The 252892-nt window shown below is 42.5% G+C and overlaps 6 protein-coding genes across 20 annotated transcripts; 4 read left to right on the top strand and 2 right to left on the bottom strand.

The window, feature by feature from the left end:
- Positions 1–9386: 9386 nt before the first annotated feature.
- PLEK (pleckstrin) lies at positions 9387–44719 on the bottom strand. The gene is made up of 9 exons (XM_084823893.1): positions 44617–44719; positions 35214–35369; positions 26485–26666; positions 24939–25030; positions 22465–22649; positions 17593–17697; positions 14626–14709; positions 13260–13329; positions 9387–10137 (listed from the first exon to the last, which is right to left on the bottom strand). The coding sequence occupies exons 1-9, from the start codon at positions 44695–44697 to the stop codon at positions 9998–10000; spliced, it is 1095 nt and encodes a 364-aa protein (XP_084680019.1). The 5' UTR covers positions 44698–44719; the 3' UTR covers positions 9387–9997.
- Positions 44720–61385: 16666 nt separating this feature from the next.
- CNRIP1 (cannabinoid receptor interacting protein 1) lies at positions 61386–71689 on the top strand. 2 transcript variants are annotated; one of them, XM_084823853.1, is made up of 4 exons: positions 61667–62073; positions 63781–63925; positions 64240–64312; positions 70313–71689. In XM_084823853.1, exons 1-4 carry the CDS (start codon positions 61730–61732, stop codon positions 70318–70320), a joined length of 570 nt encoding a protein of 189 aa, XP_084679979.1. In that variant the 5' UTR covers positions 61667–61729; the 3' UTR covers positions 70321–71689. The 2 variants fall into 2 exon arrangements, with proteins under 2 accessions (XP_084679986.1, XP_084679979.1); XM_084823860.1 differs by lacking the exon at positions 64240–64312 and having other exon boundaries at positions 61386–62073.
- A 44991-nt stretch (positions 71690–116680) lies between these two features.
- Positions 116681–180878, top strand: PPP3R1 (protein phosphatase 3 regulatory subunit B, alpha). Of its 2 annotated transcripts, none has more exons than XM_084823873.1 (6): positions 116681–116934; positions 171398–171437; positions 172722–172898; positions 176120–176179; positions 177279–177463; positions 178800–180878. In XM_084823873.1, the coding sequence occupies exons 1-6, from the start codon at positions 116932–116934 to the stop codon at positions 178845–178847; spliced, it is 513 nt and encodes a 170-aa protein (XP_084679999.1). In that variant the 5' UTR covers positions 116681–116931; the 3' UTR covers positions 178848–180878. The 2 variants fall into 2 exon arrangements, with proteins under 2 accessions (XP_084679999.1, XP_084680008.1); XM_084823882.1 differs by lacking the exon at positions 116681–116934 and adding an exon at positions 150096–150272.
- A 1461-nt stretch (positions 180879–182339) lies between these two features.
- Positions 182340–191423, bottom strand: PNO1 (partner of NOB1 homolog). The gene is made up of 7 exons (XM_084823841.1): positions 191173–191423; positions 189722–189871; positions 186509–186592; positions 185679–185739; positions 184407–184524; positions 183439–183509; positions 182340–182613 (listed from the first exon to the last, which is right to left on the bottom strand). The coding sequence occupies exons 1-7, from the start codon at positions 191368–191370 to the stop codon at positions 182546–182548; spliced, it is 750 nt and encodes a 249-aa protein (XP_084679967.1). The 5' UTR covers positions 191371–191423; the 3' UTR covers positions 182340–182545.
- Positions 191424–191854: 431 nt separating this feature from the next.
- On the top strand, positions 191855–207268 carry DNAAF10 (dynein axonemal assembly factor 10). Of its 10 annotated transcripts, none has more exons than XM_084823761.1 (9): positions 191855–192106; positions 195428–195528; positions 196890–197020; positions 199753–199854; positions 200471–200586; positions 204062–204196; positions 205048–205145; positions 205987–206036; positions 206576–207268. In XM_084823761.1, exons 1-9 carry the CDS (start codon positions 191915–191917, stop codon positions 206629–206631), a joined length of 981 nt encoding a protein of 326 aa, XP_084679887.1. In that variant the 5' UTR covers positions 191855–191914; the 3' UTR covers positions 206632–207268. The 10 variants fall into 10 exon arrangements, with proteins under 10 accessions (XP_084679887.1, XP_084679877.1, XP_084679955.1 ...); XM_084823751.1 differs by having other exon boundaries at positions 205987–206087; XM_084823829.1 differs by having other exon boundaries at positions 191855–192352; positions 205987–206087.
- Positions 207269–218549: 11281 nt separating this feature from the next.
- C1D (C1D nuclear receptor corepressor) lies at positions 218550–237742 on the top strand. 4 transcript variants are annotated; one of them, XM_084823714.1, is made up of 5 exons: positions 218550–218847; positions 224185–224331; positions 226047–226113; positions 226558–226613; positions 234466–237742. In XM_084823714.1, exons 2-5 carry the CDS (start codon positions 224191–224193, stop codon positions 234640–234642), a joined length of 441 nt encoding a protein of 146 aa, XP_084679840.1. In that variant the 5' UTR covers positions 218550–218847; positions 224185–224190; the 3' UTR covers positions 234643–237742. The 4 variants fall into 4 exon arrangements, with proteins under 4 accessions (XP_084679840.1, XP_084679832.1, XP_084679850.1 ...); XM_084823706.1 differs by having other exon boundaries at positions 218817–219106; XM_084823724.1 differs by having other exon boundaries at positions 218817–219266.
- Positions 237743–252892: the final 15150 nt, after the last annotated feature.

Below are 252892 nucleotides of genomic sequence, written 5' to 3'. Positions count from 1 at the left end.
CTCCAGGGGTACAGAACCTCAGGCCCGAGGGCCAAATCTGGCCCACCTGGGGGCCAAATCTAGTCTTCTGAGATCCCCCAGATGGCCACGCCCCCTTCCCCAACCCACCCCCTTTCCCTGATCACCAGCCATTGGGTAGGTTCCTGGCTATTTTTTTGTTTTTCCCCATTCTAAAAAGCTGAAATGCTTTCCTAAGGTTTAGTTACCCACAGTAAGAGCTTTAAAATAAAATATGCTGGTGTTTTTGGTATCCCTCCCCCCCACACACACTTTTACCTTTGGCCCAGCCCTGTTTTGCCTTCTGCCCTACCCATCGCTGGAATGCATCCCCCCAAAGTGTTGTGAACTGCCCAGACAGCCTCGGCTGTTGGGCAGTATATAAATGTAATAAATACATAAATACATAAATAAAATAAAATAAAATCTTCTCCAAAATGGAATTCGGGCCCTAAGGCAGAAAGAAGGGCCACACCCTTGTTGTAAGGAGTGAAATACTCTCTCTGGGTAAAGAAACCAGAGAATTTTTATTCGTGCTGCCAGCCTTGTGCGTTATCATGCTGTTTTAGCAGGGCTTGTATGCACACATTTACAGACTTATCTTTGCAACCAGGATGGCCAAGATCCACAGGAAGCTTATTTGGGTTTCAACTATCATGTTCTGTGGGTTTTCTGTGCTATGGTGTAATCGTGAAACATTCAGCTCTGCCTTTTGACATCTATTTATACTTTACTAACTGTAAGGATTGGGTGTAACACCTCTGCAGATGCATCTCAAGAGAGCATGGGAACTGTGAGAAAGAGGGCAAAGTGGTGAGGGAGTCACCAAAGGTTCAGGAGACAGAGCAGGGACACAGGGGAAGAGAGAAACCTGTCTAGATGCCAGTTAATCAGTTGGTTCAAAGCCAAACAGAAATATCTCCATGGCTGGATCTACGCTTACTGCCTTTTTTCGCTTCCAGTGAGGTTTCACCGCCTGCCTTTCACACTACGTGGTAGTAGGGATGGGAGAGAATTTCTCCCCAAAACTTCGGGGGGCCGAGTGCCAACGCATTCGGTCCTCCGAAGGTTGTTCGGGGAGAAATTCTCCGCCACCCCCCCGCCCCCCGCCACCCCCCCCCCCGGGATGGGACTTACCTTTCACGAATGTCGCTCCCAGCGGTGGGTCCCGGCGGCAGTTCGGCAGGTCTTCGTCAGGGGCGGGGGCGGCAGCCGGTCTTTTGACCGGCTGCCGCCGCCGCCATTACAAGAAAAGTAAAAAAAAAAAACGCCCCTGTGATAGGCTACGTAAGGATTAACGTAGCCTATCACGGCTGGATTTGCAAAGTCAGCCGTGATAGGCTACGTTAATTGTCACGTAGCCTATCACGGGTGACTTTAAAAAAAAAAAGCGCGTACGGTAATGGCGGCCCCCATAGGGAGCCGCCATTCGCATTCCTTATTTGGTCCCTGTAGTCTACGTAAAGATTTACGTAGACTACGGCGAAAATAAGGGCAACGCAAATAGCCAAATAAGACCAAATAAGGAACACCAATGGCGGCTCCCTATGGGGGCCGCCATTTGCGTACGCGCTTTTTTTTTTTTTTAAGTCACCCGTGATAGGCTACGTGACGATTAACGTAGCCTATCACGGCTGACTTTGCAGATCTAGCCGTGATAGGCTACGTAAATCGTTACATAGCCTATCACGGGGCTTTTTTTTTCTTTTGAAGTTCACGGCCGGGGAGACGGGGCGCTTCTCCCCAACCTGAATTTCGGCCGGGCGAGGCGGGAAGCCTCCCCCCCGGCCTGAATTTCGGCCGGGCGAGACGGAAAGCCTCCCCTCCCCGGCCTGAACTTCGGGGGGAGAAGCGAAGCGCCTCCCCCCCACCGCAAAGCAAGCTGCGAGACCAGGTAAGTGACTTTCGTACATCCCTACGTGGTAGCTGCCTCGAATTGGAACCGGAATTTCCCACTTCTGTGCTCCCACTTTCAATACCCTAATATCCCAGTATTTCCCCTTAATGTGCTCTGATTTTCCACCTTTGCTACCATATCCGGTCGTAGTCCCCTCCCCTGCCTGTCCATATACGGCAGTGTTTGTATTTCCCTCCTGTCCAATAACAGCTCTTGATGGCCCCATGTCTTCTTCCAGCTACCGATCGCATAGCTTCCTCAGCAGCCCGTTTCCTCAGCAAAAAGCAAAGGGCTGGATGTGTGTGAGCGGGGTCCGTCCCGGTCAGTGCTTGGATGGGCGACTGCCTGGGAATCAGGCTTCCTGCACTGAGCAGGGGGTTGTTCTATCCCTTCAAATGAGATTAAGTTTTACCCCCTCCTATCCCCTGCACCGGATTTTTTTTAAATTAAGGCATTACCCTCGCAGAATCGGGGCTTCTCCGTGATGTTTTTTTTTTTCTAATTCAGGCATGATCTTCACAACTTGGAATCTTCAAAGATCATGCCTGAATTAGAAAAAAAAAAAAAACATTGCAGAGAAGCCCCGATTCTGCGAAGATAACGCCTTAATTTAATACAACAACCCCCTGCTCAGTGCAGGAAGCCTGATTCCCAGGCGGTCGCCCACAGGGGCAGACTCTGCTTAGCTTCCAAGATCAGACAAGCACGCGCAGGAAAACAGCAGGAAAACAGCACAGCGCTCGAGTGTGAACCGAGCTCATACATTCGATGAAGCACTGCAACGGGGAAAATGAGTGAGTGTGAATAATCACGTTTTAATGCGAGAGCATTTAACCCGACGGGACACCGAATTCATTGCGATGGCGGGCGCAATGTAGATCGGCCCCACCTGTGGGAATACAAGATCTAATGGGAAGGGATGGCTTGAGAGTGATAGACGTCAGAATCAGATGTCAGGTCAAGAGGGAGGAGCAACTTTGGGAGGTATGCCATTTTACAAGGTTAGCCCATCAAAAGAGGTCCCTAGGGGAAGACCCTGTCTGAGGGCCGGACTAGAAAAGCCACTGAGGTTTCACACTGTGAGCTGATGGCGGTTTCATTGCAATTTTCATAGCAATAGTGCATCCATCACAGTTAGTCTATGTAGTATTGCATAAAGCTAGTTAGAGATCTTAGTTCTAGGCTGTTGGAGGCCGAAGAAGTCTATAACCTGAAATGCTGTTGATCGGATTGATTCACATAATAAAGGCCATTTACTATGGCCGCAATCCTATGGCCACTAGACAGCAGCTAGATGGCCATAGAATTGTTCGGTTTTCGGGAACCGACCTCAGAGCCTATGCCCCCACCACCTCATAGGCGGTGCAGATCATCCCCGGGCTCACAGCTTGGAAGAGCAGCACGGAGTGGAGCAAAAGGGGGCATTCCCGGGGGCATGGAGGGCGAGGAGTGTAGAAATACCAGCTTGATGCTTCCTATGTGTCGTCTGGCCTCCTCCCCCCGCCCCGAAGCCCCACGGCTAGACAGCTGAAATCGGCCATCTAGCCATGAATGTAGGGCGGCTGGAGCACAGAGGAAAAGATCCCCTCCGCACTCCACCTGCCCTGCATTGGATAGGTGGTTGCCTCTGAGTTCGGAGGCGGCCACCTATCCCGATAGGATTGCTCCCTAAGAGATTTTGTTTGACTGGACACTAACACCATTCATAGTTATTTAAAAGGCAGCCGTGTTATTTGCACAGCACAAAAATGCAGTTAGCAGCACAAGTGTGTGCTTTCTCCAAGTGTTAGCAAATGGAAATAAGGTTTTAAGCCACTTTCTGGTCAACGAAGATGGTATGGCCTCTAAAAGAGCAGAAAAATGGGCTGTCCCAGTCATTTACTGAGTAATGAGCTTCAGTTAATCCAGTACTGTATCCTTTTAAAGCCCCCAATTTTAAAAAATGTACCAGTGAATATTTTCTCACTTACCAACAAAAGGCTTGTTTGCTCTGTGTAGCCCAGGTTGTTCTTTTCATCTCAGGACTCAAAAATATTTCTGGGATATTAGGATTTTAAAATATATTTTTAAAATTAGGATCCATTATAATTGGGATCTTTGCCTTGACCTAAAAAACCCATGGATTTACAGGACACTCCTGTAATATGTCTGCTGATACGTAAGTCCCATTCAGTTCAGTGGGCTTTTCTCCCAGATAAGTGGGCATGGGATTACGACCTTAGTTACTTACAGCAGAGCCCCATGCATGTTTACTCAAAAGAAAGTCCCACTGTCTTCAATGGGACTTACTCTCTACTTGGTGTGTTTAGGATTGACGCCCTAGTCTGCTAGAAATGTTCTATCTAGCTTTTCATAGAATCAGAGAACAGTAGGGTTGGAAGGGGCCTACAAGGCCATCGAGTCCAACCCCCTGCTCATTGCAGGAATCCAAGTCAGAGCATCCCTGACAGATGGCTGTCCAGCCTCGTCTTGAACGCCTCCAGTGTGGGAGAGCCCACCACCTCCCTAGGGAATTGGTTACCTATTTGGTTTTATCTGAGAGCTGGCATAGCTAAAAGATTGCAAATGTCACCTCAGCTACAAACTCTTAAATTAGCCACTCTCATTCAGCCTGAGCCTCCACCTTCAATATAGTGACATAACATGAGCCTACCTTACAGGGCTGTTGTTCAGGATGACTGAGATGGTGTACATGAAGGGCTTTGAGTATTTTAAATGCGCTAGAATGCTAAGTACTGTTAGCATTCTTTTTATCCATGGGCGGCTTTGAATATTGATTGATTGATTGATTGCACTGTTATACCCCCCAATAGCTGAAGCTCTCTGGGTGGTTCACAATGATTAAAACCTTAACCATAAAATAGAAGACAATAAAATATGGTATAAAATGTAAAAGTTTAAAACTACAATATAAAAGTAAAAACAACCAAACAGAAGCTAACAGCAATGCAAAAATTTAAAATACAATACTAGATATAAAACAAACTGAAAAACTAAAATGCCTGGGAGCATAAAAAGGTCTTCACCTGGTGCCGAAACGAGCACACTGTAGGTACCAGCCGAACCTCTCTGGGAAGCTCATTAAGCCTCGGACTCCAATGGCACTCACCCTGGCCAGTGTGGCATGGGTGAAAAAACCCTCATTTGGTCCTAGGCCAATCTGGACCTTAGAGGGGCAGGAAATTCCTATGTGGCCCCACACTGAAACTGGCAACCAGAATCTCCCACACCATACCAAGGGCAGGGGGTGCATAAGAGGGTGACAGACTAGACATGGGCCTGAGGGAGGGGAAGGACAGCAGGGCCCAATACAACCTCTTCTCTAAGCTGTATATGTGGTAGGGGAACAGGATTGCAGTGGCTGACCAGTTGTGTGTTTTCCTCTTCTCAGCCTGATGGACATCAGCGGGTTGTACCTAACATGTGCGTAGGACTTATATGTATAAATTCCAACACATAGTCCCAAATCCTAAAATCCAGGAAAGGATGGTATGGTTTAGGCTTTTCACATTGAACAGGCAAGTTATGCATTTACACTATGCAAAGTTTACAGCCAAGATGTGGACAGTTGGTGGGCCCTGAGGCAGGACAGGCAGGCATGGTCCCACCACACGTTGGCTGTACCATTCTTACAGCCCATCCAAACTAGTGCAAAATAGCAATGATGGAAGTGGCATTTATTACCATTCCATCAGGTCAGCCATAAATAACTCTTGCCAACAATGTGAGACTAGGAGCAAAGAGTACAAAAAACAAAGGCGGCCATATTGGCCATAAGAAAAATGCCAAAATCTATATAGTGTACTTTGGGCCAACTTATTAGGCCAACTCAAACATCTCAGAGAAGTGCAAGCTTCTGAGATCTCCTGATCTCTTCATCAGGCAAAATGTTGCAAGGAATTCTGACATCCAGGCAGCCATTTCTCTCCCGCTCCTATCCCCCCACCTCCCGCAACCTGCTCCTTGTAATATCTTTCCTGATGAAGATATCTGGAGATCTCAAAAGCTTGCACATTTTTTGCTGTCTTTGAGTTGACCTCATAAGGGTATTATACTATATTGATTTAGGAGCAAAGAGGTTTCTGCTTGTCCGTCATGAGTTAATATTCAAGGTGTGGGCAAAAAAGTGGGTTCAAAAATATTAGTTACAATTTCTGTACAACTTCTTTGAATCATCAGCAGAGAGTTCTGAGAATCAATCTTTTCATGGGCGGATTCTCACTCATTTAGAGCAAATCTACTCCTTATGATACTCATTCATAAAGCAGAAGTCAGCTTTTCTTTGACTCCGCATTAATGATTCAACTATTCTGTTTTTTTCCTGGTGATTAGTCTGCTTTATCTGACTAAATAGTGATGTTGTGAAATCCAAACTAAGGACAAGGTCTTCTTGAACCAATTCCACTTTCATATAGCCTGCCTGAAGTCATCCACAAATCTATCATTTTCACACAAGGTGTTTATTTGTTTAAAAAGGGGTCTCCATCTAAAAATATTTATAGCCTGTTTGTTGTAATGGTTAGAATGTTGGACTAGGACAGGAGAGACTCAGGTTCAAATCCCCATTCAGTCATGATGCTCTCACCAAGTGGCCTAAGACCAGTCATTTTCTCTGTCTAACCCACCTCGAAGGGTTGTTGTGATGATAAAATTAGGCGGAGGGGGCCCGAAATAATGTACATTGCCTTGTGCTCCTTGGAGGAAAAGGCAAGAATGTAATAAAACAGTAAACTACTCTTATTCAGCTTTCTACTCTTTATTGCTTTTCTGACATTATTTGAATTGTGTGGATGTATGTTATTATTGTGGATGTATGTTATTAATTTTGCGTTATTATAAGGTGCTTTGAAACAATTTGGTGAAAAGTAGCATATAAATGCAGTAAATAAATAATATGTTCGCAGATTTCCTAATTAGGAAATATTCCGGTGCATACACAGAGACATGCACTGCGTAAATAATAAAAAATAAGATGAATGAATGGGTTGGATCCAGGAACTGCCTTCGGAAAGAGGAAGGGCTCTTCTCACAGGAAGATCTGCCCATCTGATTTTGGGGGGCTCCCCCTCCCCCACAACACCACAGCTCACCCCATTCAGCAGGGTCTCCTCACTTTCTGTGTAGCATTTTCAGGGGGCTGGAGGGGCTGCCGTGGGAAGGAGGAGGTAGGAAAGTCCACTTCTGCCAGCACAGTTAATCCAATTTAAATATGGATACAGCCCAATATGCTTCAGTTGCTAAGCATTCACAAATGTGAAAATACGCATAGATGGTGAAGCAGGGCACCAGAGACACCCTATTCAGACGTTTCCCCTCCATGCAATTACGGCCCCTCTGGCTATGTTCTCCAGAGGAGCCTTCTTTATTCAAATAGGCTTCCTGCATGATATAGAACCCTGCATAATCGCATGAGTGGCTCACTCAAATAGAGAAAGCTCCCTGCTGAAGGAGTTACCTCGACAATACACGGAGGACTGTGGGGATGGCGGATGAAGAGGAAATAGAGGGGGCAGGGGCAGTGGGCTCGTAAGAACAGCCATGTGGGATCAGACTAGGGGTCCATTTAGACAAGCATTCTGTTCACACAGTAGCCAACCAGCTGCCCACAGGAAACCCACAAGCAGGACATGAGTGCAACAGCACCCTCCTGCCCATGTCCCCCAGCAGCTGGCGTACGTAGGCATACTGCCTCTGATACTGCAGGTATTAGCTAGCCATCAGGACTAGTAGCCATTGATAGCCTTCTCCTCCAGGAATTTGTCCAACCCCCTTTTAAAGCCATCCAAACTGGTGGCCATCACTACATCCTGTGGTAGTGAATTCCATAGCTTAACCATGCGCTGTATGGAGAAGTCCTTCCTTTTATCTGTCCTGAATCTCCCACCAATCAGCTTCATGGGATGACCCTGGGTTCTAGTATGAGAGAGGGAGAAAAATGTCTCCCTATCCACTTTCTCCACATCATGAATAATTTTGTGCACCTCTGTCATGTCTCCCCTTACCACTATCCTGTTTCCAAGCTAAACAATCCCAGCTGTTGTAACCTTCCCTCATAGGGGAGATGCTCCAGCCCCCTGATCATTTTAGTTGCCCTTTTCTGCACTTTTTCCAGCTCTGCAATATCTTTTTTTAGGTGTGGTGACCAGAACTGCACACAGTATTCCAAGTGTGGCCGCACCATAGATTTGTATAAGGCTCCTTCCTGTTCTCCTCCTCACACACTTCTGTTCTTGCGAGGGGAGCTCCTGAACAGGGTTACAGACATTTCTATTAATTTTGAAGAAATCACTGGTTTTCCATTCATGTCTTTTGAAGTCCCACCTAGACATGTGGCTGCTCTACCTAGCATGGAAGGCAGGGTAGAGTCCTGCATAAGTCCCCAAGCTCTCTCTCCTCACATGGAAATAGATCCTGTAGAGTGGCCATCCCTGCAGCTTCTTACCATCTAAGAAAATGGGGTGAGCCCCTTAGGCTTTTTAGTAGGGGTGCAGATGCTCGGGGGCTAAATCCAGCCTCCTGAGTTCCCCAAATAGCCAGTGCTCCATCCTCTTTCCCCCTGACTACCGATTGGTTGTTTCCTGGCTTTTGTACGTTTTTTTCCCCCATTCTAAAAGATTGAAATGCCTCTCCTAAGGCTTAGCTGCTAGCATTTTTGGCCCCACCCACTTTGCCTCTGGCCCTGCCCCTTTTACCTTTGGCTCTGCCTACTATTAGAATGCACACACCAAGAGCTTCTCTGAAATATAATTTGGCCCTCAGGCTAAAAGAGGTTTCTCACCCCTGCCTTATATTATAAGGCTTATAATGATAAAGGACAGGTAAAAGGAAGTACTGCTTCACACAGCACATAAATATGGAATTCACTACCACAAGATGTAGTGATGTCCACCAGTTTGGATGGCTTTAAAAGGGGATAAGACAAATTACTGGAGGAAATGGCTATCAATGGCTACTAAGCTTGAGGGCTGTGTGCTACCTCCAGTACCAGAGGCAGTGTGCCTTTGTAAACCAGTTGCTGGGGAACATGAGTGGGAGGGTGCTGTTGCACTCATTCTCTGCTTGTGGGTTCCTGGTCAACAGCTGGTTGGCCACTGTATGAACAGAATGCTGGACTAGATGGACCCTTGGTCTGATCCATCAGGGCTCTTCTTATGTTCTTATGATGTGGCTGTGTTCTCAGGCACACGACCGCATGGAATAAATTCAGCATGAACCCATTGTGTATACAGGTACAGCTGCAGTTATATAGCCGTGAATGCAGTGGATTAAAAAAGTGAGCCCACAATCAATGAAATGACTGTGGCTCTCCCAGTATAAGCAAGCCTTTAACATTAGAGTTTACCCAAACAATCACATCCCTGACTGTATGGCAAACATAAATCAAATTTGATAAGCGAACTGGTCCAAGGTGTCCTTAAAACACATATGCATACTAATCACCATTAGTTTTCTATTGGTTCATCACAAAGTAGACACAGTCAGAAAAGGCAAGTCTGTTTTTCCCCAAAATCTGTATTTCCATAATAATGTTAGGAATGGCTCTGATACCTGCACATCCCTATTGGCACAAACAGAACTCAGTTTACTTGGGTGGGGATGTGTATAGACAAATGCAGAGTGGCTGAAGATCAGGGTGATGGATGCAAAACACTGTTTACAAACCAAACATTCGTTCACTACTCTCCTATGCAGAAATCATAAGGCTGGCATAACACTTATTCATGCTTCTGCCTCAGAGCAGCTCCCCATAACATGGCAGTAATACATAAGAAAATTTTACATAACATTTTGATTATACCAAATGGTTCTATTTGAGATGATGGGCAGGTACAGAAAGCCAATGGGAGACAAGCATGATAAATATTGTCTATGAAAAAGTTCAAAAGTCCAACCACCCTTATATTCATGTATATGAGCAAAGTTACAAAGAGCTGCCTGGGTGAAAAATCCCTTTGAGCAAGAGACACTTTCCTTTGCTACTGCAGGGGTGGGCAACCTATGTCTCTCCAGATGTTGCTGGACTCCAACTCCCATCAGCTCTAGCCAGCATAGCCATATGGAGGGCCACAAGTTGCCTACCCCTGTGCTACAGTCCATGTTTCTTCACTTTCCAGTCCTGGAGACAATTTGAATGGCCTTGATCCATTCTGTGCGTTCTGCAGAGGTGGCTGCTTGCAGGACGTAGTGGACCTCATTTGCAGAAATGATTTCAAATAAGTTCCCCTCAACTTCATTTTTCTTGCCTAATTGTGAGGGAAAGAAGACAGTGAATGAAGGACCTGGAGGATTGTTTCAGTGTTTTGGCCTCAAAATAAATAATTCCTTCCATTTTTACATGAGGGTTACAAACACAGATGGAACTCTTCCCATTTCCACCTAAGAAATCCACACCAGGGCTGGCCCTACCATTAGACAGAGTGAGGCAATTGCCTCAGGCGGCAGATCTTGGGAGGTGGCTGCAAGGTGTTGGAGGAAAAATCTGTGTGCCATGCAGCCTGCTGTGCACCCCTAAGTTAGCCTGCTGCCTTCAGGTGCAGTGGAGGATGCTGTACCATAGTCAGTGTTGAAGACAGATTCATCTGGCAGGCCAGTTGGCTTTCATACATGGAATGGGAGGGGCACCACCTTGTTCTTCACTTCAGGCAGCAAAATGTCTTGGGCCGCCCCGATCCACACACATATAGGGTTGTATACAATGGATTGTATCCAGCGTTACTTTAATTTAAGTCCCATTAATTTCAATGGATCTAGTATAAGTAGGCCTGATATCAGATACAACCCATAATCTACACCAGCCTTCTGCAACCTGGTGTTTTCCCCAGTGTTTATGGGCGATCATGTCTGGAGATACTTTAAGGAAGTTAAATGTGTTGTGACCGAATGGTTGTTGTCCTTGATGTACAAAGTCTGTCTCTGGTCAAACAGATTTTGAAAAAACACCCAAACTTTAAAAAAGAGATGATAGTAGGATTCATGTATACACCGCAAAAAGCAAGCGCTTTTAAACAGTTCAATTCTATGCATGTTTACTTAGCAGTAAACTGCATTGGGTTGTATCCAGTACAGCAGCCTTGCCCAACTTGACACCCTCCAGATGTGTTGGACTGCAATTCCCATAATTCCCAGCCAGCATGGCATTGCAGCTGCAGTCCAACACATCTGGAGGGTGTCAGGTTAGAGGCTTTTCACTAATGGAAAGCACTTATAGAATCATAGAAAAGTATGGTTGGAAGGGGCCTACAAGGCCATCGCGTCCAACCCCCTGCTCAATGCAGGAATCTAAGTCAGAGCATCCCTGACAGATGGCTGTCCAGCCTCGTCTTGAATGCCTCCAACATGGGAGAGCCCACCACCTCCCTAGGTAATTGGTTCCATTGTCATATTGCTCTAACAGTCAGGACGTTTTTCCTGATGTTCAGCTGGAATCTGGCATCCTGTAACTTGAGCCCATTATGCCATGTCCTGCACTCTGGCATGATCGAGAAGAGATCCCGGCCTTCCTCTCTGTGACAACCTTTCAAGTACTTGAAGAGCGCTATCATATCTCCCCTCAGTCTTCTCTTCTCAAGGCTAAACATGCCCAGTTCTTTCAGTCTCTCTTCATAAGGCTTTGTTTCCAGTCCCCTGATCATTTTTGTTGCCCTCCTCTGAACCCTCTCCAGTTTGTCTGCATCCTTCTTAAAATGTGGTGCCCAGAACTGGACACAGTACTTCAGATGAGGCCTAAGCAGTGCTGAGTAGAGGGGAACTAGTACTTCTCAGGATTTGGGAGCTATGCTTCTATTAATGCAGCCCAAAATAGCATTTGCCTCTTTTGCAGCCACATTACGTTGTTGGCTCATATTCAGCTTGTGATCGACAACAATTCCAAGATCCTTCTCGCTTGTAGTGATGTTGAGCCACATATCCCCCATCTTGTAATTGTGCATTTGGTTTCTTTCTCCTAGGTGCAGAACTTGGCATTTATCCCTATTAAATGTCATTCTGTTGTTTTCTGCCCAGTGCTCCAGTCTATCAAGATCACTTTAAATTTTGTTTCTGTCTTCCAAGGTTTTAGCTATCCTGCCCAGTTTTGTGTCATCTGCAAATCTGATCAGTATTCCCTGCACTTCCTCTTCCAATTCATTAATAAAGTTGTTGAAGAGCACTGGGCCCAGGATTGAGCCCTGCGGTACCCCGCTGGTTACCTCTCCCCAGTTTGAGAAGATCCCATTGATAAGCACTCTTTGAGTCCGATTCTGTAGCCAACTGTGGATCCACCAGATCATTGTTTCATCTAGCCCACTTTGAGCTAGTTTGCTCATCAGGATATCATGTCGAAAGCTTTGCTGAAGTCGAGGTATATTATGTCCACAGCATTCCCACAGTCCACAAGGGAGGTTACTTGATCAAAAAATCCTGCCAGATTCATCTGGCAGGATTTGATTAGGTTCGTCTGGCAGGACTTCTGCTTATGAAGACGGGACACCCTATCTGCTGCAGCCTTCTGTGCCATATTCCATTCCCCCTACCCTCAGGAGCAGCTTTTCAGGGGGCATGGGGAATTACAGTGTATAGGCATAACAGGCAAATATGCTGTGCCCTACCTTGCACAAGCAGAAGTGCTTTCTGCTAGTGCAACGCCACCACTGGAGTTCAATGGGACTCAGTTTCAGGTAAGTGAATATAGGATCTACCTTAATCTCTTGAGGGAGGTGGAGGGCGGACTGTCTCCAGCCTCAGGCTGCAGTCACCTGCTTCCACATATTTATATCTTCTATCAAGTTATTTTGAAAACAGACATCAATTCATATTAACTCTTTAGTGTCCAGAGCAAAAAAGCTTTTAAGATGACATATTGAGAGAGAGAGATGCTAATTTGGTTTATGTGCCTTAGCAGGGCTGGCCCTACCATTAGGCAGAGTGAGACAGCTGCCTCAGGCAGTGAAGGCTCAGAAGGGAAGGGGCAGTGATGGTAGCCTCACCAGCCATACCTCCAGAGCTGCCCCATCTGTACCCCTTTGTTGGAGGACAGAGCTAGTGTACCATGCAACCTGCCCTGCACCCCCTAAACTAGCCTGCTTCCCTGAGATGTGGTGGAGGATGCTCTCCCATTGCCAGTGTTGAAATAAGATTCAACTGCCAGACCAGTCATTTTCTGTGTGTGGTGTCGAGATGGGCATCATTTTCTTCACCTCATGCAGCAAAATATCTTGAGCAGGCGCTGTGTGATGGCTTGGTTATAATGGCATGGAGAACCCCAGTTCTGGCATCAACAAAATAGTGAGTATTTGACCATTTGCTTCCAAGCCTTGAATATATACTTGCAGATGAATAAATATGCATTGAGAATGTGACAATCTATGCACTCGTGCTTAATGCTTACCATCTGGTGTGTCTTCAATTGCTGTCACCACACAACCTCTCAAGTGAATGGCTCCAAGCGGCTCTTCTCCCTGAAAAGAATTCCAGACACCATCTGTATCTTGGTGAAAAGTGAATTTTTTAATCCATTTCAGTTTTGAGCCAGAACTAGTGAAAGAAAAGTGATGTCAGCTGTGTGTGTGTGTGGGTGTGTTGACATAGGCTGTGAGGAAAACAGTGAAGAAAAGCTGAAGAGTTTGGGGTTCTTTAATTTAGAAGAAAGGGAAGGGGGAGGAGGTTTAACCGAAGGTTATATAAATAATTATGAACTACGTGGAGAAAGTGAACAGAGATTTTTTTCCTCTGACACATGATATTAGAACTCAGTGTATAAATGCATTGGCAGTAGTGACAGGACAGATAGAATAAAAGCTCTGCTAACACAACAGGACAGGACACAAGGGAGGGGACACACTCCATTAAAGTACTGAAACTCATTGTCAAAGCACTCCCTGAAATAGGTCCATTCTAAATACACACACTCCACAACAGTCTTCCCCTACCTGGGGGCCTCCAGATGTGTTGGACTAAAACTGCCATCATCCCCAGCCCTGCCTGTGTCTGCTGCTGCCTTCTGCTCATGTGTACAGCCTTGGAGCAGGCACAGCACACATGCACACCACACATCAAAGATGAAGCCACTGCTCATGCATGATCCACCAACAGGACTGTGCCAGACAGACTGGATTTAGTCTCAAAATGTGCACAGCCATGTGACAATCCTTGGTCTTCTCTCTGTGTAAGGAAGTACTGGGGGCAGCAGTAGGGGAGGCTATCCCCAGCCTGCCCAAAGCAGTAGACTGCCCCTGGTCACTACTTCAGATGGCATTTTTAAAAAGGATTAGACAAAACCATGGAAGATAGGCCTGGTGACTATTGTCTGTAACTACAGCTAACTGGAACGTCCTTGGACCGTGTTCAGAGACGGTGCACCTCCAAATTATATTGGGCCAGCCCTGCCCATGGTGTACATGCTTCTATTTTTATCCTGCTGCCATCTCTGGCTGAACAGGTTGTTTGGGCATTTGAAGCACTACAAAACTTGCAAAACCTGTGAACAGAGGCAATAGTGGGATGGCTGTGAATGCTACAATGAGACCTCTGCCATGCCACCTTCACTGTTGTGAAAAGATGTCTCCAGTACTGAATTGGTAAAGTGAACCTGAATGTACAGTCTTAAAGACGCTTCTTTTCAAGAGGTTGGGTGCCAAGAACAAAACACAGTTCACACTAACAAACATGTCATTCATACATTCTTTGGAAGGTGCTTTCATTTCCAAATGACCCTCAGAGCATCCCCCACCAAAACGACTGGCAGATGGGCTTACCCCAGCAGGATCATAGTAGTGCATATAGGCAGGGTCCTCTCTCAGCACAAACTTTCGTACTTTCCAGTTTTTCCTCCGGTGCCCCTAAACAAATGCAGTGAATGAATGAATGAATGAATGCCTTGAATGTTCTGCTTTGCAGGAATGAATGTAAAAATACAACGGAGCTGTACTGTCACAGACGAGCAAGACTGTTATGTTATCTCCATCCCAGTTAATTCAATAGCATCGCTTCCATTGGCTTTACTGGAGCCAGACTGTACCCCTGGACTGCATTTGCTGCCTCAACACAGTCAAGGCCCTACCAATTCGTTGATTTTATTTATTGGAGGGATTTATATGACACCCTTCAATAAACTTCCCAGGGTGGCTGCAATTCACCTCTATAAGCCATTGCCCATAGATTTGCATTTTTTAAAGGCTATGGATTCCTTCTTGAAAAAGGAAAAAAAAACCTCATGATGGTCTAGGCAATCTTTTATATTTTTATTTTATATTTTATATAAAGTATTTTGAAATATTTTGAAATATGAAATATTTTATTTCAATATACTTCCCAGGGTGGCTGCAATTGACCACTATAAGCCATTGCCCATAGATTTGCATTTTTAAAAGGCTATGAATTCCTTCTTGAAAAAGGGGGAAAAAAATCATGATGGTCTGGGCAATATTTTATTCAACCTCAAACAAATTATAATAAAAGCATTTATTACACCAAAATGTTCTCTAAGCGGTGCTGTGTCACATCCCAGAACTGTTTCCCAGGAACCCTGCGACACCTTTTTATGGTGCCCTTTTTTGTTTTCAGGCTTAGTTCTCTATAAACCCCAGTGTCTCTTGAAATTATTAAAAGATGGAAGAATAAATGTAAAACTACAGGGCATTCTTAAGCACATGTCAATGTAAATCTTCTAGATTCTAGAACTGTGCAGGAATTTGTCTTCTAGAATCTAGAAGACAATTTCCTGCACAGTTTGGTTCCTATGCCACTTACACTCCTGAAGGCGCTGACCAGGCCTAGTGTCAGCACCCGGCATAGTGGGGCATTTGCTGGGGTTCACATGCCCTGGCAGGGTCTGCCTGTCCCCTTCACACATACGCTTGGTCATGCCAAGTGGCAAGGAGTGGTTGCTCAGCTCCCAGCCCATTACAATGCTGCCACTGTCTGAAGGAGAGGGGGAAGGTTGCGCCTGCTCCACCTCCTTCCCTCATACTGGCGAGCTTACTCAGCGGCAGTGGGTGCTTGCCAGCCCATTGCAGTGCCGTCGGAGGGAGGAAGCCCACAGGAACTGTGTGTGGGGGGGGAGGGTGAAGGCTGGTGCTGGGGTGCACTGATAGCAGCCTGCCCAGCCCCCCCCCAAAAAAAAAAACTGGAGCTGGGCCTGGTGCTATCATTCATGCATATCCAATGCCACATCTGGGTTGGTCATGAGATTAAGACAAGGGCAGGAGAAGCTAGCAACTATTTGTGTAGCCTATAAACGCCACGAGCCCTTCAGTATTATTGTTTGAGAATGCAAATACTTTTGCAAATACTATTGCTAGGGAAAGTTAAAGTCAATTTTATACTTTATAAACCAAGATGTGCAGAAAACTATATTCTGTGTTTATTAAGAGTTGTGGTACCTAAAACCACCCCACAAAAATATGCAGCAACAATTGTTCAACTTTCCTGAACTGATGCCTCAAAATTGATTTTATTTACCTATTTATTACATTTCTATACAGCACCATAGCCGAGGCTCTTTGGGCGATTTGCAAAGGTTTATTTTTTAAGAAGTTGATTAGCAAAATTCTACACTAGGTTTAGTATACATCGCTTCTTCTGAGCATTGTCACTTACGTGCTAGGATGGCCCAAGGCAAGTGGGAATCTCAGTGAGTCACATGCTTTAAACACATCATATGCCCTGTATGTGATGCCAGTGTTGCCATTCTGTTGAATCGTGCAATACTGAATCTATTGACACAGTACCACGGACATCTGAAAGATGTCATACTTCACCCATCCACTAGATGAGATATGCCTTAATTCATTACACAGAAAGATACAGCCTTTGGATATTCCTGCCCTCTTTTAGTTTTCTGTCTAATACCATCTCCAGGGCAGGTTACAATATATCCTTCACATGGACACATACAGCTTCAAGGACCTCCCCAAAGAATGTGTAGGTATTTGAATCTGGACTTCTCACATCCAAGCCCAACATGCCTATTTACTCTATCTTTCTGGCTGTACATGCTGGTGCATGCTTTTGCCTTCCCACTAAGGCTTTCCCCCCACCCCCTGCTCAGTTTTAGTGCTGTACACATCCTCCAGAGACAGACACAGTAGAGGGTGGAGACTGGGTTGGGCAAATTTATTCCAATATTTTTCAGGAGCCACTGTGACAATGGTGTAGTGGAGCCAAGGATTGAAGCTCCAGGACTTTTTTATGAGCAGAGACAAGGATGTCATCTCCCCCCACCCCCGGCTTCCCTGTTCCCTCTGAGCTTAGTTGCAATCCTCACAGTAGCTATGGGGAAACTGGATTCTCCCAGCAAGAACAGATTGTTGTGAGCTATCCCTGTTATGAAGCAAAGTATTTTGAGGTGCCATGATGTTGAATGGACAATTAGGACCCATTCGCTTTATAAAAGACCTGCTCCTGGGGGAGACAAAAATTGCTAGAACTGGTTTTGTTGATATGAATCAACACAGCTGCCTGAATTTTTGGACTGTCCTTGGGAGCATGTCTATGAGAAATGTCATGAGGACTACCTGCACTTCAAAATTTACTATTACTTCACTGCACTGTGTAACCACTAGCAGTTGCTTGCCATCTAGCAACACAGTCTGATACACAGAATGCAGCTAGAAAAGTCAAGGAAGGTTCGGCCTGAGAAGATTTTAGATTGGTTATTTTTTTTTTTTTATTGCATGGAGTTCCTTTCTGTGCCATCACAACAAATGGGGTATACTACTGACCTGTTTCAGTAGACACCCCTGTTTGACCACTGTGCCTCTGAACTCTTCCTTGAAGACTCCATCATCATCACTGGAATTTCCTTCACAGAAGAATCCACTGTCTGCCTGGGTTAAGACATGGAAGAAGCCCTGTTACTAAATGTCTTCTGAAAGAATTCAGCTGGTTATTCTAGACTGGTGCCAATGGAGGCTTTTTTCTTTCCTTAGCTCCTGCGATGGGGGGTGGGGGGGCACATTTAAGAGAGAAAACACCTCTCTTTGGAAAGGTTTAACCTCCCTACCCATACACAGTGATCTCAATATGGACTGGGACCGTGCACCCTCACACTAAAGTAAAACAAAAAGTTAGGATCACCTGCATGATGCACATGTAGTTTAGCTCTCTGACCACCCATCTGCTGGTCTTTCCAGATCTTCAAAAGTCTTCTTCTTCTTTGTTGTAGAGGAGGGATAAGTAACTGACAGCCTTTGAGCTCCATCTACCTCCCCCCATCCCTGCATAAACCCATTTCCCATGGCCCCACTTTATTATACATCTGAGCCACTTTCGTCTACTTGAATTGGAGACACCAACATGGTCCTTATGCACCATGGCTGCTTTTTCCTTCCTGGCAAAGAGCTAATTACCAGTGTGAACCAGAACTGCACAAGCTATGGCTGAGTTCTTGCCTTGTTATGGTGTTTCCCCTTGCATGCCAGGACAGAGGAAATGGGAGCGAGCAGCAGTGATACATTATATGGGAAGGGAAGGGCTCTGTCAAAGCTTCTGTTGCTGTTCGCATTGGAGGGGCGGCATTAAAAAAAAAAAGAGTGCTTTGTCTGTATCTCCATTCTATGAAGGAGAAAGTTACAGTGCATAGCAACAAAATATGGCCCATGTTAAAAAAAAGAAAAGAAAAGTTGCCAGCCAGTTTTAGAATCTCCAGGCAGGTTTCTATATTATATGGGATTTTGTCAGGAACAATCCCACATAATATACAGTGTTTGCAGGTGTACTTGGTAGTCTAGCTCTGGGATCCCGAACATGGACACTTCTCTTGGCACCCGCCAGGCTCCCTGCCCCTCCTGATGTTTATTTTACTTCTTAAGGTGTTTTAAAATTAATTTTGTTTTTAACCGGGAGGATGGCATATATGCTGGAAAGCAAAGTGCTACCCTCTTGCATCTCCTTATTTGGGCTCAAAAGAGTAGTTTTGTGTTTTGGAGCTCAGACCCCACCTCTGCCTTGTGTTTAGGTTATTGGGCAAGTCATTTTTCTTTTAGTCTCGCTTGTTTGTCTTCTGAAAAATGAGTGTTTTATCACTGGCCATATCTACTGTGGCAGCCATTTTATGAATGGGCAAGCCTCCCTGGCAGCCATTTTGTAAGAGCAGCCATGATACTCTCTCAACATTCCAAATGCACCCACTGACCCCCAAAAGTTGGGGACCCCCTACTGTAGCTAATGCATGCAGAACAACAGGGCCAAATCAGACATGCATGTGTTTGATAACGGTGTGCTCACTGACTTGGTCATAAAGTTGAGAAGAGAGGGTCCCACTTTTATCACTGGATGTATACAGGGCATGGGAATAACCCCCCCCCCCCCCGCCTCTGCACACAGCTCTGATACCAGAAGAGAGCTGGCTGGAAGAAAAGGTCTTCAAGAGTGGAGCATGGGAAGGAATGTGGGGGGCGGCAAGTTTCACTCCTATTCCCCGATACTCAATTTAGTAATAAAAGTAGGCCTCCACCCTATTTCATAGCCAAAGCGGTGAGCACCTGGTCAGCAAACATACAGCTGGTTTGGTTCTTAAAAACACACTTGTCTGAGGCAAATATGCATATATAACGGATGCACCGAGGTCTGAGCTCTGGTTTTATAGATTGCATTTTCCAGAAGGCCTGTGTAAGGGGATTGAACTCATAAGTGTGGTTAACCATTTACAGCCAAAAAGAAAAAAGAAACATTTTTAAAAACCCAAACTGCAAGCAGAATACATTTGCAGGTTAACACAATACATTTTCCTTTGAATTGAGACCAGCTCTACATTGCAGTGGCTGTGTTTCCACCAGCAATTTACTCCAACCTGGCTGTGCGGTGAGGTCTCTGTGTTTCCATGACATTGTGGCCATTTAGCACCAGCCTCGCATTTTATCGCTGAAAAACTGCTTTCTCTGAGACTGCTTATAGTCCAACTTTTCCCGCTTATGGCGGCTCCATTACTGACCTGTTTCCACAATCACACTGGGTCTGGTATCATAGTCCTGCCCATGGGCCGTGTAGCCCAGCCTTTGTGGGTGTGTCGCTCTGACCTCAGTGACCCAACCCTTTCCCTCCCTGTTTTCCGGAAGTTTCATCGCAATTTTGGAGCAGGATGCCAAGGGACCAACTTTTAAAACATCACTGAAAATAAGCACTAGAACACAGCCCATGACCCCAGTCAAGGGGTGTTTTCTCCCATTGTGCTGACTGAGGCTTGCCCTCTCAATGACCACCGAAATGACAGAGAAGCCCCTCAATTGACACAGTACATATCAAAGCCCAATTCCTTAAATGTGATTAAGCACAATCTCGAGGCTTCGTTCCATTGCCTTAGGACATAACTCCTTCACAGCTTCCATACAGAGATCCTGTGTGTTAAAATGGGGGCTGGTTTCGGTCTCTTTCCCACAACAACCGATTAGTGTCTCCTCAGAAGTAACTCCCATTGCAGTGGATGAGGCTGAGATTCCCCCTCAATTGAAATGGCACACATTAAAGCCCAATTCCTCAAATGCGTTTAAGCGACTAAGCGAGGCTCCAATTTATTGCCTTAGGAAGAAAGTACTTTGCAGCTTCGTTATAGCTATCCTGTGGGTTACAGTGGGGGCTGGATTCCATCTTTGTGTGTACTACTCTCTTTCCCACAACAAACCCATTAGTGTCTCCTCAGAAGTAACTCCCATTGTGCTGAACGAGGCTTGCCTTTGAATGCCTACATCAGAACTTACAGAGATTCCCCCTCAATTGAAATGGCACACTTTTAAGCCCAGTTCCTTAAATGCGATTAAGCATGATCTCCATTACCTTAAGATGTAACTTATTCACAGCTTCCATATAGAGTTCCTGTGCGTTAAAATGGGGGCTGGTTTCAGTCTCTTTCCCACAACAAACCCATTACTGTCTCGTCAGAAGTAACTCCCATTGTGGTCAGTGAGGTCCTCTGGGTTAAAATGGGGGCTAGTCTCCCTCTTTGTGTTCTCCCCACCACCACCACCTCTTTCCCAGCACAAGCATATGTGTGTCTACTCGGAAGTAACTCCCATTGTGCTCAATGAGGCTTGCTCCTGAAATGCAGGTGCATCTGGACTTTCAGGGAAAAGGAGAAAGTGGGGAGAGGGGGGAAGCCTCTCTTCACAGCAAAGCTGATTCCTTTTTAAAAATCCGGTACTTCTCCATTAGCTTCTCCTTCAGTTGTCCTGGAAACATGGCCGAGGAGGCGGGAACACTGATGAGGTAATCAGCCCCAACCCAGACTCCACTCAGACTCCATCAAGCCATTAAGAAAATAATTCCATTAGAGCTCAGTGGAAACAGCACAGGGCCCCATGCTACAGCGATGACAAGCCAGGACTTTAAAGCACTGTGGAAACTGGAAAAGGAGAAGATGTGATTGGGGACACATTGCAACAAAGTTGCAAACAAAGTGAAGCTGATAGGGTGACTCAGTAGCAGTTAGCTTGTCTAGACAACTGGCTTGCCCTCTTCCTGGGGTTACTGCACTGGAATACTGAATCATGCGTCTTCAGAAGGGGGCATGGATGTGGTTTACAATAAAATAAAGGCTGGGAAGTGGGGTTATAAAGAGAATGGGTTAATTAATTAATTAAGGGCAAAATCCTATGGATGTTTACTGAGGAAGATGTAAGTCCCACTGTACAATGGCACTTAGTCCTTAAGAAGCCCACGGTTGCAGCTTAAGACACAGATTAATTCAGAGGGGTAACTAAATCATCCTAGGTCATCAGCCAAGTGTCTAGCCAAGAGATAAATTGTGGAGGAAAAAAATAAAAAAATAAAGCTGCAACAAACTCAAAGCCAATCTCAAAGTAAAAGATTGTCCTTGTTTTATGCATAGCTGAGGCAGCACCATGGTGCAAGAGGAGACCCATACCGGGTGAATCTTCATTTTGAGATATGAGAAAGAACTCTCGTTTAACCGTTATATGAAGGTAATACGAGCCAAATCATGAGGATGCAATTTAGGGAAGCAATGAAATTTAGGAGTGTCCATTTTTTGAGAAATCTGCCTCAAATATTTTTGTTAGTTTGTTTGTTTCATTTATATCCTGCCTTTCCTCCAAGGAGGTGAACATGATCCTCCCCCTCCTCTCCATTTTATCTTCACAACAACTCTGTGAAGTAGGTGAGGCTGAGAGTCAGTGACTGGCCCAGAGTCACCCAGTGAGCTTCGTGGCTGAGTGGGGGCTTGAGCCCTGATCTCCTCAGTCCCAGTGAGTCCCAGTACACCTCACTGGCTCTCAGTAATGCCATCCTTCAGCTCAGACCTCACCTATGACAAGGGTGGAGGGTGATTAACCTCTATTGGGCAAAGTTGAGTAAGCCCCCTGAGGAAAACATCAACGGAGACTCCACGTGTGTGGTCCCTGGAAAGATACATGGATATATATTCCAACACTCACACGAATAAACACAGAGGTGAAAGAAAGAAAGAAAGAAAGAAAGAAAGAAAGAAAGAAAGAAAGAAAGAAAGAAAGAAACCACCAGCAGCAGCAGCATGGATAACATTGCATTCAATCGGACCTTAGTCCTGCAGCCAGTCAGAAAATTATACTCTCTAGATAATGTTCTAGTGATCTTGTAAGGAGGCCCCTTGCCTCAGCACTTACGAAGTAATAATAGGCATCCTCGTGGTCCAGGAAGGAAGTTTCTGACAGGCCTTCAGCTGCACTCTTGGGTACATCCCCAGCAGCCTGAAAATAACCTTCATTCAACAGGGCAGATGCCAGCATTAGACCCTCTTGGCGATTTTGGATCGAGCTGTTTGACAACAGCCAATCAATCACACAGCACCCTGGTGGCAAAGAAATGAACCAGGTGTATCAGCAGACAAGCATGAAATGAAGCACTACGGATTGCCAATAATTAAGCAAATGGAAGTGGCTGGCTCTCTGCTAAACTGAGCCGTATACAACTTGCAATTTCATTTTGGAAAGATCAGACTCATGATGCACATGTCTGGACTTCATTTAAGCCAGGCCTGACAACCTCTTTAAATTGACAGATTTTCTTAAAAAAGGAAAATTTACCTGCGGCTAGCACAAAAGCCACTGGACCTATCTGCCTGAAATTTGGCAGGTTCAATAGCCTCCATAGGGTCTGCCAGGTCTCCAAATTTCATGCATTTTTCATAAAAACTAAAAAGGTTACGTCCATTTCTGTTTCCCAATGCAAATCAATGGGAAAATGTAAAATCTGAATAATTCCAAATTTGCTTTGGATCTGGAATATGAAGCAGGTCAGATCAGGACCCTGTCTCCACAAAAATGAAGGGAGCAGCAAAGGGAGGTTTACCTGGATTTTTTCAAGGAATCGACTTTGGTGTGCTTTGGTCTGCGCACAGCTCCACAAGCAAGTGAAGTGCCACCCCTTCAGTATAAGTCACCTCACAGAACATACTTCTGGGTGGGGTGAGGGGATTGGAGTAAATGTCATCAGACTGGCAGGAGCTGCTCAGCCAATGAGAAAGCCTCCCCCTCATCTAGGCTCTCCTTTTTCTTTCCCCTGATACTCCCGTTAAGTGATGGATGGAAACTTAGTGTCATTGACCACTATGGGAGTTACTTCTGAGGAGACCCCTTCCCCAAACTATGCCCAATTCTGCCAATTGTTTTTTTTTCTCCCCCTCTAAAACCACTATCTCACTTTGTCACTATTGTGCGATAGCGCTAATGTGCGATAGTGACACAGTGAGAGATGGGGGCATAGCTCTTGCTAGACGAATGTGTGATAGTGACCTAGTGACAATAAAAATCCCTTTGTAGGTGGGATTTTTTTTAACCTTTCTTTCTGGATGGGTGATTTCTTTCATGTCTCTATGCCTCTATCACACATTTGCTCTATCATGCAATTGCGTGATAGGGTGATAGAGCACTTTAGAGCACTTTAGCACTCTATAGAGTGATAGAGCAAATGTGTGATGGAAGTACAGAGACATGAAATAAATCACCCATCCAGAAAGGAAGAAGTTAAAAAAAATCACACCTACAAAGGGGTTTTCAATGTCACTAGGGGACTATTACACATTTGTCCAGCAATAGTTATGCCTCTGAATAGTGGCATAGTGAAGTAGTGAGATAGGGGGTATAGGTATTGCTGGACAAATGCAATAGTGGCATACTGAGATAGTGAGATGGGGGGAGGTGTACGTACTGCCAACAAAAGCACTATTTTGGATTAACACTTTAATTTTTTAAAATAAGTTAGAGGCTGCCTGGAGCACACCTATACTTTGCAGGGATGCTACCAGAGATTAGTGGTAGGCAAGGTGAAGTAAATGCCATGAGGTAACACAGAACTCTGACGGCCAGCCCTGAAATGGCGGAAACAGCGGGGAAACATGGGCGGGGAAAACATTCGGGTAACACCCCTTGACTGGGGTCAGTGAGGTGAAAGACACACTCTTGGGCAGGGCTATCATGCCAGAATAAATGTGGAGGGTGGTGCACACCACAACAGAAGCGCAGATGAGCCGAATTAAGGGAAACAATCGGACTAAAAGTCATCTCAGAAGAACCGATTCTTCGGTGCGAAACTCTGAAGTGGCTGTAAGACAGTCACAACATCATGTATCCCTAACGATGTCCAAACGCAGCCAGCTTGGAATAAGTCGTTCGTGGAGACACCCCCCAGGCCCGAATTGGTCCAAAGCAGATCGGGGCCAAATCAGAAGCTCTGAATTAGCCTCCAAAGCAGGTTGGGGGGTGGGGGGTCCATGCACAGCCCTACTTCATATTATTCCTTTCTGTCATGCTGTTCTATTTCCAAGCATAAAGGTCAGGTTTCCTCTCTCTAGTCATATTTTTCATGATTACTCATCTATATCTACATCCTGTTTGATATGTGTAAGATATTTTTTAAAGCTTCTTAGAATCTGGCATGTTTTAACTATTTTTGTAGCAACAACTGAAACGGGCATCCAATTTTTCATCTCATACTTCAAGATAGACCCTGGTCAAGTCCCACAGACCATCTAAGTGCTTCCCTGAGTGACAGTCAGATTGTGACTCCATTTTCTAGTGTCTGCTCTACTCAGATGAATGTTTTTAAAAAGTGCGGAAGGGTGGGGGGAAGAGCTCTCTACCTGTAAAGCAGTGATTGAAAATTTTCTTGTCTTTTTCCAACTTCATTTCCCGTATCCCTTTGTCAGGGTCTTTCATTGAGAGGTACAAAGTACTGCGCAGAAAAAAGAATGAAGAATAATTAGGAAAGTAAGTTGAACTGGAATATAGTCAGTCTTCCCTCTGCCCTACACAAGGCTTTCAAGGGCCTAATGTCCTTTTGCAAATACATCAAAGTTCTACCGTCTTCTTTGCTTAAAGGCCTACTGATTATAGCACCAGATATCTCAGTCACATGTTCTGCGGAGAGTTTATATTCAGAAGAATGAACCAGCAAGCATGCATCGTGCAGGGGCAACATGGTATAATCCAAGATGGCTGCTTTAAGGTGAAGAGACTACTGATTCTAGATATCTCAGCAGTGCAACTATGTTTTGTATGTAATATTACATCCTTGCAAATGCCACTTAACAAATATTAGATAGTAGGAAAGGGAGTGGACTTTGTCTGATATTGTGGGGAGCTGCTGCCAGGCATTGTAAGATGATGCTGTCCTAAGTGGGACATTAGTCTGACTCAGTAGAAGGCACCTCCTTAAATCTAACTCAGTCACATTTGGATGGTAAGCCTATGGTTCAGAGAGAAGGGCACAGAGTTCAATGTGTTGTGAAGTGGCTTTTGGTTTGCATCACCACAGGCCCAAACTGCTATTCAAGCCATATTTCAGGTTGCATAATTCAAGCCTGGGCAAGCACCAGTCACACTTGACAACTTAGCAGTGACATGGAAAATCTCATGTCTCTTCTGGTGGCCAGCCTCCTCCTCCTCCTCCTCCTTTTTTTTTTTTTTTTTTAATACAACTGATACCTGGCTTTGCTAAAGAGCCCAAGGCAGCAACTAAAATAAAGGGGGGAAATAGTCCATTCAGCACAGTCAAGAGAAGTGTTGTGCCAGAAATTGTTTCTGCATTTTTCAACCATTCTCATTCAGTTTGATAGAAAAAAATTGCTTTCAAAAACAATTTCAAAGGAGAGTAAAATGTTGTTGAATTTCTCATGGGTGTGGTGCGGGGTTCTTGTGCTTAGTTATGAGGGCTGGGTGTGAGTGACCTGTACAATCATATCTCTGGCAGTCTGCTGTCTCCGCAGCTTCAGTATGTCAGTGAAAGCCCAGAGGAAGCCATCATGAGAACTCCTCCAATGGGGCTTTTTCAGATCAGGAAGCACAGGCAGCCTGGGAGCTTCGGAGTGATGGAGAAATGTGTAATGGAAAGAAAGAAAAACCAGATAGCGTTGTTGGCCACCTTCTCTCCACTTCAAATGTCCATCTTCCAAATGTGCTTTTAATAAAGGAAAAACAACAGTAACAAAACAGCATCAGGGCTATTGTATATGTGCCATATGTAATCATCCCCTACGTGAGCAAGAGAATGCTGCCTCTAGCCTATTCAGTGTTACTCTGAAGAAGTCAGTTTTGGGGTGTTCAGGAGCACGCTTAACAACAGGATGGATTTTGGCACACAAATTCTCTACTCTTTCTGGAATTAACTAAAGTGAACTTTTAACAAACCTCAGATTGATTGTTGAAGGAAGTTTGATAGACTTCCTGGTAGATTTCCTGGAAAACCTTTGACCTCCCAAAATGCAGTTGATGGCCTTCTTGATGTCTTTCACCCAGGCATCTCTCTCTTCAAGATGCGATGCTTGGAAGAAGTGATCTTGTGGTTTGGCAGTTGTGACTTTGATGACAAACTAAAAGAGAAACAGATTTCACAATGGTTAACATTTATTTCTTGCCTAACTAGTTTTATGTTACATTCTGTTTCATTGCCTATAATGTAATCACACGCTCAAGTGACCACCATGCTATCTTTTCTTAATTATTTGTAATTTTCTTAAACAAAGCATTTAATGGATTTTAGTTTACTTTTTATTCAGTGGTAATGTTTGCCTGTTTGGACCTAGCTTGGTTATCCACCGGGTTGTCTAGAACCCAATTGGTATAGATTCTAAAGTTAAACAGGGCCAAATTAACATTAATAACCACCTACAGTGCCTTGCATGACTATTCACCCCCTTTGACTTTTCCACATTTTGTTGTGTTACAACCTGCAATTAAAATAGATTTAATTAGGATTTCTTGTCACTGATCTATACAAAATAGTCCATAATATCGAAGTGGGGAAAAATCAACACATTTTACAAAATGATTTGCAAATAAAAAACTGAAAAGGCTGGATTGCATAAGTATTCATAAGCTCATAAGCTCTGGTGCAACCAACTGCCTTCAGAAGTCACATAATTGGTTGAACAGAGTCCACCTGTGTGCAGTTGAAGTGCCACATGATCTCAGATTAAATATACCTGTTTCTGGAAGGCCCCAGAGTTTGTTTGAGAGCATATCTAAACAAACGGCATCACGAAGACTAAGGAGCTATCAAAACAAGTCCAGGATAAAGTTCTGGAGAAGCATCAATCAGGGTTGGGTTATAACCCCCCCCCCCCCGCCCAAGAAAACTATGAACATCCCCCAGAGCACTGTTAAATCCATTATTACAAAATGGAAAGAATATGGCACAACCGCGACTCTGCCTAAAGAAGGCCATCCACCAAAACTCAGTGACCAGTAAGGAGGGCATCAGTCAGAGAAGCAACCAAGAGGCCAATGGTAACTCTGAAGGAGCTGGAGAGATCCACAGCTGAGATGGGAGAAACTGTCCATGGGACAACTATCACCCCAATACTCCACAAAGTTGGGCTTTATGGAAGAATGGCAAGAAGAAAGCCATTGCTGAAACAAACCCATATGAAATCCCATTTGGATTTTGCCATAAGGCATGTGGGAGACACGACAAACATGTGGGAAAGGGTTCTCTGGTCTGATGAGACCAACATTGAATTTTGGGCCTTACCACAAAACACTATGTGCGGTGCAAAGCCAACAGTGCTCATCGCCCTGAGAACACCATCCCCAGGGTGAAGCATGGTGGGGGCATGGTGGTATCCCCATCATGTTGTGGGGATACTTTGCACTAGCAGGGACTGGGAAAATGGGGCATGTTTCCATGCTATCAGCTTCACTTTGCAACTTTGTTGTGATTTTTCCCCAACTGCATCTTCTCCTTTTCCTGTTTCCACAGTCCTTAAAGACCTGGCTTATCATCTCTGTAGCCTGGGGCTCTGTGCTGTTTCCACGGAGCTCTAATTGAATTATTTTCTTGATGGCTGGATGGAGTCTGTGTTGGGTCTGATTATCTCATCAATGTTCCCATCTCCTCCTCTTGCTGATTCCCCCCTCCCTCACCTCCTCTGCTCTGCTCCAGTTTCTCGCTCTGGCCAGTCTCCTCCCCACCTTCCGAGCCCTTATTTTTCCCTTTAAGGTGAGCTTTAAAGTGCAATTTTGCTTTAACAAAGGACCAAAATCCCCTTTTTTCCCCTTAAGTGGAACAGCATTCTCCCCCTTTTAAACCCTTGGTTATTCTGCTAAAAAGGGGAACTTAAAGTGCAATTTCGCTTTAACAAAGGACCAGAAAAGCATTCCACTCCTTTTAAGTCCTCCCCCCCCCCCGAAGTGGAGCAATGTCCTGTATGAAGCATTCTGGCCCTTTTAAACCCTTGGTGATTTTGCTAAAATGGGGGACTTAAAGTGCAACTTCACTTCAATGAAAAGCTTATAAACAAAGTTGTCTGTAGAGCAAAATTGCGCCTTAAAGACTCTCCGTGAAGCCGTCTTTGCAGCTCTCATGATTTCCCTGGCAACACCATGGCTGGGAACTTTGTATGGTTATCCAGCTCCAAAATGGTGGTGGAAATTCCAGGAAAAAGAGAGGTAAGGGGTTGGGTCACTGAGGTCACGGGCAGGTGAGCGACACACCGATAAAGGCTGGGCTACATGCCCCATGGGCAGGACTATGATACCGAACCCAGTGAGGTTGTGGAAACAGGTCAGCAACGGAGCTGAAGAAAGCTGGAAAAGTCGGACTATAACCAGTCTCAGAAGAAGCGTTTTTTCCGTGAAAAAATGTGGAGCTGGTGCTGAATGGCCACGACATCATAGAAACACAGAGACCTCACCACACAGCCAGGTTGGAGTAAATTGCTGGTGGAAACACAGCTGAGGGCAAGATGAATGGAGCCATATACAGGGCAATTTTAGAGGAAAACCTGTTTCAGTCTGCAAGGGACCTGGGAGTGGGGCAGAGGTTCATAGAATCATAGAATCATAGAATAGTAGGGTTGGAAGGGGCCTACAAGGCCATCGAGTCCAACCCCCTGCTCAATGCAGGAATCCAAGTCAGAGCATCCCTGACAAATGGCTGTCCAGCCTCGTCTTGAAGGCCTCCAGTGTGGGAGAGCCCACCACCTCCCCAGGTAATTGGTTCCATTGCCGTATTGCTCTGACACTCAGGAAGTTTTTCCTGATGTTCAGTCGGAATCTGGCTTCCTGTAACTTGAGCCCATTATTCCGTGTCCTGCACTCTGGGATGATCAAGAAGAGATCCTGGCCTTCTTCTCTGTGACAACCTTTCAAGTACTTGAAGAGCGCTATCATATCTCCCCTCAGTCTTCTCTTCTCAAGGCTAAACATGCCCAGTTCTTTCAGTCTCTCTTCATAGGGCTTTGTTTCCAGTCCCCTGATCATCTTTGTTGCCCTCCTTTGAACCCTCTCCAGCTTGTCTGCATCCTTCTTAAAGTGTGGTGCCCAGAACTGGACACAGTACTCCAGATGAGGCCTAACCAGTGCTGAGTAGAGGGGAACTAGTACTTCCCGGGATTTGGAAGCGATGCTTCTATGAATGCAGCCCAAAATAGCATTTGCCTTTTTTGCAGCCACATCACATTGTTGGCTCATATTCAGCTTGTGATCGACGACAATTCCAAGATCCTTCTCGCTCGTAGTGTGGTTGAGCCACGTATCCCCCATCTTGTAACTGTGCATTTGGTTTCTTTTTCCTAGGTGCAGAACTTGGCATTTGTCCCTATTAAATGCCATTCTGTTGTTTTCTGCCCAGCACTCCAGTCTATCCAGATCACTTTGAATTTTGTTTCTGTCTTCCAAAGTATTAGCTATCCCTCCCAATTTTGTGTCATCTGCAAATTTGATCAGCATTCCCTGCACCTCCTCCTCCAAGTCATTAATAAAAATGTTGAAGAGCACTGGGCCCAGGACTGAGCCCTGCGGTACCCCACTCGTTACCTCTCCCCAGCTTGAGAAGGTCCCATTGATAAGCACTCTTTGAGTCCGATTCTGTAGCCAACTGTGGATCCACTGGATCGTTGTTTCATCTAGCCCACTTCGAGCTAGTTTGCTCATCAGGATATCATGGGGCACTTTGTCGAAAGCTTTGCTGAAGTCGAGGTATATGATGTCTACAGCATTCCCACGGTCTACAAGGGAGGTGACTTGATCAAAAAATGAGATCAGATTTGTCTGGCAGGACTTGTTTTTGACAAATCCATGTTGGCTTCGAGTAATCACTGCATTGTTGTCAAGGTGCTTCCAGATGGATTGCTTTATGATCTGCTCCAGAATTTTCCCAGGGATTGATGTCAGACTGACTGGTCTGTAGTTCCCAGGTTCCTCCTTTTTACCCTTTTTGAAGATAGGGACAACGTTAGCCCTCCTCCAGTCATCTGGCACTTCCCCGGTCCTCCATGATTTCTCAAAGAGAATAGACAGCGGTTCTGAGAGCTCTTCTGCCAGTTCCTTTATGACTCTAGGATGCAGTTCATCTGGCCCTGGAGATTTGAACTCATTCAAAGTAATGAGGTGTTCCTTGACCATATGCCTGTCGATCTCAAGCTGCAATCCTGCCCCTTCAGCCTGTACTTCGCCTTTGCCAGGGGGGTCATAGACCCTCTTTTGGGAGAAGACTGAGCCAAAGTAGGAATTGAGCACCTCTGCCTTTTCTTTGTCATCTGTTATCATTTTGCCATCCTTATTTAATAGCTGAACAACCATTTCTTTCCTCTGCCTTTTACTATGCACGTAGCTGAAGAAAGCCTTTTTGTTGTTTTTAGCATCCCTCGCTAACCTCACCTCGTTCTCCGCTTTAGCCTTCCTGACGCCATCCCTGCAATTCTGTGCTACCTGCCTGTACTCTTCCTTTGTTACTTGGCCTTCTTTCCACTTCCTATATGTGTCCTTTTTTGTTTTCAGGTCATCCCTAAGCTTTTTGTGAAGCCACATTGGCTTCTTCTGTTGTCTTCCACCTTTTCTTCTTGTTGGAATTGTTTGTGATTGTGCCTTGAGAATTTCCTTTTTTAAAAGTTCCCACCCATCTTGGACTCCTTTTCTCGCTAGCATTGCTTGCCATGGGACCTTACTGATCATTGTTCTGAGTTTGTTAAAATCAGCTTTCCTAAAATCCAGGGTACGCGTTTGAGTACACTCGGCTTTTGCTTCCCTTAGAACCAAGAACTCAAGTACAACATGGTCGCTTTCCCCCAGAGTTCCTGTAACTGCTACTTTATCCACTAAGTCATCTCTGTTGGTTAGGATCAAGTCAAGGATAGCCGATCCTCTAGTTCCTTCCTCTACTTTCTGTAGGAGGAAGTTATCCGCCACACAAGTCAGGAATTTCCTGGAGGGGTTCACCTTCTAGCAGGACAATTACCCTCAACACACTGGCAAAGTTACACTGGAGTGGTTTAAAAACAAGAACTGGAATGTCTTAGAATGGCCCAGTCGAAGCTCAGACCTCAATCTGATTGAGACTCTGTGGCAAGACTTGAACATTGCTGTTCATCAACAATCCCCATCCAGCCTGACAGAGCTTAAGCAATTTTGCCAAGAGGAATGGGCAAAAACTGCAGGATCCATATGCGCGAAGCTGGTAGAGACTTACCCCCAAAGACTTACATCTGTAATTGCTGCCAAAGGTGCATCTACCAAGTATTGAGTGTGTGTGTGTGTGTGGGGGTGAATACTTATGCAACCAATAAATGCCAGTTTGTTATGGTTTAATTAACTTTTGTGCCACAATAAAAAATATTTTGCACCTTCAAAATGTTAAGTGTGTACATCAAATGGTACACTTGCCAATTAAATCAATTTGAATTCCAGGTTGTAACACAACAAAATGTGGAAAAGTCAAAGTGTGTGGGGGGTGAATACTTGTGCAAGGCACTGTAATAGCACAATCCTATACTTGTGTACTCAGAAGTAAGTCCCATTGAGTTCAATGGAGCTTACTTCCAGGTAAGCGGGTATGGGGTTGCAGTCAAAATACATTATTCAGTATACACTGACAAACTGGGCAAGGTTGGAAGGAATCGCCAACTTGTATGGAACAGATAATAACTGACACACCATGATCAGCTGTTGAAATTTGTTATAGTTTGAACATGTGATATTGAAACAATCAGGAAAACATTAATGTTAGTTTATTATTAATGCACGAAGACTAGACGTATAGTAGAACCACTACTTTGGTTTGGCAGTTTCCTGGCTTTTGTACAGTTGTTTATGCAACCTAAAAAGTTGAAATGCCTCTCCTAGGGCTTTAAACAAAAATATGCAGATATCTTTGGCCCCACCCCTTTTGCCTTCAGCCCCGCCCACCATTGGAAAGTGGCCCCTGAGAGCTTCTCCAAAATGGAATTCAGGCCTGGGGCTGAAAGAGGTTCTGGTCTTAACAACACCTGAGAAAGGCACACTGTGGGCTCTGGCTGCCACAGAATTGCAGGAGTGGAAACACTGAACCAATTTGTCCTAAATTGGACCAATTTTGGAAGACTAGAAGCCTGATTTTATGTACGTTCAATTGGAAGGAAGCCAAACTGACCCCAGTGGGACTAATTCTCAAGAAAGTGTGCCTAGGATTGTAGCAACCTTCCCTCCGACATCTGAAAATTCAGCTCTTTACAGCTAAACCTAATAGCAAATTCATTCTCCAAGTGCTGACCCTTAGGTAACCAAAATTAGGTAATTTTCATAGAAGAGGGAGGTATCAGAAGGCTTGGGGGACCCCATGGTTTGCAGAAGTACAAAAAAAAAGTTTTCTGAAGTCTCAGATGTCATTCCCATCGACAGCATTGGGAACAGCAACAAATGCCTAGAACCTTTTTTTTTTTTTTTGCAAAGCTGGATGAAATTTTGTAGAATAGAATAGTAGGACTGGAAGGGGCCTATAAGACCATCAAGTCCCCTTCTGAGGACATGAGAGCCAGTGTGGTGTAGTGGCTAGAGTGTTGGACTGGGAGCCAGGAGATCCAGGTTCTAGCCTCCACTCAGCCATGGAAGCTCACTGGGTGACTTTGGGCCAGTCACAGACTCTCAGCCCAACCTACCTCACAGGGTTGTTGTTGTGAGGATAATATAGAGAGAAGGAGGATAATGTAAGCCACCTTGGGTTCCTTGCAAGAGGAAAAAAGGTGGGACATAAATGCAATAAATAAATAAATAAAAGTGAAGTCTGCCAAACTCAGACAGATAGGTGGGAGTTTTTCTGTGCTAGGTACCTTTACATTTGGTAGGGTTTTTGTTGTTTTTAAGGAATGCCATAACCTCTTTGTGGTTTTGTTGGCAGTTCGCATGTGCATGATGTACACAGAGGTGACCCTATGTAAATTCCCCCCCAAATTTCAGAAGGATAGGTGAAGGGTGTGTGTGTGTGTGTACAAAGTTTGTTTGGTGTTTATTTTTTTAAGGGATGCATTTCCCACCCCCATTGTGAACAATTTGCTGCTTTCTTTATTATGTGTGTGTACAGACACACGCACACACACACACTAGACTAGTGTTTGGTGCAAACTATGAAAACGTCCTGCTTGTAAAGCCCTCAGAGCACCAACACCCTAGTCTTTCAAGTGGAGAGGGGGTTCTTCTTGCTCTTTGTTTCAGAGCTGAGAAGTGCAAGTCATCACTGTGGCTTTATTTTAAGAGTGTGAAAACTCTTCCTTTAAAGTCCCCAGAGCACACCACACCACACCCTGTTCTTTCCATCAGTGGGTGGGTGTCAGTCTTTCTTGCTTTTTGTTTCAGACCAGAGAAGTCCTGCTCATCGCTGTGGCTTTCCTTTAAACTGTATGAGAACAAGCAGCTTAGCCCATTTCACCCCGGACCACTTCAAACCCAAGTTGCCTTATATTTGGAGGCAGTCTGAATACCGCCAAACCAGCTCAGGTTCACTTGGGTTTGTGCCTCATCCAAGGCTTTTGCACTCTGCTACCTGAAGTGTTCGGTATTTTTGAGAAGAACGGTAGCTTCATTGTATTAAACACTTCAGGTTGAAGCAGCAGGCATAGTTTGAAACTGAGGTGAGCTGATTTTCAAGGAGCATTGTGGGATTTCCACCATCTGCCCAGATGGCTTGGGAGAACAATGCTGTTTAGAGGACTGCGCCCTGGCATATGCACTATGCATGAGCCAAGGTTTCCTCTCATGACTTAGAGCATATGGAAATTAATGCAGTCAATGACACCATGCCCTTGGTACCATGCTAATGCTAAGCCAAATCAAACTGCAACATTTCAAAGCCACTAAAGAGCCAGTATCTTTTCTGTTTGGTTGCTGATTTTTAAATATTCCCATCCCATACAGTAATCCCATAGTTCAGCAACAATCGCATTTTCAGACTGCTGTCATTCCACCTAATTGAAGAACGGGTCATCCAATCTACCATTCTGTCTGTCATTAACTCAAATGATATGAACGTTTCAGAGATGGGAATCCGGCCTCACTATTATAGTGCCCAATTCTTGTTTTGCATGCTTCCAATTAAGAACCATGAAGAACCGGGTTGTCCAAAGATACTCTGCCTACACGCTGGACCTTAAGAACAATCCTGTTGCATGTGGATTTCCATAATAAGGTGATCCTTTGAACAAGTGTCAAGTGAGTCCACCCTTGGTAAGAAAACTACCAGCATTGTTTTCTTAAAACTTTTGCTGGTCTTCTCCAATCACCTGGGAGGCTAATACCATCTTATGTAGCTGGTGTAATCTGGAAAAATTATAACTACAGTTAAAACTGTCTAATGAATAGCTTGAGAGTGCACCCTCCCCCTTTCATAGAGGATAAGGCCATCAATGGCTACTAGTCTCAGTGACTATATATTGCCTCCAGTATCAGGAGCAGCATTCATCTGTACACCAGTTACTGGGGTACGTGAGTGAGAGGGTAGCTGTTGCATTCATTTCCTGCTTTGGGGCTTCCCACAGGCATCTGATTGATCACTGTGGGAACAGAATGCTGGACTAGATAGGCCTTTCATCTGATCCAGCTCAGCTCTTCTCATGTTCTACCGGATACTTTCATGCTTTCTTCTGGATACTTTAGATGACATATATACTCACCATCCTTTTACCAAAATCTTGGCAGGGACTTGTCAGGGTGCTGCCCTTTAGAGGAATCATTCCTTTAGGACTGTTGTCAGTCTTCTTCTTAAAGAATTCAATCCCGTCTTCTGACAACACTACCCACATTGGTTTCCAGTTGTTAAATACGTTACCCTGTTTTCAAAGCAATTAAGGTAACATTATCGATGCGTCCTGTGACAGCACAGGAGGAAGACATTTTATAAGGTTGTACCTTTCAAACCCTCACAAACAGATTCTAAAAAACAATATTAACCTTACAGCAATTGTCTTATTGAAGATAAAGGCTGAACAACCAGGGCATATCAATAAATGGAAAGAGGATCTTCAGTTAGAGATGCCTATGTTATTTATTTATTTTATTTCATTTTTATACCGCCCAATAGCCGAAGCTCTTTGGGAGGTTCACAAAACTGCCTGTAGGAATATGAAATTCTCTTTGGAAACAGGTGAATCAATATACAATAGGTACTTGTCAGAAAGAGAATTGTGTAAGAATGTGGGTACAGTGGTATATAACTCTGCTAAGGATTGCAAGAATTCACCAAGGGTAATACAAGATGCTTCAATGCCTCCTGCACTGTTGGAGGAATTAATTGGTTCCCTACAGAAAACTAAGTCTACAATAGCCATCTATAAGGGCATTTCTACATAAGGCTTTTATCCTGCACCTTTACCGAGGCTTCTGCTTCCTGATTCTTTGTGGGATTATGACAGGCTCCTTTACATGTGCTTTTTTCAGGAGGCAGGGGTGTCTCTGTCTTTCTATACGTTTCATTATACAACCACTAGATGGTATGGTGGTATAGTGGAATTGCGCAATTACATGAGACTCTCATTCTGCCATTTATAAATAATACCACACTTTCCTCATTAGGAAAAAAAAGCAATAATGGGAGAGGCCCTGGAGGATGATGATGGCATGTAAAGGACCCACAAAGTGAGCAATTATGAGCACACAGTAAAAGCCTCATGTAGAAAGGCTCTAAAAGTCTTTTGGAATGCAGTAAAGCATATGTTCAGAAAGTCAGCGATGAATAGAATAAGGAACTGGAATGCTCTATACAGTGTAAGGAAAGTTGCCTTCACTTCCATATGTACTATTTCAGTAGATTTCAGATTAAGACTGATTCAACAAAAATTGATGTTTCATGTATATTGAACACCAGTGAGGCTTGCTAAGAAGAAGCTGGATAGCTCTGCTAGATGCTGGCAATATAATGAGGATGATGCCTCATTTCATTGAGGCATATGATGTGGGCATGTCCTGTAGTGGCTTCTTTTTGGTTGGAAGTCATTGCTCGTATAAATTTTGTTCTTGAAAAATCTGTGAGAATAGTGGATGTACATGCACTCTTAAATTACATCCCTGTGATGTGGGGATTAACAGATGGATAGCAAAAGCAAAGAGACTTATACTTCAAGCCTGGAAGGAAAATGACCCACCACCTATCACTCCAGGGACTCAAGATCTTACTGCTCTTGCTATTTTTGAGCATATTGTCAAGGGCTCCTTGGAGGGCTCTCTCAGTCTAATCCAGTAGCCAAGTCCAGTAGATTTCCTGACAAAGGGATTCCTTTCAAAGCTTTATTCTTCTTTTACAACTTAACAACTCTACCGTTTGCAACTAGATCTGAGCAGCACAGTACCTATGCCCTAAGTTGGAACAGTTGGTCCCCATTTGAAAGGGAATTACTGGCAGACACCTGAACTTAAGGACTAGGGAGAGTCCCTCCCCTTTTCTCTTGGATCCTCTGGGCGCAGCCGTTGTTTGCGTGCCAACCGGGCACTACGCCTCCTTTCTGCGCCCTCCATTTGGCTCCGCTCTCAGCGTCGCACGTCCACCAAGTCTGCTTCCCGCGCTCTGTCACTCCCAGGACTGCTATCTAAGCTAGGAATGCTGGTGGGAGGAATCTCCGTCAGCTGTTGGCCCTGGGAAAGAGGAGCGTGCTCCTCTACCAGGAGCGACTGCTCTTCCTCAGAATCAGAACTACTCTGGGATTCTATGGGCTCAGTGTTCACCCTGACACATATCTCCTACAACCACCAAAGTCATATGGATGCTTATGTAGACATATAGACTACTTATATTAATGTATATATTTGAAATGGTAATCTTAATCCTCCCCCTGACCCCTGATGCCCTTGTGTGTGTTTTTTCTTTCTTTTTTCTTTTCCCTATATCAAGGGAGATGTTAATGGTTACTGTACATTGATATGTTTCGTGATATGAAGTATTTCCCCTCCCTGCTTATTTTTTTGCTTTGTGGTTGTTACTGTTGTGTTGCAAATAAACAGATTAAAAAAGGAAAAATGGGTAATCAGAGATGTGCTGTAAATGTAATAGAGGGGAAATTTTTGCCATTGTTAGTGGCGGTGCAGGCAGGCTAAAAGATAGGTGTTAGTATCAGTTAATAAAAGTTTAGTTTGCTCTTGTCAATTATGGTTTTTTTTCCCCCCTTTGGAAAACAAAATTTTTAAAAGAAATGCAAATATAAATAACAAAAAAGAAATAAAAGAAACAGCATCCAAGGAGAGAATGGAAGGAGGGCAGATTCATGGTGCCATGGTGTCAGTGGCCACAATAGCCCCAGAGGGGATTCTGCATGCTGTGGCCCAGTGGCAAGATTCACAGCAGATCACTTGTGCAGCATCAAGCAGCAATGCAAATCAATACACATTCTAGGGTCAGGAAGGTGCCTACCACTTGCTCCCTTCATTCTGGTGGGGGCTCCCAGTTCTTGGAGGGGCAGTGGCAGGGGGCGGGGAGAGAGAAGACTAGCACACTGGTTACAATGTATTGCCTATTCCAAGAATTAGAAGAGTAACTGGAGCCACTCAGTATTAGAACACCTTGGAAAATGTTTTTTGCATCAAATGCATGTTGACAATTGATGCAACATTCCGAAGAATAGCAGAAGTGAGTGCAAGTGGGGAAGGAGGAGTATTGGTTAGTGTGGAAGAATCGTTAGATCGGAACAGCATTTGTGGTCGCACGTAATTTTGCAGTTCTGTGCATACAAAGTGAAGCAATTAGCTTAGTTGCTCAACTTCTGACACAATCCTGGCCCTTGGTTTTTTTCAAAGGTATGGGAAAATTTCATGCGCATATATTAAGAAAGTAGGAATGCTCAGCTGTAAGGCTTTAACCCAGGCTTTTAAAAGCAGTATGTATCCTGATTATAAGACAGAAGCTGGTAATGGTTTGTGATTAGGGTAAGCATCCCAGGGACTATGGGATTTTTCAGAGTCTCCCTTCAGAAGCCGTAGATACTGCTACAACTTTGGGAGGGGGACTACATAAAATATGTGAAATTCAGGGAATGCCCCTGAGCATGTATAGAGTGCCTCCCCCTCACCACAGATTGATCACAACTGTGCTCACATGAGATTAAGAAGCAGAACGTACATGCAAATAATATAATTTCCCTGCAGGCCCAAGCAGCACCCCTAGCACTTTGCTTTTTAAAAACTAAGCACTGGAGAAAGAAACCCACAAGGTACTATCCCTTGTTATGAGAAGTTTCATATATAGAAGTACCTCTCATCTAGTTTGCAGTTCTCATGCACTTGCTAGCATAACTGTTAATGGCAGCACCAGGGCCTGTCCCAGTTAGGGACAGTTCCAGATTTGAGCTAACCCTCAGCAAAGTGCCAGGTGACCTGGTGCCTTCCAGATGTTTTGGACTACATCTCCCAGGATTCCTGACTATTGGCCATGCTGGCTGGGAATGATGAGAGTTGCAGTCCAACACATCCGGAGGGCACCTGGTTGGGGAAGGCTGCTGTAGCCTAAGGCTGCAGTCCTACACACACTTAACTGGTTGGGCGTAAGCACCGTTGAACTCAATAGGTGTTACGGTTGAGTCGATCAACAGAGGATTGCGAAGTACATTTACTAGGGGTGCAAGACTGTGGAAACCTCGTTGGGAAGAAGTCCCATTGAACTCAGTGGGGCTTACTGCTGAGTGGATATGTATAGGATTTGGCGGTGTATCTGGCAGCTTAGGAAGGGGACCTTCCATGCAGAACACATCTCAGTATCAGATGAGGTGGAGTTCTTGCAGAAGGAAAGAATCAATCTGGCTGTACTAAAGGGAAATGCATGTCATGTCCATGTAGTACGGTTGGCAGGAAAAGCTCTCCTCTGTCTCCTGGCAGGATCAGTGGCATGTTTGGAGGGAATGCAGGAGAAGTCCTTCATTGAGTGTGGCCATGCTTAAAAACAGACAAGACTCCTGGATCAGACCAAAGGCCTCTCTAATCCAGTGCCTGCTTCCCACTGCGGCCAAGCTTCCCACAAGCAGGGCATGGGAGCAAGAACCCTTTCCCAGAAGCTGGCATTCGGAGCCCTGCTGCCTCTGATCCTGGAGAGGGCATATAGCCATCAGGCCAAATAGCCATTGATAACCATATCCTCCATCAATTTGCCTAATCCCCCTTTAAAGCTGCCTGTTGGTGGTCATCACCCCATTCTGTGGAAACAAATTTCATAGACTGACTCTGCACTGTGTGAAGGTAACCTTCCTTTGATCTGTCCAAAATCTCTCACCATTCAGCTTCATTGGACCACCCTTAGTTTTAGTATTATGAGAGAGGGTGAGAAAACTTCTCTATATCCACATTCTTCACACCATGCATTTTATCTACCACGTCCCTCCATCCTCAACGTTTTCAAAACTAACTCCCCGCCCCCACCATGTAACTGTTCCTCATAGGGGACTTGCTGTAGTCTTCTAATAATTTTGATTGTCCTTTTCTGAACTTTTCAAGCTCTGCAATATTCTCTCCCCCTCCCTTTTTTAGGTGTATCAGTCAGAACTGTACATAATATTTCAAGTGTGGTTGCACCATAGATTTGTATAAGAGCATTATAATATTGTCAGTTTTATTGTCAAGCCCTTTCCTAATGACCATCAATATGGAAATCAGCTTTCTCACAGCTGTCACACACTGGGTCAGCATCTCCACTGAGCTGTCCACCACAACCCCAAGATCCCTTTCCTGGTCAGCCACTGCCAGCTCAGACCTCATCTGTGTAAATATGAAGTTATGATTTACTGCCCCAATGTCCTTCACTCTACACTTACTTTCATTGAACCACATTTTCTATTTGGATGCCCATTCCTCCAGCGTGGAGAGATCCTTTTGGAGCACTTCACAATCCCTTTTTTCTTTTTATCACCCTCAGTAATGTGGTATCCACAAACCTGGCCACCTCACTGCTCACCCCTAACTTTAGACAATGTATAAACAAGTTAAAAAGCACTGGTCCAAATTCACATCCTTGGCGAACCCACCTCTTACATCCCTTCATTGAGAGAATTGTTCATTTATTCCTATCCTTTGCTTTCTGTTCTTTCACCAGTTACCAGTCCAGGCTTGGAATTCCCTGCCCAATGTGGCCCCTCTCTAGCCTTCCACCAGATTGCAAAGACTTTTCTATTTGGCAGCCTGTTTAGACCAGCCTTTGCCAGCCTGGCGGTGCCCTCCAGATGTTTTGGACATCTCGCATCAGTCCCAGGCAGAATGGCCAGGGGTCAGAAATGATGAGAGTTCTAGTCCAAAAGATCTGGAGGGCACCAAGTTGGGGAAGGTTTTGTTGCTGCATTGCTCTTAGTTTTTAGCTGGCTGACTTTTTAAGAAACCGTTTTTACTGTCTCTGTGATTAATTTCTCTATTTATCATTGTTTTTGTATCATTTCCTTTTTGTTAGCTACTTTGGTGTTTGTTTTTAAGAAGCAGGATATGCATTTCTTAATACAAAAAGAAATAAAATAAAATTCCTCACCAATTATCATCAATAATTCCCTTAAAATTTAGAAGGAATTAATTCTGTGATCATCCAATGTACAACATTGCTGCATTTTCTGGGGTGGACTGGAAAGATTCAGGTAGCTGTTGGAACCCAACAGATCTTAGTGAAGTCTCATTTGAGGCTGAAGCAGATTCTTTCACTCAGTCAGCAGTTCTCGGAATATTCTTGCCAGATGAATAATGCTCATTTTTTTAGTGGGTGATGGGAAGGAGCAGAGATAGAAAATTAAGAAGTAGCCTCCATGCAACTTCCCTATATTGTTACTTCTCCTTCCCCTTGTGTCTGTTATACCACATGCCTAGAAATAACTACTTCCCCCAGCTATCCCATCTGTCAGACATAGAGAATCTTGAAGTCAAGTCCATATATCCATCATGCCCCTGGTGAAAAAGCTTTCCTACAACTGCTGACATAAGTTAGGGCAGCCTTCCCCAACCTAGTGCCTTCCAGAAGTGTTAGACAATAACTCCCAGCATCCCCTAGCCAGCCATATCCAGAGGGCACCAGGTTGGGGACAGGTGACCTGGTATATATCTCCTAGATGGGTAGCTCCTAGAGCTCCCAGTTTAGAGGAATTGTGCAGCGATTCTGTCTTTCCTTCCTAAGGGATTTGCTGTGGCAAGACAAAAGATGGAAGAAATAGTGGGGAAACATGGGAAGGTTAGCAATGGTTCCCCCATAAAATTCAGTGTTTTGACGCAGGGCAACTGTATGATATGAGCCTCATCTGGAAGCACCTCTAGCTTCAGTCATTCATGCCTTAAGCTGCAATCCTATACACACTTACCTGAGAATAAGTCCCGGTGAGCTCAGTGGGCTTTACTTCAAGGTAGACATGCCTAGGATTGCACTGTTAGTCACTTCTAGGTTGGATTACTGTACAATGCACTCCATGTGTGAGCCAATGTGGTGTAGTGGTTATAGTGCTGGACAGGGACTTGGGAGACCTGAGTTCTAGTCCCCATTCAGCCATAAAGCTCACTGGGTGACTTTGGGCCAGTCACTGACTCTCAGCCCAGCCCACCTCACAGGATTGTTGTGAGGATAAAAATGGAGAGGAGGGGGACTATGTAAGCTGCCTTGGGTTGCTTGCAAGAGAAAAAAAGGTGGGATATAATTGGAGTAATAAATAAAATAATAATAACTAATCAAATGTGGGGCTGCTATTGGAAACAATCTATTGGTTCACAATGTGGCAGCTAGACTTGTGTCTGGGATTGTCAGGATTGAACCAATTCTGTTGCAGCTCTATTGGCTTTCAATTTGTTTGGTGCCAGCTTTAAAACCCTAAATGGCATACCTCAGGAATTGCCTCCCTCCATATGAACCTGCTCAAGTTCTGTATTCAGTTTCTGAGGCCCTCTTCAAGGACTCTTCACTCACTGAAGTGCCATTTCAGTGGTGGCACCTAAATGATGGAATAGTCTCCAAGACAAGTTTGCCAGGCCCCCTCTTTGTCTACTTTTAAATGGGCTCTTACGGCCACTTTTGTTGCTGCTATGTTTTTTTTTTATGATGATACTTTATAAAACTTTTTTTTTTACCGCTATTTAGTTCACTGTTAGATTTAGTTTTAATTTTCTCACAGTTTACATTTTTATTGTAAGCTGCTTAGAGTGTGATTTTATCAGAGAAAGCCAGGATATAAATGGCCACTTTTAAAAAGAAAATAACCTTTTGCAGAAATATGAAGTGAATGACACATATTTTGCCCTTCTTTGTTGCTGTAAAGGCACTTAGAATTCCCCCTCAGAAATACTTCTGCTTTGGCAAGTCCCTTTTCAGTATACAAGAATCCTATTTTGCTCCCTCCCATGCCCAATTTAGTTTATCTTGTGGTCTGGGCACTTCCTGTGTTCCCCCCCCCTTTTTTTTTAGAGTTCTCCTACTCAGCAAGGATTGCCTTTATCTTATGTTGTGTGCATTGTTGTTTTTAATCGCCCTGACTCTCATTAGCTTAGGGAGGTAAATTTGGTTTGATTTTAATTCCATTGCCCACCGTAATAACAGACCATGATCCAGACTTCTGTATACACAGCATTTCCAATTCCGTTCCCTGAGAATGAAAGACTGTATGCCCACATGGGGAATTTTCATTGGCATTCCAAGTATGTTCATCTTACTGAAGATAATTAAGAGCCTGTGGGCACTTATGGTTCCCTGTGTACACTGAAGCCAATTGGTCTCAGTGATAGGTTTTGTTCACTCTTATCCTTGGTGTGAAGATGGGGGTGAGGGTGGGGGTGAAGCAGAATTGTGCAGAAGCTGCAGCCAGACCCTGAATCCAATCCACAACTTTGGGATCAATAGAGTTGCATCCTTCCCATCTCATCCTAGCCCATCTGTTCCTGACAACAACATTGTACTTGGGTACTAACAGGTTTAGGGTTGTCAGGGCCTTATAACACATGCTGTTAATGACGGGATGACATGAACAACATGATAAGCAATCACATTGTGTGCTCTTAAAAATTCAGTACTAGGGCACTGCGGGGGGTGGGATTGTTATCAAGGCTTAAGCCTCCTATCCTTAGCTTCAATCTCTATGAATTTCACCCCCTGTGCAGCACTTAGAATTAGGGGAACAAAACCTCTCATTGGTGCCAATGGGAAGGTTTTTTCTCCTAATGCTAATTCCCATGCAGGGAGGGACATTTTCACAAAGATGGTGGCTGAGGAGGGAAGCAATCATAATAACAATTCTGCCCCTCCATGCACCTGGTATTTATTTAAAGAGGGATAAAACATGATATCATTAATAATCGTATCGTCAATGCCGCATGTAGCTAGGCCCTCAGTTTATTCCCTCTGAGGTCCCATTCACAGAGAACACAGTAGCTACATTCAGTCTAATCCTGGCTCACTGTAGATTTCCTAGGAGCAATTTAAATCAGGTTTAAATTGCTCCTTTCTCCTTATTTCTACAGAGCAGTTATTTGGCCTTCAGTCACCAAGGGAACTAACATAACGTCCCCACTGAGGTAAAATACCATAACTTGCTCCTAGTTATCATTCTGGAACTGCTCTCCACGCAGCATCTGTTGACAGAAAAGTGTCACTGATAATGTCATCCTAGAATTCAGAGTAGAAACACATGTAATAACGGAGAAAGGGAAACCCATACCTACAAAAATATTTTGTGGGAGAGTAGTCTATAGAACCATAGAATCATAGAATAGTAGGCTTGGAAGGGGCCTACAAGACCATCAAGTCCAACCCCCTGCTCAGTGCAGGAATCCATGGAAAAGAAATGGGTGGAAATGACATTAACATACCCAATCCTGTGTTCGATAGATGCAGGTTTAAAAGCTGGCAGTTTAAAACCATTGGATGTGCACAGAGAATAAACGCCACTCTATATTTCAAACATTTGAAAGCATTGCAGTTATTAATTACACTTCTTATATAAATAAATGCCATATAAATGCCCTGTCCCACTGGCTGAAGGTTATATCTTTCGGTTTTACAAGCTCAGCTAAGAATAGGAAGCTCTGCATTCCCCTTTGCTTTAAATAGTATTTCCTTCCAGCAAAATGTTTAGACAAAATAGGCCGCACACATACCTTCTTCACTAAGTATCCCTCCCTTATACGCCTGGGTTCTCGCTCAGGTCCTTGTTCCATGCTTGCACTATTCTTTCGCATCCTGCAGAATCCAAATACATCTGACAATGAAAGGGTTTTGCAAGATGCCTTTATACAGTTGTTACTTTCACAACTTCCCCTGATTGTTAATCACATGAAAGCATGGTCATTTCCCCTTCCGGAAAAAGGAAATGGAGAACCAAATGTAAATGTTAAGCTAAGAACTTTTTGACCTCTTAAAAAATAAAATACATAAATAACAATAATAATATCTACCCTGAACCATCAGGACATAAATAGAAAATAAATAAATAACTGCTAATTCAAATATTTACATTTCTTCCAGAGATCAGAGATTCTCTTGTTAAATTAATGAGTAAGTAATGCATGTGAAAACACATTTCAAGAAGCGCTCTTGTGTCGTAGCAGTCTGCTGGAGGATTTTTGGCCCAAACCAAACCTGGAACATTAGAAAGAGACCTTATTAATGAGATGACCTTACAATGGATTTATTACAACAGGGCCTTTTCACAGATTTGTATATGGTAAAAAGTACTGGGATAGGATTCTCCCCAAATGAGCCCAGGGTTTGTCCAAGATATTTTGCTGCCTGAGGCAAAGGACAAGATGGTGGCCCCTCCCATCCCATGTACAAAAGCCAACTGGATGGAGCTGCAGTATTCTTCAACACTGGCAATAGGACAGTGTCCTCCATTGCACCTGAAAGTAGCAGGGTGCAGGGAAAGCTTCATTGCACATGGTTCTGTCCTCCAACACCTTGCTGCCACCTCCCAGCAACTACCAGCCGAGGCAACTGCCCCACTCTGTCTAGCAGTAGCGCCGGCCCTATATGAGCCTACTCATCAACTGAGCTCTGTGGCTGTGGTCTCTTATCCATCCTTGCATCAACTCTGGATGGCAATGGTTAGGAGCTGGTCTTTCTCAGTGGTAGCCCCTAAATTATGGAACATTTTCCAGAAGATATACCTCTTTGTTGACCTTTCAGAAGGGTTGCAAATCTCACCTTTTTGCCAGGCGATGGATCAAAAACTAGATTTTCCATGGCTTTTGAAAATTTGCATTGGAGTATTAACGAAGATATGATTCTGTTTTTATTTCTGGGTCTTTTAAAATGCATTTTTACATAAAATAATGTCAACCACTTTGAATGGTATGGAAAAGCAGTCTAGGAGTATTTTAATAAGTACATAGAGAGACAGGAACAACCTGGTAGTTAAAATTTGAAACTAGTTACCATTCGGAATGCCAGTTTGATGAAGAGCCTGTTTAATTTCATTAGGGACCATTGGTACCTCAATACCAGTTTCAATGGTGTGATCAGGTAGCTTCCCCCATACTAAAATCCAACACACTTTCCCTTGAGTAACATACTCATACTAGTGCCAATCCAACACCAGTAGCTATATCCTACATTATAACACAGAAGGGAGTATCCTTGTTTAGGGGTGGGCAGTAACCTGTTGTAATGGATTAGTTACTCATTGCTTGTTTAAAGGTGAGATGAGAGCTCCAGGGTACATGTATAAAGTCTCTGAACCATGAATCAAGAAGTCCCAATTTTTAATTTCATCTCTGCCATGGACACAGGAGATGATAATGGGATTAGGGATTAGCCTTCCGCAACCTGGTGCCCTCAAGATAATCACTACAACAAACATACACACCATATAATAAAATTTGGAATGCTAGAACAGCCTTCCCCAACCTAGTGCCCTCCAGATGTGTTAGTTAGACTGCAACTCCCATCATTCCCAGCCAGCATGGCAACTGGCAGTTGTGGTCCAACACATCTGACCTGGAGGGCACCGAGTTCGGGAAGGCTGCACTACAACAATAAAACTACAGAACAGCGGAGTTGAAACATTGCTATTTGAGGGTTGCTGTAAGGATCAGGACCTAAAAATGTACATGAAGCTTTTTGAACACTCTGAAGTACAATATAAATGCTTAAGTATTATTCTTAACTGTTTTTTAAAAAATTAAACAAAAATCAGACAGCCACCAAATCATGGGATGCTGCTTTGGAAGGAGAGCTGTGCTGGTATTCACTGCTTTTAAAGAAAGAAGAATGTGACATGAACATTCCCATGCTTGAATAGTACAACAGCAGAGCACTCAGAGCAGCAATATATTATGGGTTGTATCTGGAGTCCTCATGAACAGAACTCCGCTCACAGAACACTGGAGGAAGTGGGGCAAGCAATGTTTGCTTATTCCTTCTCCCCCTGCTTCCTCCTGCAAAGCTGCTTTAGAGGGTTGCAGGACCCATGGAGCTAGGAGACAGGAGCCCTTGCTGGATCTCAGTCCCCTCTACAAATGAAAGGAGCCTTTCCATTCACTGAAGGGACATTCTGGATCAAACCCTATGTAAAGGTAAAAAATATCCTGTCGGCTCAGAGAAGTCGTTGCCACAGACACAGTCCAATTAGTGTCTGCTATAGAACCACACTGGCACATTTTACACAGTATTTACAATTTTAATTAATGTGCTGGCTGGAATGAAGGTGGAATATTCCCATTTCCCCAGACACTCTGGATGTTTCCAAATGAGGCTTTTAGCACCTGACTGATTTACAGGGGATCCAGACATCATGTTCCACTCATAACCCTCTTGAGTTTTCCTACTGCTGCTTCCATCTTTCTTCTTATCAGAGAAAAGCTATGAAGAAGGAAAAGACCGAATAATTGCATGATGTCTTCTCATTGGTCATGCTAGGAGCCTTCCATTCAGAAGCCCCCCAAATATCAGACTTTCGAGTCTGGAAAAATTCAGTCTCCCCACAACAAAAGCATGACATAGGCTATATCATCCTTCCCCACCCTGGAACCCTGCAGATGTGTTGGACTGCAATTCCCATCATTCCAGCATGGGTACCGGGTTGGTGTGGAAGACTGATTTAGAGGAAAGATGTCAGGATACCCTACAGCACATGTGTAACAACTATATAAGTTATTGCAGGGTGGCGGGGTGACTGGAAAATCTCTGAAAGTGCCTAGTTATATTTCTATTTTCTAATGACATGCTTAGCCAGTCTGCCCAGCTCTGTCTTGCTCAGTGATGAGCACCCTCTTCTGGTATTACTAGAAACAACACGTTTAAAAAACACACACAGAGTCATATCTTCTTGTCTACGTACGTATATTGTAATGTCCTTTGTATGACAATCATTATGAGTATTGCACTAGTAATCAAGTTTCAGTGTTACAGCTACAGCTTCAGCTAAACTGTTAGGCTGGATGCTAGATCATTAACAGAGTCGCCTAATCTATGCTCAGATTCAGAAACAGAAGCATTTAACCCAGTTTTCATGAGTGACTGATTCTGTTACTGCATATACTATTTTCCCAAAAGTTCTCCAAACTTACAACAGGTTTCACTTGGTATTTCCCCACTATGAGATGTCTTTTAGCCCTCATCCAGTTACGGAGATCTACGTGCATCCTGACTTTATCCATGGTTTAAAATGTATTCAGGTTAGAGTTGCCAGCTGACCTGACAAAAATGGCCAAATGTGTTCTTGTGCTTTTAACAGAAGCATGATGTACAGAAATCAGCAGATGAAGCTTTCACAGCATGGAGATAAAAACATGAGCATCTGCTAGTGTTTGCATATTACAGACATAATTACAGGAGCTGGTTTAAAAAGTTAGCAACCCTAACTCAGATTATGGGATGAAATTAATTCAACCGGTCTCAAAGTCAGCTCTGCTGAGTACACATTGGCCCACGGCCAATGTATTGAACTGATCTGAAGACCAGTGTGCACCACTTGTTTGCTCTGAATCTTACCCGGTACTTACTGGGATGCAGGCCTAAATTTCTCAGCTCTGAAATACAATGCATCTCACTTTAGCATGCAAGACTCTGACCAGGTAACCTGTGTGCCTTGCTCAGTCTGCTGTCCAGGTGCTGTTGATGGGCAGCTTCAAGGCCCAGCTCTTTCTTCTGATGGTGCTTTATCTTTGAACCAGACTTAGATTGGACAGCCCTTCAAATAGACAATGCCTTCCAAAAAGAGGATGATTCTCTAGCAACCTTTCAAATAGAGGATATCCTCTGTAAAACAGGATGTATAGCCACCCTATCCTGCCAGAGATCTGCACTGATTGCTTGTACTGGGCTTCTAAAATTCACTCGAGCAAGGGCAGCATGCAGCTCGAGGATCGCAGATTGCCCACCCCTGGCCTACGACTTAATCTAAACCACACTTGACAAGAAGCAAGAAGTATCTGAGAATAAAGTAAGTGGGTCTTAACTGGACACTTTTTACTGTGTTCTCTTCCTGAATCCTATTTTTCTGGAAAATAGAACAAATCTCTAGAGCCCATCTTACAACCCTGCCAGTGTTGTGAGCAGGGCTTTGGTCCTTGAGTTGACAGTGCATCAGTTGGAAAGAGAAGAAACCCTGGTGTAGCAGAATTTTAATTCTGCTTGGAGTGCCTTTAGAAGTGATGGTTATGATAAAGCCAAATAAAGGTTGATGGGGCCCCGAGGCAATAATATTATTTGAGGGCCTCTGATCTCATCCTTTTTGTACTACAAAGCTATATGGTATAATGAAATAACTTTTATTTTGCCTCATCTGGAAGATTCCACTCAAGCAGCAGTCATTAAGCCCTCTTCAGAATTCATTTACATTTCTTCCTCAGCCGTTATCATGGTGACACTATTTCTAGAGCTACATGCAAAGTACATTTGCATTAAGTGAGCATTGCTAAAATGCATTACAGTGTGTTTGACCTTTTCTTACTTTTCTTTTTTAAATTGGATTTTCATTCTGACATGAAATTAAAAATGCAGGCAGCAAAAAAGAATAATACCGCATACAACAAGGTCACTAATTAAGGCTGCCATCCTACACCACCAGCTTGTAAAAAAAGACCCATTGAAATCAACAAGGACTGCAACTCCAGATCCACTTACCTGGGAGTAAGCACTATTGAACTCAATTGGACTTACTTCTGAGTAAGCATGTATAGGATTCCACTGCAAGAGAAAAAGGGAACGCATAGATTCGAATATTTTTACATTGCAATCCTATACAAGTCTACCCAGAAGTAAGTTGCATTGCTTTCAGTGAAGCTTACTCCCCTGTAAATGTGTAATAGGATTGTAGCCTTAAAATATCATGCTTACTTATGGGACAGTTAGAGTAAAACAGCCTAACAAGAAACATATTAACTATTGAGAGAGTGTGGATATGTAAGTTATGTACCTGAAAACATATGCATCTGTATTTTATTGGGATATGATCAGAAACTTGAAGGGCTTCCATATAGGAGATAAATGGAAACCATGGCCATTTCTTTGATTGTCAGAAGAAGCACTGCTTTTTGTTTCTATACTTCATTCTATATATTAAACAGGGAGATATTAGAGAAAACAGAGTGAAATGAAGAATTTTAGGTAGGAAAATTGAGTATGATGAACTAGGACTTCAGTCCTACAAAACTATGTAAATATGCATTTCGTAAACTTTACAAATGAACCAAACATCACAAGATGACCCCCAAAGACACATAGGAGAAGTATGGAGAGACACTTCTGGACGTAGTTCTACATAACAATGCCATCTCGGACTATATAATGAACTTTCAGCATTTGAAGGAATTGTTCTACTGGAAAACAAATGCCATCAGTGAATCTCATTATTAAAAGCTGATATGGGGTTGTGGTTTTTTTGTATTTGTGTTTGACATTTGATAAATAATGAAAACAAACCATGCATATAGCCAGAGATGTCTTTGAAGTTTCTACTGAAGTTGCTCATGTGGCTGGAGAGGTGAGCTGCTTTTTAGTTATACCTGCCACTGTGCATTCAGTTCTCCAGGTGCACATAGCTTCTGGAATTATAGGAAAACACACACACACTTTCAGACCTGCATGATATGGGGCCAAGATACCAAAGTGTAAAAGGAAAAGAAAAAAATGTCATACTCCAGGATCTCCTAGGTCCAAGCCTCCAATTTGCTGTGTATACAGAGAGTTCAGAATACAAATGCAGAGCTGAGATAGAATTGCCAATTGACTTTCACAGTTTCCCACTGCCCCATTCCTCAGAACATCCAGATAAGGGATAGAATGCAAACATAGAATATTGATATCCAAACACAGAATATTTATTTCTCCCTTTGAATGCAGGAAGGAAGCAGAAACTCCTTTTCATGGACAATAGTAGCTGCAAATTACTTCTTTGATTATGAAATATCTCCCTCCTGCCCCCTCCCACATTTATATGGCAAACTTATTATACCAAGAGCATTTCTACACCAGGCTAAAATCCTGCAACTCTACTGGAGCTTTCTGCTTCCACTTTAAATGCAGGATCCCAACAGGATCCCTTTCAATGCGCTTCCCTTCCCCCCACCACTTTCCCCCCCTTATCTGTGTTGTACTAAGTGTGCTATAATTTGATAGCTCATTATCCCTGATCTTTAAAAAAATAGGATAAAGATCATTTAGCGCAGGAACCGCCCTGGAGGATGACGATGTCATGTAAAGGACCCGCAAACTTCCTTGAGTAGCCAATCTCAATAGCAGGATAAAAAACCTCATGGAGAAGCCCCAAGTGTGTTGCCCTTGACCAAAAAGCCTACACAGGCATTTCCCAGGCATTTGGACATTAGTTGTGGCCTGCTTTTGTGGTGTTCTTTCTAGGTGGTGGTGGTGGTGCTGGGAGATTTTCATGTATTGAGGATGAATGCTGCTTGTAGTGTATTGTTTTTAGATTATGTTTTTATGGTGTTTATTTTTGTTTTTTATTATTGTGCTGAGTGATTTGCGGTTCTTTTTCTCATAATTATGGATTATGGTGATGTTTCTGTAGTGGCTTCCCATATGTCCTGACTGTTCTATTGCCTGTCAGTTGTGTTATGACTATAGCAGCCTTCCCATACCTGGTGCGCTCCACATGTGTTGGACTAGAAATCCCATCACACCCCAGCCATGGATGATGGGAGCTTTATTCCAATACATCCAGAAGGCACCAGGTTGGGGAAGGCTGCACTACAGTGTCTTGTTGCAATGTATCAGATGAGTAAGTTGCATTCATGTTGCTTCCCACATTGTAGAGAAATGGAGCAGGAGTGTTCTTCAGTCTTAACCATGTTTCACTCATACACCCATTGTGTACTGCTACCAGGCTGGATCTGATGACAGTGGAAATCTATCCATGTGCTCCCACTGACCCATGCTGCTTCTGCTGTGTTACTAAAATACCCCGAGTCAGCTTGCAACACTACTGCGGTTCCACAAACTGTGCTACTGTGCTGGCACAGCTGCCACCACATGTCCATCCTAAGCTTTTATCTTCAAGGTGGAACCCATATGTTCTAGCTGTCCACAGTGTCCTTATTCACATCCACCATTTTGTTTGCAGACGTGCTGCATCATTAAGGGCGCAATCCTATGCATGTTTAGACAGAAAAAAGTCCTACAGCTCCCAGAATTCCCCAGCCAGCCATGCTGGCTGGGGCATACTGGGAGTTGTAGGACTTTTTTCTGTCTAAACATGCATAGGATTGCACCCTAAAAGAAGTAACTGTGGCTGGTTGCTCAGCACACCAAGGCAGTTTATGAAGTGTTTAACCTGCTTCACTGCAAGACATGAAATCACACTGTCATAAATCCTACACTTAATGCACTCTGGCTGGAATCCTATACCCACTTACCTGGGAGAAAGCCCCACTGAATCACTGGGACTTTTATCTGAGTGGACAGTGGCAAACAGGCCTGGTATCAGCAACTGGGCCAGCTTGGGCATTCTGGGGCCCAACGGAGCTGATGCTGGTCGCAGCAGCATCCTTTCTTTCTTCTTATTTTAAGAACATTTTCTAGCCAGGGTGGAAAGCTGGACATATGGTTGCAGATGCTAATTCTATTATTTTGACTTTAAACTATTTTCCTTTTTCACAACACAATAGTGCTTATTATCAAGTACATTCAGGGCAGCAGAAGCAAGCTCATTATATTCTCATAGTCACAATGGTTCTATGATATAAGTGAATTTCAAATGCAAAACTGCACATGCGCACAGTCTTCCTTTTTAACCAGGGTTGGCAAACAGGTTTTGTCTTTGTTTTTAAACCCCACCCCCAAATATCAAGTCCAAATATCACTAAGGTCTAAAATGACTTCACCGCATGTGCCCCCCGCCCCAACAGCTTTGAAGGTGGCCTTCACCATCTCCATTGCTGCCCCCATGCTGCTGAAATTCAGCAGGGCATTTACAAAAAAATCACTGGTTTGCCTTTGAAATTTAGCAGGAAAACACTATGGAGACCCAGAAGTGCCACATTTAGCTTGTTTTCTAGTTAAATGTGGGCATTTTGAGTATCTGTAGCAGTTTGCTGCCAAATTTCGGCCACAAACTATTGGGTTTTTTTGCCACTCCAGGCAGTGCAGAGCAGGAGTGCAGCCCACCAGGGAGTCCAGCACCTGAAGTTGCCTATCCTGACATAGAGAGAAACAAATCAGTAGCCAGTGATTCCACTGATACTAAAAGAAACAATGGCTCTTCAAAGCAGAAGAAGCCCAGAACTATGCACTGAGCTTAAAAACAAAAAAACAAACAAACCCATGATGGCAAGCCCTTTTCACAGCAGAGCTCACAGCCCTGCAGCATAAATTTTCACATAGTGCTATCTTTAGAGAAAATGAAGTTTTCGACGTTGTTCTTCTCCCTCATTCAAAGCCTCCAAATTAAAGCAGCAGCACAGTCTTTCCAAAAAGGATCGACTCATAACAAAAGCACATAAGAAAAACATTTCCCAGTTTTCCGTCACAGATGTGGCTACTCTTGCATGGACATTGGGCTGAGCTCAAGCTGAGAAAGGCAGAAAATAAGAGAAAACTGAATATGTCCCAGAGCCAAGCTAAAGCATTGTGTTTATGTCTTGCCTGCCTTACTGCCCATTCAGGCAGGCAGACAACACATACATTCAGCTGTTTAGCTTGGCTCTGTGGCATATTCCATTTTTCTGCTTACTGCCTCAAAGGACAGTACATTAGTTAAGAAACATATTTCTAAAAGCCTCACCTTCCCAACAGTGTACACACATTTATATGGAAAACTCAGAATGGACTAGTAATATGAATAGGATTGTAGGATTTATAAACCCCTCCACATCAAAAGATTTCAGGTAAAAATGTCACTCCACAATACAAACAAATGCACCGATAAAACAGTGGCTGGAATTTACTCATCAGTCAGGAAATGCCTGCCTAGAAAACTCTTCAGCAAACACAGAAAACAAAGCAATGTGGCTGCATGCCTGGTCTGGCACATGAGATCCAAGAGATCCGTGGACAAATGCTGGCTGCTGATGTAGGGCCTGCTCATGGCAATCTCTTCCAAGGGGAAATCCTCCAAGTGGCATGTTGCGTCGATATCAAACCCATGTAATCATTTGGGGGCTGTGAACATGGAGTTGCGCATCACACCTCAAGCCAAGGCGGAGCTTAGAGAATGTCCCCCTGAAACAGATGGCCATGAGCAGGCCCTACATCAGCGGCCAGCATCTGTCCACGGACACCTCCCAGAGCACCAGCAGGAGGCAGCCTGCCACCAAATATCACTTTCGGAGCCCCTGAAATGCACCACTGACACAGAGCCTGGGTCAAAGCATGTGTGCCTCCCAAGAGAGGGAAATTCACAAAGGGCAAAGGTAAGAGTGATGACCCACACCAAAGCAGCTGTGCTCAAGGCTTGCTTCTGCTTCCTCCACGCCTTCATGCATCCCAGCTCCAAGCTGCATGAAATAATGCAGCAAACACAGCGTTGTTGTTTTTAAACCATGCTCTCTCTCTCAAGCTCGCTCTTGGCTTTCACAAGGAGGCTCAGGGTAATGAATCGTGGTAGCAGCAACAGAAGAGGGGGCATGTAAGAGCCCTGAAGCAGCAGTGGGCACGACTGGTGTAGCCTTCCCCAACCTGGTGTCCTCCAGGTCTGTTGGAGTACAACTCCCATAATCCCCAGCCAGTTTAAGGATGGTTGGGCTATGGTAAGTGCAGAGCAGGGAAGGGAGGCAGGGGACTCTACCACTGACACTGTCCCTTCTCATTTCAGCTATGGGACCATCCTTTCCACCACTGGCACAACTGGGAAGGGAGTTGACTGAGTGCTAGGCCAACCAGCTACAGCGAGGAGGATCAGAGGGCAGGCAAATGGGCAAATAGAGTAGAGGGCACATGAGAACCCTCTTGCCCAGTCCCGTGGAAACCTAAAGTTAGCCTGGACCAGGGTGGCCACTTGTGAACTGCCAAAAGAGAAGACATGTATCACCCAAAAAGAAGACAAAAGAGGGCAGTGATTTGCATATAATTTGCATGTGCTAATTTATATGTACAGCTGCAAATCTAGAAATAATTATAATTTCAATAGAAATAGGGTACATCTCACCATGGTATGGAAGCCTAAACACTGAAAACAAAATTCCCAAAGCACAAGATTTTCTAATTCGAATGAGATTTTAGGTGTTCATTTCCTGTTCTTGCCCCATTTTTCATTCAACAATGCCTGTGTTTTTCATGGTCCTTCTGTTTTCCAAAGCATGTAGGGGTGCCATTTAGGGAAAGTTGTGAAGCAGTCACCATGGCCCTCTTGTTTTAGACCACACGTAGGTATTTCTCAAGGGATACACATATTTCTCAGTTATGACAAAAAAACTTAAAAAGTTTTTTAAAAAGTATTAAAAAGTATTAAAAAGTATTAAAAAGTAACTCAACAAGCTCGTAAGATGCTCTAGCTTTGCCCCCCCCATTGCTATTTACTATATCCAAGAGTAGGTCTGACACTTGCACCCCTCAAATCTCTTCTCTCTACTAGAACCTAAAATGGAGTTCCTGACAGTGAGTATTGTTTTTGTTTTACATGTAAAAGCCACAATATCATAATACCTTTATTAGGTTCAACCAAAATGTCACAAAGTCATGAGCAAGCTTTTCAGTTCTCCAGAACTCTTCATCAAGCAAGACACTGAACAAAACAAAAGGAGGGGGCCAAAAAGTCAGGGCATGTATTTTTACCCCCAAGTCTGCAGTTCTTCAGATAGCTGGGAGTGTTGAGCCTCTTTCAACTTGAGGGCCAAATTCCATTTCAGAGAAGCTCAGAGGAGTGGGGAGGGGCAAAGGCAAAAGAGCAGGGCCATAACATACCAGCATATTTTAGCTTAAAGCTCTTACTGCCTTCAGAGGGGCCCATCAACCTTTTAGAATGAGGGGGAAATGGTACAAAATTTGGGAAAACTTGGTGGTTAGGGGACAGGTATGGGGACAGGGGAAGGGACTGTGGCCATTTGGGGAGCCCTAGGGCCAGACTGGGACCCCAGGCAGGCCAGATTTGGCCCATGGGCCTGAGGTTTTGCACCCCTGAGATAGAACATCAGAGGTGTCATGTACACATAATTGGATTAGTCTCCGTGGGTCATGATTAAACAAGGACTATATCACATGAACTAACAGTGGACCTTTAATAAACACAATGAGTATCAAATAAATAAATTGTATATAGGGGAACATTAGTCAGCTCAAAACACTTGTGGGAGACCTATGCATACACATGCATGCATGTGTGCAAACACACACACACTTACGTTGCATAAATGGGAGCAAAAAGGTAATCAAAACAGCTAGGTCCTCAGACTCTGAATAGCAAACTCTGAATAGCAAATTTACTCCAATAAAGCTTTGTGACATGGCTCAGCATTGATATATCATGCATTTAATTCACTAGACAGAAAATAAAAGTCTCTTGGGTACAAAAATAATGCTTTTATCTTGATGTTCTCTTCATACTGGGACAGGGTCCTTATTAGAAAAACAAATCACAGAATGACTAAAGTTGCAACCCTTTGCACACTTGTCTGACAGCAAGCCCCCTTAGGTTTAGTGGGACTTTCTTTTGAGTAAACATGCACAGGATTTTGCTGTAAAAAAACACCACCACCCAGGAATAAAACTGCCTCTCTTCCTCTGTCTACATAAAGCTGTTCATCCAAATGGAATAAATATAAAAGGCTGGCACCGAACTAAACTCATTATAGATCTGTCCTATCATTTAGGAGGGATGCCAATTAAAATCAATACCTTCAGCTTCACACAATTTACCAGGACATGATATGCCCTACTCTAGGGAAGAGTTCTAATTGACTGCTGTGCTAGTCCATGTTTAGGCCTTCTGCCTTCTTTTATTTCATGCACCCATTAAAGGTGGAGTTATACAACCTGATTTTCCATGTTGTATTTTCCATCAGCCTTCCATTTGGCACTTTTAACATGCCTTGGTTCTCTGGCCCTTTTCGGCACGGGCAAGCAACTGCTACTAACAGAACAATAAGGTGCCTCTGCCACCACATCAATTAGCGCACCAGCACCCTGACCAGATGTTGTTGCAGTGATGTGTTCAGCCTTCCTATGGTAGAGTAATAGACAGGAGATAATTAATGTGTCCAACTATATTGCAATGTGTTGCATAAAGGACCAACATCAATATAACTTCTTAATTAATCTATATGTCATACATGCTTTTTCTTGCAGTTGTACAGAAGTTGTCTTCTATGCCAGAGGTGCTGAACCTCTTTCAGCCTGAGGGTTGAATTCCATTTCAGAGCTCTCAGGGGCTGCATTCCAGTGGTGGGTGAGGCCAAAGGCAAATGGGGTGGGGCCAGAGGCAAAAGTGTTCTGCTTAGGAAAGATGCCTTCCATGTTTACTGAGCTATGCCATTTAAATAAAAATACTTTTACTGAAATTGATGGGTTTTAAATCCTTTAAAAGGGGAGTTTAGATCCTTCACAAATATCTTTTTAAAATATCTGTCGCAGAAGGTGGTAGATCCTTTGCATAATATAATTACATCACATAATTACTATTTTTGTTTCACCTGGTTAGTTCTCTCAGTTGGTTCTGAGATAGTCAAGTAAAAAGAAAGTTCACACATGTGAACTTTGCAGAAAAGATCCTTGTCCAGGAGCTCGCAGGAATATGCAGCAAACTGATTTCTTTTGCAAAGTTCTACTATTGGTGTGTCTGTGTATATTCTTTCATATGTTATCATTCACAGAAGAAGAATATTCTGTCAGAAGCGATGCTCGCTTAGGTTATGGAAAGTGAGATCAGCTGGAATGCACAGGGGTTGGCACTGTGGGCATTAAAATATCTGATGGGGGGGAGGGTGACAATTCACACTATGAGTAAACCAGATGTCTTGGACTACAACTCCCAGCATTTCCCAGCCACCATGGCTGGCTGGGGATGCTGGGAGTTGTAGTTCAACCCATCTGGAGGGTACCAGGTTGAGGAAGGCTAGAGTGAACTGTCTTCATAGCACTGTAAACCAGTTCCTTCCTTGGTAACTGTCCACATCTATGGTGCTGAAAGAACCCTCAACACCTAGACGAGAGCAAGATTTGATCCTATGGCAATAATTTACTCCAGCTAGGGCACAATTAGGTCTTAGTTAAATATTACAGTACTGGGAAGGATGCCATAGTTGTTCAGTTTCAAAAAAAAGAACTCTAGTCCCCTTCCCACATCCTTATTAACTATGCCAATACAAGTATTGTTTGTGGTTTGCTTGCATAGTTTTTTCACCTGCCTGCCCCCTGTGTCTTTGACTCTCCAGATATATTCTGTCAATGATTAACTTTCCTTGTTAACCATAGCTGAAATACTGAACAGCCTATTCTGTATGACATAGCAAGATCCCTTCCTTACCACCAATTATGCAAGTGTCCTAAGCTTATATTCTCGGGATCACTCAGCACAAATTATCTACTTCTTAGCACAGCATTAATCCATCACTCATCTGCCTGTACAATCAAAGTGATCAATCAGTAGTAAAAGAAGTTTCCCCTACCCTATCAATGTGAGTGGCTGTCTTTTTAAAGTATTCTTTTGTATTAAAAAATAAACACACAAATAATTCAGTAACAGATGTTACACCATGAACCTTGAATAATATAGTGATGTTGTTGTTGTTCAGTCGTTCAGTCATGTCCGACTCTTTGTGACCCCATGGACCACAGCACGCCAGGCCTTCCTGTCCTGCGCTCTCTCCCAGAGTGTGCTCAAATTCATATTTGTGCATCGGTGATGCTATCTAGCCATCTCATTCTCTGCCGCCCCCTTCTCCTTTTGCCTTCAGTCTTTCCCAGCATCAGGGTATTTTCCAGAGAGTTTTCTCTTTGCATTAGGTGGCCAAAATATTTGAGCTTCAACTTCAGGATCTGTCCTTCCAACCTTGACTTTAAAAATACTGAACCAGTATTTGGAATGAACCCAAATTATAAGAACAATGCATCTCAAACACCCCTATCAACCTCAGCAAGTGATACAAAACTGTGTGCATCAACTCATCGTAATTATTATATTTATGATCAACACAGCAAGCCATCAGTTACAATAACAGAAGTAAGACTACAATAGTAAGTGGCTAGTGTTGGTTTTGCATATGGCCAGCAACTGAGGATTTAGGTAAATGTGAGAATAAATAATTCACTGTGAATGTAATCTCCACTTTTGAAAAGGCTCACCTCTTCCATCTTCTCCTTCCCCAAAGTGCATGCAGACACCCTTATTCTTTTCTTATTCAGTATGCATAATTCACACTAGATTTATATATCTCAATGTGCTGTTTCTCAAAACTGCAAATACTGAGGTATTTTTAATATAGATCATGGGTGGGAAACTGGTGGCCCATGGACCAGATGCAGCCTGCAGAGCTTGCACTCCTCAGCCCTCTCCTAGCTGATTTTTGTAAAAGTTTCTGTTGATACCAACAGAAGCCCTTTTTAAAGCCTATATGTAGTGTAGGTTTTTAAGGTGTGCGGGGGGGGGGGTCAAGGCTGGGGAGGGAAGGGTTAACCCCACTCAAATCCTCCCCATGGTAATTAGTCTTCCAAGGCAGCCCCACAAAGTGCATTGCAGCAGTCTAATTCTGAGGTTAATACCATGGCATGTATCTTAGTGGACAGGTTCTTGTTCAACTGGTGTATCAGGCAGAGCTGGGAAAAGGCACTCCTGGCCAGTAGTAAAGCTGAATTCTGAAGCACCTTCAACATGCAAATCTGCTCCTTCAAGGGGAGCTCAACCCCACCCTGAACAGGCTCAGTGCTTAACTCGGATGGCTTTCCGTCAGTGAACTTGAATTAAGCTTCCACTGACTAGCTCTCATCCCAGTCCATCACCACTTCCTGACACGGGTTCAAGGACCTCACTCCCTTGCTGGGATTGGAGGAGAGAGAGAGAGAGAATGAATCAGGTGTCATCAGCACAGAGGGGGCAAAAGCCAAACCAAGACAAACATCTATTTGCCAACTCTGATTAAAAAGAACATAAAAAAATACTTTGAGCATGTGCGGTTTTTCATTTTAACCTCACTTAAATCATAGCACTAGCATGACTGTAGGTGTTTCTGCTGCCCTGATGCTAAACACATTTATCTGGGAAGAAGCACCATTTTGGTGTAGAAAAGGATAATATATATTTAAAGTAAAAATGATAAAATGAGCTTCTGTAACCACGTACATGCTCAGCCAGCCATCCTCTGACTACACTGTGCTCTTAAAAATAAGAAGAAAGGATGCTGCAGTGAGCAGAGTTCACTGTCTGGTTCTGGGCCTCCCGGACCAACCCAGCTGCTTCTGCAGGGCCTGTTTGGCACTTCCCCCATCATGTGCTGCCCAGACTGTAGGAGCCCTGGGCTTTGGCCCCAAGGTCCATCCCTAGCTGCACCATTACTGTGCCCATTTTGGCCCTTGTGAAATGCACCTTCTTTTTTGGTGATGTTTGTCAGCGCTTTGAGAAATGGCACAGAACTGGGGGTGGGTGCAGGGCAGTATTGGGGTAAGCGATAACATGTCCCCATTGCTGAGGCCATTGGGCTAAAACTCCTCACTCCGATTGCGGAGGCCTGCCATGCAAACCTATGCAGATTTACGCAGAAGAAAGTGCCACTGAAGTCAATCGGATTTGGTCAGTGTGTGTGAGTGTGTGTGATGGGTTAGGGTTACTGTCTCAGGGTCAACCTAGGCATAAAGTTAAGCAGACTTTTAAAAGAGGGGTTCTTAACACTGCCACCTGTATTTTGAAGGGAAAGAAGGCCATCAGCGGCTGTCGTGCACGCTCTCCTCCCTTCCACTCGCCTCTCTTCTCTTCCAGAAGAGGCTGGAAAAGAGGTACGGAGGGGAGACTCACCAGTCAGGAACCCCTCCCATGCCTCCTGCAGCTTCACCTCCTCTGAGCTCTGCCACTTGGGCAGTAGGGTGAGAAAGTGTGCAAGCAAGGGAAGCCGCTGCTCCAGCCTCCTCTCTCTGAGCACCATGGTCAAGAGGACTGGGCCTGTGCAGTGTTGAGGTCGTCAGGAAAAAAACGGATTTCCTGAGACTGCTTAAAGTCTGATCTGTACGGGGGAGGGGGGTGAGTTTTGGCCTACAACGCCATCACCTCTCGCCATTGGCTATGCTGGCTAGGGCAGATGAGAGTTGTAGGCCAAAACATCTGGAGGGCCACCCCTGCTCTGCACCATGCAAAGAGAGAGGTGCGGGCAGATAGAGCTTTCCTGAGGGCGAGGGCAGGGGAGCAACCAGAAGCGGCGGCAGCCATCACTTGCCCGATCCTTCCGCCAAGAGAAGAAATGTGAAGCCATCGAGGAGCAGCCTCCCCCCCCCCCCCGCTCACATCGCGTGTCCTGCTATCTGGGTTTTCACGAGAGGGTTGCGCCAAAGCCCCGATTCTCGTGGTGCAAGAGAATCACGGCAGAAGACGCTACGGTCGTGTGTGTTTTCCCCCTGATGGCGGCAGGGACCCGATTTCAAAAATGCCTTAAATTCGAGCCCGATCCATGCATGCCTTTCTTGTTCAAAAGGGTTTGCTTAATTTGAGTTCTTAACGACGCCGCAAGCCAGGCGCTTCTTCTTCGCTCCGGTTTCCGAGCCGCTCTGCGGCTGCCGTTTGGGTCTGGCAGAGAGAGTCGCTGGGGCCCCTCCCTCGGCCAAATCGTGGATTGGACGGCTGCGGCAATCAGGCCGGCCCGGATTAGCTTCCGCGGCTGGCGAGGCGAGCAGCAGCCACAAATGGGCCCGATTTGCTCGCTTCCTCCTCTCCTCTCCCTTCCCTTCCTCTCCCCTTCGGATTGGATCGGGGGCTTAGTGGGCCTCGATCATCGTCGTCATCTCGCGGCGGGGGCCGGAGAGCGCTCCCGCCTCTTCTTTAGCTCCTGCATCCTCGCCAAGGAAGCCATGGCCGAGGTGCCCCCCGTGGTCAGGATCAAGGTCTCCCTCAAGATCCAGCCCAACGACGGGCCCGTCTACTTCAAGGTGGACGGCCAGAGGTTCGGCCAGAACAGGACTATCAAGCTGCTCACGGGGGCCAAGTACAAGGTCGAGGTGGCTTTGAAGCCGGGCACCATCCAGGCCACGTAAGTGCATCCATCGCCCCTGTGTGCGTGTGTCTCCCACAACCGCTCCTCAGTCTCGCAGCCGGCCTGTCTGCCTGCTCTCCCTTCCCGGGGCCGGCGCTGTTATTTGGAGAGAGCCGAGATTCGCTTCCTGGCAAACGGACAGGCGAGAGGGCTTCCATTTTATTCACTCTGCGCCGCCCCCGATCTCTGGAAGTGCTCTCCCCCCCGCCCCTGCCGCGGTAAATCAGACCCGCAGTGATCCTGAGCGGGCGGGCGGTTTCCCCGACGAAGAGCGCGCCAAGAACGAGAGAGCTGCTCAGCGCCATGGCCGTTCGGGAGAAGCGCCCCCCGTGGCACCCCCTCCCCGAAGGGGAAGCGATGGCGAGAAGAAAGGGGGCCGCACTAAGACACGGGGGCTGCACGCAGGACCTGCGGGGTCTTGCTCTCGTCCAGCCGCCTGGGAGAGGAGGTCGAGCTGGGCGCGCCGGCGTGCGCCTGGGATTCTCCAAGAATTGCCCAGAATGGAAGCGTGCAAATATGGAAGGGCTCTGTAGTTGGCGAGCCTTTGCAGCGCTAGCAACAGGGAGCTCTTGTTATGTAACTGTCGCCTGTGCACACGTCCTCTCCTCGGTTGTGGGTAGCTTAAAGCATGGCACGCTAAGGGGCGTCTGTCTGTCTGTCTCTCTCTCTCTCTCTCTCTCTCGCGCACACACACACCAATAACCGATAATAAATGCCTCCTTTGACACAACGATGCTATTCCTGCCAGCCTCCGGGGATGGAGGGACATTATAGATGCCACTTAAATTCAGGCTAGGTGGTTTGATCTCACTTACTTTGGAATGGCAGAGCCACCACCCAGCCGCAAAAGACACTGCCGCTCCCTCTTTGACATGGTGGAGCTGGCAGTCAGAGGCTGTTGAGCCTCTGCTTTGCATGCAGAAGGTCACAGGTTCACTCCCCAGCGTCTCCAGGTAGGGCTAGGGAAGAATCCTTGTCTGAAAGCCTGAAGAGCCGCTGCTGCCAATCAGTGTAGAACAGCCTTTCCCAACCTGGTGCTCTCCGGATCTTTTGGACTGAAACCTCCAGTGTTCCTGACCGTTGGCTGTGTTGACTGGGGCTGATGGGAGTTGAAATCCAAAACATCTGGAGGGTTCTAGGCTGGAGAAGCCTGGTGTAGGCAGTACTGAGCCCAGTGGCCCCACTCAGTATAAGGCAGCTTTTTATGTTCCTCGGCACCCACAAGGCAAACACAGTGGTATCTTCCATTTGTCTCTCTTGAGCTGTAAACATGGGAGGCATCTTTGAAATCTAGGCTTACATGCCAATTTGATACAGCCCGCTTTTCTTCTGAGGTTTAGGCCACCCTTCCCTGTTCAGAATGTGCTTATTCATTTGGATGAATTGAGATGAGTGGTATTTTAATGATGATGAAATCTTTTAGAATCACAGCCAGATGCAGACATCAGCAAAAAGAGGCAGAAGTATATTTTAAAGCATCCCTTGCGCAGGGGAGGGGCAGAGGCAGTATCACACATGTCCTCCTCTTAAGAGAAAGATGGTGGAACTGAACACTTGCTTGCTTTTGAGAAGTAGTTGCATGGCATGCTTTTGCTGGCTCGAATGGCAATAGCCTAGTAGTGTTGCTTGTGAATTCTCCCCACCATTAGGAAGAGAGGATTTCTAATAACTGCTAAATACGAAGTATACTAAATACTGTTTCAGGACGATGGAGATAGGGGGTGTAACCGTGCTCCTGGAAGAGACCTCAAGAGAACCCCAGCTCGTCACTTATACTGGAATCTATGATACAGAAGGAGTTACTCACACCAAAAGTGGGGAGAGGCAGCCTATACAAGTCAACATGCAGGTAGTGTATATATCTGGGTGTGGGGTGGAGATCAGACTATCCTGGTATGAAGTGAATGAACATAAGGGTGAATTATGCCTTCATAGAGGAGAAAACAGAATAAAGCAAAATAGCATGTGAAAAAGACAGCTGGTCAGATTGGTATTCTTTAAAATGTTAAAGATCAGGGCCTGGGGAGTCTAACAGCATTTCATGTTGCTTAAATACTTTGTCTCTCCAAAGAGAGAAGAGAGAGAAGCAAAATTATTGGGGATCAACTCTTTGCTAGAAAAACAAAACAAAGTACAAAACCCATATTTTCTTTCTGACCCCAGGATCATTCTGTCTCTGAACTGCAAGTTAAAAGGAGTAGATGGATATACATAACATGCAGTCATTATTTAAAAGGTACAGCCCATAAGAGTATAATGTTGTCTGCTGTAATTTCCCTTGACCATAAACTTTTTCCTTTTAAGCATCCATGACAGCTTAAAGCTCCAAGTATGACTGATCATTACTCTGCAGACCTCATGACCCCAGTTGACCCATTCATTGCCCTAGTTCACTGAGGTTCGGAGAGTTACATATGGTCATCCCTGACTAGACAGATTTTCACAGCTCTGCTAGACTACACAGTTAAGCCCATATCTCTCTCTCTCTCTCTCTCTCACACACTCCCTCTCTCTCCACATTATTGTACACACAACTATACAACATTCCAGCTATGAAATAACTTCTCAACGGCTGCTAAGAGAAGGGTGATAAGGTGACTGCCATTAAACCTCCAACAGCTGAACTCTGAGATCCCATTTTGTATAATATAGTCCATGTCATGGATTGGATGGTAGCAAAAAAATAGGCACCAAATATTATATATGTTTATGTCATGCTTTATTTTCCATATGGGATAGAAGGAGTGTTTGCAAGACAGTGGGTAAAAAATCAGCAAGTAAGTATTGCCGTCACAAACATCTAGTTCTCACCAAAGTGGCCAACCTTTCTGCAGCTGGAGGCTCATTGGATGGAAATGACCAGATAACAGCACCATTGCCTATTCACATTTGCAAATTACAGAACTTTTCTATCATCTGAAATCCACTGCTTCTTAGTTGAGTCCATTCAGATATTCAGATGTTACTCAGCATAAATGCAACCATCGAGTGTAGCAGGATCAAATGCTAAATATGTATAAGTGAACCAGGTCTTTCTTGGGAAAAACAGCAAGCCAAAATGTTAAATTTTAAGTCAATAGGACTGATTATCCATAGTTATCTTCTTATTTGACAACTGTATTTTTCTGGTTTGTCTGCCTAAAAATGAAATACATTTTAACAATGTGTAATCCACTGCAGTTTTCTGTATTATTAAACAGTTGCAATTCAATTCCCCCCACAATGTTGTGGTATAGGAGTGGAGGACAAGAGTTTGTTTTGCCAAGGCAGTAAAACTCACCCTGGTAAATACCATGGCAACCCTGACCACAATCCTGAGGGACATGTAAGATGTGGAAAGCAACAGAACACAGTGAGATATGCCTTCCATTTGGCAATTGGGTTTTTCTAGAATTTTTTAAATATTTCATAAGCTGAATTATATCTGTCCTTAACTCAGGAAGTATTAAATATATATATATATATATATATATATATATATATATATACTAAGCAGCTGCTGCCAATAGTTAACTATGCTAGCATTTCTCATGTTTTCCATCTTCCCTTATTCTCACTGTTAGAAGTCATTAAGGGCTCTTGGTTTTTTTACTACTATTTACAGCCTCTCCCAACCTGGTGCCCTCCAGATGGTTTGACTACAACTCCCATAATCCCTGATTCTGGCTGGGGCTGATAGGAGTGGAAGTCCAAAACAGCTGGGGAAGGCTGTGCTATAACATGCTATCGTGGTAAAGTAAGCCGACTGGACCTATGTTCATCCTCCCTGCCCCATTCCTATTGCCTTATTGGAAGGTGCATCTCTTCCAGTCTGAGACACATAGCAGGTGGTGGCAAATCTTGCCAATGCCAGGCCCCACTGAGTAACTCAATCTATGTGGGATTTTTTTAAAAAAATTCTTGCATGCACTACCAACACAACATAGTCAAGGTGGTGTTGGTTCTGTCATCACATTCAGCAGCAATATCCACACCTAGGAGTAAATCCCCTCAAATTCTGTAGGTTGTCTGTGTAAATGTGCTCAGGATGGGACTGCACAGGCTCTGACAGACAGCTGAGAACACATTTACACTTTCACATTAAATACAGCTTCTGTGTTAACAGCTTCTATGCTTCAGAAGCTTTGCATAATTTCTGAACAAACCTTGTGAAATGCAGACCTCCTTTCAGAATTGGGCGCTGTCACTTCCACCCTGGATAGTAATGGAGGGGGAGAGAGTGGCAGTATTTCTGGTCCAGTGTATCAAACATCCACAAACCACATGGTGCGTGCACACAAACCATGCTGATTGCTGAGTAGCCTGCATAATAATAGACCAGGAGAATGAAAGGGTCAGCATGAGTTAGGGCAATTCACACATGTTGAAGGCATGTGAAATCCAGCGCATCACAGAGCAGGGTTTCTCCTCCTCCTCCTCCTCCCCCTTCTTGGCAATGCTTTCTGTGTACCCACTTTTGTGCTAAAGACACAGGAAGCTCTGCTGTAGACCTGTGCGTAGTAAGAATGCTGCCCTTTGGTCAGACTGAGAAAAACTGACGCAGCACTCTGGTTGGGAGTACTTAATGTATTCTTTGGAGAGCCATTTCTGAGGAAACTTTCGAAACCTCAAACAATGACAGCCTTTCCTGACCTGGTGCCCTTCAGATGTGTTGGACTACAATTCCCATCATTCCCAGCCAGCATGTCCAATGGCCATGCTGGCTGTGAATTATAGGATTTGCAGTCTAATGCATTTGGAGGACACCAGGTTGGGGAAGGCTGCACTGTTCCATAGCTGTTGATCACAGAGTCTTGCATGGGAGCTATTATATAAGAACTCTGAAAATATCCTAAGGGATAGATGTTCACATTCTTCCCTCACTAAACTTAAGCTTTCAGTGGATGGTCTATCATGCAATGAGCTCAAAATCCCTGTGAATTTGGAGCATAGCTGAAAACAGTGCATGTGGAATGCACATATTATTTAAAACATGTGTTATATCCTTCCTTTCCATCATAACAAATCTTCAAGGTGGCTTTAAAAAATTAAAGCCTCTGAAGACTACCTTAAGCATGTCCTTAACTCCTTGAGGCCAAATTAGATGTGATGGAGGGGCAGTCCTGTTTGCGGACTAACTACTACTAGTAGTAGTAATAGTAGAAGAAGAAGAAGAATCGTAGAATAGTAGGGTTGGAAGGGGCCTAAAAGACTATCCAGTCCAACCCCCTGCTCAATGCAGGAATCTAAGTCAAAGCATCCCTGACAGATGGCTGTCTAGCCCCATTTTGAATGCCCCCAATGTGGGAGAGCCCACCACCTCCCTAGGTAATTGGTTCCATTGTCATATTGCTCTAACAGTCAGGAAGTTTCTCCTGATGTTCAGCTGGAATCTGGCTTCTTGTAACTTGAGCCCATTATTCTGTGTCCTGCACTCTGGGATGATTGAGAAGAGATGCTGGCCTTCCTCTCTGGGACAACCTTTCAAGTACTTGAATAGCACTATCTTATCTCCCCTCAGTCTTCTCTTCTCAAGGCTAAACATGCCCAGTTCTTTCAGTCTCTCTTCATAGGGCTTTGTTTCCAGTCCCCTGATCATCTTTGTTGCCCTCCTCTGAACCCTCTCCAGTTTGTCTGCATCCTTCTTAAAGTGTGGTGTCTAGAACTGGACACAGTGCTCAAGATGAGGCCTAACCAGCGCTGAGTAGAGGGGAACTAGTACTTCCCGGGATTTGGGAGCTATGCTTCTATTAATGCAGCCCAAAATAGCATTTATCTTTTGGCAGCCACATCACATTGTTGACTCATATTCACCTTGTGATATACAACGATTCTAGGATCCTTCTTGCTTGTAGTACTTTTGAGCCAAGTATCCCCCATCTTGTAACTGTGCATTTGGTTTCTTTTTCCTAGGCGCAGTAGTAATACTACTAGTAGTATCACTACTAGTAGTATTACTACTACTATTAGTAGTAATAGTAGTATCATTATCAACAAAAGCTTGTGCAGGCTGGACAGTATTTGGTTATTTCCCTGTATTTGGTTTCTTCAGGCATTCTATTCCATACCTGTTTTCAATACTGGAAATGAACTGGGTTGGAGGGAAAAGTGCCTGAAGCAACCAAGACGCATGGGGAGATATGGCTTCAGCTCCAATCACTTGCATGCATCTCTTGCTGTATAACAGCCTTCCTCAACCTGGTACCCTCCAGACATTTTGGAATACAACTCCCAACATTCCTGACCATTAATCATGCTGTCTGGGGCTGATGGAAGTCCAAAACATCTGTAAGGCACCAGGTTGGGGAAGGCTGCTGTAGAATTTAGAGCTGGGTGAATACATAAATAAACATGTCCACCCTCATGCAAGTCTAGTTTCAGCTTTATAGTTGGTGATGGAGACTAGGTACATGTTCATCCCTTGCTACCTTTTCCACCTCTTTCCTACCCTTCCCTTCTTGCATCACTACTTCTGTTGAAATTTCCGTTGTAAGTTCTTTGGAGCAGGGACCTCTCTCTCTTCAATGTTACATTGTAAAGTTGCACTGTATAAACTAATAGTAAACAGGCATGCTATTCGAGTCTGTCAGATGAGACACCAGAGCTTCTGATTCTGACTTGGCTGAAAAGTCATCCTGGAAAGGAATTTTACAATAATCACTGCTCTGGAAAAATTTAAATGTATGTAGATGAGCAAAGGTCAGTTCCTAAGCACTGGGATGAAGATTCCTTAGTTGTCAGGAATAACATGACCAACTGCTTTTTCATTCTTTCTTTTTCTTCATTTAATCTGGTTTCTTTCAAGACCTCTGACTTCAAATGCAAATTGGATGTGGACAGAGCAAGTATGTCAACTGTGCTTTGCATATTCTTGCTGTAAACCCTGGCATTATCATTTCAGTTGTTGTATTTCTCGATGTATTTCTTAAGCAAGTGAATTCCTGGCTGATTCCCCACCCTGTACCCTGCTGAATTTATTACAAGAAGTGGTTATGTACAAGCTGTTGTGCCTGGTCTTGTCATGCAGTCAAATAGTAACTATTCTGCACTGGATACTAACACAAGATACTTGTTTGTAGATTAAGCACAGGGAACCTCCAGCTTGCAGGCCAGATAAGGCCCCAGGAGTGCCACATCTGGCCTGCCAGCTTCTTTCCCAGGCCCTGCTCCCTCTCCGCAGGAAGGAAAGCCCTCTCATCTCTAACCAGCAGCTGATTGGAGATAAGAGCTTTTCCCTGCTGATCTTCGTTTGCCACTGTGGTGTAGTGGGCATCTCTTTAGCTTGGAGTACATACATCCTTGGTTTCAAAGCCTCCTGTCTACTGACCCACTGTTCGCTGACTGGAACTTGGCCCTGTCTGCAGGTCCAACTGATACAAGGGGTCAGATTCTGTGTTTGTAGATTTATCTACAACTAAGCATCTTGTAGGACCTTCAAGGCCAAAAAAAGTTGTTGCGGAAGCCTTATACCCAGGTAGTCTCCCATCCAAGCACTAACCAAGCACTAACATGCCCATCGCCTGGAAATCTGGACTTGTGCAGCACACCCCACTCAGCTTGCATTTGCGAGCTGAGCCATGGGTTTTCCCCAAATTCTGGAGACTTTTTGTGTTTTTTTGGTCTCAGCTGTAATTTGCACAAATGGAGGTTTGCACAAGTTACAGCCGCAAATTTGCTTAATTTGCACAAATTGTGGCTGTAATTGGCACAAATTCAGAAACACCAACAATCTGCTAGCTGGCCAGACTCACTGCAGACTGAGTGGGGCCAGTTAGTGGAAGATGAACCAGAGTCTGGGGGGCCGAGCCAATGAAAGCTCATTGAGTTCCACCCCCTAGCCAGATTCCTCCATAATCCCTACACTGAACTATGGGCTTTCACCACATGGGTGCAATCCTGTGCATTTCTGCTCTAAAGAAAGCTCCACTGTGTTCAATGTGGTTTCAACCACAATCCAAAACACATTGACTATGCAATAAGCTCTACTGACTGTAGTGGGACTTGCTTCTGAGTAGACATGAGCAGGATTGCGCTGATACTTATGCCATAGATTTAAGTGGGCTCTGCCCCACAAAAGCTTTAACACCACAACATTTTTCTTTTAATGTACCACAATTCTGTTGCTTTTCATAAAGCGTGGTTTCTCAGTGTGTATCAAGATACTAACAAGAACTCTGTATTTGCTGTAATGCAGATCCAACAGTAACATTTTGCAGCTCTTTAAAAAAAAAAAATCAAATGGGTTTATTCTCTCTAGGTCACTGACATCGGCACTTTTGAAACAGTCTGGCAAGTGAAATTCTACAACTACCACAAGCGAGATCATTGTCAGTGGGGAAACAGTTTTGGATGCATCGAGTATGAATGCAAACCCAATGAGACACGCAGCCTCATGTGGATAAACAAAGAAACCTTCTTCTGAAACAAAGTGGGACTGGTGTGGCTGGACAATCTCTTGGTAAAAGAACCTATCTTCAAGCCAGTACGAAGCCTTAACAGAAGCAAGACTACAATTCAAAGCGCACTTACTTGGGAATAAGTTTCTTTTGAAAGTGATGATACTTGTTTCCAAGTGTTCAAGATGTGTGCATAAAAAAGAGCATTTCTGGGCGTTGAACATTTACCATCTAAACATTCAAATCCCACTGTGTTCATGTGCAGAAGAAAACTAGTGTTGCTGGGATTTGAACATTTACCACCTACACACCCCCTACACACCTCCGCTATAGTAAACATGGCAGATGCAAGCATTGCAGTGCCCATGAAGGCCATGAGGCTTCCAACCATATAGTAATCTTCAGATGTGATGCTGTTTGTGACACACCCTGAATCATTCTTTTAAAATTCAGCCGCAACATGGCAGCGGCAGCCTCTGTATTTTTATTTGTAGTAAATCACTGTGCTCCTTCATACTAGTGAGTGTGTGATACAATGTGGCCTAGCTACCCCTGTGCCATAAACTTCAATATATCTCCCTCCCTCCCTCCCCCCCCCCACTAATACATTTCTACCATGGTATGCAGGAAGAGTGCAAATTCCAGATGATCTATATCCAGTGATCTAATAGGCACAAGTTGAATTTGCTTAGTTTTCCGGGCTCTGTGTGTGCTCGTGATGGTGGGGAAGGGGGATTGTTGAATGTTGTATAATATTCTGACTGGCTTTCCTATCATGTGAGATTTGTTGAGTTTCTCAGACTCTGAAACAGCCCTTAAAACCAATAGCAGCAATCGAATGCTTGACAAACACATAAGAGAGTGGTGAAGCAATACATCTGTGGTTTTGTGTGTGTATATTGTTAATACCTGGATATGCTGTAATTAAGTATAATGTTTGTACACCAAGCCCAATGAGTTTTCAGATTACCTGTTCCAGCGGAATTTTTTATGTAAAATGAAATAAACTTGGCTACTAGTCACTTTTGAGCTGCAACAGCTCTGTTGCACCAAACAGCAGCCTTTCAGATCAAACATGAATGCAATGGGACCCTTTCTGAAGAAAAGGAAAGCCACTTTTGCATAAGCTCTTGCAGGACTCTGAACTCTGGTGCTATGTCCTATGTAAATCTGTTTACAGCTCTGTAGCAAATGAGAAGCACATTGTATATCTAATAAAATAAAATAGGTGGAATGTTGCTTCTCTCATGCTCTACTGAATTAAGATGGTTGTGTCTGCATTACCGTGCATATCAGCTGTAGCTGTGTCCTTCATGTGAACAATCTATACATGGTTACAGCTTTTGACCTTTGTAATAAAGGAGTTGGCAACCAGTGTTTCCCCTAACAGTTCTATCCTATTTAATGTACCAAACGTGCCAATATCATAAGACGTAAGTGTCCTTTAGGATAGGTATCCTAGACCATTTATGTGGCTGTTCAGGCACTGGGTTTGTTACCTTTAAAAAAACAACAACAAGTATCTTATGGATGAAATTCTTGACCCTTTGAATTTTATGTGGGGTTAATACACTTTTCTCTGGCTGGTTAATCTAACCATTTTACATGCTGTAACACTAAGCATGTTCTTATAAAATTGAAACACAACCTCAGCTTTTCAGATAGGGCAGTATAAAATCAGAACAACTTGAAGAATCCTCACTCAGATCGCATTTCAAAATAAAAAAGTTACAACACAAGACCTAAACCTTGCTCCCAGGTCTTCAAAGTAAGATTACTACACCAGGATGCAGAGATCTAGATTTCACATGCAGCTTCATTCCTATACCACCCAACGGCCAAAGATCTCTGACAGCTTCAGAAAAATTAAAACCGCAAGGTACAGAATAAAACAATGTAAAATATGAAAGCCTTAAACTACAATATAAAAGTACAACCAGAATAAAACCTAGCAGCAATGCAGAGATTTAGAATACAGATTTAAAACAGCAGAGCTAAAAGACTAGAGTGCTAAAATGCTCGGAAAATAAGGTCTTCACGAGGCACTGAAAGGAGTATAACATGGCACCAGGCAAACCTCTTTAGGGAGCTCATTCCACAGCTGGGGTGCCACAGCAGAAAAAGGCCCTCTTCCTGGTAGCCACCTGCCTCACTTCCTGCAGCAGGGGCTCCCAGAGAAGGGCCCCTGAAGATGATCTTAGGGTCCGGGCAGATTTATGTAATCATAAATACTTCATTTTTTCACTGTCAATGTGTAAGTCTTTTTGCATCAGAGGAATATAGAATATCACTGGACTTTGTTACACTTTTTTTCTCAGTAGCAGTAACTTTTTGTTGTTGTTCAGTCGTTAAGTTGTGTCCGACTCTTCGTGACCCCATGGACCATAGCACGCCAGGCCTTCCTGTCCTCCGCTCTCCTGACGTGTATTGAAGACTCATGGATGGAGCACTAGGATGAAATACAACTTCTGCAAGCCTCACCCCACATATCGTAGCCCAGCTTTTTGACTGAGAAACACAGATATGTTTGATTCCCATAATATGATCTGTCATCTCCATGGGAGGCATGAGACACTTGGTATGGTGTGAAGGTTTGCTAGGGTGGCCATTAATAGCTGAGCAGTTACAAATGGAATGGACAGAATAACCCTGCCTACCGCAAGCCTGCTGTTGCTGCTCGCACTATGGCTGCATGGCTTCCCCACCACCAATTCCAGTGCAACACAGCAAACAATGGCAGCCTACTGGGGACCCATGGATAGGCACCAACTTTCCAGGGCAGTTTGTAGAGGGAAGGAAGATCCTTGGTGCATGCACAGAATTCCATGTGCAACTCTGCAAGTCCCAGGTCATATGGAGGGCTAAGAAAGCAGTGTATTCAGAAGGGGAAACCAATGTTCAAAAAGTCTGACACATTATGCCTTTTCATCTCCTTGCTGAGTAAGTCTTACTGTATCAGTTTCTAATATAGAACTTCACTTCCTTCCATGTTTTAATCATGTCTTATGGATTTAAGACCTAGTTTTGCTACCCTGTGAAATAAAGAACATACAGGGCATTATCCAGTGCTGGCAATTCGACAGCTCTAAATGCACCGTGACTGTTAGCACGACAAGAAAATAATGCTTACTATCTCATCCCAAGGAACTACCCAAAACTACTGCTTCTGGAATAGAACAAGTCAGCAGAGCCCCCTTCTGTGACCTATGCTGACTTTTCCCATTCAAGAAGCAGTAGCTTCAGGTAGCTCTAGCTTCCTTTGCACTAGAGGTCATTCCTACTAGTGCAGTGGCAGTACTGGATACTGCCCATTTTACACTTAAGTAATTTCACCTTCTGAATGTATTATATCAAAGCAGTGGGGCTTGGAATTATCTCTAACCCCCAGTTATTCTGCAACCTAAGTACATAATCTGCTCTATACTTTTGCAACGTACTCCCTTCTCTTCCACCCTCTGTCATCTTATCAGGTACCCAGCTTCATAGCTGCCACTCCTCTTAAGGCAGTAAGCTTTGCTGCATATGGTGCATGTTTCCAATAGATATCGATTCACACCCTAACAGGAAAAATGAAGGCCAATGCTATTGCCTGGGAGAATGTGGGACCTCTCCCCATGGAGAGTAGAAGAGGACCTTTTGCTCAAACAAGAGAGAGAACTTGGCTTTTGAACTTGGATAGAGTAGAATAGTAGTACTTGGATCAGGAGCAGATGTACCTTTCCCAGCCTTGTGCTCTCCAGATCTTTTAGACTTCAACTCCCAGTACTCCTAATTACTGGCCATGCTGGCTAGGGCTGATGGCAACTGAAACTCAAAACGTGGTTGGGGAAGGCTGCATTGGGCTATTGGGTTCTGTCAGCCTAATTCCAAATTGGTGGCAAGACTTTATTATTTGTTTAAAAAGAGTTCATCTCAGCCATCATTGTCCAAATCAATATTAAACCTCATGGCTTAAAAAGCCAGGCTCAGGATGAAAAATACAATCATGAAACAGAAGGGACCAATAAGCAGCTCATGCCTGACCAAGAAGGCATACCTTACAAGTTGAGAACCATGGGTCCAGTTTGAGGTATAGCATATTTTATGTATCAGATAGGACTTTGAGAACTGTCATCTTTGGCAATGGGTGAACTAACCCCATTGCAATTTGAAATCAGACAGCTGATTTACAAGTTCAAGAGTATAAATTTGGACAAAAGCTCTCCTATACACCAAGGTTTCAAAATATGGACAGATTTTAGCATATGTGCATCATTTTGTGCATGAAGCTTTGATAGATCATCATTTTGAGACACCTGGTGTGATTACTGCAACATTATACTTCCAGCTGTGTGGATTGTGCTACATTCTCCTCCAAATGGCTATTATCACATGCTTTATTTACCAACCAGGTAGATCAATATAGGGCAGCCTTCCCTAACCTGGCATCCTCCAGATGGTTGGACTACAGCTCCCATCATTCCCAGCCAGCAAGGCTGGGAAATGCTGACATAGAGCCACAAGTGCACACAGTGGTTGTGAAAGAACATGCAGCAGCAGCAGCAGTAATGTGTCCTGTTCACTGGAGGACTCAATGTGTTGGAGCTCCTGTCCCCATCATTTATCAAGGCCACGGAATCTGGTGGAGCTTGGCTCATGACAACTACACAGACTGTGCAGGTGCAGAAAAAATAACTCATAACAAATATTGGTTTTAATAATGAAAACACTACAGTTTTCGTAAACAAGAGGGCTCATTATACATATGGGAGCTGCGAACAGCTTAGACTCAAAGTATGGACTGAAGAATTAAAAGTATTGGCATCCTCACTAGATAAACTTATATCATCACAATAGGTAGCCTGGTGACTCACCCTGATTCTGAATACTGCATAATGGATAGATTGGAAGAGCCATCCCATATATTAATCCCAACAATAACACTGTAGCTCACTGGGTAGCATGGCCTTCAAAGACAGTGCTAGACCCTTGGGAAGTTTTACCAAAATTCCACTGAACTTCATACACTGTAGAATGTACTTCCTTTAATAGTATTCTGGCATCTAGCACATATGTGCAGCTCTTGAACAATTTTACTTCACTATTCATAAGTAACAAGTGGATATGTGGGTGTGTTGCTTGTGTAAACCATGCTTCTACATATGTTATTCGCAATGTTGCCTTTTGCTTTCAAAAGATTATCAAGGCGAAACTTCTGATTGTGAAGCATATCCCCACATAGATATGCAGTTATACAGGAAAACTTCATTTATTCAATTTCTGCTCATCATGGAGATGTTAAAGACAGGAAAACAGATCAGGCATGCATACACACATTTTTCTACCATAGAAATAAAGTTAGGCATCTAGGTGAGTCTTTGAAGGATTGAGGTCTTGGTATCTGTGTACCACATAAAAATAGGGTCACCTAAAGCCCTATAAAAATTGAATTGTGAGGTTCAATTGTGAGGTATCATTATCTTAGACAAAGGATAACATTCATAATCCTGGACTTCATCATGCCAACTGTGTTGCTGTTGTTAACAACAGATTGTGCATCCTTCAACCACTTAAGAGATTCACAGATTATGTTCATACTTCAAGCATTTAAGAAATTTAGCACCCTTGTCTTAAAAGACAACTCTCCGATCAGATTAGACTTCCACTTGACATAATGCCAAGCCTAACTATTATTGTCCTACACCACTGGAAGGGGAAAGGATTAATAATGACCATTTTTATTTATACATTTCATTTGCACCATCAAGAGCCATTTTGCTTCTAAGTGCAGGAAAAGATAGGTTTCAAATGCTATTGATTAAAGAAAAGCACTCTTGACAGCAGAGTAATCTGGGATGAGCCATTAATAAATAGATAATTCCCTTAATTTGCAACATAGTCCGGACTTTGCACCTTAAACCGTTGACGCTACTGGGAGCTAGAGCTGTGTGATCAAAGCATTTTACCAGAACAACCTCCTCTGAGTTTTTACCTAACACATTTGATGTACCATTAGGCAGTGTTAATTCCTAGTGAAAGGTTTGACCAGGTCTAGCACCACATTCACTGTCACATCAGTAATAGCTATTTGGGCGTTAAAAGGGAAACTCAGTGCTCATCTATGTAGCCTTTGCTGGCTTTCACTGGCTCATTAGTCACCTTTCCACTAGTTGCTGAAGGTGCTTTTATTGATTTGAACACTTATATCCCACCTCTCTATGATAAAATCAAATTCATGGCAGGTTACAACAATAAATATAAATCAGGAAAATTAAAAACAGGTCTAACAATAAAATAAACAAATACTACCATAAACACAATGGATAGTATCCAGTGGTGCCTGTTCACTACTGGAAAGCATTTGGGAGTATTCCACCCATAAAGGCAGCCTAAAAAGAATTTCAAATAAATACTTACACTTGTCCAAGGAGGGACATCCAATTTTCATCCATACCCTCTAACAATTTCATCCCTCTGCGCCATGCTCCATACTGTTCTGGAGGGTCCCCTAATCCTCAGGAGCAATTTTTGGGGTGCTTTAGTCTATAAAGGGGGCTCACCTGATGCCAAAGAAAAGGGTGCTAGCCTAACTTCTCCCACCCACAATATCCAACTGTCCATGTTCAAAGATTATTTTCTGTGAAGAAGCATTCTATCAGATGAGCTCCCAACACCAAATTGTCCCCCTCCCCTTTTCTGTTTACCGTAGAGTAAGTTAAGAAACGCTTTATTGAGGACATTTGTTCAGTATGCTGAACAAAAATATATTCAGATTCTCCACTAGATGGTGTTAAGAGGAGAGAAATCACCTAGTAACTTCTTCCAAGAACTCCCAAACTTCAGTATAGAAGAGGGATTTTATACCTGATCCTAGGAGAGCTTATATTTAAATAAATTCATACCCCGCTTTTCTGTGTGATATATTCAGAAGAGCTTACAACCTCATTTAAAACTATAGACCACAAAATATACTATTCAAACACTGAAAGAAAGAACAAACAGCATCAGTAAATCATAAAGAATTAAAAATGCAGCAACTGCGAGAGGCTTACTCCCAAATTAGTTTGCATAGGATTTCAGTCTCAAGGTATTTACACAACTGAGGCTTAAGGTGCAATCCTATGCATGTTTAGACAGAAAAAAGACCTACAACTCCCAGCATGCCCCAGCTAGCATAACTGGCTGGGGCACACTAGCAATTGTAGACCTTTTTTCTTGTCTAAACACGCATAGGATTGCGCTGTACATGGTTTGTGACAGGCCAGTTGGTTCTAGCGGCCTCTGTGAGGGGAGGAAGGGCCCAGTCCCAGCTGCTGAAGCAGCAGCAGGAGATGGCAGTGATGGTGGTTCTGGAGTCAGTTTGTTTCTAGGATCATTTTAAACTGCTAGTTCTCATCTTTTTAAAGACCTTAACAGGCTGGAGGTAGCTCTTTCAATCATCTTGGCAGGACTGCCAGAATGGTAAATATGCCAAATTAACCTTTTCAGCGGTGGCCCATAAGCTGTGTAATCAACTTCCCAGCACGTTGTGATAGGATCCAGGAGACTGTCCCTCTTAAGACCTTTCTTTTTTGACAGGCTTTTTTTTAATGAGTAGGGTCTTATTGATTACAAAAGCCTCTTCCCTCTATTTTCTCCTTTGGAATAAAACATCAAGGGAAAAATCAAGGGTAAGTCCTACTTAGACACATTGAAATGAATGGGACAAGTTAGTCATGCCTAACTTACTCTAAGTAGGATTTATGTTGGATTTTGCCCCAAGTCTCAACAATCTGCTCAACAAGTCCATGAAATATAAGTGAAGGGACCAGAGCCTTCTCTTTACTCAACAGCCAGTCTTCTGCTGCAACCGAATTATGAGAAAGAAAACAGCCCCAAACTTCAAGCTGATGTTCTACTGATCTAGCCATTACCTAAACTAAGTTAAATAGCTGAAGACAGCTTTCACAAAATCCATTCACCTGCATTACCTGGAAAGGCATTGCAGCACTAGTTAGCGTGGACTTTGTTTTCTTAAGACTTCAGCTCATTATTTGTCAAAAATGAAATTATTCAATTTTTAGCAATGGGCTTATGACTGTGATTTCAAACTAATAGCAAGCTATTCAGAGGAAGATAAGGATAATCCACAGCAAATATTTGCACAAGAACATATCCAAAAGGAGGAGTATTTGGCATCCGAAAGATGCTACGTAGTCCACTGAAGTTGTCAGGCCACTTTCTCAAAATACCTTATAAACTCCAATCATTTGGCACTGTAAGGTTTCCTGCTGGTAGTCTAATTGTCAAAGCATTCCCTTTAGAATGAATCCCTGTTCAATTAATTGGATTTGTCCTAGTTTAGCTGAGTACTTGAAAGTTTGTGCAATCCATTTTTTAAAAAACAAAATCTTATTTTGGAGTTGACTTGGAGAGTGAAAGGCCCAGCTTTGAAAAACAAAAGAAAATACTCCCTGATGAAGGAATATACATATTGCAATTGTGAACATATTGCTTGAAAACTTAAAGAAAATCCAACATAAAGATTTCACAAATAGCTGTGTCCCTGGATCAAGACGACAACAGAGCTCCCAGGAAGTGCAAAGTTTCATATCTAAGGACTGTAATTAAGTCAGTTTACAGTCAATAGAGCCCTTCTTGCTGTCTTTTATGCATATCTTCATTCCATTTTTTATGCTGTCACCACATGTTTTCCTTCTAAGATGGGGAACATGCTCATTGTCAATTCAAGAACCTGCAATTCAAGCACATCACTCTGTAGGTCAGTCTGTTATCCTGTAGTAATTTCATTTCTGAGAACATAGCATTTACCTAGAATTAACAAACACCTGAGACCTACTGAAATGAACAAAAGTGGGTTGAGGCTGAGAGTGCATATATTTAGTGTTCCTTAAAGAAAGACATTTACATAACTCTGAAGAGATTACTACTTCTTGAGGGAAATATCTGATCACAAATACTTAAATTGCAGCTGTAAAGCCTAGAAAAGGAAGCCTTGAAAAGATCCAACTGAAATGGGCATGACAGACTCAAAACTCTCTGAGGCCTTAATATCACATATTCATTTAAAATAGCCAAAATTTTGGCTGCAGGATTACCACATTCTGGCATATTAGAATTGGAAGAGAAACCAAAGAATGTGAGAAGAGCCATGCTAGATCAGACCAAGGTCCCATCTAGTCCAGGATTCTGTTCACACAGTGGCCAACCAGCTGTTGACCAGGAAATCACAAGCAGGACCCGAGTGTAACAACATCGTCCCACCCATGTTCCCCAGCAACTGGTATACATGGGCTCACTGCCTCTGGTACTGGAAATAGCACATGGCCATCAAGACTAGTAGCCATTGATAGCTTTTTCCTCCAGGAATTTGTCTAACCCCCTTTTAAAGCCATCCAAATTGGTGGCCATCACTACATCCTGTGGTAGTGAATTTCATAGTTTAACTATGCACTGTGTGAAGAAGTACTTCCTTTTATCTGTCCTGAATCTCCCACAAATCACCTTCATGATGACCTAGGTTCTAGTATTATGAGAGAGAGAGAGAGAGAGAGAGAGAGAGAGATCTCCCTATCCACATTCTCCACACTGTGCATAATTTTGAAGACCTCTATCATGTCTCCCTTTACCCTCCTTTTTTCCAAGCTAAAAGACCCCAGCTGTTGTAACTTTCTCTCGTAGGGGAGACACTCCAGTCCCTTGATCATTTTAGTTGCCCTTTTCTGCACTTTTTCTAGCTCTACAATATCTTTTTTTTAGGTGTGGTGACCAAAACTGTACACAATATTCCAAGTGTGGTGACACCATAGATTTGTATAAGGGCAGTATGTTATTGGCAGTTTTATTCTCTATTACTTCTCTAATGATGCCTAACATGGAGTTTGCCTTTTCTACAATGGCTGCACACTGGGTTGACATTTTCATTGAGCTGTCCACCACAACCCCAAGATCTCTTTCTTGGTCAGCTACCGCTAATTCAGATCCCCTCAGGTTATACTTGAAGTTGGGATTTTTTGTCCCAACATGAATCACTTTACACTTGCTTACTGCATTTGCCATTTAGATGCCCATTCTACCAGTTTGGAGAGCTTTTGGAGCTCTTCACAATCACTTTTTGTTTTAACCACCCTAAATAATTTGGTGTCATCGGCAAACTTGGCCACTTCATTGCTCACTCCTAATCCCGGATCATTTATTAACAAATTGAAAAGCATTGCTCCTAATACAGATCCCTGTGGGACCCCACTATTTACTTCCCTCCATTGGGAGAATTTACCATTTATTCCTACTCTTTGCTTTCTGCTCTTTAATCAGTTACTGATCCATAAGAGGCCCTCTCCTCACATTCCATGACTGCTAAGTGCTCAGGAGTCTTTGGTGAGGGACTTTCTCAAAAGCCTGTTGGAAGTCCAAGTAAACAATGTCTACCGGTTCACCCCATCTACACTCTCAAAGAACTCTAAAAGGTCTGTGAGACAGGACTTACCTTTGCGGAAGCCATGTTGATTCTTTTTCAGCAGGGGTTTGTTCTTCTATATGCTTACTCGTTTTATCTTTAACAATGCTTTCAACCAATTTACCTGGAACAGATGTTAAGCTAGCTGGCTTGTAATATCCCAGATCCCCCCAGATCCCTTTTAAAAAATTGGTGTTACATTGGCCATCTTCCAGTCCCCTGGTATAGAGGCTGATCTTAGGGACATGTTACATATTTTGGTTAGAAAATCATCAATTTCATATTTGAGTTCTTTGAGAACTCGAGAATGGATACTATCTGGGCCCGGTGATGTATTTGCTTTCAATTTATCAATAAGGTTGAGAACTTCATCTTTTGTCTCAATTCCTCAGACTCCCTTCCTGAAAACATCACTTCAGGCACAGGTATCTGTCCTATATCTTCTTCCGTGAAGACAGATGAGAAGAATTCATTCAGCTTCTCTGCAGTCTCTTTGTCTTCCTTTAGTATTCCTTTAACTGCACTGTCATCCTGTGGTCCAACTGCCTCCCTAGCTGGTTTTCTGCTTCTGATATATTTAAAGAATTCTTTATTGTTGGCCTTAATATTGTTAGCGATATGCCGTTCAAAATGCTTTTTTTTGCATCTTATTGTCTGCTTGCATCTCCTTTGTGCAAGCTTGTGCTGCCTTTGTTTTCCTCACTTGGGCAAGAGTTCCATTTTCTGAAGAAAGCTCTCTTTTCTCTAATAGTTTCCTTAACCCTGCTTGTTAACCATGCCGGTGACTTTTTGGATTTGGTGCTACCTTTCCTAACCTGTGGCATACATTTTAGCTAGGCTTCTATTATTGTGGTTTTGAGTCAGCTCCAAGCATTTGGAAGGGATTTAATCCTCTTCACTCCCCCCTTTCACTTCCTTTTCACCAGTTCCTGCATTTTAGAGAAGTTTCCTCTTTTGAAGTCTAATGTGACTATGTTGGACTTCCTGGGCAATTTTCCACTTAAATATATATTAAATCTGATAGCACTGTGGTCACTGTTTCCAACTGGTTGAACAATGTTTACATCTCATACTAGGTCCTGGGCAACACCACTTAGGATTAAATCCAAGGTTGTTTCCCCTCTGGTCAGTTCCATGATCAAGACATAATACTTGAGGAAATCAAGAAATTTAACCTCTCTGTCATGACTGGAACATGCATTTCTCCAGTCAATGTGCGTGAAATTGAAGTTGCCCATTATTACAACACTTCCGTGTTTGGAGGCCTCCCTGATTTCGTTTTCCTTGTAAAGGTCACTCTGAGCATTCTGGTCTGGGGGAAGATGGCATGTTCCTAGCACTCAATTAATTTTGGAGCTTGGTATTTAATTAATTTTAATTAATTTAATTAATTTTGGTATTGTCACCCACAGCGCCTCTGTGGAAGAGCCTACCCTCCTTTCCTTTCTTTATGTGATTGAAACCTTCCTTTCATTATGTAATTGTCGATATCCCCAGAAATGGAGCTCAGCTTCAAGTAGAGACCAAGCTTTTGCATATGCAAGCTCAGCTTTAAATGCAGTTACGAATCCTACCATTTGCTTAATTAGAATACTAATCAACTTTTATAGTAGAAGTGTCCATAGTAGTTGAATGCTGTTCCTGAGGGGTGAGCCTTTCTTTCTCTCTGTATCTCAGAAGTCAGTGATGTCTAGCCAAGGGAGACTAAAGCTAAAAGCTCTGTTGTCCTAATCATCTATTAACTAGAGTCTTTCACATTCCCTTTGGTCTAGTTTCTATTATGTACTCTTGATAGTTCTGGTTAACTCTTAGTAATGGGAATTACACAACTGGGGAGGCTACACACCTGAGATTTCAAGTAGTAGTAATGACACAGTACCCAAGTAAACATATTTTGTATGCAATATTCATCCTACCAGGGAAATGTGATATACATATTGGATTCTATGCTGTATCCTATACTTCTTGGTTTCAGCCTTGCATAAAGGATAACACAAGCAACAGAGGTGAACTCAATCATATTGAGTATAGCCTTGCACTACCGTTGTGATTACTTCCCCTGTTCATAAAATGGCTGGGAGAGAGGATTTTGAACAGGTTTCTGCTGACAGTGAGCTCTCTGAAGTTCATGGGAAAAGGTGTTTTGAAATGACATGGCAAACAAATTAACCTGTTAATTTCATCATGTCATTACAACACCTTTGCACATTTCAGCCGAAGTGGACCATCTTCCTAGCCTGTCAGTCATGCTAAAGAAGAGTTTTCTGGCCTGGAGGTAAGAAAGGAGGAGACACTCATATGCATGACTGTGTGCTGATCCATTAGAAGAGAACCATGTTTTGTTGTGAGCTATAAAGCCATGAATTGCATAGGTAGAACTCATTTACATTTCAGCACTGATATATTTACCATGAAGGAAAGTTTGCCCTCCTGATTTCAGAAGATGGAGTCCCAAACAAATTGCACTTAAAATGTGCATGTATTTAATATTAATTATTAAACATGGAGATCTTGTTCTTGCAGAGCTTCCTAGTGTGCCCAATAACAGAGTAATTTGCTGTGTACTAATTGCACTCAGGTCCAAACTACATGTGATGGGGGCAAACATGTTTTTTATTCCTGTGTCTGTCATTCACACCTAGAGTAGAAGATTGGTGGCAGTCTTTATTTTTTTATAACAAAAATGTTGTGAGGGCAAAGGGCACTGAATCCTCCTCCACCTTGCTCCATTGCTTCATACGTCTGATATTAGAGCAGTGCTGGGAGAAGTGTGCCTGAGCCAATACAATGAGGAACATAAGACAGAGGAGCGTTCAGCTTCCCTTGCTTACATGTAGTTTTTGCTTTAAATATTAAATCTCTAATGGTCTAGCCCCTTACGTGTGAAGAAAAAATATGGCTCCTCCTTCATGTCTATTTGTTCATGTCCACAGGAACAACTCCCACAGGGCAAACCCCAAATATTTCAATATTTACTTTGGGCAGTATCTTATTGTGCCTGTATGCCACTGGAACCAACCGCCAGGGCAACAGGGCCCCCATCTACATGAACCTTTTACTCCGGGGCAGCTACGAGTTGAGGTCCCTCGGGATAGATGACACAGTCACCACTTCACAGCCATCTGTGGTTTTCTCCTGGAAACTGCGGATTTCCAAGGTGGCATTTTGCTGCAGGTTTCTCCGCAGTTGCAGGCTGTCTGTCCCTTCCCCAAACCAACTTCGCATTTTGTGGAGGGCGTGTTGTAGGCATGCATAGTGCTTGCGTCGCTCTGTGATGCCCCTTTACTCCCCCCCATCCCTTTGCAGCTGAGCAGTCACAGAAGCACAGAGAGGCATTTTCAGTTATTTAGTCACACTTCTGCACATTTTTGCAGCTTCATATCTTCACAATAATTGCTTTTGGACTCAGTGCCCAAGGGTCTTGGGGGAGCACCAACGTCAGTCTGGCCACCATTTTGGAGCGATGGGTAGGCATGTCCTACTCACGCTTGTGAGTGCGAACCATCGTGAGAGTCTTGGGCTGGGAAACTGATAAACAGATGGCGTGGAAATGAAGGAGCACAGAACAACTAATTTTTAACTAACGAGGGAGGGAGAGACACAACAGAACCCCTAAAATACAAAACAGCCAATGAAGTGTTGCGCCCCCATGCTCACGGGACTGCACAGCTGCACATTTAAGTATAATGGCAAAAAAACGGGCACTGCAAGTCTGTTAGGGAAGCCCGCAGTAAATTGCGAGATGTTGCAGGGGATGCTAGTTTGAAGCCGCATTCCTGTGCAGTTGCGACAGGGTGGGGGGTGAAAGCGGTGCCATGTAGATGGGGCCATGGAGTTAGTAGCAATAAAGGAACCTGAAATGAGTGGAAAAGCTTGTTCCTGGAACAGGGCATGTCAGTGAAGCTTTCAGAAGAGCATCCAGCAGAGCTTGCAGAAAAGCATCCAGCAGAGCTTGCAGCAAGACATCCAGGTTAAAAGTTAGAACCAGCAATTAAGTCTATAACAGAGGTAGAAAAGCAAAGTCTGATCCATGAGATATTTGAGACTCGCTGCTTCACAATATCTGTAGGTGCATGTATTTCATGTGGTCAGCAACCACATGAAACACGTAATGAGGAACTGACTAATTTAGAATTCATTTTCAAGGTAGCTGCACTTTACACAATTTGTAAAAATTGATCAGTATTACTATCAAGTACCCTATTACTCTCCTCAGCTTAAAAAGTGAGTGTTGCAAGAACATGATGACATGGCTTGAAAACAATTTTATGGCATTCTGAAAAGGTATGAAAACAAAAAAGCATACTAGGCAAGACAGAGAATCCTAAATGAGAGACAGCTTGTTTGTATAGTATTTAATGGGCCCCAGTGGGAGCAGGGACAGCTGTGAAGAGCTTGGCTGTCTAATTTTTCTTCTGTATTTACTTGTTGCCCTTGTTTTAGGGATTGAAAATATCATGGGAGTCTACAGACATTCAATATGATTACATACAAATCTCAGTACATCAGGTTTCTACAGTACTACTGAAGATCTTGGCCAGAACTATGCAGTGAGCATGAGCTCATAACCAAGGAAAAGACATACACAACAAAATGTGGAAAAGTCAAATGGGCATGTGTGAATACTTATGCAAAGCACTGTAACCAAAGAAACTGAATATGGCATCTTGACCTCCATTTACATGGGGCCAGGGTGGCAACTTCTGTTTTATTTTAACATGTCATTTGACCAAGAAAAAAACCCACATAAAATGCTACCATACTCTGGCATTGAAACTATTTTTACAGCACAATCTTGTGCATTTTTACTTGGAAGCCACTCCCAGGTAAATGTGCACATGATCGCAGCCTTAGAGGTGTCTTGAAACTGTAAACTTCATGTAAGCACTGATCAGCAGTAAACTATCACTCTTTTATCATATGAGAATATGAATAGCACTGGCTTTGGGTGGTATAGAAATGTAGTAGTAACAATAATGATATTACTAGCATAGCTTTCACATAAATGCTTGTGCTGATTCAAGGTCAAGATGTCAGGGCAGCAGAGGCAAATGCTTAAGGTATCACAGAGAGAAATGTTGGGGGGCAGGAAATGTCTCATTCTTAAGTAACTTTTCTTCCTATTGGAATCTGCTTATATTCCAGGGACATAAGCATGCCTAATCCTGTGCTGGATTGTGATGGTTGTGGCCATTTTGGTGGTCTTGTATGTATCAGATCAGGCTCTTAGAAGAGCAAGTCCAGTTTCCAACTGTAATTTAGGACCAATTTCATGACATATAGGGGCTGTCCGACCATTAGGCAGAGTGACATGGCTGCCTAAGGCAGCAGATTTAGGTGTTATGAAAGGGAAGCAAATTAATTGTTAGTTGTTCCGTTTATTACTGTTGTATTTTTATTGCCAGGGAGAGGTGCTGGGGGATTTTCTGCCTCAGGTGCCGAAGTAACTTGACTGCCCTTAGGCACTGTCCACCATGACTTGGGGGATGGGGCACTGTTTGCTGCTCTGTTCAGGCAGGTGGTTCCAGAAGACTACTGCTTGTTCCATCTTGTCTCCCATGCTGTTCAACATCTACATGAAGCCATGGAGTGAGATCATCCAGGGATTTGGAGTGCAGTGACACCCAACTCTGTTTCTCTTTTAAATCTGGTTCAGGTGAGGCAATGGAACTACTAAACTTGTGTCTGGAACGTAATGGATTGAATGAGAGCTAATAAACTAAAACTCAGTCCAGACAGGATGGAAGTACTGTTGATGGATGATTCCCATGTGCCCTAAAGGAGCAGTTCACTGTTTGGGAATGCTCCTAGATCTGGTTCTGACTCTAGAGACCCAAGTAGACTCTGTGGCATGGAAAATGTTTGATCAACTGAAGCTGGTGCACCAGCTTCTGGACTGAGACATCATAAGAAGAGCCATGCTGAATAGGACCAAGATCCATCTAGTCCAGCATTCTTTTCACACAGTGACCAACTAGCTGTTGACAGGAAACCCATAAACAGGACATGAGTGCAACAGCACCCTCCTGCCCATATTCCCCAGTAACTGCTGTTCATAGGCTTATTGCCTCTGATCCTGGAGGTAGCATAGAGCCATCAGGACTAGTAGCCATTGAAAGCCTTCTCCTCCAGGAATTTGTCTAACCCCCTTTTAAAGCCATCCAAATTGTTGGCCATCACTACATCCTGTGGTAGCGAATTCCATAGTTTGACTATGTGCTGTGTGAAGAAGTTCTTCCTTTTATCTGCCCTGAATCTCCCACCAATCAGTTTCATGGGATGACCCAGGTTCTAGTACTATGGAAGTAGAAAAATGTCTCCTATCCACATTCTCCACACTGTGCATAGGTTTGTCCACCTCTATCATGTCTCCCCTTATTTGCCTTTTTTCCAAGCTAAACAATCCCAGCTTTGTAACCTTCCCTCATAGGGGAGATGCTCCAGCCATCATGGCCAGTGTTATCCATGCCCCAGTAACTTCCATATTAGACTACTGTAATGTATTGTATGTGGGGCTGCCTGTTGAAGATTGTTCAGAAACTGTATTTAGTTCAAATACATATAAATAGGTTGCTAACCAGGGCTGGGGTTTGCCTTTAAAGGCCTAAATGCCTTGTGTACCCAAAAAGGATATCCTGCCCCAGTATGAGCCTGCCTATACACTGAGATAATCTTTGGAAGCTCTCCTCTGGGTGTCCCCACCACTTGACTGGTGAAGAGGGAAAGAGCCTTCTTGCTGGTCATGCCCTGCCAAGGAGGCTTGCTTGGTGCCTACTTTTATATTTTTTAGTGCCAGGTAAAGAACTTTTTATTTGCCCAGGTATTTTAACTCTGTTTTATCTGTGCTAATTACACTGCTTTTAACTACTGTCTTTTGTCTTCATAGTTTCTGGACCATACAGTTGATTTTATATTTTATTGTTTTATTTGCAAGCCATAAAAATATTTTGCACTGAAGAATGGCATATACATTTTTACATACAAAAGTAAAATAGACCAGTTGCACATGTTCAATTCTTGTTTTGCCAACTCTAAAGCATGTTGATGTCCCCATGCTGGTTCATAGGAGACGTGCACACTAAGCATGGAATGATGATAGAAGTTCTCCAGTATTTGTGGAGCTTCAAAAACGGCTCAGACCATGAGCCTTTCCAGACCATTTAAACCTTGTAGTACTTGTATAAATCCAGTACTACTTTACTTAAGCTATGTGACTAAGATGGTGAAAGTACATTTATACTTTCTTTCTTTGATCTATTGCCACTGATAGTTAGTTGTAGTCTGTAAAATGTCAGGCATATGAGTCCAAATTATTTATATTTTAGTGCAGAATAGGAGCTAACACATGCTGGAAAAGATGGCAAGTAAAGGAAATGTTGCCTAGAGTGGAATTTAAAGGGTAGACAGTTTTAAAATAGAAAATAATTCTGCTGTAATGTAGATGGAAGTCATAAAGAAAAAGAAGATTTACAAAACTAGATGGAATGTCTTGTACATTTTTAGCACACTGGTGAGTCAGCCATGCAATACCCAAAGCACAATACTGGCACAAGCTTCAACAAATGAATAGTGTGTGATTTATAGATGGCTTAAATATTTCAGCTTAAATTTACTATGCTAAGTACTTAATATTAATATTCATACTCCTAATAATAGGAGTTTGAAGGACCTACAGTGCCTTGCATGACTATTCACCCCCTTTGACTTTTCCATATTTTGTTGTGTTACAACCTGCAATTAAAATGGATTTAATTAGGATTACTAGTCACTGATCTACACAAAATAGTCCATAATGTCAACGTTGGGAAAAAATTTACATCTTTTACAAAATGATTTACAAATAAAAAACTGAAAAGCATTAATTAGGGTTGGGTTATAAAAAAAATCCCAAACTATGAACATCCCCCAGAGCACCATTAAATTCATGATTACAAAATGGAAAGAATATGGCACAACCACAACTCTGCCTAGAGAAAGCCGTCCACCAAAACTCAGTGACCCAGTAAGGAGGGCATTAGTCAGAGAAGCAACCAAGAGGCCAATGGTAACTCTGAAGGAGCTGGAGAGATCCACAGCTGAGATGGGAGAAACCGTCCATGGGACAACTATCACCCTGACACTCCACGAAGTTGGGCTTTATGGAAACGTGGTGAGAAGAAAGCCATTGCTGAAACAAACCCATATCAAATCCTATTTGGATTTTGCCAAATGGCATGTGGGAGACATGACAAACATGTGGGAAAAGGTTATCTGGTCTGATGAGAGCAAAACTGAACTTTTTAGTAACCACAAAATGCTATGTGTTAGTGGTAACCACAATGCTAGTAACCACAAAATGCTATGTGAGAGCAAAACTGAACTTTTGGGGAACCATAAAATGCTATGTGTGGCGCAAAGCCAACATTGCTTATCGCCCTGAGAACACTGAAGCACGGTGGTGGCAGCATCATATTGTGTGGATGCTTTTCATTAGCAAGGACTAGGAAACTGATCGGGACTGAGGGCAAGATGGATGGAGCCAAGTACAGGGTAATTCTAGAGGAAAACCTGTTTCAGTCTGGAAGGGACCTGGGACTGGGGTGGAGGTTCACCTTCCAGCAGGACAATGACCCTCAACACACTGGCAAAGTTACACTGGAGTGGTTTAAAAACAAGAACTGGAATGTCTTAGAATGGCCCAGTCAAAGCCCAGACCTCAATCTGATTGAGAATTTGTGGCAAGACTTGAATATTGCTATTCACCAACGGTCCCCATCTGACAGAGCTTGAACAATTTTACCAAGAAGAATGGGCAAAAATGGTAGGATCCAGATGCACAAAGATGGTAGAGATTTAACCAAAAAGACTCACAGATGTAATTGTTGCCAAGGGTGCTTCCACCAAACATTGACTCTGGGAGGTGAATACTTATGCAACCAACAAATGCCGATTTGTTTTTGTTTAACTTTTCTGCCACAATAAAAAATACTTTGCGCTTTCAAAGTGTTAAGCATGTTGTCTAAATAAAATGATACAAATGCCAATTAAATCCTTTTTAATTCCAGGCAGTCAAACAACAAAATGTGGAAAAGTCAAAGGGGGGTGAATACTTATACAAGGCACTGTAGAATTGGTTTTTGATTAATCATGAGCTAACTAGAGCAAAACAACACCCCCCCCCCCGGCTTGGAACAGTAGTGTGTAACATTGGGAGCACATAATGTCTCTTTAATTGGCTAAATTAAATTGGCTAATCGTTGGAGGTGTAATGCAGCTAATGCTTCTTTAAATCATATGTTTTGTAAATGCCCAATAGTTTCCTTCTTTGGGGGGGAAGTTATTATATGGATAAACTTCATATTGGAACATTCTTTAATATTTATTGATGTACATGTTCTACTAAATTATTTACCTGCTTCTTGGAATTTAGCACATGGTCAGCATAAATGGATTTTTTGCACCCTTTTGCCTGCCAAAAGACTGATACTACAACACTGGAAGGATAAATGCTCACCTCATATAATGCAATGGATTGAAGACCTAACAACACTAGCAACATTCAAAGGAGTTGTATACCAGCGCCACTTGCAAATGGACCTATACATGGATATTTGGTCTACTTTTATAGCAGTTTATGTATAATCTATCTTTTTTCTTTTTTAGAATGTTGTAATAATTGAAACCAAGATGTTTAAAGCATGTAGCTATATTAGTTATTTTATTTAATTTTATGTTCTCTTTGTTTTGTTGAAACTCACAATAAAAAAATGATTTAAAAACCCAAAACATTGGGAGAATGAACTCATGCAAGATTACCTGCTTTCTCCTGTGAACTGAGGTGCTTCCAGAAGACAGAAGAAATGGTGGGTGATATAAGAATGTTACAAGTGGGAGATGACTGTATAAAATTATGTGAACAAAGAAGGGCAACTGCATGATAAAAGCCGCTTCTGGAAGCACCCCTGAAAACACAAAAGAGGAGTCATAATCTCACATGAGTTCAGAGATCTCATGCTACACTGCGCACAAGTAAACTGCTTGCGTGAGCAGAGATTTTTTGCACTAGTCAAGACTCCAACATATCACTGAAACCGATTCACATAGTCTCCTCTGAGCTTTTTATAAAATCAAGACTTTAGGCATTTAAAAATAATAATAAACCAGAATGTTTTATCACAGGGATACATATGATCTACAGAGTCTACAGACCATGTTCACCAGCCTTGGCAATGACTTTTGAGGTGTAATGACATATGCACTTCTGTATGCAAAACCAGGAGGGCATAGTGGTGCTGAGAGACAGAATATAATTGGCTGGTGGTAGCATACTACTTGCAAAATCAGCAATATGTGGGACCATTGGAAGTGAAGGGACATCATCATTACTGCCTAATAACTTTTATCACTAGTTTACTTACAAATATGGATGAATTTTACAACATGTAAGTTCTGGTATTGTAGCGGAATATGATTATATTGATAAGAGTTTATTGCATTGTGTAGATGTGACTAGTTCTATGTGACTGTTGTGAGATAACTATGAGTAATAGAATGTATTCTTGGAAATGAAGGAAGGCTGCCACAAGTGGGTTAGTCAGGTACTAGAAGCAGCAAGCTGCTTAGCTTAGCAGGGATTCCTTTGTTTGGTTGATACTGGTATCAGTGACAGACCTAGCTACATTGAGAAAAATGAGAATAGTAGTATGACCAGGCCTGAAACTAAGGATGACGTCATCAGCTTCGTGGGAGTTATCAAAGACCAGAGTTTGACTTGTTTAAGAGAGAGGTCCTGGGAGAAGGAGAAACCCGCCCTGTGTGCTTAGGCTGGCTTCACCCACCATGCCTTCCATTTAGGTAAATATGAAACTTTAATATTGACTGTTAGATTGAGAAGATCCTAGGTTTTACTATGTTAACGATATGCTTGCTACTATTTTTCATTATACTTTTAGTGATTATAATGTGTGTGTATTTAGAGATATTTGCAATCTGCCTCATCTTAGCTAAAGCTCGTTATTCTCTTAGACTGTTTGAGCAATAAATATATATTCTTTAATATCATATTTGTGTTGTCTGGCAAAGAGAAGTTTCAGGGACCACTACCCATACATTAATTCTTGAAGCCCAAAACACTTGGTAAAGATTTGCAAATCTATCACTGAGTGGGGTCTGTCCTTAAAGTCCTGTATTCTCTCTTGATCTGGTGAGTTTCAGATACACCTGTTCAAGTTTGGGAAACAAGCTAGTCAAATAGAGGGAGAAGAAGTTACTCGTCTCAGTATCATAGTGTAGTTTAGCCTGGAATATTCCAGGATAACAGTCATATTTCCTCATATAAGCAGAATAATATAAGAATGTGGTAGTTAATGAAGCAGTTCCCCTATGTGAGTCCCATGAAGCACAGCCTTACCCCATACCAGAAAGGTTCCCATACTCAGTGTAAACTTAACAACGCACACCCATAATGGAAGGGTCCTCAGCCCATCGGACACTACTGCATATTGCTGTTTAATGTCTGTCCTCCTGGGAATTCTTAATATTTAAAATATTATCCTACTTTTCTTCTTTAACTCATTACTTAAAGCCACAGTAAGAGTCATAAAACAAGCAGAATCACAGTTCTCAGTGCAACAGTGTCAAGCTGTTAGCAATATCAGAAATTACAAGACTGCTTGTACTGTTTCACCCAATCGCTGTTCTCAAGCTGTCATTAATTTCCTGGTCTGTTATGCTGAGAACTGAAAAAATAAAAACATGTTCTAACTTGAAGCTAAAATCTTAGTTATAACAAAGCCACTAAGCTACATAGCCAAAAAAAGCCTAGCTATTAGCAGTGACAAATACATGTAATTGAAAATAACACTGCCTCTCTGCAATGGAGAAAAGCAGAGTTTTCTGATGAGGGTGGCTATGTACCCTATTTTACAACAGACAGTCCTCTTTTTGAAGAGTTGTCCAGTTAAAGATAAAGAGCCATAAGAAGGGAGAGCAACAGGGGCCTTGAAGTCGCCCACCAACAGTGAGCATCTAGACAGCAGACTGAGAAAGTTCACAGGTCACAGCCTTTCCCACAATGGTGAGATGTACTGCATTTCTATAGAGCTGGAGCAGACATTAGATAAACCAGGGACATTCTACTAAAAATGGCCTAGTGACAAAGACGGAAGCAATGGTGGTGGAAGAGTGGTGGAATTGTTGCCTTGAAAACAATTACCTCAAAATTTAGTGTTCAAACCACTTCTACTACATATAAAACATTTCATCTGTCTTTACCTTCAGGCTCAATAAGGAGCCTTTCCCTTTACCTCTAAATGGCCTCCCATCTTCTCTTGACTTTTGACTAGCCATATTACAAGTACAGAATGGATTACATTTGCCGCCAAAAGTGTCCTTGTTGTGACATGTAATCACTCCCTGTAACACGTTGAATCATAATTATCACATGGACCTTTGCCACTGTGTTGGCACACTATCCCAGATCCACATTCCTGGCAACCAGTGAAGAGTGTGGGGAGACATCACAGTGTGATGGCAGAAATTAATGTGGTAAGCAATTCTACACAATATGGGTGAAGCAGGCTTTACTCACCACAAAGTAGTCATTTTGGTTGTATCCCCATAGCAAATTAATTATGTGCTTCAACTGTAGTGTGCTCACAGGGTAACAAATATTCAGAGATGGGAAAGCGGGGGGGTCCTCAATAAGCCTTCATGTCACTTATTCCACAACTATTCATTCTAGTGCTGGGCCTGGAAGTTTATCATCCATATCTGAGAATGTATGGGACCATTCAAGTACAGATCCCATTAAGTGATGGATAAAAGGTCCCATCCCTATAAAATCTGAACATTGTATGGCAGCAAAGTACACTTCAAGCTACTACACAGGAAATGGTCTCTGTTCTTCTCAGTTACAATAATTAATCTAGAGGCTATAAAGTATTCAGTGGCCTTCCTTTGCTGTTATGTATATCATTCATATATCTAAGTCTGGGTGGCATCTTATACTTTAAAAATGAGTAGTCTCTTTCATATTAGCTTTAACAGATAGACTTGGGCTAGACTGCCAACTAACTGAGCCCTTACTTTTACAAATTAAGTTTTCTGGGCGAGTGAGTACCTATAATTATGGCCTAAAAATGCATCAAACAAGTGTTCATAAATGTTAAAAATTATGCCACTAGCTAATACAGATGAGTTCTGCAGTAATAACTTGAATTTTATGAATAGTCTGGAGAACTGCAGGCTTCAGGTCTGTTTAATTAAATGACAGAGCTGTAAATATTGATACCAATTACAATTTCACCCCTCATAATTTAGGCCAGTAAATTGTTGTACGCTACAACTTGTTACAAGCTTCCATTAAAAAAAAAAATGGTTGCAAAACTTGTATAACCTTTTTCTTCCCTTATTTTACAACTGTCACCTACCAAACATGGGATAGTACTGGAGAAAAGCAGGGGGACTAGGCACCTCTTCCGACAATAGTTCCACCCTCAAATAACTATTTGAAAAATGGGTTGCTATCAACAGTTGCTTGGCAAGCTTTAGGAGGCAGAAAAAAATATTATTTTCAAAAGGAAACTTTCTTTTGGTAGCATTTCTTACAGCAACCCATTGTTTATTGGAAGGTTCACTAAAGAAACTAATGACTTGTCTAACCTGGCATGCTTGATGATGTTAGATGATGCTAGACCTTCTTTTTACCGTTTGCTGTATGGTAGCATTTGCAGTTGCAGGCTTTGTTGTTGTTGTTATCCCCAGTAAAGTTAACAATTTTGCCAGGAAGCAAACTGAAATAGGAAAATGTATTGATAACGTGGTATGGTATGAAAAAAAGAAACACACATGTTGGAACTGCACTGACATTTTAACGGCAGTAATGCGGCTTACTAGAGAGAGCTTGTCTTTTCCCTAAAACATTAATTCCCTTTTCAATGTACTAATTTTGCTGGTCAATTGACTGTAATAAATTATTACTTACTTTTCAGTGTACTAACTGTTTAAAGTTGGCTTTGATGATTTCCTGTAAGCTGGTTCTAATCCCTACATCTCACTACGACAAGAGAAAATGAGTAAGAGAAATGCATTTCCCCATCCCTTTTATCACTCACAAGCAAGACTAGGGCAACAATAGTTCAGTCTGGGGATTAACACAGGATAGTTGCCACCACTACAGTCTTTTCCTTAAACCCAGGTAGGTAAAGATTGATTCCACAGTCAGACCTAAATCCATTTCACTCCCATGTGCACTTTAAATTCAGAGTATTTTCACCCTACTGGTTACCTCTTTTCTAGAATATGTCAACAACAATGGGCTTTGAGCGGTTATGATGCTTGTGGATGGCAAAACCTTTCAACAACCCAGAGTAAATAAAGATCTTGGTGAACCAAAATTCAGGAAAAAAAAAATACATTCAGGCAAACTAAAAACAAACATAAATAATATTCTAATAAATACAATGACTCAGATTTTAAACTAGATCCATTTCAATCAGGCTTTAAGCCTGGTTTTGGAACAGAACTTGCCTTGCTGGTTCTACATGGCAACGAATATGAATCACTTTCATGTTTAATGCAGATTTTCATGAAATTGGCTTTGGTCAGTCAAAAGCACATGGAGCAAAAAATTGTGGAGTAAACACTACCTTAAAACCTGCTTTTCATAGGTCAAACTGCGCTTTAATCTGCCTTATGCGGTTGGATGGGCGGAGTCCCGCTAGCAGAAGTGAACATCATTAACCCTATAGATGCTGCTCAGCCAATGAGAGAGGCTGGCTCCTACCCCTCCCCATGCGCCACTTCTCAGGGAAGGTTAATGGAAGAGATGAGTAATGTCAGATAGTTTACCCTACACCTCTCCCGCTTGCATCCACTGACTATGAACCAGCAATATTGAAGCCCAGGAAAGGACCAACAAGCAGGCAGACAGGAGGCACCTAGGTCCTGCATGGAGGGAAGGGGCTGGAATTGCCTCCCTCTGCTAGTGCTCTGGAGTCAGCAGCAGAGGTGGCTGCTGCTGCCTCCACTTGCCTGACTGGAACTAAACCTCCTCCTCCCTACAAACACACAGGAAAATCCTCTTCCTCTACCCCACAGACACACTGGGGACTATTCTGAAGGGGAGACATAAATGAATCAGAGGCTGCTATTTGTGAACGGAAAAAGCAAACTGCTGCATTACTCTGAAGGGGTGACCCAGCATGATTCTGTGATTGGGGAGGCTTTTTCCCAGCCCTGTCCATGCCCCCTTGCTGTACTGACTGCCTCTCTCCTTCTCGTCTGTGTATTCCTTAGTTGTAGGTGTATGGCGTGACTGCAAAGTTGCAGGTGTATTGCGTGACTGTGAAATAGTGGCTGGCTGCCCTTTCTCCTTCTGCTCTGTGTATTCTTCTGTGCATTACATATAGACTGGCTACTCCACTATTGTGAATGATACAGGGCTAATTATAAGTATGAATGGGAAAAGGAGGCTACTTATTCTGAAAGCAGCCCAACTGTAAATGGGGGAAAAGAGGGAAGGGGGGAGGAGCAGCCCCACCTCTTCACCACCTCACTGCCAGGTCACAGCCAGGTCACAGAGGCATGCCCAGGATCTTATGTGGAGGGAATGGGCATACTGCAAGGGAACCGCATAGGAGTCACTTTAAGTAAAAAACACGGAATAAAAGGACTTTTGGAAAATGCAGCTTTTCAAGAGGGATGCAGCTAGTTGGCTGCAGATTGGCCATGATGTCCTGTGTCCCTCATGACTTTAAGCCACAGCAGCATCAGAGAAAACCTCCCATGTAGACGGCAATGTTTGGTGGAAGGCTACCAAACAAAGGATTTTTTCCAGAGGTGGCACCCTGATTGTGGAATACCCTTAAGAACACAAGAACAGCCATGCTGGGCCAGACCAAGGGTCCATCTAGTCCAGCATTCTGTTCACACAGTGGCCAGTCAGCTGTCGATGGGAAACCCACAAGCAGGACATGAGTGCAACAGCACCCTCCCGCCCATGTTCCCTAGCAACTGCTGTACATAGGCTCACGGCCTCTGATACTGGAGAAAGCATATAGCCATCAGGACTAGTAGCCCTTGATAGCCTTATCCTCCAGGAATTTGTCTAACCCACTTTTAAAGCCATCCAAATTGTTGGCCATCACCACATCCTGTGGTAGCGAATTCCATAGTTTAATATGCGCTCTGTGAAAAAGTATTTCCTTTTATTTATCCTGAATCTCCCACCAATCAGTTTCATGGGATGACCCAGATTCTAGTATAATATGAGAGAGAGAGAGAGAGAGAGAGAGAAATGTCTCCCTATCCACATTCTCCACACCATGCATAATTCTGTACACCTCTATCATGTCTCCACTTACTCGCCTTTTTTCCAAGCCAAACAATCCTAGCTGTTGTAACTGTTTCTCATAGGTGAGTCGCTCCTGTACCTTGATCATTTTAGTTGCCCTTTTCTGCATTTTTTCCAGCTCTACAATATTTTTTTAGTGCGGTGACCAGAACTGTACACAGTATTCTAAGTGAGGTCTCACCATAGATTTGTTTAAGGGCAGGATGATATTGGCAGTTTTATTCTCAATTACTTTCCTAATTATGCCTAACTTAAGAGTTTGCTTTTTTACAGCAGCTGCACACTGGGTTGACATTTTCATTGAGCTGTCCACCACAACCCTAAGATCTCTTTCTTGGTTGGTCACCACTAGTTTCAGTTTCCTTGAAACTGCTCATTAACCATGCCGGTGACCTCTTGGACTTGGTGCACATGAGAAATGCTCATGTGGTGCCTAACTGTAATCCTTTGAGCATCAGGTGGAAATCTTTTCTATTCCCAGGCATTTAAAGAGCTTTTTAAGGTTATTTAAAGATATATTTAAGACCTTTTAAAATCACCAGGGTTTAATCTTCTGCTGTAGGTATTGTTTTATTGTTGGTGGTTTTATTTTATCTATGTAGTTTGTACTGTGTACATTTTGATGCAACTCTAAAATATACAGACAATAAAATAGCGTCTACGCTATTTGCGTTCTCCTTATTTTCGCCATAGTCTACGTAAATGTTTACGTAGACTAGACGTGCCAAAATAAGAAACGCAAATGGCGGCGCCCATGGGCGCCGCCATTTGCATATGTGCGGTGTTTTTTTTTACTCAGCCATGATAGGCTACGTAAACATTCATGTAGCCTATCACGGCTGACTGCAGGGACGCAAACAGCGGCGGCTACGGCTGCCGCCATTTGTGGGCCCGGCCGGCTAGGATTCGGGGGTGGAGGGATGGAGCGCCTCCCCCCCTGCCAGAATTTCAGGGGGGAGGGACGGAATGCCTCCCCCCCCGGCCAGAATTTCGGGGGGAGGGACGGAGCACCTCCCCCCCACCGCGAATCAAATTTCGTTAAAGGTAAGTGACTTTCATACATCCCTACAAAATGCCCAAAGCAATTCCATGAAATACAAAACTGCAAGAAAATCTTTTCAAATTTTTCAAACATTGGGACAAAACCAGTGAGAACGTAGTCACTACCAAACCCTCATTTACACCTTCCACTACAAGAGAACACAAATGAAAGCATTCTGCTTGAATGCTATTAAATCAGATAACTAATTAGGGTGCAATCCTATGCATGTTTAGACAGAAAAACATCCAACAACTCCGAACATGCCCCAGCCAGCCAGGCTGGCTGGGAGTTGTATGACTTTTTCTGTCTAAACATGTGTAGGATTGCACCCCTAATTGATTAGAAGTATTTAGTTCTTGTTTTAGCATGTGCAAAATAGCCAATTTTCTGCACATTCTTATAGTTGAAGTTTTTAATATATTAGATAATTTAACAAGAGACCCACCTGCTATCATTCATTTGTCTCTGGTTCTTCAGTAATCCAAAACTTTGGATTACTGTGGTTTTGTCTGCATAAGTCTGCATAAGAGAGCTTCGGCTATTGGGCGGTATAGAAATGAAATAAATAAATAAATAAATAAATAAATAAATAAATAAGTCTGCAGACAAAACAGGAACCCTTTGTCTGCAACCCTCATAACTAAAATCCTGTTTTGTTTCCTATCACTTTCCCTGATCTTTATTTACAGTTCAAGAAACTTAAGACTCAAGATCCTCTAATAATCTTTTTGCATGAAAACAATCAAAACCTCATTCCAAGGTACTTTCCAGTCTTCATCTCAGTCTTAAGCAGATGTGAGAGGAGGTATTGTCAGTCACTAGGAAACCATGATGTCAGCAAGCAGCAGAATCCAGGTGTTATTGCCATCCTATTACAAAACACTGTGGAGGGTGGGATGAGGCCCACCTGGCATGGTCTTAGTCTTTGTTGTTGTTCATTCGTTCAGTCGTGTCCGCCTCTTCGTGACCCCATGGACCATAGCACGCCAGGCCTTCCTGTCCTCCGCTGTCTACCGGAGCGTGCTCAAGTCCATATTCATTGCATCGGTGATGCTATCTAGCCATCTCATCCTCTGCCGTCCCCTTCTTCTTTTGCCTTCAGTCTTTCCCAGCATCAGGGTCTTTTCCAGAGAGTTTCCTCTTCGCATTAGGTGGCCAAAATATTTGAGCTTCAGCTTCAGGATCTGTCCTTCCAATGAGCACTCAGGGTTGATTTCCTTTAGGATGGACTGATTTGACCTCCTTGCAGTCCAGGGGACTCGTAAGAGTCTTCCCCAGCACCACAGTTCGAAAGCATCAATTCTTCGGCGCTCAGCCTTCCTTATAGTCCAGCTCTCACAGCCATACATTACTACTGGGAAAACCATAGCTTTGATTATACGGACCTTTGTCGGCAAGGTGATGTCTCTGCTTCTTACTATGCTGTCTAGGTTTGCCATAGCTTTCCTCCCAAGGAGCAAGCGTCTTTTAATTTCATGGCTACAGTCACCGTCTGCGGTGATCTTGGAGCCCAAGAAAATAAAATCTGTCACTGCTTCCATTTCTTCCCCTTCTATATGCCAGGAAGTGATGGGGCCAGATGCCATGATCTTCGTTTTTTTAATGTTGAGTTTCAAACCAGCTTTTGCATTCTCCTCTTTCACCCTCAACAAGAGGCTTTTTAGATCTAGGTAAAACCAAAAAAACCCCAAACCCAAAATAGGCACCAAAGTGCATCATGATGGTTGCCATCTTAATCAAAATGGTAAATATGGACTTGTTTGAACTTGTAATAAAATAAACTTTAAAATTCCACAAATATGTATTCCACAATTTTGTCACCATTCTCAAGCCAAATGTTTAATTAAAATTAGCTGTTTTTCAAAGTAATTAATTTCACAACGTCTCTTAAAATTGTTTACCTATTAGTTTGAGTAAATATACCATGAGAAACATAGCCTTAATTATGCCAAAATTCTTTACAGATTCTTCCAAGCAAAGATTTCCCCCCATGACTTCTTTCTGTGGTAACTGTGAACGTTATATATGTATCTATTCTTGAGATGCCAAGCCCACACATTGCTCAGGGAGGAGGGGGAGAATAGCAAAAAAGAATTCACTCCCTGGTTAATTGCAAGAGCTTTAATTGAAGTTTTATTAATTCAGATTTAAACCGTGAGTTGTAACTCATCGAATAAGGAAAGCAAAGAAAACACATATTTTTTCTATTGCATTCAAACCACTCTCATCCCTACAATTTAGGCATTCAGTAGTCTGGACCCTTGCATGCAGCATATTCCTGCAGGAAGCAGGAATGGATTCAGCTGCATGGCTATATCCCAGTACTCTGTCAAGGTGTAGATTAGATTATTGCATAGGTTCTGCAAAATAATTCGTCAGTTTCCTGAATTTACAAATACTTTTAAATATGCTCAGCTAGAGCTAATAAAAAAGTTCATGCATCTACAAACATTTTACATGGGATGGCCTTTCTCTTGTTTTATTAAGTGCCCCTCTTTCACTTGAGTTTGGGAAAGTGCTGCGTTGCCTTTTAAGAAGTAGACTGTATGTAATATCATGACAATTTCTTGAAACATTAAAAAGATATATAGCAATGCTTGCTAAAAATAAATGTGAGCCTATACAAGAGCCATGAAAAATTATGTGTGTGCGATTTTAAAAAGGCAGACATTTCAGAATGTAACTGTAAGTGCCCAAGGGTTCGCTTGCTTTGCTGGGAAAAGCTGCTTATGGCCTTTAAAGGGTCAGAGGAGAAGACTAGTTAATTAGGAGGAGTCCCCAGCCCTGAGTTAACTTGCAGGTGAATAATGCAGTTGAGAGGGAGCTAGTGACAGCTGTGAAAGAGGTGTGAAGAAATTGTAACAGGCAAGAGGCTAAACAGCAATATAGAAAGAACATCAATCCAGTATATTCAGCTCCTGTAATGGAATTTGTTTCTCTAGTGCAAACAGATAATGTACATAAAGAAATCATGTAAAGAACATTAATTACAAGTATCTTATTATGCAAAAGGTAACATTCCAAGCAATATTGCTAATCTAAATAAATCTAATAGTACAGGTAATTTGTTTGTAAATGCTCTCAAGGAAAAGCCATTGTAATAAGAAGGCACAAACATCTGGAAGCTTTCTCAGAGCTAAGCTAACAAAGGAGACCTGACAAAAAAAACAACGCTAACAAACAACAACAATAAAATAGTTTTCTTACCCTAATTTCGTTCCCTTAGAAATGTATGGTTCAGTTAGTTACATTCCCTGATTCTTATCCTCTGTCCAGGCAAAACCTAGAACAAGAACAAGTTCAAAGATGTTACTCAGATATCAGTTCACAGGAAAATATTAATTACTTTATTTTCAATATTAAAGTCCTTAGTAAAACCCAGGATTAATTCAATACTAAGAATTAAATCGTATAAACATTATTCAAACTGCATAAATATTATTCAATAAATTAATTTTGGTCACTGCTATAAAACTGATCACTGGGCTACAGCAGATATCTGACCATCCAATCTACCATCTTGTCTCTAACCATGGTCCGCACTCAAAGTACACTCCCATATATAGAAGCTACAAGTAGTCAGTTACAGCAGAGATTTCTCACAAGGGACATTTCTTCCTCTATTCCATCTGTAAGTGTTTGAGGCATAAAAGACTCATTTCTTTAAACCTACCTAATCTAACTGTGGATGCTTCCCCAGTCTATATAAAAGTATTATGTAAGCCCTACTGAACCCTTGAAGTTAACAAAATGCATCTCATATTAGAAAGGAATTAACTCAAAACAACTTTCTTTAATATTCATTTTTATGTGATTGTTGCTGTTAGGGGAATCCAACCCTAAACATCGATGGACATCTGGAAAACTATTTAGAATCATAGGATAGTAGGGTTGGAAGGGGCCTACAAGACGGTCGAGTCCAACCCCCTGCTCAATGTAGGAACCCAAGTCAAAGCATCCCTGACAGATGGCTGTCCAGCTTCATCTTGAATGCCTCCACTGTGGGAGAGCCCGCTACCTCCCTAAGGAATTGGTTCCATTGTCGTATTACTCCTGATGTTCAGCCGGAATCTGGCTTCCTGTAACTTGAGCCCATTTATGCCGTGTCCTGCACTCTGGGATGATTAAGAAGAGATCCTGGCCTTCTTCTCTGTGACAGCCTTTCAAGTACTTGAAGAGCGCTATCATATCTCCCCTCAGTCTTCTCAAGGCTAAACATGCCCAGTTCTTTCAGTCTCTCTTCAGAGGGCTTTGTTTCCAGTCCCCTGATCATCTTTGTTGCCCTCCTCGGAACCCTCTCCAGTTTGTCTGCATCCTTCTTAAAGTGTGGTGCCCAGAACTGGACAAAGTACTCAAGATGAGGCCTAACCAGTGCTGAGTAGAGGGGAACTAGTATTTCACAGGATTTGGAAGCTATACTTCTATTAATTCAGCCCAAAATAGCATTTGCCTTTTTTGCAGCCACATCCCATTGTTGGTTCATATTCAGCTTGTGATCTACAACAATTCCAAGATCCTTCTAGCTTGTAGTTGTTGAGCCAAGTATCCCCCAGCTTGTAACTGTGCATTTGATTTCTTTTTCCTAGGTGCAGAACTTGGCATTTATCTCTATTAAAAGTCATTCTGTTGTTTTTTGCCCAGCGCTCCAGTCTATCAAAATCTCTTCGAATTTTGTTTCTGTCTTCCAAGGTATTAGCTATCGTGCCCAGTTTTGTGTCATCTGCAAATTTGATCAGCATTCCCTGCACCTCCTCCTCCAAGTCATTAATAACAATGTTGAAGAACACTGGGCCCAGGACTGAGCCCTGTGGTACCCTGCTCATTACCTCTCCCCAGTTTGAGAAGACCCCATTGATAAGCACTCTTGGAGTCCGATTCTGTAGGCAACTGTGGATCTGCTGGATTGTTGTTTCATCTAGCCCACTTTGAGCTAGTTTGCTCATCAGGATATCATAGGGCACTTTGTTGAAAGCTTTGCTGAAGTCGAGGTATATTATGTCCACCGTATTCCCACAGTCCACAAGGGAGGTTACCTGATGAAAACATGAGATCAGATTAGTCTGGCAGGATTGTTCTTGACAAATCCATGTTGGCTTTGAGTAATCACTGCATTGTTTCCAAGGTGCTTCCAGATGGATTGCTTTAACATCTGCTCCAGAATTTTCCCAGGGATTTATTTCAGACTGACTGGTCTGTAGTTCCCAGGTTCCTCCTTTTTACTCTTATTGAAGATAGGAACAACAGCCTTCCTCCAGTCATCTGGCACTTCACCCGTCCTCCATGATTTCTCAAAGATAATAGACAGTGGTTCTAAGAGCTCTTCTGCCAGTTCCTTTATTACTCTAGGGTGCAGTTCATCTGGCCCTGGAGATTCGAACTCATTCAAAGTAATTGGGTGTTCCTTGACCATATGCCTACCAATCACAAGCTACAGTCCTGCCCCTTCAGCCTGTACTTCGCCTTTGCCAGGGGGGTCATAGACCCTCTTTTGGGAGAAGACTGAGCCAAAGTAGGAATTGAGCACCTCTGCCTTTCCTTTGTCATCTGTTATCATTTTACCATCCTTATTTAATAGCTGAACGACCATTTCTTTCCTCTGTCTTTTATTATGCACGTATCTGAAGAAAGCCTTTTTGTTACTTTTAGCATCCCTCGCTAACCTCAGCTTGTTCTCAGCTTTAGCCTTCCTGATGCCATCCCTGCAATTCTGTGCTACCTGCCTGTACTCTTCCTTTGTTGCTTGGCCTTCCTTCCACTTCCTATATGCGTCCTTTTTTGTTTTCAGGTCATCTCTTAGCTTTTTGTGAAGCCACATTGGCTTCTTCTGTTGTCTTCCACCTTTTTTTCTTGTTGTAATTGTAATTGTGCCTTGAGAATTTCCTTTTTTAAAAGCTCCCACCCATCTTGGATTCCTTTTCTCATTAGAATCGCTTGCCATGGAACCTTACTTATCATTGTTCTGAGTTTATTAAAATTGGCTTTCCTAAAATCCAGCGTATGTGTTTGACTACACTCGGCTTTTGCTTCCTTTAGAACCATGAACTCAAGTACAACATGGTCACTTTCCCCCAGAGTTCCCATAACTGCTACTTTATCCACTAAGTCATCTCTGTTGGTTAGAATCAAGTCAAGGATAGCTGATCCTCTTGTTTCTTCCTCTACTTTCTGTAGGAGGAAATTATCAGCAACACAAGCCAGGAATCTCTTGGAGGGCCATGTTTTGGAGAATTTGTCTCCCAACAAATATCAGGGAAATTGAAGTCCCCCATTACTACTACATCATGCTTCCTTGAAACCCTGGCTATTTGCTTTTCAAAAGTTTCATCCTCATATTCTCCTTGATTGGGTGGCCAGTAGTAGACTCCGACCACCATGTTCCTTTTATTCTTTGCTCCATTTATTTTAACCCAGATGCTCTCGATGGGGCTACTAAGCTCATCCTCCTGTATTTTCTGTGCAGAGATACGTATTTTTAACATATAGTGCAACTCCCCCTCCCTTTCTGTTCCTCCTGTTCTTTTTGAACAAATTATATCCTTCAGTTGCTGCATTCCAGTCATGGGAGTCATCCCACCAAGTTTCAGTTACACCTATCAAGTCATAATTTCCCTCTTGTATTAAGAGTTCAAGTTCATCCTGTTTGTTTCCCATACTCTGGGCATTAGTGTATAGTAGGGATGTACGAATCCCTTACCTGGCTCTGCGCCGGGGCATCCACGGTGGGAGAGAGGTGCTCCGTCCCTTCCCCCGGAATCCTCCCTGGCCGGCTCTGCTCTGTGGCGGCTCCGCCAGGGCCAGCCACGGCCAGAGTTCCAGCCACGGCCAGGCTGCTGCAGCCACCATTTGCATCCTTGCAAGCAGCCGTGATAGGCTACGTAAGTATTTACGTAGCCTATCATGGTAAAGGCGGCCACGCAAATGGCATAGCGGCCGCCATTTGCGTCCCTGCTCTTTGCCATGATAGGCTATGTAAATACTTACATAGCCAATCACAGCTGCCTGCAAGCACGCAAATGGCGGCCACCATTTGCAGCCGCAGCAGCCCGGCAGCAACCGGCCGGGAGACCAGCCAGAGCTGCCGCCACTGGAGCTGCTGCTGCTGCTGGAGCCACCGCCGCTGCTGCCGCTGGAGCCCCAGGTAAGCTCCGTCCCCGGGGGGATTCCGTGGGGTGGCGGGGGGCCGTTCCACCACGGATTCCGGGGGGCCGCATTCTAAAGAATCCAGCCTCACTGGAGTCCGTGGTGGAATTTTCTGACATCCCTAGTGTATAGAAATCGAAGACCAGGTGCTTTATAGTCTGGCTTTCTTCCTGCATATTTCTGAAGACTATTATTGGGCACTATTAGAGCTGTTCTCTCCATTGTGGTGCATGAGCCCTCATCCATTGTTACCCCCAACTTTACGTCCCCCTTCCCCTGTAGGGTTCAGTTTAAAGCCCTCCTGATGAAGTTCTTCATGCTGTGGCCAAACACATTCTTCCCAGGTGCAGTATTGCTGTGCAATTGTGAGGTGTTGTTTGTTTGTTTGTTTTGTTTCAAAGACATTTCTCTGTTCCCAGCTCATCCTCTGGTAGAAATAACATGACTACAGAATTATAGAAATCCTATTGCCTACTTTGTTCGTTCATTTCCAGTTCAGAAGTTGAGGTTTGTATGTTGCACAATTGTGAAAATGCACTATATAAGCCTTAGTAAGAAATAATAGGTAAGCATTTTTAAAAGTTGATGTCATTTGTCATGAAAGCTTATTTCCTCATACACATTTTAAAAGGGGAACATGAAGATATTAGAAACCTGACTGTACTCATATTTATTTAGAATATTTTTTGGATCGCCCCTCTACCCAATGAGGACTTGAGGCAACGCACAATAAAATACAGTTAAAAAACATTACAATACAAATACCTAAAACATTTGAAAACCAGGAATTAACAGTAAAAACTGATAGTGGCATTAACCATTAAAAGCTTGGCAGACCAATTTCTTTTCACTGGCCATCTGAAGGACACTAAGGAGGATACTAACCAAACCTCCCTTGGGAGGTTATTCTCCAACTGGGACAATGCTACACAAAAGGCCCAGTAACAAGTGCCCACCAACCTCACTTCTCTAGGAAGTGGGACATGCAATAAGGCCTCAGATGACAACCACAAATTCATGCACCTCTAAAGACAGAGCATGCATTTCTGCATTAAAGGGAGGAGGGAAAGCACTGATTTCATTCTTAATATCCAAAAGAAGTGAATCTAAATAGGTGACCTAATAAACAAAGCTATGCTTATGTTGTGATTCCATGCATGGGTAGAATTGCAGAATGTGGAACAGGATGAAGAAATTAGCTTCTAGCTCTTATATCTGCAAAAACATGTTTGAAAATGTGTGAGTTGTGCTGATGAAATTTCAGAAGCTAGAAGAATTACTGAAAAAGATTTCTAGTGGTTAGGGGTGAGACTTTGGTGCTCACTATAGCTTCTTAGTTCTCCCCATGACTAGAAACAGCATATATTATGCAAAATGGTAAGCATTAGAAAATTATGTAAACTTGCTTAATTTATGCAACCTATATAGGTCATAGAACTAAGCATTTCTTGGGGCAGAATTTTAGTTATCGTGTCAGAGTTTTGATGTTTTTAGCTCCAAGTATATATAGTACTTCTACATGTTTAAAAATCAAGTTAATCTACAGTGTGTAAAGATGAACACAGATTCCATAGTAGTATAAACATGTTAACTCCCACACTTAGGAAATACCTTAGCTATATCCAATTTCTTGTGGCTAATCCCTTTTCACAACACTCTGGCTGCATTTGGATGTCACTTTAAGCCATGGTGGCTTAATAACTTACTCACAGTAGCTTATTTTTTAAATAATCCATGATGCCCTGCCCCAGGAATGGGCTAAAACACTACTGCGAGTAGTTTATTAAGTACTGTGCATAACCTGAGTCATCCCCCCACCCCCTGTCCTGTTGCCTGATCAGTGGCACTGTTCCACCCATTGACAACATTCCAGCATCACCCTGAGAAGGGGTGGTGGTGGCTCTAAAGCACTGGAGGCTTGCAGGATTGGGACCAAAGTTCATACCCAGCCTCCCCTAGTGAGAAGGCACCTGATCCACTGTCAAACCCAGTGCAACTACTCACCAAGGAGCAAAATCCCAAGTGCACCAAAAAGGGGGTGGCAGCTGTAAAGCCTTGGGGGTTTGCAGGATCAGGACTAAACTTCATACACAGCTGGAGCACTCTTTCACTAAAGCACTATAATGCTAAAGCGAAAAGGTGCTATAGCAGTCTAGCGGATGAGTGCTACAGCTGTGTATGAAGTTTGGCCCGGTAGACACTACCCCCTTTTTGGTGTATCCGGGATTTTTGCTCCTTTGGGAATAATCGTGCAGGGTTTTGATGGTGCATCAGGTGCATAGGGGAGGCTGTGTATAAAGTTTGGTCCCGATCCTGCAAACGTAAGGTGTTCCCAATTGTGCATCCCCCCCCCCCCCCAACACTACTGAAACAGCCTGTTTCCTTAATGCAGAGAATGGCCACAGGAGCAGAGAGGCAGCGATCTGAGCTGCTCTTGCAGCACAACTTTGTATGTGACCAAAATAACCCACGGTGCCCACCAGATAACCCCTACTGCAGACCGTGGGTTATCAGAGTGGGTTATTTTGGGCAAATAAGCCATCATGGCTTAAAAAATTCCCAACAGATGACAGGATAACCCTGATGGGTTAAATAAACCATCGTGAGTTATTTAACCCATCATGGGTTATTGTGTCATCTGAACTCAGTCTCTAGCTTCTGCCATGAGCCAGGGGTCCTAGGGCCATAGGGAGGCTCTACCTGCCCCACGCCCCTGCCCAGGAATAATATCAAGCCAAGGGGGGACACACACGTGGTCCATCCATCAGCCAGAGAAGGAGCAGTTTTGTTTCCCCCTCCAGGCCAGAAAAAACATGGATAAGACTGACAGTTTCCCTGGGACTGCTGAAAGAAGGGGAAAGAAGGCTCTGACCCCATCCATTGGCCAAAGGGACAAGAGCCCCATTCAAGCAAGAACATAAGCAAGGCAAAGTTAGGGTGGCTGTGGCTCAAAGTGTCCACCACCTTGCTCTGGCCTTCAAATACTGATCTCCCTCTTCTTTTCCCCTCTACTCCCCTTTCCTTGTGTATCTTGTCATTTTATTCTGTAAGCCTGATGGAATGGCCCGTTTCTCTTTTTTACTGATGTGAGCCACTTTGAGAGACAATAATTGCGCAATGCTATGGGTTGTGCCCTTTTGAGACAGAAGCCTCAGAACTCAAGAGGCCTCCGTGTTTCCCATGCCCTGCTGGGCTGAAGCTGGCAGGGCAGGAGAAGCGGCAGAGGCAATCTTCACCTCTCCATCCTCCAGTTGTGGCATTTTTTGCTAGATTTTTTTTTTTTTTTTTTTTACTCATCTAGTGACGGTGCTTCTGAGGGGGAGGGAAGGAAGCTGGAAGAGGCTCAGGATAGTGTGTATCCTGACCTTTCTGGTCTGGACTTCTCCCCTCCTGCCAGAACACCCCCTTTCCCCCATCTCCAAATTGATTTTCTGACCTCAAGAGGCCAGCCAGTGCAGTTCTTTTCACAGCAGGTGTGAGGGGTCAGATCACTGACTCCCCCTTCCAAGGTCGGAGCACTGTAGGATTGCTCCTTAATTGTCTGAAGAACATGATAAAATGCAGTAAATAAATGAATGAATAAAAACAAACTTTCATAGCTTGATCCTATGCATGTGGAGTAATTCCCACTGATTTCAGTGGGACTTACTCTTACATAAGTGTGCATTATACTTTAGTCTAGGTAACTTTTAGTTTTTCTGAAAGATTTTGTATTGATATGGAAGCTAACGTCAAAATGGAAGGGAACTGATCAAGAGGGAAACATAAAATCTTTGCAAAGTGACATGTTACCTAGCATAGTGACAACCTAAACTTCATTTTGACTTCTCTCCATCATTGTCTATAGACATCATGATGCTGGTTCATGATGTCCAAGATTTTTGTTCATCGCTGAAAGAACAAAGAAGAAAAATAATGTTTGCTTGGTTCAGGTTGTTACACACACAGAGACACTTTTTGTTAAAACAATAATGAGCCTTATTACCAGATTACACTATCAATCAATGGATCATTTCCTACGAGCTAGTCTTCCTCTTCTTACTAATATGAAAAGTTGTGCAGCTCTATGCTATGCAGACTTACACACACTTAAGTAAGTCTCACTTTATTCAATGGGACCTACTTCCAAGTAAGTGTACATAGGATTGCAGTCATCCCTACCCAAAAACTCGCCTTTATTGTACATGATTGTATAATATTGTTGGATGTTAATGCAGCTGACAACAGCAGGCCTTAAGGGTGGGATATAAATAATAAATAAATGATATGATGTATAGCCCTAGTTCATACCAACTGTGTTTTGCAATTCTTTAGCTCCGGTCATTTTATTTTATTTGGAAATTTAGGACAGGCTGTTACTGTGAAGATAAACTACCATACAAATGTGAAGAGTATTCCTCAGCACAGTTTCTACCCATAATGCCAGAAATGATTCAGTAGTGCAAGCCTACCGATGAGGCAATTTTTATAACACCTTTATCTAATGGCTCGGTTAAACAGGTTAAAGGTATAATCCTATGCAAATTTAGACAGAAAAAAGTCCTACAACTCCTAGCTCGGCCCAACCAGCCATGCTGGCTAGGGAATGCTGGGAACTGTAGGACGTTTTTTGTCTAAACATGCAGAGGATTGTGTCCTATGCACTTTGGGCACCACCAGGAGGGTATCTTTTGATCATTGCAGCATCCGAACAGGCAGGTTAGGGGGTCAGGCAATCTCTTAAATATCCTTGTCCCGAATTATTGGGGTTTTGTAAATAAGTAGCAAACTCTTAAACCTGGCCTGGCAGCTAGTGCAGTTCCCTCAGCATAGGTGTAATATGCTGGCAATAAGGTGCTCCCATTACCAATCCTGCTACAGCATTCTGTACCAACTGCAGCTTATGGACCAACCTCAGGGGCAAGTCCACATAAGACGCATTGCAGTAATCCAACACTGAGGTTATCAATGCATGGACCACAGAAATTAAGCTATCCCTGCCTAGCAATGGCAGTAGCGGTCTTACCAGACAAAGCTGCTAAAAGGCACTGATAGGCGTCAAAGAAACATGTGCCTACAGTGACAGGGCTGGATCAAGAAGCACCCCCAGACTGCACACCTGCTCCTTCAGGAGGGAGTGTAATCTGGTCCAGAATAGGCAACTGACCCAGTTCCCAAACAAGGGAACTACTCACCCGCAGAGCCTTCGTGTTGTGAGGATTTAGTTTATTGACCCTTATCTAGCCCACCACTGCATCCAGACACCGGTCCAAGGCTCACTACAGATTCAGATGTTACAGAAAAATAGACCTAGGTGCCATCAGCACACTGACAGCACCTCACTCCAAATCACCTAATGACTGCTCCCAAAGACTGCTTTTTGAAGTTCATTTGTTTTATTATTTTTTTAATCAGGTGTTATTTATGACTGTAAGCTGCCCTGAGTGCCATTTTTCTTGGTAAAAAAGTGGGGCTCAAATCAAATAAATAAATTTTCAAAAGAATGAATTTTGCATTTTAAATGCTTATTCATTTAGTGTTATAGCCTGTTCTTTCCCTAGGGTTCAGTGCAGCTAACAGTTGTTGTTGTTCAGTCGTTCAGTCGTGTCCGACTCTTCGTGACCCCATGGACCATAGAACGCCAGGCCTTCCTGTCCTGCGCTCTCTCCCGGAGCGTGCTCAAGTTCATATTCATTGCATCCGTGATGCTATCTAGCCATCTCATCCTCTGCCGTCCCCTTCTCCTTTTGCCTTCAGTCTTTCCCAGCATCAGGGTCTTTTCCAGGGAGTTTTCTCTTCGCATTAGGTGGCCAAAATATTGGAGCTTCAGCTTCATTATCTGTCCTTCCAATGAGCACTCAGGGTTGATTTCCTTTAGGATGGACTGATTTGACCTCCTTGCAGTCCAGGGGACTCGTAAGAGTCTTCTCCAGCACCACAGTTCGAAAGCATCAATTCTTCGGCGCTCAGCCTTCCTTATAGTCCAGCTCTCACAGCCATACGTTGCTACTGGGAAAACCATAGCTTTGATTAGACGGACCTTTGTCGGCAAGGTGATGTCTCTGCTTCTTACTATGCTGTCTAGGTTGGCCATAGCTTTCCTCCCAAGGAGCAAGCGTCTTTTAATTTCAGGGCTACAGTCACCGTCTGCGGTGATCTTGGAGCCCAAGAAAGTAAAATCTGTCACTGCTTCCATTTCTTCCCCTTCTATATGCCAGGAAGTGATGGGGCCAGATGCCATGATCTTAGTTTTTTTAATGTTGAGTTTCAAACCAGCTTTTGCACTCTCCTCTTTCACCCTCAACAAGAGGCTCTTGAGATCCTCTTCGCTTTCTGCCATTAGGGTGGTATCGTCTGCATATCGGAGGTTGTTGATAATTCTCCCAGCAATCTTAATTCCGACCTGTGATTCATCCAACCCGGCATTTCTCATGATGTACTCTGCATATAAGTTAAATAAGCAGGGTGACAATATGCAGCCTTGTCGTACTCCTTTCCCAATTTTGAACCAATCGGTTGTTCCATGTCTGGTTCTTACTGTTGCTTCTTGACCCTCGTACAGGTTTCTCAGGAGACAGGTAAGGTGGTCTGGTACTCCCCTCTCTTTCAGAATTTGCCAGAGTTTGTTGTGATCCACACAATCAAAGGCTTTAGCGTAGTCAATGCAGCAGAAATAGACGTTTTTCTGGAATTCTCTTGCTTTCTCCATGATGCAGCGAATGTTGGCGATTTGATCTCTAGTTCCTCTGCCTCTTCGAAACCCAGCTTGTACTTCCGGTAGTTCTCGGTTCGCATACTGCTGAAGCCTAGCTTGTAGGATTTTCAGCATCACCTTGCTGGCATGTGAAATGAGCGCAATTGTGCGGTAGTTTGAACACTCTTTGGCGTTGCCCTTCTTTGGAATTGGAATGTAAACTGACCTTTTCCAGTCTTGTGGCCACTGTTGAGTGTTCCAGATTTGTTGGCATATTGAATGCAGCACTTTAACAGCATCATCTTTTAGGATTTTAAATAGCTCGGCTGGAATACTGTCATCTCCGCTAGCTTTGTTGTTACTAATGCTTCCTAAGGCCCACTTGATTTCACTCTCTAGGATGTCCGGCTCAAGTTCAGTGACCGCACTATCATGGCTATCAGGGACATTAAGATCTTTCCTGTATAGTTCTTCTGTGTATTCTTTCCACCTCTTCTTAATCTCATCTGCTTCTGTTAGGTCCCTGCCTTCTTTGTCCTTTATCATGCCCCTCTTTGCACAAAACGTTCCCTTGAGATCTCCAATTTTCTTGAAGAGATCTCTAGTCTTTCCCATTCTGTTGTTTTCCTCGATTTCTTTGCATTGTTCATTTAAGAAGGCCTTCTTGTCTCTCCTTGCTATTCTCTGGAACTCTGCATTCAGTTGGGTATATCTTTCCCTTTCTCCCTTGCTTTTCGCTTCCCTTCTTTCGTGAGCTACTAGTAAAGCCTCATCAGACAGCCACTTTGCTTTCTTGCATTTCTTTTTCTTTGGGATGGATTTCGTTGCTGCCTCCTGAACAATGTTACGGACCTCCAACCATAGTTCCTCAGGCACTCTGTCTATCAGGTCTAATCCCTGAAATCTATTCCTCACCTCCACTGTATATTCATCAGGGATATGATTTAGGTCATACCTGAACGGTTTAGTGGTTTTCCCGACGTTCTTCAATTTAAGCCGAAATTTTGCAAGAAGCAGCTCATGATCTGAGCCACAATCAGCTCCAGGTCTTGTTTTTACTGACTGTATGGAGCTTCTCCATCTTTGGCTGCAAAGGACATAATCAATCTGATTTCGATATTGACCATCTGGTGATGTCCATGTGTAGAGTCGCCTCTTGTGCTGTTGGAAAAGAGTGTTTGCTATGATCAGCATGTTCTCTTGGCAAAACTCTATTAGCTTTTGTCCTGCTTCATTTTGTACACCAAGGCCATGCCTGCCTGTTATCCCGGTGATTTCTTGACTTCCTACTTTAGCATTCCAATCCCCTATGATGAAGAGGACATCTTTTTTTGGTGTGAGTTCTAGAAGGTGTTGTAGGTCTTCATAGAACCGATCAACCTCAGCTTCTTCAGCCTCAGTGGTTGGGGCATAGACTTGAATTACTGTGATGTTGAATGGTTTGCCTTGGATTCGTACTGAGATCATTCTATCATTTTTATGATTGTACCCCAGTACTGCTTTTCCCACCCTTTTGTTGACTATGAGTGCTACTCCATTTCTTCTAAGGGATTCTTGCCCACAATAGTAGATATGATAGTCACCTGAATTAAATTCGCCCATGCCTGTCCATTTTAGTTCGCTGATTCCCAAGATGTCGATGTTCAATCTTGCCATCTCATGTTTGACCACCTCCAGCTTACCTTGATTCATTGATCTGACATTCCAGGTTCCTAAACAATATTGTTCTTTACAGCATCGGATTTTCTTTTCACCACCAGACACATCCACAGCTGAGTGTCCTTTCGGCTTTGGCCTAGCCGCTTCACTCTTTCTGGCGCTACTTGGAAATACCCTCTGCTCTTCCCCAGTAGCATATTGGACACCTTCCGACCTGAGGGGCTCATCTTCCGGCGTCATCTCTTTTAGCCTTGTGATACATTCCATGGGGTTTTCTTGGCAAGAATACTGGAGTGGGTTGCCATTTCCTTCTCCAGTGGACCACATTTTGTCAGAACTCTCTGCCATGACCTGTCCGTCTTGGGTGGCCCTGCACGGCATAGCTTATGGCTTCATTGAGTTACGCAAGCCCCTTCGCCACAACAAGGCAGTGATCCATGAAGGGGGCAGCTAACAGTAGTTTTGAATAAAAATGGATCCATAGTAGTGTAAGTTGTTAAATATTTAAATTGTGCTAAGCCCAAATTCCATAAAAGGCTAACATCAGAGGAACAGAAAAATGAAACCACACAGCAAGAAAGGACAAGGAAAAACAAATCTGACACTGACTTAATGCATCCGCCCTGTCATAGAAAGTACTTCATAGAATCACAGGGTTGGAAGGGGCCTACAAGACCATCGAGTCCAGCCCCCCGCTCAGTGCAGGAAGCCTGATTCCCAGGCAGAGCCCCATCCAAATACTAACCAGGGTTGACCCTGCTTAGCTTCCAAGATCAGGCACATCCAGCCTTGCCCCCACAAGATGGCTCCATCAATACATTCAGGATTGTGATGTTGCCTTCTGTTCCCACTGCAAGCCTTCTCTTATTTTATTTTGTAGTGAATTTTTTTTACTCCTCAGTCAAAGCGTAAAAAGCCCCTCAGTTTTACCACTAAGTTCTTCAGTCAAAAAGGCTCTGACAGTGACTTAGTTAAAGATACAATGCAAAACAAAAAAGGGATTAGGGAAGAAGGAGGGAAAAAGCAAACCAGCGCAGTACTTCTTAAAGTCTAGAAGTTCTTATAATGGCCAACTTGAATGGAAAATGGAAATGGTTAAGGGAGAGAAGCCAAAAGGAGCTGGCCTGTCAGCAAAGTCAAGGAAGTTGGCCCCACTTCCCATAGGAAGCTGCTTTATATCCAGTCAGACCATTGGTCCATATAGCCCAGTATTGGCTGACTCTACAGAGACCTGATTCACACAGTCAAAACAGCCCACCATGGCTTAAGCCATGGTGGGTTGCAGCAAGGGTTGGTGCATGCCAGGTGGGATTTGAATATTCACCTAGTATAGGCTATTGGTTATGCAGTGGCTGTTTAAATCTTGCACAGACCCCACTGTCCTGGTCAAACCAGCCCACTGACTGCCAGCAGCTCTCCAGAGCTTTAGATAGGAGGAATCTGTTCCAGCCCTAGCAGCAGAGATTGAACCTTTTATACAAAGCTACAGTCTTCCCCCTCTGCTGCAGCCTGATGGAATGGCTATTGCCATAGGACAGTTGAGGGACAGTAAGAGTCAAATGAAACTGACTTTACCAAACAGTTGGTGGTACAAGGTACCTCTGTTTAGGAAAAAGTTCAATGTCTCAGCAGTGTTAGCTTTTTAATAGCCCTACACCTCTGTGCCCTTAACAGCAACTTGTGCAAAACAATGGACAAAAAAGGAGAAAAAACAGATATCTCAAACTATTAAACAGAAAGGAGAGGTGGGCTATCTGAAAATACTAACAAACCCCAAACCTACTAAATGCTTAACTTGCCAAATTTCTGCAGGGTAGGCTGCTGTTGAACGAGAAAGGGCAGAATATTTTTTAGTGTAGGTTTCAGATTTGTGTATGTATTGTTTTGTGTGTACATGTAAGGCATTTTGTTCTTAGCATTTTCATCCTTCTTCCAAATTAATGACAACCTGACACCTAGATATTCAGCAGGTGGATCTTTTCCTAACAGCTTATTTCCCTGACAGGAAAAGCTGTACTAATCATTAGGGTAGCCGCTTCTTTCTAAGTTGAAGTTCAGAAGCAGAATAGCGTTCTCATTAGCATTGGGTGTAAAAGGAATAAACCTCACCCTTATGGCTTATTCCCATAAAATAAGCACCCTGGTGCAACTACCACACTTCCCAAGCAATCAGTGTTAATACTACGCCCACATAATTTGATTTACAGCTATTGTTTTTTCTGTCAGACATGGGTGTTTTAGTATGTTGTTCTGAGAAACGTCCCTAGTCTCCAGGGTATTTAATTACACAGAAGAGTAAGAGAAGAGTGTTTACACCTGCACCTTATACTCTAGGGAGAACTCGTTGGCCCCAGGAGTGGCTTACGGCAACACGCGCTGTCTTCAGGAAACAAGGTTTAAGAAGGGTACTGCCTTTGTCAACGCGGCCATTGTTCCAGCAACGGCAGTCTGAAGTTACCATGTTGTAATTATTTGTACTGAAGGGCTACAGAGTTGTACTTCTGTGACACCCTTATGGTTTTTGAATTTGTTGCACCTAGAACTCAAGAGAAACCCGTAGAAAAGCAGAACCTCCGAAGAAATGAACGGAGCTTCTTGACAAGCAGGGTTTCGCTGCTCCTTCCTCTACTGCAGCCCCCTTTACACACCCTAATCCCTTCCAAATTCTCACAAACACTGAGCGGCCTCCTCCATTTTATAGACACTCTCGTCCCTCCATTACCCCCCGCCTTTCCTTTTTCTCTCCTCCCGGCCCGGGTGACATCACACGCACGTTCCCTTTCGCTCCCTCGGCGTATGCAAATATAGCCCCTGGTTAGCGCGGTCGGCGGAGGAGGATTTGCCCGGATGTTGGAAGCGCCTCCCCTTTGCTGCCGATCGCTCGTTCGAGGTCTCTCTGCTTCGTTTCTCCTCCTTTCTCCCTCCCCCTCCCCTTTCATGAGGCTGCGGGTCAGCGCGAGCCACTGCAGTGAAACCGTCGGCAACCGCCACAAGCCGCTCCGGCCCAGGAGTAAATAACAGCCGAGCGCGAGCCCGGGCGCAGCAGCTGAGCCGAGGCAGAGCGGCGAGCAGGGAGGCGCGCGCGCTGCTCCGGCGGCGGGAGAAGAAGAAGAGGCGGCGGCGGAGGCGGCGGCGGCGGAGGCCGGCACTCGGCGGCAGACTCAGCTGCGAGCAGGCTCTCGACACCCACCCGCCACCATGGTAAGGAAGTGTCGTGTCACTTTCTCCCCCCTCCCCCCGGCAGGCCCCGACGGAACCTTCCAGACCCGGTTAAAGGGGGGGGGAGGCGAATCCCCCCCTCCCGGGGAAAGGAAGCCACGAAATTTCTCTACCCCCCTTCTTTATTTTTACGCCTGCAGCGATAACGGGCGTAATTTTCTCCCTCCTCCCGTCATGTCAGGCCTTCGTAGAGCGCCGAGACCCTCCGCATAAGGCTTTTCTCTCTCCCCCGCCCCCCGGGCCCCTTTTCCCATAGTTCCCCACAGGCTTAGTGACGTCCTTTTCACATCCTCCCCGGTCCCTTCAGAGACGGTCTCTCCCCTCCCCTCCCCAGGGACCGCATGCATTTTCTCTTTCCTTTACTAAAAGTGGCTTCCCCGCTTTTCCGGTGGTTGCCCTCACCCAGCAGTGACCTCTTCCCTGCAGTGCCCCACCCCGGGCAAAGAATCGTCAGTATTCCCGTTTCACGCAGTAGATTTCTTCCTCCCCATCTACATTCTTGCGAGCACCCTTCTTTCCTATTCTGAACTCCTCCTCATCTCCATATGAAAAAAATCCTGCAAATTCTCTTCATCCCACGCAGCTTCTCTTGCGTATTCACATTGCTTCCTACAGCACCCCCCCCCGCAACCTTTTCTACCTAGTACAGTTCCTTGTCTCCTGCTATGAGCTCATTCTTCTCTCTCTCTCTCTCTTTTCCTCTCCCTCTCCCCCTCCCCCCCCCGTTATTTTCTCACAGTAATATACAATCCCGTATACCGCGTAACGAGATCATGCCTCTGTATACTGTGCTAACTATCCTGGAATGACAGCTAATCTATGGGTGTTTTGCAAATTACCATCGCAGATTATAGACTTCTGCATTTAACTCATACATATGATTAGAAGGAACTGGAATAAATTGCGTTTGGGGAGGGGGATGTATTTTAAACCACTCTGACTGGTAGTAAAGATGGTGGATAATGGGTAAATAATTCCAGAGGGGTAGCCTTCTTAGTCTCTTGGCAGCAAAAATTAGTCTTGTAGCACCTTATGGGCATAAACATTTATTATGGCATAAGCTTTTATGGACCAGAGTCCACTTCATCAGATAGGTCAGTAACGCTACAATCCTGTGCATACTTTATGTGTAAATGATAAGCACCTTTGATGAGCTTCCTCAGGGCTTTAAAAACCTGGCTGTTCAGGTGGGCATTTGGGGTGGGTTAGGGTTTTTTAGAGCAGTGTTGTTCTGTTATGTTTTGTTCACTTGATTATGTAAATTTGTTGTATTTTGTGTTATTAGTATTGTACGCTGCCTAGAGTGGCCAGGTAGCGGGCCAGATGGGTGGCTAATAAATCTAATAGTTAAATAAATAAATCCCATTGGGTACAGTGAGACTTACTTCCAAGTAAACATGAATTTCCCTGTGAATTGGTATTAATTGGTCTTCTCCATATTCATGTGCAGCCTAGTCCTGTGAATGTTTCCTTGGAAGTAAGTCACACTGTGTTCAGTGGGACCTCCTCCCAGGTAAATGTGCATAGTATCTTTCATAGGATCCTTCCTTTCTCAGCTGTCTTAACTGTTCTACCCTGTAGTCATCCCAGATTCACACTATTCCTATAGCTATCGGTTCTATTTTGCCTGCACTCCCACACAGTGAAAGCTGGCTTGGATTCATGTCTTAATACTGCTGTATTTATCATCTTTCTTCCCAGAGATCTCTATTTCCTGCCTTTCTTCTCAGTGTTTCTGGCCACATTTCTTTGTCTTAATAGCATATCCTATTTGCCTACCTGTCCATCCCTTCCTTTCTTTTGCTCCTCCTTCCACATGTTACCATCAGTAAGGCCATCCTTCAGTTCTTCTCCAGAAAAAACAAACTGTCTTCCAGTTGTTTTTTCAGTGTAACTTGTACAGCAATGTAGTACTCCTTTCTTCTTTGCGTTTTGTTAATGTAGGGTACTCTTTCCCCTCAATAACACAGTTAGAATTCTGCAAATACCATAATGTCCTTGTATCCAACCAAACAAAAACATCCCTATGCACTGCCATTTCTTCAGTGAACCCTAAGATACACACAGAAGCCTCCCCTCTCCTATTCACTAATCTTGTGCTAAGTGCCAATAATCACCCATGTTTTCATCTTTTAATACCTGAGCCATCCTTTCTTCACCACAGGAATGTGTATAGTCTCCTCCCCTTCCACCCTTATACACTCTTCTTCCAAAGGCAGTCTCTTAAGTGAGTCTTCAATTTGTTGTTTAGTCTCCCTTGATCCCCAAAATACATAAAAGGCAGCATTTTAGTATATACTTGGTTGTAGTGTGCTGGTTTGGCTGTCTCAAAAGGTTTCTTTGCTGTGGTGCAGCAGTATTTGATCTTCATATTTGAACTGAAATGCAACATAGACCTTTGCAGGAGACATGCCTGATGTTTTGTATTAGGTAATATTAATTCCAAAATACAGGGTTTGAGACATTCAAGACTGATTATGATTATTCAGTGAATAAGGAAGATGAGGGAGAAAGGAGCTGCCTGGCTAAAAATCATGGCGATTAAAAGTAGTCGTTCACTGATATAAAATTAATCTAGTGATACTGCTGCTGTAGTATTTTATGTCAACACTAGGGGTGTCCCCTGCTTGCAACTATTGCCAAGAATCAACGCCCTTTTTCACGAAACATTTATGTTAGCTTAAATTATCTATTAACTTTCCTTTTGTAACAAAACTTTGAATTTACTTAGTTTCTGAAACCAGGGAACCCTGTATACTATGTGTTTCCTTATCATATCTTAGTTGTTTATTGTCTTACACTTTCTAGCTGACATGCACTATGACTTTTTGCTTTTACTTTTTTAAAGTGGGGAAATTCAATTTATGGAGCAACGTTGTGAGGAGAGACTCTGAAGATAAAGACTAGTAGTTGTGTACACTGTGTACTAGAAATATGCGTCAGAGAAACTGGCAGTTTAAAAGCTGACTTTGTTACAAGATGTGTCTTTAAATGAACAGCATTAACTGACTGTAATTCATAATAGTTATAAACTACACTCTGTAACAAGGTTCAGCATTATGCACTGTATTTTGTTACTAAAAAGATCAAAACTAAAACTTCAGTCTTGAGTATGCATGCTTGAAAGAAAGTCTCATTGTAATCAGATAGGTTTCTGAGTAAACCTGGTTAGGAGACCGCTGCTAGATTGAAAAACAAGCCTTTAGATAGATCTTCAGTAAATGTTCAGTAAATTAAGGACAGTACATCATCATCATGAAAATATTTTTGTGTGTAAACCTCTATTTTATGAAACGTTCTGTACTGAGAAATATTTCTGTCACAAGAGTTCTGAAGTACTACTGAATATAAGGTTTCACGTCCAGCTTTAATTTGATTCAAGCGGTGATAAATCTGGGTAAGAGTTCGGTAGATGAAACTATACAAAGCTTGTAATCTCAATGGGATCTACCAGTAAAGTACCATTTTTAAATCCACATATTTTTCTGCTTATTGGGTTCTTTAGACATACAGGCCTTCATCCAAAGTTTAAGTGCATCCAGGGGTTGTGCAAGCCATACAGTTATTTTCATTAAAACCTTCTTGCCCCACCACAAACTGCTCTTTGGGAAAGTACTAAACACTTGGTCATGCCAAGCTAGCAGTGTTGATTGTTCTGTTGATTGTCACAACTACCTTCAGTACTCATGAATGAATGGAAGCCTGGCAACCCACTTAAAAGAGGTACCGTGTTCAGCTGATGGACATGGCCCCCCCTTTTTTTTTAGAACTGCTGCACTAAATGCAAAAAGTGCAGCATCTTTTTCTCCATATTTGTTGTAGGTGTGATGTGTGTTTTGTAATCTTGCTCATATAGGGCCTTTCCACTCAAGCTTTTATTTTGTGTTTTTGTGTGCGGAGAGAAAATGCGTGTTTATTGCACAACCTGTCCTCTCAACATTTTTGTTTCTGTAGCTAGGATACCATATGCTACCAACACTCAGGTTATAGTGGTCAAACTTTCTTCTCCTGGGTAACACACTCAAGCCTGGTATGATTGCCTTGTGTTGTTGCTGGAGTGTTGCCTTCTGGATATTTTCTGTGATGTAACTAGTGATGAAGGACAATCTTTTTTCCCTTCTCTCTGAAGCTTTCTAATAATATTCTTCAGAGATTAGACACTCCTCTATTTCTGTATGAGAGATCTTATCCGGGCCTACTTTAAAAACAACAACAACGCCCCAAACCTAAATTTACTGGAAGTTATGTTTTCCTCTTTCCTCTCTAAAGTGTACATCAAGTGATCTTTAAAGGTGGGGGTGGGAGGAAGGCTTCAATAGCAGGGAAGTTATGTTTTTCACACAACCTTAGGAAGGCTATCACTCTTGTTTCCATCATTCCCAGTATCAGTTTTACAGGTGAGATTGCACAATTGCCATTTTAAAGGTATTATAAATGAAGGACTATTGGACAAATGCTAAAATGTAATTGTGGAACGCCTGGTTGATTTCATAGAAAGGCCCTTATTTACATAATTACATTTATCTAAATAAAATAACTGGTACCATTAATCTAAACTGGTACCATTAGAACAAACCATTCATTTCATAAAGTGAGATTTTTCCATAATTTAAAAACACTCTTAATAATAGCAATTACCTTTGCAGTGTAGAGTAACTTTGTTATGTTTCTGCAGGATCTAAACGTTGGTATGCATAGTGAATGATCTGAAGTGAAATTAGTGTAGTATCAGTGGTAGGATTTTTTTTTAAGGTGAAAGCTGTAATCTGAATTAAACAAGTAATCACTGATTTTGTTACTATAGAATTATATATGGCAACTGTGTGTAAATTTAAATCCTTGAGGCAATGCATACTAGCTTCTGGATTAGTTTTCACTTATGCGTTACTGACAAGGTTCATTTATGGTCAGGCAAGATTATTAGCTATTCACTATTCTTTTGATATAGTTGGCCCTGATATGTGTAAGTTGTGTATGATTAAAATATCTCTAATGGTGAATGCGAGTGGTTGAGTACTATTAGTCTGGAAGTGAAACAACTCAAAAGAAGAGTAGTTGCATAGTAGAGTAGAAAAGTTGAAGGAAATGGTCCGCTCTGTTCCCTAATAGGTTATAGTAAGTATCTTGGAGTGGGGATAAGAGTGTGTGTGTGTGTGGGGGGGGTGCCATGAGGATAACACACATACACCACTGTGTGCATGCTGTATTGTGATGTTTCAAGAAGAAGTAGTAGCTTTGCCCTCTTTTCACTCTAGAGACCCTCCTACCCCCCTATAGATATACAATACTTGGATATAAAAAAGATTCCAGGCTGGAAGCCCTCTAGCACTTTAAAACATAGCAAGGGAAGGGGATGAGAGGGGGAAAAATATATTCCTTCTCATGGCCCCAGCTTGTGAGGCCTGAACAGTGCGAAGTTTATTTGACTATATAAGATTCCATAAATCCTTGTATGGTAACGTATCATCCAAGGCAGCATTTGTTCAAGGGGAAGTCTCTGCTCTCTCCACTGAAGCCTCCTGAAAAGTCTACTGAGAGTTAAGGGACCCTCAGGAATGGCCTGGGTTCTGGGGTAGCGGCTGCAGTGGAAGGGGGGAATTAGGTGGAGGCAGCTTGCAGAGCGTTGTATGCAACCCTATAAAAATAGACCCATGCATATTTGGGGAATTGTAGATAAACCAGTCCTTCCAGCTGTCACCTATATATTTACAGTACATTAAACAAGCAATTTGCAAAACAGTGGTGGCATTTTTACAAAGACTGATTTGGACTTGGAAAAGTATGAAAAATGAAACTTTCTGAGAATTGTACTTTTGAATATGCATTCACCTGGATTGCATGAGCACTGTTAGTTAAATAAGTTACAGTGGCTTGTTTAAGCCATGGCGCTTACTAGGCAGCATTTTTCTAGTCACCTTCTGAGTAGGTTGTTGGGTTATTTGAGGGGTGTTTCCCCCTCCAACAGGTCATTTTTTTGACAAATATGTTTTTATTGTGAATTTTCAACAATACAAAACAACAACAAAAAAGGAAGAGGCTACTGATCCATTATCAGAGGCAGCATGGGTACCTCTTACTTTCTCTCTCTTCCTTGGTTTGTTCATTTTCTGTTTGTCTATTGATTACCTGCTCTGTGAGAGTGGGATGTCCCTGAGTGAGAGCAGGGATCCCCTAACAACAGTTGTATCTACATCTCATTGTTTGCCCACCCTTGGTGAGAGATGGGGGAAAGGGGCATTATGTGCCAGAGCTGCTACTTGTGCCCAGGGTGAGAGCTTGTGGTAGTTAGAGAGCCAGGGGGGAGGAGTATTTGCCACACTCCAGGTGAGAGATGGAATGAACATGAACTAATGGAACCTGGGTAAATGGCTAGGAAATAAGCATTTGTTCTCTATGTCGCTTGGCTGTTTGGCAAGGCTGATGTCCTAGATGTGACCAGTGGCTGGTTATAACTACAAGCTACAAATTGTGACTGTTAGTTTGACTGGGAGTGATTGTTCTATGAGTAGAGTGTATGTTGAGAGTATGTTTGAATGGTTGGTGGGTGCTGAGAGTGTGTGGGTAGTTCGGGTGTGGTAAGGATGTACTTGGGAAACTCTTGACACAGGGACCCATGGAGGAGGGTACCACTATTCCAATGATTTGGAGCAGCAGGAGTACTCCATTGTCATTGATAAACCATTTCCTGTTGAAATTTGAACTCATGGTGCTGTTTTCCTCCTGCAAGGGTGGAGGACCCATTCGGATGGTCCACCCCAGGAGACTGATGGAATCCAATGGATTTTTGAATGCTCTTGGGGATTTTCACGTGGAGAGAGCTGGTGATCCCGCTGAGGCCCTAGTCTCACTGTAGAACAGTGAGATTCAGAGGGTTATTGACTTGATTGCACCTGAGTGTCCTCTCCAGCACTGTGGAGCCCGCTCTGCTCCTTGGTATAATGGGGAGCTGCGGTCAGTGAAACAGGCTGGACATTGACTAGAGCGCAAATGGTGTAAGACTTGAAGCAAAGGTGACCAAGCACGCTCTAGAGCACATAATCATGCCTATTGCGTGGCAGTGCAGGAAGCAAAGAAGGCTTATTTTGCTGCCTCCATTGCATCCTCGAGTAGCCATCCAGTGGAGCTCTTCCATGTGGTTCAGAGTCTGTTAACATCCTCCCCAGTAAATGGGGCCCTGACCCTGTCAAGGATCCACTGTGATCCGTTTGCACCACACTTTGAGGAAAAAAATGCTTGTCTCCGCAGCGAACTTGATGCTGTTGTTAGAGCAGTTCTAGTTGAGATGTCTGATGCCACCATCTGCCCGATTTTGTGGGATCAGTTCCAGTTACTGGGGCCTGATGATGTGGACAAGGTGCTTTCAGCAGTGCAACCAACCACATGCCCTCTTGATCCCTGCCTCTCCTAGCTAATAAAAGCTAGCCAAGGGGGTATGACTGGGTGGGTCCAGGAAGTGATAAATGCTTCCCTTTGGGAAGGGATGGTCTCTGCTATCCTTACGGAGGCAGTAGTGCGACCACTCCTGAACAAGCCCACTCTGGACCTGATGGTATTAGATAACTACCGCCCAGTTGTAAATACTCCTTTTTTAGGGAGGGTACTTTTAGGGATGGTTGTGGCAGAGCAGCTGCAGGCACTCTTGAAGGATACTGATGATCTAGACCCATTCCAGTCTGGGTTTCGATCTGGTTATGGGACTGAATCAGCCTTAGTCACCCTGATGGATGACCTCTATCGAGTGAGGGACAGGGGTAACGCAAACCTGTTAATTCTGTTTGATCTCTCATCGGCTTTTGATACTGTTGACCATAGTATTCTCCTGGATCGACTCCGTGGGATGGATATTGGAGGCACTGTATTACAGTAGTTCTGGTCCTACTTGCAGGGATGATTTCAGGGATTAACATTGGGTGACTTTTCTTCGGCACCTTGGCAATTGAGCTATGGGGTCCGCAAGGCACCATCTTGTCCCAAATGTTGTTTAACATCTAAATGAAGCTGTTGGGAGTAGTCATTAGGGGATTTGGAGCCAAGTGCCATCAGTATGCTGGTGACACACAGCAGTATCTCCCTGTGTCATCTGAAACAGGAGAGGCTGTGCAAGTCCTGGATCAGTGCCTAGACTCAGTAATGGGCTGGATGAGAGCCAGTGAACTGAAACCTAATCTGGGGAAGATGGAAGCCCTGTGGGTGAGTGGTTCCCGGGTCTGGGAGATAGGCTCATTGCCTGTTCTGGATGGGGTTGCACTCCCTCTGAAAGATCTGGTTCATAGTCTGGGGGTGCTCTTAGGTCCATCACTGTCGCTGGAGGTCCAAGTGGCCACAGAGGCTTGGATTGCCTTTTACCAGCTTCAGCTAGTTTGCCAGCTACAGCCTCTCCTGGACAGGGGTAGCTTGGCCATGGTGGTACAGGCATTAGTAACCTCAAAACTGGATTACCATAATGAGGTCTGTGGGGCTGCTATTAAGGCTGCTCCAGAAGCTGGAGCTAGTGCACAATGCAGCAGGTTGGCTGTTGTCAAGAGCTGCCCATTTCAGCATTCAACTCTTTTGCTGAGGGAACTGCACTGGCTACCTATTCGCTACTGGGCCAGGTTTAAGATTCTAGTATTAGTGTCCAAAGCCCTGAACAACTTGGGGCCAGGATACCTGGGAGAGCACCTTCTCCCTTACCAACCTGCCCAGCCACTGAGGTCATCAGAGGGCATGTGGTTCCACATGGACCTATGGCCTGACTGGAATCCACCAGGAAAAGAGCCTTCAGTGTGGTGGTTCCCTTCCTGTGGAATTCCTTGCCTTTGGGGGTCAAGCAGGCGCCAACATTGTGTTGCTTCTGGCACATCCTGAAGACACTGTTATTTTGGGAGGCCTTCCTTCACTGACCAGCCTCGGTTTTTCAAAACCTGGTTTGTCAGAACTCTGTTTCTTTTTAAAAATAGTAATTATTTTACTATTGTATTCTTATACTTTTTTCCTGTCTGCTGTTCATCACTCTGAGATCTTTGGATGTGGAGTGGTATACAAATCTTATAAACAAATAATAAATATGTACACCTGTTGCTGGGGAACATGGGTGGGAGGGTGCTGTTGCAGTCATGTCCTCCTTGTGAGTTTCCCATCGACAGCTGGTTGGCCATAGTATGAACAGAATGGTGGACTACATGGGTCCTTGGTTTGATCCAGCATGGCTCTTATGTTATGTTCTTGAAAAAAAAAATGTAGCTAGATAAATTTGAATATCAATGGTAATACATGCATATATCAGTTTCAGTACACACATATTCATAAATATGAATACATGCATATCCAATAAATCATGCCACCTGGGTTTGGGTGACACGACAAGCTGCACCTGGGCATTAGACAAATGGTATCTTGCCTATGCTGCAGTATAAACAAGCCACTATGGCTTGTTTAACTCATGGTGATCGTGCGAACTGGCCCATTAACATATTGGAAATACACTAGCAATACCTTTTACAGGGAGTTAGGCTTTATCCACTCTGTAATCTACGTAGATGGTGAGTTACTATAACACGGTCATGAATCAAAGGTATATCTAACCTACGTCTTTTGGTATGTTGTGCTCTTGAAAGTCTGGCTTTATGGAACAGAAAGTTTAGCATTTAAAAAAACTTGTTCAGTCACATCAACTATGCTAATTGTAGAATCCTGTACTTGTCACGCTATCTGATTAGAGGGGTTCATTGGTCGGAAGCTAGTTAAAAGCAAGCATTCTTTTGTAGAATTCTAGACACCTTTTCTGCACAAGCCATTTTTTGAGCTGTAAACATGGAAACATACCTATTTTAAAGAAGAGCAATGTGTTACTTGGTGATGAGTGAAACAGATAAAGTAGGTAATACGTAGCACAGCTTCAGGATGTCTTCAGCCTAAAGATTCTCAGGTTCATTTATTACTGTGGTAACTCAATATTCCTTGATAATTGGAAATCTCAATTACAATGATGCACAAACTTGAGGGTTCAGAAATAACCTATGAAAAAATGGCTGGATTCCAAGATTCATACCCGGACCTTTGAAGTAGTACTTTGAATTATTTCTTAACACTGGTCCCTCCAAATGATCTGTTAAATTGCTCATGATACCAGGGGCAGCTTCACGAATGTTTTTCAGTGTAGCACAAGAAGCATAAGCCCTTCTGCACACTGAGGTTTTGGGGTTCTGTTGACATTTTGGATATTTTCAATGAGAGGAGTTCTTAAATAACTTCACTTATTCTGCTGAAAATTGTTTGTGCTGGCTGAGCATTTGTATGCAGAATGGGGAAGGGCTGATGGAACGTGCGAACCTGAGGTTCACAACAACTTGTTCTTATAATGGGAAACGGTGGTTTTCCATCATGTCTGAACCATCTAGTGTGTGTATGTGTCTGTCTATAGTGAAGCAGTAGTGTAATCTGTATAGAGCATAATATGGTTAAGAATCTAGTCACGTTATGCTAGCAACGTTATGCAATGTTATGCAAGCAGATTTTCATTTAAGTCATGTTTCCCAAGTCTGAGCCTAGCAGTTGCATGTTCAAGGGTCCAAGAATTCCAAGGTGGTTAGCACAAACAGGGATCAGGCTAAAGGCAAGGTCTGAACAATCCACGTAACAGGCAACAAGGTCCCAAGGCAATACAGCAGACAAGGCGCAGGCAGAAGGAGAGTTCAGTCCAGAAGTGCTCAGACCAGAAAGCAGTTCGGGGTCAAAGCAAGAGAAGCTGGGTTCAGGAAAGTCTGGTTGACATTGTTTCCAGCAGCTCTCTCATCCTTACACTGCTGTTTTTATGCAGAGGCTGTCAGAGCCACACCTAAGCTTCAGCTGTGAGCTGTTAGTCACTGCAGCTGAGAAGGTCCTCCTTGTGAGCAAGCCTCCTTTGTGCAAATATACCTTTTATGACAAGGAGGTCTCTAGCTCATTCTAGCACTCCTGAGTTCCTGTCTTCTCAGGTGGCATCTCTCCCGAGGTCTTGGGGGGTTTCTCTGCACCTCTGAGGCAGAGTCTTTGTTTTCCACAGGTGGTGCCCTCATGGTAGTCACCCCTGAGGGCCCAGGCTACTCCTGGTCTACTAGCAGAGCTTGGGCATTTCTGGTGGCAGGTGGTTCTTGGTCCTCCAGCTCTTCCTCCTCCAAGGAGTCTTTCAGTGAGGATATGACAGTTTGTGAAACAGGAGTTGCCTTTCCCCTCCTCCCCCTGCATACACCCCAAATCTGGGCGGAGGGGGAATTCACTCTACTAGCGCTGTCTTTTTCAGTGATGGAAGGACACAGTTGGATGCAACACATTACAGTGTTGTCCCTTCAGATATCTTTGTATTCAATAAACAATGTATTTCATTGTAGTGTCCATAAAGGATTAATGCTCTGTGATCTGCCAGTTAAAGTAAGCAGCAAATACAAACTTCTTTGAGATTTGCCAGAAAATGAAGCAATACCAAGCATCAACAAAAGTTGAAATTATTAAACTATTGTAGGAGATTATAAAAGCAGTGTTTTCAAACTTTATCTAGTTCATATTCTATCTCAAAGAGCATGAAATTGAAATTATTAAAATATGTTCTGTAGTTTTGGGGTGTTAAAAAGCAATCTGGAGAATGTATAAGGTTAATTCTGAAACAATCTACGTTTTCATGTAAGTGGAATGAAGTGCAAAATATTTGTAAAGCTTCATAGAAATCAAAGAATTTATGGTCCATCCATCATGTTCTGTTGTCATCCTTTAGTTTTTGAGATGTTACTTATTTGATATTTCGTAATCCAGAAGCTTCCAAGGAATATTAATTGAATACTCTAAAGACAATTGAAATACCTTTTAGAAAATGGAATAAGTGAAATTGGCGAACAAATCATATCTTCCATTGTGCATTCTGCGTCCTATCATTTCACTTTGAATTTTAGTTAATACTAAAACACCCAGACGTCGTGAGCACGCAGGACAGGGCTGTTCCGTGCTGCCTTCGAGGCAGCACGGAAGTGGGGGGAGGTCGGTTCTTCAGGAACCGACCTCAGAGCGTGGTCTCCTAGATAGGTTCCTGGAAAACAAGGTATTCTGTGGCTGTCTAGTTGCTGTCTAGCGGCCATAGGATTGCTCCCTAAATGTTTTAGAAAACTCCATGGCATTTTAAAGACTCTTCCGATTTATTAGATTTCCATATTTCTGCTCCATGCTTTTCTTGTGTTATGATTTTCAACCTGCAAACATTGAATGCAGTCCAAACTTTATTTCTGCTGTATTTTTTTCTTATCTAGCCCTGGATTGTTATGATTTAACTGGCCTTTAGCATAGTTAGCTTCACATTCTGGTTGTCTAAGGCCATATTTCTAAAAAAGAAATCAGATCTGTGAAATGACCATTGATATTTAAAAATTCATTATAATTGTGTATAAGTTGAATCTTGCTTATAAACCTTTCTGTACTACCGTCACCAGATAGCTTTGGGGCTGTTCGCATGACACAACAGCCCACCGTGGGTTATTTAATCCAAGGTGAGGCTGTGGCATGTGTGGCTGCTGTTTTGAATATGCAACCCTCATTTGGAGGTTGTCGTGTCATGTGAACCTGGTGAGAGTTATGCGAGGGCTGAACAGTTTTAACCCGTGCTCACCAGGTTTGCATGACATGACAACCCCTGAGTGGGGGTTGCATATGCAACCTGATGCCTGCAGGGGCCGCATCTCATCATGGGTTAAATTACCCATGACAAGTAGCAGCATGTCATCAAAGCTAGTCATTGAATTTACAAAAAAAATGGCAGGAAGTAAAGAATTGGTTTTAATGAAAATAAATATGATTTCTTTCTAGTAAATGGAAGTGGAAAAACCTAAGTGAAATTCTTGCATGTTCTATCCTTTAAAAAAATTAAAAGATTAATTTTTCTTTTCCCACACTTGTAAGTTTCTGAGCCTTTCTTTAGGAAGACCGCAGAAGCAGAATAGGTTCTGCTGAATAATGTGTTTGCAATCCTGTGCAGTTTTAGACAGAAAATGTTCTACAACTCCCAGCATGCCCCAGCTAGCATGGCTGGCTGGGGCATGCTGGAAGCTTTAGGACTACTTTTCTGTCTAAAATTGCATAGGATTTCGCCTTTAATAAATTATACAACATATTATAAGCTCATCAAATAAAAATAAATGCTATGCACACGCACAGAAAATAACCAAATTTCAGCTTTGGAACTTAAAAATATTCTGTGGTACCAACAAATTCAAGAAACTAAATCCTTCCAAAAGGACTTTTGGGTCCCCAGGGGCATGTATTCAGGAACACCTCTATTCACAAATGCAAAGGGGGGAGATCACATTTCAATAAAACAGTCCCTTTTGCCAAGTCTTCGAAGAAATTCTTCTGCTGTGATGCATCACCAGAGCTATTTGCCAAACCTTCATCAGCCAGCCTTGTAAAGTATAACCCGCAGTCGACTTCCAATGCTGAGTAATTTCTAAACGGGCTGCTGCTAACAAGAAGTTTAACAAGTTGTTATAATTATTTTTCTACCAACATTGTCATAAATGGATAATAAAGCAAGTAGTGGGTCAGGACTAACAGGTTGAGATATAATGTCTGAGATTATTCAAAAAATCTGAGACCAGAACACATAGAACCCGGAGCATTCCCACCACATGTGCATCCAAGAGCCTATAGTGTTACAACCTCTCCAAAGGTTCGTAGAGAAAGTGGAGTACATATGATATAATCTAAGTGGGCTATAGTACCCTCTTTGGACAACTTCAATTGCATTCTCTCTCAGCCTGGCAGAAATGGTGCGGAATGGGAACTGTGGCCACAGTGCTTTCCAGCTTACATCAGATATTGAAGATACCAGATCTGCCTCCCAAACAGATTTTGAGCTGCACAAGTCCCATGTGATGGAACAAAGCATCAAAGAGTATAATTTTGATAGGATCTCCTTCCCTAACTCCCCTGATTGAACACACGGTTCTTCAAATTCCGACAGGGTATGAAAAGCTTCCCCTTTAGCAACTACATGTCTAGAAAGAGACACTATCTGAAATTTTTGTAGCCAAGAGGGACGAATCTCCTCCAGGCAGCTGAGCAATTCCCTTTCTGTAATTGGCTGCCCTACCACCACCAGATCCCTGACCTGGTATAGGGGAGCCAATTTTTTAACCCACATTGCCCAGACCAACATAGAGGTTTTAAAAAATGATTTATGCTGTGTTGCAGTCATGGTAGAATGAACGAGAACAAATGGGAAACCTCTTGACGGAGGAGGCTGGGTCATCACCATCCATGGGTTTTTAATCTCACTGCAGATTATCTGCAGTAATTGGCCCAACTGTGCTGCGTGGTAGTAGGCTCTCAGGTTGGGGAAACCTAATCCCCGTCACATAACCTTGTATAACAATTAGGTTTACTCAAGCGGAGTAGATTATGTGCATGGATAAAAGCTTCTAACTTTCTCTGCCAATTTTGAATATATAGTTCAGGTAGCCATATTGCAAGAACTTGAAATAAAAACAACTATTTTGGGAGAATTGGCATTTTTAAAGCTGCTACTCTTCTCAACCAGGTAAGCTTTAATTTGTGCCATGACAATCTGTTTAGTAGTCATTGTAACCTGTCTTGAGCTGTGGAAAGATGACTCAAAATATTTTGTAAGATAATAATTAATGTTAATGCACTGTAAATAGGCAAGTTCAATAAATATTTTTCTTGCAAATATGTTGTGCTAGTTACTTCTTGTTGTTGTTCAGTTGTTAAGTCGTGTCCGACTCTTCGTGACCCCATGGACCATAGCACGCCAGGCCTTCCTGTCCTCCACTCTCTCTCGGAGTGTGCTCAAGTTCATATTCATTGCATCGGTGATGCTATCTAGCCATCTCATCCTCTGCCGTCCCCTTCTCCTTTTGCCTTCAATCTTTCCCAGCATCAGGGTCTTTTCCAGAGAGTTTTCTCTTCGCATTAGGCGGCCAAAATATTTGAGCTTCAGCTTCAGTATCTCCTTCCAATGAGCACTCAGGGTTGATTTCCTTTAGGATGGACTGATTTGACCTCCTTGCAGTCTAGGGGACTTGTAAGAGTCTTCTCCAGCACCACAGTTTGAAAGCATCAATTCTTTGGCGCTCAGCCTTCCTTATAGTCCAGCTCTCACAGCCATACATTACTACTGGGAAAACCATAGCTTTGATTATGCAGACCTTTGTCAGCAAGGTGATGTCTCTGCTTCTTACTATGCTGTCTAGGTCTGCCATAGCTTTCCTCCCCAGGAGCAAGCGTCTTTTAATTTCATGGCTACAGTCACCGTCTGCAGTGATCTTGGAGCCCAAGAAAGTAAAATCTGTCACTGCTTCCATTTCTTCCCCTTCCATATGCCAGGAAGTGATGGGGCCAGGCGCCATGATCTTCATTTTTTTAATGTTGAGTTTCAAACCAGCTTTTGCACTCTCCTCTTTCACCCTTAACGAGAGTCTCTTTAGATCCTCTTCGCTTTCTGCCATTAGGGTGGTATCATCTGCATATCTGAGGTTGTTGATAATTCTCCCGGAAATCTTAATTCCAACCTGTGATTCATCCAACCTGGCGTTTCTCATGATGTACTCTGCATATAAATTAAATAAGCAGGGTGACAATATACAGCCTTGTCATAGTCCTTTCCCAATTTTGAACCAATCGGTTGTTCCATGTCCGGTTCTTACTGTTGCTTCTTGACCCTCGTACAGGTTTCTCAGGAGACAGGTAAGGTGGTCTGGTACTCCCCTCTCTTTCAGAATTTGCCAGAGTTTGTTGTGATCCACACAATCAAAGGCTTTAGCATAGTCAATGAAGCAGAAATAGACGTTTTTCTGGAATTCTCTTGCTTTCTCCATGATCCAGCGAAAGTTGGCGATTTGATCTCTAGTTCCTCTGCCTCTTCGAAACCCAGCTTGTACTTCCGGTAGTTCTCGGTTCGCATACTGCTGAAGCCTAGCTTGTAGGATTTTGAGCATCACCTTGCTGGCATGTGAAATGAGCGCAATTGTGCGGTAGTTTGAACACTCTTTGGCATTGCCCTTCTTTGGAATTGGAATGTAAACTGACCTTTTCCAGTCTTGTGGCCACTGCTGAGTGTTCCAAATTTGTTGGCATATTGAGTGCAGCACTTTAACAGCATCATCTTTTAGGATTTTAACTAGCTCAGCTGGAATACTGTCATCTCTGCTAGCTTTGTTGTTACTAATGCTTCCTAAGGCCCACTTGACTTCACTCTCTAGGATGTCCGGCTCAAGTTCAGTAAGCGCACTATCATGGTTCTCAGGGACATTCAGATCTTTCCTGTATAGTTCTTCTGTGTATTCTTGCCACCTCTTCTTAATCTCATCTGCTTCTGTTAGGTCCCTGCCTTCTTTGTCCTTTATCATGCCCGTCTTTGCACAAAACGTTCCCTTGAGATCTCCGATTTTCTTGAAGAGATCTCTAGTCTTTCCCATTCTGTTGTTTTCCTCGATTTCTTTGCATTGTTCATTTAAAAAGGCCCTCCTGTCTCTCCTTGCTGTTCTCTGGAACTCTGCATTCAGTTGGATATATCTTCCCCTTTCTCCCTTGCTTTTCGCTTCCCTTCTTTCCTCAGTTACTTGTAAAGCCTCATCAGACAGCCACTTTGCTTTCTTGCATTTCTTTTTCTTTGGGATGGATTTGGTTGCAGCCTCCTGAACAATGTTACGGACCTCCGTCCATAGTTCCTCAGGCACTCTGTCTATCAGGTCTAATCCCTGAAATCTATTCCTCACCTCCACTGTATATTCAGAAGGGATATGATTTAGGTCATACCTTAATGGTTTAGTGGTTTTCCCTACGTTCTTCAATTTAAGCTGAAATTTTGCAATAAGAAGCTCAAGATCTGAGCCACAGTCAGCTCCAGGTCTTGTTTTTACTGACTGTAGAGAGCTTCTCCATCTTTGACTGCAAAGGACATAAATCAATCTGATTTCGATATTGAGCATCTGGTGATGTCCATGTGTAGAGTCGCCTCTTGTGCTGTTGGAAAAGCGTGTTTGCTATGATCAGCGTGTTCTCTTGGCAAAACTCTATTAGCCTTCGTCCTGCTTCATTTTGTATACCAAGGCCATGCCTGCCTGTTATCCCGGTGATTTCTTGACTTCCTACTTTAGCATTCCAATCCCCTATGATGAAGAGGACATCTTTTTTTGGTGTTAGTTCTAGAAGGTGTTGTAAGTCTTCATAGAACCGATCAACCTCAGCTTCTTCGGCATCAGTGGTTGGGGCATAGACTTGAATTACTGTGATGTTGAATGGTTTGCCTTGGATTCGTACTGAGATCATTCTATTGCTTTTGAGATTGTACCCCAGTGCTGCTTTTCCCACCCTTTTGTTGGCTATGAGTGCTACTCCATTTCTTCTAAGGGATTGTTGCCCACAGTAGTAGATATGATGGTCACCTGAATTAAATTCGCCCATGCTTGTCCATTTTAGTTCGCTGATTCCCAAGATGTCGATGTTTAATCTTGCCGTCTCATGTTTGACCACCTCCACCTTACCTTGATTCATTGATCTTACATTCCAGGTTCCTAAACAATATTGTTCTTTACAGCATCGGACTTTCTTTTCACCACCAGACACATCCACAGCTGCGTGTCCTTTCGGCTTTGGCCTAGCCGCTTCACTCTTTCTGGCGCTACTTGGAAATTCCCTCTGCTCTTCCCCAGTAGTATATTGGACACCTTACGACCTGAGGGGCTCATCTTCCGGCATCATATCTTTTAGCCTTGTGATACGATGGGGTTTTCTTGGCAAGAATAGTGGAGCGGGTTGCCATTTCCTTCTCCAGTGGACCACATTTTGTCAGAACTCTTCACCATGGCCCTACATGGGTGGCCCCACATGGCATAGCTTATGGCTTCACTGAGTTACGCAAGCCCCTTCGCCACAACAAGGCAGTGGTCTATGAAGGGGCCTCCTGAACAATGTTACAGACATCCGTCCATAGTTCCTCAGGCGCTCCATCACTCGTACATTAATTGGGGTATATGTTGAAAGCTATACAACAAAATATGGGTGGTATCCAGTACTGCTACTGTGTTCTGCTTATTTCGTTTCACTAGCAGGACCTGATAACCTCCTAAGCAACCTCGGAAATGCTAGTTTCCGGATTGGGATGGGTCAGTAGAGCACCCTTCTGTGGGCTCCATTGACCTTCCCTTTTCCAGAAGCAAGTGTTTCTGCTCGTTTCCAGTTACTTTAAGAACCACCAGCTCCCCGTTATACTGGCGGTGGGTCCCACAGGTGCATAGGCAGCATTGGATGCTCCCCTTTAGTTAGGAGACACAGATCCTTTATCGTACTTCTGTAGTTTGGTTTTTACACTAAAGAAATGTGATGTTAAAATAGTAGTTCAAAACACACAATGCATTGGAGTGAATTTTTGAAAGAGGCCTAGCATGCTTTACTAAGGTTTTCTGTGCTCCCTTGACCAGAATTTTCCCCAAACATTGTAGTTTGTACATTCATTTCATAGTATCAGTCTTTGTAATAATTTTTCTGGCGTGTTTAAATGCTTGAATTAATGTTATGGACGGAGTGGTTTGTCTAAAGACAATAACATTAAAGTATAAACTGTGAACTTTATGCTACTCTTCTAGCCAAATAGTAAAAACAGCTACACCTGATTGACTGTACTAGGTTGGGATAATTGATAGACTGAAAATGTAAGACAAAGTGAAAATCTTTAGTTGGTGTGGGTTGGTCATGTGTACTCCGGAAACTTCATCCTGACAATCTAAGTGTTCTTTTATTTCCTGTCTAAATTTTGCTTAGGCTGCAGTCCTATGGCCACTAGACTTTGTCTGAGGGGCCATAGGATGTGGGGATTCTCCTGTCTGAGAGCTGACTCCCTCCCTTGCTCCCTTGCAGCCAGAAAGAAAAGAACTGCCACAGCTGCCTTCTGAAGTCAGAAAATCAGCCTCAGAAAGAGGAAAAAGGGGGCTTTCTGGTGGCTGGGGAGAGGAGGAGACCAGAGAGGCCAGGATATGAGCTGTACTGAGCCTCTTCCAGCCTCTTTCCCTCACCTTCCAAAGGGCTGCTGCTAGATGGGCTAAAAGCTCATCTAAAAAGCCCATCTAGTGAAATATGCAGGGCTCTTCCTGCCCTGGATAGGATTGTGCCCTTAATGATTTGTTTGTCAGATGCATGGAAGTTTCATTGTATATATATAACAAATGGTGTCAATTAGGAAATCTTGTCCTCTCTCCATATTTGTCAGCTTCACTAATACTAAGAAATGGCTATGGGAAAATATCAGCAGTTGAGAAATTCAAGACAGAAATTTTATTTTATGCTTAATGTAAAAATCTACAGAAGGATTAATGGCATTGTTCTTACATTTGTTGTCTGTTTATGATTGCCACAATTTTGAGTGAGACTATATCTAAAGATAGAAGGTTTGGATCCATTATTTTACCCAGGTGTAAACATTGGTGATGGTCAGATTACTGCAAAGCTTGCAGAATACCAAACACCAATAATAAGCTTGCTTACTAGGAAAAGTCCTATTGATATCAGACCTATTTTTGAATTAGGCTCAGGCTGTTGGAATACTGCATATTTTATATAAGAAAACTACCTTTAATAATGTGTGGGAATTTATTATAAAATCTCAAGCAGATGGAAATTAATTGTTTTTCAAAATGAATTATAAAATATTTGCTAACTAAGCCTAGTTTCCCAGATAATTGGATTATTCAGTGTTTAATATTTTGTGCCATATTGAGTGTTTAGTAAATGGAGTACAGTGTGCCAAACTCTGTTGAAGGTCAGGGACTTAAAACTGCTAGAATATTATTGTTTGGATTTTTATAACCGCAATCCAGTGGCTCAGTACAATGGACAAAATTCAGACCAATACATCAGCACTGTAAAACAAGTAATAAAATACCAAACTGGTTTACAGCTAAAACTGAAGCAAAACATACCTTCTCCATATTGTTGGCCACTAAAAGCAAGTCTAAAAAAGAAAGGCCTAGAGGATTAAATTATGCTTCCAAAGGGGCAGGAACACAGTTTCATGAAATAAAAACTACAACTGAGAATGCCTTGTTTGCCCTTAATGATATAATTTGGCACAAAGATCATATCTATAGGAAAGTATCCCCAACTCTTCTCAAGACCAGGGTGGGACATTCAGAACTGAAGAATTTGAGCCCAAAGCCTGTAATCTAGGTCAGGTTTAAATGTGTTAATAACTTTTGTAGGGATTTATGATCATAGTTCTGCTTTGCTAAGAAGTCCTCAGTTACTGACTCAAAGTCTTTACAAGCTGGCCTCCGGACTCCTACCTAGCCTAAACCTACCAATGTTCCTATTTTTGTGGTGCCTTGGTGGCCTGAAAGGGAAAACTCCCCCCCCCCCCGATGCTTCCAGTTGACTACAAGCTTCCCTCTCTGGTCACCAATAGATAACTTAGTCACCACATGCAAGCAGGTAAGGCTGTATACATGCCTGTATTCTGGGAAAAACATGATACGTGAGGCTTGCTTACTTCATGATTTTCTGAAAAAGCAGAAAAATAGTATTAGGATGCACAGAATTCAGGATAAAAACTAAATTTAAACACTTAAAGCATATTTTATAGCTTTTATGCCTACATGAATGTTTGGGAGAAACTTGATGAAAATCTCCAAAGCCAGAATGGGAGTTACTCACGGCTAGATTAACAAAGGGGCTAAGGGAGCTGCATTCCCCAGTGCACTATCTCGGGGGGCGGGGGCACTAGTTAGCCCAGATTCCCTGCTTTCAAATAAAGAGTAAGGCTACTGTAACATGCTCTACATGGGGCTGCCTTTGAAAACTGTTCAGAAATACATGTCCTGTTGGGATGTTGTGTCTGAGGCTGAGTCAATCTGCATGTCTTTCTGAATCTGTAATGTTTGTGTGTTTGTGAGAATTTTTCTGTGTGTTTATATTTCCTATGTCTGTGTGCTGTATACTGTAAAGGGGGAAGTGATACATAGAAACTTGTTTTTGTATTTTAGTTTTATACCATGAATGTGGTATTAGTCTATATTTCAAGGAAACCACGGAAGATAATTTCCATTAAGATATGTAGTATAGATATTTTTTGCAGCGTACAAATGTGTGTGAGTTCGATGTTGTGGACAGAGTAGGGGAGCCACTACTGCCTGCTAGTCCCTTGAACCAGCCATGGTTATTAAGATTTCCAGACTTGGAATGCCCGGTGGGATTATTTTCCCTTGACTGATAGGCCCCTATACTTTATCACAAACTCTTTCGTTTCAAAACAGGCTTGCCATTTGACATGAGGGGCTGCTGCTTAAGAAACCCACTCAAAGCTCCTTTAGGGGTGTTGAACCAATTGTGAAGTATTTTTGGATCCAGGAAAGTGATTGGTCCTGGGGTTTCGATGCCCTGGCACAGCTGCTTGTCCTGTCCCATGAGTAGCAGAAGCAAAATCTGAAAAAATAATAAATATACATACTAAGGAAATCTGCGTTATAATTTCAGCAAATTCCTAATTTATATTTTCTTGGTGCACAATTTTGGTTATCCAGAAGCAAAACTGACTTTTTATGTAGCCAGGTTGTAAGGGTGAATTCATATGTATTACGCAGATTATTTTGAAGATATCCAAAGTAGCTTGTGCTTCGGAACAATCCAAGTAAGTTATATAAGCACACAGAATAGAATTGTGCAGTCATATCCTACTTTTAGTTTTTCACTGAAACCAATCCAGCTTCTTAAGAGGCAAAGCTGTTTTATAAAGGAGTTTGCCTCAGAGGTTCGTGTAGGACTGTGCAATTGCTTCAAGTCTAATTCAGATCCATAGTCATTTTAAAACTAAGCCGGAGGCAAACTGAATGAAGATGAAGTAGCTGGAACCGAAGAATTTGGAAAATGAAGTTCCACTGGTTTAAACGAAGCTTTGTTTGCATTAGAAGATGTTGGGTTTTTTTTTTGCCTTGCCTATGCCTAACTTTGTAGCAATTTCCAACCAACTCTAGAGCCTTTTCCTATTTAGGAATACACTAGGAGAGGGAGAGAAAGCCAGTGCTGTAATTGATAGGTCTGTCTGTTTATGGAATAATGCCTGAAGTTGCCTGTAAGCTTGCAGTTCCAAAGACTCCTGTTAATGTGTTCTGCTGCTTTCATGTCCTGTTCCTTCTCTGCCAGTGAAGTAATTTGGGAGGGATAATATAGCTTTTGTGTTTCTAGCTTAATTAAACCACAAATACATATTTCTAAAAGGGATTGATTTCCTAGGAACCCCTACAGTTATTGTAATTGTTCTAAAATTTTGCAAGGCACTTTCCTAAAGTCAGTTTTGCATCCTCTGGCTTTATGTCAATTGGGCATAAATATAAATTAAAAGAAACCTCCAAATATAGTGTTTGATGGATAACTCCTGAACCCCTTCATATATTCATGTAAAATGTTGCAGGGATCTTACCAAAGGGAACCTCTTAAATTTCCTGTGAGTTTCATGCAGTGGTGGCAGAGCAGCAGAAACTTAAGTGCTCAAAATTTATTTATTTATTGTATTTATAACCCACCCTTCTTCACAAAGAGCCCAGAGCTTTAACAGTGCCTAGCACAAATACCCCAGGAACCTATTTGTCTAAATTTGGCAAGCTTCATCCCTCAGAAGGGACTACTATCCCTGCAAATTCTGTTTATATTTTGATCCTGTTGTAATTTTAAGTTATAGGTGCATTGCAATTTTCCCATTTATATAATGAGAAACTCAAATGAAGCTTTCTTTGTGAAACTAACTAACCTTACAAAGTAGGATTGAAATAAAGCAACATATGCCTCGGAAGCAGCTTCCTGAATGAATGAATGAATGAATGAATACTAATCCAAACTGTTTTTTTATACACAGCCCATGTTTTCTCTGTATGCATGTAGCTTTTAGGTGACCAACTACTCTGGTATTTAAGCAGTTTAACTACAGGACATGGGCAACAGCATGGTCTTTCTGGGGGAAAAATCCCAAATGTCACTTGAATGCCTAACCCAGACTTCCCCAATAGTCAAACTGGGGATGATGAGAGTTGTAGTCCAACACATCTGAATGGCACCGAGTAGGGGAAGGCTAGTCTAATCTAACACTTGATGAAGATTCCTTACCATTCATTTCAAAATCTATTAAGTGGGTTTTCAGACACAGCAGCCAATATCTGAAATGTTTATTTTTTTCCTGGAATTCTCTGAGTAGCTGGAGAACATTCTTAACTTTTAAAATACATAAGTTATAAATTTACATTATTCCACTGTAATAATGAAAGTTTTCTAGTGTCATTTGTATGAAAGAAAAGTTCACACATTGGATTTGAACTCTGTGGGCTGGTTCGCATGATCACCACAGCCCACTGTGGCCTATTTAAGCCATGGTGGGTTGTGACACGTCCCAGCAACCATTATGAATATTTAACCCCCAGTGGGGTGTTGCCGTGGTTTGCTGTGTTGTTCAAACCTAGGTGGCAGGGATTTTTGGAGGGGGGAACAACTGTTGTAGGTTTGTTTGAGGGTCCTCCCCCTGCCAACAACCCCTGCCACACAGATTTGGATGACACGGAAAACTAGTAACCCCCTGCCAGAAGCTGAATATTCAAAATGTCCACTGGCATGCACCGCAACCCACTGTGGCTTATTTAATCTGCAGTGATCATGTGAACTTCTTGGAGACTTGAAGCTAGTCATACACAGGTTAATTGAAATTATGCTTTCTGAACTTACTAGTATATGAACTGTTCCTCCCTGGTCTAATATGGTAACTTGTTAACTGTTCTGATTTCCATGGAGCCTATCGCTGGGATCCAGCACGGTATGGAGGTTCATACCAAAGGCTTCCACTAGCCCAGTATGAACTTTGACTTTCCCTTTGCACATCTGACTCTCATGCTGAATCATGAATGACTTTTCAAATTCATCAGTTTCAAGTGTGGCTTGAGGCAAGGAGGGCAAAAATAAGACTAAAATCTCCTTGGAGTCTGGGAACCAGTTGCATGATTCTTTGGATCCTGAACGATATCCTATGCTCTGTGTATAAGTACTTTCAGAGGTTAATTGCTAGCAGTGGTAACTGCCTGTGTATACATTGCTGTTCCCATCATGCTGGCATTGTGGGCTTTTTGGTATGTCTTCTCCAGAACCATTTTTGACAGTGGTTAACAACACTAGTGGTATGCCTCCAGTGGTGTTAAGGGTTTATGGAAGTATATGCTTAGCCCAGCTTCCCAGTTAGGTATAAATAGGCACAAATTTTAACTACTGTGGCTTCAGAGAGGAGTATTCCATGAACAAAGGCATAAATACACACCCAGTTATCACTGTTGTTAAGCTGTCCCTGGTTTTCTCAAGTTCTGGTTAGCTTCTGACCTGAGGTGAACCAGATTTTGCCTCCCCCTCCATTTTATTGTTCAGCTGGGTCCTCCTGGGTGCCACCTGAAGTGTGTTTTGCTATGTAGGCCTATTCTGCAGTGTACCTTTTTCTTGTGTCAGTGTCATCTGGACTGTATAGTTGGATTGGGATGTGGATATGTGCTTGTAACTCTGGTTTTGGAAAGACTCCGAACAGGAGTTACATTACATGCTATAGGACTCTCAACAGGAGTTAAAGAACATTATCATTCACAGCTGTTTTTGTAGTAGGTTGGCCTTATACTGCATCATGTATTGGCAAGCAACTTTTGTGTGTCTGTCTCAATCTTGGTTGAAATACAGAAGTTGGCCTGGGATATGGATTTCCATTTTCTGCGCTACCATCTTCAAAAATGTATGCTCCATAATATACTATTGTGTTGTCTATCTGTATATATCTATTTGTCCAAGGCTCAATGGGCTTTACAAAAGTATCCACACCCAGAAGCAAAAGGGAATAGTTACACATATTAGCAAAAGTACATTAAAAGAGATTCTTGGTATAGTATAGAACTGTGATAATCACATATGCTTTTTTGCTTTTATGATTTGCAGTATTATGTGATTTGTTCAGCAACATGAAAGTAGTCCAGAGGTATTCAAGGAACTAGAAGTGTCTGAATATGAACACCTAGTTATAAAGAATGTGTCTGGTGGTGGCAGTGATGCCTTCTTCTGATCTTTAAACTATGAATATGCAGGGATTTGTAATCTTTGTTTAGAAAAGGTGTGGTCAGATTTTAGACTTGATGTACTTAGTTTTTCACTAGAATTTCAGATCCAGCAACTGTAGCCAGATACAAAATAGTGGCTCAGGGAAGGAGCCAGGTACCCACTGCCCCCCTTTAGCAATGTACTGAGAAGACAATATACAAGAAGAAATCTGCATCTGAGTTGCTGCATATAAGGGATGCTAACAGTGGGATTTAGTAGGCAAAGCCTTTTTTGTTGTTGTTAGATCTCAATCTGTTTTCTGTTCACCCCTAGTTTAGAACATCAATGGAGCTATGTCAATATAACTATCCAAGTTGCTATTTTATTAATGTTTTAATGTTTCCAGGGAGGGTAAGATGTCTTGGTAGAATACTTTATTTTCTGTTTCCCACTAATCACATGAAGTCTGCCATTTCAGGTATTTCTGCTACCTACAAAACTGGAGTGGACCAGTATGTATTCTTAGAGATCACTTATAAAACCCGAAATTATGCTGTATGTGAAGGTTATTTTTAGTTTATTTCTAAGGGCTACATCCAACATTACCAGAGCAGACTTCTTCTCATGCAACAGGACTCTCCCTTACCCTTCTTCTCACCAGCAACCTCCTGGGTGCCCCTCAAACCTGCTTTGGAGGGTCTTTTGAAAGGTGGGTATCTGTTACACCCCCAGTTTCCATTTTGCTGAGACAGATACTGTTGGATGCAGCCCTAAGTACTTAGTTTAACTGCTTGGTTTCCAACAAACGTATGAGACTAGGATTCAGCAGAGAAAATGGATGCGTGTTTGACTCTTCACCTGCTTTTTGTACATATGCTGTAACATCTGAAAATGGCAGTAAAGGTGTAAGTTGCATGTGCAACAGTTATGGGCACAATTTGGGCTTGATGTTACCAATCCAGTGGAACGTCTCTAAACATTGTACGGGTACTAAGTCTGTGACTGTGTTCGCACGATTGTGGGGATAAAAGAAGCCATGATGGCTTCTCCCCCTGTGTGTGCTGTGTGCGTGCTGATTGCTTACATAAGTACCCGTGCTGCATCATGGGTTGGCGTGTTGTCTGAACGAGGCGTGGCAGTTATGGCTTCATATCCACCCCTCAATCACTACTGCACATTGTGGGTTTTAGGGTCGGTAGGAAGCCACCCCTGCCACATTGTGCACCAGATTCGGACAACACGCTGACCCTCCCTGTAGTGTGGGTAATTATGTAAACAACCAGCGGGGCGGAGGGGAAGCCACATTGGCTTCTTTTACCCCCTCGATTGTGTGAACCTGGCCTGTGAAACAAGCCCATTAAACCACCCATGAAGGACACATCTGTAAATATTGTCAATTTGGGCTTACAGTGACTCATTAGAAAGCACATACTCAGGGAACAGTGAATTGTGGGTCTTGGTTTCTCAGGCTAGTTTACAAACTACTATGCAATCATTCCTCAAATATATTTGATCATCATGTCTCCCTGCATTCAGTATCTGCTACAGCACAGGTGCACAGACTATGTTTGCAGAATTAACATAGTTTTTTATTACGGGCTCTTAGACTCTGTGCAGCCCTGTGTTTTAACATAGGAACAGCATTTTAAACTATTAATTGGAAAGGCAGTACCTTTAGTGGCTACCAGGGAGTTTTTAAAGAAAAAAATCCCTTTAAGATTTCCGGCATAGTTATTTCTTCCATTCTTTATTAAACTTATTGATCTGAAGTATCTTTAAGTGATAGACATTTAGGGATGCTCCAAGTCATGCTCTGTTCCCAGCATGTGACTAGAGATAGCATATCATAATATGGCTAGTATCCAGTGTTAGTCTTATGTAGAGTAGGATCATTGCAATGAATGGGACTTAAGTTAGTTGTGACTGACTTAACTCTCATTTCAATTGTCTGCTCTGCATAGGTCTAACATTGGATACCAACCTTTGTGAAGAAAATGTGCATTCTTGATAGTTTGGGTTTTGTCTTACTGAGTCCTGTGTTTCTGGCATTGTCCTAGGCAGGTGCTGTAGCAGTCAGTGAATTCAATTCTAAAATCCACATGTGAGAGAAACACTGTAGGCTGTCCTGCTACTGCCACCACATGTAGTGGAACAATGTGTGGGTTGTCCCAGCTATGTTTTTTTGCACCTCACTGCCACAGGTTTTAATAACGTTCTCAGTTGGACTTCATCATTAGATAATGCTGTTTCAGCTATAAAACCCATAACCAAAAGGCCACCAAAACGAACCCTCTGTACCTAAATGAAACAAGTAGCCTGGTTCCTATGGCATAAGCATGGGATCGACACCACCACTGAGACAACCTTTCAAAATGAACAAAATTCAAGATATTTATTAAGGGGAAAGATTTTCAAAAGGATATAAAATGTAACTTCAAATAATAGGTTGAGATTGCTTAAATTAAATATGCTGGGTTACCATTCCTAATAAGTAAGAATGGTCTTTCCCAGCTAAATAAGCTCTCAATATTTTCCTCCCGATCAAATTTCCCTAAACATGACCCCAACCAACTCCTCACAAACAAGAACAACTGCTGTACACTAATCTTCCTTTGCCTTCAGCTCTTCCTATTGCTTCTGACTTCCAGGATGATTCAGCTATTTCAGGACTGCTTGCTGAATTTGAGATATAAAATAGGAACCTAAAATGTATTATACTTGGTCATGTTTAAAAGTATAGCTTATTCAGACAATTACAACCTTACTGAGTTTACTTTTAACTGTTTAATTTTAATGATAATATGAACAAACCAAGTTATATGTTTCCTGTTCCTAAAGCAACAAAGTGACTTTAGAACTGTAAAGAGCGCTAAAACTAGAAAATTTCATACCGTTTCATTATTTCCTAAAAAGAGTCCCCCCCACCCCATGGCTTCAACATTTCCTGAAATTTTACATCTCTGTTTGCAAAGCACTATGTGGGTAAAGTTACTCATATTTGCTGATCTGGATGCCACTTGTGTTCATTTATGGGATCCGGATTTATTAGGTCCCAATTAATCCAGATTCATATATCGGTCAAAGTGACACAAATCACAAATGGATCAGTTTAACAGTTTATTGATTACAAAAAGATGATATATGGATGCAGAAAGAATATACAAAGAAAGTTCATGTCCCTTCATTTGACAAAGTAGGCACCTTTGCTGCAGCTGAGAAGTATATCTGGGTCCCGAAGATATACAACATGCTCCCGCCCACGACCGACAAGCTCTTCAAGCTGTCAGTGCGTTATTCCCCCTTGGAGTGAGAGACCTGAGACCAAAACTAGCCTGTTGATTTTATAGGTTTCTCTCTAAGTTCAGGAGCTGACAGGGAGAAGGGGGGGTGGGGCTTCCCTTCCAACAGGAAGCAAAACTTCTCTTCTAGGATGACATAATCCAGCTGACCAAAACAGCTTCAAGATGAAACTGTGAATTACTAGCCTGTATAAAAGGGCTTCTTAATTAGCTGTAAAGCTGCTAGCTAGGCCAAACTGCTCACCAACAAACTCACTACACCGCTTTTGCGCAATTCTCTTAGAGAGCTCTCCAGAGCACTGTCTGGTTTGGCTATGTGGGACCAGTTTCAGTAGATTTGGCCCAAGGATGTAGACAAGATGCTTGGAGGGGTTCAGTTGACCACCTGTATTTTTTATCCTACCCATCATGGCTAATAATAGGAAGCTGGAGGGTATTGATTGGTTGGGTTTGGGAAATGATTAATGCTTGTTGTGAGAGGGAGGGGGTTCCCACTGCCTTGAAGGATATGGTAGTGTAACCACTCCTTTAGAAATCCTCTTTGAAATAACTATCACCCGGTTGCAAATATCCCATTTTTGGTCAAGATATTAGTGTGGTGGCAGTACAAGTTCAGATGCTTTTGGGTGGAACAGAGTATTTGGGCTTATTTCAAACCAGGTTCAGACCTGGTTTTGGCGCTAAAACAGCCTTGGTTGCTGTGATTGATGACCTCTTTCAGGGGAGAGAAAGGAGGAGTGTGATCCTATTGAATCTGCTTGATCTCTCAATGGTGTTTGATAGCATTGATCATGTTTGATAGCATTGATCATGGTATTTTGCTGGAAGGACTCTGTGGGGTGGGCATATGGGGCACAGTGAGAAATCAACATCTGTATGAAGCCATTGAGGGAGATCATCTGAGGTTTGGAATGTGGTGTCATTGGTATGCTGATTACACTCAGCTTTATTTCTTTGTTATCTGAGTCAGGTGTGGTGATGCAGGTGCTGACTTGGTGTCTAGATACGGTCATGGGCTGGATGAGGGCCAATAAATAGAAAATGAATACAGACTAGATGGTGTTCACCCTGTTGGCATCACACTAATTGGTGTTCACCCTGTTCTGGATGAAAGAGCAGGTTTGCAGCTCGATGGTGCTCCTAGATCCAGCTTTGTCACTAGGGGCCCAGGTGGCCTTGGTGCCATGAAGTGACTTTTACCAGCTTCAGCAGGCCAATTCCCCCCCACTGTATTTTCCTTTCCTTTAACTGATTATCTCAACATTCCATGTCTCCTGGAGAGCAACAAGCATTTCCAGTGATTCATTCCAATGTAGCTGGATTCTATAGATGTGAAGCTCGAGAGTATTCTGATTCATGTACTATAAAGCATTTCTTTATAAAGTGATGCCACATGTGCATGTATATGGCATGGCTGCTAGGTGCATCATTTTGAACTCCTGTATGCAGAAAAGGAGTCTTGAAAACTGTTTATAATTGCTTTTGCAGTTTCAGAGTAGGCTGGACTTGGCAAAAGTCATGCTGGGTTTAGTTTGAACTTGGACAGCCTCTTCCAGGCACAGGTGAAGTTAGTACCCTCACAGGCCAATCCTATTGCCCCACTATGTCAGCATTTGTACCAACCTACATTGATGTGTCTTTTCTGATTCATATTTACAAGTATTTTGACTTGAAAGTATTAGAAAAATGTGCTTTCTGGTTCTGCACATTCTCTGATAATCTATAAAATGTCAGTTTATCCATATCTGTCCATTGCAATTAAGCCTTCAGAGCCAAAATGAATAAAACTCCAAATAAATAAGATACCTCTGAACTCAAAACATTTTATAGATGTATTTTACATTTTTAATAAATCCTAAACTGGAGTATTAATAGCTTGTTTGGGGTTGTATCTTCTTTGGACCACAACACACAAGTGGTATATTAAAGAAAGATTGCTCTGTCTTTTCAGTTGATGTACTCTGCCTCTACTATATATTGCAACTGGAATGCTAATGCATTGAGATATCTAGTAGCCCCAATATCCTTTCTTAAGAGCAGGGGTAGGCAACCTGTGGTCCTACAGATGTTTTGGCTTACAACTCCCACCTGCCCAATCCAGCATAGCCAATGGATGAGAGATGATGGGAGTTGCAGGTAGAGATGTGAAGGCCTGGGGAAATCCCCCCAGAAAAATTCAGAAAACTCCCGTTTCCTCCAGGTTTTTCCCTGAGGACCGTTTTTGGGTTTTTTCCAAAAAAATTGAACAACTCTAGATTATGAAATATTTTCTTTTAGAATTTATGCCATAGTATTTATATATTGTTACCCAGCCCTTAGTCCCCCCAAAATGTTTTCTAAAAACTATGTAATAAGAACACTATTATAGAAAGACTAGAGATATAAAATGTCTGGAAATAATGAAGGCATGGGGAAAGTTTAGTCCTCTCTCTAAGATTCCCAGTATAGTTAGTTCTTTTATTCCTTATTCAGATTATTGACCTGAAGTATATTTTACTGATAGACATTTATGCTTAGTTTCCCAACATGTAGACACCATTGTGCATTCATGACAGTAAATGTGCATTCTTGACAGCCTGGGTTTTGCCCTATAGAGGCCTGTGTTTCTGATGCTGTAGCAGTCATTTAATGTAGTTCTAATCTATTCAGACAATAATTACAAATTTACGGAGTTTACTTTTAAAAGTTTTAAAATATAATGATAATCTTATGAGCAAACTAAGTCATATATCAAATAACTTTAGGAACAGAAAGCCTGCTTTATGTTTGTTTGTTTGTTTGTTTGTTTATACCCCGCCGTTCTTCCTCTCACAAGGAACCCAAGGCGGCTTACATTATCCTCCTTCTCTCCATTTTATCCTCACAACAACAACCCTGTGAGGTGGGTTGGGCTGAGAGTCTGTGATTGGTCCAAAGTCACCCAGTGAGCTTTCATGGCCGAGTGGGGACTAGAACCCAGATCTCCCAGCTTCTAGTCCACCACTCTTGCCACTACACCATACTGGCTCTCTACACCATACTGGCTCTCAATCATGTTCCTAAAGCAGCCCTCCCCAAGCTGGTGCCCTCCAGATGTTTTGGACTACAACTCCAGCATTCCTGACCATTGGCAATGCTGCTTGAGGCTGATGGGAGCTGAAGTCCAAAATATTGCTGGCTGGGGAATCCTAGGACTTGTAGGACTTTTTTCTATCTAAACATGCATAGGCTTGCACCCCAAGATGTTTTTGGAGACACATACCCTTCATTGACCTGGTTTGTGCAATCAAAACAGCCCACCGTGGCTTATTTATTTAAGCCACGGTGGGCTGCAGCACGTGTTGGGCGGGATTTGCATATTCAACAGCTGGCTGCAACTTGTCATGTCTTGCAAACCCGGGGACTGTGGGTTATGTGACGGTTCAACAGTCCTTGCATATGCAATAACAGATAATGGGTTATCTGAGGGTTGTTTAACCCTCGCATAAACCACAGTCCCTGGGTTCACATGGCATGACAAGCTGCGGCCACAGTGGGCTGTTCAGTTGTGTGAACTGGCCCAGTCTGAGGCTACAGATACAGTTTTAAATCAATCTTTTTAAGGTAATTCTTACAATAGAATAAAATACCTTACTTTTAATAGACTTATTTCTCCATGGATCCCAAAACTCTGTGGATTCTCCTGTGGAAAAGTATAGTTGAAGGAAAAAAATGTATTGCTTCTGTATAGCTAGAGTCACTTTATATGTGCTGCTTCCTTTATGTTCTGTCCTTGAAATGTTCACTGTAGAAGAATCATGCAATTCTATGATTCAATCAATATGAGCACAGTAACATAAAATATTGTCAGGGTATGAGTTTTCTCTTCTGAGAGAGGAGTATCCTAGGTTTTCAAGTGAATCACACATTGGTGTGTACAGTGGACAGCTGTGTACTTACTGGCTTTTTAGCACATAAGGGAGTGGAGAGTAAATATAGTGTGCATTTGAGCATGCCTGGTTCTCCTCCTGTGGCCAAACGTATTGGTGTCGTGCATGCTCTGAATCAATATTGGCCCCTCAGTAGGCATGCCTATCAAGAGCGTGGATGTAATCAGGTTTGCCTGCATCATGCTCTGAAACAGACTTGTAGCTTCATAAATGCCTGGTACTCCAAGAGTCCATACTTGCCAGCAGTAAAAGAAATGGTTGGGAATCAAATGGGATTAGGACAGGCACAATTTGTAAAAGAGGACCTCATTCTTACCTCACTGTTGATAAACATAATTTCAGTGCAAGGATAACTTGCGTCAGGACTGACATTGAAAACAAAAATGCTGTTATACCTCTTTGTTCTAATGTTCAAGCCCTTTCTCATAATAATGCCAAGTATGTAGTGTACAGGCTGGTCATTGGTACTCAAGGGTAAGGAAAGCCTCTATGCATGTGCCTAAGGATACACATCTTATGACTTAGTTTAGCTCTAAATACAGATTTTGAACTGAGACCTCAGTCTAACTGGAATTACTTTCCAGTTGTTATGTGAATGACTAAGAATATCAAAATAATAGCATGAACTAGACAAGGGCAGCTACTTCCATTATAAATATGCGTTTTTTAACCAATGGAGCAACATCTTGGAGAATCTAGTAAATTGCAGTATATTTACTAGGTTACGTGGGCAGCTAAATGTTTGTATGACATCCAAATGACATTGGAAGATCTGATGAAGTATTCTTTTAAGAAAGCTCATGCCACAGTAAATTATTAGCTAGTCAACATGATACAAGGTTGTTGTTTTTTAATCTTAGTAGAGTAGGGAAGGGAGAATTGAGCTATGAATTCAAAGAAGGTGGGGAAAGAAACCATTTTTATATGAACACATGGCTCCTATTTTATAAAGAGGAAAAAGTGTAACATCTTTATTATGTTACATCTCCAGCAGCAACGCCAGGCAGGTCCAACACCAGTACCAGGCAGGTCCAGCAGCAGCAAGCAACCGCACCATTCTTCAGTGAGTTAAATAAAATCAGAAGTAGTGTTTTTCTTTTATTTTACGTTACAATATATTGTGTTTGTCCTCTCAACAGCCCTGCAAAGAGGTTGGCTACAACTATTCCTATTTTCTCAATGGGGAACAGAGGCTAAGAATGACTTGTGTAGTGAATCTGTGGCAGTGGAGCTGTGGGACATGAATCCTGAATCTTCCAGATCAATGTCCAGGCCTCTTTGCTGGGGGTTAAAGTCAACTAGCAGAAGTCTGCTAGTGTGACGGATCTTTCGTCCTCTCTCCTCCCTGTTGCAGCCCTCTGTAACACCCTAAAATCTGCTCCAGAGGGGTTTCCAGCCCTCTGGAACAGATTTTGAGGTTTCACAAGGAAGCTTCAGGGGGGAGGGGAATCACCACCTTCCCAGTTCTGCTGATAGAACTGCTTCCATCAGCAGGATGACAGTGTTGAATCCAACCTTGGCTTCAAATTATACCAACCTGAATACAACTGGAATGGGGAATGAACACAATATTTTGAGACTAATGCAGCAACAATACAGTTGCAGTGAAATATCACTTGAAAGGAAAATAAACACTGAATGGGAATTAAGAGTGAGCATTTCTTGCATAAAACTAGTTTTGAAGCTGAGTAGTTAGGCACATCCCTCTCACAGAGTGAAATAACCTTAAGTATTACATAATTTCATTATGTTTTTTCATGTTTTTAATTATGAAGATCTCTCTTTGCAGTGCTTGCCTAACGATTTGAAACTACTAATTCGGCATGATAAAATTAGGAAATTCTAGCTGGTAGGGGTAGAAGGTTAATTTTAGAAGGAAGCAAGTCAAAAGGCTTTGGGATACTTTATTACTGAAGCTCAATTAACTTCATTTTTGATGTATTTACACTGATCCTTAAATCCTAAAGTTTAGTCACAACATTAATTTTCCAGCACTGAAGAACCTAACAGAGCATGAGACAAACATGCTAGTGTTTCCAGTGTAAGAGAGAAAATATGACTGATGGTTTGGGGTTAAAACGAATGCATTTGGCAGCATATGGCATTATTACTTGTACTGAACAATATTCCACCAAATTCCATTTATTTAAACAGGAGTTTGGAATTTAACTATTTTTTTTTCTTCCCTTATGTTGTAGAAGGCACTCTGTGCTATGGAAGCCACTTATTACTACTCTTTAGTATTGGTTTTATAGTACAGTTTTAATTTGTTGTTTCGATTAGCAGTCACACTTCTCTGAAAACAATTGTTTGTAAAAAGTGATCTATAAATTACATTAAATTAAATATGTAAATATTGTGCATGTCATATGTTGGTTGGAAATGGTTGGGAAGCACTGTGTTTAGTAGTTTGCAAAACAACAACAGCATATTGAAATTGAAGTGGCAGCCTGTGTATAATTCATTACAGTAGTCCCAATAGGGAGGTTATCAGAGCATGCATACCCTCCCTATTGGGCAAGCTATCCCTGTCCAGGAGGTATTGCAGTGGGTGTACCAGTCTTACCTGTGGGAAGGTACTTCATGCAATGGAGTCCACCTGGAAACAGTTGGGAGAAGGGTGGGAAATCCTGAGCTGATGAAGATGAAAACCTCCTGTTAAATCTATTCATGTTCTAAGAGAAATTATGTAATAGTAAAGGACTTAACTGCAAAATAAAGGTGCTGTTTCATGATTTTGTAGGAGACAATGGGTTTCTCACAAAATCAGATGTTCCCTTCCCCCATGCAGCCCCCCAGCTCTCCAGAGCAGAATTGGGTGGGGGGCATGCAGGGTGGAGGGGGCATTGGTTCTACCAGCAATGTCAATTGTGTTGGCAGACAGACACAGTCGGATACAACCCAATAGCTTTAACTACAGAATTAACCCATAATATTAATTAACTATCTTTTTCCTTATTAGAGTAACTTTACATTTTTTCTGAATTAGCCTTCCTCTGCTTGGCCATATATGAAGGTTGCTCTGGTAAATTAAATCGGGGAGCATGGACCACAAGCTTGGAATGTTTATCCCGTTTCTCTTCAGTTCCTTGAAGCTTGCACATATTAATTAATTAATTATATCATACTTAATTATATTCTTCCATTAGAAAGCTCAGAGCAGCTTATACTGGGCACCCAATGGCACTGATTAGGTTCCCACCTCCTCTATGCCAACATAGTAAAGGATTGGTACTCTCAGATGAATTAGTGGGTGCCTGTTCAGCTTTGTTCTACAAAAACAAAGATGAAGAGCAAAGTAGTAGAGACTGCCTTACAGAGGTTGCTGAGTGGACTTCAGGTATACTTCTGGGCTTTTTTGGTGTGTGTAACTCACCAAATCCCATAGCTCTGCCAGGCATTTATTTCATCACATTTGTATCCCATCCTTCTTCCAAGGAGCTTATGGTGGCATACGTGCCCCCCCCCCCGCCATTACTCTCAACAACTGTGTGAAGTAGGTTTAGCTGAAAGAATGACTTGACCAAGTCTCTTCACTGAGTGAGAATCAATTTTTCCTGATGCAAGTACAGCATTCTATTATAACATCGTTTGGTAAGTGATACTCACTTCAAAATGAAAAAGGCTTGGGTAGATTGAGGAACAGGGGAAAGAGAGGAGGCTTTTCCTCCTCCTTCATTCTGACTTTGTCTTATGGAGTGAAAAAGCCTTCTCAGCACCAGGGTGTGATTAAAAGTAAGGGTATATATACGGGGAAGTGATGGATGTATACATGCGTATTCACACATGTTTAGGAATGCACATCTTTGAGGAACAGTGGGAGAGATGTAAATGTAGGTGTGCGTGCATCTGCATATGTTAGCCAACCAGTGTGCATGAAAGGTATATTCTGAAGTGGCCCATTAACCCATTTATTATGTGTAGTGGTCATCTGGCTAGAAAGAAGCTAGGAATTCCAACTCTTTGAGTTTACCCATTTTGTACCCATTGACAAGGTGCTGCCCTCCTGTTGTGCTTCACTTTATGTGCCTGAACACCACACTTCCTCTCTCCCATCCAACGTTCTCCTCTTCCCAGAAGACAGAGAGGGTAGTGGGATTGGCAGCTACCATTAACACTGCACTAATGGTAGCTGCCATTACAGTGGAGTGTTAATGGTAGCTATTCTTTCTTTCCAGCCTGTAATTACAAGTTTGGGAGAGAGAAAGAAGCACTTCTGTCCTCCAAAGGGAGTAGGGACCAAATGCAGTTGCAGTTAGCTAGGTAAATATTTCATTTCATTTCTATATTGCCCAATAGCCAGAGCTCTCTGGGCGGTTCACAAAAATAAAAACCATAGAGTGCAGCATAAAACAATATAAAATATGAAAGCTTAAAACCACAACATAACAGAATAAAACCTATCAGCAATGCAGAGTTTTAAAATACAGATTTAAAACACCAGAGCTAAAAGATTAGGAATCTAAAAGGCTAAAATACTGGGAGAATAAAAGTCTTCACCTGGCACTGGAAGGAGTACAACATAGGTGCCAGGCGAACGTCTTTAGGGAGCTCATTCCACAGCCGGAGTGCCACAAAATGCAGCTTTATTTGCTGGGCTACCATTTTGTCTTTGATGCCATGGTTCCTATCTGAGACCTGAATACTGCTACACAAATGTGTCTGGTCAAGATTAACTGTCTTGAACAAAATTTGCCAAATACTAGGGTTTTTACTTGTATGACTGAACTTGGCCCAGCTCAGTGGGTATATATGATTCATACAAGTAAGTGGTTAACTCTGCGAGCAATACCCATGCAAATGTATAAATTGGCTATCTTCACTCCCTTCCTCCTCCAGTGATGAGAGAAAGCACACCTAGGCAGCACCACTGTGTTCTTTGCCAATTGAACATAGGAGTTTACTGGGCGCATGTTCTCTGATTTTCCTTTTCCTGCAGAAACATAACCAGACTAATAATTGGGAGAAAACCTTCTTGCCAAAGGGCAATAAATAATGTGGAGATTTGGAAGTCTGTTAGAATATTTACTGATCTCCTGGATTAATGTAAAATATGGTAGCCCAGATGGTGTTCGTAAGCTAACATTTTGTGGGGGAAGTGTTTTATAGGTGAAATAAATTTATCTAGGTATTCAATATCTGTGATTTCATGCAAATCAAATCAAATTGAATCTAATAATCTGTCTAGAAGATCTCCCTTCTGCGATACATCAGACACCCAAGATCATGTACTTCTTGTCGATTATTAAAAACTTTCTTGTTTATCCTGGCTTTTCTCAACCATTAACTTGTCTTAACATTATTGTGCTTTTATAATAATCCATTGTTTTATAATCTGTTGTGAACCACTTCAAGATTTTTAAAAATGGGAAGTGGTATATGAATCTTTTAAAATAAATAACCAGTGATCTTGTACTTTGGCCTTATAAGAAGTGGGTTAGATCCAGCAAAAGCCTCCCACAGATGGAAAGGCTTCTATCAGTGGGAGGTTTTTGAGCCACGGGAGCTTTTTCATTGGCTGAACAGGGGAGGAGGCAATCTTCACTAATTCCCCCCTCCCTTGCAGTCCTCTTGCTTGGCTGAAAATCTACTCCAGAGGGTTGGAAAGCCCTCCAGAACAATGCAGGGGGTGGCGCTGGGGGTGCAGGGTTAGGGGTGAATTTCTCAAAATTGTCTCCCCCCACCCTTCTGCCAGCAGAAGCATTCTGAGTGACACTTCATTCAAGGACGCTTCTACTGGCAGAATGATCTGGTTCAGCCCAGCATTAATACGCTATCATTATATGGTGCTTTACAGAGTAACATAAGCAAAAAAGGCAGGTTTCTGCCCTGAGGATCTTGTAGTAGTAAATTTGGACAGTGAGCGAGAGAACAAAGGGAGAAAAGTATCCTCCTAAACTATTTCTCTTTTTTCTCTCCCCGCCACCCTCCCGTTCCTGGTAGTAATGACTGCTTCTGAGTTAAGTACAGGTTGTACTTAACTACAGTAAAAGCAGCAGGTACAGAAAATGGTGCAAAGCGCTACTTGTCAGGAATAGGGGTGTTTAAAAAAGCTGCTTGGTTGGCTTGAGGTACTCCTGGACAAAAATGAACCAGTTGCACAATATATTATAAGGGGAATCCTCTGAGAAGATGTTTCGGAAAGTAACGTCAAAATGGCTGCCTATGTGTATATACGAAATTATTGTTTAATTCTCAAACCCTGTACTTTCATAGTAAAATTCTTGTGAGAAAAAAATAGTTAGGGAGCCCTCTAGAGTTCAGAAGATCAGAAATCTCAAGTGCTATCAGAACCCCAAATGGTTTGTGGCACACATTAATTTTAGTATGTTAATTGTGCTATGTAAAAAGTAAGTGATTCGTCTTCTATGAAATGTGCTATAATCAGCACCAATGATTTTTAGTATAGTTGTGAAGTGCAACAGTGCCTGAATGCTGTAACAATTTTAACCTGACCTGATCCTGGCTATAATCCTAAATCCTGCAATCTCCTTTGCTGTGGTTCATTATCTCTGATGTGTACACTTTTAAATACTCTGTTCAAGGGGTATTCATCTTCATTTGAATTCCTTCAGTACTGAAGGCCACTTAACTAGGGTTTCATGATGGAAATCATAACTAATGAATTTTGACTGACATGAGAATATGTCATGCTAAAATCTTGACCTGTCAGGCTCACTTTACACATTTTAACAAATTTTAAAAGCATCTGATTTTCCAGAAACACACTGGTTCAACCATGGTTTTGAAGTGTTTCCATTCTAGTTTGGAGGGAAAGCACCGCTTATAATTTGTTGGTGAGATGTCACAGCAAAATATGGTTAGCATTACACAGGAAACAGAAAAGCCTTGGGAAAGGTGTGAGCTCATGACTCATTTCCAATCCTCCAAACCATGATGGACTGGGTGAATTGACCATTTCTAAATCAGGGGTTCAAAAGGAATGTGTAACTTCTTGGTAGGGGTGGGCAAATGAGTGATGTTCAAGCTCGCCAAGATTCTCCAAACGTCAGGTCACTGCTCATCTCTCCTTAATTCGTGCTTGTAGGGAAAATTCCCATTCACACAATGGGAAAATTGTGTGAAACGAACAGCCATCAAATGTGAAAGTTGGATGAGCAATTCCCAAATTTGCACAAATTTCCAAAATTGCACAAAATTCCTCTATCGTCTATAAAGTATGGGTGATTTAAAATGTGCAAAGTTTAATGTTGAGAAAGTTGAACAGTTTTCAAGTACACATTTTGCAGACATAAAGGCAAGTTTGGGAATTTGCAAACATTTTCAGAGAAAATGTGCTGCCGTTCGTGCTCATGATTGTGAACGAGGAGGCATTTTCAAGTGATTTGTGAACTGAAACAAAATTCTCATATCCCTACTTCTCGGGTGGGGAAGGTGAATTTAGGGTGAGCTTCTTGCAAAAAGATGTATGCAGTGAGAACAGAGATTGAAAGTAAGGCTTTGAGTTTGTTGTAGCTAGGTAGCTGAGCAAAAAGTACATCTTAATTGTAGCAAGTTCAGAAAGAATTGGGGGAAATACGTTTGTAAATGTGTTCTATCTATTGTCATAAATAAGGTTGAGTTTGGATTTGGTTGGGGCTTGTTGAATTTAGGCTTGGTGTAAACTTTGGTTCCTAGTATTGAGCTGAGATAAACTTCCAAGTAACAGGCACTGAAAAGACCTTTGGTCTTGGTTATACTAAGTTAGCTATTCAGAATATTGAAGAAAATCATTTCCCGTTGCAGAAGGACAATAGGAATATCTTCATTAGCTCTGCATGTGGATGTCTGTTTTTCTGTATTTCAGACTCAAACTTGTAGGCCCAAATTTTCAATTTCATCAGTATACTGATGACACGCAGCTCTCTCTCGCTCTCGCTCTGAAATCTGAATCAGGAGAGGCTGTGCAAGTCCTGAATCAGTGCCTAGGCTAGATGAGGGCCAATAAACTGAAACTAAAACAAACCTGGCAAGACGGGAGCCCTGTGGGTGAGTGGTTCCTGGTCTGGGAGATAGGCTCATTGCCTGTTCTGGATGGGGTTGCACTCCCTCTGAAAGATCAGGCTTGTAGTCTCGGGTACTCCTAGATCCATCATTGTCACTGGAGGTCCAAGTGGCTACCGTGGCTCGGAGTGCCTTTAACCAGCTTCGGCTGATTCACCAGCTACGGCCTGTCCTGGACAGGGATAGGTTGACCACTGTGGTACAGGCATTAGTAATCTCAAGACTGGATGTCGGGCTGCCGTTAAGGCTGGTCTGGAAGCTGGAGCTAGCGCAGAATACAGTACCTCAGCTGTTGTTGGGAGCTGCCCCTTTTCAGCATGCAACTCCTTTGCTGAGGGAACTGCACTGGCAGCCTATTTGCTACCAGGCCAGGTTTAAGGTATTAGTGCTAGTGTAAAAAGCCCTAAACAACTTGGGACCAGGATAACTGAGAGAGCGCTTACTTCTTTACCAACCTGCCCAGTCACTGACGTCATCAGAGGACATGTTCCTGGTGGTTCCACATGGACCTATGGCCCAGTTGGAGTGTACCAGGAAAAGAGCCTTCAGTGTGGTGGCCCCCTTCCTGTGGAATTCCCTGCCTTTGGAGGTCAGGCAGGTGGCAATGTTGTGTTCCTTCACAGGAGGCCTTCCTTGCGTGACCAGCCAACGTTTATTAAATTCGACCTTATTGGAATTTGGCTTTTTCAAAAAACGTTTTAACTGTTTTAACCTGGTGTTTTGTTCTTTACCTTTGTTGTTCACGGCTCCAAAATCTTCTTATGTGGAGCGGTATATTGTTTATTGTTAAATAAATAAACAAACTTCATATCTCACATTTTGGCCCAAATAACTTCTCCAAGTGGATTGCAGCAACATCAGTAAAATGCAATTAAATGCCAAAAATGAACCTCTAATTCCATTGTAAAATTAATAAATAGTAACGTATTTGTTTAAAGTGCCATTCTAAATAGCATTGATCAGGCCATAGCTGGAGTCTACCCAAACCTATAATCATATTTTAAAAGTAGTATACAAACTGGAGATGGTTCAGAGAACAATAGAGACAAACTTCTTGTAACCTATGATACATGGGGAAAGTTTGAAAGAAGATGTTGTTTTGCTTTAAGTTCATCCTCTCTCACCTTCCAATATTATCAGTTAAATGTTTAGCCTCTTCAGTAGCATGTGACGTAATTAGGATTGCCACCTTTTTGTTTGGCAGATTTCCTGTGTCTTTTCTGGCAGAGTTCCAGTGAAACAGAAATTGAAGAGCAAAACCCTTTCCTGGTGCAGAGGTGCGGTAGTAGGAAAAATAAGTGCCCGGCCTGCTGAAGTTCTGGCTGTTACATTGGGCTAGCAGGTGTGTCAGGGGGAAAAATGGGAGCCTAAGATGTAGCTACTCAAGCAGTTCAAAGAACTGAAGATTAAAAATAAATAAATCTGAAAATGACAAAGGAAATCATAATATTTTATTTTTCCTGTAGTTGGTTCATCAGTGTCTAAAAGTATGATGATCATTCTCGAAAGTCAGGACACTGCCTACCACAAAGAGCACAACTTAATTTGAAACAGTTTGGACAGACTTAAGTATTGGCTTCAGTCTATTGCACTGTAAATAGAATTGGCTTGGTTCTGGTCTTTATGGTACATCTTCATAGGTTCAGATAACCTTACTTCCTTTTGGCGTGAGAACAGAGATTTCTGGCTTTTTGGCTGACATAGTGGAATAATCAAATGCCAAGTAAATCAAAGCCAATTATAAAAATAGTTCTAAGAACTTTTCTGTGAATTGAGGAAACTAAAATGGTCTTATTGATGGGAGACTATCTCATAATGTTTAAAATACCTGAAATGAGAATCAGCTCAAGGCTTTTGATTTCATAGACTGAGCAAGCCTCTAATACCACTCATGCATGCTGTTTGTAGTATGCTAATAGTGCTTAAGTCCTGTCTGAACAAAATAACTTAAATGTCGGACAGGTCATGGCAGAGAGTTCTGACAAAATGTGGTCCACTGGAGAAGGAAATGGCAACCCACTCCAGTATTCTTGCCAAGAAAACCTTATGGAACGTATCACAAGGCTAAAAGATATGATGCCGGAAGATGACCCCTCAGGTCGGAAGGTGTCCAATATACTACTGGGGAAGAGCAGAGGGAATTTCCAAGTAGCGCCAGAAAGAGTAGAGCAGCTGGGCCAAAGCCGAAAGGACACGCAGCTGTGGATATGTCTGGTGGTGAAAAGAAAATCCGATGCTGTAAAGAACAATATCGTTTAGGAACCTGGAATGTAAGATCAATGAATCAAGGTACGCTGGAGATGGTCAAACATGAGATGGCACGATTGAACATTGACATCTTGGGAATCAGCGAACTAAAATGGACAAGCATGGGCGAATTTAATTCAGGTGACCATCATATCTACTACTGTGGGCAACGATCCCTTTTGTTTGAAGAAATGAGAAGAAATGGAGTAGCACTCATAGTCAACAAAAGGGTGGGAAAAGCAGTACTGGGGTACAGTCTCAAAAACGATAGAATGATCTCAGTACGAATCCAACGCAAACCATTCAACATCACAGTAATTCACGTCTATGCCCCAACCACTGATGCCGAAGAAGCTGAGGTTGATCGGTTCTATGAAGACCTACAACACCTTCTAGAACTAACACCAAAAAAAGATGTCCTCTTCATCATAGGGGATTGGAATGCTAAAGTAGGAAGTCAAGAAATCACCGGGATAACAGGCAAGCATGGCTTTGGTGTACAAAATGAAGCAGGATGAAGGCTAATAGAGTTTTGCCAAGAGAACACGCTGATCATAGCAAACACGCTTTTCCAACAGCACAAGAGGCGCCTCTACACATGGACATCACCAGATGGTCAATATTGAAATCAGATTGATTATGTACTTGGCAGCCAAAGATGGAGAAGCTCTCTATAGTCAGTAAAAACAAGACCTGGAGCTGACTGGCTCAAATCATGAGCTTCTTGTTGCAAAATTTCGGCTTAAATTGAAGAACGTAGGAAAACCACTAAACCATTCAGGTATGACCTAAATCATATCCCTTCTGAATATACAGTGGAGGTGAGGAATAGATTCAAGGGATTAGACCTGATAGACAGAGTGCCTGAGGAACTATGGACAGAGGTCCGTAACATTGTTCAGGAGGCAGCAACTCAATCCATCCCAAAGAAAAAGAAATGCAAGAAAGCAAAGTGGCTGTCTGATGAGGCTTTACAAGTAGGTGAGGACAGAAGGGAAGCGAAAGGCAAGGGAGAAAGGGGAAGATATATCCAACTGAATGCAGAGTTCCAGAGAATAGCAAGGAGAGACAAGAAGACCTTTTAAAATGAACAATGCAAAGAAATCGAAGAAAACAACAGAATGGGAAAGACTAGAGATCTCTTCCAGAAAATTGGAGATCTCAAGGGAACGTTTTGTGCAAAGACGGGCATGATAAAGGACAAAGAAGGCAGGGACCTAACAGAACCAGATGAGATTAAGAAGAGGTGGAAAGAATACAGAGAAGAACTATACAGGAAAGATCTGAATGTCCCTCATAGCCATGATAGTGCGGTCACTGAACTTGAGCCAGACATCCTCGAGAGTGAAGTCAAGTGGGCCTTCGGAAGCATTAGTAACAAAAAAGCTAGCGGAGATTACAGTATTCCAGCTGAGCTATTTAAAATCCTAAAAGATGATGCTGTTAAAGTGCTGCACTCAATATGCCAACACATTTGGAACACTCAGCAGTGGCCACAAGACTGGAAAAGGTCAGTTTACATTCCAATTCCAAAGAAGGGCAACGCCAAAGAGTGTTCAAACTACCATGCAATTGCGCTCATTTCACATGCCAGCATGTTATGCTCAAAGTCCTACAAGCTAGGCTTCAGCAGTATGCAAACCAAGAACTACCGGAAGTACAAGCTGGGTTTCGAAGAGGCAGAGGAACTAGAGATCAAATTGCCAACTTTCGCTGGATCATGGAGAAAGCAAGAGAATTCCAGAAAAACGTCTATTTCTGCTTCATTGACTATGCTAAAGCCTTTGATTGTGTGGATCACAACAAACTCTGGCAAATTCTGAAAGAGATGGGAGTACCAGACCACCTTACCTGTCTCCTGAGAAACCTGTACGAGGGTCAAGAAGCAACAGTAAGAACCAGACATGGAACAACTGATTGGTTTAAAATTGGGAAAGGAGTACGACAAGGCTGTATATTGTCGCCCTGCTTATTTAACTTATATGCAGAGTACATCATGAGAAACGCCAGGTTGGATGAATCACAGGTTGGAATTAAGATTGCCGGGAGAATTATCAACAACCACAGTTACGCAGACGATACCACCCTAATGGCAGAAAGCGAAGAGGATCTAAAGAGCCTGTTGTTGAGGGTGAAAGAGAAGAGTGCAAAAGCTGGTTTGAAACATTAAAAAAACGAAGATCATGGCATCTGGCCCCATCACTTCCTGGCATATGGAAGGGGAAGAAATGGAAGCAGTGACAGATTTTACTTTCTTGGGCTCCAAGATCACTGCAGACGGTGACTGTAGCCATGAAATTAAAAGACGCTCCTTCGGAGGAAAGCTATGGCAAACCTAGACAGCATAGTAAGAAGCAGAGACATCACCTTGCTGACAAAGGTCTGCATAATCAAAGCTATGGTTTTCCCAGTAGTAATGTATGGCTGTGAGAGCCGGACTATAAGGAAGGCTGAGCGCCAAAGAATGGATGCTTTCGAACTGTGGTGCTGGAGAAGACTCTTACGAGTCCCCTGGACTGCAAGGAGGTCAAATCAGTCCATCCTAAAGGAAATCAACCCTGAGTGCTCACTGGAAGGACAGATACTGAAGCTGAAGCTCAAATATTTTGGCCACCTAATGCGAAGAGAAAAGTCACTGGAAAAGACCCTGATGCTGGGAAAGATTGAAGGCAAAAGGAGAAGGGGACGGCAGAGGATGAGATGGCTAGATAGCATCACTGATGCAATGAATATGGACTTGAGCATGCTCTGGGAGAGAGCGCAGGACAAGGAGGCCTGGCGTGCTATGGTCCATGGGGTCACGAAGAGTCGGACACGACTTAACAACTGAACAACAAAAAGGAAAGTGAACTTTCAGAGTTCAACACACACCAAAAGTATGCATTTGGGTGAAACTTTTTTCTTGTTTTCATTTTGGCCAGCAAGAAACATTCAGAACGTAGAACTAAATCTACTCTTGATTTTCATACATTACAAGGATACTTGGAAGCTTGGGTGAAAATTAATCTTACATCCTTCTGGTGTTGGGTTTTTTGGCACTAGCAGTCAGTGATGTAGGGTTTCTAGAAAATTTTGAATTGGAAAATTTTCCATTTGCTTAGGAAACTTTTCAGTTTATATCGTTTTCCAGTGCAAATTAGGTGTTCTGATGCCATATGTAGGAGTGGGCAACTTGTGGCTCTCCAGAAGTTTTGGCCTACAACTCCAATAATCTCTCACCATTAGCTATGCTGGTTGGAGTGGATGGGAGCCATAGGCCAAAATATCTGGAGGGCCACAAGCTGCCCACACCTGCCCTAGAGAGATCGAATTTAGCATGTTTATTTTACTGGTATTTAATAAACAAAGCTAAAAATAAAGGTACCCCATGATAATTTTTTTGTCCCAATTTGTTGTTCAGTAGTTCAGTCTTGTCTGACTCTTGGTGACCCCATGGACCATAGCACGCCAGGCCTTCCTGTCCTGCGCTCTCTCCCGGAGCATGCTCAAGTTCATATTCATTGCATCAGTGATGCTATCTAGCCATCTCATCCTCTGCCGTCCCCTTCTCCTTTTGCCTTCAATCTTTCCCAGCATCAGTGACTTTTCCAGTGACTTTATGCAATTTAAATGTTATATTATGGGCAAATGTTTATTGGAATACTTGTCAAAATGTAAAGACAATAGCATATACTTCCCTTACGATGTTTAAATTTGAGGAAAAACCCCAAAGGAACTAAAAACTGTTCATAGCAATTAATTTTAACAAACCAAAGAGATATACATGATATGCTGACAACTACTCAACTGTTTCAACAGAGTTCAGCACCCGTCCACAACGGTTGTTGGGGCACCTTCAGTTTCACACTCATTATTTATTAGTTCCATTTCACTCTGAGATATAGATCGATTTCAGTAACATATATGTATTCTCTCATACACTTCCTAGGGATATTCACCAGAAAACCATTCATTACAACTTTGAAACTGCCAAGCTTGCCTAATATTGTACTTGAAATTGGTATACATTCATTTTTACTAATGAACTTATGAAACAGATGTGTTTCTGTAGAAAAATAAAGCTCTGGCAGCCCCTCCTTTTCTCTCTGTCAAGTACTAATGCTTCCAGGTCTCTGGGGGGAAACAGTTGGTAGGGAAAGCCTACTCAGCTCTTAGATCCATGCAAACCATCATTAGATAATTATCCACATTCTACATAAAGTCATTTATTTAATGTGTTTCTTTGAGGCTTTTAACTTTGAATTGCTTGGAGTGTCCAAAAGCAGTGAAGGATACTGCTTTCCATTTTAAGAAATGAGTTACTAGATTAAATGTCTGGTTTGAGGGTGGTGATAGGTCCCCCCTCCCTTACTAACCCATAAATCTCCATTAGCAACTACATTTGGAATTTAGAGGATGTACAAAGTACAGTTACAATTATTTTGAAGGTAAAACAATGTAAACCCATTGTATTTATACTTTGGAGGTTGGAGGTCATACTTTGCTGCAAGGGTACTTGGAAGTTGGGCAGAGCTTTATCTTGCATCCTTCCTGTGTTGGCTTTTGGCTTTTTGGCATTAGCATGCCTTCCTTTCGCTCTGCCAAGTTTTGGGTCCAACTACACAAAGTGTAGTTTTATTGTAGTGCTTCTTTTTGGAGGGAGGTGGTGGTGGTTAATTTTGTCTGAGGCCATATGTGTCCATATAATACCCAGTATAGTAGATATTCATTTACAGTGGTAAGTCATCCAGCTGGTCTAGGAAACCAAAGCTCCCATCAGGTAGCTGATCAACTGCTTCTGGTTCCCTCAGTGTGGATCCATCTTTTCCTAATTTTGATAAAACAGTCAAAATGAAAATTCCACATATAATACAACCTGTTTTTCAAAGCTTCCTGTCTCCATGTATTAAATTTTCCACCCATTTCCACATTCTTCTCTGTTGGTTCCTTGATCTCTCTCATACCTACAACTTAACACACTCCTCTCTAGTATGTATATATAATCTTCCTTCTAAACTCCATGGTGTCTTCCCATACTTTTCCTTCCTACCATCCTTCTCTATAATTGTATTGGCAAAAATTAAAGTGGGTAGTCATATTGGTCTATTCAAAAAACCCAAGTAGCAACAATATCATCATCGTCATCATCATCGTTATTAACATTTCTATACCTCCCTATACTGAAGCTCTCTGAGCAGTTTACAAAATGACTGACTCTAAGTAGTACTAATAAAACAGTGAGCTAGCTTTTGGGGTTTCACATAACATTTCCTCAGAGTCAATGTTTGTTTAAAAATAGAAAAAACGTTGCTATTGGAGGGCATGGTAGAAATCCTGCTACAATATTAAGATGGAGATTCAGGATGCTGTGATTTAGTTTGTGCCTACTGCAAAAGATCACAAGTTGCAGCAAACTAGCAATAGCCTGTTCTCCCCCCCCCCCCGAAAATATAAAACCCAGCAGTAGATGCATCTCCTTTTAGTACTAATCAGAATTCACAGCTCACTTGTAAGGCAGAGAGCAGAAATAAAGATAAATGCAGTAGCTTATATTAGCAAAATTCAAGATGAGTTTTAGATAATACACCTTCGGAGTACTAGCCAGATTTGCCAACTCTGATAGCTAGCTGCACTGCCTGATGTAGAAAGAGTGAAGGACAGTGTGGAGCGCTCTAATAAGGCGGAGAAGGAAGCACAGTTTACTAATTGTATATGTACCCTTCATGCTCAGTGTTGCATTGCCTACCATGCAGATAATCCACTTGGGGCAGAGCCCCTTATTTGCTTGATAGTATGGAGGAGTGGCTTGTCCTTTGAACAGATTGAGACTCCCTTTGCTACCCAACCCAGATTGAGGAACAGCCATTGAATTTATATCAAGTCATGATGAGAGAGTAGCTGTCTAATGGACTGTACAGCTTCATTTTCACACTATGGGTTTTTGGTGGCAGCACATATCAGGTTGGATAGAGAAACATTATTCTGCATGTAGAAGGCTACCACTTGTGGAACAGGACTTCCTGCACCCTTCCCTCCCCACCACCCCCTGTTGGTGTCTTCCAGATCTGCTCTAGCCAGTTGGGGGACCCTCTGGAGCAGATTTGGAGGGCATACAAGACTGGTGCAAGGGGGGGGGGGAGGACACAGGCAGTCCCATTCCATAAGTTGTAGCCTTCTCCGTGCAGAAGAACATTTCTGGATCCAACCCATCAACCCTGTAACGCTGTTTGGGAGCCAATGTAGCCTTCCACCTAGTTAGTGGTTCAGCAAAAAGTGGGTTTGGTATTTGTCCATATGCTCACGAGTCCCTGGCATTGCTTGTCAACAAAGGTTGGCCAAGCAGGTATTATGTTCATGACAACAGCCATCCAGTCTAAACTTCTGTTTTCAGTTATTTCTGGGTTGCATATAGGAAGCAGACTGATTTTAAGATCTTCTCATTGTTAACTTTTTTTTTCTTTCCTTGATTGCTTCATAAAAGGACCACTGGATTCTGAATCCTTAATCTTTTTAGATGTGCCAAGGCTGTCAAAGAGATCTTGGACTACATTGGTCTAATGATGTGTAGGTCTCAGTATACATTATTCTTGAAATGGGACATAATGATTCAGAGGAAAGCTAAGTTTTTGTCTGTGTTGCAAGTAAATACATTTAAATGCATAAATATATTGTGCATCTTTTTCAAAGACACAACTGATTTAAACTATGATGCCTCCATTCCTGAGGTCTACTGCTGGGTTAGATCTGTGCATTACAGCCAAGTCTTAAGTTGATTCCTTTCCGTGACTATAAATAGTTAGTGAGTCATAGACAACTGCTCCCCAGGTTAAGTGTCTGTCAGCTGTAGACCTCTCTTTCTGTCATCTGGTTTTCAATGATCTTAATAACAACCTTTCAGGGTCAGGTTAGAAAAACTTCTCTGCTTGAGGTCTGCTTATTAATCTTTTCTCAAAAGTCTAACTAGAATCCTCTAAAACTAGGGGGAGGGGGAGAAGATCTGGTATGTGCATGGATTAGCTGTGCATTTTTCTGTGTTTTTATCTTTTTAACTCAGACTGGTAAGATGTCAGCCATTTTTTTTCTTGCTAATAAATACTTCTCCAAACTGACAGCTTATAAACTGGAAAGCCAGCAATGCTTTTAAGGTAATCAGCTTTACACAGCTTTAATGCATCTAAAAAAGCTAGTTTTCAGAAAAAAACATAACTGGATGTACTATCAATTACTTGATCCTGAATTTAAATACTGAAAAAGCAAATTTGGTAAAACTGAAGCAAAGGGATATATTGTAAATATTCCCAAAATTCCACTGTCATCCATGTTTGAAGAATAGCAAGAACCTTCATTTTCTCTCAGCAATGACAGTTCAGTATGTGCAATTTGGAGGGAATACTGTGCTGAAGTTCTTTTGAAATCAGGACATTTTAACAACTTGGTTGTGTCTCAAAATGAAGGGCTGATTTTAATCAGTCTCAACTGAACAAATGGACAACAAGCAGGGAGAATTAGGAATAAAAAGGGAGGGGTTGAAAGATACAAGCAAAAGTTGAAGGCTAATGAATGAATGTGGAGTTACATACCTTCATGGCCTAGTTATAGACTTCAGCAAAAATCATGACCTAGTTATAGACTTGATTGAGCAAAAATTGTTGATTTCTAGAAATATCTATAACTCAGTGATAGTTTATGTGTGCTGGATTTTGTACAGACATGCAGTGTTAATGAGTGATACTTACATTTTTTGTTAGACAGTGTCGTGTAATACAGACACAAAGAAAAATTGCTTAATGCTTCTGTGGGATAATCTAGCTTACTCTTCTGATGAACCTTCTTATGAAAAAAAAAGTTTTTCTGTAGGCCATCTAGATTATATAAGGCAGGGGTCCCCAATCCTTTCTGGCCCATTTAGAATTTTGAGTCAGTGTTTGTGGGCACAGTCAAAATGGCTGTCATGGGGGGGGGCAGTCACAAACACCCATTGTACAGAAGGCTGAGGATGAGAGAAAAGTAACGTACCCAAGTACAAGGCAGAGGTAGAGTATAAGACCACTTTTTTGAACTCAGTTTTCTGCTCCAACAGAATACCCATTCCCAATCCCAGTTGTTTTGCTTCATACTCCCCCTACCCCTGATTGGGTTACTGTGCTTTTTTTCTCCCCCTAACCCACCTCACTTACTATTTTCTTTCTGTCTGTTTTTAACATGTTTAGAGGGTGCTTTCCTTCTGGCCACTCCATTTTCTGTTCACCTACTTGGGTGCCAGTTTCAGCCTAAAAGGCTACATAGAGTTGAGAGAGGAAAGTGGGAAAGAGCAACATTCTGTCCACTTCCTCTTTCACCTCTTGTACTATTCCATCTTGAGACTGGTAGCTCAGGTGGCAGTCTCAGCCTTGAAAAGTACATAGAGCTGAGAGAGCAAGTGAGAGAGAGTTTACCCCTCTCTTACTTCCTCTTTCAGCTCTATACTTTTCAAGGATGAGATTGCTTCCTTCCCATTTCTGAATGCAGGGAAGACTGTGAGCAGGGGAGGAGGGAGTGCAGAGGCTTTGTAGGTGCCAGGAAAGTCTTCATGGATACCATTTCAGCTGCAAACATAGCACTGGGACCTCATCTCTATCTCTATCTATCTCTATCTTTTTTTCTAGGAATTGTGTGTGTGTGTGCCTGTGCATGTAGTTCCTAACAGTTTTATCCAGTGTAGTGTATTGGATAGTGTTGGACTGGTATCAGAGATGCCTTGGAACATCACTGGATTCCTTTGGATGATCCATAGTGTTTGTTCAACCTACGGTTAGGGGAGTTGTGAGGATAAAATGATAAATCTCTTACTTCCTTGTAGAAAAGGCTATTGATTGATTGATTGAGTTTTAGATCACCCTGCACGAAAAGATAGGGCAGTATACATCATGAGACACAAAAACGGGTGTATAAGTATAAAATATATAAAAACAATACAAAATTACAAGGCAGCAAAATAGAACAGGACAGATCAAATGCCTGGGCAAGCAGAAAAATGTTCACTTGGCACTGAGAGCCAGTGTGGTGTAGTGGCTAGAGTGCTGGACTGGGAGTCGGGAGATCCAGGTTCTAGTCCCCACTCAGCCATGGAAGCTCACTGGGTGATTTTGGGCCAGTCACAGACACTCAGCCCAACCCACCTCACAGGGTTGTTGTTGTGAGGATAAAATGGAGGAGGAGGAGGATTATGTACACCGCCTGGGGTTCCTTAAGGAGGAAAAAAGGTGGGGTATAAATTAAATAATAATAATAATAATAGTTGTTATTGTTGTTGTTGTTGTTGTTATCCATGCTAGTTGGGACTGATGGGAGTTTGTCCAAGCATCAGGTTGTAAAAGGGCACAAAGTTTACGTTCAAGCAGGATTACTATAATGAATTCTATATGGGATTCCCTTTAAAGACTGTTTGGAAACTTAAAATCAAAACTGGTACAAAAGGCAGCCATAGATGCTCAGTAGTCAGCTCATGTGATTCATATATTATAACTGGCTGCCAGTATGTTTATAGACACAACTTAATGTGCTGGTATTGGCCTTTACAGCCCTAAATGGTTTGGGTGTAGGTTGTAGTAATGGGTGACCTACCCTCATCTAGACTGTGTGATCTGGTCACAAGATACCCTAAACAACTGTGCCCTAGGACAGTTGGTCATGGAACTGACCAGAGGGAAGGAGACCTTGGGCTTAATCCTAAATGGTACTCAGGACCTAGTGTCAGATGTTAATGTTGAATTGATTGGAAATAATGACCACCATTCTGTGAGATTCCACTATATATGTAAGTGGAAAACTGCCAAGGAAGTCCAATACAGTCACATTTGACTTCAAGAAAGGAAACTTTTCTAAAATGAAGGAACTGGTAAAAAGGAAATGGGAAGGGAATGTCAAGAGGGTTAAATCTCTTCAGGACGCAAGGGATTACTCACAACCACAATATATAATCTTGGCTAGAACGTATACTGTAGATAACAAAAGGTAGCACAACGTCCAAGACATCACCAGCATGAAGCAGCATCAAGGAAGCTATTAGAGAAAAGAAAGCTTCGTTCAGAAAATGTAAGTTTTGCCCAAACAAGGAGAATGGAAACACGAATTTGCACAAAGGAAATGCAAGCTGACAATGGATGTACCAAAGCCTTTTGAGGGATGTATCGCTGATAACATCAAGACCAACAATAAAAATAAATAAATAAATAAATAAATACAGCAGAAGCAGGAACTTGGCTAAGGAGGCAGTTGGAAGATTCAATGACAAGGGAGCTAAAGAAGTACTAAAGGAGGCTAAGAAGATTGCAGAAATCTGAATGAGTTCTTTGCATCTTGCTCTGGTTTTTAACTGTTTGCTTTATTATTGGTTGTAAGCTGCCTGGGGCACCCCATGTAGGACCAAAAGATGGCATATACCTGTTTTTATAAATTGTGTATTCCCAGATGTGTCTTTGAAAATGCTGTAGGCAAGGCAAGTTCAGTTCATGTCAAATTGAAATTAATGTGCACCAATACAACAGTTGCACTTAGCTGGAAAGATATTGTTCTAGAGTTTAGTAGATCTTAGATTCCTATTAAGGTGTGGGCTTCAGCATCAAGGACAACCTTACCAGAAGTGCTGTGAAGAACTTGCTTTGGGATTGCTACTTCATATGTATGTCATTAAAAATGAGCTGAAGATGGTGTGTCTTCGTGTGTGTGTGTGTGTGTGTGTGTGTGTAGAAGATACCACCTTTAAGCATGGCTCCTTGTCTTTCTGAAAGACTGGCAGAATTATCCATCATAAACACACTTCTCACTTGCTAAATTAATACAGGTTGCAGAATTAATTTTTTCTTGATGTAGATCCTAGATTAATTTGCAGAATTTTCACTTTTTTCGTTGAGGCACAGAACTTTGCCTGTGTGAAATGTCAAGTGACCAGAGGATATTAGATACTTACAAATGCAATTGATAACTCACGGCGACATGTGAAAATGTATAGTAGAGAATGAATGGGATACTGAATGTGAAGTCATGAATTTCCAGAGTTCTACGTCATGGGGAGAGCCTCCACAGACAGCCCCCTGCTTCAGATGTTTCGCCCTGAACATGACGGCAACGAGAATTGGAATAGAGGGGGGCGGAGCTAGTGTGCTCATTCTTGCCCTCTCTCCTTGTGTGTTGTAACTAAATTTAGAATGCCTGAAAAGGGCTAAAATATTGTTAGAATATGATCCCAAGGGAAAAAGCAGAGGGGCTGGACAAGCAAAGGTGAGCTATAAAGTAAAAGGCTTACAGTATTTGAAAGAGAGGTATCCATGGCAGTAGTTTGGTGCTGTTTGTACGAAAAGGAGGTGTCAGCAGACTAGAGACCAGGAGAAGCCAAGGACCCATAGTCCAGTGGAAAATTGAACTAGCATTTTCACAAGCATCTTTTTGGGAATAGGATGTCTTTTTCTGATCAGAGCTATGGTTGAGAATCCTTCTTCTAGAGGAATCAAACTATTTTGCCAACGTGTTTGTTGGCAATAAAGGCCCAGATTATTTCCATCCTCTAGTGACTTAAGCTAGTCAAGAGCGCACAAGTAATCCGAACCTTTAGAACCAACAAACGTTGTTGCCTTTTGAAAAATGCATCTGGCAGTTGGATTAAGTAGAATGATTCTGTAAGCAAAATATTTTTCCGCACCTAAGAGGTTTGCCTCTTTCCTTTTTTTTGTTACCAGACTTATCTGGGAGCGCTATGTATGCTGCTTTGAGTCCTTTGAAAAAAGGGTACCATTAAATTGAAAAAATTCTCTGTAATCAAAGACAGGTGGAATATATAGTAATAAAATGTTTCAACATGTATAATATGTACTTAGTCTTTCATTTTGAACTATCTTGTATTTACATATTTTGTATGTAAATTGATTTAATATTTTATGATACCTTTTAAAACTCTCTGGTATGTATGTTTTCTCATTTCAGGGAAATGAAGCAAGCTACCCACTGGAAATGTGCTCGCACTGTAAGTTCAAAATTTAGTAACATAATTTAGTAGAAAAATGTGTATGTAAACACTATACTGGATCACTGTAATAACTTAACATTCTGTCATTTCATATTTGTAAAAACATATGATTTGGTGCTGTATCTTATCTCCTGTACAAAAACCTGTTTAAATTCTCATATACTTATTTACTGTAAACACTTCTAGAGTTTAGGGTTGTATGAATGGGAATAGATCTTGGATTCTTATTAGGGTGTGGGGCTTCAGCATCAAGGGCAGCCTTACTAGAACTGCTGTGAAGAAGTTGCTTTGGGATTGCCACTTCATATGCCACTGAGACTAACGCAGTCATTAAAAGTACCCACACTGCTTTTTCTACAAAAAGCTTCGTTCTTCTAGTATATCATTTGTTATGCTAGCCATTCAGAAACCTCTTGAGAAGCCGTAGTCATGAGAGTGCATCTTCCTCCACATGAGATAAAGAATGTGCATGGAAGTTGAACTTGATAATAGGCTGGGTAGGACATGGCTTTTTAAGGTTATGTGAATGGTACTTAACCCTCTCATAACCCATGCTTACTGGATTTGCACACCACAGCAATCCCCGAGGAGAGGTTGGATATGCAAAATGGCAGCCATACATGTTGCAGTCTCACCATGGGTTAAATAATCCCATGTAGTGTTGTGTGAACTGGTCCAGTACGTATCCCACTAATCAAGAAAGCAGAATCAGTTGATTCTTTTGTTTGGTGGGGATAAGAGTCCAATCCACTGTTTGGGAATCCCTGTTTAGTATTATAAAGCTAGTATCTAAGCAGCACCTCTTTGATTTCACTAGGAACTGAAACTGATGAGAGATTTAAATGAACAAATTCACTGTTGTATGCATCCTAGCTGACTCCTTTAAAATCCTTCATAGTTAAGTATGGCTTAACAGAGAAAGTCTGTGATCAAACATGACAGATGTAAATATGGCTTGTCTATAGTGGCCATGTGACTGGAATTAGCTAAGCACCATCAGTCCTTTGAATACTTGCATCAACATACAATAGGTTATAGTGAGCTGTAAGGTTAAATATCTCATGGCACGTCCTGTGAAAAAGGTAAGTAATTTTAATTGGTCATATTTAAAGCTAATCTTCTTGTATAAAAGTATATACAATTACCATATACTCAAGCAGAATGTAATTCATATATCTGAAAAAGAAATGCTTGTGCATTACAAGAACATACTATAAGATTGTGTCGTGAATTATTTCTGAAAAATATTTTCTCTTATCTCTCCCCCCACCCCATCTTTAGTTGATGCAGATGAGATTAAACGATTGGGGAAGAGGTTTAAAAAGCTTGATTTAGATAACTCTGGTTCTTTGAGTGTGGAAGAGTTCATGTCTTTGCCAGAGTTGCAACAGAATCCACTGGTACAGCGAGTAATAGATATATTTGATACAGATGGAAATGGTGAGGTGGACTTCAAAGGTAAGAAGTAGTTTTCTCTGATTAGATTATTTTTTAACAGGTGAAAAGCAGTGTGTTCTTGCCTGGACACTCTAATTAGAAACATTCTCCTGGAAATGGGCTTTTGGGGTTGTATCCAGTGTTAGTCCTACTTAGAGTAGATTCATTGAAATGAATGGGACATTAGACTAACATTGGATAGAGCCCGTTGGGGTGTTTTTTACTCTACAGTCATAATTTTACTTATCCTTCATTGAGCTAGTACTTCCTCAGCATGTGTGATAATTTAGCTTCCTACTTGAGGAATGGTTTATAGAAAGAGCTAGAAAGGAGGCAGAACTGGGTTCAGATGACACACTAATCCATTGTGGATTGTGTTCAGGAAGCGACCCACAATGGGTTAGTGTGTCATGTGTGTGGGGGGGGTGTTTTGTCCACCCACAATTGGTAAGTTACCCACTCTCATTACCCACCCTCTACAGAATGGGTATGGGGCCCCAGGGTATCTTACCATGTTGAGTGTCAGGCTCCCCATTGATAAAACTGGCCACTCCATTGATAAGTCCAGGTGACCATAGAGACATCCGCCTAGAGCGGCCAGAAATGCGGGTGATGCTCTAGCCCACACAGCTGAGCTGTATGGTTATGATCACCTAGTAACTCAGGCACAGGCAAAGCAACTGTGCTCCCAGCGCAGGATGCATGGCTGTCACAGTGAGAGAACAGCAGAGGAACCGTGGATAGCAGAGGGGTAAGTGAGCCACGCTGCCCGGCATGGTTCGGCAATTGTGTGGCAGGAGAGCTTGTCATGTTTTCCCTCCCACTCCTTGCAGTGTGGTTCCACTACCCACCCTCATGATCATGTGAATGGGCCAAGTAAGTCAGTTTACTACATTGTTCGAAAACACTTTGCACTGAAATACATGCAAATGGTGAGCACATTTCAGTTTTATGTAGCTTCTCTGTGTAAAATGTGTGTTCTTGTTTGTGTTACTTTACAACATTTATATTACTTCCCAGTTGCTTGATGAAAGACATGTCCTTTTCCAAGTGCATAGACTGAGTTGTTTGTGGTTGTGCCTTTGGGGTTTCCTTTTTTGAAAACCCCCACCCTTCAACTCCTTTTCTCGTTGGAATCACTTGCCATGGGAAGCTTTGACTTGGATTCCTGCATTGAGCAGGGGGTTGGATTCGATGGTCTTGTAGGCTCCTTCCAACCCTACTACTATTCTGTGATTCTATGATGGCACAAAATCATCTTCTCTCTAACAATATGGGAAACTCACCAATAAAAATATTGATAGTATTATATAAGATTGCTTCTTTTAAGGTCTAGCATGTGACTAGAGCTACAATCCTATACTTATCTAGGAGTAAGTCCCATTGAACTCAGTGGGGCTTGCTTCTGAGTAGGCAGGTTAGTAGTTGGATTTGATATAAGGCTGTGAATTGCAAGTAACACGACTGAAAATTAATTTTGGCTCTAAACTGTTTAGGCTTGTTTAAAAATTATAAGGGTGTGATCTCTAAGTATGTTCTTCGCTTTTCTGTTAAATCAGTAGGACTTTAAAGTACTTAACTTTGACTGGATTGTGTTCTAATTTTGTAAATGTATTCCTTAAAAGAACCTTAGCTTAAACTGGAGAGAGGCTGATTGTAGTATGCACAATTGGTAACTGGCATCTAAATCCTTAGGAACTGACATTTTGTGGCTATGGTATTCTCTACTGGGCATTTCCTGTCACTGCAGGGATAGACACATAAAATTTGGAATATCATTATTGGAGTAGTACTCTTTCATTCACATGAATAACTGAACAGTAATTCCCAGACAAATCATTTTATTCAGACAAGGAAAGGGGAATAACCTGCAGTTTATTTATTACTTTAAGCATTTATAGATGGTTTTTCAGGTATACAACCTCTTCTGCAGTTATAGTGGGAAAGGATGGCGTTCATGGTAGCTGAAATAAGACCTATAAGAGTGGCGTATCTGAACACAGTTGTTCTATTTCTTGATTCCCTACAACTAGATCTGCCACTCAGCCCAGCTAATTACCTGAATTTGCATTTTCTGCAGGTATTACCTTCCATCCCAAGAGAGTCTCAAAGGCATGTATAGCTATGAAAGCACCTTAGTTCTTCAGTCACATGCTATATCTCAGGGTACTTTATTCCTTATTGTATATTCTTTAGGTCACCACCTACTTTTGATTTGGCCTTGATTTTTTAAATCTCAAGCTTTTCATCTGATGATATTTTGCATTGTTGCATTTACTGTGTCACTTGTATGCAGCTTCTTAATAGCCATATTACCTGCCAGGATGATGTGCTCAGAACTTTTACACTGGAAAGGTGTAAAAACTAGAGGATGGCTGCTAACGTGCAATTTTGGTACATACGGTTTTACTAAACCTAGTTGATGTCAAACTATAGTTAGTAGATGTGGTAAACATGGCCTTGAGTGTTCCCCCACCAGTTTTTTAAAATGTAGAATGTTATTACTTAACCCTGGAGACTTTTTAAGTAGGCACTTAAAATCATAGGAATTGAAATACAGTGAACTTGGGTTAGCTTAATTCTTCCTTGCCACCTGCTGTCATTTATTTCTTTTCATCATAGTAGCAATTGTCTGAAGCTGTGAGAGTTAAAAACTATAGGTTGGATTTAGATATCTGCCCAGGAAAGTGGAAATTGACTTTCCCATCCCTTCTTTTTCCACCAACCCCCAGAACCCCCCAAATATGCTCTGCCAAGGACCCTGCTGAGTGGGGTGGTCTGTAGCATAGGGGAAAGGGGAGTTAATGGATAATGAACTCAGAGGCCCTCTGTGAGTGGAGCAGAAGGTGTCTCTGCCCAATTTTCCACCAACTAGCCCTTTAGGGAGCATTTTAGGGGGCTCTGGGAAATGCTGGGGAGAGGATGGGGTGGGAAAGTCAGCTTCCATCTTCATCCTTCTGAGTGGTGATACTTGGATCCAATACTATGCTATTTTATCTTAAATAAAAGCTGGGATTTTCATGAGTCTTGTGAAGCCAACAGAGCCTTGCCAAAGTGCCTGACATGACAGTGTGGCACACAAACACATTACCTAAGCCAGTCAGGCTACTTTCAGCATTTAAGACATGCTTCTGGAGAATGCTAGACATACATTACTGAATTCCACAGGGAGATAATTTAACTGAGTGTATTTTGGGATATGTAAATATTTTATAAATGCTCTTCTTACCTATATTCTGTAGAATTTATAGAAGGAGTCTCCCAATTCAGTGTCAAAGGCGACAAGGAACAGAAGTTGAGGTGTAAGTATTTTATGTTTTCTAGCTTGTAAATAAAATATTTGTCGTTAGAAGGTTTTCTTTTTCTTTTTTTTCCTCATGAAATCATATATGAGATCTGTTCTATGATAAGAGCAGCTACTATTTTGAAATACCTTGAATCCAGGTATCATTAATTATGTGAGGAATAGAAGGTTGCTATACATAACATCTCATACTGTCTGAAGTAAAAAATATATGGCTTTTGTAGCAATAATTTGTGGCTCAAAATAACTTAGGGAGTGTTTTAGATTTGAAGTCATATCAATAAGGAAATCCTATCCCAACTCCTGTTCATGTTTTTACATGATGAAATACTGTGCCCACAGGATATCAAGTATTTTGCCAGGAAATACAGGACACAATACTTCTTTCTATTTTTTGCAAGAAATTTGGTCTTGGAGCTGGCCTAGAGAAGGATCACTATGTTGTTGGGTTGATTTTAGTTCTGGAATGTAGATTGGGTATGTGAAAAATAGACATTAGATTATAATGTTTAGTTAGAAGTCCCATTGAAATAAGTGGAACATACTTCCAGCTAAATGGGTTTAGGACTTCACCCTTAATTTTACTAACTTTCAATAGGAGCATACCACCTATTTGTGAAGTCAAGCCTGCTTTGGATAAACTTTGGGCATTTAAATAATGGTTATAACATAAATGAGGTGATTAATTGTATCATAGAATTGCGGAAAAATGTTTTTACTAATTCTCTTCTCACCTCTCCAAACAAAATAAGACAAAAGTATGTTGGTCTTCAGTCTTTGGAACTTCATTAAGTGATGAATGTAAGAGCTTTTGCTATGATTAGTGAAGTAAGTGTCCCTCTCCATTGGCTCAACTGCTAAGAGAAGGAATATTTATAAACATTCAACTGCTCAGAACTTACTAAACTATCAGCACATTAGGTCTTAGGATGATAAGGGAGCAGAGAATGTTGGAGGCAGTGCTATCACAGTGTTAGATTGGGTGTAAGAGCACAGTGTGAGAGGAAAAACATGGAGTGAACCAGAATATATTACCAATAAAATATGCATCTCCACAGAACTCATATTTGCTATTGAGCTTTACCTTTTTCTTGCAGTTGCTTTTCGCATTTATGATATGGACAAAGATGGCTATATCTCAAATGGAGAGCTGTTCCAGGTCCTGAAGATGATGGTTGGGAACAATCTCAAAGATACTCAGTTGCAGCAGATTGTAGACAAAACCATAATAAATGCAGATAAAGATGGTGATGGAAGAATATCCTTTGAGGAATTCTGTGCTGTAAGTGCATTTTTAGCAAAGTGCTTTTATATACACACACTCAATTTTTCCCATCAACTTTTTCTCTTTGAGCTCAGTGTTCAATTATTTCCCATCAAATATCCTGTTTAGCTTACTTTGCTAGTTATTTTTTCCATTCTTTCAACTTTTCCTTTGGTACTTGTCAAAGTTCTTTACAGGATAACTTGTTTACTTTAGTTCCTGTCCATTGTTTTGACTCACTTTATATCTCTGCTGCTTTCTGGCAGTTCTCTTCATCGTCCTTATATGGGCTTCTTGCATACTTGACATAATCATCCTTTTGCCACTAATGTGTCTTTCTAAGGATTCTACTGTGTCTACTTCACAGTGACTATAGGATTAAAACTATTCCGGAAAACCCTAGAAACATATTTGAAAATGCAATTTGAGATGATGAGGTGGGCTACAAGAATCTAAGGAAGAACAAAGCTGCAGTTGCATTCTCCTTGTTATAGTAATTGGATTCTAGGCTAATTATTTCACTTTAACTTCCTTACACTATACTTGACTGATTACTCCGTTTATAAAGTCTGATATCTGTTGAGGCAAGAGTATACTTCTGAAAACAATATAAACATCAGTTCAAAACTGATGCTCTAACTCAGGGATGGGCAATTTCCTTCAGGTTAAGGGCTGCACACGTCACGCCTGCATTGCACATGCAGTCTGCCCCCACCGTACTTAATTGGCAGAGGGGCAAGCTCAACAATTCTGAGTAGTATTGCTGGAATGGGGGCGATGTTAAAGCCTGCCCACATTGCAGTGGTGCTGCTGAAGATTGCTGCGATGGGGAGGTTTTAACCTTGTCCCAATTGCAGCAATTCTCCTGGGAAAGAAAGCACTTGGGGGATGACTCTGCGCACACCCTCTTCACCTGCAGCATTAGGTTCCAGTTGTTTGGCAGGCTGGCAGGATCACAATTCTCAAGGGAAAGAAGGCATTCAAGGATGACTCCTTGCCTACCCTTTCCCCGGAGAATCGCTGAAATGGGGGTGAGGTTAAAACATCCTCCCTGTCTTCACGATTCTGCTGAAGACCTCTGTGACAGGGAGAAGGCTTGAACTTTGCCCCCATCACAGCGATACTTGAGAAAAAGAGGGCATGTGAGTTGTCATCCCAGCACATCCTTTCCCTGGAGAATTGGGCTCACAGCTGTTTGGTGGGCTGGCTGGAGCTTGTTGCAGCAGGGCAGCACTTTGGGGAATCGTGGCAGGCGGGTGGGTACATGGGGGCTGCACAAACGGCCCCTGCTCTAACTGATACTCTACTGTCAGTCTAACTCTCATCTTACAATATTCTTAAATCAACATTTCAGGTTGTAGGAGGCCTAGATATCCACAAAAAAATGGTGGTAGATGTGTGACTCTTTAGGACACCACCCAACACTTTTGCTTTCTTCTCCATCTCTGAAGATCTGCTCAAGACGTCCAGCAACGCTCTCTGTGTATTTAAATGGAAGTATTTTTCTCTGTGAAGCCACATTTTCCAACATGAGCCTCATGAAGCCAACTAAGTGTTATTGAACTTTTATTCTCTCAATAACTCAAGTGTAGCACTTTAAAGTCTGAAGGACAGCAAGATGGAAAGAGCATATCAGTGTGGTGGAGAAAGGGAAGGGGGTTGGCTTTTTAATTTATTTTTCTCATCTTTTATAACAAGAAAATATCTATCTATATATATATGTGTGTATTTATATATAGATATATATGTAGCTTTCTATATGTAGTAGCTAGGTGGGCTTTAATTTAATATACTTGATTCAGAAACAAAACTAGAGTACAAAGTGCCAAGCAGAACATCAACAGTTCGATATATGGATATACATCTTTACTTTTATGTCACACCGTTTTATATATATATAGTAGAAGAATGTAAAGTTTTAAATGGTTGTTAGGTCAACTCTTTCCTTTTTCCTGTGACTATTTCAGATATTTATATATTGACTGGCTGAGATAGCATTGCTTCCTGTTGATTTACCTTAATTACTTTTTTGTAAGACAGGAAACTAACTTTGTTTATATACCTGTTGATATATTACCAGACACTGCATCTTTGCTTGATAGTTTTCAATAGAATTCTACGTAATAGTATGACAAAATGTAATTTAATGTTAATGCCAAGAATTAGTCCTTGTGTGCAAATAGAATTTACAAGATGCTTATGGCCATTTCATCTTTTCATTTACTAAATGGGTGCAGTTGCACATAATATAATACCCCAGCAAATACCAGCTGTGTTACGTTAAGTACAGATAAAACAGTTTCTCAGCACTTCGCTTAGTTAAGAATTTAGGATTAACAAGATAATTGTGTAGGATTCCCTTTGCACAGTAAGACTATAAAACGTCTCTTGCCATTAAGTTATGTTCCAACCATATAGTTTCCCTTATGCGTTTAATGTAGTACTACAAGTTGCATAGAAAAACTGGTAATATTTTATATATGTGTATATAGGATTATTACAGGGGAAACATTAATCTATGCCATAGGGAAGGAGGAAAGCTTCACATTATCTAAATTTATACCTCTTGTTTTTCTCCAGTTCACTTGGAGAATTTTATTTCTAGATTTGTCCATATCATGACTTGTAATGGATAGTAACTTGATACGTGTGATATAAAAGTAGCGAGCCATGTTATACAACTTTATATCATCCCTTTCCTTTTCTGCAATGGTACTATTGGCTAGAAGAAAAATACATTAGATTTTTAGGATAGTACACCCTTTCCTGTATAGCAGTTTTTCTATTTAAAAAGGTTTTATAATCAGCAATGGAAAGGGCAGGTTCTATGAACTTTAAATCAGTTGCCTGCCTGCCATAGCTGTTCCTTCAACTGAGTGCTGCACATCATGGGCTCTGTCTGTGAGAGAGAAATCCAGGTGCTTGGTGTCCTTGCATGACATGAAGTTTTGCATGTAGATCGATTTGAAATGTTCCTCTTGTTTACATGATTTGCATAATTTTAAAAAAGATAATGTTGCCAAACTTTGGTAAATGTTAAAACAGAATCTCCACTACATGTAACTTTCTTCCTCTGGATCAGTACGTGGCTTATAATCCCAGCCAGTGGTTGTATCTGTTCCAGTGTCAACTGCCATGTGCTCTGCTTCAAGGGGGAACTAGTCTTTTGTGAATTTTTTGTACATAAGTATTTGTTACAAACCTTTTAGCAAATGCTTTCTATTTCTTAATTGCTTGTGCATATCCTGGCTGGCGTTATAGAAAATAGTGCTAACATTACTTTCTTATTGGGGGATGAGCCTTTTTTAGTTTGTGTGTGGAAAATGGGTTAACTTGAATGTTTAGATTTTACTCTGCATGCGACATCATACAATGTTGGAACTATAGGAACCTTCATAATGTATGAATAAAAAATAAAATATTTGAACTTTAATATTGTGTTTAAGCTTCTATAGAACAGGCAAATAACCTCAACTTTCCTCTGGTTTCAGGTTTTTCAGTTAAAATACAGTTGATTCTAGTTTATGCATAAATACTATACAGCAGAATTTTACTACTTCTCTCAGTCACAACTATATTAAAGTGTTTAATATTCATAGGGATAACTGCTTCTGAATCTAGTAGAAAGATGGTGTGGGCAGATGTTAACGATTCAACATTTCAGTTTTCCTAATATGATGGTGGGACCAACCTTAAAATCATAGGTATATTTGCGATAGGAACTTTTGTTTGGTCTGCATTTTTAACCCAGTTGGCCTAATTTGCACTACCCCGACTAATATGTGGATCATAACACAGTGATCCTTTGGACTGCACACTTCAATTTTTTTCTTGACTCACAAATTGCATTAAAAATGTGTATACTAGGGAAAGTTGCATATAGAAATGCATGTTAGGAATAGCCTTCAAAAATACATGTAAATTTTTGTGTATTTCAAAAAAATCAGTTGCAGACCAATACAGAAACTAGATGGAACAAAGATTTTGACTGAATACTTACAAAACTAGCATTGACTGCATACAGATGGATTTGTATATCCCTAATTTGGATTTTAATGCCTTTTTCTTATAGTATTCTCATGTATGTTTTTCCTGTGCTGTATCACGCTAGGTCTAGAGTTCCCCCACTCTTGAGTGGGCTTTTAGAGAACATGAGGGGCTGCAGCTGGGGACCAATGCAGTGCACACATGGAAAAGCACTGTTTCCATACCAGGCCTACAAATACACAGGGATGATACTTGCAGTCCGACTCCCACTATTCTTAAGGGCACTTATATTAAAAGGTAAAGGTGTCTCCAACCAGTCGTGTCCGACTCTAGGGTGCGGTGCTCATCCCCGTTTCTAAGCCGAAGAGCCAGCGCTGTCCGAAGACGCTTCCATGGTCATGTGGCCAGCATGACTGAACACCGAGGTGCACGGAACGCTGCTACCTTTCCTGCCGAGGCAGTACCTATTTATCTACTTGCAATTTCTTGCTTTCGAACTGCTAGGTTGGCAGAAGCTGGGACTGAAGACGGGAGCTCACTCCATCACGCAGCACTCAGGTCTCAAACTGCTGACCTGCCGACCTTCCAGTCTGCAGTTCAGCGTCTTAACCACTAAGCCACCGCGGCGCTTATATTGGGAACTAACAAAGTTAATAGGTTTACTACTGCATCAAACTCTGTGGTATTAAAATGAGTATTCACTGCACTGTCATTTGTCTTGGACTATATTCACAATGTACTTGGTAATATCAGTTTTTAAAAGGGAGGAGGAATTTACTCTTTTCATTGTTCGATTAGGTATGAAAATAGGAGAATTCTGTAACATTTGTCTATCACCACCGCAGCTCCAAGACCATGAAACCTTGACATGCATACTAAAAGGACCTGAAGGATATACACTGCAGGGTTTTGTTTAAAACTTTTATTATAGACATTATTTTACTTAAACATGTTCAACACTCCAACAGTATGCCTGCTTTTCAACACTGCTATAGCAGCTCTTCTCTACTGCCATGTTGGAATTGAGCTCTGTTTGTTCGTGTGATTCCACTTCAGTATACAGGTCATCTTTTGTGTAGAAAATCCTATAGCACCAAATCAGAGCCTTTGGTCTTAAAACCTTTCTGCTGCTCTACTGGCCACTGCTCTAATATTGCCATAAACCTTTGACGGAGGACTTCCTGTAGAAGAAAACAGTGTTAGTACTCTTGATAGTAAATTCAGTACAGTATTAATCAGGACTACTGATCACCCTACTAGATATAAGCCTTGAGCTATAACAGTAGCTTGCACCAAAAGCCAAGACAGTCATGGTTCTAGATTGTTCTACTCTATAGCAAAGCAGACCATCCTAATTTTAAGAAGCTACCCAATGTACAACGCTTACACAGTCAAATGCAGCTGTCCACTGCGGCTGCATCATTGAAGATAAACTTAATCTCAAAAGGAAAAGAGTACTATTTCAACTAGTTTCCTAAATCCAGAATATCAAAAGAAAATTACTTCATCAACACTAATGTTTTGAGTTATGCAGGCTGTAATTTAGGATACGTTCAGGTCTCACTTCCTCTTAAAGGGTGAGGAACATGTGGTCCTCCAGATCTTCATGGACTGCTATTCCCTAGACTGCATAGTTAATGGCAAGGGATGATGGGAGTTGCAGTCCAACAACATCTGGAGAGCTACATGTTCCCCATCCCTGCTCTAGAGTGATAGAAAGTGTGAAGAGATGAATCTTTCTGTGCCAAGTAATGTCCATAGTTTGTGAGGCTGTATTGGTAATGATGTCTATGCCTACTTCTAGTACCTTCCCTAATTTTTAATACTGCAAGTGCTCATTCCTCATTCTGGAATCCGTTTAGATGTGGAACGATACATAAATGTTGTAAATAAATAGCCTTCAAATATATTGTTGTCTCAACAGCCACTGGAAGAAGGAAGTTAGAGCCATGACACAAGACGAGAGTCCTTTAAATTCAGATTTCATTTTGTTAAACAAGGCTTACCTAAGATGAGATTGCAAATTGCTGTTCGTGCCATTTTAATATTCTGGAAAGACCCTAAAATATGAACTTTCCTGTAATAAAAAAAAGTTTTCACCCATGACATTTATGGTATTTAAGAACATTTGAAAGCATTCCCCTTTTACTGGCCCAACAATGTTGTAGAGTGCTTTCATTCAACCAGCACCTGGCTGACTAACATAGAGTTTTCAGCCACTAATTAGATGATCATCCCCCTTTATAAATCCTAAGCATTAAAAGTAGGCATGGCATCCTACCACCCTCATCTATTTCATTTCAACACTTATATTAATGGGGATAATCCATTCTTCACTTATCTCTTCACTTAGTCCTCTGTTAAACCTTTCCATAATTAGTTGGAATAATTCCTTCATGACAGCATATTCAGTTATTGGAAATCACTCTGACAATACAATATACCTACAGGCTTCCTGTGCTACCCACAAATGATGCATACATACACACATACATGAACTTCCATATTCACTCAAGCTACAGGATATCTTGCAATCTCAATATTTCTATTGATCTAGCAAGGCCACAAACGTGCTATTGACAAAATACAATGGGCCAAAATGTACTGAAAGGCAACATTCAATACTTGTTGGTCTATCAGACTATTTCTTATATAATGTTCTGTGCTTTTGGACAGTTTAAAAACCATTGTGCAGGTGCTTCCACTTAGATATATTTTATGGGGATGAGTCAACTAACTCTTCCATAGCTAAATCTGTTCAGGATGCAGTACATTTAAGACCTTGTTCAGATACACCCAGAATGTATTGCAGTCCCACATGTATGTGGGGGTCCCCAAGCCCTTTCTTTTTAAAGGGGGGTCCATTTTTTAAAAAAATATCAAACGTACATTAAAATCAGGTCTTTACTGAAAGCATACCAAGATTTGCGCAAAATTCACAGTAAACAAAAAGGATGGACTATTTTATACTTACGAGTCTGCAAGAACTATTCGTGTCCTTGTTACATTTTCAATAGTGAATTTTGTCTTTCCACCTTTCCCTGCAATTCTTCCTATTGCTCTAGAAAGATGATCTCCTTTTAAAGGCTTGACTAAAGAAAAAAAGACAGTTTTACTGCATCACATATTTTAATCGTAAACCTAAACATGTTTATTCTGGGGGCCAGTAAATGGTCTGAAGGAGCACCTGATGCTGTCTGGTTGCTAAAGCCGAGTAGGTGTGAATTTAGTTAATCTGGATGGGAGGTCACTGACAGCCAAGTAAGAATGAGACAATATTTTAAAAGTGTTTATTCCAAAATCAATAACTGTCATGGGACTTATTAGAAAGTAAGAACACTTAGGATTGCAGTCTCAGAGCAGATGTAAATGTTCAGAGAAAAAGTCTTCTTGGGAGCTGAAACTATATCACTTTACTACCTGTAGAAAGCTAGGCCAGCATTAAGTTTCTCCCTCATATACTAATTTTCCACAGCCAGGGAAAGCTTTTGAACATATATTCCCCTATATTCTTTTTGAAGTGGTCCAGGCTTGGGAAGACTACTGTGTACTATGTGCTTTTTCTCAATGTTTGAGTTTTAACCAAACTGATGGAGCAAGGCAATCGTTTATCCATTGAAATCATGCCTGCATCTTAGATGGATAAACTGTACTTGTGATGGAAAGCTAGCCCAGGATTAGGCTTCTCCCCCATATGATTGAATGACTGCTGCACATAAAATGGGGGGAGGGATGCATACAAAGAGCCAATGGACATATTAACATGCTCTCAAAAGGCTTTTTGTCTGGACCGTAGTGAGACATAGACCTAGCACCCCAGTTTAGTAATGACAAAACATAATAATTTGTTGTAACATAACAGAACATAAATCTAGTAGTGCTTCAACTTTTCTGGACTGCTTTAAAGACTGTCAAAGTAACTCAACAAAAATGTGAAAACCTGACATTGTGGGAATAATCTCCCTGTGGACCATCTGCAACTCCACTTTGTGCAGTTAGATCACAAGGATACTATTATCCTTGGAGAATTTTAAGGCTTTATTCTGATTTAATAAGGTGTGCTCCAAAGCCCGGAAAGACAAGTCAGGATTTAAAAAAAGAAAACAAATATTAAGCAGCCTTTCCTTTTAACAACGAGCAATATTCTGTTTATTAATTATAAGTTCTTACATGTCCCCACAGTATCTGAAAAATACACCTGTACTGAGGTTTGGATATCCCATCCCCTTAATAATAGTATACTCACCATCTGTTACTTCAAATGATTCTAGAAAAAGGTCATCTAACCTGATAAGAGCAAGTGCATCCTAGAAGAGAATGATGGAACTTAAAACTTTACATATCAAACAAAAACACACTTTGAAAAATGAGTAATTCTATGGCTTTTAAAGATAAGTGACATTAGCATGAAATCAGAAAACAAATACTAATGAACACTAATACATCCCAGTTGCCAAGGTTAGCTCTGTATAAAAAGGTAAAGGTAAAGGTGTCCCCAACCAGTCGTGTCCGACTCTAGGGTGTGGTGCTCATCTCCATTTCTAAGCCGAAGAGCCAGCGCTGTCCGAAGACGCTTCCATGGTCATGTGGCCGGCATGACTGAACACCGAGGTGCACGGAACGCTGTTACCTTTCCCGCCGAAGCGGTACCTGTTTATCTACTTGCAATTTCTTGCTTTCGAACCACTGCTTTAAAAACCTGGGCATCTACTCTGCCTATCCATATTCATTTTTTTACTGCAATGAACTCCAAAGAAACTAATAAACAGCCCAAGTTCAGTTCTTTACAGACCAATTACATTTTTAAACCAAGAGTCATTATTAATTAACACTCCACATTTAACAAATGATACTGAAATTCTACATGAAAGTCAGCTACGTGAATCGCAGTGCACTCATGGCTATAACAGCAAAGCAGGACTCAATTTTTGTATTTGGATTAGATTTCTAAATTATACACCCAATTATCCAAAAAACAAGGTAAACCTTTTCCCCTATGCACAGAGACAAGTGGATTTCTTAGGTTCCTCAATTTTACATTTTAAAGAAGTTGTTCAAAACCAAATGAACACTCACCTCAACTTGAAATCCAAGTATAAAAGCTTTCACAAAATCAGCTGCTTTTGTCAAGGCACTTATGTCTTTGGTTTCTTTACATGTCTAGAAGAGAAAATAAGTGTTAGGACTTGAGTGGTGAAGCCTTAAAGATTCACCCTAAGTACAGCTTGCACGATCAGGTGCTTATCTGCCCCTCTTCCACATCCTTGCTCACATTAGTTTTAAACATTTACCTCTGATTCCATTAGCACTGGGGTTTTAGGCTGCTGTTCTTTCCTTCCGTCTACATAGGCATATTCTGACAACTACTAATGGTTGAATTAAGCCCATTATTTTATCTATTCGTAAATCTGTGTTATGTTTACCCTTACAAATATACTCTGTACATTCACGTTTTCCAGAACTAATTGGCAAGGTAATTTCAGACCCTTTTATTCCAGACTGAGGTTAAACTTTCCAAGGCAAACAACTCTGATCTAGACTGCTATATCTTTGTGTTCCTAACAAGTTAACAGCAGCTAGGTCCACCTTTTGAGATTACTAGAACCAACAAGTTTTCAGAGCAGTCTTTATAGGGTTTATCCGCTGACAATGGCTATTCAAGCCATTAAACAGCATACTGGCTTGGCGAGCAGTAGGCTCTCCTGTTTTACAGAGGACTAGAGAATGTGAAATGGGAGGGGAGATTACTGGAGTGCAGCTTGAATTCATCTCATGCCAAAGACTTCAGACTGTAACTACCACATCCCTCTCTGCTACCATCTAATATCCAAAACATGTTCTGGGTGGCAAACTACCTGGTAAATTTAGAAAAGAATTTGCCACCTAATTTGCAGGTGCTTATTTAAGCAGATTTTCAGAATTTTCCTATGTATTTCAATTTGTTTCCATTCCTACTGCCTATCACCATGGAAGATGTATCTAACAATTTGGATGACTACTTGAATGCTGGACTTGTACCCACTGAGGCTTGTTAAGGCTAGTTGGCAAAATAGATCATAAGCTGGATGGGGCTGTTCACCACTGAAGAAGAGCAAGGAGCCAGATATATTGGCTTCTGCAGTAATTTGTTTTTGCATCCAATTCAAAGTGCTAGTTTTGATTTATAAAGCTCTGCATGGCTTGGGCCCTCCTTTGACTTAAATGTCATCCACAGAAGCCCTTCTTCCAAGTATCCTCTTCTTCTAATACTCAGAGGGTGACAACAAGAGAAGGGGTTTATTCTTTGGTGGTCCCCTGGCTCTGGAATGCTCTGCCTAAGTCTGGCACCCACACTACTATCTTTTGGCCATCAGGCTAAGGGCACAATCCTATGCATGTTTAGACAGAGAAAAGGCCTACAACTGGCTGGGCCATGCTGGGAGTTGTAGGCCTTTTCTCTGTCTAAACATGCATAGGATTGTGCCCTAAAGCTTTTATGTTCTCTTAGGCATTTCAAGTATTTAAATATTTTCAGTATTTAAGATCTACTATTTCAGTCACTGTAATGTGTTTTAACTCTTGTAGTGGTTTTAGTTGTGAAATTTAAAGAGAGCTTGAGCTATTGGGCGGCACAGAAATGTAATAAATATATAAATCTATATCATACTTCATACTGTGTATTAGTTTTATGCAGCGTTGGGTATTACTGTGATTTTGCTGTATTATTATTTGATATGGTTTTATTTTAAATTAAATTCACAAATATCATATAAAAATAAATATTTCTAGTGCTGACAAACAGACCAACCCAGGAATAATATTCACCCACTGCAAATGCAAGAACAGGATTTGCTGACCTTTCACAGAGTAAGAACATACGAAGAGCCATGCTGGATCAGACCACAGGTCCATCTAGTCCAGCATTCTGTTCACAGTGGCCAACCAGATACCCAGTAGGACATGAGTGCAAAAGCACCCTCCCACCCATGTTCCCCAGTAACTGGTGTACAAAGGAATACTGCCTCTGATACTGGAGGTAGCATATAGCCATTGGACTAGCAGCCATTGATAGTCTTATCCTCCAGGAATTTGTCTAACCCCCTTTTAAAACCATCCAAATTGGTGGCCATCAGTGTCTTGTGGAAGTGAATTCCATAGTTTAACTATGCGCTGTGTGAAGAATATTTCCTTTTATCTGTCCTGAATCCCCACCAATCAACTTCATGGGATGACCCTGGGTTCCAGTATTATGAGGGAAGGAGAAAAATGTCTCCCTATCCACTTTCTCCACACCATGAGTAATTTTGAACACATGTATCATGTCCCCCCTTACTTGTGCTTTTTCTAAGTTAAACAATCTCAGATGTTGTAACCTTCTCTCACAGGGGAGTTGCTCCAGCCCCTTGATCATTTTTGGGTGCAATCCTATGGGGACAGGCGGCTGCCTCCGAACTCGGAGATGACCGCCTATCCAATGCAGGGCAGGAGAAGCACAGAGGGGATCCTGCCATGCATTCGCGGCTAGACAGCCAATTTCAGCTGTCTAGCCATGGGAAGTCGGAGTGGGGGTGGCCGGTTTCCACCCTCCTCATCTAGCAATGCCCCTTTTACACTGCTCTGTGCTGCTCTTCTGAGCGCAGAGCGCAGGGCCGTTCCGCGCTGCATACGAGGCAGTGCAGGATGGGGGAGAACACTGGTTCCCGGAAACTGACGTATCCTATGGCCATCTAGCCGCTGACTAGCAGCCATAGTATTGCTCCCTTAATTGCCTTTTTCTGCATTTTTTCCACCTCTACAATATCCTTTTTTAGGTATGGTGACCAGAACTATACACAGTATACCAAGTGTGGCCGCACCATAGATTTGTATAAGGGGAGTATGATCTTGGCAGTTTTAGTTTCAGTTCCTTTCCTAATTATCCCTAACATGGAATTTGCCTTTTTCAGAGTAGCCACACACTGGGTCGACATTTTCTTCGAGCTGTGCACCGCAACCCCAGGATCTCTTTCTTGGTCAGTCAATGCTAGCTCCGTTCCCATCAGCTTATACTTGAAGTTGGAATTTTTTGCCCCAACATGCATCACTTGACAATTATACTGAACCGCATTTGCCGTTTTGATGCCCATTCTCCCAGTGTGGAGAGATCGTTTTGGAGCTCCTCACAATCCCCCCCCTTTTTAAAAAACCTAAATAATTTGATGTCATCAGCAAACGTGGCCACTTCATAGCTAATTCCAGATTTATGAATATATTGAAAAGCATACAGATCCTTGTGGGGCCCTACTGTTTACAGCAGATCTTATAACTCACCTTTATCTCTATATTCCTTGTTTTTAAATTAAATCTAACTTGAAGCTGCAAGTGTTCTACAATTGGTGTAAAAATTTTCATCCAGTTCTCTTTCAAGGGTGTGTATCTGTTTGCTGGTACTGGAATTTTCCTCATTTCATCTTTTCCACCCTTGATGAGACAAACAAGACAAAATTCCTTTGCATCAGAGACAAAATAACTTAACAAGTAAAGTTATTCTATATATTAAATTAAGTGCTTTACCTTAATGATTTACATTCAGTATGATTATGAAAATCATGGTAGGCATAAATGCTCCTGGTACATGGAAGTCAAAGTTTCTCTAATTTTAGGACGCAATCCCATCCGGATGCCAGTCAGCCTCCAAACTCAGTGGCAGGCATCTTATGCATAGCAGGAGGAGTGCAAAGGCATTTGTCACCTCTGCACTCACCCTGCTCTGTATTTTAGCTAGATGGGCGCTTTCACCCATCTAGCTGAGGCATCAGGGAGCAGGAGGAAAGGAGGCTGGGATGGCAAGAGGTTTGTTCGTAAGCAGGCCACCCCCCTTCTCCTCCCCTGCCCACAGGACTGCTCCCTTTCCCTTCCCTCTCAGCTCATGTTTGAGAGCTTGTAGAGACAGCTGGTGCAGTTCTGTCTGCACCAGCTGTGAGTGGGAGGGGAGCTCAGACTCCTGGGTCCAAGGTCACTGCGCTGTCTCTGACCATGGATCCAGGAATCTGAACTATCCTATGGCCCCCCAGATACGGTCTAGGGTCTATAGGATTGCTCTCCCTGAAGACTAAATACTTACTTTTTAAGTCAGAGAGGGTTTTCCCCCTTAGAAATGACATCCATGTTTATACAGCACTAATTTAAAACATGATCCTTTGGTTCCATCACACATACTATATATACATATATATATATATATATATGAAAAATCACCCCAGATCAATATGACCTGGATCAGTCTGAACTTCTCCAGAAAGAGTAACCAGACACTTAAATTGAGAGTAAAGGTGGTAATGCTACCAGACCCCCACTTCTAATTCAAGTTTGATGAACACTTATCCACTAAGTGCTGAATTCTTCAAATGGGGCATTTCAACCAGGATTCGTTCCCCGATGGGATGAATGCAAGGAAGGGGGGCATGGAATAGCAGGATACATCTAACTGATTAAAGCTGTACTTAAAACCACTGAGTGAGACACCGCTGGGCTGGCACCAGAACACAAAACTGAGACGAGAGCCAATTACGGCTCCCTGCCTAATATGCCAGTGTTATACACGCGTCCACCACGTTCACACTTTGAAATGTAACCCGTGTAGTCCATAAGCAGTTAAAAGCGAGAGTAGATGGAAATCAGCCATCTAATCCGCCGGCAAGTTCTTCCAGGGTCAGGCTCTTCATACAGACGTCCCCCAGTTCCTAGCAGCAGCTGCGCCAGAAGCAGCCAGGATGCCTCACCCCGAGGGCCTCGCCACGAAGAGGTGGGAAATCGGGCCGCTTCCTAGGCGAAGGGCCCCCGCTCTCCTCCATGGGACCCTCCCGCTGCTCGCCCGCTCGCCTCTTCCGCTTGCGGACTCTGGTGAAGCCTTCGCCGCCGGTGGCAGTTTCCATCACGACGGGAGGCGACAGGCGCCCGTCCGCGCCAGCACCTTCCATCCTGAGCCCCTCCGCTCGAGCCCTCTCTGCTCCGTGCACGCGCCGACAAGAAGAGGCGGGGCTAGCCGGCAGCGGGCCTTAAAGCGTCGCCTCTCGCCTGACATCACTTCCACCGACCGTTCCATTTCCCTCTGCCCGCTCTAGGGCTGCGGCTGGGCGCTCTCCTCTCCCCTCCGCCAGAAGGAAGCGTTAGACTCCGTTCTTCCGACTATTCCTCCCGGCGTCCCTTGCGAAAAGGGAGCCTGCCTCTAAAGAGGCGGGAGGGGCAGAGCCCCTGGTTTTCCTTAGCCGGCGGGGCGGCGGCGGCTGCCGTGGCGCGTAGAGAGCGGCACGGACGACAGTCTTTCTCCTCTCCATGGTTCGGTGCCCCGGATGTTGTGGTTGTCGGGTGGCTGCGCATGCGCGAAGCCGCCGAGGGGGTTGGTTGAGGAGACGGCGGAGGCGCAGTAATAGGGAGGAGTCCGAGGAAGGCGGCCGCGGCGTCGTGCGTCAGGGGAGTAAGAGCCGTAAGCCTCGGGGCTGCGGCGGCGTCGCCGTCGTCGCCATGTCGGCGGGAGGCTTGCTAGAGAAGCCGCAGATAATCGCGCACGCGCAGCAGGGGTTGAGCTACACCGTCTTTGATTGCAAGTGGGTGCCGTGCAGCGCCCGCCTCATCTGCCTGGGCAGCTTCCCGCGCGGCACCGGCGTCATCCAGCTCTACGAGCTGCAGGGCGGCCGCCTCAGCCTCCTCCGCGAAGTGAGTGAGAGGAGTAGGCTCAAGCTGGGAGGTGCCTTCCCCTCTCTCTGTCTCTGTCCCGCAGGTATCCTGCTGTGCCCCGCTTCTCACGCAGCGGCAAGGAGCCAGGGCTTGCTTGGAGAGGAAAAGTGAATCAACCACCACACACAACCCCCCCCCCCAACAAACAGTGGACTGGCTGCAATCAATCCTATGCATGTCTACTCAGAAGTAAGCCCCATTGGGTTCAGTGAGGCTTGCTCCCAGGTAAGTGTGTATAGGATTGCAGCCACCATTCTTTCAACAGGTGAAAAGGAGGTAGAGTACGTGACCTTGAACCCAGGTTTTAACACTGGAGCTTAATTCAATCTCTGGATTGTGGCAGTTCAGGTATTGTGTTTCCATTTGCAGATCCCATCGCTTGGGGAAGGGGGGGTTGACTAACATTCTCTTCTGTTTCATCACAGTTTCCCCCACGCTAACGATTATTGGGAGGGGCTCAACCGAAATCACAAATTGATGAGGTGTGGGTGGGATCCCCATTTGATCCATTGTATAGAAAACGTAACAGATCTCAGACCCACCTTTCTCAACCTGGTGTCCTCCAGATATGTTTGGCAACAGTGTATGAGGTGTCAGTTGCTTCACCTGAATGCATGTCTCAACTCTTATCTTTGCAACTGCGGAACTGCTGGTGCCTGCTTGGAGAAGAAAATTTAACCCACCACTGCCCTTTATAAAACAAAACAAAACATTGAACTCTGAGGATTCATTTGAAGTTAAGTTAGTTTGGAAGCATGTATCTGACTTGGGACTTGCAGTGTTTTTACCCATTTTGAGACAATGGAGAATTGTGGCCCTTTAATGTGTGAACACAGTATGCTTGTGAACAGTTAGTCTATGCTATTTACATTTTAACTAAACAGACTTGGTCTTCTGTATCATCCTGCTGAGAAGATGCAAATGTGGTAAGCAGGTTGTCTGCACTGATCTTCTCAAAGATTAATGCCTTAAGTTCATATCTGGTGGCACCCTTCAGTTTTCCATTCTGTATAGAGGGATGTTACTACTGGTTGTAGTACAGTAGCTTGCCGTGCGTTATTTAAGTTGTTTCTTCAAGTACCATAGAGCATAGAAACAGATGTATCTTACAGCCTGAGTTTGTGTACTCAGAAGTAAGGCCCTTTAATTTCAGTGGAGCTATCTTCCAAAGAAGTGGATCAAAACCTTAAGCAAACTAGCTCATGTATGCCAGAGACAAATCAGAATGGACCTGACTTGCCAAATAAAAGGGGGTTCCAGACTGTAATGCCATGTAGTTTGAAAACTATTAGTATTGTAGTATCTAAACAGTTTGAGACTGAAGCACCATACAAATGCATGTACAGATGGATGAAGGACTGTAACTATTAAAATAGCTTAACATGGTGGGTGGCTAATTTCGTTGTTAACCATTTAAATTAATAAGATTTCATTTGCATGGAACTGACCACATACAAGCATATACCAGATCAGAATCAAACAAGATATTTAGGGGCATGAATATATCCTAGCCATGTTTGTTCTGCCCAGTATTGGGCATGCCAGTGTTCAGGAGTAAAGCACTGTTTAGAAATGAATAATGATGAGGAATGTCATGCTGGTCACCATGGTGATAACCATTACCTTTGCTTGTATACACAGCACTTTGCTTCCCACAGAGCATTGGTTGCTGTAGTTATAGCAATATAAGAATACAACACATTGACCTTATAAAGCATTACGGACAACTGAGTGGATGCCTTTCACATCATACAGATTGACTGCCTGATTATATGAGTCATGAGATCCTCTTAATGTACTGCAATGAGAATGTTTTGTTGTAGTATTGCTTTCCAGTGGCTAGCAACCTATTTACACCAATCTAATCTAAACATAATTTTCTATAATCTGAAGGCACTAGTTCTGATATTTGCTGTATAAAAACCAAAGAGGGTAAAGGTGGAAGGCAAGGTGCAAGAAAAAACTGTTCAGTGAATAACATTTTTGTCAGCAATTCACTTGTTTGAATCACAACTCATTTTTTAGACTAAAAGCTACAGAAATAAAAAAAATAGCATGTTGCAGGAATACTAGCTGCTAATGCGCAAGAATTTATTTGAATTACTTTCATGTTTGTATTCACGCTCAGTACATTGTTAAACTTGTATTAGTTTAATTTGATTTACTGAAGTTGGGCTCTAAGCTTGTGACAAACTTGAGTATCAATCACCTTGAATTAGGGAGCAACCTTCTTAGATGTGTAGACTTATGTGTACTGGTTGGTAAGTATGATCATGCTTACTAGAAAATAAATCCCGTTGAACACTTCTGAGTAACATGATTGGGCCCTTAATGTAGGTAAAACATGCTTAAACAGAAAAAAACATGAATAAAAAGAAAAAGAAAAATATTGCCATTTTGCAATATTGGAACATTAGGAAAGAGCTAGTCATCTGTAGAAGCAAGCACTGCATAAACTTTCTTAACCTATTAACTTCTAAAGAGGTGAAATTTGAAAAGCATATTATTATCTCTCTTCCCCCTGTTAGAATTGGAGAAATTACCACTTCCTCTGTGTTTGTAAACCATCAGAAATAGCTAGGTTTCTCAGAGAGCAATCCTGAAGAGCATCCCAGGGACCATACTGGAGCCCCTCTACCGAAACTCTAGATGCTCCTACGGTCTTGGAAATTGTGCTGGCTACTTTCTGAGGTTGCAAAAGCGGCCTCAGAGGACCTTGTAGAGGTCAAAAGGAGGGTGTTCTGGTGGATGGGGAGGGGAGATGGCAGGATATGAAGTGGGGGAAGGAGGACAGGGATGCAAAAATCGCCTCTGTTGCTCCTTGCTTCCTGCTGACAGAAGCCCAACAGTGCATTAGATACTTGGAAGCCTCTGATACGATTGTGACCTAAGTAAATTAGAATGAGAATGCAATCCAATGCATGTCTACTCAGATGTAAGCCCCATTGAGTTCAGTGGGGCATATTTCCAGGTAAATGTGTATAGGATTGCAGCCACCATGACTTAAAATCCTCTCCATGTTCCCTGGCAGACAGATTAAATTCCAAACCATGTATCAGACTAAAATGTATGACCTGTCATTGTTCCTATTAATATCAGCCTTATGGGTTACATAAATGAATTTTGCTAAAACCTATCAGCAGTGTTTCTATATTTTAAGGTTTGAGTAAAAAAAATAATTTCAAAAAGGTCTGTTCCCCAATGCTTGATATTAAAATAACCTGTCTGTTGGATAGGGCAAGACAATAAATATAAAATGATTAAGCTCTCCTAAAATTTTTTGATTTTCCTTGTTTCCAGATTGAAAAGTCGAGGCCTATTAAATGTGGAACCTTTGGTGCTTCTTCTCTGCAACAAAGATATCTAGCTACAGGGGATTTTGGTGGAAACTTAAATATATGGTAAGAAATATTAGGTATGCAGATTCATATTTTTCGGAGCTCTGTTTCTCTCTTGGCCTTATTCTGTTCCCAGGTCATTCATAATCAGTACACTATTAAATTTGTCAGTTCATTAAAATTTTCTTAGAATGGGAGTATGCAGGTTTTAGGTAGTGGTAATAATCTAATGCAAAGATTCCAGTTTGTAGGATGTTAACTAGGTCACTGCTGTCTGGTTACATTATAAAATTGGTTGAGATCCAGTAATCACCCAACTGGTTCCATGTGCTCCAGAGATGTTTTTCCGTCAAACAACATTGCCTCCCCTCCGTTCACCGTTAGCCATGTGGCAAACTCCTTTTGAAACGGTGGTGACTTTTCAAGGCAGTTTTTGGTATGGCATAGTAGGCTGCTGTTTAAAGAGATGGATGGGGTATCAAAAATCCCACTAGGCATGGCTAAAGTAGTTCTTTGGATACTAGTCATTGTTTTTGAGAGTTTGTGTTCTGAAACTGAAGCAGAAGCCTATTCTGAAGTCTTTCCTTCATTGGTAGAATGCAACAAAAGAAAATTACATTTGGCTACCCTCTCCTTCCCTCCCACCGCACTTTGCATGTTCATCTGTTTGGAGGGTTGGGTTTTCATTTTGGTGTTTTGTCTCTTAATAATGGTCTCACCACAGACAGGCCCTTTCTGAGAAACCTAGAGTTTGTCTGAGAGTTTTTAATGTTCACTGCTGTGGGAAAAGCTTAAAAACAAATGTAAACCTTAGGCAGGGCTGGAAAAATATTTCAGTTTCCAAGGAGCAAGAATCGCATTTGGGGTCAACAGTCCTGTACAAAGTTGAACAAAAAACTTCAAATGTTAATTGATGTGTGCAGCTAATATTCAGATGAGTAATAGTCTAGAATTTTTTCTGGTCCAGAAAAGATTAAGGAAAAGAACCGCTTTCTAATTTCCCGCTCTAAAAAACAAAATATACCCTTACATTTTGAAGTCTCAGTATTTGTAAGCCTAACAGCATTTAAGAAGTTGAATTGTAATATTGCATCTTTGTATTTTTCATTATGAAGGCTGCTAATTAATTTTTGAGTTTTGTAATTCCACCACATCTTGGGAGGGAGAAGAGAACATTAAAAAAATGTTTGCATCAGATTTTCTTTTTATAGACATCAATGAGAGAATTATTCTGCTATTTTATTGGTTGAATAAATTCAGATTTTAATTAACTGATCATTATCTCCAGAACGTCTTGACACTAGTTCTTGTATCAAAAAGTTCACAAATGGCATTTTATATCATATTGATGACCACTGAAGTGTGAGAGTAAATTGGTGCAGGTTTGAATGAACACAAAATAATTGTCTCTTTCTGCTGTTAAGGAATTTGGAGGCTCCAGAAACCCCATTGTACTCTGTGAAGGGACATGAAGAAATTATAAATAGTATTGATGGTGTTGGTGGCTTAGGAATTGGAGAAGGAGCACCAGAAATTGTGACAGGAAGCCGTGATGGTAAGTTAGTCCTATTGCTATGCTGTTGGTTAGGAGAAAAAGGGAAATGGGTCAGGATAAATCCTGCTAATAGTCTCCTATGATAATGATCCTTCTGTCTTCTGTTTGTTATGAACCTATTTAAGCTTTAAAAATTTTTTTCACAAACCCAGAGGGAAAATCTGAATATGGACCCCATTATTTATTTGATGGTTCAAACTCAACTGTTTAAGAGAGCGATCCTGGAGAGTGTCCCAGGAGCCATAGGATTCTTCAGCGTCTCCCCTCTAAGGCCACAGATACTGCTGTGACCTCGGAAGGGGGAGTCTGGCATCTGATCACTCCCCCACCCCCTCACAGCTGTCACTGCGGCGCCTGCATTCTGAGGTCACAAAAGTGCTCTCAGAGGACCTGGGAGAAGTCTGAAAGGGGATGTTGCGGTGGGCAGGGAAGGGAAGAGAGAGGAGAGGCCAGGATATGAAAAACCCCGTGACCTCCCCAGGCCCACTCCCAGCAGCATGATCACTCTAGGCGGGCTCAGAGGCCTACCTAGAGGAACACTTACAAAAAGGAAGATGGACAGGTGAAAATTGCCTCCATTGCTCCCCCTGCCATGCTGGGAGCAGCCTGCTAGGGCACTGGATACTTGGAAGGCTCGGAGATCGGAAGCTTCTGTCTAACAAGAGCCCTAAATGGAGTTTTTCCCTAGATAAATATTTATATGTATTTTTCTGGAAAGTAAGTAGTGTACTGATTACATCTGTGTTCTTGCTCGCAAGATTCTTTAGATTAAGAACTGTTTTCATTAATTATTGCGATGTGTCATCATAATGCTAGTATCTAAACTACCCAATCAGAAGATAGCACTTAGCTGATTCTAGGTCCTCCTGCCCGGCAGTTCCAGAGCTGCTAACATGAGAGCTTTGGGGAGGCCAGTGCTGCTGTCGTCTACTGGTAAGGTGGGGTGGGGGAGATAGGTAGGAAAGGAGGGAAGAGGTGAAGGGGATAAATGTGTAAGTATAAGGGAACATGTGGATATGCATGAATATTTGGAGGGAGGACAAAAGAAAAAAAATCTGCTTCCACTCTTTTCCGCCCACCTTCTTGGCAGTTTCCTGATGGGTGTTAAACAACTCTGGAACTGCCAGGCAGGAGGACCCTAGGTCCGTGCTGCTGTCCTTGGTGCCAGAATCAGCTAAGAGCTATCTTCCTATTGGGTGGTTTACTTTCCTGAAGGGTGTGGCCCATTGCTTCCAACAAGTCCACTTGCAAGATCCTGTGGAATGCTGCCATCACAGCATCTTGGAGTATATCTGGGCACGGTTGGTGACTGCAGCAGTGCGAAAGTGACAACTGTTACTGATGCTTTGCCTCGTGTGTGTGCAGCAAAAAGTGCAGCGGTGGGGCAGAAGGAGGTTTATGTGGCTGGACAGAAAGATAGATTCTTTTTAAATATGATCCTGCAAGTTCTCAGAGAAGCCAAAGAGTGCACTGTACCTTAGTTTAGGCCAGGTAAGGAATATGTGGTGTTTTTTAAATGACAGGTGAGAGAGATTACTGCTTGACTGTAACTCTCTTGGCAAGCAGAAATGCCATTTCATCTATAGTTGTGCAAATTGGAGTAGGCACTGCTGGATCTAAGAAGTCCCCTGAGGTCAATATTTGTCTCCCTTACTTTGTTCACACATGTTTTGGCACATCAGCTAGTGCACAAATTAGTTACAGATGGTTTAAGGAAAGTTTACTTTTTGTGTACAATCCACAACCCATCAAAGTCAGCAGCATAATACCTCTTGTTTTTAATAGATTTGAATTGTATCCAGATGTCAGAGGAAAGTGAGTTAACTGTTTAGGTATATTTTGGGACTCAAAAAATGTACTGATTTCTGTTTCAAGTCACTTGGGGCTTTCCCTAAAGGTTGCTGATTTATGAGTTTATGTTATGAAGAAGGTTTTTCCTGTATAATGGCTTTTGGAGTTGTTGGTGTCAGCAACATTCAGGGATAAAGGGTTGTCAAGTGAGGACCAGATTGTTCTTTTTGCAGGGGAGGACATGGTAAAAAGCTGAGTAGCATTAGGTCTTGAAGAGGTGAAAGAGGACAGTCTTGTAGCTCCAGTTATGAAGACTACACCTACTGATTAGTCCAATCTATCACTGCCATGACATAGATTTTTCTTAGCTAGTACATACTTGGTAACAGCAGTATTGGCCAGCCTTTTTCCATTCTAGGTTCCTCAGCTGCCATATGATATGGTTACAAGGATACTGCAATCAGATCTACATATGCTGTATGTTCTATTTTGAGTCCCACGTGGAGCAGGGTTTTCACATAAGTCATTAGAGGGCTGTAGCAAACTGATACCTTGTATAAGGATGTGAAAAGAGGAACATAAAGCAAGACAGTTGCAAACAGCTCTGTAATATATACATGTATAGTATGAGTAGTCTTGTCTTTGAATGAAGATTACATCTTCCAAGCACTGGAAACTAGTATTTTAACTGAGTTAAATTTTATTAGTTGCATCAGTTACACCATTCCTTGGATGAAGGTGAAAGGCTGTATCCATCAAACTTTGAAAACATGGAAACAAACTGTTCTGTTTTTTGCAATACAATAAATATGGCTAACTGTAAAGGAGACATAACTAGTGTTTTCTTAAAAGCAAGTTGGAGGGGCTGGAGCTGTAGTGGAAGAATAAATACCACAAGCCATTTTGTCAGTACAAGAATAATGCAGTGTCAATGATTGCAGGGACTGTGAAGGTGTGGGACCCAAGGCAAAAAGACGTTCCAGTTGCCAATATGGAACCAGCGCATGGAGAGAGCAAGAGAGACTGCTGGACAGTGGCGTTTGGTAAGTTCAGTGAACTTGTTAATCCTTAACGGCGTACAAAAATGTATCATGGGATTTGTCTTGCTCCTATCACATTAGTCTTGGAACGCTAAAGTACTTGAGTTTCCAGGTACTTTGCTCTGCTTAATTCCCACTGCAAGCATCTCCTTTCCAGAGATGCAAGCAGTTGGGAATTATTGGGGTAATCGCAACACATGAGAGAGTTTAAACATTCTGTCTAAAATGCAGCCAGTAAATTTCTCTTTCTGGGAAGCTAGCTTCCAAATGCTGCCACTTCTCTTTGATCCCCTCCCATCGCCTGTTGCAGCAACATCACTTCAAGTGCTGTGTTTCTGTGGCAGAGAAAGCAGTATTAGCATTTTAAATAAAATAAATTATATAGTAAGACTGGAGTTGGCATTAAATCTTCCAAATGTTACCCCTTTCTTCTGCTAAATGCCTTCATCTCTTCTTGGATCCAGGAAAAGTCATAAGTTCTCCATGTATCTCCTTTCCAGAACTGTTTTCTACGAATGCACAACCTTAAAATAGACTTGGCACATAAATGCAGACTTGCTGTAAGAAAGTTTGGTCATATGGTATTTATCTAAACAGTGGTCCTTTTTTTCCTAACCAGGCAATGCTTATAATCAAGAAGAGCGTGTTGTATGTGCTGGCTATGACAATGGGGACATCAAGTTGTTTGACCTTAAGAACATGACATTGCGATGGGAAACCAACATTAAGAACGGGGTAATATTTCACAAAGATGTGACAGAATTTTAATCTCTTTCTCTGTAAGATGGAAGATGCAGATACTTCCAGAAAATTATGCTCAGTATGATTAAAACTACACAGTACATTCTGGTTTTGCCAGTGGTCTAAATTAGACTAAATTAAACTTAGTTTTAATTAAATTAAAATAGTTGATTTATGATTTGGCTTATGGATAATGATCACGCTCCTTTCCTAAACAGTGAGATTTCAGGGGCAGGGGGCTTTGTTCTATACAATTTCTCTACATAAATACACATTTTTGTATGGCAAAAACTGAAAAGTTTCAGTCTGTTCTAAATACTTCATAGTTCAGGTTTTTGAGATGTGTTTGAAGGACATGTTTATTACAAGCCATTGGTGATCTGTCAATAATGTACAGTCAGGACCAGAAATAGTGGAACAAGGATAACTGTTTTGGCAGTTGGCCTCTGTACACCACCACATTGAAGTTGAAAGGAAACACACCCAGATGGAAGCGAAGTCAGGACTTTCAGCTCTAATTCAAGGGGTTTGACAAAAGTGGGGCACTAACCATTCAGGAAGTACAGCCAGTGGCATACACACACATCCATCGTTGGGGGCTCATAAGTAATGGAACAAACCAACATCATTTCAAACTTAAGGATCGCCTTTAGTACCGGGATGAAAATCCTTTGCAGTCAATGACTGCCTGAAGTCTGGAACCCATGGACATGACCCAATGCTGAGTTTCCTCCCTTGAGATGCTTTGCCAGGACTTTACTGCAGCTGCCTTCAGCTGCTGTGTGTTTCGTGGGTCTTTCTGCCTTCAGTCTTGTCTTCAGTAAGTGAAAAGCATGCTCTATTGGGTTGAGATCAGGTGACTGACTTGGCCATTGAAGAACATCCCACTTCTTTGCCTTGAGAGACTCTTGGGTAGCTTTTGCTGTATGTTTTGGGTCATTATACATCTGCAGTATTAAGCGGCGTCTTATCAGTTTGGCAGCATTCGGCTGAATCTGAGCAGAAAGTATAGCCCTATACACATCCTGCTGCTTTTACCAGCAGTCAGGTCATCAATAAACACCAGTGACCCGGTTCCATTGGCAGCCATACATGCCCATGCCATAACACTGCCTCCACCATGTTTGACAGATGACGTGATATACTTTGGATCATGAGCTGTTCCTTTCCTTCTCCATACTTTTCTCTTCCCATCATTCTGATGGGACAAGTTGCAAGTTAATCTTGGTTTCATCAGTCCAAAGAATCATATTCCAGAACTGGGCAGGTTTTTTTAGGTGTTTGCTGGCAAAGGCCAATCTGGCCTGTCTGTTCTTTAGCGTTACCAGTGGTTTGCACCTTGTTGTGAAGCCTCTGTATTTACATTCATAAAGCCGTCTCTTGACTGTAGATGTTGACAATGACATGCCTACCTCCGCAAGAGCGTTCTTGACCTGGCTAGATGTTGGGAAAGGGTTCCTCTTCACCATTCTGCAGTCACCCACTTTAGTGGTCTTCCATGGTCTTCCAGGCCTTTTGCTGTTGCTGAGCTTGCCAGTTTATTCCTTCTTTTTCAGGATGTTCCAAACTGTTGTGTTGGCCACTCCCAATGTTTTTGCTATCTCTCTGATGGGTTTATGTTGTTTCCTCAGCCTAATGATGGCCTCCTTCACTCGCATGGACACCTCTTTGGACCTCATGTTGGGAGTTCCAGTGAACAGCTACCAAATGCAAATGTAACACTCAGGACCACCTCCAGGCCTTTTATCTGTTTGATTGGTTATGGGGCACCCAGGAAACAGGCCACACCTGGCCATGCAGCTGCTTGTCAGCCATTCGTTCCATTACTTATGAGCCACCAACGATGTGTGTGTGTGTATGCCATTGGCTGTCCTTCCTGAGTGGTTTTTTGTTCAGTCGTTAAGTCGTGTCCAACTCTTCGTGACCCCATGGGCCATAGTACGCCAGGCCTTCCTGTCCTCCGCTCTCTCCCGGAGTGTGCTCAAGTTCATGTTCATTGCATCGGTGATGCTATCTAGCCATTTCATCCTCTGCCGTCCCCTTCTCCTTTTGCCTTCAGCCTTTCCCAGCATCACGGTCTTTCCCAGTGAGTTTTCTCTTCGCATTAGTGCCCCACTTTTGTCAGACCCCTTGAATTACAGCTGACAGTCCTGACTTCACTCCCATCTGGGTGTGTTTCCTTTCAACTTCAATGTGGTGGTGTACAGGGGCCAACTGCCAAAACAGTTATCCTTGTTCCAATATTTCTGGCCCTGACTGTAAATTTACCCAGAGAGAATGAGGAATATGATTCACTAAAGTAAGGATGTGATTCTGTGCCGTGTTCAGCATAGTTAAACTTATTGACTGGAATCCAAAAATCCCCTGCATCTAGTCCTGCATCTGCAAGGCTTGTGTTTCTCAAACAGCAGCTCTGCACCCCACCCCCCATATGCTACATGGCAAAGTATTCTTGAAACTGCAGACAGTTTCAGAGCCAAATTATAGTATGGCATGAGCGTCTGCTGTTAAGAGGAAACAAAATCAGAAATCGCAGTAGGCACGCCTAATCTCTTGGGTTGCCCCCAAGAGTATACAGTTGGATTCACCATGGTAAGTACTCTGCTGCCCTCTGGTGATGAGTCTCAGCATTTCCCAATCTTGGAGCTAGAGAGAGGCAGCGGAGGATTATCCCTGCAGTTGCAGTGAAGTTTGGTGCTCAGAGTGCCTCTAAAAGGTAACACAACTGTAGGGGAAATCCTTGCACCATACCCTGCTCCACGGTTGAGAGGAAGGCTTGGAAGTGCAGCTACAAAAGCCTCCAATACATTTGTCTGAAAATGGAGAGGAAGGGCAGGGCTTGTTGTTTTGTCCCTGTGCTTCGATGGTGCTCCACAAACCTCAGAAGCAAAATGAGAAAATAAGCCTCAGCCCTGGTCTCCAGTTAGAAGTTCTATATGGGGGGCAGGCATCGTCTTTGCAATGAAGCTGGGCTTCAGAGTCATCTGAGTGCCTTTGGATCATGCTGTACTTCAGGAATGATCTCCCTCTCCTATTCAAAGCTTGGAGTGAAAGGAGTATAGTGAGAGATTGCACCTCCCAAAAGCAGTGCAAGATTGGGGACAGTGTAACAAGTGACAACCTTGCTGAGAGGGTGGGGGGGGCAGGATCTCGATGGCCTTGTAGGCCCCTTCCAACCCTACTATTCTATGATTTGATTCTATGGTCCTGGCAGCCACAAAGTTTGGGTTGGCTGCTAAGGCCATACAAAATTGGCTGACCTATGGTTGTCCCTAAAGCAACTCTTTGTTTCCAGCGATTGACGTTAGCAAGCATGCTGAGCTCTGTGCAAGACTGGGCTGTTTGCCTTCAATCTATAGCAAACGCATCCTCAGACTTGCTTCTAAATAAAAACACTGAAGATTTCATACCACCTGTAATGTGTTATGGCTCAGCTGAAGGCTACTGCTTGCTTGCTTTGTATTTCTAGGTTTGCAGTGTTGAATTTGACAGGAAAGATATAAATATGAACAAATTGGTAGCTACATCACTTGAAGGAAAGTTTCATATTTTTGACCTGAGAACTCAGCATCCAACTAAAGGCTTTGCTTCAGTTTCAGAGAAGGTACAGTATAAAACATAGACTGTTAACAATGGGAGATGTTCTACTCTTATTGCATGCCATGGGGAAGAGGCATAAAAATATTTGTGGAACAGATGTTTTTAAGGAATGGGGGTCCTAAATTCCTGGGAGACTTCTTTCCAGTATCCCATCATAATCCAAGATTGGCCAAGAAAACCCTTTTGATGAAGTTATCCATACACCAAGTTTAAACAGTGGATTGATACATAGATGAGATCTTGGAAATTTGGAAACAGTTTCCTTTCTCTGGGGTTTGCAGATTCTGATCATTTTCCGGAAGCAGTGCACACATCCTTTTTATGTAAAGTGGCATTTTATGTAAAGTGGAATGTAGACTGAGCTTGGTGCTGCCTTTGTGTTGGGCAGCACTCAAACATATGCATCTAGATGTGTTGGACTTCCCAGCATGGCCAAAGGTCAGGGATGCTGAGAGCTGCAATTCAAAATGTCTTGAGGGCTCCAGGTTGGAGAAGGCTGTGCTACACATACAGTCCCTGGTGCACAGTGCTGTGTAAATAGAGGACAACCCTACTGCAGCTGTACATATGGCTCTATCCCCACTCAACTGATTGCTTAGGAATGATTTAACTTGTCACAGGCAATTAGGTGTGTAGATAAAATAGATCCTATCTATTTTTATTGATTTTTAAAAAAATATTCTTTATCGGATTTTCAAATTAATTGAAACAATACATTTTTAAAAGTATAACTCAACATTAACGCAGTAAACATACACAAGGATATCCAAGAATAAATGTTGTTTGCCCTATTCACATTTAGTCAGAAACTGGTAGACTAATTTATGACTAATTTTTGCACAACTTTGCTGTTAGGCCCACAAATCCACCATGTGGCAAGTTCGGCACCTTCCACAGAACAGAGATATCTTTCTTACTAGTGGAGGAGCTGGAAACCTTCATCTTTGGAAATAGTAAGTATCTCCCCATCAGGGGCAGGGGGAGATCCCTCTTTCCTGTGTGGTCCAAACTTTGTACATTATGCTCATTTGTACAATTAACTTGTAGGGAGTTTTTCCTGCCAAGGAGTGCTTGGTGTTAGAGACTGACATGTTCCCTAGTAGAACTGGCTTAACTTGAATCTGTACCATTTATTTGGCCGTGGATAGTTATTTAAACTTCCTGCAATGATCTTGCTCGTGCTCTTTAATGGGTTGGACCCAGACTTGGTCATACTTAGAGTAGGTCCACTGAAATCAGAAGGATTACGTTAGTTATGGCTATGGTTTTAAGTATGACTGAATCTGGATCCAACCCGTTGTGTTTAAACATGGTATTGATCAGTTTATCTTCCCTTTTCCACTCATAATATATAAGGAGCTCTAGATTCATGAATAAATATTGAGTGCTTAGTACTTTACTCTTGCTCTGAACTCTGACTCACCTCCCTGTCAATATGTTAATGTTAACAGGTCCCCAAAATAATATTTACTGATACACATTAATTTCTGTTGACAGGTCTGTCAGGCACATTAATAGAGACTTAGTTCCAGGGATTCTGATTTAAACCGCTTGTTCCTTTTCTGCCAAGTTCCTATAAGCTGACTGATCTAGTCACAGTGCCTCCTTCTCCAGGCTGGCTAGTCATAACTCAAGTAGTATTTGGGGAAAGGGACTGCAGAGTTCCTAGGTTTTCCAATCTTGGAGTGAGCTAGATGCATGCATATATATATATACATACATATATATATATATATATATATATATGCGCGCCTCCTTACTCCAGCAGCTCCTGTGTTCTTTGTTCCTGCACAGCTGCTATTTGAAAAGGCAGAAACAGGACCACACATCCCTTCTGACCTTGGGTGAGACACAGAAAAAGAGGGTTTGGCCCTTACAAATGGCTTTATTTGAAGGTATACTGAATGCATGTGTGCTGAAATTCAACATTTTTCTTTTTTACATAACGAGTACTGAGCAAGAAAGCTTATCAACCCAGCATTGCTGTCTAGGTTCCTTCTTAGTTTTATTTGTCCAAGTCACCAATCTTAAAATTCTGAAGTCTTGTGCATGCCCATAGGGATTTTCTCCCCCCGCCCCCCCATACACAAACCTTTTTTCCTGAAGTTTGATGTAGTTGCTAGGGGATTGGATTTGAATGTGAAGAGAGCTAGTTTGAAAGATCAGCTGTGAAATACACAGAGTGACCTTGGGCAAGTCACTGTCTCATAGCCTAACTGACCTCACAGGATTGTTGTGAGGATAAAATGAGATGCGTTTTGTAAGCCACCCTGAGTTCTTTGGAGGAGGGTCAGAAGGAAAATGAAATAAATGTGGAGTTAGATGTAACAAGTATACGTGGGATGTGTTTATAAAATGGGCTTTGTTCTTTTTTTCCTCCCAGTGAGTACCCTGCACAGCGCTCTAAGAAGGATTCAGATGGAAGTGAGATGGGAGTAGCAGGTTCAGTTAGCCTTTTACAGAACGTGACATTGTCAATGCAACCTATTTCTAGCCTTGACTGGAGTCCTGACAAAAGTGGTCTCTGTGTCTGTAGTTCATTTGACCAGACTGTGAGAGTACTCATTGTCACTAAACTGAACAGGATTTGACCAAATGATTTCTAACAAAGAACAACACATTCCTGAGCTTTTAGAAGTTCAATAAAATGTCACTGCATGATCTCATGTCATGCAACAAAACATAGAAAACTTTGTCTAGAGTGTTTTTTTACCTCTCAGAAGCAAATCATACATTTCTGCAAATTGTGCCTTTGATTTTAGCACATTGAAACCTGTTTACTGTGTTCAACACACTTAATTTCAAAGTACCTTATGTTCGTGGCATCTTTCGTGCAGTAGCATCAATTTGTTAACACTTGTTAACATTGTTTTTAATATGTATTATATCTGTCCATTGCCCACAAGACTCTATCATAGTTCTCTGATATCCTAGAAAGAAACTTTCAGAATCAGCACATTTTTGTGCTCTAAATACTGTATTTGTTGGTGTGTTTGTCAACATGGCTTGGATTGAACTTTGTGCATTTAAAATTTGAATAGTTAAGTTTTAATGGAATAAAGTTAAATATTTGTTACGAAGTTCTTCTGTTATTGACTACTTGTTTAAAATTATGTAAGTATACACACATGGAATAATATTGTAGTTTATGAATCGCTTTCTATACCCCTGCCAAAGAAAGATTAATTTATGTCTGGGTGTACCTCAGTTTTGATATTTAAAAAATCATTTCTCAAATTAGTAAACATTTTATGTTTAATATTAAATTTGATTAAAGTAATTTTGTATTTGTACATAAAATATTAATGAAATTGATTCCCCCTCCACAAATAAAAGGTATAATTTATGTAAGGGTTGTGTATAAGCCTATGCCCTTCTTCTGAAGGTATTCAAGCAGAGACTGGACAGCCATCTGTCAGCGATGGTTTAAATTTGATTCCTGCAATGGCTCCTTCCAACTCTATGATACGATTCTCTAAGATCAATGTGGCATACAAACCTTTCAACAATATAGCATCATAAAATCATTTAAATTTAACAGATCAACATAAAATATTATAATATGGCAGACATTTTTTAAAAGCACATAAGCACCACAACAATTGTCTTAACTTCGTTCATTGAAGGGATTCTAACTAAAATTCTGGTTTGATTCAGTGAGTAACACCTAGGCTTCCGTAATGTGCAAGTGTAGTGCACTTACAATCAATTTGCATGAGATTTTCTACAAGGATATTATTCCTATGTAGGAAAATTACACATGCAGTGGAAAACTGTGACAATGTATTTTGGTCTGTTATTCATGTGGCAAAATAAAAATGTGTATTTGTTTTGTCATAGTACATACATGGAAGTGATATGCGGCGTAGTTTACAAGATTGTAGTCTTATTTTTTAAAAAATGTGGAGAAGTACAGGGTGTTTCAAAATGATGGACCCAATTTCAAAACAGTATATTTCACGATGGCAACATGTTACAATTACACCAAAAGTTACAAACGGTTTAATGAGTTATCAAGTTTTACTAACCATTTTATAAATGCTCTATGTGCCCTCCACCTGCTGTATGGACACTATCGAGACGATAGTTGAATTCGTCCCAAACGCCTCTCAAAGTGTCTTCATCCATTGAAGTCACCGCTGCTGTGATTCTGTTTTTGAGGTCATCCAGATTAGTTGCTAATGGTGGCATAAAAACACGTTCTTTGACTTATCCCCACAAGAAAAAGTTGCAGGGTGTAATGTCTGGAGATCTTGGGGGCCAAGAGTGTAGCACCAAATCTTTGGGTCCCGTGCGGTCTATCCCACGTTGAGGCAGTGTGCCTTGTGTTGCGGGGTTGCCATCTTGCGAATGACTGAGGCTAGGGGCTGTTTGTGTGCTGAGAGAGGCATCTAGCGGTAATAATTTGAAACTCTATGCCCCACCCTTTCAAGTGGTAAAGAGTTTCATTCATGGGCGGTTCGTGGTTGCAGAGATATAGTGATTTCTAATTGGGTCCATCTTTTTGAAACACCCTGTACTTCAACTTTTGGTAAAGGTGCATCAGAAAGGCTGATATACTGACAACTAAAAATAAGATATCTTAAGTGTACTATGATTTCCAGAACTTCTGAAGAGGCTGTGAGTTATGAATGAAAGGCTTAGTGATATCACACTTTAGCCCAGTAAAGCTTTTCTTCTACTTGATGACTTTGACAGTACGTACATTCGTGGCAAACATTTTGATTTTTGTATTGTGCAGTGTGGGTGGGACTTAGAAATAAATGTGCATATGTTTGTAGCCTTAATCTGAGAACCCCATTAACAGATCTTTAGAATATACTGAAGACTGCCAGAGACTAAAAATGGCAGACTGTAAGTAGTTGAGATAGAGCTTGCACAAAATTAGCACTAAATACTGTGTCTTGGAGCTAGACTTAACCATATTTAGAGTAGATCCATTGAAAGCAATGGGTCCTAAGTTTGTCACTCCATGACTAAATCTGGATATGACCTTTTGTGCCAGTGGGCACATTCCTTGACTCAATGCACCTGCCAGTGGAAAGGGAGTGGGAGGTGATCTTCACTGATTCCCATGCCCCTTCTGCATCCCTTACTGTTCCAGTGGGTTCCCCTGTCAGGGTGGACACTGAGCCCATAGAATCCCAGAGTAGTTCTGATTCTGAGGAAGAGGAGTCACTCCTGGGAGAGGAGCGCGCTCCTCTTTCCCAGGGCCAACAGCTGACGGAGATTCCTCCCACCAGCATTCCTAGCTTAGATAGCGGTCCTGGGAGTGACAGAGCGCGGGAAGCAGACTTGATGGACGCACGACGCAGAGAGCGGCGCCAAATGGAGGGTGCGGAAAGGAGGCGTAGTGCCCGGTTGGCACGCAAACAATGGCTGTGCCCAGAGGATCCAAGGGAAAAGGAGAGGGACTCTCCCTAGCCCTTAAATTCAGGGGTCTGCCATTGATTCCCTTTCAAACGGGGACCAACTGTTCCAACTTAGGGCATAGGTACTCTGCTGCTCATATCTAGTTGCTAACAGTAGAGTTGTTAAGTTGTAAAAGAGGAATAAAGCTTTGAAAAGAATCCATTTGTCTGTGTCTGGACTTGGCTACTGGATTAGACTGAGAGAGGCCTCCAAGGAGCCCTTGACATCCCCAACCTTTTGGGGAAAGGGCACAGGACTGCAAGGGGAGGGGGAGATTCAGCACAAATTGCCACCTCCTCCATTCCACCAGCAGAATGCCTCTACTGGCTTAGAAACTGCCTTTGTACAGAAAGTAACCTTTCCACCTGCAGGAAGCAGTCTGGATCCATCCCTGTCTTTAATCCAATATTATACAGATCTGTTGCATGAAACCACAACATATACACACGGTTTGGTTTGCCTGGCCTGTAAGAGCTTTATTCCATTTTGTGGCAGGCATATTTTACCAGTATTCTTGTAGCAAATATGATAGCTATTCTGTCTCTAAATGGAAGTGAATACGCAACTGGGACCAGCTACATAAGCTACAAAGCAGCTCTAATGTACCTCCTTGTTCTGGGACCAGTTTACATGTTGACAGCCTTTATCTAAAATATAATGGGTATTTTACTCCTACATAAGGAATATCAATCTGTGATGTATTAGTCAGACCACTGGTTCATCTACTGCAGTACTGTTGAGACATGACTGGCAGTGGCTCCCCAGGGTTTCAAGCAGAACATTTTCCAGCCCTATCTGGAGATGCCACGGACTGAACCTGGGACCTTTTGCGTGCAAAATGTGTGCTCTGCCACTAATCTACAGCCCCTCCTAGAAGGATTAGCTTAGCATTGCTATGCTATTAAAATGTTGAGGTTTATGATCTGTATTTTGTACATTTTTAAGCCTTCATGATTTGATGTAATACAGAAGTTAAGGAGAATATCTATGGGTTTAAGGAAGCTGTAAATACATTCATGTCAACTAAGCTGACTGTAGAGATGAATGGCCTTATAATTATATTGGATATGAGGTTACGTATAGTGCTTGAAATCTAGTAGTTTTATTTCTGAGCAGCTGCAGGATTTCCAAATCCACAATGCAGTCAAAGCCTAATTTATCCTTTATTCCTTAAAGCAGTAGAAGATACTGTCACCCTGTCCCCTAGTGGCAAAGTGTGTATATCGCAGAAAGTAAAGCAAATATAAAGTGGGGCCTGACAGATAAGAACTGGAATACAGGAACAGAAGAAGAGTCATGCTGGATCAGACCAAGGGTCCATGCCAATGGTTCAAAAACTATATAAGACTGGTGCACAACCTGTGCCCCCCAAAGCCTTGATGTGGCACTCCCCAGGTTCCTGGCTCCACTGCTGATTTCTCATTGATTGTACAGTTGCTACAAATGATCCATTGAGGATCTTTGTGGGAGGAAGTAGAGAGCCTTCTGTATCAGGATTGCTGGAGAGGGATGAACAGAAGACTCCCCATTCCCTCCCCTAGCAATCCTCATACAGATTGCTGTTCCCCCACGGCTGCTAGCAACAAGGGAAGACCTATTTGTATCAGGATTGTTGGGAAGCACACATGCGTGTGCGTATATGTATGCATGTGGCCCCCAAGCCACCGAGCTTAAAAGGTTGGGCACCCCTGCTACAACAATAAATGGTCCCAGATGTATTATGACCTCCATGCCATCTCAAGAGCCTGAGACACTATTAAGACATTGTCATGGGTTGTATAATAAGTTCATTATAAAAGTTCTACGTTACATAGCAGATTCCTATAGCTGTGTAAGAATGGCATCGATCTATTTGGGGAAAATCAGTGTTTATCAAACTGGGGTGCCCCTCTTGGGTGGCATGGGAAAGCTTCCAGAGACCAATAGGGTCCTCAGCCTCCCCCCGCCCCCCAAAAGGCTGGGGCTGGTTGAATACCTGCTGGTAGAGCACTGTCAGATCCACACTGGGGTTTCAGCTCTCTACAACCATGATTTGGGTGTTCCATCCTCCCATCTTCCTTTGGGACGTTGGAAGCCCAGGGAAGGCTGCTCCTTTGTTGTAAAGATAGTCCCCAACTATGGTTTTAGGGTCGTGGTGGAGATATTGTATTATTTAATGCTGGTATTATGTTAGTACCTTCAATCACCAATCCTCATGTGCAGCATCGAGCTGTGCATGAAACTTGCCATGCAATAAGGGGGATTCATGTTGGATCCCTAAAGATTAACCTGTCGGGGGAGGGGGGATGTGAGGAGAAGCACTTGCTGCTACTTAGTACTTTAGTATCAACATGTTTGCCAATAAGGCTCTTTTCACCTGCTGTAAGTTATGGCCACTCAATTTGTTCAGGAGAAGGTATGGATTATGTGGCTACTGGTTAGTGTAATTTATAGCAGAACAGCTACTAAATCATGCCGCTAGCATTTTTCATTCTAATAAAGTTGTCTAATTGAAAGGTGTCCTTACTGACAATCTGAGGAAGAACCCAATCTCAATAATGAATTTTGAATTATTTTGCCTGCACTTCCTAAATCCAGACATTGTGACTGTTTATCCTTGAAAGAGAGCAAAATAACAGCTCTTCTCCAGATTCAAGCAGAATTTGTTCCTCATCTAGATTGTCAGATGATCTGGATGCTTTTATGTTGCTGATATCAAATACCTTTTGAGTCCCACAAAATGGTTGATCCATTCTGGTTTGCATTACGCAGGTAGGAGACTGGGCTATGGTTGGATTCCTATTTGGCACTAATAGAACCCATCTAATTTTGCCATTCATAGAGCAGTAGTGCCAGTTCTCCTTTTGTGAAAGTGGGCTGTGTGAATTTGGATCTAGATCATTTTGCCATATATACTTATGTGTGTTTTAAATAGGACAGCAGTGATGAATTGGTTAGAATCATCATTTTTAAAGTTTTAATTGATGAAAAAGGTGTCCCCAATTCATTTAGCAGCAGATATTATTAATTCACTTCATGAATCACCCTCTAGCTGAAGCCCTCTTCATACTCACATGAAATGAAAAAGGGCAGTATACTGCGTAATGAGTGCTCATGTAAATTACATTGCCCTAGCATAAGGGACCTCTAGCACAATGCCAATAGAGTTAGGTGTCATGACAAGTTATCCAGGGAATCCCATAATGCCAGCTAATGCTATTGGCTTTGCATTAGAGGTCCCTTATACTAGAACAATGTAATTTATGTTAGTGCTTGTGTCTCATTGCATACTGCCCTTTGCCACTTCATGTGAGTAATGGATGAAGGCTTAAATCATCTTAAAATTCAAGTGGGGATATGGCCTTTTCAGCAATGGTACCCTGATTATGGAATGCTCTCTCCAGAAAGGCTCAGATGGTGCCTTCTTTGATATTACAGCACCAAGAAAAGACCTTAAAAAAAGTTACCCAGGCCTTTTAATCAGTTTTAGCTTCTACATTGACTTTGATCTCCACCAACTGATTTGATGCTGCTTTTATTTATCACTTTTTTAATTCCATGTTGCATTTTGTATTTATTAAATTTATTAATCGCCCAGCTGGCTGGTCACTGGGTGATGTACAATAATAGAACAGTTTAAAACAATAAAATTCTACATTAAAAACATATTTCTAAAAATGCCGTAACCCACCCCAAATGCCTGCCTGAACAACGTTTTTAATGCGTGGGAGAAGCTCATTAAAGAGGGGGCATGGCGGAGTACCCTAGGGAGGGAGTTCCACAGAGTGGGGGCCACCACAGAGAAGGCCCAGACATATTTTTATATTCTGTTTGTGCATGGCATCCTGGGAATTTTGTTGAAGGGCAGGTGATAAATGCTTTAATGTATGTATGTATACACACCTCAGTCTCAGCAATCCTTATAACAGCCTTCTAGCTAGGCCAGTGTTGTTATCCCCATATTACAGATGAGGGGCTAGGGAACATACAACCCAGTCCTATGCATATTTACTCTCTAGTAAGTCTCACTGAATTCAGTGGAGCTTATTCCAAAGGAAGCATGAATAGGAGTGCAGCCTTCATGAGTTTACAACATGGGGTGAGATTTAAAATGGGGACTTCCCAGCTCATGCCCTTACAGTACATTCCTGTACATGTACACTCAGAAGTAAATCTCACTGTCGGTGGGGCTTACCCCCAGATAAGTCAGTGTCAATAGATTTGCAGTGCATTCCTAAATTGAAGATCCGCCAACTGGGGGAGGGGATAGGATGAGGCACCCCCCCCCTCAAGAAAGTGTCTTCAGTTGGGCTGCACCAGCCTCCCCCAGCAGATCTCCATCTTCCGGCTGCCCCAGAGATCAGCCCACAGGCTGCCCAGGGAAGGGGCGGGATGGGGGAGTGCATACTGCCATGGCTAACTGCTGAAACCTCCACTCTTTCCCCATCCTCCATGCTATGTGGGCAGTGATGTTGTTGGATTGCAGTCTTTAAGTTTGTTCTTGCAGCAGCCTCAACAGGGGCACAAACCATGTTATGTGGTTCTCCATGTCCCAAGGCCAGGCACTCCACTCCAACCACTGAGGCCACTGGCTAACCATGCACAATCACTTGCATCTTGCAGGATGAGGGCTCATAAGCTCAAAGCAGTGCCGGCTAGCTTTCTACATGAGGCTTTTATTGTGCGCTTGGGATTGCTCACTCATGGCAGTTTGCAGGTCCTTTACACAATGTCCTCCTCCTCCAGGGCCTCTCCTGTCCTTTGCAACCATTATCAGGGTATTCCCCCCCCCCCCAACAAGGGAAGTCTGGTATTATTTAGAAATTGCGGAATGAGACTCTTGTGTAATTGCAGAATTCTGCTATACCCCAGCACCATCTAATGGCTGTATAATGAAACAGAGAAAGGCGGAGAAAGAAACCCCCCAGAAAAAAGCACACGTAAAGGAACGGATCTTAATCCCACAAAGAATCTGGAAGCAGAAGCCTCAGTAAAGGTGAGCCACAGAGGCCCTGCTCAATGTCCAAGGGGACAAAAGGACGAGTAAGAGCACACTCATTGCATTCTCCTTGTCTCCTCCCCGGCAGAGGGGGAAACTGAAGCATGAGCACTATGCCCACTTTACCATCATGCCCGCCTGCACGTGTACAATATGTCACCAGCTGTGGTTGTTGATCGCTGTTTTCTCCCCCTGCTCCTGCTTCTTCTCTTCATAGGCCTTTGCCCAACACATCAAGATCACAGCCACCGCATTACCAGGCTAAACCATCATGGGACCTAACTTACTGCTAATCTCCTAGCCCCATTGCCTGTCCTGTAGCATGCATACATAGATGGTTTCATTGACAGAGGTGTGTGTGTATTGCTTTGCAGTCTCCCATTGGCTGGCTGTATTAGGCAAGCTGTGAGTGTGTTGTGGGTGACGACTCCTGATAGGTTACTGGCAGTACAATTTTCCCGGATGCTGCAGGCATGGCTGTATTTCCCCCCTGCTTGCATTGTTTTTCTTTTCCTATTTACTGCCTGCCCCATCCAGAGCCAGAGAGGAATTGGATTTTGTGGATTTTCCACTTAACTGGGGTGGATCTAACCCCTTGCGGATCTGATCAGCCTGCAACTAAACTACATAGCATAAGCATTTTAAATTTGTTCCCGACTCATTTTGTTTCTGGCTTATAAAGTATAATAACTCATTACAAAAGTCTTTATTCTCCAAACTTTCACATCATACGGATATGGGTGCCCCAACACATGGCCACATCCTGACACTCAATCTAGCTGATGTCCAGGAGACTCCTTTTGATATGAACTAACTATCCTTATCTCAGTGAAGATCTCTGTTTTATCTGTTACTTTAGAAAGGAAGAAAAAAAGAAAGAAAAAGCTTTAATCAGAAAGCACAGTATAATCTCAGAAAAATAACCCTAAAGCTAAATCATGCTGATTGTTTTGTCCTGTTTACGTTTCCATTTAAATTTTGATGAGAAACACTCTTTTGTAAAAGGAGGGGGGTTCGTTCATAGATAGGGAATCTTTCTAATATAATTAAAGCAAGAGGAAGTACAGTCATTTGACTCAAAGGTTGACATAAGGTCACACAGGCAGAGAGGTTTCCACACTCATTATGTGACAGTATTAGACAGACAAGATATGATAGAAAGCCTCTGGGGCAGCCTTCTTCAACCTGATGCTGTCCAGATGTTTTGGACTACAAACCACAGCATTCCTGACCATTGGTCATGCTTTTGGGGCTGATGGGGGTTGGTGTCCAAAACATCTGGAGGGCACCAGGTTGGGGAAGGCTGCTCTGGGAGTGATACTCTGTTCTTCTCACACTCTCTGATCTTCACAAGTTCACCTGCAGTTGTTACCCTTTGCCCTTCTCCCATCTCCTGTGCTCCGCCCTTGTTACTGAGAAGCTCAGCCATGATGGCTTGTGCATGTGTAGCGTTTTCTGGGAAAGGCTGCATGAGCAAGGGGCCCATGGCAGCCAGGAGAAAAAGGATCCTGATGGTTGGCTGCTAGGTTGGACCTGTCTTTATTGTAACTGAAGTTCATGAACTGTATGTCCCCTACCCTACTTGAGTTAAGAGAGATTTCCCTTCTGAAATAGTGTGGGATTAAATACAAATGCCTTTCTGACCTCTGAATTACCACCTTATTTAAGTGACCCCCGAGAATAACTTCAATAGGCCAATCCAAAGCTTTGACCAGAACACTCAACAGTGGCCACAAGACTGGAAAAGGTCAGTTTACATTCCAATTCCAAAGAAGGGCAATGCCAAAGAGTGTTCAAACTACCGCACAATTGCGCTCATTTCACATGCCAGCAAGGTGATGCTCAAAATCCTACAAGCTAGGCTTCAGCAGTATGCAAACCGAGAACTACCGGAAGTACAAGTGGGATTTCGAAGAGGCAGAGGAACCAGAGATCAAATCGCCAACATTCGCTGGATCATGGAGAAAGCAAGAGAATTCCAGAAAAACGTCTATTTCTGCTTCATTGACTATGCTAAAGCCTTTGATTGTGTGGATCACAACAAACTGTGGCAAATTCTGAAAGAGAGGGGAGTACCAGACCACCTTACCTGTCTCCTGAGAAACCTGTACGAGGGTCAAGAAGCAACACTAAGAACCAGACATGGAACAATCGATTGGTTCAAAATTGGGAAAGGAGTACGACAAGGCTGCATATTGTCGCCCTGCTTATTTAACTTATATGCAGAGTACATCATGAGAAACGCCAGGTTGGATGAATCACAGGTTGGAATTAAGATTGCCGGGAGAATTATCAACAACCTCAGATATGCAGACGATACCACCCTAATGGCAGAAAACGAAGAGGATCTAAAGAGCCTCTTGTTGAGGGTGAAAGTGGAGAGTGCAAAAGCTGGTTTGAAACTCAACATTAAAAAAAACTAATATGATGGCATCTGGCCCCATCACTTCCTGGCATACAGAAGGGGAAGAAATGGAAGCAGTGACAGATTTTACTTTCTTGGGCTCCAAGATCACCGCAGACAGCGACTGTAGCCATGAAATTAAAAGACGCTTGCTCCTTGGGAGGAAAGCTATGGCACACCTAGACAGCATAGTAAGAAGCAGAGACATCACCTTGCCGACAAAGGTTCGTATAATCAAAAGCTATGGTTTTCCCAGTAGCAACGTATGGCTGTGAGAGCTGGACTATAAGGAAGGCTGAGCGCCGAAGAATTGATGCTTTCGAACTGTGGTGCTGGAGAAGACTCTTACGAGTCCCCTGGACTGCAAGGAGGTAAAATCAGTCCATCCTAAAGGAAATCAACCCTGAGTGCTCATTGGAAGGACAGATACTGAAGCTGAAGCTCAAATATTTTGGCCGCCTAATGCGAAAAGTCACTGGAAAAGACCCTGATGTTGGGAAAGACTGAAGGCAAAAGGAGAAGGGGACGGCAGAGGATGAGATGGCTAGATAGCATCACCGATGCAATGAATATGAACTTGAGTGCACTCCGGGAGAGAGCGGAGGACAGGAAGGCCTGGCGTGTTATGGCCCATGGGGTCACGAAAAGTTGGACACGACTTAACGACTGAACAACAAATGGTCCAGTCCTGAAGCATCCTCACCACTGGCCATACTAGGTGGGGTTGATGGGAGTTTGAGTCCAAGAACATTTGGAGGGCCACAGGTCCCCCACCCCTGACAGACACCCTTGTCTTTTCACTTTAAAAACTAACTAAGCTTATGATGGCATAAGCTTTTGTGGAGTCCACTGCATCAGGCTCAGAACACAATTACCCTTCTCAATGGCCCTTGAAATTCATGGCTGAGAAAAGCCTTAAAATCTGTATGTAACACCAGGCATGCCACAATAAATCTCTGGCATGAACAGCGACTATGGGGGTGCTGGAGTACTTACAGCCCTGCCTTCCGCCTCAAATACATCAATGGCCTTTTGTGTGAATTTTTTTGTCCATTTGGGGATGGTCCCTTAAAGACTGCGGTTTAAGTGTGCAATCTTATGCACTGAGCAGAGGTCATGTGGCAGAGAAATTGGAGTTGTGAGATTCCTGCACTGAACAGGGGGTTGGACTAGATGACCTCTAAGAGAACTTCCAACTCTAAAAAATATATGACTCTATGATGCCTGGGGACCTGGAGATCCTAGGCCTGGCATGACTCTCCTGTCCCAGACAGCCCACTGTGGACCTGCTTCATTTATTTATTTAATTCAGCAAATTTATATACTGCCCACCTTGTAGATGTCCTCGGGGCAGTTTACAATAATAAAACCCCCAAACAGCAATCAAACAACCACCACAACCATCAATCCAACCATCAAAATATTACAGTATTAAACATATTAAAGAGTCGGCGGTAAAATGACCAAATCGGAGCACCGGATTAAAGATGAAGGGCGCAACCCCAGGCATGCTTAGAGAGAAAACAAGTCCTACAACTCCCAGCATGCCCCAGCCAGCACGCTGGGAGTTGCAGGACTTCTCGGCCTAAACACGCGTCGGATCGCGCCCGAAAGCAACCCAGCCGGCTCTTCCACGGCCGAAGGGCGCCCCTGCCTCCCGCGGCCCGCTCGGTCTCCAGCATTCCGCCTCGGGCAGCCCTTGCCGGGGGAGACGAGCGGCGGGAAAGGCGGAGGTGGACCCCGCGCCCTTGAAACGCCCAGCCGCACGGCGGCCGCCAGCGAGAGCTCCGCCTCGCCTCGCCTCGCCTCTTGCGCTGAGCCCGCCCCGGCACGCCGCGCCGCGTTCGCCTCTGCGCCGCAGGTAAGGGAACGCCGCGCTCCGAAGGGCGAGGCCGCCGGGCGCGAGCCGGCCGGCGGGCTCGCGGGTTGGCGGCGCCTTGGCCTTCGGCGAGGGCGGAGGGAGGCGGCTGCGCTGCGGCTTCTTCCCAGCGGGGCCTGGAGCTCCGCGAGAGACAAAGCGGGCAGAGAGCGGGGAAGGGGGGCTGCCAAGCCTGCGCGGGAGCCCTTCCCCTCAGATGCGCTGCGCGGGGCGGGAGCCGTCGTGCGTGCGAGAGAAAGAGGCAAGCTGAGCGGAGAGGCGCCCTGCTGCATCAGCCCACGGACCGGGGGGGGGGGGGGCGGCTCAGGGCGATAGAGCCCCTGCTTTGTCCGCAGAAGGCCGCAGGTTCAGGCCCCGCGTCTGCAGGTAGCGCTAGGAAAGACCCCGTGTCTGAAACCCCGGTGAGCCGCTGCCAGTTGGTATCGACGAGATGGACCTGTGGTCTGACTCGGTGTAAAGCAGCTTCCTGTATTCCTATGTAAGGCGTGGTGACAACGTCGCTTCCCCCATTTCCCCCCCCCCCCCGCCAGCATTTGGTGGCCTGAGGTACACTGCCTCTGAAGCTGGAAGTTGCATTTTGCCCTTGTGGCCCTTTCTTCTTCGGCTTTGTGCAGAGCTGGTGCCCTCTACATGTCTTGGACATCAGCTGACCCTTGGCTATGCCGGCTAAGGGTGATGGAGCGGAAGTCCAAACCATCTCCAGGGCACCGGCTTGGGGGTCAGCTGCCCCAGTGGAAAGCATTTCTGTGTGCTCATGGCAGGCGGCACCTGATTTTAGTACCTGCTGCAGCTCTCCTGTGCCACTGCTGAAAAGGTGTTCCTGAGGGTTGAGGGACCCTCTGGAATGGTGGGGGACAGGGCATAGGGAGAGGGCTGTGGGGGAGAGGGGTTGATGAAAATCCAGTGCCCCACCTTGGCATGAACAGAATTTTATTTTTTTTTTGCTTGAGCAAAGACACCGTTGAATACAACACTTTCTTTACCTCCTAGAATTGAACCTGGCATTGAGAATAGATTCCATTAACTTCTGCTCACCACAGGGAGAGAATAGATCTTTATCACCTGAAACCCCATCTCTTGAGGAATGCTCTTACGACACTCTCTCCAGAAAGCCACAGATGGAAGTGCATCAGATCCCAGGATCTCTTCATAGGTCTTTTCCACAAGATCAGATTTTTGCACAATTAATCCTGTGTCTTAATCATCTGCGTGCACATCCCGTATATCATCATTTGAGGCTGCGAGTCTGTTAATAGAACGTTACAATCTCCTAAATACCTGCACTACAGTACTTTACATCAGGGTGGGACTGCAGTTGTCATCATCCCTCACCATTGCCTATGCTGGCGAGGGCTGATGAGAGTTGCAGTCCAATAACATCTGGAGAGCCACAAGTTACCTACCCTGTAAAATGTGTTTTAATGTGTCAAGGAATTTACTTATTCAGATATTGTATCTCTATGTTCAACTCCATGTATGTATTTAGTAGACAAGTGGAGTGAAACAAGAGGAAAACTGAGTAAGAGTGATCCTCAGTGTTTTGTATGCATGAAATAACTTCCAGGGTTGGCAGTCTCCCCAGGAGAAACTGATTTGGAGAAGAGTGGTCTTTATTGTGGGAAAGCCTCTGTAACTAAAATTTGAATGGTGGTGTTACGCAGTCTTCTAAAGAGCTAGAGGTACAAGAGCAAAATTTAAGAAACCGACTAATTTAGGAAGTAGAAAGTGCTACTTTCAAATTTTGGATATATTCATTCAAAACTGAGAGGTAGATTTAGTAGAGAGGTTCCCTACTACATCAGGACTGTTAGCTTGTTGTGGAATGTTTCATGGTCATTTGGGTCTTGCCTGGTCACATTTTTTCATAAAAAGTCTTGTGGCACCTTAAAGACTAACAAATTTATTCTGGCATTTTAATTAAAAAAAAAAAAATCAGCTCTCTCCAACAACACAGCTCACATCTCCCCCCCCCCCGCCCCTCATGTGTATATAGATCTGCCAGTTTGAAGTTAATGCTTCATGCATTCAGTGAAGTAGACAGTGTCCCCAAACGCTTATGCCAGAATAAGTTTGTTAGTCTTTAAGGTGCCACAAGACTCTTTGTTGTTTTTGCTGCAACATACTAACACAGCAAATTTTGTACATCTTTTCATGTTTCTTTAATGGGTCAAGATTACAGCTTTTATTATAATAAATAATATCATCATCTTCATGATCATCTCAAACTCCCCCCCCCCCAATAACACCACACTTGCTCTCATATTAGCATAAAGACTTTCTGTTATTATTTGACAACCATAAACATATTTCCAGGGGGCCACAAATGTGACTGTGTTTTTAGTGCAACACAGTGGAAAAACTGGGCAAGGGTACATTGCTGGATTTTGGAGACACTCAGAAGTAATGAGAATTTAGTGGCTTCTGAGCGCTTCCAAAGCACATTGTTGTGTTCGGGATGAGATCCCACCCTTCTTCTGAGCCTGGAATTGGAATGTGTGTGTGGCTGGAGATGTCCAGCTCCATCCTTGCTGTGGTCATGTCTGTTGTGTGTGTGGAGGCCAAGGCACAAGTATATGAACAGGGCTCTACTTTCTTATGTGTAGAGAAGTTGATTTATGGGGTGGGGAGCACACATTCATGTAACCCCTCTTTCAGTCTGAGTAGTACAGTTTTGGAACAGTTTGCCATGTGATCCTCCATTTCCATAGTTTCCCTGTCAACAGTGCTTCCAAGGAAAAGCATAAAGTGTTAGATTATTCCGTTTCCGTTACCAACCAGGATTACTTCCATCTTGTCTGGACTAGTCAGTAAAAAACATCTGATTCCAATAGTGTGCCTCTCCACAGAGTAGTTTTCCCCATTATACATTCATTGCCTGGTTGCTGTCCAGAATGTTCTAGTTCTTTTTGGCCCCCTCTCTTATGACTGGGATTATTTGGAAATACATTTTTGTTTTTCATCTATAGAACAGTCATCCAGTTTTGGCAAAGTTACTTGGTTTTTTAAAAGGGGCCAGAAAGTAATCAAGTTTCTGCTTGTTGTAAGCAGTACCTTTTTTGTATCCTTAGAAGTAATTGCTTTGGTGGATTAAATAAATGAAATAAACAAGGAGTCTGGGATCGCCTGTAGATATATGGAATCATTTGTGTGACCTCATTTTCCCTTGGCAACATCTATTCCATAGCTACAAACATGCTGTGTATATTGATTTTGGCAACCAAACATTTTGTAGAAACTGGCAGTGATCTTGTTCATTCAAGGTTAGAGCTTGAGCTTATCTATTTAAACTAAGACTGTCACTTGAAATCTTAATCATGTGTCATAGCAGCTGGCATCTTAGAAAAATGCATCTGGTTCTTTGTGAAAAAAAAGGCACCCTTCTCTCTCACAAATCCAGCTTCTAGAGGGGTAGCTGTGTTTCTGTTTCAGCAAAAAAAAAAATGAAAATCTTGTGGCACCTTAAAAACAAACATGCATAAAGTGTTACTCTAAGCTGCAGCCCTGTGTGTGTGTATAGTCTCTCTTTCTCTCTTTGTACGCACACACATGAGGGAAAGTAAATAGTGAGGTCCGAGGGAAATGAAATGCAGAAACTATAGACAGTGACAATTATTAACAGTGGTTATTCACAAAACAGTTGTTGCTGATAAGACAAACATCTTGACATTGGGTAAGCTAATTAACACAAAGTCACCTGCACAGCTAGCAGCTTTTTTAAGCACTTATGGTAAATTAAATATCTACTGCCTGATTAATTGGAGACACCTTTTTAATGGAGTCAAAGGTTTTTAATTGATCCAAACGATCGATTGAATAAACACTGGAGCCCTTGTTCAAACATTTTAACCCTTGCCTCAGTGTGAGCAAGCGCCGGTGCAGCAGCATGTTTTCTGTGACTGTCAAAGTGATGACCTCTGGCCCATAGCAGCAGGGACTGTGTCAAGGGTAGGCATGGCTGAGCACCTGCTGAGGCCCACTGTCAAGAGCCCCCTGGACTTGCTCCCCCTCTTCACCATCCACTTGTTCACTTCCCTCTTGCTGTGCCCTAGACAACGCTGGTGCTGAAAAGGGAGAGCAGTAGATGCCACTTCCTACTTGCTCTGCCTGTCAGTCAAGCCAGTGGGAGCAATGATGAGAAAGAGGATGAGGAGCAATAGCAGCTGGTGATGACAGCAGGGAGAAGGTGGACTCACTGAGGCAGGGGGCTTATTTTTAGTATGCATTTTAAAGGGAAAGAAGAGTAGCGCTGATCCACATCCCACCCAGTCAGTGGATGTGCACAACTACTTGCTGAGTAGACTGTATTGAGAGCGAATGGGACAGTCATTTTTTTGGTATTCTTCTAGGTAGAATTTAAAACCAATGCGGTCCTGAACGATGCCTTTTCTTATGAAATCTTCCTTTTTTAATTTGTTTAGAAACAAATCCAGACAGTATGTTTCTACTGTGGTTGCTCCACCCTATTGGCTGGTTCCCAGGTCATATTGGTTACATCAAATTATCTATCACATGGGAACGTCCCATGCCAATGTCAGTGTTTCAGTCCCAGTGGAGAGCAGGCACTGGGATGGGAAGCAGCTACGTGATCTGGGCTATCCGTTTGAAAAGAACCTTCAAATGTTACCGATACAATCTGCTAACTACCGCCACCTGAAAGAAGGAGTGAGGGAGACAGAAGCAGGCCAAGGGAACATCAGAGCCTGCTCCAGTTGGATTGGCCCTTTACCCCCTGGAGTTGGGAGGCGAAGCAGGGCCAGCCCACCAGCCTGGTTGAAAATCTGCTTAGGGCGCAATCCTATGCATGTTTAGACAGAAAGAAGTCCTACAACTCCCAGCATTCCTAAGCTAGTCTTACGATGCTGGGAGTCGTGGGACTTCTTTCTAATCTAAATATGCATAGGATTGCATCCTTGATTTTTTTTCCTTTTTCCCTCCCCATGCCCCTTTTCTTGTGAGTCGTGTCATTTTAGATTGTAACCCTGTGGACAGGGACTGTTTTATTTTACTGATTGATTGTAAGCCACTTTGGGAGCCTTTTTTGGCTGAAGGATGGCATCAAAATACTTCAGATAAATAAACAATCATATATGCTGCCAACATAGCATTTGAGCTAGGCCAGAAAAACCTGTTCAGAATTAAAGATGTTGATACTGTTGTCCTCCTTGCAAGGGTCAAGAAACTTGCCTTGTGCATCTTAGATTCATAACCCACAAGTAAATGGCAATGATTTCATTAAATCCTCTCCTACCATTTCACAAATTTGATGTTTCCATATTTACCATTACCTATAGTGTAAACTGTTCTGATTCTTGTGTGTAGAGCATCATGTCAGAGATGGATCTTGTCGGAGAAGAATACCCAACAGAGATTCATGATTACCTTTTGGCCTTTGAAAAGTCTGTTGGTTCTGTAGATGAGATGTTGAAGACTATGATGTCTGTGTCTAGAAGTGAACTTCTCCAGAAGGTAAGAGTAAGATACAACAGCAACGTCCACCCAAGGCAGCAGCCACAAATTAGTTACATTTGTGATTACAGCCTTGAGTGAACTTGCTCCAGAAGGTCAGCTTATAAATATTTAAATGAATTAAAAATAAATAGAAGTTGGGAGCCCCAGTACTCTATAATATTCAGTGCCTGTACTTGTTAGTCCATCCAGAGGCCAGAAAGCAAAATACACTATCTTTTTTCCTCACCTCTAGAAGTGAGTTTGAGAACAAACAGGTCATAGAATGTAAAATCTAGCCATTAAACTGCTAAGCCATCCCTTCCAGCTGTATGAAAAACAGATCTGAATGAATATATAAAGGATGTGTTTGTTCCCCGTTTTCAACACCCAGCAACAGCACCAGGGACTGCCTGAGGTCTTTGTACATGTATCTATGTACCTTAACATTTAAAATCCAATTTGTAATTTCTTTGGGGCAAAATAAAGACCCATACATTGGGGAATTTCACCTCTGAAGCCTTTCAACCATGAATAAATTATGAACATAACAGCCTCGACAACTCGGCCCTTTGACAGGATCCATGTTCAGTCTTGTAAGCTGTACACTCATGTAACCTGAGTTTCCTGAAAATCCTATAGGAACAAAATGATAGATTGGCTTTGACAGCCAAAAGTCTCTCCACCTTTTGGTATATGACACAATATTCCTGCATGCATTGTACATAAAAAGGACAAGTGGCAGCCATCCAGAGCCCATGTAGGTATGTAGTTCCCATTCTGCTTATAAAGAGACTTCTAGGACTTTCATTGTTGGCCATGAAGAAGATCTACTGGCATGTGAGGCTACCTCAATGGATTGCTGCCAGTATCTGAATGTATTAGCTAGCACATAATGAAAACTGGTGTAGCATAATGGCTAAGACTAAACTACAAATTGGGAAGCTCTGTTTCAGTTCTCACTTCTGCCATAGAATCACTAGTTCAGGCATAGGCAACCTGTGGCCCTCTAGATGTTTTGGCCTACAACTCCCATCACCCCTAGCCAACACAGCTAATGGTGAGGAATCATGGGAGTTGTAGGCCAAAACCTCTGGAGGGCCTCGAGTTGCCCAGCCCTGCACTAGTCAGTTCTAGGTAAGCTACCTTCTCTTGGCTTCAGACCCCTATCTGCAGCATAGTACTACTGGCCTACCTGACAAGGATATTGTTAGATTGCTGCAAGATAATATAAGCATAGTGTTTTGGCCTTTCTAATCTGCTATATAGATGCTAAGTTTTATTGTTATTAGCCATTTAACGTTTTACATGGTTTAACCATTCTCTTTCTTTGAGGAATTTCGATTTAAATATCTGAAATTACCTTTGTATTTTGTAGAGAGTATTTTAATAGGACAGTTGTAATAGGCATCTCAGAATCAAGGCTCCAAATGCTCAGTCCCAGCTATATAAATGTTACATTTCATCAGTCTTTCATTAGGGTTAAATTTACTGGAAGGTATTGGTTAGGATTTGATTTTGGATACAAACAAATAAGGTGAAACTTTGGTACTCATTTTTTATTTTTGAACTCTGAATTCTGTGAAGCGCTGTTGTAAACCTGGCTGGAGGGGAGAAAAAGTGGCGTTGACCCTCTACAGTGATTCTAATCAGTGCCTATTGCTGTGAGCTATTCTGATGTCTCGGTGAAACATAATAAAATGCACATGACAATGATTTTATCTTTCTGGTTTTAGCTGGATCCTCTTGAACAAGCAAAATTAGATTTGGTCTCTGCTTACACACTGAATTCAATGTTTTGGGGTGAGTATGCAGAGTAAGAAATTTATGGTAGTACTTCAGTATGTAATTGTATATTTAATTTTCAACTCTGCAACTAGGTATCTATTAAATCTAGTTTCTAAGAAGGATTTTACTACTACTATACTTTTATAAGTGATACAAAAAGAAAAGTGTAATTATTTAAGCTCCTACCACTTTTATAATAGCAGATCAATTCCCTTTTCTTTTTTTGTTCCCTGCCATACTGCTTTTCTGATGTTGAGCCTTTAATACCCTTTCCCCCAAGTCTAAGCATCTGTATTGTGATTAGCGTGGTTCAAGGTTGGATTTAGCAAACCATTTTTCCAATCCTGAAATTGATCTGTGTTCTTGTATTTTAGATATGTAGTAAGGATTCTGTTGCTAAAGTGTTAATAATAATAGTAGTAGTAGTAGTAGTAGTAATGTAAATAATTCATTTTACAGTGTATCTTGCCACTCAAGGAATTAATCCAAAGGAGCACCCAGTGAAACAAGAACTGGTAAGATTTTTATTCAAAAAAGTGCAAAATTCCCTCTTGTGCATGCACAATATTAATTCTGAACTTAAAAATAATTGGGGTTCATGGATGGATTATTAGTCATTATATGCTTAAAATTCTTTAGTAGAATGTTTTTTAATCCTTTTTTCCTTATAGGAGTCATGTAATGCAAGAGAATATTGCAGTGCATCCCTCTCATATTGGACACATCTGTTAAGTGTTAATATCCAGTAGAAGGGTGATGATTACAAGCAGTGCTGTCAGGGCCATATTTGGTCTAATTTTCAATCTGTCAATTTTTTGACAGGCCAGAATGACTGTGAAGGTGGCAAAGCAGTGCTTGGGACTAGATCTAGGACTCAGATAGTGTTTCACTTCAGAAACAGCATGGCACTGCAAATTAACTATTTGGATTTATCTGCATGGATGGTGGAGAACAGAGCTGGTACTGTTCATTGTCTCACTTCAGACTGCATATAGGGTTCCCATTTTTTTTAAAGCTCCTATAATAAAACAAAACAAAACAAGGAATACCCTGCTTAGCAAGTAGAAAACTAGCATTTATCCCTGATGTGCTAGTTCTACTTGTAGGGAATTTTTCGGTCTGCGTTACCTGGATCAACACATTCAGAACTCTGCTACATGCGTAGACCTGACTTCAGAGTACTGTCACTACTTCTGCATGCAATTTGTGCTGATCCAAAAAGAAAGTTATCACAGATTTGGTCATAGAATTAGTTGTGTGATGTGGACATTAGTCAATGTTAATAGTTTAAAGTTTTGTCATGCAAGCACAAAATGATTAAGAAGAGTGCTGTGTTTAACAGATTGCGGCTCTGAGACCAAGTGGGTGGTTCAGCCTGCCATACTAACTGACTTACTGCATAACTCTCCTGAACTGCATATGTAGCAGCCAGCACAGAGCCTTGTTGCTCAATTTGGGAATGTGGTAAATGTATATACATTACATGCGCACATGTCAGAGCTGATGCTACATGGATGGTTTTCCCCAATAGTTTCTACCTACCTGCTGCAGTATATAAACAGCCTGAGTACTCTGCCCATCATTAGTCTACACACACTCTTTATTTCAGCCACATTTGTGATTAGCCCTAGAACGAGTTACCTTGCAGAGATACACAGGCCTTGAAAGGCTGCCTGCCATGCATATTCCTTGGGTCTTTGGGTCTAATGGTGGCTTTGCCTTAATGGGAAGTGCTTTTGCTCGCACAGGTTGGGGTACCTGATTTTTGCTGGACACACACACCTACTGCAGCCCATTCTGTTCTCGACGGTCCACTTACCCTCAGAAGGTGCTTTTGGGGAGGGATGGGGGCTTAAATTGCATAGGTGAGATGTGTGAGGGGAAGTGCTTTCCACTAAGGCAAAACTGCCATTGGATACAACTCATTGTTCATAGGATTATTTACTTACCATCCTAAACTGGGAAGGAATTCCAAGGTGTGTATTTGTTCAAGATAATATTGTCTGTCTCTGAAAGCTGAAATTTCAATCTCAGTGAAATTCTAAAAGGGCTACAAGTTAAAATAAGACAATCCTTTCTCCTTTTCCCTTTAGAGAGTTGAATTTTGTGCCAACCGGCTTTTCACTTATGGAATGGAAAAATGTTACATGTCTAATAATTATTTATAACTTCCAGTACAGTGTGTTTTCCTATAAATACTTGGACTTGTGTTAATCTCCGAGGCTACCTTTTCTTACTCCTGTATGACTTCAAAATGTATCATGTGGTTGATTTACTAGCAAAGACGGGAAAGATTCCCCCTCCCCTTTTCCAATCCTTCCATTAATTCATTTTCTCAGCAGTAAAGAATCCAGTTCAGCAACAAAGCTAAAAGCTTTTTTGGCACCAGCTGTATGTGTACTGTCCAGTAATTCTGCATTAGTGATATATTTACTGCCTATAATAAATCTTTTAGGTTTGTCTTTATAATCCATTTAGATGCATGAGTATAGTATATAAGACTGGATATCTTGGAAATTCTGCTGACTTCAAGAATCAGATCAAATGATTTAGGTTGAAGAATAGAAAAACTACAGATCAAATTTGTGGCTCTCTGTCTGAATTGTTGTGTTATATATATTCTACACATACGCAGTATTGTTAATACAATAAAAATATGGAACTATAAATGTAGATTGTAGACAAAACTAATTGCAAAATAAAGGTACTAGCGTGTCAGGAAATGTAGCTTCATGTCTATACATATTGTGTTGTTGGGTTTATGCTTCTTCTTTTGAAAAGAAAAATTGGATTAGTTCAATATTTATCTGAACCAAATCGCCATTCAATTTTTTTTTACTCCTTCCCAAGCTACGTCAGTATGAAAAGTGTGTCATGCTAGCCTATAATAAATATATTTAGTGTTGAAAAGCTCAAGCAGTGTGTATATTGTTAGTTTCTGCTGATAGCTTGAACTCCCTAAGAGGAAAGGGGTTATTCTTCAATTTTTCTAGTTTCACATAGACATTGTAAAATGAGGATTGGAGGGGATGGAAGGTGGAAATGGGCGTTGTTTCCTTCTGAAGGATGGTGTGATGTCTGCAACTTGCATATGGAAGGTCAATCAACAGCTGCTCCTCTCTTGCCATTAGTTTGATAGGGCTGATTTCCCATATGCTTGAAGGGAATACATATGACATATTCAATGAAAGTTTTCATTAGGCTATGAGAATTCATTCTGTATGTCATTTCTTATCAGTCCCTCTTACCCACATTGGTCTGGTTCATATTATAACACTAAACCGTGATTTAGCATTACATGGATGAACCTCTGTTTGCCTGCGCAAAGCCCCAGACCTGCCCCCTCCAACTCTCCAGTTTCCATGTGGCTGGGAGGATGCTACAATTGCTGGCTTGTCATTTATATACGAACCAGGAATTATGGTTTAAAACAAACTCTAGTTTGTGAAACAAGCCAGCTAAACAACCCATGGTTTAAATATGGCTTGTTTTCTCAATTGACTAGAGTTATTTTCTGAACAGCTGTCTGAAATGCCATTATGTCTGAATAAAACAAAACTTTGTAAATTGCAGGCCTGTGTTTAGTGGGTACTTTGGATATGCATCCACAAATTGTTGTTGTTGTTCAGTCGTTCAGTCGTGTCCGACTCTTCGTGACCCCATGGACCATAGCACGCCAGGCCTTCCTGTCCTGCGCTCTCTCCCGGAGCGTGCTCAAGTTCATATTCATTGCATCCGTGATGCTATCTAGCCATCTCATCCTCTGCCGTCCCCTTCTCCTTTTGCCTTCAGTCTTTCCCAGCATCAGGGTCTTTTCCAGGGAGTTTTCTCTTCGCATTAGGTGGCCAAAATATTGGAGCTTCAGCTTCATTATCTGTCCTTCCAATGAGCACTCAGGGTTGATTTCTTTTAGGATGGACTGATTTGACCTCCTTGCAGTCCAGGGCACTCGTAAGAGTCTTCTCCAGCACCACAGTTCGAAAGCATCAATTCTTTGGCGCTCAGCCTTCCTTATAGTCCAGCTCTCACAGCCATACATTACTACTGGGAAAACCATAGCTTTGATTAGACGGACCTTTGTCGGCAAGGTGATGTCTCTGCTTCTTACTATGCTGTCTAGGTTGGCCATAGCTTTCCTCCCAAGGAGCAAGCGTCTTTTAATTTCATGGCTACAGTCACCGTCTGCGGTGATCTTGGAGCCCAAGAAAGTAAAATCTGTCACTGCTTCCATTTCTTCCCCTTCTATATGCCAGGAAGTGATGGGGCCAGATGCCATGATCTTCGTTTTTTTAATGTTGAGTTTCAAACCAGCTTTTGCACTCTCCTCTTTCACCCTCAACAAGAGGCTCTTGAGATCCTCTTCGCTTTCTGCCATTAGGGTGGTATCGTCTGCATATCGGAGGTTGTTGATAATTCTCCCAGCAATCTTAATTCCGACCTCTGATTCATCCAACCCGGCATTTCTCATGATGTACTCTGCATATAAGTTAAATAAGCAGGGTGACAATATGCAGCCTTGTCGTACTCCTTTCCCAATTTTGAACCAATCGGTTGTTCCATGTCTGGTTCTTACTGTTGCTTCTTGACCCTCGTACAGGTTTCTCAGGAGACAGGTAAGGTGGTCTGGTACTCCCATCACTTTAAGAATTTGCCACAGTTTGTTGTGATCCACACAATCAAAGGCTTTAGCGTAGTCAATGAAGCAGAAATAGACGTTTTTCTGGAATTCTCTTGCTTTCTCCATGATGCAGCGAATGTTGGCGATTTGATCTCTAGTTCCTCTGCCTCTTCGAAACCCAGCTTGTACTTCCGGTAGTTCTCGGTTCGCATACTGCTGAAGCCTAGCTTGTAGGATTTTGAGCATCACCTTGCTGGCATGTGAAATGAGCGCAATTGTGCGGTAGTTTGAACAATCTTTGGTGTTGCCCTTCTTTGGAATTGGAATGTAAACTGACCTTTTCCAGTCTTGTGGCCACTGTTGAGTGTTCCAGATTTGTTGGCATATTGAATGCAGCACTTTAACAGCATCATCTTTTAGGATTTTAAATAGCTCGGCTGGAATACTCTCATCTCCGCTAGCTTTGTTGTTACTAATGCTTCCTAAGGCCCACTTGACTTCACTCTCTAGGATGTCCGGCTCAAGTTCAGTGACCGCACTATCATGGCTCTCAGGGACATTCAGATCTTTCCTGTATAGTTCTTCTGTGTATTCTTGCCACCTCTTCTTAATCTCATCTGCTTCTGTTAGGTCCCTGCCTTCTTTGTCCTTTATCATGCCCGTCTTTGCACAAAACGTTCCCTTGAGATCTCCAATTTTCTTGAAGAGATCTCTAGTCTTTCCCATTCTGTTGTTTTCCTCGATTTCTTTGCATTGTTCATTTAAGAAGGCCTTCTTGTCTCTCCTTGCTATTCTCTGGAACTCTGCATTCAGTTGGGTATATCTTCCCCTTTCTCCCTTGCTTTTCGCTTCCCTTCTTTCGTGAGGTACTTGTAAAGCCTCATCAGACAGCCACTTTGCTTTCTTGCATTTCTTTTTCTTTGGGATGGATTTCGTTGCTGCCTCCTGAACAATGTTACGGACCTCCGTCCATAGTTCCTCAGGCACTCTGTCTATCAGGTCTAATCCCTGAAATCTATTCCTCACCTCCACTGTATATTCATCAGGGATATGATTTAGGTCATACCTGAACGGTTTAGTGGTTTTCCCGACGTTCTTCAATTTAAGCCGAAATTTTGCAAGAAGCAGCTCATGATCTGAGCCACAGTCAGCTCTAGGTCTTGTTTTTACTGACTGTATGGAGCTTCTCCATCTTTGGCTGCAAAGTACATAATCAATCTGATTTCGATATTGACCATCTGGTGATGTCCATGTGTAGAGTCGCCTCTTGTGCTGTTGGAAAAGAGTGTTTGCTATGATCAGCATGTTGTCTTGGCAAAACTCTATTAGCTTTTGTCCTGCTTCATTTTGTACACCAAGGCCATGCCTGCCTGTTATCCCGGTGATTTCTTGACTTCCTCCTTTAGCATTCCAATCCCCTATGATGAAGAGGACATCTTTTTTTGGTGTTAGTGCTAGAAGGTGTTGTAGGTCTTCATAGAACCGATCAACCTCAGCTTCTTCGGCCTCAGTGGTTGGGGCATAGACTTGAATTACTGTGATGTTGAATGGTTTGCCTTGGATTCGTACTGAGATCATTCTATCATTTTTGAGATTGTACCCCAGTACTGCTTTTCCCACCCTTTTGTGGACTATGAGTGCTACTCCATTTCTTCTAAGGGATTCTTGCCCACAGTAGTAGATATGATAGTCACCTGAATTAAATTCGCCCATGCCTGTCCATTTTAGTTCGCTGATTCCCAAGATGTCGATGTTCAATCTTGCCATCTCATGTTTGACCACCTCCAGCTTACCTTGATTCATTGATCTGACATTCCAGTTTCCTAAACAATATTGTTCTTTACAGCATCGGATTTTCTTTTCACCACCAGACACATCCACAGCTGAGTGTCCTTTCGGGTTTGGCCCAGCCGCTTCACTCTTTCTGGCGCTACTTGGAAATACCCTCTGCTCTTCCCCAGTAGCATATTGGACACCTTCCGACCTGAGGGGCTCATCTTCCGGCATCATATCTTTTAGCCTTGTGATACGTTCCATGGGGTTTTCTTGGCAAGAATACTGGAGTGGGTTGCCATTTCCTTCTCCAGTGGACCACATTTTGTCAGAACTCTCTGCCATGACCTGTCTGTCTTGGGTGGCCCTGCACGGCATAGCTTATGGCTTCATTGAGTTACGCAAGCCCCTTCGCCACAACAAGGCAGTGATCCATGAAGGGGGCATCCACAAATACCAAATAACAGATACCAAATTAAGTTAATGGTAGTGTGTTCTAGTAATAGCTGAACTTGTAAATGCAGCTTGCATTTAAACCTGCAAGTTAAAGGCACTTGTTGGGTTTATTTTTTATTTTATTTTTTTGGAGACTTTATTTTGGTTCCCTTGTTAGTATAATAGGTAATGAAAAGAAAATTATAGGTGGCCTTTTCCTTCTATGAGTAACAGTTTCATTAAAATTATTTTGTACTTAGAATTTTTTTTGGAGGCAGCTATATTGCGGTTTTGGTAATAGATTATTTTAAATCTGCCTTTCTCAAAGTGATCTGCTAAAAAACTTTAATTGGTTAGCCTCTTATTAAATGCAAATAATTTAATGTTCCAAGTAGAGTTTCAATGCTTGGCTGGTTGACTATCTCCCTTTGGGTTATGCAAATAGCTATCCATTGTAAGTGAGATAAAGCATGTCATAGATAGGGATGTCAGAAAAGCGGGTGGAGTAGGACGGGTTTTCCTAGGCTCAGCTCCTCGGACTTTGTTCTGGTCCCTGCTGCAGTGCCCAACTTGGTCTGCAGCAAGTCAGGCCAGTTCATGGATTTTCCAGGCATTTTGTGCAATTTTATTTGCAGGTTCTGCAGTTGGTGCAAATTGTTCAGAAATTTGTGCAAATTGCAGAACCTGTGTAAAAAAATGTGCAAGAAAAGTTCCCGGAGTTCGGGGAGAAGTCTGTAGCTTGGCCCGCAAACACAAATTGGGTTGTACATGGCACGGAATTCCATCAAGTCAAAGAAGAACTGGATTTCCCAGCAATGGACATCCCTAGTCATAGACTCCTGCAATTTGTTTCAGCTGTTTTAATATAAGGCACACACTATTGGTTCTTCCACTCATTTAGACAAAATCTGCTATTGAAATGAATGAATAAAGACTGTCATATGGTATCCTTATGCTGTAATACTAGTTTTAACATTTGAGGTTTGGGTCGCAAAAGACGTTGGAGCCTACTCAGCTGCCTCTCCCTCTCCCTAGCTGCTCAAGAAGATGCCACATTTACCTGAATGTGGGATCTCCCTGAGAACCACGATCCTCTAAATGCAATGAGGGACTGAACAAGGGAACTCAGTAGAAGTTAGTAATACACTTCAACAAAAGTTAAAATTCTAACATTAATTTTGTATTTAGCACTTGCATTAGATTTTTATATCTGAAGGCCTCCATTGTATTTTGAAAATGGTGTCAAACTACATTGTCTACTTGCATTAATGCCAGCTTTTTGTTGGGTTGAGTTCCAGAATGCGTAAACCAGGAGTGGGCAACTTGTGGCCTTCCAAATATTTTAGCCTGTAGCTCCCATCAGACCTAGCCAGTGGTGACAGTTCATGCGAATTGTAGGCTAAAACATCTGGAGGGCCACAAGTTGCCCACCCCTGGTGTTAACAAATAGCCGTATTTGCTTATGCTCTTTTTCTTAAAGATTCCTACATTCTGTCCACTTGTGGTAGGAAGTGTGCTTTTTACATTTCCATATGTTTCAGGAGAGAATAAGAACATATATGAACAGAGTGAAAGAGATAGCAGACAAGAAAAAAGCTGCCAAACTGGATAAGGGTGCTGCTTCGAGATTTGTACGAAATGCACTATATGAACCAAAACCACAGAGCAAGTCTGCAAAGAGAACTTCTGTTCCAGCCAAAAAGAAGAAAACCCACTAATTTTCTGTTTTGTGGTAACTGATATCGAGACAACTAATATTTAAATGGAGTTTTCATATGTTTTATGTACAGTAAAATTTTGTTTTGGTGGAATAAGCTTATTATAAATGATTACTTGGTATTACATAATTGCCTCCCCCATATCCTGATGCTTATTTTGACTTCCATAGGAACCATATATCTCTTTAAAAAGATCTCTTGAAAAGCAGCATTGATTCCCAGAAAGTACCTTTTCTTTAAAAAAAGAGAAGTCTTAGTCATTTAATGCAGCAAAATAACAGCAGTCAGGATCCCCCAACCCATCCATACCTGTGCTTCTGGCATTTTCTGAAGGAAAACATACCTGTGTTGTACATAAAGTTCTATACATTGGATTACAGATGGCTAATATCTCCAACTTTGATCTGTACAACGTGACCTGGTACCCATACATGATCCAGCTTAAGAGGAAATGGAGCAGTACAAATAGTTTACAGACCAGCAGTGCAGTAGGCAGCATCCAACAGTGTCATTCGGCAAACTCAAATAGTGCTAGCAGAGATCTGCTGAAACTTTCTGTTGCACAAGTGGTTGCACAGTATACTTGTGCAACCAGTTGTGTAACAACTAAAGTTATGTTTGTGCAAGCAGTTGTACATTCTGCTTGTGCAGCCCATTGCTCATAGCTCTTATACAGCTGGTTGCGCAACAGGTTGCACAAGAGTTACACACAACAGGTTGCACAAGCATAATGCAGAGCAGCTTGTGCAAACATAACTTTGGTTGGATTCTTCTCTGGCACATAGTTCAGAACCTAGTTTCCGCTAGTACAACGTCATTTGCACTAATGGAATGACACAGTTGGATACCGCCCAATGTTCCAACACACCAGCTAGTTGGCATCCAGTATTTATGTGGTGTTCTTTTGGAGAAAACAGCTTAGCTGCAGAAATGTGCAAATAGCTACATTTGTCAAGTATCCTCTTAAATAAATAATCTCTAGTAAGACTATTTTATTAAGGTTCCAGTCTTGCTGTGCTCTTGCTCAGCCTTCCCCAGTCTGGTGCCCTGCAGCTGTGTTTGGAAGGCTCCAGGTTGGGGGAGCCTGCTTTAGTTGTGAACTGACTGCTCTTCTGCTTAGTATTGTTAATGGATTTTTCTCCTGTGCCTTTCATGTATGTGCTGGCTAAAGTGCCCACAATCATATAATGAACCAGGTTGGCTGGGACAGTTTCTCAGAAGGTCAGAAATATGGCCGCCCACTGCTAATTTTCACCCCTACTAACATCTGATGAATGGGAATCTTTCCTAATGGATGACGCTGTGATGGAATACTGTATGGAATAATCTTTTTAATATATATTTTGACTTCCTTGAACAAAAAGAGTGTTGTAAATCTTTGGTAACTTTGCTCCTGCAATTTTAAGTAAATGCCAGCTTTCAAACCGACAGAGGTCTTTGGCTTTATTTTTGGATAATATGATGGGGAAATGAGGACCATCTTAGTGGGAACTAAGCTCTCTTCTTCCACTTCTGAGCTTCCCATAACTGACGCTCAGTTTCAGTATCCTGACGTATAAGACAGGCAGTGCATAATCTCAGCTACGAAAATTGTACACCAAGGGAACCCAAAGTCAAATCGAGTAAAGCACGGGAGTTGAACTGCAGGCCCGCGGATGAAGTCTGGAAAACCAGCCCTGGTCCTCTGGGGTTCTCCAGGTAGTCATGCCCCTTCCCTGTGCCCATTTCCCCTTCCCGCCAATCGTTTGGTGGTTTCCTGGCTTTGTCGTGGATCTTTTCCCCATTCTAAAAGGTTGAGACGCCTCTTTGAAGGCTGAGTTACTGGCAGGAAGAGCTTCAAGCGACAATATGCTGGCTTTTTTTTTTGTATTTTGGCGCCAGTCCTTTTGCCTTTGGACCCGTCCACCACTGGGATGAGGCCCCTGAGAGCTTTGGAGTAGGTTTTTTTTTTTAATGAAAACAATCCTGAGATTGTCTCCTGAAGCTTAGAGCCTCCTATAAAAAGACTGTTTTGGACGAGTAATTTAGGAACTCAGTCCTGTAGTGTGCTCTGCTTAAGCCCTTGCTTTGCCCTATCAAGTTGCAACCTGACTCTGCAGAAAACTTGATTAGTAAGCAAAAAATGTCAATTCAGGCTGACTTCCACTTTCCAATGTAAACGATACCACCAAGGGTGTAGCAGTGTGAATTCAGCCCTACTGGTTGCCACGTTCGAGTCTACTATTTTCACACTCAATTTACTTTGGGACTCCTTATCACTTTAAGCATGATTCTCTTTGAATGTTGATTTAAAATCAGGACATGTTAGATTTCCTCCGTTCCACTTCATTGAGAGCAAATGTTCTCATGGCTATTCTGCAGATTTACTTCATAATGTGGCTACATCTCATCTAAACTGTTTGATTAGAATGAGATGCTGTCACCAATGCTTGATTCTGTAGCTCAACAGTTAAGCATGTAACACTCGCAAGTTTGTAAAAGCATTTTCCTAATCATATATTGGGGTCAAATAGGAGGTAATTTAGTCATTTAAAAATGTATTTGAAGATGACTCCAGTTCAAATTTTAAATATGAAACTATATGAAGGACTATTAATAGAGTATAGGGGTACAACTATACAGGAATGATATTCGCAGATCTATGTGTAATGATATTGGCATTTGTTCCTATGTGGTCACATAGGCTTGAGCTCTCTTTCCTAAAACTTGATATTTATTTATATGTCACTTTTCCACAATGAACTTTGCCCAAAGTGGTTCATAATAAAATTAAGTTGTTACCAAATACATAGCGGTTGAAAAAAAAATGTGTTACACAGCATATTAATTCAAATAAGGCAAAACCAACAATTCAGTGAACTCTGGGTTCTCCCCCTCCAGCAACCCAGAGTTCCAGGTTCAGAGGTCACAATAAAGTAACACAGTGACAGAGCGTCCCTGGGTTGTTCATCGCAGCAGGAGCAGGTAGTTGCAGGGGAACGAACATGCATGATTGCTCCCATCTTCTCATCAACCCACGGTTTGTTAACCATGGATTTTTACGATGTGCAATCCAGGTCAATATGTAACCAGCACAGATCAAAATCAAAATTAACAGGACAACAAATTAAAAATAAATAAATAAAGCTAAGTCTTCTGGAGGTGTGACAAAATGAATACCAAATCATACTGAATCTATTGTTGCATCAATATAAAGTAGCAAGTCCACTGTTTAAATGAGAGTTTTCATCATGTTGGGCTTGGGTAGCTCCCCACCCATCCCTTCCTGGTAGCTTTGCTGTGCAGTGTTTGTCTTCTGGTACTTTCAAGTACAATGAGGCAGAATTGGGCTGCCACATGCACATTTATAACGCTTCTGCAGTTAAGTTTCATTGCCTTGTCTCTAGCTGGAGGAGTAACACCTGCATAAATGCCTGACAACATCAGGATCTGTCAGTGTTTTGTGTGCACTGGATAATGCTGCATAATTACTCTTTTTTTAAAAAATTGAAAACTGTCAACATATGCACCTTCTTTTAACCATTCTTTGCCTTGGTTGAACATACCAGTTCCCTTGGCTTGTCATTATCGTTCTTGACATCAGCAGCATTTTATCATCTGCATCAGTCTTTTCTGACTCTTCTAAGAGTTTATTAGCAATCATTTGTCTTGCCCTCAGGTATGTTTAGCCAGTGCAAGGACCCTGGAACAGCAGCAATCTGTAGGTAGTAGAAATGTTGAATCTTCAAAATCTGAACCACTCAGAAAAAGGGAAATGAGTGTTTGGTCTCATGGTGCCAGGATGTGTTAACTTAATGGACTTTAGCTACCTCGGCAGATACTGAAGGTATCTAAAGGCAGAGCATTTCTACACAAGGCTTTTATTGCACGCTCATGATTGGTCACTCACGGATGTTTGCGGGTCCTTTCTATGACGTCGTCAACCTCCAGGGTGTCTCCTGCACTTTCTGACCTTTATCCCGCTTTTAAAAATATCAGAGATAATACAATAAGGAATGTTAATCCAATATATCGGCTGTGTGTAATTGCACAGGCCCGCTATAACCACAGTGCCATCTAGTGGCTGTAAAATGAAACATATAGAACTTGCCGAGACTGGAATTCCCTGATTCAAAGCACGTGTCTCCCTGTGTAATGGAGCCAATCTTAATCCTGCAAAGAATCCAGAAGCAGAAGCCCTGGTAAGGATGCAGGATTTTAGCCTCTTGTGGTAAACTGCATAGACTCTATAATGAGGCAGCCACTTTGGTTACTAAACTTGGGTGCTTGCTTCCATTCATTCTAATGAGGCCTGCATGGGAGGATTTTCAGGGGCTATGTATTTAACTGTTTGTTTTCTGCTGCAGGTTCCAAAATGTCCTGGCTCAGCCCTAGGTAACATAAATAAACGCTCGGGGGGGGGGGGATAATGTGGGGGTGACGGCTTTTGATATGGCATCAATCAATGTACATGTCCTTTTGCAGAGAAACATAAGCAAAAAAGAAAAGAGGAAAGGAAAGAGGTTCATGTCTTGAGCTCACAATCTAAATTTTGGCACATGTAATAGTAATGGGAGAAGAAAATGTGCAAATGCAGTTAGACAGAAATCTGAATAGATTAGATATTCAAGATTTGGTCTGCATGGGCATCTACACCTATGCATTCCAAAATACGTGGTTTTTTACCTTTCAAAATAGAGGATACAGAATCCTGACTGGGCTTTAGCCTCGCCCTCCTGCAAAGATCCCAATCAGGCCTCTGGGGGCAGGGAAAGGTTTTAGGTTCCCTCATGTGTTGGGAAAGCATGTTGAAAATGTGGAGGTCAGGAGTGCAGCCAGGGGGGAACAACCATTGGATGACTTGCAAAGCCTAAAATGTGTGTCTGTAGACCCCTCCTACCCCACTTCCATCTTGGGACTCTGAACGTGCAGATAGTGTGACATCACTGTCAAGGCAGCTTGTCCCGTTCCCCCCCCCCCCCACACACACTTTTTGTAACATCTTGCCTGATGAAGAGATCTGAAGATCTCAAAAGCTTGCACTTTTTGGTGACCTTTTGGTTGGCCCAGTGAAGGTATTACACTAATACAGATTTTGGAATCCTACTTATAGTCTACATGGCTACCTTTGTGTAGCATTGGTGTACTTCGGTATAGCCCTAATGTCTTCAACACCATGATGATCTGTATTTGCTTTTAATGTACTGTTTGCAATTGCTTTTGATTTGCCATGGACCGTTACAGGCATATAATCAAAACACTGTTAGGTACACTGAGCACAACTGATAAATGTTTAGACAGGAAGCAGTAAAAGAGGTTTTACCTTTTAACTGTCAAGTATTACATAGGTAGCAGGCTGTCCAGGTGGATTTTGCTACAATAAATCATTTCATTGACATGTTCCTGCCAGCTATGTGTATGTGCCAAGGGAACTTATGTGGCATTATTTTTGCATGCATAAGAACGAATGTTTTAGGTAGCTAGGCAGCATTCTCCTGAAGACTGGGAGGATTGCTTGTGTGCATTTCTCCCTTTTATATGCTGAAAATGAATTTGCAGAGACACCTCTTTCCTTGATTTTCCTGTAGCTAAGAGATAACACAAACTATCCTCATGGAAAACCAACGTTTTAAAGTGGCCCTTCTTTTAGACACAGAAAATGATTAGTTACTGACTGGCTAAAAGAAAAAAAACCACCGACTGGCAACAGCATTGCCAAATGGGCTAATATGAAAGGATTGTGGAAATTTGCGTGGCTGCAGCCGAGCACAAAATACAGGATCGAACACTGAATTGAGCAGAACTGTGAGAATCGAAAGGCTAGGAAATGGCATGTTAGATGTGAAAGCAAAGAGAGAAGATGCTAGGTGCAATGAGAAGGCAAGGGACAGACAGATTCTCAAAAGTGGCTGAGTTCGTTAAAGCCCAACATGTTTGGGGAATGTAAGTTTTCCTTCTCAGTTTTTTTTGCCTGACTAGGGAAGGATCTAGAGCAAAAAGCCTTTTCTCAGATATTGCCCCTGGATAAGGAAAAAGTACATTTCCAAAATGGCTTGGACTTTAATAAACTTGAGCAGTTTTGGGAACTTGTCTCACCTTCCCCTTAATCCATGTGTTTTCATACAAAAACTTGAAAATAGGTTGATGTCTTTGGCTGGAAAAGAAAAAGAAGGGTTGAGTGTGAATACCACCGCTGACATAGATAAGCAGTGGTTTAGCTACCATCTTCTACAGCCATTTTGGGACAGATGGAGGAGATAGCATGGAAGGAGAAAGCATGAGAATGGTAGGGGAGGATTACAGGGGGCAGAAGCAAAGGAGGTGGGAGTGGGACTATTTGCTGGGTGAGCTTGGTCCAATCACCAGGGTCTGACCTCACAGGTTTGTTTTAAAAAAGGGATGAGCCCATGGAATTGTCTTTGATCATCTTAGGGGAAGGGCTGGAGACATACGTGAGAAATGGAATTATTATGGCCAAATGTAAGAATAACTTTTCAGAAGAGGGTGAGTCCTGAAAAGGGGTGTTAAAGGCAAACGTCTGTTGCTGATACTAAGATGGGGCATCATATAGATGACAAGAGCAGAAAACAGACAGAGGCCTTCATTTTAATACTGTTGACTGCACTAAATAGCATTCTAATCTTTCAGTGCCTGAATTATCAAAGATTATTATTTTCTTTGCAGGGAATCCCTAACTGCCATAGCTAGATGGATTTATTTTGCTTTTTTTTTTGCCTAAACCAACGGTAAATTGAGCTGTTGGGATTTGTATGTCAGACTCAAAGCTATAGTTGTTGATCTAAAAATGCTCAAAGATTATGCCGTGTCAGAAATGAACGGAAAGGTTTATAGAATGCTGGTCTCTAGTTACCACCACCACCGCGAACTCATCATTATCTAACTGCTCATTCCATGATAACACTGCAGGACAAATCTGCATGATCACCCTTCAGGTGAACAATAATTTGGCCGAATGATTGTCTGACAATGAAACATCTGCAGGCTTTGAGACTGTTAGCATTTTCCTACACGTGCAGACATAGGAAGACACAATGTGGCCACATAGGATAACCAGTAAAAAGGCATGTTAAATGATACATCTCATGGGCAAGTGCTGATGTCACACTCAATCCTGTAGCATTCCTCTGGCCTAAGAATTGGTGGGGAGATCTTTAACCAGCAGTTGTATTGTGGTGACTCCCTTTTTGGCTTCAGCACTGTTGAGGTGTGCACCACAGCCATGATGTCAAGATTTTCCTTGATCAAAGGGGGACCAGTAGGGTACTCCGAATAGGGAACCAAAAGAAAAGAAAGATCCCCACACTATACTGTAGGCCATTCAGTTTAATGCAGATATTACTAAACATGCTAGGTTCCCAAACTGTCTCAGAAATACATGCTGATCCTCCATAATTGATATGCCTTCATGAGACTGTATCTAGCTATCTTAGATGTACTGTGCTTAATGAACGGGACTCCAAAAATTCTCATTGGGCTATTATTGGCTGTCAATCTGAGCTCCAAAGGGATGCTGGTCCTTCCTCCTTTTTAGCATCCACCTCACTCATGAAGCCAGAGTGACAAATAATGCAAAGATACCATTTACCATTTGGAGCAAACTTCAAACATCAAATAAGTCACTAATATATTCTCTTCATTATAAATTCTCCTAGATTGGCCACTGCCTTCCTCTTAGAAGCCTAAATATACTCTGACACTCCATGCCAAAAGGGGTAGGGGGAATCCTGATAAGAATTTTTGGAGTCCAGTTTGTTCACTGCATCCTGATACAGTCAGTTGTTGACATACCAATTGTATATTATTTGGGGCAAGGGTAGGCAACATCGTGCCCTCCAGTTGTTTTGGACTACAGTTCCCATAATCCATGACCACTGCCCATGTGGATTGGGGCTTATGGGGGTTGTAGATCAGCATATCTGGAGGTTGCTTACCCCCAATTTGGGGGATAACTTGGGGACTCTGTTTTAAGAATTGTCATTTTTCAACACACTCAGTATTCAAACATCCTTCCCCACTCTGGCACCCTCCAGATGTGTTGGACTACAGCTTCTAACATCCCCAGCCACTGGTTGTGGATGATGGGCATTGCAGTCCAACACCTCAAGGGAGGGTGCGTCCTGTTGGGGAAGGCTGTATTGAAGAGGTCTGTGATGTACTGTGAAGATTCCCCCCCCACACACAGCTAATCGTTTGATTCAAGCATCGTTGCTTTTATTTCACCTGAAGGGAGAGTGAAGATCGCCAAGCAGCTGATTGCTGAGAAGCTACCATCAGCAAACACCAGCCTGGCTGGAAGAAGGGAGGTGCTGGACCTTTGCCACGAGACACTGTATGCTACAGACCGCTAAGGGCTCCTTCCCATGATGCAATTCCTATGAAATGCCCGCGCCTCTCTAAAACCATCCTGAATCTGCTCCAAGTCTGCTCTGTGCTGGAGCTGGAAATGTCCCATTCCCCCAACCCAGGGGTGGGTGTTGTGTTAGGGCGGGGGGGGGGGGCTGTGTTCAGATCTCTTCCTCGCTGTGTTTTCATTGTGTGACCATAGCCTTTGTGAAGTCTATCAGCCTCACCTATCCAACACCACCCCGTCATTGTTGTCAAATGATGAAATGACCCCTGGGACTGAGAGAACGCTGATTATTTATTTATTTGTTTATTATACGGATTTGTATACCCAAGGGAGACTGGTGGCTCCAGTTTCTGTGGGGTGAAGATTCCATGTTGGGTTTTAGTTACAACTACCCAGAACTCTAAAGGAGCTATCCAGGATGCTGAGCCATATCCCCCAAATGGGTCCAGCACATTGGACAGCAACTTTAGACTTCCAGCTGGATGTAACTAAAACCCAGAATGGAATCTCCGCGCCACCGAATTCAGAGCCACCAACCTCCCCTGTATAAACCACTTTCCAATGAACTGCCAAAGCAGTTAACATAATCATCCTATTCAAATACAGTCAAGCCATTGCTGGTCAGCAATGAAATAGTCACTGAGCTGGCTGGTCACCCTTCAGGAAACGCCTGCATCTTCAGAGATGGCTCTTAAGCAGAAGTCTAAAGATCAAAAACACCCAAGCTCCGTAGCATTTTTCCTTGCCTGTAATGATGGTGCCTTTTGGCTGTTTGGTTTTTTTCTTTGAACACGGAAATGCCTCGCCATCTATTTAATCAATGTGAATTATACAAGCTGAATAATGTGAATTATAGAAGCTGAATAAACAGCGTTCAAACATTCCATTAATAGGGAAAAAAGCCACCTACTTAATAGGGGGCAGGGAGAAAACCCTTACTTATTTCCTGGGGATGTTACCCGCAGATCTTACTGCGCTGTTACCACTCCACACCCTGCCTGGCCCAGCCTCACTGTAGGCAGCCAAGCCCTAGTAAACAAAGAAGCCTGGGCACCTGGGAATTGGCACACACACGGCCCAGCTGCTGTACAGGAGGTTGATGAGACTGGTGTGATCAGATGTAATAGCCCTCAGCTAGGAGCGGGAAGCCTGCTGCATTGTTGGGTCAGGGCCCCAGGATGCAGGCAGGAAGCCATTGCCTATTCTCTTGGCATGGAATAGGGCAAGGGTGCAGAATCTCAGGCCAAAGCCAGCCAGCCTGCCTGCCTGCCTGGGGTCCCAGTCTAGTCCTCTGAGTTTCTCAGCTGCTCACTATCCCTTCCTCTGGCCAAACTCCTTTCTCCACAACCACCAACTGTTTGTTGAAATGCCTCTCCCAAGGCTTAGTTGTTGTCAGTAAGGGCTTTGGCCCTGCCCTTATTGCCTTTGTCCTCGCCCACCACTGGAATGCAGCCCCAAAGATCTTCTTTGAAACTGAATTTGGCCCTCGGACTGAAGGAGGTTTAACACCCCTGGAGCAGGGGTGTCTGGATAGGAGAATTTGTAGATTTCAACCTAAAACCTGGCAGTGTTGATTAAATGGTGAACCTCATTCTGCTGCATTGGACCTCAATCTGGAATTTCTTGCAGTGGAACATCCCATGTCACATACAAAACACTGAGTTGCTCACCTTCCAGAATATATGGGCGTGAAGGCTTTTCCATTGGATGTTCTGAAAACAGAAGAGATTGCAGAGCAGATTGTGTGCCAAGTTACACATGGTGATTTTCCTACATGGGCATAGTGGGAGGGATGGGGAGGTTATAAAGTGTTGTGTGAACGTTGTGTCTCTCTTGCCACAGGTAGAGATGTTTGGAGGTTCCGCATGTAGCTTTTAATGTTTTGCTTTGTTTCCCGTCACAGATGGAAGGAATGCTTTGTAGCTCAGAAGCTTGCCAAAATATTTGAACCCATACTGTATTCCCGCCCCCAGTCTTCTTACAATGTATTTATATGATGTGTTTATTTGCACATAATCTGTAACCCAAAGGCTTCATTACACAATAAAATATTAGAAGACAAAAACAACTATTCAAAGGCCCAAACTAAAACTAACAAAGGGTTGTTTATCCACATCTCTTCTCAGGTCGTGCATAGAGCATGTGTGTGGGGAACAGGGGGGGGGTATGTGGGAGGGGGGTTTAATACCAAAAGGCCCTGTGGTTGAGGGGAGTTGAGCCTTCCTCCTGTTTCATCTCCTCATGCGCCATCCATTCAAACGCTTCTCTCCCCAACCTACTTCAGGTATTAGAGCTGCACTGAAAGACAGGAGCCCCGACTAGGGGTGTTGTACCTCTTTCAGTCCAAGGGCTGAATAAAATTTCAGAGAAGCTCTTGGGGGCAACGTTTCAGTAGTGGGCAGGACTGAGGGCAAAAGGGGTGGAGCACCCCCCCCTCAATATGCCAACATATTTTAGGACCTGCACTCTGAGCAACTGTACCTGGGCAGGCAAGATCTGGGATGAGACTTCAGCTCTCCTCATCTGCACACAGTTTTAGAGTAAAAAGTAGCCACTTAGCCACCCCAAGTTTAATACATGGTATGGGGAAGACACATGGGATTAAGCAACCATAGTTCCCCATCACATCTAGCTTGGCCCACAGTCAATAATACATCTGAACTATAACATCATTTACAAGTGAGCAGAAATGCTCAGCTTCAGTTCCCCATCCATAGGATAGGAATAGTAATGGCTTCTTCATATAGTGATTATGGGGGAAAGAGCAACTGAAAAGCTTCTTGCCCATTAAAATAGCTATATCAATGATTAAGGTAAAAATATTGATGACAATGTATTCAGACTAGGTCAGCATTTTAGAAGCCCCCCCCCCACCTTTCCCCTGGGATTTGGGAATTGAATCTTGCATCAAACTGCAGCTTAATTGGCAGACTTTCCATTCAGTTTAATTTTGGCTTGAATGAATGTATGTCAGACTATAAATCTCAAGTGAGGCATTAATCAATCATAGATTTATGAATCAGGAATTTTCCAAATTCATAGAGAGATTACTTAATAGCAGCAGATTAGATGAGTAAATATGCACTTCTTTTTATATTTAATTATGTGATGTAAATAAATGTAAATGTTTTGTGTAATTACAAGGAATGTGTTTTTGCAAGTTATGGATTTGGAGAGCACAAATGTGGGTGCTGTAGAAGGAAACGAGAACTGCGGGTGTGTGGTTGAGACTGAAGGGAAAGCATTATCGAGTACAATAGCTGTGTAGTCTTTTGCAGTCAAGTCACTGCTGACAAATTCTCATGCTGCTTTATTAGACGCATGAGGGCTAGAAACTTAAGCTTGGATTATTATGAGTTTGCCATTTCCATGCTGTGTAACACTGGTTACAGAAGTTGGCTCCTAACACAAAGTTCGTGGATGCAGACTATTCAGTTTTATTTAGAATTTAGCCTGGAGATGATACAATGTTTTGGTGACCTTTATAGAACAAGCATTTTCCCTGCACATTTAAGCTTGTGGCTTCTCACTACCTTCTCATCTTGACTGAATACATGGTTTTGCTATCCACTAATAAGTTTTACTCCATTAAGAAAGAATTAGCCATTTTCAAAATCATGTGTTATCTTATTTATAAGCTGAAAGATACTGGTGCCTGCCTTGCCGGCGAACATTGTCAGGTAGGATATAAACAGTCTTTTTAATGTGTTGCCTTGGGCTTACGAAATCTCCTCCCTTAAGAGACAAGGAACGAACATGTGGTGTTTCCATGGAGAGGAGTTTTCATCGAGCATGTTAACACCTCAGCCTGTTGTTTGGCTCTCACAGTGAACTCCCTCACTGTGGGTTGAATGCTGAGTTTGTATTTATGACCTAGTTGGAGTGGTTCTTTTGCTATGTCTCTATACAAGGCCTGATTTATTTTTACTCCTCTGTGTTAAAAGAACTTCCTTAAATTTTACAGGAGATAAGAAACACAGGCAAAACACAAAAATAACCTTGTGTGTGAGATCACTGAGCCAAATTTGACATCCTTATTATGGGTAATTTGGTTTCCATTAAAAAATCTGCTTTACATTTCTTTAAAGACTGGGAAACATGCCCCACTTACCTCCACAAGCTTTTTGAGTGGCAGCTGGATCCTTAGATCCTTTTAAAGTGTCTCAATTGTCATACGATGGTTCATGTACCAAGACAGTCTTCTTCTCCTGACCCAAACATCTCCAACAGACTAGCATTTTACTCTTTAGCAGGGGCAGTTTTCTACAACGTTTGTTGACTTGTTTTAGGCGGAGCCTGTTGTATGACCATTGTCATGTGCTGTCTGTTGGCCACACATTGAACCGTGCCTCAGTTGACTTCTGACAAGCATCATGTTTTGGGCAGTTGCCAGCAAGAGGAAACTCATGAAGCCAATCTGTGCCCAAACCAGTGCATAGTGGGTAACAACAGTCGAAAGCCACATAACCCACTAAACCTTTGGTAGTGAAGATTAAACACAAATCAACTACAAACTATAGTTGCCATGAGCTTAAATGGTTGTGAGAACAAGCCCTCAGATCACCCAAAGGGAAAGACAGAGTAACAGTCCAAGGAGATGACAGTCGGGAATTTTAAATAACACCCTCTCCCTTCTTCCCCTGCTGCATTAGTTTAGCTATGAGTCCTGTATTCCCGTTTGTTCATCTGTAATTGTGGGATAGTAATTATTATAAAGTGGTGGGTGAGAACTTATGAAGTGTGGAGGCAGGGTAAAATAGTGAGCAGGATGTTATTTTTGGTGTTTTAATAAGGAAGCAGCCCTGCCTCATAAAACCCAGCTTCCCAATACTGCTAAGCCTATACTCCATTTATTGTTGATTGTTGTCATCTTTTTTAAAAAACTGAGTTCAGGCAAATGCTCCCTTAAGATCCAGTTTGGAAAACAAACATATGGGGCAGTAAGATATAATGTCATTCCACGAATGCAAATTACGTTCCACTAGCGCAAGGGGCCTCTAGCGTGATGTTAATAGCATTAGCTAGCATGATGGAATGCAGTCCCTTACACTAGCACTAGTGATGTATGGATTTTGTTAAATGTGTTCCATCTGTGTTTTACGGATTGTCAGGCATCCTTTGTCCCATTGCCTGCTCATTGATGGAGCTGGATTTTTAGGAATGTACAAGAATTTTGTTCCACTTGTGCAAATGTGCACTTGCTCTAATTCCCACTAGTGCACATGTGAATTTGTGCAAATCCCCCCCAAGTAAAACAACAACAACAACAACAAGAACAACTAGTCCCCAGAATGTGCACTGCTCAAAAAACAAAACAACAACCCCAAGCCAATCTGCTATGAAATCTGTTGTTCAGATTTATAGAAATCTGAAATCATTTGAATCCATTCAGGATTTCTTTGACATCCCTAGCTAGCACAATGTAGTTTGCATGAGTGGAATGACATCGTTGCATATCGCCCATGGAGGCCTGCTCCATTTAATACATTCACTTCAAAGAGAATGCAAGAATTTGGGGGAAGGGTCCTTGACTAAGGGATGATCTACATTGCGCCCGCCATCGCAATGAATTCGGTGTCCTGTTGGGTTAAACGCTCTCGCATTAAAATGCGATTATCCACACTCACCCATTTTCCCTGATGCAGCGCTTCATCGAATGCACAAGCTTGGTTCACACTCAAGCGCTGTGCTGTTTTCCTGCTCTTAAAGATGGAGGCTCTCATTGGAGGATCAGAAACTCTTCCTGTTTCTGCTGATTCCACGCCCACCACGCTCACAGCTCTCAAAAGCCCCATGTCATCTTCCAGCTACTGATCTCATAGCTTCCTCAGCACTCAATGTTTCCTCAGCAACAAGCAAAAGGCTGGATGTGCTCATGCTTGTCTGATCTTGGAAGCTAAGCAGGGTCGGCCCTGGCCAGTAGTTGAATGGGCGACCGCCTGGGAATCAGGCTTCCTGCATTGAGCAGGGGGTTGTTCTATCCCTTCAAATGACACTAAGTTTTACCCCCTCCTATCCCCCGCTTCGGATTTTTTTTTTTTAATTAAGGCGTTATCTTCGAAGAATCGTGGCTTCTCCATGATTTTTTTCTCTAATTCAGGCATGATCTTCGAATCTTCGATTTGAAGCTTCAAATCTTCAAAGATTCAAAAATTCGAAGATTTGAAGTTTCAAATCTTTGAATTTTCGAATCTTTGATGATCATGCCTGAATTAGGGGGGAAAAAATTGCGGAGAAGCCATGATTCTTCGAAGATAACGTCTTAATTGAAAAGAAAAAAAATCCAAAGCGGAGGATAGAAAGGGGTAAAGCTTAGTCTCATTTGAAGGGATAGAACAACCCCCTGTTCAATGCAGGAAGCCTGATTCCCAGGAAGTCGCCCATTCAACTACTGACCAAGGCCGAACCTGCTTAGCTTCCAAGATCAGACAAGCACGCGCACATCCAGCCCTTTGCTTGTTGCTGAGGAAACATTGAGTGCTGAGGAAGCTATGCGATCCGTAGCCGGAAGGCGACATGGGGCCGTTGAGAGCTGTGATTGGACAGGAGGGAAATACAAACACCGCTGTATATGGACAGGCGGGGGAGGGGACTACGACCGGATACAGTAGCAAAGGCAGAAAATCAGAGCACATTAAGGGGAAATACTGGGATATCAGGGTATTGAAAGTGGGAGCACGGAAGCTGGAAATTTTGGTTCCAATTTGAGGTGGGTACTGCGTAGTGTGGAAGACGCGCAGTGAAACCTCATTGGAAGTGAAAAAACCTGTAAGTGTAGATCAGCCCTAACTTTCTCCATAACATCCTACTTTTCTTTATGCAGGACATTGTGTGTGTGTGTGTGTGTGTGTGTGTATGTGTGTGTATGTGTGTGTGTATGTGTGTGTTCTTTCTCTACTATCCAAATGGGCTTAATCTTCTTTCTGGATTCTTTCTTGAAGGTTGATCTCATTACTCTATTACTGCTGTGAACAGCCTCTCATTTCTTTCGGATCTCTCCTCCCGCTCCACCCCAAGATTCTTTTCTCTCCACCAGACTTGTTCTCCTGTCTTGACCAGGATCTTACCTGTATCTCTGCACCACCCAACACATGTTTGCCTTTTTGATTGTACCACTGTTCTTGGGGGTACTGTGAATATCCGTAAATCTCTGGACTTCACAGGAGTCTAGCCAGTACATTGTGTAATTGAATGGTGAATTTCCTCTAATGGCAGATTTCACCAATGGAAAACATTTTGAACACTAGTTGGTTTAAGAACTACAACTCCCATGTTTTTTGCTGTCCTAGGCTGGAAAAAGGAAAAATAAAATATGAGATTTATAAAATATACAATAAAATATAGCTGAGGATCAGTGGTGCAGCTAGGTCATTTTAGATCCTGGACTTAAGGGTCTTGTCGGGTTGGGGTTGGGGTTGGGTGTTAGATGGCCATGTCTGTTATATCAATTGTGAAACACACAACATTTCTCTCCCCACTCGTCACCATTCCATGCTTTAAACTGCTTCTACATTCCTGATCTGTTAATGAAAAAAAGAACAAAAACTCGCTTTGCCAACCTTGATTTTAAAAAGGAAATTCTCTGATCGTGTGCAGTTTCTCATTTTAACCTCACTTCAATCATAGCACCATCATGACTACTGGAATAAAAATGGAGTCCGCTTCTGCTGCCCTGATGCTCAACACAATGTTCTCGGGAAAAGTGTCATTTTGTTATAGAAAAGGAGAATTTATTTTAAAAGTACAAACAATGATCATCCATAATCACGTGCATCCCCAGTCAGCCACTGTCTTACTATAAAATGTTTTTAAAAAGAGGAAAAAAGGAAGGATGCTGTAGCAAGCAGCGTCAGCTCTGCCCCCCCCCCCCCGGCAGGCCCAGGTGCAGATACCAGGCCTGTTTGCTGTTGCCTCCATTGCCTGCTCCCCTCTGGGTGGTCATTTGGAGTCCCCCCCAGCTGCAGAACGCTGGACCTCACCTCCATTGTATGATTAGAATCATAGCTACCCAGGATGTAGATGCATTCATTTCTTTGGCCCATTCTTGTCTGTGGTGAAGTAGGTTTTGCAGGGTTTTCTAATGTGTCAAAAACTCTTTCACTCAGAGATGATAGTGGCACAAAAGGAACAAGTATGTACACCAGGGATGGGCAACTTGTGCAGTCCAGATATTGATGGACTGCAACTCCCATTAGCCTTAGCCAGGAGAAGTAAATGTGAGGGATGATGGGAGTTTTAGGCCCAAACATCTGGAGGGCCACAATGTACCCTGCAGATAATGTGACTCTCCCATAATTATTTTCTGTTTTCAGTTCTCTGTTTTTGTCCCCAGCCTTACAGCAAACTATCTGTCACAGTGTGTTAAGGTCATAGTATTATTTTAAAATTTATAATGACATGTAATTAATTAAAATGTCTTACCAACATGCTTTCCTCCCATGCTCATAGATAACATTAATCAGCAAAGTCCTAACCCTGCTATTCAAGGTCTTCATTCTCCTTTCCCCCTTCTTTCTCCACAGGACGCTTCTCCTGTGCTCTGTTTGCTCATTCCTCATGTCCCACAAGGGCATTCTCTTGCACTCTCATTCTTCCTCCCTCGCCATGGAACTCCCCAGCTTTGCTTCCGGGGGCATGCTTAGAGCTCACCTGAATAAGGGGAAAGACACAACAGTTTTATTGCCCGCACTGGAGAACGTTTGGCTAATGGTGGCACTCCCTCCTTTCCCACAGCCTGGGTGATTCCTTCTGCTTTCAGCTGTAACTGTTGATAAGTGCGAACAGGAATGGCAAACTGCGTTGAAACAGTTTTGTGAAAAAATAGGTGACTCATTTAATACAGGGGGGTGAAACCTGCCCCTTCAAAATGGCAAATGTTTGTTTACTCAGTTGATGACTCACCCTATAACCAAAGCTGTCAGGGCGACATGTGTGATTTTTGTGAACAGCCCAGAGAGCTTCAGCTAATCGGGTGGTATAGAAATGTAATAAATAAATAAATAAATAAATAAATAACAAATACAATGAAACCAACAATAAAACACTGTTTTTTTAAGTTTTAAAAGCAGCAACAATAATTTAAAATAATTTTAAACACAGATAAATCTCCAAGCAGCTAAAGCACTGTGAAAATTCATCACAACTCCAGTTTTACGTGGGGATTTTCTTATGCCCAGTTGGAACATCTTGTGAATGATCACTGGGTGGCAGCAAAGGAACATCGAACATTACAGCCATGTTATAGCCTGCAGCCACGTGTGTTTGTAAGGCACTGAAAGATCCTACTGTGGTTCAGGGAGGAGAATAGTTGCTAAAATAGAAAATCTTTTCATCATTAGAACAGGTGAGTTCCTGTAAACACTTTCTCCATCTATCAGTTTGTCGTAGTTACAAATCCAGCACCCCTCCTTTTAAATTATTTTGTGAGAGTATAGTTATTTGAATGGAGTATTAAGGTTTGTAGTTATTTGAATGGAGTATTAAGGTTCATAAGCTCATTTATGAAATATTTTAAATGAACAGTTTTGCATTTGACTCTATCCACTCTTATTTCCTTTCTCTACAAAGGCAAGTAGAAGATTTAAGATGGCATATAATATATTTTTAAACTCATTTGTGAATCAAAGTTACATTTGCCAGAAGTATTAATTAAACAGTATACACAATGTACCCAATCCTTTAAATTGTAATTTTAACAGCATAAACAATAAAGGGCAGGTCTCTGCCCCTAGGAGCTTACAACATAAAATGTGATAGTGGGGAGGAAAAAAAAGGGATAAGAGGAGCTGGTAAAGAAGCTCACTGATTTCCCCTCCTGCTTCAGATCATGACATTTTTGGTGGACAAGCAATATCGCCCAATTTAAAAGGCTATCATGTTTTCTTACTTGTTCACAGGCAT

This window comes from Heloderma suspectum, chromosome 1 (genome assembly GCF_057233095.1).
Source record: "Heloderma suspectum isolate Gila_16-S chromosome 1, 16-S_ref, whole genome shotgun sequence".
Taxonomy (NCBI): Eukaryota; Metazoa; Chordata; class Lepidosauria; order Squamata; family Helodermatidae; genus Heloderma; species Heloderma suspectum.
The sequence above is the reverse complement of the archived record's forward strand: the minus strand, read 5'-3'. Positions and strand labels throughout refer to the sequence as shown.

What these genes read in the sequence shown, in the direction of transcription:
- C1D (XM_084823706.1), top strand. Translation starts at nt 219,062, where the DNA reads ATGCGCTGCGCGGGGCGGGAGCCGTCGTGCGTGCGAGAGAAAGAG. An exon ending in GAAGTGAACTTCTCCAGAAG is followed by an intron (nt 224,332 to 226,046) that starts GTAAGAGTAAGA and finishes TTCTGGTTTTAG; the next exon opens with CTGGATCCTCTTGAACAAGC. An exon ending in ACCCAGTGAAACAAGAACTG is followed by an intron (nt 226,614 to 234,465) that starts GTAAGATTTTTA and finishes CATATGTTTCAG; the next exon opens with GAGAGAATAAGAACATATAT.
- PPP3R1 (XM_084823882.1), top strand. Translation starts at nt 150,186, where the DNA reads ATGTTACATCTCCAGCAGCAACGCCAGGCAGGTCCAACACCAGTACCA. An exon ending in ACTGGAAATGTGCTCGCACT is followed by an intron (nt 171,438 to 172,721) that starts GTAAGTTCAAAA and finishes CCCCATCTTTAG; the next exon opens with TTGATGCAGATGAGATTAAA. An exon ending in CAAGGAACAGAAGTTGAGGT is followed by an intron (nt 176,180 to 177,278) that starts GTAAGTATTTTA and finishes TTTTTCTTGCAG; the next exon opens with TTGCTTTTCGCATTTATGAT.
- PNO1 (XM_084823841.1), bottom strand. Translation starts at nt 191,370, where the DNA reads ATGGAAGGTGCTGGCGCGGACGGGCGCCTGTCGCCTCCCGTCGTGATG. An exon ending in TACTTGGATTTCAAGTTGAG is followed by an intron (nt 185,740 to 186,508) that starts GTGAGTGTTCAT and finishes ATTCTCTTCTAG; the next exon opens with GATGCACTTGCTCTTATCAG. An exon ending in AATTTGCAATCTCATCTTAG is followed by an intron (nt 182,614 to 183,438) that starts GTAAGCCTTGTT and finishes TTTCTTCTACAG; the next exon opens with GAAGTCCTCCGTCAAAGGTT.
- DNAAF10 (XM_084823743.1), top strand. Translation starts at nt 191,915, where the DNA reads ATGTCGGCGGGAGGCTTGCTAGAGAAGCCGCAGATAATCGCGCACGCG. An exon ending in GCCTCAGCCTCCTCCGCGAA is followed by an intron (nt 192,107 to 195,427) that starts GTGAGTGAGAGG and finishes CCTTGTTTCCAG; the next exon opens with ATTGAAAAGTCGAGGCCTAT. An exon ending in TGTGACAGGAAGCCGTGATG is followed by an intron (nt 197,021 to 199,752) that starts GTAAGTTAGTCC and finishes CAATGATTGCAG; the next exon opens with GGACTGTGAAGGTGTGGGAC.
- CNRIP1 (XM_084823860.1), top strand. Translation starts at nt 61,730, where the DNA reads ATGGGCCCGATTTGCTCGCTTCCTCCTCTCCTCTCCCTTCCCTTCCTC. An exon ending in CCGGGCACCATCCAGGCCAC is followed by an intron (nt 62,074 to 63,780) that starts GTAAGTGCATCC and finishes ATACTGTTTCAG; the next exon opens with GACGATGGAGATAGGGGGTG. An exon ending in CTATACAAGTCAACATGCAG is followed by an intron (nt 63,926 to 70,312) that starts GTAGTGTATATA and finishes TATTCTCTCTAG; the next exon opens with GTCACTGACATCGGCACTTT.
- PLEK (XM_084823893.1), bottom strand. Translation starts at nt 44,697, where the DNA reads ATGCGAAAGAATAGTGCAAGCATGGAACAAGGACCTGAGCGAGAACCC. An exon ending in TTTCAATCACTGCTTTACAG is followed by an intron (nt 22,650 to 24,938) that starts GTAGAGAGCTCT and finishes CTTTGCCACCAG; the next exon opens with GGTGCTGTGTGATTGATTGG. An exon ending in AATTGAAGACACACCAGATG is followed by an intron (nt 10,138 to 13,259) that starts GTAAGCATTAAG and finishes CCTCACAATTAG; the next exon opens with GCAAGAAAAATGAAGTTGAG.